Raw genomic sequence first — 288,358 nt, forward strand, 5'->3', positions numbered from 1 at the left:
GTAGGCAAAATATGGGAATAGGGGAGAGGGAGAAGTCAGGGGGCAACCCCTGTGCCTGCACCACATGGCACAACTGCAAAAAGTAAAAATACATAGATTGTGATAAAAGGTATATAGACTGCAAAGAAAATGGTAGCAGTTTGCTATCTCTAAATATGTGTTCCATATGTGTGACACCATACACACACACTTTAGAGCCAGAGGTCAGTTTTGCAAGTTACGGATAAACTGAGTTATTCCAGATAGGACAAAATTTTGTAAACCACGTCACCGCCTGTATCTGCTTAACTTTACCCCAAATTTTTCAGATTAGCCTCCGGTAGTGAGGAGGAGCGAGTGTGATACAGCAAGATGAAAAGAGAAGAATCCTGACAACTGGTTCTCCTGTCATCATACCCTCCCGCAAATGCTTTTATGCAAGTATTTTACCCACGGGTTCGGCAATGCAATTTCCCCAAATTCTTTGGGTTTCTGTAATTGTTCTAGGTGAATCCTAGGTGCTTCATGTCTCCAAAGTAGTTGGTTGAAAACGGAGATGACTGATCTAAAAAGTTTTAATGGCAGAAGCGTGTGAGAATTATGAAGAATGTACAACAATTGGAGCATTAAGATCATTTTAATCAAGTTAGCTCTGCCCACCATGGAGAACCAAAGTTTTTGCCATAGTTTTACCTTATCCCTAAATATATTCAACAGCGGGAGTATGTTCAACTGAGAATATTTAAGACAGGTGAAATCACCAATCCCAACTAGTTCATCTAAAGGAAGCAATGCAGACTTGGACCAATTGATGGTTAAGCCAGAATAGGTGCCAAAGTCCAGGATCACCCCCATTACCACTCTCAGAGAAGCATTCATGTCCCCCAGCAGCACTAGCTGCATAAAGCATGAATTTGTCATGCAGCGTGCCATACTGGAATCCAGTTATCTACTCTGAGACACGGATGCAGGCCACCAAGGGCTCAGAGGCCAGGGCAAACAACGGTTGAAAGTGGGCACCCCTGCCCAAGTGAAAAAAGGGGAGAAACAACCCCACCTGGCTGGACTGCTGCCTGCGGTGTGTGGTACAGAAGGTGCACCCAAAATATAAATCTCGCTCCGAATCCAAAGTGGTGTAATACAGGCCATAGATAGCTCCATTTGATGCTATCAAATGTCTTTTTAGTGTCAAGTGACAATAGGGCCCAAGATCCAGCCAGCCATTCTCAGCAGGTGTCTGCATATCGAGAAAGACCCAACACAGGTTAATAGCCATAGATTTACCAGGCATAAAGCCGGTTTGGTCAGGGTAGACAATGCTAAGAATTATTTATTTAACAGTAGAGCCAAATCTTTGGCAAGAATCCTTACGTCTGACTGGAGTAAGGAAATACGGTAGGTCTAAAGAGCTGGGGTCTGTAGGGAGACTTGCCTTGGTTTCAGCAAGAGCACAATAAGTGCTTTGGACATGGAGTCGGGGAGACATCTAGATTTCATGGCAGCTTTAAAGGTTTCTAGTAAATGAGGCATAATAGACTATTTCTTGTAAATTTCTATAGGGATACCATCCTCCCCCCGAGGCTTTACAAGTCGAGAAAGACAATCACTCGCTGCAGATCCTCAGTAGTCATATGAGCCTATAATTGTACCCACTGGGCTACAGTAAGCCTAGGTAACTTAGTGGATGAAAGATACCAGGTCAGCTCAGTATCAGTGCATTGAGTACAAGACTGGTACAGATCTGAGTAAAAGCACACCAAATCCTGTACAACCAAGTCAGGTATTAAGTAGCTGGCCTGATTGCACCCTAAGCGCCGCTATGGGCGGAGCTGCAGTGTGAGTATTCACTAACATGGCCAGCAGATGACCAGTCTGCTCCCCTTCTTCATAAAAAGCCTGTTTTCTAAAGAAACGTCTCTTTTCTGCAGAGGAGGACATCAGGCGGACTCTAGAGTTTCTTAGTAGCATCAGAGGGATTTGAAATTTAAACCTATTCCAGCCAATTCCACTTGCTGAACAACTGGTGTTTGCCTTGCTTACTTGAGTTCTTAACAGCTGTTATCTCTCTCAGAAATGAGGTGACCTCGCAAAAAGCATTTAAAAGGTATCCCATTTCAGCAAAACATTGGTCTCAGAGGAGTTCTCCACAAAAACAAAAAAGCTAGAAATTTGCGACTATGTGGTCTGGTGAAGGGAATTGATTAAGCCAAAAAGCTTTCATTTTCCAAGGGGCATGCCTCAACATTGTGTCATATCACTGACCACCATATGTGCAGCACTGTTACTGACACACAGGTCAATCCTTGATAAGGAGTGTGACGGGCACAGCATCAGACCCAGACCTTCTCACCAAACTCGTGACCGAAGGACTAGCCAATCCAAAACTGCAATGTCACGTGCGTAACAATGCCACGCCCAGCTGCACCCTGCAGAAAGATTTTTCCAGCTAATGGACTAAAATCTGTGTACCTGCAGCCTGGACGCGATTGTTACTGGGTCAGGTTAATTACGCAATTAACCCCTCACACTGCCACCACCTCCTTTTTGTACAGAGAAAGAGGAAACTCGGCAATATCAGCAATACACTAGTTGATTGGTTAATCGTCGGTATACCGCTATCTCTACAGACAGGTTATACAGAGGGTTAAACACTCATAGTAGCGCCCTTCAGGGGCAGGGATTCGTAAGTTACATTCAAGAGCTATAGAAACAGTTCAACACTTTCAGAAAGTAAAATTTATTACTAAAAGGTCAAAAGGATGCAGTAGAAATTTTTACAGAAAAAAGATGTAACCAATATATATATATATATATATATATATATATAATATACAGAGCACTACAGCACAGCAAACAGATAACAGAAAGAAGTTTAAAGGGTTAAAGTACTTGCCAATCAGCCTTGGGTTAAGCAGTTTCAAGTCTTATGAGCTCCAGGATGATTTGCTTTCTTGTCTCTACTGCTAGTTTTGTTGGGACATGGCAGGAGATTCGGCTTTCTCTCGGTCTGCTAGATGTCAGAGCGCAGACGGTCCTCACTTCTCTGTCTACACACGAAGCATAACAGCTTTTTTTCCTACACAAAATCAACTGGGATCTTCCTACAACGGACAAGCCAATTACCTTATTTGGCAAGAGGATTGTATGGACAGCCCCTTAGCAAGGTATGCTGAACGCATTCCTGAGGAAGGGGGGAAATCGGAGGAGGGAGACTTATTTGTTTTGGGGAGATATACCAAAATGTAGATGTTTGGAGCAGAATGTGCTTGATTGTGTGCATGATTGTGACAAGGAGGAGCGAGTTTTAGAAAAACAGGAGAAGGCCAGCATGGAGGGGTTCCTAACTCTCCACAAGTCCTGCCACTCAAACGCTCTAATAAAAGGGGGCCAATAAAGGCTCTTTGTTAAGCCAACAGAGGAAGGATGCCTATCCAGCTGTGACTGTAGGCACCAATGCGGTGCCGCTCTATACTATGTGCAAAACAAACAAATCAGAAGGCAAATAAATTGAAATAAAAATCTTCCAACAAATATTCAAATGTCCACACAAAGTCCGTGGTTATCTATTGTCACTGCAGTGTAAAGATGGGGTGCTTCTCAATTCACCTCTTGTGATATACTCAAACTAACATTTGTGCACCTCCACCAGTTTTGCTCTCACCTGGTGTATATGACCAAACCATTAAGTGAGGTCATATAAAGCACATGTCCCTTTATTTTGAACTGTGATGAGATTTATTTATTTTAGGTACTTATATAGCGCCGTCAATTTGTGCAGCGCTTTACATGTATATTGTACATTCACATCAGTCCCTAACCCTCAAGGGGCGTACAATCTAAGGTCCCTAACTCACATTCATTTACACATACTAGGGACAATTTAGACAGGATCCAATTCACCTACCAGCATGTCTTTGGAGTGTGGGAGGAAACCAGGGTACCCGGAGGAAACCCACGCAGGCACAGGGAGAACATGCAAACTCCAGGCAGGAGATGCCATGGCTGGGATTCAAACCAACGACCCTAGTACTGCCAGGCGGAAGTGCTAACCATTTAGCCACTGTGGGATTACTATCCAATGGGTCTGAGTCTTCTTCACTGCTCTAGTTGTCCCCTTCCAGGCCAAAAAAGATAATCAAAACATAGTGCTTTATCCTTATAAACCATTTATTTCAAATGTGCTATATTCCACTCACATGTATAACATTAGTATGCGCTTTGTACAGGAAACAACTTATCCAGATTGCTGCCAGCGGTCCTGGCATGCACAGCCAGCTGATACTGCTCTCCACTGCTTACCGTGTCCTGACGTCAAAGCCCCTCTTATTTGTTTGTTTTGCACATAGTGGAGCACTTCACCGCATTGGTATTTAAAATACAGTATATTGACACATTTGTATGGGTATGTGTATGGTGTGAGCAATCAGATAATATTCAGATAGGATATCATTTACTTTTTTATTTTATATTTGTTATAGCAGCTCACGAGATTAAAAATAAATAAAAAATTTTGTAGCCGTAGGCGGCTGTTAAAATCTCCCTGGATGGAGAGCGAGGTGTCAGGTTTGACAGACAAAAAGGTCAGCAGTCTTCTCAGCACTATGGTAGAAAAAGGTAGTGGAACATATACTATCGCAATTACACATGTTAAAGCAAACATTCTGTAGTATAAGAAAACATATCTGCCTTCATCATCAATTTGAGCAGCAATCTCCTCAAAGTCCAAGGCCTGTGTATAAGCGCACACACACACACACACTACAAGAGTAGATGTGGGTAGAGTGATACACATGGACCACCCAGGTATAACAAACACATGAAAGAGTCTGTAGTAAGAGGAGTCTCTTGTAGTCCACATATTGCAGGTTGGTATTTACGAAGCAAAGCATTCATCATGGCCCGTTTAATAGGACAGTGAAGGCCCCTAATATTCCAGGACACCAAGTTGATCTCTGACATGTAAAGGCAAGAGAATCATCACACCCAGGGAGGTGTGATGAGGGGTACTCCCTCCTCCCCATCAAACATAAGAGTATCGTCCAGCACGTCAGTTAGTGTACTCCTCAGAAACCATGGAGCTCTAGAAATTGTGGGAGATATCCAGGTTGTAGCAGCCCTTGAGATGAGTCCACTGGAGCAGTAAGAGTTCTGGAACCAGGCCTGAGATACATGCAAACTATAAGCCAACAGAGACAGTAGTTGCAAAAGAGTAAGTAAGTATCCCACCAACAGGGTAGGGGTATGGAAAAAACAAATAAAAATGCTAATAGCAACAGGTGTACCCACAAAGGCATTCCTTCTAGTCCTTTGACCTCCACAAACATCAAGCATTTCGCTGTACTTTAGCAGAGAAATCTGGGTAGAAGGATGCAGGGATGCCATTATATTTAATATTTCGGCAGTCTCTGGCTAAGCGTAGCATGATTTCCCTGTCCGGATAATGGAGCAGCCTGGAAGGAAAGGTCTGGGTGAGTTCCCTTGAAGGGCATGCGTTGGAGTGCAGTGGGCCCATTCCACAGCAAATAGGGGTGTAAATGCCTCACCTCACACCCAAATATCTCCTGCAGTCACTTTTCCACAAAATCAGTAGGGTCATTCCCTTCAGAGCACTCAGGAAGTCAAACTATCCGGACATTATTGCATCTTAACTGGTTCTCAATATCATCTTCTCGTCATTAACTGTGTGCACCATGCAAGACGTCGATTTAGATTCAGTGGTTAATGGTGGCAACTTGTCTTCCAGATTGCTGATGCGGCCCTCCGCCACAGTGGTGCATTTATGGATTTTCTGGAAATCCTGCCTCAGCAAGGCAACTTCCTCCTGTATCCCTCTCAATTGAGATCTAACTGAATTGACTGTGGCAGTACAGGTTTTCACTGCTTTCAGAATTTTGCCCAAAGTAGGCTGCTCTTCTCCCTCACCAGGGTCTGCTGTATCATCCATGGGTTCCTCATCAGAGAACTGTAATGGTCAGGGCTCTGTATAGAGGAGGGGACAGCAGCCTGCATGTCTGCCGAACCTTCACCCAGCTCCACATCTCCCTTAGGTCCTGGAAGCTTTTGGGCATAATAAAGGATATGAAAAAAAGGAAAAAACAGCGCAAACATAGACCTTTACATGAAATCAATATTACAAAGTGCAAACATAAGTGAAAAATTGATCAGTGGTAAAGTCCATCAAAATAAACCAAAGTTCAAAAAATATTAGTGCAAAAAAGAAAAAGAAAAAAAGAAAAAAAGAAAAAAATATTTTCAAATTCTTCTTCTAATATAGAGGAACTTCCACCTTCCACCCGTGAAAACCAATATCAAATGCACTCACCAGATAAAGGTGAAAAAAACGCCTCTTAGGAATTTTATGGGATCCTACACCCTCTTTCGTATCCACTCTATAGGAATCCTCCTCTCCACCATAGGCTCCACCATCCGACCAGGGAGAAAAAAATCTCAGATAGTGTAATATTGTAAGACACCATTCATAAGTGAAATCAAGGATTAAGGTCACTCACATTCAATTCAATTTAAAAAGGCATATTTATTAGGATCAGCTTCTTCCAGATAAACAGTAGATGCAAGGCAACCTCCCACGGAATCTCACATCACAGCTCCAGGTTTCAGCAGAAGCTCTACAGAGACACCGCATATACAGATCCCAAAAGATGGCCGCTGGAACGCACCGCTCAGCGTGCGCTCCACTCACCGGAAGTGACGTCAGACGTACGGAGTACAAACCGGAAATGCGTCAACGCGTTTCGCCCCTCCCATCGGGCGTTCTCAAGGTCTTGAGAACGCCCGATGGGAGGGGCGAAACGCATTGACGCATTTCCGGTTTGTACTCCGTACGTCTGACGTCACTTCCGGTGAGTGGAGCGCACGCTGAGCGGTGCGTTCCAGCGGCCATCTTTTGGGATCTGTATATGCGGTGTCTCTGTAGAGCTTCTGCTGAAACCTGGAGCTGTGATGTGAGATTCCGTGGGAGGTTGCCTTGCATCTACTGTTTATCTGGAAGAAGCTGATCCTAATAAATATGCCTTTTTAAATTGAATTGAATGTGAGTGACCTTAATCCTTGATTTCACTTATGAATGGTGTCTTACAATATTACACTATCTGAGATTTTTTTCTCCCTGGTCGGATGGTGGAGCCTATGGTGGAGAGGAGGATTCCTATAGAGTGGATACGAAAGAGGGTGTAGGATCCCATAAAATTCCTAAGAGGCGTTTTTTTCACCTTTATCTGGTGAGTGCATTTGATATTGGTTTTCACGGGTGGAAGGTGGAAGTTCCTCTATATTAGAAGAAGAATTTGAAAATATTTTTTTCTTTTTTTCTTTTTCTTTTTTGCACTAATATTTTTTGAACTTTGGTTTATTTTGATGGACTTTACCACTGATCAATTTTTCACTTATGTTTGCACTTTGTAATATTGATTTCATGTAAAGGTCTATGTTTGCGCTGTTTTTTCCTTTTTTTCATTGTTTGTGTTGATCACAGTGCACAGCAGCAGGATAGAACCTGTATTAGAGTGTTTTACTAGGCGCAGGAAGAATTTTTAATAATAAAGGATATCCCTAAGTTTTAACTTACCAGCCTGCCATGTGTTCTGTCCAGCTTCGGCTGTCCCCTCCTTCTGTTAGTCTGGACCGCGAGGCGTGCTCTGAGTCAAAGCCGAGCCACCACCATATTGGAGCTCCTGAGCCGCCACCTCCTCCTTAAGGGTCATCATGAGTGCAGCTGTCAGGGCTCCAGGTATGACCAGAGGTGTGTGGACCCACACAGGGAAACACAGACTTCAGGTATAGCGTGTAACACAATATCATTTATTACAGACAACACAAACATAAATGCAGTGCAAACAATCAAACTCAACACTTACGTAAATATGTACAACCAGGTGCAATAAACCTTAAACTAATAGGTACCAGTGCAGTCAGGGCTGGAGAGGTGGAGCGGTCAGGCAGGCCGAGCCCACAGCACGGTTTTCCTCAGGGCGCGGGGTCTAAGTTCCAGCCTGCTATTCACCAGGGCCCCTGATGGTGGGGATGGACTTGGTGCAGACTGGAACCAGGTCGCGACCCCTGAGTGCGTCTGGCTGTGGTAGAGAGTACTGGCAGGGGAGTGCAGGAACGGAGTCAGATGGGAAGAGGCAGGCAGACTTACTAGAGGTGATCCGTGCAGGATGGATGGATAGTCTGGTGAAGTAAGCGTAGTCAGACAGGCTGGGTCGGTATCGTGCGGGCAGCGTGGTACAGGAGGAGCAAGCAGAGAATGGTCGGGGTCACAAGCCAGGTTCAGCAGGTAGCGGGCAGCGCGGTACCAAGGATCAGGCAGAAGGATGGTCAGGCAAGCCAGGGGTTCAACAGGAAATGGTAAGCAGAGGTCAGGATCAAGCAGGGTCAGCAACGAGGCAGGAACACAGGATACCAGGTACAGGGGCTCATGGGAAACATACACCAAGGCCCAGATCACAGGCCTGGTCATTCCTTAAATACACCTCCTGCAATCAGCTCAGGTGTTGGCTGACTACAGGAGTGAGCTTCTGGCTGCTGAGAGCACCCGCTGGCCAGCCCTGGTACTGCAGCCCACACGGCAGGTGAGTCCCACCACCAATGCTGAGTCCATTCCTGACAGCAGCACAACAGGTATCATCAGACTAAGGAGAGCCTAGGAAAATGAAAGGTGCCGGTCTCAGCGTGATCTGTAGCTGGGGAGAGGATCGATGAGAGAAGAAATGCAGGGAGCCTCACGAAGCACAGCTGCTCACATGCCCGGTCCAGCCACACCCCCCTTTGTTATTGCGTTTAGATTGTTTTACAATGGAATTTTAGGATTTCCTCCATCCAACCTGGTATTTTTTTTTTTTTAAATAACGCATAAATACCTTTTTCCTAGTGTCTTCTGGTTGGTCCAGTGACATCATCATGATTCTCTATCTTTCAAATGCTTTTGGGGGGGGGGGGGGGGGGATTCCTCCAGGATGGAGTGCCGCTCACTCCCACTATACTGTGAGCATGTAAAACATATGCTGGGCTCACAGAAACTAGGTAGAATAACCTGTCATTCTGCTCTATAAAAGGACCGCCGGGTGCTGGACCAAAAATAAAGTCAGAAACAGTGCTAGAGTGTGAAGTACAACTTGAGACTCCTTTTTTATATAGCAGCAGAGAAGACCTATAGGGAAAAGGGGCTGGTATTTAACAATGCATGGAAGAACAGTTACTGCATCTTCAGAAAACCCAAATTACTTGTAATTACAAAGATTATATAAAGGGGGAATGACACAGAGAGGTTTGTGGATATAGTGTTCAGACACCTATATATTTAAATATACAACAGTAACATCTGACACGTCTGCATATATGGAAATGAAAACCTAGCCAGCTGTATGGAGCTAATGTATCACACAACAGTCATTTGAATGGTCACTGTTGACACTGTTTTGGAAACAACACATCCCAAAATAAAAACATTTTTCGCATGTTAATGACGTCTGTCAACAAGTAACAGCAAGGAAGTGAGAAGAAAGTTGAGTAAGAGTAAATGTGGTTTTAAGCTGCATTTTACACAAGACTGACTAAAGAACACCCAGTCTGTTAATTACATTCCCATTTATTATACAGGATTTATATAGCGCCAACAGTTTGCTCAGCACTTTACATTGTAGTGGGAGACAATACAGTTCAATACAAGAGGGAATTGAGGGCCCTGCTCCTTGGAGCTTACAGTCTAGGAGGGAGGGGTGAACGGTACAGTAGGTAGTAACTGTGGGGGATGGAGTGGTTGGAAGAGTAGATGATTCCAGAGTTAGCAGAGGGCGGGATAGGCTTCCCTGAAGAGATAGGTTTTCAGTGATCGCCTAAAGGCAAGTAGAGTAGGTGATAATCTGATAGATTGGGGTAGGGAGTTCCAGAGGATGGGTGAAGCCCTGGAGAAGTCTTGGAGACGAGCATGGAAGGAGGAGATAAGGGAGCTAGAGAGTAAGAGGTCTTGCGAGGAGCGGAGTGTACGGTTTGGGTGATATTTAGAGATAAGATTGGTTATGTAAATTGGGGCAGTGTTGTGGATGGCTTTATATGTCATTGTTAGTGTTTTGAATTTTATCCGTTGGGCAACTGGGAGCCAGTGGAGGGATTGGCAGAGAGGGGTGGTGGATACAGAATGGTTTGTGAGGTGGATGAGTCTAGCAGCGGCATTTATAATAGACTGAAGGGGAGATAGCCTGCGATGAGGTAGGCCAATGAGGGAGTTACAATAGTCAAGGCGTGATATGACAAGGGAGTAAATAAGTAGCTTAGTGGTTTCCGGGGTTAGGAACAGTCGTATCTTGGAGATGTTGCGGAGGTGAAGTCTACATGATTTTGTCAGCGATCTGGGGCTGGAAGGACAGATGGGAGTCTAGGATTACACCTAATACCCTGGCGTGAGGGGATAGACTGGGGATGGTGTTAGCGATATTTATGGTGAAGTCAGTGGGGGTGGCGCGGGCAGGGGGGAATACTAGGAGCTCAGTTTTGAAAAGGTTGAGTTTGAGGAAGTGGAGTGACATCCAAGCAGATATGTCATCTAGTAGGCTAGCGATGCGGGTGGAAACTGAAGGGGTGAGGTGAGGGGTAGACAGATAGATTTGCGTGTCATCAGCATAGAGTTGGTAATTGAAGCTGTGGGAGTTTATTAAGTAACCAAGGGAGGAGGTGTAGATGGAGAAGAGAAGGGGTCCAAGGAAAGAACCTTGAGGGACCCCTACATAAAGAGGGAGTGAGGAGGAGGTGGCAGCATTATAGGTAACACTGAAGGAGCGCTGCGATAGATAGAAGTACCAGGAGAGAGCGGAGTCGCTGAGGCCAAAAGTGTAGTTTTTTGAGGAGGAGGGGATGGTCAACAGTGTCAAAAGCCGCACAGAGGTCATGTAGTAGGAGTATTGAATAGTGGCCGTTGGTTTTTGCAGTTAGTAGGTCATTAGAAAGTTTTAGTAGGGCAGCTTCAGTGGAGTGTAGAGGGCAAAAGCCAGATTGTAAAGGGTCAAGAAGGTTGTTGTCAGTGAGGTGGGAGCTCAGACGATTGTAGACTAAGCGTTCTAGGAGTTAAGAGGTAAATGTCAGCAGGGAGATGGGTCTAAGGTTGTTCAGGTTGGTGGGCTCTAGGGAGGGTTTTTTTAAGTATGGGAGTGATGTGCGCGTGCTTTAGACGGGAGGTGAAGGCACCTGTAGAGAGGGAAAGATTGAAGATGTGAGTGAGGGAGCATAGGATGGAAGAGGAGGGGACAGGGTCCAGGGGGCAGGTGGTGAGGCGGGCGTCTGAAAAGACCTTAAGGACCTCTTCGGTGGTAGCGAGGTAAAAAGGAGGAAAGTGCTGAGGGAGGTATGGTATGAGGAATGCTAACTGGGGTGGGTGTCTGTGTAGAGGCGTTGTCCCTATGAATTTCATCAATCTTATTTTGGAAGTGGTGTGCAATCTCGTGGGCAGTGAGTGAGGCACTGAGTGGCGGTGGGGGTGGAGAAAGTAGAGAGTTAAAAAGGTAGAGAAGAGACGACGAGGACTCAAAGAGAAGGTATTAATGAGGGTGACAAAGTAAGCTTGTTTGGCAGCGTGAAGGGAGGAAGTGTATGTTAAGAAGGCAGATGTATAACGGGTGAACGCTTGGTGGGATTCGGTTTTACGCCATAATCGCTCCAGCGCGCGACTGTGTCATTTGAGATTTCGGGTCTGGTCAGTCTGCCAGGTTGTAGAGGTCGGGGCCTGATGCTTCGTGTTGTTAGGGGAGCAAGCGAGTCTAGAGCGGATGAAAGAGTTGTTGTAGACCGCAATGGCCAGGTCTGGGCAGGACAGGGGGTTGATGCTGTCGTAGAGCTGGTCAGTTGCAGAGAGGAAGGGAACCCGGTTTAGGTTTCGGAGATTTCTGCTGGTAATTGTTTGCTGTTTGGTGGAATAGGTGTTAGAGGACAAGGAGACTGTGAAGGTGATGAGATTGTGATCAGAGAGGGGAAATGGGGTGTTTGAGAGGTTAGAGGGAGTACAGTGGTGAGAGAAGACAAGGTCTAAGGTATTCCCGTCGGAGTGAGTGGAGGACTGTATACACTGTGCTAGTTCAAAAGAAAAGGTTATGTTTAAAAACACTTCGCTAAAAACACCATATTAGATTGTTGTCGATTGTTTTTTTTGGTTCATTTCTTTCATGGTTGCAGGAAAGAAATTTGCTCAGTGCCCCCCAACAGGGTAATCGCTCCCATGGAGCTATTGTGTTCTTCTGGCAAGGAAGCAGGGGAAGATGATCCCACTGGGAGAACACAGTGATTATTGCTAGCAGCTATAACAGCCCCTAGCAATAATTACATGTAAAATACAACAGGCTGGTTGTACCCAAGTTGATCAATTGATCAACCTGGGTACATTCAGCCTGTCCATGCAAGAATTTAACTGTCTATGGCCGGCCAATAAACTGTCCTTTTTTATTTGTCAGCTATAATCAATGTGCAGTAACAAAGTAGGTACAATGAGACAAGGCCACTAAAAAAGAAATCCAGGTATGGTGTATTTTTACATAGTTACATTGGTCCAGCTTGGACCTATGTATATATCAAACCTGGCTGATGCCCCTGGAAGCTGGAATCCACCGCTATTTTGGTGATCTTCTCTTGCTTTCAGGTCCTGTGCTGAGCGTCTGGCCTGGCGAATACAGGAGGTCAGAAGCTTGGCGTGGGCAACATTCAGAGGATGCTTTTCATTTTCTGAATGAATGCAAAGTGATCTCTGATTGGAGAAGGTAGAGAGCATGATATCACTTCTCAGCTCGTGCTAAGCGGCTGATCTGTGTTCACAATGCATCAGGCTAGCTGCTCAGCACAGGATCAGGAAGCAAGTGGAGGTCACTATGCTTATGTTGGCACGCAACTGAACTGTAAAGCCATCAAATGGCCAATGTCATAATTGATCATGTGCTCCACCATGGCAACAGCAGCTATAATAGAGGCTAAGGTGGCAGCTTCCTTGTCTGAAAAGGATTTAATTCTACTTAATGACTGCACTGACACAATATTTAGTGTGTAGGTGTAACCATGGACAACCTTCCTAAGAAACTAGGAAGCTATACTATTAGTGTTTCACAAAGTATTACGTTTCTTCAGCTGTACCAATCACACGATTTTGCTGCAGGAACAAAAAAATAAAAATACTTAACCATGGTCACAGTAAAATATTACAAAAGTAAATGACAGGTATAAGAAATTGGGAATTTCCTTCTAGACAGGAACACACGCAGAAAATGCGACAGTGAAGAAAGATCTTCATTTACACAAGAAGGCATTGCAACATGACACTGTCACCTCACATGAATCGCAAAGCATAAAAAGAATTATTAACATGATTCAGATGTAGTCAGCTAATTGGGAAATTTGTAGTTGTGGGGCAACAGCCCCACGTTAACCTTCATCCATTTTGTTCCATTTTCAGTTGGTCATACATATGTTAATTTTTGGGTTTTTTTTTTGTCATTCAGTCAGTGGGCTGGTGGATGAAAGCATCCCTTCCTATACTGGGACATGGTATTCTGACAGCTGTACCTGTCGCTATCAGAATACATTAATCAGTGGCTGCTGCAGCTGATCGAGAACATGTAGCTTCCACTGAATTCAATCAACTTCCATCGAGTGTGGCTGGTTGACACTGACCAAAATGCAGCTGGTCCCTGCTGAACTGGAAAATTTTTGATCAGTTTACAACCAACTTAAACCTCGTCCACTATTCATACACCCGCCTCAGTTCACTTCAGTATTCCTAATCTGACCTCCTCATCCACGTCTCAACAAAATTATACAATATAAGCACAGGCCCCAGACAATTTGTCCTGTGATTACACAGCACCAATAATATTATTTATGTATGCACTAAGCTAGAAATAAAAGGTAGTCATGATTCTCTGTGGCAGGAGCCATGTGTGTCGATTTCACAGAACCCTAAAACACAAGGATATAAACCTCCAACCCTTCCAATAAGAAAATGGATCCATTTAATTTTGTTTGTAGTTCAAAATATGTTTAAGGTGGCACACAAATGATAAAAGTGAAAAAAAGAAGCCTATATTGTAAGAAATACAGGTGAAACCAAGAGTACTAGTCTCTGGATTTAGTACCTCATTGGTTGCTGCCCCTGGACAAACATGCAAATGAGAAAATCAGGACACTTAATCGGTATACTTGTTCCAGGTAGAGCCTCAGAAATTACTGAAGCCATTGGATTTGCACAAGAGATAGCTATCATTTTCAGGAGAGGTCAGTGATTGGGACTTCCACATTCTCTATTTCAAAGATCCAAAGACCCAGTACTTTTGGGTTTGGGCCACCCATAAAAATCTATGACCTCCTACAAGGCAGCCCTCAGTTCCAGACCAGTTCATCACCATCCCCACCAAATATAGGGGGGTGGGGGCAGTGGTTGCCATTTCAAAAAGCTGAAATTTGCACTGAAATTTTGAGCGCTCTGGTAGTAGATCAGGCACTGGGTGAGCTTGGGATTATAACAGCTGCCACCTTTTGTTGCCTTCTTCCAAGTCACAGATGTTTAAGTACAGAACTGCCTTGAATTTTACATTTTCATTTTGGACTGTTGGGATTGCAAAAAAAGGAATAACTTAATCTTCATGGTTTAACTGGATTGTATTTTCCGTGGTTCAGTTTGTCGATTTAGTTTATTATATGAGGAAGAGGACACTCACAAGTCCAAAGAAACCCACAGACTTTTTAGTATAGCTTGAATGTGAGGTTAGCAAGGAATGAGTTATGCTCTATAAAGTCAAGGAAAACATAAGGCAATTCCTAAAATATCTTTGGCTAAACTATTTAAAAAAAAACAGAACATTTAAAACACAAATAGATGCTGCTATTGCCTTAAAGCCCTGCTAAAATTTTCATACATCTTTACAGATGATGTTTTTGTTCTGGACCCAAGAAGGTTTTAAGCTGCATTTGGTAGCCTAATATGCTTATCAACGCCATTTCTAGTAAACAAAATTTTATGTAATTAGAAATCTCAACCCACTATTTACACATTGGGTGGTAAATAATGGTAAAAACTATGAAAATAGTATGGATATGCTACCAAAATATTTCACTCAAGTTTAGGATGTTGTTTTATAGCACAATAAGAAATGGAACTGTGTATGTGACAGACAGAAAAAAAAAAAAATTTCTGTTCCATGCTATAGTAAATCTTTTGTAAAGTCATTGCCTGAGAAGGAGTGTAGTGGAAGTCTTCCAGAGTATTCATGTTGATTAACTTTCTTCATTAGAAGTTGGATGTATTGTATATTCTTGCTTCAATAATCCTCATTTACTTCAAGGCTCAGCTGGTTCAATCATAGGGAAAAAGCACAGCTCCAGGAGTACCAGGTGGTCTAGGTTATGTTGTGCAATATAGACCATATATGCAAGGATACAATTGGAATACAATATATAAAATGGTCTTTTCAACCAATAATTGCACATTTAAGATGTAGGTTGCACTAAATGGGCAGTTTGATCAATAAATGGTTGCTTACTGATAAAGGACAAATGGGCCTAGATGCAAACCTAATCAAAATCGATCAAATTGATGTTTTCTTTGCTTTCAGGCTTAAATCAGTTTTCAGTGTATTTCTGGATGAGTTGTTAAACTTTCAAGAACGTCAAGTAGTGTTGCATATTTCTTCTACTTCTATTGCAAGAAAAGGGAAGATGTGGCATTTATATTTAGTAGAGTTGCAGGTTTCTGGTTTTGCACACCATATCTTGATGCTTTTTGATAGCTTCAAAATACTAAGAAAATCTAAACCCCTTTACAAGCCACCATGTTCTGACTTTTATCATTACACTTACCGTCAAGGTTCTTATACATATTTTATTGTGAAAACTTTACAACTTCTCCACAGTAGAGACCCAAAGTGCTTAAGGTGACACAGGGAACCTTGGAATTTTACTACCATATGACTGTTTATTAGTTTGTTCATCTATCCATGCACATGTGCAAACACAACCTCAGGAGTATTTAACAGATGTCAGCATTAGTGTGAAGGAACAATATCATATGGTGGATCGAGGAGGAGCTTTTACCTGTTAAAGAATTACTTTCTTTATAAAAAATGTAACCAGACAAGAGAATCTTAAAAAGAAGTGCAGGATCTCAAAATAAAAAAAACAAAAAAACAAAAAAAAAAAAAAACATTCATATTCACCTAAGTAGCTCTCGGTTTTAGAGGTGGCAGGGGCCAATACTACATATGTGCCCTGCCACCTCGAAGACTGAGAACTGAGTGATCAAAGACCACTGATGGCTCCATTCTTGGTCTTCAATGAGAAGAGACCTGGTGACTGTCAGTCACTGACGTTCTGCTCTGCTCCTCCAGAGCTCACTGGAGCACTGGGCTTTGGAGGGGATGGGAGCAGCTGGTCTCAGGCTCTCAATGGCTTGCCGAGAGACTGAGCCAGCTTAATGTCAGGAATTTGGGTAGATCCTGATATTAAAGTCAAATCCCTCCAGAGTCTGGAGTGGCTGAGTAACAACACCCGACAGTGGACTTTAACCCACTGTCAGCTGAATCTGGGTCACAAGAGTGCAGAATGACGTGCACTGCTGTGGCCCACAGAAGTATGTTCAAAACAGCTTTGGCCACAGTCCTTTAAGATTTGTATTTGTTATGGAAACAATAAGTAAATACTTCCTGTTTTAAGAAGACTCCTAGTTCCTTGCAATTACTTTTTTTTCTATTAAAAATTAAGCTTTTTAACAAAGGGTTTTCTATAAGAAAATTTAAAAAATCATTTATAAATGGGATTCTTGTGAGCTACTACCGTGTATTTAAATTAACTGATAAATTTAATTAGGTGGGTAATTTAAATTAAAAATATTAAGTGACTAAACTAATAAATCTATCAATTGAATCAGTGGGTTGCCTACACTACACACATACCAATACCAATGTGTCTATCAAATTAAAAAAACACTTATGTGTCGCGCTCCACTAACAATATACACACAAATCAATTGGCGCAAAACAATAAACAGAGTTAATATATTTCCATAATGTGTTATTAACAATAACGCTGGTGCTGCAAGCATATCTTCACATATCAAGTTCTCAGAAGGAATTCTCAAAAACAACCCGTGAGCCTATGGTCTCTTCTATAGTATATTGAAAAATAAATAAAATATAGTCCACCAAATGTATATACAGTGAGGAACAGAAGTATTTGAACACCCTGCAATTTTGCAAGTTCTCCCACTTAGAAAATCATGGACGGGTCTGAAATTCACATTGTAGGTGCAATCCCAGTGGGATTGAGTGGGTCTGAGTGGGATTGCACCTACAATGTGAATTTCAGACCCCTCCATGATTTCTAAGTGGGAGAACTTGCAAAATTGCAGGGTGTTCAAATACTTCTGTTCCTCACTGTATGTATACTGTGCTCCTTCACCAGTTGTGCTCTCACCTGATGTATAGGAACAAACCGTTAAGTGAGGTCATACAAGCTTGTGTCCCTTTAATTGGGCTCAGATTTGGACATATGGATAGATCCCTGTATCCCAGATGGATGGATGGAGTTTTTTCCTTTTTTCCAGCAGGGGGTCTCGCCGTTAAAAAGATTCTTTTCCTCAGTATGGATGGATAGATGGAGTTATCCCTCGTCCCACTAGGGGGTCTCTTGGCTCCTTTCAGACTTTTTCCTCCATCTCCTCTGCTGCCACTTTCAGCAATGTCTTCTCTCTACTTCTTACTTCCTGTCTGTACCTGAGGAAGTGATGTCACCAATGATGGGTCACTATTCCTCCCACTGACACCAATGATGGGTCACTATTCCTCCCACTGACACCAATGATGGGTCACTATTCCTCCCACTGACACCAATGATGGGTCACTATTCCTCCCACTGACACCAATGATGGGGCCCTATTCCTCCCACTGACACCAATGATGGGGCACTATTCCTACAACTGACACCAACAACGGGACACTATTCCTCCCACTGACACCAGCAATGGGAAACTATTCCTCCCACTAATACCAGTAATAGGGCACTATATCTCCCGTTAATATCAATGATGAGGCATAGTTTACTCCACTGATGCCAGGACATGTTCTTTTCCCACTGACCACAGTCTAGCCACCCTAAAGTCGAAAGTTTGTCCCTTCGTTTATAAAGTTTGGAGACCCCATGTATTAGGCTATTCTTTGATTGTGTACATTACATTAGTCAGTATATCTGTGTGGGGAATTCTCAAAGGATGGTGCATGAAGACCATGCAATAAATGTGCAGTGTGTGACTATGTCTGAAAAGAGGTTCCAATTCAGTGAGTGCAGTATATTTTATAAACATAACCCCCCACTACTGGTCAGCAGTAGTGAACTTTCAAGCCATCAAAATTTACAAAATGCTTTAAAAACTTACAAATGTGCAATATAAAAGGCTTATAAAATGTTGTTCCCATCTCAAAAAATGTAGTCCACATAACCATAGGTGTGATTTTTATTTTATTTAAGGAAAAATGGGGAAAATAGGAATTTCCATGAAACACAGTAGACATAAGTTAGATAGCACTGCAAAATGTCTGAGAATGTTTACTTGACACCAGTCTGCTTTGCAGTTCAACAATTAGTAATTGTATGCAGTTTGTCACGGTTATCTTTTCGCACTATTATTAATCAGAAAAGTTTGAGGTTATAGGTCACAAAATGTGAATTACTAAAATTATGCAAAAATTCACTTAAAAAAACATAAATAAGTGATGCACATTAGTTTAACAAAAATGTAAACATTTTCTCCAATGTAACATGTGCATAAAACAGAAAAAGGGAAGCAACACTGCAGTCATACAGTTTCAGTAATTCATACAAGAATATTATTTCTTATGCATTAACTAAACCAAGGAGCAACTGTATTCTGCTTTTTGTTATTAAAGATATAGTCCATGTTCATCACATAGTGGTTTTTGCTGTTAATACTGGTTTTAAATTACAAAATTGCAGTAGGACATAATGTTTGCTGGAAGAAGAAAAACAGTGAAGACACCAGTGTTTGGGGACTCCAGAGCAATCTGTTAAAAAATATTATATATGAACTTCCAGCAGTTCTAACCAAGAACATTTCTGTAGGGTAGTCTTTTCTAGGCAATTGGCTTCATCAGTATTTAAGAACAGGACTAGATTAACATCAGCAATAAAAATGCTGAATTACATGACCATTGGGAGAATGCACTCACAAGAACCCTCAACTGTGCCACCCTTGTGCTTTGTGACTACTGCACTGGCTGTACATGAGCACCAACTACATAGACGATTTTCCTGTTTGATAAAATATCACTCACTGACATTATGGTGATTACAGTATTTACCTTGCACGTGTCTCAGTGAGCAATCAAAATCTAAGTCATTCATTTGAGTTTCTCTATGGTGGACACCAGCAGACTATGCTTAGGAGGTGCAAAGTACACAAGCAATCAAGAGGCAAGCACAATGGTGAAACCCATGAACACAACCCTACAGACCCATGGAACACACTCCCACAAGCCAAAGTGCCAAACAGAACCCAAGATTAGTACTGGTTATTTAGACTACACTCGGCTTTCAACTTCACTTTAAGTGTCCACTGCCCTTTACAACAAAATGGAACTAAATGTACACATTAGAATCACTTTTCAGTGCTACTGGGAAAGAAAAAAAAACAAAAAAAAAAAAAAACAAAACAAATTCCAAACATATGTTTCTGCCATTAGTTATAAGGCTTCCATGTCATGGAAATGAGTATGTATGTAAGGGGTGGCAGCAGATTAACGCTCACACTGAGAACTATTCCATTAAGAAAAGTTCTTTCATCTGCCCAGCTCACGTCGATATCATTGCGCAAGTCAGAACCAGCATGAATGTAAGCTGGCTCGTTACCCAGACTGTGCACTAGAGAGCAAAGGTAAAAAAAAAATTAAAAAATGTTTCATACAATGGCAGAAACAAAGGAAGAGTAGTCTATATTAGAAAGAGAAACTGTTCACAAATGAACAGCTTAAGGCAGCTGTCAACAATGTACCCCACACCGGGAAAAAAGAAAAAAAAAAAGTCTTAACAGGGTTGAATGATAATGACACTGTGCATTGCTACATCAACCACGACTGTACACTCCAGGAACCTCGAGTAAAGAATGGGTAGCCAATGAACAAGTTATTCCTGTCCAGACATTTATTACAAATGTCAAAATGCTCAGAAAATAAAGCCGACTTTTATATTTTCAATAAAAAAGTCTGAACCGGGAATCTCACATCTAAACACAGGAACAGCATGTCAGTTATGAATAAGCATTATTAACTACATTCGTAGAATTGTTTTAGTGCATTGCATTCTTACAAAAAGGAATATGTCGCTCCCCTTCATGAACAAGCCCGCCCCTCCCGTGCCCCTCCTACTGTCCTACATTATACAATTCAGATAACTAGCCTAAAACACCGACCTCCCATGATGCTATATCTGCATTTCACAAAAAAGTGAAACCTTACTGTCTTGGATCAAACATAAATGTGAAACGGAAGGTGAATTTCAACTGGAAAAAAAAAAATCCCTATGAAAGCCAAATGGACCTAATCCGTGTATTGTCACTGCCGTGGAGCAATTTTGTGCCATCGTGTCAGCTTGGACGAACTCAGCCAAAGAGATCAATCTGGCACAAATTTGGTATTAAATTACACATTCACGTTATACGCCATTAACGGTATAAAGATAAATGAGACAACCTCTTTGTCAAGCCCTTGAGTGTCCAGGATGTCTGCAAAGATGCTGCAGGTGTCATGGCACCAAAGGGGTTTGTGCATCGCCCAAAATGAGGTAGGAGAAATAATAAGCTGATTGGAATTTGCCTGTAACATCCAACTCCGCAACCCTGTTTTGTTCCCTTTCTACAGTACAAGTTTAGGTTGATACACTGCGTGCACATTAACTGCAGATATCTAGGAAATAATATTAAAAAGTAATGGACGAGGCAGCGCTAATACTGTGACACATTCTGTAGGGATATACAAGTCAAGAAAGTCAAAAAGAATGATTTGCATGGACTTAGGCAAAGTTCAGCAATGCACAACATTGGCCCAAAACTTTGTGCAGGTGAAAAATAAAACATTAGCTGCTGCCCTTCACATTTTATAAATACATTTTATTATATGAACTTTCCTTTGTCAGAATCAACAAACAAAATAAAAAAAAAAATCCCACTAAATTAAATAACTGAAATATTAGTAAGTCTGGCTGTGCATCATCAACGCTTGTTACGCTCTCCTGGTCTGCCCTCTCGTGTTAGAAACTCCATTTTTCATGCTGACAGGGTGCTTTTAGTGTGGTTTGATATTTGTACTTCTCATGTAGAAGTTAATTTAAGTAACAGGAAGTGTCTAAAAGTTAGTAAAAGCTTGCTGTTCCTGTCAAATCTCAGATGTTTACAGCACCCGACACAGGAGTTACAGCCTCAGCTGCCTTTTGCAAGCTGCAATAAAGTTCTGTCATCTTCTCCCCTAAGTTAGAAACAAAAAAAGATCCACTAAATGAATGAAAACTCCATCTTGAACAAATATATCAACATCAGTGCGCAGGTTGTACTCCAGTTGTAAATGATTTCAAGTTACGGAGATTATGAAGACTGTAGGGGAGGTATCAGCAGATCCACGCATTACCAGCTCAGAAGAGAACTTCTGCCAAGGGTCATGAAATACACTTGACTGCTTCCACCAGACCGTACGGAAGCAAAGAAAACCTGAGTGATGAAACAATGGAAAGAATTAGGCACATGGTTCCTGCATTAGGCAGATGATACATACACATTCCACACATGAAGACTGATAGATTAGGCATTATAAACAAGAATAATAATTACAGACAGAAATTGGTTGAAAACAAAACAATAGCACTGTGGCAATGAATGTTCGTTCGAGAAGGGGGGGGGGGGGGGGACGAGAAGAGAAGAGGGGGGGGAGAAGAGAAGAGTGGGGGGGGAGAAGAGAAGAGTGGGGGGGGGAGAAGAGAAGAGGGGGGGGGAGAAGAGAAGAGGGGGGGGGGAAAAGAGAAGGGGGGGAGAAAAGAGAAGGGGGGGAGAAAAGAGAAGGGGGGGAGAAAAGAGAAGGGGGGGAGAAAAGAGAAGGGGGGGGAGAAAAGAGAAGGGGGGGGAGAAAAGAGAAGAGGGGGGGGAGAAAAGAGAAGAGGGGGGGGAGAAAAGAGAAGAGGGGGGGGAGAAAAGAGAAGAGGGGGGGGAGAAAAGAGAAGAGGGGGGGGAGAAAAGAGAAGGGGGGGGGAGAGAAGAGAAGAGGGGGGGGAGAGAAGAGAAGAGGGGGGGGGAGAGAAGAGAAGAGGGGGGGGGGAGAGGAGAGAAGAGAAGAGGGGGGGAGAGAAGAGAGGAGGGGGGGGAGAAGAGAGGAGGGGGGGATATTGTCCTACATATCTTTACCTTATCATTTCTTTCACACAGAAATTTTAGTCTTTGTGCCCTTTTATGCATAAATACTCCATCAAGGTGGCCAGTTTCTACAGATCGAATTTCAATGGCTTTCTCGCCCCATCCCATTATCTGGTTAGATCGGATATAAGCTATAAAGAAACATAAAAGAAACATGAAAAACCATAGGAATCAGGGTCATCTACACCCAAAACAATAAAGAAATAAGTAAATGTACACTTAAGTCCAAATATATTTGTATTTACCAGAACATATTCAAGCTATAGTTATGTAATGGATATGGGCTGAAAGTACACGCTCTCAGGTTTAATTGGAGGAAAGGTTTAGAAATTACAGCTCTTAACAGTAGCCATCCCCCCATTTTTCAAGGAACCAAAAGTATTTGGACAATTGAATCAAAAGCGGTTTCATGGCCAGGTGTGGGCTACTCCATTATTTCTTCATCAATTAAGCAGGTAGAAGGTCTGGAGTTGATTCTAAGTGTGGTATTTGCATTTGGAATCTCTTGCTGTGAACCTACATCATGCATTCAAAGGAGCTGTCCATAGAAGTGAAACAGGCCATTGTAAGGCTTCAAAAATTAAACAAATCCATCAGAGAGATAGCAGCAACATTAGGAGCGGCCAAATCAACAGTTTGGTACATGCTGAGGAAAAAAAAACGCACTGGTGAGCTCAGCAACATAAAAAGGCATGGACCTCCATGGAGGACAACAGTGATGGATGATCACAGGATCCTCTATATGGTAAAGAAAAACCCATTCACAACATCCAGACAAGTGAAGGACACTCTCCAGGAGTTGGGCGTATCATTGTCAAAGTCTACAATCAAGAGAAGATTTCACGAGAGCAAATACAGAGGGTTCACCACAAGGTGCGAACCATTCATAAGCCTGAAGAATAGAAGAGCCAGATTAGACTTTGCCAATAACCATCTAAAAAAGCCAGACCAGTTCTGGAAAAGCATTCTATGGACGGATGACACTAAAATGAATCTGTACCAGAATGACGAGAAGAAAAAAGTGTGGAGAAGGATCCAAAGTACATGACGTCATCTGTAAAACATAGTGAAGGCAGTGTGATGCCATAAGCATGCATGGCTTCCAGTGGGATTGGGTAATTGGTGTTTAATGATGATGTGACAGAAGCAGCTGCATGAATTCTGCAGTTTAGAGATATACTCTCAGTCCAGATACAGCGAAATGCAGCAAAGTTGATTGGACGGCGCTTCATGCTACAGATTGGACAATGATCCAAAACACACTGCAAAAGCAACCCGGGAGCTTTTGAAGGAAAAGAAGTGGAATATTCTGCAATGGCCGAGTCAATCACCCGATCTCAACCCAATTGAGCATGCATTTCACTTGCTGAAGGCAAAACTAAAAAGGCAGAAAGACCTACAAAGAACAACTGAAAGCATCTGCAGTTAGAGCCTGGAAAGCATCAGAAAGGAGGAAACCCAGTCTTCGGTGATGTCCATGGATTCCAGACTTTTGGCAGTCATTGCCAGTAGAGGATTCTTAAAATATTAAAAATGAACATTTCTGATTATATTCATTTGTCCAATTACATTTGAGCCCCTGAAAATGGAGGGACTGTGTATAAAAAATGGTTCCAGCTCCTAAAATTTGTACTTGATATTTATGTTCCTAGATTGTAAGCTCGAAAGAGCAGGGCCCTTGATCCCCTCATGTTTTGCATTGTATTGTTGTTGTTCTGTCCCCCATTGTAATGTACAGCGCTGAGCAAACTATTGGCGCTTTATAAATACTGTATAATAATAATGTTCAACCCCTTGAATTAAAGCTAAAAGTCTAGAAGTATGAAAAGTGTGTGTTTCCAAATATATATGGACCGAACTGTAATTACTGAAAAACAAAAAAAATCAAAAAGGCAGAAATGTTTAGGCAAAAGAAAAAACATGGTTTGAATAGAACCCTAAATGAAACCTACCAACTGATGTAGGCATTTCTCCCCATTGAAGAACCACATCTTTGGTGATCCTGCCATATGTATTGACATAAACTCCTTCATCTTCATAACAAACTAGTAACTCCATGCCATCTGTATTTGGGAGGATGATGATAGCATGTGGCTGGATACTGCTCTGGATCTAGAACAAAATCACAACAAGGTTTAATGGTGGACATACTGCAGCCAAAACAGACCTATGCTCAATCTAGAAACTACTGTATAACAGGACCTGCATGTCAATTGTCCTTGTTTGTGTGCTCGCTTTAAGAGGTACTTAAAGTGATACTAAAGCTTAGGGTTTTTGTTTTTTTAATAACAAAACATGTCTATATTTACCTTATGCTGACTGTCTCACCGTATATTTCTATAGATATTATTCACGCCAGTTGGGAGTCTTTTGTCACGGCACTTTTGCAGGCATAATTTATGCCATTTATCACTTTATTTGTGATTTATGTAACTTTTTCCCCATTTTTTAAGGGACACTTGTACATTGTCTCACCATTTTCTTCAGTGTTTAATGTTTATTTCTCCTTTATATATTTTTGAATATCACACGATATTGTCCTTTTTTGATGTGTATATTTCTTATATTAGAATTTGAGATTTAATATTCATGCATTAATCATGCCATTTGAGTGTATTTAGGTACTGTGTATGGAAGCGCAACATCATTTTCCTTTATTACACTGTAACACTCCTTACATGCGTCGGTAGATAGATGTCATAGACTGCTCCCGAGTCCACATCCACAGCATGAAACCCAGCACAGGAACCATAGATCACTTTCAACCGCTGTCCTTCTTCAACTGTTAAATCAACTAACAGTGGCCTGTGTACCAAATCTCCAAATGACTGAAAGAAAGCACATTGGTTTACAATGTTAAACATTTGAACTATTACCAAGCTTTAATGCATGCTGTGAGCACAAAGGACTCATTTGGACTTATAGCAGAGAAGGGGTTGAGCAATGTTTTTGATGCGATAATGTAATGCAACTCAAAAGAGTATTCATCAATTTTTCCTGAGCAAAATTGTGACGGAACTGTGTTTTTGGGACAATCAAGGCTTTCTTTCGAGTGATTTTTTTTAAATCAAAGAACAAATTTTCCACTGGTAAGCTAAAAAAATAAATACATTTTTCCTCCAACATGTAAATCTGACAAGCCGACTGTCAGTATTCAGGTGGAAGCAATCCAGAGATCCAATATGTCCCTTCAACAGAAGTCGACTAAATACATTCTGCCACATGGGGAAGTCCACAAAACTGAGCAAAATTTGGCCAATCCCCGTTGGCTTTGCTGAATTTTGATCAGTATAAGGGCAGCTTAAGTCTTACATTTCTCTGATACGTGTTAAAATCTGCATTTTTTTATAGAAAATTTCCATGTCCTGTAAAAGTGAACAGTTGGTGCTCAAAAGTACTTTTATAGTAAAGCCCATTGTTACCTGCAAATTTAGATACCAGGATCATGGCTGAGGCTGCAGCCATGACCCTGGTATAACCATTTCCATGGGACATATGGGTATGCCCTAAGGGCTGGAGTGGTTAAGCTTTGTAAACCTTGATCTAGATAAAGCAAGGTACAAGATACTGACCACAAATACATCTGATTAGCAATAACTTTATTGTTAACAGGGAAGGTTCAGCTAGGAGGAAGCACAGCCACTACTGTAGTGCAGAGATCCAGACACACAATCTCATAATGAAAGTGCCATGCACCAGAGATTAACATTTACTTTTTTTGTAAATTATGTATTGTGCATACATTTAGAATAAGGACACCATAGTTTGGCTCAGAAATGACTGAAATCCTGGACTTCTGGCAGGAATATATCATCACTGGATGATCACGAGATTTATAAAGACAAGTTGAATCACCTTGCCAGTAAGTCGGGTATAAATGACCATAAAAATGTTATGGCAAATTTTTCATATGCTGGTGCTACATAAGAGGGATGGGGGGGGGGGGGGGGGCCTTTTCCTATTTATCAACAAATTGAAGTCAAATTACTCACCTTAAAGGCCATAAACTTGTGGTATGGCTTTGGTGCCCAGGCATAGACTTCCACTGAACTTTTTAAAGCAATTACCAAAAATTTGATGCGCTCATATTTTACTAAAAAACAGCAAGAATAATAAAACATGTTAGATAATATATAAGCATTGTTATACATTTCTCTGAAATCTTGTACAGAAGTGCATGCATACAATCTTATGGTCATCTACAATACGACAGCTAAAAGGAGGAAGTATAGGCAAAATAAAACATATGATGCAGTCTGTCCACAGCCTGTTTTTCTGTAATGGGGGACGTGGAAATTTCACATTTTGAAAAGAGGATAACTGGTTTGCAAAGAACGTAAAACCAGCCATCTACATCAAACTGAAACCACTATCCCTGAACATGAGTAGGCCTTCAGCATCATCTGTGTTCCACATGTATTTCCATTTTAACATCTCGCCAAGCGACATCAGTTAGATATGTCATTTGTATGATTAACACCTATGGAGACCTGACACCATGGACTGTATTCTGTAGCTAGAAAAGGGCGATGCCACAACTTTCCATTGTATTCTTGGACAAACCTTGACACGTTTTATAGTGGTTTGATTAAGGTGACTGCTACCTGTGTGGATATAATGCAAGGGTATGTTCCTGACACTGATTAGAACTGGAGAAGAGACTTGGATAAGCTACAACACACCTTCAAGAATCTTCCATCCCATTGAATGCAACCAACTACTACTAGCCCTCCGTAACAGTTTTATGACCTGTTAATCATGCCAGATAGTTTATTTTTCAACTTCCTTGAACAAACCAACCTATCCATCAACAATGACCATTAGATTGCTTAGACAAACCATTTATTACAGACAGCTTGTATTTATGTAGTTAAAATTCCCAAAACAGGAAAAGGAAAATCTGTTTCTGCTTAAAAAGTATTAGCTGGGAGCTCCCTAATTGCGTCCCCCTTTCTATACAGATGCTCTTATGGCTCCCACAGAAAATGTAACCTATGGCTTTGAGCCCAGGACTATCCACCAATGGTAGGTTTTTGGTCTGTTGTATTCCCTGTTCCATTTGTATATCTGAAAGGAGGGTAAATTTATCCTGCTGCACTGCCTCATCCCAGGTTTATTTACTCATCAGCAAAAATTGGTATCTAATCTGTTCATAGGAGCCAAGAGGATGACTGCCCCAGCCTAGAAGAAACCTACAGTCCCTTTTCAGGGAGTGAAAGACCATCTGACAGTTATGATGCTTCATGAACAAACGTCTAGTATTCTTAATGACTCACATGCCAAATTTTTGAAAATTTGGGAACAATGGTTGGCGAATGCCTTCCTTGACCTTCCCCCGACAAGCGTGGGTTGGCTCTAACTGGTGTCTCCGACAATCCTGAGTCCCTCATCTTACCCACTTCTCCTTTCCCCTACTCTGCCCTATTCTCGTTTCTTCCCTCGATGGGTCTCTGTGCCCTTCTCAGATTTACTTACACCCAGGATTATTCACAATGGGGTCTGCTAGCTCATATGTCCTGGCCGCCTTTGCTAACCATGGTGTCTGCCCCAACACCTATGTATTTTACACTTTGGTTTAATGTGATTGTCTGTGAAAGATGTTCCGCCTCCTTAGCCATCCTGTGTACACTGTGTGCACAATTAGGCAAGTGACTATTTTGACCAAATCATCATTTTTATGCATATTGTCCAACTCCAAACTGTATAAACTTGAATGGGTATTGGATTTAAGCATATCAGGTGATGTGCATTTGTGTAATGAGGAAGGGTGTGGCGTAAGGAGATCAACACATTATATCAAGGTGTGCATAATTATTAGGCAGTTTCTTTTCCTCAGGCAAAATGGGCCAAAAATTGTAAAAAAAAAAAAAAAAAAAAAAAAAAAAAAAAAGTCTTTCAGAGGGATCCAGCACTCTTGAAAATGCTAAGATATTGGGGTGTGATCACAGAACTATCAAACGTCTTGTTGCAAATAATCAACAGGGTCGCAAGAAATGTGTTGAACAAAAAAAAAAAAAATTAACTGCCAAAGACTTGAGAAGAATTAAACGTGAAGCTACCAGTAACCCATGCTCCAGTGCTGTCATATTCCAGAACTGCAACCTACCTGGAGTGCACAAAAGTACAAGATTTTCAGTGCTCAGAGACATGGCCAAGGTAGGGAAGGCTGAAACCTGAGCACCACTGAACAAGACACATAAGCTGAAATGTCATGAATGGGTCAAGAAATATCTGTAAACAGATTTTTCAAACCTTTTATGAACTTATGAGATGAGTGACTCTTGACGGATGAGATGGATGGGCTGTGGCTGGATCAGTATCCGGCACAGAGCTCCACTTCGACTCAGATGCTGGCAAGGTGGAGGTGGGGTACTGGTATAAGCTGGTATTATTAAAACTGAGCTAGTTGGACCTTTTTGGGTTTAAGATGGACTCAAAATCAACTAATAACCCAACTGCTAGTTTTTAGAAGGCACTTTCTTCAAGCAGTGGTACAGGAAAAAAGTCTGCATTTTTCAAGAAGACCATGATATTTATGCAGGACAATGTTCCATCGCATGTATCAAAGTACTCCACGGCGTGAAAAACCAGTAAAGGCCTTAAAGATTAAAGAGTAATAACATGGCACCCTTCCTCACTTGACCTAAACCTTATTGAGAACTTGTGGGCCCTTCTTAAAACAGGAGCTTAATGGTGAAGGAAAACAATACACCTCTCTGAACAGGATCTGCAAGGCTGTGGTTGCTGCTGCACAAAAAGATGAGTCAACAGATCTAGAAACTGACAGACCCCATAAATGGAAGGCTTATGAATGTTCTGGAAAGGAAGGGTGACTATATCGGTGACCCAATTTTTTATTTTTTTTTTTTTAATGTCAGAAATGTTCATTTGTAAATTTTGAGTGGTTTTTATTCTCACTTTAACAGATGAAAAAAAAAAAAGAAGTGAGATGGGAAAATGTTTGTTTTTCATTTAGTTGCATAATAATTCTACGCACTAGTAGTTGCTCAATAATTGTGAGCACAAATATTCTCTTAAGAAAGCCAAAACCTCACTTTTGCTTAAATATTCAGGTTTGAGGTTTAACATTTCGGATTGACCTAGAGCACTGTAGTTGTTCAATAATTAAATTAATCTTCAAAAATACAAATTGCTTAATAATTGTGCCCACAGTATATGTTTGTTCTATTAGATGGTGCCAGTCATAGCCCCTGCATGGGCAGACTAGGTGCTTTTATGTGTTATTGTGTTTCAATTCTACAACTAAATAAAAAATGATTGAAAAAGTGTTAGCTGGAGTTTGGCTTTATATGTGTTAGTGACTTGTAAAGTCTAAATCAATTATCTAAACACTACCCTCTCCTTAGGTTGACAATATTGCTGCCAGAGGGGGCAGAGCAGACAGTGGTGACTGACAGTCACCCCCCTCTGCTTACAGCGGCGGTGAGAACTCAGCAATCATGTGATCGCTGAGTTCTCACACTGAGTTGGCAAGGGACAGATGCAGCATCAGAGCGATGCTGCATCCACCTAAGATTAATATTCAGGAGGGAAAAAAAAAAACTTCTCTTTTAATGCAATGACCAGATGTAAAGGACAGATAAGCTGCAATATATTCATTTTGGTATTCTTGGGTATTTATACACTTAGGGGCATATTTATTAAAAAAAATATATATATATATATATATACCTATTCATTTAGTGCAAACCAAGAAGCTATGAGAATGGGGCAAAATCAAATGTTCTTAGGCTTTTTTATCTTCTGATTGAATGTTGTTCAGATATTATAGGCAGTAGTAAAGGTAGTTTTATTCATAATGAATAGTGAATTTGGAAAATACTGCATAAGCTTTCTTTAGAATCTCCTAACATGTTGTGAGTGCTAAATGCAAAGAAAACAGAGAACGCACCGGCCTAGTGCATTACCGAATGACATTTATTGATAAAAGTAGCAGATAGTGATATACTCACAAGAGACAATGGTAAAAAGGCTCATTATAAAGAACAGCAATGTATGGTCCTCCGGATACGGTAAACCCGACACGGACACTGGACTTCCAATAGACTAACGCGTTTCAGGGACTTGACCCTTCCTCAGGGCAGGTTCCCAAAACGAGCTAGCCTACTGGAGGTCCAGGGTCCAGACATTACTGCTCTTTATGATGAGCCTTTTTAGCACTGTCTCTTGTGAGTATATCAGTATCTGCTACTTTTATTAACAAATATCATCAGGTAATGCACTAGGCCGGTGCACCCTCTTATCTTTGCATTTACTGTTTTGGACTCCCCCCAGTCCTTTGAGGGCAGAAAGGCCTGCAATTTCCAGAATCTCCATAATGGATCCACAGCTACATGGAGTTCACCCTGAAGTGCAGGAGTATTTGTGTTTATTATTTGGATGTTGTGAGTGCTGCCTGGCTGGCCATCTCTTCCCACAACTTCCTGCATTACTTGTACAGTCAGGTCCATAAATATTGGGACATCGACACAATTCTAACATTTTTGGCTCTATACACCACCACAATGGATTTGAAATGAAACAAACAAGATGTGCTTTAACTGCAGACTGTCAGCTTTAATTTGAGGGTATTTACATCCAAATCAGGTGAACAGTGTAGGAATTACAGCAGTTTGCATATGTGCCTCCCACTAGTTAAGGGACCAAAAGTAATGGGACAGAATAATAATCATAAATCAAACTTTCACTTTTTAATACTTGGTTGCAAATCCTTTGCAGTCAATTACAGCCTGAAGTGTGGAACGCATAGACATCACCAGACGCTGGGTTTCATCCCTGGTGATGCTCTGTCAGGCCTCCACTGCAACTGTCTTCAGTTTCTGCTTGTTCTTGGGGCATTTTTCCTTCAGTTTTGTCTTCAGCAAGTGAAATGCATACTCAATCGGATTCAGGTCAGGTGATTGACTTGGCCATTGCGTAACATTCCACTTCTTTCCCTTAAAAAACTCTTTGGTTGCTTTTGCAGTCTGCTTTGGGTCATTGTCCATCTGCACTGTGAAGCGTCCAATGAGTTCTGAAGCATTTGGCTGAATATGAGCAGATAATATTGCCCGAAACACTTCAGAATTCATCCTGCTGCTTTTGTCAGCAGTCACATCATCAATAAATACAAGAGAAGCAGTTCCATTGGCAGCCATACATGCCCACGCCATGACACTACCACCACCATGCTTCACTGATGAGGTGGTATGCTTAGGATCATGAGCAGTTCCTTTCCTTCTCCATACTCTTCTCTTCCCATCACTCTGGTACAAGTTGATCTTGGTCTCATCTGTCCATAGTATGTTGTTCCAGAACTGTGAAGGCTTTTTTAGATGTCATTTGGCAAACTCTAATCTGGCCTTCCTGTGTTTGAGGTTCACCAATGGTTTACATCTTGTGGTGAACCCTCTGTATTCACTCTGGTGAAGTCTTCTCTTGATTGTTGACTTTGACACACATACACCTACCTCCTGGAGAGTGTTCTTGATCTGGCCAACTGTTGTGAAGGGTGTTTTCTTCACCAGGGAAAGAATTCTTCGGTCATCCACCACAGTTGTTTTCTGTGGTCTTCCGGGTCTTTTGGTGTTGCTGAGCTCACCGGTGCGTTCCTTCTTTTTAAGAATGTTCCACACAGTTGTTTTGGCCACGACTAATGTTTTTGCTATCTCTCAGATGGGTTTGTTTTGTTTTTTCAGCCTAATGATGGCTTACTTCACTGATAGTGACAGCTCTTTGGATCTCATCTTGAGAGTTGACAGCAACAGATTCCAAATGCAAATAGCACACTTGAAATGGCCTCTGGACCTTTTATCTGTTCATTGTAATTGGGATAATGAGGGAATAACAGACACCTGGCAATGGAACAGCTGAGAAGCCAATTGTCCCATTACTTTTGGTCCCTTAACAAGTGGGAGGCACATATGCAAACTGTTGTAATTCCTACACCGTTCACCTGATTTGGATGTAAATACCCTCAAATTAAAGCTGACAGTCTGCAGTTAAAGCACATCTTGTTCGTTTCATTTCAAATCCATTGTGGTGGTGTATAGAGCCAAAAATGTTAGAATTGTGTCGATGTCCCAATATTTATGGACCTGACTGTATATGTTGCAAATCTCCTCTATTTACTTTCAAATTCTAAGGACTATATATCCCATGGTACCTTGCTGCCTGTACTGACCCTGCTTCCTGAAACTCCTGCCCTCAGCAGCTCTTTTGTTTAGAAGGCAGGCTCTGAATTGTGTGACACAGCAGTGCCTAAATGTAGGGCATAGTGAAATGTGTTATCACATTCAAGAACGTAAACAAGTGGGGATTTTAATGTAAGTTTACAAACTTAAAGTTCATTTAGATTACTAGGAGTAGGTTAGAAAAAATTGAATACAATGTGTAAATTAATATACAATTTAAAATTTTTACTTAAGATATGCTTTAAAGGTTTTAAGCTGGTTCTATGACTACTGCCCCAGGTTTCCTATTTCAGGGTGTCTCCTTTCTTATGGAAACAACTCTGCATGCAGGGACTAGAGATGCCTCTCCCTACACTGTGTGGCCCACTAACCTTGGATGGCAAGGCACTTCTCCAACCTACCAAACTAGCTAGACATTACACTGTGCACCGTTAATTTTTAAACGGGCGTGCGTGTGTGAGTAAGCGGGCGGGCGTGTGAGAGTAAGCGGGCGGGCGTGTGAGAGTAAGCGGGCGGGCGTGTGAGAGTAAGCGGGCGGGCGTGTGAGAGTAAGCGGGCGGGCGTGTGAGAGTAAGCGGGCGGGCGTGTGAGAGTAAGCGGGCGGGCGTGTGAGAGTAAGCGGGCGGGCGTGTGAGAGTAAGCGGGCGGGCGTGTGAGAGTAAGCGGGCGGGCGTGTGAGAGTAAGCGGGCGGGCGTGTGAGAGTAAGCGGGCGGGCGTGTGAGAGTAAGCGGGCGGGCGTGTGAGAGTAAGCGGGCGGGCGTGTGAGAGTAAGCGGGCGGGCGTGTGAGAGTAAGCGGGCGGGCGTGTGAGAGTAAGCGGGCGGGCGTGCGAGAGTAAGCGGGCGGGCGTGCGAGAGTAAGCGGGCGGGCGTGCGAGAGTAAGCGGGCGGGCGTGCGAGAGTAAGCGGGCGGGCGTGCGAGAGTAAGCGGGCGGGCGTGCGAGAGTAAGCGGGCGGGCGTGCGAGAGTAAGCGGGCGGGCGAGCGAGAGTAAGCGGGCGGGCGAGCGAGAGTAAGCGGGCGGGCGAGCGAGAGTAAGCGGGCGGGCGAGCGAGAGTAAGCGGGCGGGCGAGCGAGAGTAAGCGGGCGGGCGAGCGAGAGTAAGCGGGCGGGCGAGCGAGAGTAAGCGGGCGGGCGAGCGAGAGTAAGCGGGCGGGCGAGCGAGAGTAAGCGGGCGGGCGGGCGAGAGTAAGCGGGCGGGCGGGCGTAAGCGGGCGGGCGAGCGAGAGTAAGCGGGCGGGCGGGCGAGCGAGAGTAAGCGGGCGGGCGGGCGAGCGAGAGTAAGCGGGCGGGCGGGCGAGCGAGAGTAAGCGGGCGGGCGGGCGAGCGAGAGTAAGCGGGCGGGCGGGCGAGCGAGAGTAAGCGGGCGGGCGGGCGAGCGAGAGTAAGCGGGCGGGCGGGCGAGCGAGAGTAAGCGGGCGGGCGGGCGAGCGAGAGTAAGCGGGCGGGCGGGCGAGCGAGAGTAAGCGGGCGGGCGGGCGAGCGAGAGTAAGCGGGCGGGCGGGCGAGCGAGAGTAAGCGGGCGGGCGGGCGAGCGAGAGTAAGCGGGCGGGCGGGCGAGCGAGAGTAAGCGGGCGGGCGGGCGAGCGAGAGTAAGCGGGCGGGCGGGCGAGCGAGAGTAAGCGGGCGGGCGGGCGAGCGAGAGTAAGCGGGCGGGCGGGCGAGCGAGAGTAAGCGGGCGGGCGGGCGAGCGAGAGTAAGCGGGCGGGCGGGCGAGCGAGAGTAAGCGGGCGGGCGGGCGAGCGAGAGTAAGCGGGCGGGCGGGCGAGCGAGAGTAAGCGGGCGGGCGGGCGAGCGAGCGAGAGTAAGCGGGCGAGCGAGCGAGCGAGAGTAAGCGGGCGGGCGGGCGAGCGAGAGTAAGCGGGCGGGCGAGCGAGAGTAAGCGGGCGGGCGGGCGAGCGAGCGAGAGTAAGCGGGCGAGCGAGCGAGCGAGAGTAAGCGGGCGGACGGGCGAGCGAGAGTAAGCGCGCGTGCGAGTGAGAGTAAGCGCGCGTGCGAGTGAGAGTAAGCGCGCGTGCGAGTGAGAGTAAGCGCGCGTGCGAGTGAGAGTAAGCGCGTGTGCGAGTGAGAGTAAGCGCGCGCGCGAGTGAGAGTAAGCGCGAGTGAGAGTAAGCGCGAGTGAGAGTAAGCGGGCGGGCGGGCGAGTGAGAGTAAGCGGGCGGGCGAGTGAGAGTAAGCGGGCGGGCGGGCGAGTGAGAGTAAGCGGGCGGACGGGCGAGTGAGAGTAAGCGGGCGGACGGGCGAGTGAGAGTAAGCGCGCGTGCGAGTGAGAGTAAGCGCGCGTGCGAGTGAGAGTAAGCGCGCGTGCGAGTGAGAGTAAGCGCGCGTGCGAGTGAGAGTAAGCGCGCGTGCGAGTGAGAGTAAGCGCGCGTGCGAGTGAGAGTAAGCGCGCGTGCGAGTGAGAGTAAGCGCGAGTGAGAGTAAGCGCGAGTGAGAGTAAGCGCGAGTGAGAGTAAGCGCGCGTGCGAGTAAGCGCGCGTGCGAGTAAGCGCGCGTGCGAGTAAGCGCGCGTGCGAGTAAGCGCGCGTGCGAGTGAGAGTAAGCGCGCGTGCGAGTGTAAGCGTGTGTGCGAGTGAGCGCAAGCGTGTGTGTGTGCGAGTGAGCGCAAGCGTGTGTGCGCTTATGTGTGAGAGTGAACACTCCACTTCTTATTGCAGCAGATCTCCGGTTTTCCATACCAGCTATCTGCTACCGGCTTCATAATAAAACAATCACACTGATAAATGTATTAGGGAAGATTAAGCATTAGATACTTACCAACTTTATAGTGCACACAGCCCTCCAGATCCCCTACAGTTGTCCACCCTTGCTTCTTCTCTACTTCTGGATCATTATGAAGGATCTTGTTTCTCAGCCATGATAAGTAGTACACCCGCAGCTTGTTCTTCTTTCCTGGAAATTCCAAGATATACACAAAGAAAAGACTTGTCACTCATCAAACACAAGATGAAACCACGGAAGAATAAACCCAAGAGCTTGCATCTTTAAAAAAAAAAAAAAAAAATACAAACAAGCAAGCAATGGCAAGTCCCATAGTTTTATCTTTGCAGGTTCATTTTAGGAAGAAAAGAAGAGAAGCACATTAAACCTACTGAATTATTCACAAAATCCAAACCATAAATCAGCCTATATTTATAATGATCATTAGCAAATAATAAAATATAGCAGCATAAACTACATATCCTGAGCATGTTTTTCATGTAGTACATTACCTGATATAGTAACCAAAACATTGAGGCCTTCAAGGACATCCATCTGTTGGAAGCGTCTTCTGTTGATGAGGGGGTACACTTTTCCTTGACCGCTCCTGTCCAGCAGCATCAATCCACTTTCAGTACCCACCAGCAAGTTAACCCCTATGTAAAATAATCAGAAAAATAAGCTTAAGCTAGCAAATAAAGCAATTATGATGGCACAAACACCACCAACAAAATAAGCCAGGAAACAAACCATTAACCAATCCCTGATAAACTAGAATCCTATTTGAAGACTTTTAAATCTATATCCTATATAATCGCCTAAAAGGAGGAAGTTTCGCTCTAAGGACTTGTTCCCTGCTCCCCGTGATGAATTATCACTTTTGTGGAGCAGAGGGCTTCTGGGACATGACAGGTCCCAGAAGACTGCTTGGCCATTCACAGTGTGCAGAGCTACTAGAGCATGAACAGTGGGCATCCTGCTGTGAAGCCACAAGTTGTCACAGCCAGGTGCCCACACTTAAGATGCCAGCACTGGGGACAGAGGATGGCCAGTGAACCCAGCTGTGGTGAGTAAATCGCTGGATCGTGAAACAGGTGAGTGGCTTTTTTTAAAAAAAAGTCAGCAGCTACAGTTTTTGTGGCTGGTGACTTGTTTTTTTCAGGCTGGACTACAAAGAACTAAAATATTTTTTAAAAACTTCTCTTAAGGAACAAATTTCCACATTCTGAGTTCACTGTAAAGCAGTTGCTGCAGGTATTTTATTTGGAAAAAATGTATTATGTTAAGAGCACTAAGAAATAAAATGACAGTTATTAAAAGAAAAAATAATGATCTTTCATGTTGACTATTTTCAGTGAAGGTGGAAAGTAAATGCGTGATGCAGGGATCTCTTCCACCCCCCTCCCCTCCCCCAACCAATCCTGGCCAGAATGCACTGATCGGCGCTCGCAGCTATTGGCTGATCAAATGCTGGTTTTCCAGCATGACCTTTTGACAGAAACGGTTAGACTGAAGTACACATGTACTGAAAGCCAGCTGGTTTTAATAATTATTATGAAATGTTCAACCTATAATTCTTTATATATTAGAGCAAAATTCTCCTTTAAATAGATTTACTTTAGTCCAATTAATTAGCCAAAGTAACATGAAATATATCCAACTACATAAGCATTCAAATAATTTCAGCGCATGTTCTATATGCACAAATTTTATACAAGCATGTTCTTCCTAACCCTTTTTGTGCCAAATAAATAAAGGGAACACTACTGTTTTTACGCAGCACTCTTTCCTGTGTAACTGTATGTGACATTTTAGAATATGACTATCTTTTTCGTCCCATAAGACACACTTTTTCCCCCCAAAAAAATATGGGGGAAAAGGTCTGTGCGTCTTATGGAGCGAATCTGGAGCAGCCGACCCGATATTCCCGCCGCCATGTCAGTATACCGGGCCGGCCGCTCAGCTCTACTGTGCAGAAGAACCCGCTCCTCCGTCCTACCTGTTCCTCGGTCATCTTCTCTCCCCGGCATCTTCAGTGTGGGCAACAGGCTGTGGCAGCTTGCGGCTTCACAGCCGCGAAGTGGGAGCAGGTACCTGTCAAATTCAGGTATCAGGCCCCCTTCCCAAAGGGCTGCAGTCTCTGGTCACCTCCTGTACCGTGTCCGCAGTCTCTGGTCACCTCCTGTACCGTGTCCGCAGTCTCTGGTCACCTCCTGTACCGTGTCCGCAGCCTCTGGTCATCCCCTGTACTGTGTCCGCAGCCTCTGGTCACCTCCTGTACTGTGTCCGCAGTCTCTGGTCACCTCCTGTACTGTGTCCGCAGTCTCTGGTCACCTCCTGTACTGTGTCCGCAGTCTCTGGTCACCTCCTGTACTGTGTCCGCAGTCTCTGGTCACCTCCTGTACTGTGTCCGCAGTCTCTGGTCACCTCCTGTACTGTGTCCGCAGTCTCTGGTCACCTCCTGTACTGTGTCCGCAGTCTCTGGTCATCTCCTGTACTGTGTCCGCAGTCTCTGGTCATCTCCTGTACTGTGTCCGCAGTCTCTGGTCATCTCCTGTACTGTGTCCGCAGTCTCTGGTCATCTCCTGTACTGTGTCCGCAGTCTCTGGTCATCTCCTGTACTGTGTCCGCAGTCTCTGGTCATCTCCTGTACTGTGTCCGCAGTCTCTAGTCACCTCCTGTACTGTGTCCGCAGTCTCTGGTCATCCCCTGCACTGTGTCCGCAGTCTCTGGTCATCTCCTGTACTGTGTCCGCAGTCTCTGGTCATCTCCTGTACTATGTCCGCAGTCTCTGGTCACCTCCTGTACTATATCTGCAGTCCATTGGTTCAGAATTTTTTCTTGTTTTCCTCCTCTAAAATCTAGGTGTGTCTTATGGTCAGGTGCGTCTTATGGAGCGAAAAATACGGTAACTTTATGCAGAGAAAAGTCAAGGTATGTTTATACAAGACCACTTGCAATTATGCTAGCAAATGCAATGTAGCTGGTTCTAAATAAGACTGTTCATTTAAATACCATATGTTGATAAAAGAACTCACCCCAGAGAGCTGCACATAATATCTCAGAGTTAAATCTCTTCTTGTATTTGCGAATCTCAGGTGTGTCACTCTGTGGCCTTGTGTTCGTGGGATTAACATTAACAACTGATCCTTTCCGTGTAGGATCTTGTCTCATAGCATCTGGCCTCAGCGCTTCACTGGAAAATCCCACTAAAATAAAATTAGTATTTTTAAGGTTAGCTTCCAGTGTGCGCATGTAAGTACCTGAAAGATATAAGCGGTTATATGTTCAATGACAAAACCTCATCGTTTCATTGCCAGCTTTATTAACACTGCACATAGCAAGCAGGGTGGGGGGAGGCAGACACCACTAATGGGACTGAGTGACGCAGATGGACCTACATTAACACAAAATAAACTGAAAGTTGACATTTAAGTAAGGCTGATATCTGGCCAGCCGCTATTGGTAAATAGTTTATTTAGGCCATAGGGAAATTAGACCCACATAATTAAGCATGCCGGATATTGTTTAGGTACAGGGATAATTTAATTTAAAAAAAAAAAAAAAAAAAAAAAAAAAACGGAAGGGCTCAGCTCTGCATGCAATTTGGAGTCAAACCTTTACTGACAGTGTAGCCAGCAACGCACAGGGTGTAGAAATAAAGGTTAGATGCGATTTTGTCATATCCAAAAGATAGAACTGAAATACATTTCTGGTCACGTGACAGTGACCACGTACAACTCGGTGAGACAACTAGTAAAGCAAGGCAAAATATGTTGAACATCATGATCTTTCACTGATGGGTACTGCCGTAGGCAGCTGCTAAACACGATACCAGAGTTCTTTCACTGCACAGCTAATGAGGAAGGCTTCTTTCCTGCCTATGTTTGGTATAGTCAACGATAATGTAAAGGTTGTTAGAAGCAGGGTAGCCGTTAGCCTGGAGCACAAGAACACATACTATATTTACAGGAAATCAGAAGAGAGGTTAAGCAGATTGGGTATGTCAATACAGCTACACATCAGTAATATATATGGTTATGAGAACATGCCTAACACCTATAGTGTCTCTATATTTGCTTTCAGGTTAGAATCTAATTATTGTTAATCAGAAAGAACTTCATTTCTGAAACACCAGTCACTATATAGCACTTAATGTAGCAATGGTACAGGGTGAACAAATGCTTAGTGCTAAAAGGAGGACACTTACCCACTGAAGTCACAGTTGAACCACTGGACGGAGATATTTGTAGTAACCGAGGATCAATAAAAGGTGTGAAGGAGGAGGAAGATTTGTGTTTCTGGAGGGTGTTACTTGCTGACTGAGTCTAAAGCAAAGCAAAAACAATATAAGTGAACATCAAAGTCTAATATAATTTTGATACCGCGCAAGGTGGAAGTTGGTGAAGTGGTTACATTCTACTATTAAAAATAAAAGACTTATGCTTGGCATATAGATTATAATTTCTATACCTCATTAACTGCTTAAATAGGAGCATTTTAATTCAAATTAGGGTGGAAAATGTATATGTCTTTATGCAAATTCTACACTGCTGTGTTTGGAATTGCCTAAACTATTACACGTACACTAGACTTGCTTTATCTACTGAGATTATTTTGTCCGGTATCTTCATACACAAAGACTACAGAATTTTGGGTACATAGGTAACATTAAATAGGGGAAAACTAAGGGAACTTTGGTAAAATGTTAAGAAAATTAATAACTCACCCAAAAAAAAAAATACATTATTTTTTCTCCTCTAAATGTCTAACTGTAGTATTTTTAGATTTCCTGTAACACTGATATGAATGGTACTGTATTGCATTAAAATAAATAAAATGTTCCTAAACCTCTGCATTTTAGCAAACTACTGCAATCGAAACTCTTCAGTGCAAGTCATCACTGTGTTGGAAGATGATTTCATAGCGCCATCTGTCTGCTAAAATGTGACTAAATTTTGCACTATAGAAGCGGAACTAGAGTACTGAACTTAAACTGTATGTCTGGGCAAGAAAAAGTTAAAGCACATCACGGCAATACATGCACATATTAAACACAAAAATATATGTTCATCCTGCTGAAAATGCAATGAGCTTCTTACTCTGCATTGTGAGCTAAAATCTTCTGCACTGAAGTCTCAAGCAGTGCAGTGAACCTTGTCTGAGTTCTCCCCTTCTGGACTACAGGACACCTCCCACTTATGTTATGGAGATATGGGGAGGGGTAATTGTAATTCAGCAGAGGCGAACTCAAGCAGGGCAGAAACCATTGCTTTGTTCTTCTCTGCAGCGACATGTCAAGTAGTGCTGTGAACCTTGTCAGAGTTCTTCCCTCCTGGACTACAAGCCACCCTTCCCCCTTATGCTTTGGCAATAAGGAGGAGGGTGTAATTGTAGTTCAGCAGAGGAGAATTCAAGTAGAGTTAAAAACATTGCTTGGGCATTTAGCAATGGCCCTGTGTTGTCAACATACTCCACGGAGCTAGGCCCTTATTGGATTTCTGGGGAGAAATGTGAAATTGCTGCAGAGATGTGCTAAATTTTTAAGCCCAAATATACAATGAACATTACCAATTAATTAAACAAATTTTCCATTCGCAAAACTTGGTTTTGCCAAAAAAAAAAAAACAAATTGATAAGAAATTATTTCTGCAAGTTATAAAATTAAAATAACCGTGAAGGCACAACTTGCACCTGCTTCAAGAGAAAATATCTGGAAGCTAGATAAATGGAAAAACCCAACCATGACAGTTCAAAAGGTCAGTGTAAGTCAATGTGGAATGTAATACTTAACACAAGACATTCAACACAGTGATTTATTATGGCATTAGTTAAAGAACATTGGATGAAATGCACCAATAACTTTTTCTTGCAGATGAAGCTGGCACAAACAAGAGGAAGAGCGGTGTTGCAGGGATCATAAGGCAAATCACAAGCTCAACACTGAAGCAAGAAGGAGAATATGAGATGCTTAAAATAACCCAAAGCAATAGTTTAATTAGCCAGCAGCTCATAGTGAAACAGATACATACAGAACAAGAAATCCATTTGCGCTCAAGAGCATTTCGAAGCTAAAGAAAACAATTTATGAACTTGACAAAGTTTGTAGCCTGAGAAACAAGCAAAATTTGGTCTGCCCACTCCTGCCGTGTTTTGCTCATTTGAACCTGATTTGTGCTCAAATTCAGCTGGCTCAATCATTTACAGTTTTGGCAATATGAACAAACTAAAGCTGCCCAATTCTGAAACACTTCTTAAATACACAGATGACATGCAGTGCATAACCAAAAATGGTCACAGAGGGGTAGATTTACTAAAACTGGAGCACTCAGAATCTGGTGCAGCTGTATACGGCAGCCAATCAGCTTCTAGCTTGTTCAGTTAGGCTTTGGCAATAAAACCTGAAAGCTGAATGATTGGCATGCAGAGCTGCACCAGATTTTGCACTCTCCAGCTTTAGCAAATACCCCCAGAATGTCTGCATACAAAAAAATGCAAGAGTCCTCTTACTAGACTTTCTATACTGCTTATTCCGTATTCAAATATCTAAGCAGATATTTTATTAGGCCAGGGAGTAGGTTGCTCCCAGGCTAGTCATCTACCAGTAAAAGGTAAATTGTCTATTGGAAACAGAAAGGCTGTGCAGTAGCGGTGTAGCATGCAGGCGGTGGTGATGGTTAGAAGACAAGGAGGGCTAGAGGAAAGATCAATGGAGGAGCCTGTTATAGCACTAGAATGAAGATGGTGTGACAGCCTCTCAGTTCAATAGTCAAACTAACTGCTTCTATTAAAAGATGCTGCTCTGAAAACAGTTACTAGTGGCAAACAAATGTATTGGGATATCACTCATCTTGCACCAATCTAAGTCATGGTGTAATACATTTCAAAAGTCCTAGACGAATTATTGCCAAAATATTTCTCAGGTCTCATACACACAGCCAATATAAAGCAGTGCTCCCTGTGTGTTGCTAACCCTCACCAGTGCTCCTGAGATATAGGGAGCCTAAATGGAGAGGTTGTTGCTGTCAACAGATGCAAATGAACAATAGCAACCTATAGCGAGGGAAAGAGAAAATGCGTAGTGGGTGCACAAAGCACCAATGATTCATTCGGAGCTCTAAATAGTTTTATGCTTACACTTCGTTCTGTGGAACTGTGTCCCCCCATTAAGCCTTATTCACACCAGCATACTACAGCGTACACCTGTGCAAGGGCTGTGTTTGCCTGCATAGGGATGCACAGGAGTTCTGTGCACCCCTGTGCAGGCAGTCCCATTCATGTCAATCGGTTCTTAGGGTTTTTTTCAAGAGCAAAAAAATTCTACAAACAATCGAAATTTAAAAATTATGCTCCCCACATGATCATCCTACCGATCTATACAGATAAGGAACACTAACAAAACGCACACATACATACAATACAGTGAAACAAGTGCAGTGAGGAGTTTCGAACAACACAGAGAAAACATGAAACAAGTCCACTGCTGCTTACTCTATAAACGCAATCAGTGAACTTTGTAATGTGCAGTGACTATTTAGTGGACAGTAAAGACATGCAGATGACAGTGCAACATATGAATATAGGCTGAGTGTGTTTAGTTTTGCACAACCTAAAAAAAAAGTTTAGAGTGGTGTTAACAGGGAAGCATGTCACCAGACACTGTGTCACCACCCTATTTTCTAAGTAAGCAGCCAGCTAGTGTCAGACATACCTCATTAGCAGTTAACTTGTCCTGGGGTGTCTGTGGGGACATGGTAGGTGTCGGCTGACTTGAGGATGGGGAGGAGGTGGTGGAGGAGGAATGGCTTTGCTGTAAGAGATCTGGCAAGAGGTGAATGCGCCCGGCAAAGCCATTGCTCTCAAGTTGATTGGCACGCTTTTTGTCAACTGTACTCTGTAGAAAAAACAGTCACACTTGTCTCGTTCAAGTGCTGCTTTAGTACATACTATCCCTGGCAAATTCTAAAAGTTGGATTACAATTCACATTACTAAAAGGGGTAGGACAGTCAGGGCTGCCAAGTAACTTCATGTCTTGAGGCCACAGTAAGAGGTGAAGGGTTTTATGATAAAAAGCCAATTTTGTTTCTTCTTCAGTTCACTTACAATGGCTTTTGAATGCTAAGGCAGAAAAACCAATTGTTATGCAGTCTCGTGACTGTACTATTTAAAATGTTAGGTGGATATTTAGTGGAGTGCATTCAAAGTACTGGGATGCTAACACCCTTGACCAAGATGCTGGACCAGTAAGCATGAAGTCATATGTTTACAAACTGCATTTTCTGAAGCAAAAGCTAGTATTGTGTAAAACAGTTTAGGCACCAATTCAAAATGTTAGTGTTATAAAGGAAATGCCAGATTAATCCTCTTTTCCTCAAAGGACTTATGGGACTGATTACTAAAAGTCTGCTCTGTGCTTGCTTTATTATTAAGCTCTGCACAGTCTTCTGGTTCAGAAAACCACTGGCTTATTAGGAAGTTAGTAGAGTGCACCTGTGCAAAACATGCAGAAAGCAGCAAATGAAAGGACTTAATCTATCTACTGCTCATGCACAGAAACAACAAAGGCCTGCCATAATGAATGGATGCTAACTGCTACAACATATCACAGAAGACAGAATGCAAGGGAATGAACAGAATGGATGGAAGAGATGGCTAGGTTATTTTTTTTTTTTTTTTCTTTTACAGACTAGGGGTTATACCTGTCGGACGATTAAAGTGCCTTCTTTGGAAGGAGTCATGGCAGGTTCACTCTCCACGTCATCATGGACAATCATTGTTTTTACAGATTCAGTCTCTCCATTACTCAGATTCAGTGAGGACCTGAAAAGTATTGCAAGGGATACAAAGCAAATGTTAAACTTCCAAACAACCTGACACATGACTGGAAAAACCCGATACCACTAAAATTAGTATTCCATAAAGAAATATGAAAGTGGAGACACTGGCCAATGAAACCAATCAGCTTCCTGTCATTTTGATGAGAGACATACAAGCACATGTACTTGACTAGAAAATCAATTTTTCTTTATCAAATACCAATGTGTAAGGGGTTAGAATGAACATACATCGCTCTGGCATCCTCAGGACCAGAGGTTGATTCATCTGCTCCTTCTTGCTCCATGTCATCATCCTCCTCATCTGTTGTGCCAGAATCTTCACTGGATGAAGAATAGTCTGTTACTTTATGCAAAGGCCGTACATCTTCCACAGCTCGAAGTTCTTTTGCCAAAGCAGTCAAATCCTGGTTGAAAAAGTAAAAAAAAAAAAAAAAAAAAAAATTAATTGTACATAATAAAAAAACAAACACACGTTTCAGCCAGAGAATGATGCACATTTATGTACTAATGGCATTTTTAAACTAAACAAAACAGTACTTGACTGAAATTAAAGTGGTTGTAAAGGCACAAAATTAAAAATTAAATAAATAAAAAAAGCTTCTGTGAGCAGCAGCCCCCTCAACCCCCCTAATAATTACCTGAGCCCTATCGCAATCCAGAGATGTGCACGAGAGCTTTGGTACTATCCCTCCTCAATATAAGACACCAATATGTAGCAGCTGGACACCTTGATATCAGGCACCTCAAACAGTGTTCAAATTAAGTGCAGTGCTTAAAACATTTCAAACAGAAAACATGATACAAATGTGAAAAAGCATAAATAATCTCAAAGTGTTCATAAATGAAATATATGGTGAAATCAAAGCAGAATTGTCCCCAAATGCCGTGATGAGATCAGAAGACTTCCAAAGATAGCCAATGTGACATCAACCACTCGCATGCAAGGTTTTCACAGTCTTGGCATTTCATATTTCTTCTGGCTTTTTCCTGGCTCTGGTTTCATACAAATCATTTTGGATTGATTGGAGCCATAATATACAGGGATATCGGCTTAGGAGGATTACCTGTCTTTTTTTTTGGGTATCCAGAGGATGAGTTAACCATCCATTTCTCTTGATGTCCCCAGTAACATCCCATAAAAGCACAGATTGACCACTCTTAGCAGGGGGTCACATACCTTCTGGTAAGCCTTGCATGCAAGTGGTTGGTGTCACATTGGCTATCTTTGGAAGTCTTCTGATCTCATCACAGCATTTAGGATGGTTCTGCTTGGATTTCACCATGCAATATTTTACTTATGAACACTTTGAGATTAATTACTTTTCAAATTTTTACCATGATTTCTGTTTGAAATGTTGTAAGCGCTGCACTTTATTTGAATACTCTACCTTCTCATTGGCTTAAACAGCAGCAGGAGCCATTGGCCAATAAAGAGAGGGGGGAGTGGGGCCGAGCTGTGGCTCTGTGTGTGAATGGACATGCAGAGCAGCAGCTTGGGAGCAAGCCTGCTTGGGTGCCCCCATAGCAAGCTGCTTGCTCTGGGGGAATGAGGCAAGGGGGTAGGGGCCAGGAGACCCAGCAGGGAATCCAAGAAGAGGAGGATTGGGGCTGCTCTGTGGAAAACCACTGCCCAGAGCAGGCAATTTTTTTTTTTCTTAAATTGCCTTTAATATCAATTAAAGCTAACATGGTCACTATGCTATACTGCAGTTACTACCCACCTCAATTCACCAATACAGCCCTGTGAAACCTGGTACTTTGGGGCATGAGGTGTGCCCACATACTCCCCCTTGCCTCCTACAATGCAGTGCTTAGTGCCTAACCAATTGCCAGGCATGAACACTGTCAAATACCAACTTTCAAGGATTGTTGGGGTTGGATCTATGAAGGAATATTTCAGAGCCTGGCCAGTCTGGTGGGAAAAGCGCACGTGTGTCCCCCTAAACAGCTGTGTTGTGTTCATTCACAAAAACAGGGGTTGAAAGCACAAAACAAGGAGGCCTAAACACAAACTAGTAAATACTTAGCCACCATGTTCAGCCTATTGGAGTTTTTAATTGTGTATTAACATAATTCGTAGTTATTACAGAGGTCCAAAATCCATTTTTTTCCAAAATGCAGCTGACCAGCAATAAGTCATGCTACACCACTGTGGGATACAAGCAAAGCAATCAGAGCTGGTAAGACAACAAAGAAATTGCTGTTTTATGCTATTATCAGCATGTGTAGGCTGCATTAAAAGTAAATAGATATGAACAAGCCAATTTTTTTTTTTTTGCCACAAACTATACTCTAATTTTTTTAATGTTTTGCATAATTCAGTATTTATTCTACTTACCACTTCTCCCTGGATATACCCAAACAGAGAATAAAGTTGCCCCATATTTGACGAACACAGCAGAAGAAATCATGGAAGACATATTAAAGAAAAATTGTGTCAGTGGAAAAGTAAATCACATACCCATCTAAATTAAAATGCATCAATCTTTAGAAAATTGTTAAACTTGTGGTAAATGTTACTTTGAACCAACAAGAGTCCAGCTCATTTTCCACTTGGTTGATGAAAACCATCTAATTTCAAGCCCAATGGGGTCACAAACAAATGGGGAAAATCTTTACAATTATTATTAAAATAGTTTTGCCTTTAAGTCTTAAGTGAACACTGGCAAACAAAGCTTAAAAAACAGCCTCACCATAACCCCTCCTACTTCCAGCAAGCCTCAGTTTTTTGGCAAGCAATAAGGCGTTGAATCATAAGGAACAAAGAGGAATGACCTATATTATGTAGTGTATCTAAGAAAAGGATTTTCATAGGCAAGTAAAAAAAAAACCTTTTTTTAATTGTAGATTACAGGACACAGTAACAATCTTAGAGCATGGAATTTTCTAAAGAAATGTGACAAAGGGGTGGCAACACAACAAACAGGTCCTGAAAAGTCCATAAAGCACTTACATATCTTGTAAAGCAAATTAATGACAGTGTCTGTATATTTTACTGAAACCAGGCATTCCCAGCTTGAATAAAATAGAAGTCCACATTCAATGGACCAAATATTCAAGGAGCCACATTACATGCTCTGATGGACACAACTACATAAGTCTTTAACGTATAGCCTTCATCAATAGTACAAAAGATTGCAGTCTTATTCAGTTTAGGACTGCAATGAATGAATGAGATGGCTACTTAGGGCCCAGGCAGCAACAGTTTTACATACACTAAAATTTTAAGGGCATAGCCTGATATATAAATAGATGCAAAAATAAATTTAAACAGCTGATTTTCTTACAGAAGGCTTGCCCGGTCTTCCAGTATCTTTCTTCTCATCAGGTTTTTTGGTTGTATTCTCAGGACGCTGGGATGGTGATCCTTCTGATTTTGATGATGCTGATATTGAAGAAAAAAAAAAAGGACTAGTCAAGCAGACATGGCGGAAATACAAGAAAATAGTAAAAAAGCACAGTAATAATCAAAAAGATGGTATTGTATACCAAACTTTATCATTAAAGCACAGGCAAATTATTATACCAAGAAATTACATGAATGAAATCTATGGTATGCAGAGAAAACATACAAGGAAAACAGACAGTGCTTAATTATGGACAAGGAAACGGTCATCCAGAGCAAACTTCACATGGGCAGAAATTATTGTATGTGAAGTTCCAATCAAATGTTCATATACCTTTCCTTATGTTTGATATTATTCATATATATCAAAGAGCTTCATATGAGTACATTTGTTTTTTTCCCCAGACTTGCTCATTTAAATATATAAGAGACAGCTCTATACACTGCCTTTGGGCCCTATGTGTGCTGCAGTAACACGCAGTAAAATGTGCATTTTGCTGTGCGATCAACAACACATGGGTACTCAAAGAGCCTATACAGTTGTTTTTAATGCACCTGTGCATCGAAATACACTGCTTGTAAAAAAGTGTAGGAGCAAGACAAATGAATGGGCTGCTCTAACGCAATACACGATAAGGCACTGCAGCAAAGTGAATGGGGTCCCTAAACTGACAATGTGTGAATATTTTTACATAATTAGAAGTCCCATGGAATAAATGTGGACATTCGCAAGGCCGATTTCTTTGTAACCATGAACTCCTTTACCTTTTCACTGTGATCAACATAGTTGGCCAAAATTAGGTTCTTTGCTATGGGACAGCCCCCTTATTATACAAAGGGTGGTTCCTAATAGCCATTTGTTAGTGTGTGTTAGAGTAGTTTAGGGAGAGCTAACAGTTTGTGTAAGGAGAGTTGTTTGCTGTAAAGTTCTATACTGTGCTATAATGCATTAAATAACTGAATTGCAGTGTGGTGGGCTACATATTTTTTGTGTACTCCTGTGTTTACAGTGAACTAAACTTAATGGTACCACTCCAAGCAGAGATACTCTGTCCCTTTGGTACTCAGTAATAGCAGTGCTGGCACACGATATCACTCATGCAGTAATTTGAGAAGAGTAGGGCAAAGAATCCAAGATAGGGTTGGGCAAGCAGCGGTTTCTCTGCTCTACCCTCCCGTGTTCACAGTTTAGAAACCCCAACAGTCATTTTTAGGACTACTATTTTGTGTGCATCAAGAAAACTGTAGGTGCTGGGCCACACCCTTGCAGGTTTTTTTTGTGTTTTTTTTTATTGGGGATTTTTACATTTACTTTTATTCCATGTTTTGCAGATTTTTTTTTCTCCGATAGATAAAAAAAAAATAGTTGGGTGGTTCTTCATCCCCAGGTGGTGGTCAAGCTGCATCATCTAGAATCAAGACATGTCTTTTCTATCTGAGAGATCCCAGAGCAGATGTGCGTTATAGCTACAACATGTGCAGGAGCCACAGTGGGTATAGAAAATAATCACACCCTTTAATATAATCACATTTTGTTGCTTTGCAGCCTGAAACAAAGACATATAGTTTTTGTTTTATCTAGCTGTATTTACTCAGGGCAATTTATAACATCCAAAGTGAAAGATACAACACCAAACATGTCAGAAAATGTTTTTTTTTAATTCAAAAACAGAATCACAGAGTTGGAAAAAGGATCACCCCCTGTGTCAGTATTTTGTTGAACCACCTGTTGCTTTAATTACAGCCTTTAGTCTGCTGAGATATGTCTCTACTAACTTTGCACATCTAGACTTTGCAATATTTGCCCACCCTTCCTTGCGGAACTGCTCAAGTTCAGTTAAATTTGATGGCAACTGTTGTGTGGACTGCAGTCTTCAAGTCAATCCACAATTTTAAATTGGGTGCAAGTCTGGGCTCTGGCTAGGCCATGCAAGGATATTCACCTTTTTCTCCTTCAACCACTGTGTAGTCATTTTAGCTGTGTGCTTTGGGTCATTGTCATGTTGGAAGGTAAACCTTCCCATTGACAACTTTCTGGCAGAGGGCAGCAGTGATTACTCAAGCATTTGATGGTATTTTTCCCCATCCTGTTTTCCTTCTATCCTGACAAGTGCTTCAAACCCTGCTGCAGAGAAACACCCCCATGTCCAGGGGCTTGCAGAGGACTGGAGGGAGCAGTGCTATCAACAGGTCAGGTCCACAAAGCTCTACAGTGTGGGCCTTTTTTACTGCATCAGCTGTTATGGTTTACAGCTTCTGCCTGCAGCATATCAACTATGATAATGGTACCAGCCATTTGAGAACACATGCATGTGGAAAAATGCATAACTTCAGACATTTACCAAAGTCTTATATCAGCATGAAAACCACCACTATAGTGATTTTAGCTTTGGACAAAATTTGAAGGGTTTTCCAGGGTATAGGATTTCCTATGCACTAGGAAACCTGCTTTAGCCTGCCAAAAGTTGTAGAATATTTTCCCAAAGTGGTTTTCAATTGAATATGGGAACTACATTTTTAATGGAGACCCAACAGAGCACCTTTAGCAATTACAGGATACTAACATCCAAAGGACAAATTTTCAGCTTTTTTTCCCCTTCTAGGCACCATTACTTTAAAACACAAGCAAAGCACATGCAAAGCTGTTACTTACATCTCATGCGGAAGCGCTCTCCTGATCCACTCTGAGATCCTGGATGTGATCCTGCTTGAGAACCAGAGTTACTTGACCCGGAAGAACTGCCACTGCCCGGTCTGGGCACAAGTTTCTCTACCCTCTCCCAAAGCAACCTGGGCTCGATATTGCTAAAAGGAAACAAAAGATTTTAGGATAATCCAAGCTGAGCACAATTTAATATCAAAACACTTTGGTTATCTTTTAAATATGAACACTTTATTACAGTGTGTTTGGAAAAAAATAACTAGAGCCCAGCTGTTCACTATCCCCCAAACATCTTTTTAAAGTAAATTTATAGTTTAAAAAAAATGTTTCTGAAGTAAATATGTACACTTTTGTAAAGCCCTAAGTGCAATGAAGCTCTGGAAAAATCCTACACAAAAAAGTGTTCTGAAAGTCTATTTGCTAGGTTAGGGATGATCACAATTCCCGTTGCCCCTACTGCACACTATAGTTCCTCTCCTGGCTATGAAGCTACATCAGGACACAGTAGTGATGTAGGAGCCGGTGGATCAAACCACCAAGCTCAGTGGGGGAGTAGAAATTCTGAAGATGCTTCAGGTGGTAGGTTTTTTTCATTGCAACAGGGCTCAGATGTATGGTAGAAGAGGTAAATATGAAACATCTTCCTTGAAAGGGACTGTTTTATACATTATTTTAGCAACAGAGTCAGTATTAAAGCTTTTTTAGAACTTGCTATGAATATGTGAATTTAAAAATTCATAGCCTGGCCAGTCTTCCTTAAAATTGCCTTTTTAAGACTTCCTTTAATGTAAACATTTCATTTCACTTTAAAAAATATATTGCAGAAACAGTGACATTGTTTCCCGTTTCGCAGCTGAATGCATGTACCTCCAGCAAAGACACACACCCCCATCAGAAACTAATTATCCTTTTTTATGTTTAGATTGTGTAAGAAAACCAGGAAACCTGGAGGCAAAGGGAAAAACCATACAAAATCCAGTAACTGCTAGAAATAAAACCCAGGTCCCCGGCACTGTAAGGTCATGGGTGCAGACCACTATCTCTTCTTGAGGGCTAGCCTATTTTCATTATTACTTTCTTTAAAAGCATACTGCATAGCAGAAGTACAGTGCCTTCTAAAAGGCAACACCACCTTGACATTTTTCCTGTTTTATTATATTACAAACTGGATTTTTGGGGGGCTTTGTACCATGTGATGTATACAACATGCTTATGACGTTGGAAGTGCAAAATAAGTTTTATAATGAAATAAAGAACCAATCCTGAGTGTGTATAAGTACTCACCTTCAAGTTAGATAATTATCCTGACCAGTTTTCTAGTGCCAGGTGATAAAGAAAATGCCCACAACATGATTTCTCCCCCAACATGCTTTGCTGTGGGGATGATGTTCTCAGGGTGATGGGAAGTGCTCCACACAGTGTTTCCCACAATAGTAAAAAAAATTAAATTTTAGTCTTTGCTGACTAGAGAACCTTCTTCCATCTATTTAGGGAATGTCAAACATGCTCTTTGGCGAACCCTAAACTTGTGTTATTTTCTTTAAGAAATGGCTTTTTTTCTGGTCATTCTTCCCCATAAAGCCCCACGCCATAGACAGATACTCCCCATCTCCTCTGTGGATCTATGCAACTCCTTCAGTGTTACCTTTAAAGTTTTTGTTGCATCTATGATTAATGCCCTTCTTGCCTATTCTGGTGAGTGGTCTTCTCATCAAGGTTGCAGTGGTCTTTCCATTTTCTTACAATGGATATAACAATTCTCTGTGGAAGTTTAAAATTTGGATTTTTTTTTTATCTAACCCCGCCATTATCTATACTTCTCCACAAGTTTTCCTCTGACCTGTCTGGAAAGTGTCTTGGTGTTCATGTTAGTTGCTTAATGGTGTTGTAGACTCAGGAGCCTTTCAGAAAAGATGCATTGTATTTATACTGACACAATGGAGGTTATTTACTAAAACTGGAGTGTGCAATCTCTGGTGCAGCTCTGCACAGAAACCAATCAGCTTCAGGTTTTGTCAAAGCTTAACTGAACAAACTGAAGTTAGAAGCTGATTGGCTACCATGTACAGCTTCCCCTGATACCAAGTGCACCAGTTTCAGTAAATCTCCCCCTCACGTGGCAGATCATGTGACAGTTTGATTGTACAGAGGTGGGCCTTACATAATCATCAAATTATGGGACTTCTTATCTTAAGGGTTTAATAACAAAGAAGCGATTAAATATGCACACAAAATTACGGTTTGTGTCACAAGAAAAAAAAAAAATATTAGGGATGCACCAATATCGGTTACGACACTGAGTATTTTCATGAGTACGAGTACTCATGAAAATGCTTGCAATACCTGAAACTGATACTTTGTTGTGCGGTTTGCGTCCATACAAAATTAATTGCCACAAATCACACTACAAAGAATGGCATGCGATATGAACAGGAATGCTGTGCCATTGCAATCCGAATTGCTTGTGGTTTCCCCAACGTTCCTATGTGAACCCAGGCTTGTCATAGCCAGAGTTCACACAAGCGGTGCGGGAAACATCTCTGCACCATGACGGTGCTGACCAATCAGAAGTCTGGGTTCACACAGGAGCGGTGGGTAAACCATATGCAATAAGTACAGGAATGGCACTACATTCCTGTTCAAATTGCATGCCATTTCTTGCACTGCGATTTGCGCCCATTCCTTTTGTATGGACACAAATCGCACCACAAAGTTTCGGTAAGTACTTGACTGAAAGTATCGATACTCATACTCCCCAATATAAAAAAAAAAAAAAAGGCATCAGTGCATCCCTAAAAGAAAAAATATTTTGCACCTTCAAAGTTGTAGGAATGTTGTGTCCATCACCTGGTACAAAGCCTGAATAAAAGCCATTTTCATTCAAGGTTGTTATGCAAAACAAAAAAACCAAAAAAGAAAAAACACCAACCATGGAGCCATCCACCTTCATTTCTTAGCATGAATTTAAACATATCATCTCAGGACAATCAATATTTTACAGTAGGTTTGTAAGTAACAATGTGAGAATGTGGAAAATCATCCTTTCATAAATCTACAGTGAAAGCAGAAATGTTTGATTTTCCAATAGGACGGCTGTTGTGCTTGTCTCACTGTTTTCAATCTATCGGCACTAATACAGAAGAAACAGCACCAACCTAGGATAACACACCCCTCCAAGCAAATGTTACGTACCTTGTGGAATTCCTCTGTCCAGCCTGGTTATTCTGTTGCACGCTGCCCTGCAGAGGGGAATCTCTTCGAGACAACACAGGGGATCTTGATGTTGTCCTTACAGGCACCTTTGCCAATAAAAGAAATAAGCATAGAATTTCTTGGTATGTTAAGGGGAAAATAGCAAGTCATTATTAATCAACATACCAGCAGCTCACAGTAAGTTTTTCACTAAATGTTAATAAATTTGGTTAAACTGGGCATTAAGTAACCAAGCTAACAGACTAGAGCTTAATGTTGTACTGGTGATAATTGTGATGTTTTGTTTGAAAGAGTTGCTTCAGTCTCAGTATAGTGGTAATGAATTGAATAGCTGAAGCAACATCATGAAAATTACATAGTAAAAAGCAGCAAAGCCAACATAGGACGTGTAGCAGCATACATTAGCTGTGTAAAGCATGTGAGAGATGCACACATACCTGTCACAGTAGCTTGAAAAAAAAAAAATCCTTCCCTACAACTTTATTATAACAGCCATGAAACATTAAGCATGCCTACTGACACTTGCATGACATCACATAATGGGCATAAACCAAAGAAACAGAAGTGGAGGTCTAAATGAAACTATACTGAAGTACTTCAGGCTAGGTGTATGGATTTACAGATGAACAGGCCGAAGTACATACAATGAACAAAGCTCACTTTTTTCTGTAGGTTCAAATCATTTCAGTATTAGGTGAAAGGGTCATACAGTTTAAACACAAACATCATAGTATACCAGAGGGCAAAGGCTTCTGTTCTAAATATTGTAGAATGAAAAACTTCTGAAAATGATCAAATTATACCTAGCTAGCACTGTCAGACAAAACAAACAGGAAAACCTGTACTTCAGGAGTACCCATGTAAAAAGAAGCTCTGCTAAATTTCTATCAGCTGCAGAATGACAACTCATGTATGATTTACATACTAACTGCAGAAATATCATGAAAACAGTCTGCAGTTACTGTACACTAAGTGCCTGTTCACATATATGCGGATTGGTTGCAGTTTAAACTGCATCCAATCTACATGACATGTGAAATACCATTGCTTCCTATGGTGCCTGTCCGCATATGTCGGGTGCACTGCCAATGCAGATTCAGTGCACTTTAAAAAAAAATAAAAGTGCGGACCGGTTCAGGTGCAGATTACAGGCTATTGACTTCTGTGAGAGCCGTTTCTAAACCTGATATATGTGAACAGGATAAAATCCTGAGCTAATCCTGTCCTGAACCTGATGAAAACCTGACCTGAACAGATACTGTGTCAATTAGCTGTGAAACCTGAGCTTCAATCTGCACTGCACATGTGTGTGAATCAGCACTAAGTGTACATAGCTATTCTGGAGAAAAACAACCATGGAGGTCACTCATATGATTTTAACATCCACCATGCACAAACATTCTCTATTGGTTTCAGGTGCTACCTCTACCTGCATGTACAAGAGCTTCGTAATTACTACTTCTACTCCTTACCCTTGGAGGCACCTCTTCACTGTCTGATCGAGCCCAAACCCTTTGGTTGGGCTCAGGAGCCTCAGACTTAGGGTCAGAACTTTGACTTAGAACATCACTGCGGGGGGGTGGGTGAGGTTCCTGAGAACGTAGATGATGAGGTGCAAATTTGGGAGAAGGGTCACTGAAGGAATGGGATCGCGAGACAGGGGAAACATTGTTCTTGAGGGATGCCAGATGAGACCATTGTACCTTACAAGAAAACAAGACATAAAACATTTACATGGTGTATTGGCACTGCTGACTTTTTATTCCAGCGTAAGAAATGAAAAAGTCAGACAAGGATGAAAAAACAAAAAGCAGGCTCACTGACAGTTGCAAGGCTGAAGTAACTGCAAGGATGAAAGGCGAACAAATGGTTGACCTTATGTTAATGTTATTTAGCACAAGGCGTCATGCACAGCATTTCATAATGATAAAGACCTTATAGAATGCAAAAAGCAAAGACTAGCTTGTACATGCACATAATGATAACAAACAAGTACAGCTTAACATAAACTGATATTTTACTTAAACTGGAAGCAGCAGGATGAGGTTTGTGTTTTACATAAGTCTTGAAAACGTCATTAACATTTCACCTCCTCTGACAGCAAATGCCATATCAGAGGGGGTATTTGGCACATGTGCTAAGGCTCTTAGCTCAGCTAAAGTTTTTAAATCATTAGGCAACATCACAAAGACTTTAACAATAGTTATGCTAAGAAAATCCTGGATTCAGAAAGCAGTGCAAAAAGTAATATTAATGTACAAAGTTTATTATTTAAAATTTAAATATTCCAAAGAAGGATTGGATGACAAAGGATTGGTTGCTACAGGTTAATGTACTGTTTCCAGTTTATTTGAAATTCCCTATTGAATACACTAAAAAACCCTGGAAGCTGGGGGGCAGGGTGGCACTACTTCCAAGGCAGTAAAATTTTGCAACAGCTTTTGACCAGAATCATTTCATACTACTGACGCCTAAAAATCTTTCTTTTAAGGAGTAGATGACTCCTTAAAGTAACAAAAAAAAAATGCAGTCCTTTGCATTTCAGTCAAGTAAGACAGATGCTTTATTTGCTGAAGTTCAAAAACTGCAGAACTGGTAAAGGAACGTAGAAGCCAGAAAAAGGCTTGGAAGCCCAAATAGCAATGATTACATTTTTATGTATTGCAATATTGCTTTTCTTTGAAGCTACACATAGTTGTGTTCCCAGAGTATGCATGCATGCCTGTTTTAGGCCCCATTCACATGTAGCATAGGGTGAATGCACAGATCTGTGCTTCTTTTTTTGGGGTGCAAGCGTGAAGAGCATTTTTTGCACATTCCCGGAAAGCACAGGTGAAAAAAACGCACCCTAAGGGTAGGTTGATATTAGTGTGGGTCAGGAACCCCTGCTCAGTCTCGCCTGTTCCTGACCTACAGGCAAAACGCACTGTTCTTTAGCAAATACACAGGGGTGCCATTAAAACTGAACAGTACCCCACCCCCCCATTGGAAAAAGTGGCACATTTTTGGGTGTATGAAGCCACACGGAGCTGCAGCTGCATGCGGTTCCACGCAGCCACGTTTTTTAAAAAAAGGGCTGGGAACTTTTCCCTGCATTTCTTGCAGGTACAGCAGCCCATTCAAATGAACAGGCTGCTGTGCCCTTGTGAACATGGCATGCAGGACCCACACAAGTGTGAACCTAGTCAAAATGTCCTATTTATTATGTAATTATATTAGTATGGTACAGCAGGCCCTGTAAAGTAAGGCACCTGCTTTATTCATTACTGGGCAATCCAGACCTTCTAGCAGCTAATCTCTTCTGTAAAATATAATGCAAAGGACATAACACTGAATATACTATAGGCATCAGGTCATTTGGTAGTTATAGTTTATCTGCTTCTAAGGGACTTTTGCTAAATGTACCAACATTTTAGGCATCTATTTAAGTATATAATGTCCAAATATTTAAGCACAGCTTTTGTGTGCTCAATTTTGGGGGTAGATATTTTATTTATGAATGTTATGACAGTGCAGGTAATTTTATAATATACCTATGAATATTATGATTGTACATCACTCTTTCTGAGCTCAGCAAGTCAAAAATCTTGTCACAAAATGTCAGCAATAAGCAGATCCACAGATGTAGACATATATTCAAAATATAACTTTTTTCCTTTAACAGTTTAGCTTTATCTGGTCTTGGAACGTGGGCACACCTATCATATTAAAAAGACCATTAGAGAGCATCATCTAAGCTTCACCTTTCAAATGGCCATAAACTGCAGGTATTTGGCTGGTTTCTAATGCCATTTCTTTTTCCAAGTCAGTAACTGTAAGCTATTTGCATATATGGATATAATGATCATTGGAATATACCATTTATACTGAAGGTAACCTCTGCCTAATCATTTTTGGTCGCCCTTAGGATCAGTGAATTGGCCACATTTTGAACAAGTTTCCATTAACAATGTTTCACTGTGTTAAGAATAAGGTCATGTTATCCTGTTCTTATTTTGATTAATAATCCCTCCTAAGGCCAAAGACAAAACCATTTCAAAAACATTTGAAGCTTAGTTCCCAGAGACATTTTTTGTTTACTTCTGCTTTGAAGTGAGGTAAAAAAAATTGCCACTTTCTAAAAATGTGTGTCATGAATCAATTGCACTAAAAACGACAAGTATGCACAGCTTCAAGCAAAACACATTTTTGGGCTATTTTGATAATACAATCATGAAGAGTGGCGTGTACTATTTACACAAATCAGAACCGTACATACATTCTGAACAGAATGCATGTGAATCTATGGATTTAAATTAAAGTGATTAAAGTCAGCCATGGGAATAACTAATGGTATATGAATCTAGAAAACGTACAGCCTAGATCAAATAGATAACAGATCCCATGGTTTTCAAGTGCAGTTTCAAGGACATCTGTACTGAAATAAAAAAGTAGACATCTAAAACTCTCTGGATGTCTCTGACTTCTATATGTCCTGAGCCAAAGACCCATTTCTTATGCTTACTCGCTTCAAGTACTTCACTCAGAAAGCGTTGGACATTTAATTAGCACAACAGCATTTTCTGATAGGGGAGAAATCAAAGGCAGCCTATATATTTCTTTCTGCACAGGTTTCCTTTACAAATAAAAGCTAAAACCTCAATTAAAACATGTTTATATGTCCAAGGAATGACAGGTGTTCTGTGCAGCCAAGCTTGTCAAAAATCAATGACAGTCTGGGAGACGCATCATATGGATCATCCTGCACACACCAGTGTTCACATCCGTACAGGGACAGACGCACAGCTCTGGATGCCGATAATCTCAGGCTGTCATTGATTTTGACAGGCTGGTGGCATGGAATGCTAATGCTTTGTGAAAGCAGGTAAGCAGCATGAAATGGGTTTAGCATTTTCTCCTTAATAAAAAAAAAAAGAACAAAAAACAAAAACCACAACACACATACATCTGGCTATGATTTTTGCACCCAGTTAGCAAACAATGTCTAGTATGTTTGTGTATAGGAAATGTTCCAGATTTAGAATGGTAAATGTAAAGCATATCCAGCCCACGGTTTTGATTTGTTGTTTGGCTTTGGATAGAGCAAGGGGGAGTTTGAAAATCGTGTAGCAGTTAGGCAGAGGTTCTAAAAGCAATTTGACAGCAATTTTGCATGTTTTGTAGGGCCAGCCCATTCACTTAAATGGCCTGCCCTACGTGTGTGTCTCCCAAAAAGAAGCTCCTGCTCCTGTTAGGACGATAACCTTCGCATGACTTGTAAAGGCTAGTTTTGCTGCGATCCTGACTTGTGACAATCGCAGCAGAATTGCTTCACATTTGGGTGCACTAAAAGGATAACGGCACCTAAATACACACAGTGAGTTGTGCTGTGACTGCCACGTGATTTGGGATCCCAAACCACAGGATGTGAACAGGGTCTAAGGAAACATTAGAACCAGTGTTAACATTTTTGCAGTCTCTGTCTGAGATATGCCCTCACTTTCTGTATAGGTTGGAACATTATCAGTGGACATCAAGCAAGGAGTGATATCCACAATTCTTTGGACAGCAATAAAGTCTGACAGAGTATTACTTTTCTCCATTCTATCCAAAACTGGAAAAAAAATGTTTTTTTCTATAGTTACACTTTAATTCTTCTGATAGATATGTTCAAATTTATATATAAAAAAAAAAAAAAAAAATCTGCAGGCAATATCAGCCAGACCACATGATCATATTATATGGATGGGCATCTTTGGATACCTAACAGTCAGAATGTGCCTGGCACCCTAATGTAAGACAAATCTTCAATCCATAAGTCAGACAATGAAATACAGTAACTAGAAAAAGCTGACATTACGGTAGAGATTCACAGAACATGTGAAATGCAGTTGTACAGGACGGTGAACATGTTATGTACAGGAATAATTTGTAATAGAATAAGATCAGCACGTAAAATGAGATTTATGGACTTGGATTAGACCACTTACAAGTAATAAATAATCATATTGTGCTACTTCAGAGTAAAGACACATTTTCTCTCTAAATTACCATATCTGTATGATTCTACATGGATCAGGAGTCATATTCAGATGTTGTTGGCTCAAAAACAAAGAACTTTTAGTTTAATGTAATGAGCTGAAACAGTACTGCTTTGAGCAGAAGATAAAAATCACATATTTAGAATTTGTAGATCGCCACAGTAAGCATATTTCACAAGAAAGACTCCCACCGATAGCTGTGTCATTCCTTATTAGCAAGCACTGTCATACCTGAGGTTCCACTGGCCTATGCATGGCAGGCTGAGAAGGCTCAGAATTCCCATTGGAAAAAGACTCCGATCTTGAAGGCACTGATGGTTCCAACACTCTCCCTGTTTGCTTTGACTGTGCTTCAGGAGAGCCTTGGTTCGTTTTCCTAAGGCGCTCTTCAGCCTATATCACATTCGCAACACAGAATACATAAATGTTGCATCCTTACACATGCAGAATTTTAGTATTTATAAACTAGGTTTATGAATCCAGTATTAATAAGGGGCCTCCAATGTCCATGTACAAACTTCACTACGATAGATACACTTTTCTTATGGCTTATCCCTTTAAAAACTATACCTATCCCTGTTAAAAATCAAGAATGCCCCTAAATTCCTATAGTGAGAAGACAACACTGCATCTGCTGCATTGAAACAAGCAGTGTCGTCTGCTCCTGCTGCACTACAGAACACATCCCCCTTGTGCTATAGACATGAGGAGCAGGATGTTAAGGCAGCAGAGGCAACACTGTCTGCTTACTACAAAAATGTAAGAGTTTGGTGGATTTATAGCAGAATCAACAGGTATTTTTCTGTACTTGCAGTGTCTTTAAAGAAGAACTCTAGGCATTGTAAAACGTTGGAACTGTGCTGGCTCACAAGAGGTTAAGACCAACAAGGTGTACTTACTGTGCTCTGACAGGAAAGATGTGCTCTACTACACAGCAGCTGCACTACCTGCCTCCTCCCCTTCGCTACACATTCACAGGATACTTTGTATTCTAAGAATCTGTGATGCTGGCATATGGGGAGAGAGAGGATTTGAGCTGGGGGGGGGGGGATAAGGAGGCAAATATTTGTACTGGGAGGGGAATTTCAGCAGGGCGGCAGATTTGTACTGAGAGGAGGGGGAATTTATGCTTTGGGAATAAGCATGCAGATTAGTGCTCGATTTTGTGGAGGGAAGTGGAGGGGAGAGGGAATTTTTACTGATACATAATGATCATACATCTTGTGATTTCACCTGGTAATCCTGTAAATAACCAGGTGAAAATAAGAGAAAACAGCATGAAGAAAATAAATGTAGGCATTACATATAAGGTTAGTAAGCTGCAATATAGCACATTTTTTGGTTTTGGGTTTCAATGCACTTTAATGCTTATGAACTTGGGAAAACCTAGTGAAGTATAAGAAAGCATACACAATTAATAATTCTGCTCTATTAATGGCATAAGTTTATCTGATACATGCCCAACACCTGAATTTACCTGTAATGCCCCTGCATAATATATGTACGTACTGTACTGCCAAAGAAACATATTCAACATCAAACCAGTTAAAGGATTACCTCTCGCACACGTTCAGCCTGTTCATAGTGGGCTTTAGGCTCTGGGGCATGGTAACTCTGCTTGCTCCTGTCTTGCTGTGGCATAGGGGGCTGCTGAGGCTGGGGTTGCTGCTGCTGCTGCGGGGGTTGCGGTCGGTGATCATGCTGTAAAGACATGAGATATGCCTGTTCTTGTTGCAGCTGACGCTGGAGTCGTTCTGCTTGCCTGTGTTCCTCCATCTCCCGCCACCTGTATTCCTGAAAATGTACATCTGTGTGATTAGACTTAATTATGCAGAGCAACAAAGCTAATGCCCATGTTAAAGCAAGGTAAAAAAACATTTAAAATAAAACATTAAAAGTGATACTGATCCATTGGTTTTCCACTATTTGGGTCACTGACCCAGAAATGCATACTTGTTCCAAATCAGTAACTCAAAACTTGAAAGGGGAGTGGCGGCAGTTGGGAGGTTACGCATCAAGGTTAAAAAAAAAAAAAAAAAAAAAAAAAACTTCAGCCTTTAGAACCACTTTAACAGTTAAAATTATGTTGTTATGGTTATCAAACACACTTGTTCTCAATCTCCCAATGGTACCAAACAAGTGGTAATAATCATTTATACATATGAAGTTGTGCATACAAATCTGATGAAAAAGAGTAGGATGTTGTTTGCACTGTCCAGTATGTAATACGCTAAACAATCACTTTTACCAGGACTTTAGGACATGCAGAATGTATTAGCCCTGTACATAAATCATGTAAATTAACTTTGGAAACCAGCATTACATTACAAGCTGGCCCTATCCTGTTATGTTATTAGTGGGTTCAAGACACCACATTAAATCATGAGCAAGAAAAAAAATTGTAGAACATTTTGTTTTTGAGATTTGGGTATGGTGTGGAAGGGCTAGAACAGATCAGGTTTTTATGGTCTCCAATGGAGACAATAGCATGACTGCCAACATATGAAGGAAAACCATCTTAACCATTTGCAACAAATCACACGTGCCTGTGGCCCAGGCTGGTCTATTTTTTAATTCTTTATGTCGTACATCTGTCCTAGATTTGTAAATGTCAAGCACTTGAAACTCATCAATGCACGAGTTTGCTAGTCACAAAAAAAGTTTGTTTTTTTTGTTTAGTTTTAAAAATGGAACGCATTTGTATCTATTATTTTTTTAATCATTTGAAACTCTAGACAAGGGGTCTACAAACTTCTGAATGAGAGGGCCAATTTACTGCACTTCAAACTTTAGGGGGGCTGGACTGTGGACAGTGGGATTAGAAAATGTCTTGGCATCGGTAAGAGTAAACAATGATATAGGCTTGGTGGTCAGTGGGAGTAAAAAAAATTACATCATAGTGTCCCATCATTGGTGTCAGTGGGAGGCATAGTGCTCCATCAGTGGTGTCAGTGGGAGAATTAGTTCCCCATATCTGGTGTCAGTGGGAAAAATAGTACCCCACTGTCTGTGTCAGTGTGAGGAACAGTGCTCCATCTTTGGTGTCAATGGAAGAAATAACCAGGATTTTAAAAATTGCACCTGACCTGCAACCATTCAGTATGAAGAGTTCCATAGGAATATGTGGTCACACGCAGGGCTGTATCTGTCGCGAGGCAAACAAGGCATTTGCCTTGGGCAGCATTTTTCAGGGGGTGGCACCGACCCCGGAAAAAGGGACATCAGTGATATGTCACAAGAACAGAACCCCCACTGAGGGATACAGTGAGGACTGGGAGGATAGGGCCTCCCTGGTGACAGTGCTGTCCTCCAGGATCATGACCCAGCCCCCAGCTGCCCACCACCACACGGCAGAGAGCTCTGGGAGCACCGAACCTCAGAGCTGCCTACAGCCTAGCTAGGCATACTGCATGCCAACAGTTGTAGTCCTTCCCCCGCCTCGCCTCCTCCGCAGGAGAGAACTACAATCCCAGAGGGCTGTGCGGGGTCCAGCCACCTCTGCTGCCACAGATGGAAGAGGGAAGGGAAATGCGGCTGTGAGGAGGATACATACCGGTAATACACGACAGATACTGACCAGGGACTGCTAGGTAACCGACACATTCACACTGCTCAAACTACTGACGCCTTCTTATGGCTCATACCACTAACCGACCCCTTCACACCGCTCATACCATTAACTGACATCTTCACACCACTCATACCACTAACGACCCCTTCACACCGCTCATACCACTAACGACCCCTTCACACCGCTCATACCCCTAACGACCCCTTCACACCGCTCATACCCCTAACGACCCCTTCACACCGCTCATACCCCTAACGACCCCTTCACACCGCTCATACCCCTAACGACCCCTTCACACCGCTCATACCCCTAACGACCCCTTCACACCGCTCATACCCCTAACGACCCCTTCACACCGCTCATACCCCTAACGGCCCCTTCACACCGCTCATACCCCTAACGGCCCCTTCACACCGCTCATACCCCTAACGGCCCCTTCACACCGCTCATACCCCTAACGGCCCCTTCACACCGCTCATACCATTAACTGACATCCTCACACCGCTCATACCATTAACTGACATCCTCACACTGCTCATACCATTAACTGACATCCTCACACCGCTCATACCATTAACTGACATCCTCACACCGCTCATACCATTAACTGTCATCCTCACACCGCTCATACCATTAACTGACATCTTCACACCGCTCATACCTTTAACTGACATCTTCACACCGCTCATACCACTGACACCTTCACAGAAAGATGTGTCCGACCACCAAGTTCTGCTCAGCAAATGATGGTGCACGGGAAAGGAGGGGGGGGGGGGATTTTTGTGTTGCCTAGGACAGCACAAAACCTAAATACACCACTGGTCACACGTTCTTCTTTAATGCAAAGGCAGAAGAAAAACGGATCAGTGTTAAAAGAGCCTTACATAGTAAAGGCCATCCAGGCTCCTAAATGAGCCAGGCAGAAAGAAGGTGACCAATATTTGATCTGATATTTGCAAGTAATTTTATCTGAACATTACTTGAGATTACCAGGCATTGCAAAGCAACAACAACAAATATATGCAGCCATCAGAATCGGACGTCATAGAATTCACTTTAAGCAGACAAATTCACAGCGCTACCCCCAATAATTCCACAACAGCTAATTGTGTTTGGTGCCTTTGTTAGCAGGTGTGTCTAAAAGTTGAGAATCATCTTTGTTTATATTTTCACCAAACTTGACATCAGCTTCAAGATGGAATTCCATGATGTTCTAAGTTCAGCTCCCTCAAACAATGCAACCGCAGCAGCTAGATGTAGCTGTGCCTGTCAATCTAATTTCTTCACAAAACACCCCCTCCCCAAACCAGCTAATTGTTTGTACAGCTTGTGCAGCTGTGCTTGAACAAAGCTGACCTTCCAACTTATTAGCTACAGCACCAGATCACTGCACTCTTACCAGTAACATGGCCTGCTCCTGAAGCAGCTGCTGTTGAAGGATTTCTAAGTGCCTTTGCTCCTCTTCCAGCTGTCGTCTAATGTACTCCTGTCAAGCAAACATTTCAGAGACTTTAGGGTTTGTGAACTTGAGCATTTTATAGCAATCCTTATGCTTGTAAAGATGGCTGCACACATGGGGACCTGATGATTGTTTGGAACCGTGCGATCAAGGACAGTAAATGTAAGTAATGATCACAAAAAAAAAACGTTTCAAGCCAAACTGAGATCTGGCAGATCTTTGCAGACCCTTGCGTGGTCCAGACTACAACTGCCATCCACTACTCATTGGATGTTCTGTAATATCCAAGTCTTCGAACAACTTTATCAGCAGAGATTAAAAAAAAAAAAAATGAAACAAAACTTCCAATAATGTTTGAACCACCAGTAGCAATTGACATCGGTCACTGGATTGGCGCCATTTTGTAATGATGTGATGAGGAACGTGGTTTATAGGTAGCCAGACACCTTCTGTATATCTCTATCTGTGGTAAAAGCAAATCACCACTTCTGTGTATTAACAGCATAATCCTACCAAAAATAAGAGGAGCACTGAGCACATTAGCAATACTTAAAGCATGAACATTTCTACCAGGAGCAAGTGCATAGTGATTTCACAATGCTTGATTTGGGAGGGGGTACTCGTCATTAAAATAGAACTACAGTTAAGACTTTTTTAAAAAATGTTTAAAAGAGTAAGGCCTGGTTCACATCTATGCAGATAGATGGTTGCAGGCATCACAGCATTCCTGCACAGACGACCACCTGCAGTCAAAAAGCGTGGGGCGGCTACTCATTCTTAATGGCACCCCCATGTATTTAAACGCAGCACAATTGCGGTGTGGGAACCGCAGGGAAGTCACATGCTGCAAAAGCACCATTTAATTTCCCTGCAGCTGTGTTTTGAAAAATGTTTATGCACTTTTTCTCTGCGGGAAACAGGTACAGCAGCCCAATAAAATGAATGAGCAACCTTGTCCACACAATTGCGGGCCGCAAAAACGATAGATGGGAACCAGGCCTAAGGGAGGGTTATAATCCCTGTCAGATATTTTTTTTTTGCCATCTGTGTCTCAACGGGGAGATTTCCCTTCATTTCCTGTCTCATAGCCAAACCAGGACATGAGAGGAAATCCCTGCAAATTAAGAGAATTCCCTGGGGCCCTCAGGTCACTAGAACTAGTGTCCCCATTGAAGATTTACTTTTCTGGAGACAACCCAAAACTTGAGATTTTCTCTTACTTTCACTTCCTGTAACCCTTAGTTACACTATAAATGCAAAATTATCCAGCATCTGATCTCCAGTTATATCCTATGACCAGAACCTCCTGTCCCAAACGCCGATTCCTACAAATTAGGAAAATCAAATATTTTACTGATCACTACAGATCCATTCTTCTTAAAACATACAAAAACAAAAAACACACCAACCTGACCTTTACTAACAAAATGTACTTGTGATCATTAAAAAAGAAAAAAGGCTTCATGTGCATATAAGGGAAAACAAAGTAAAATCAGTGTGAAAATAATTTCTTCTTCTTGCCAAGTTGCATTAGAACAATCAAATGCGACTTGTTCTGTTTTTGAATTCAAGCCATAAAAAATTTCAGAAGTGGCCACTAAGTGGCAATAGTTTCCTGGAATGAAACGTGGCAATTCATTTTCTCTGTACAAAGAAAAACTGCACCGTTTATATTAATGCAAGCACATAGGTAACAAAGAATATTTCTGGATATTTGCACAAATAAATGCAAACAAAAAAAAAAAGACCATTCCAGCAGTTTAGTGAATACAAACAATTTAGATAATCTGTATTTAGCCCTGGTTCACACTAATGCGGTGCGGGAAACGCAGCAAATCTTGTGCGTTTCCTGCATTGCAATCGCACGGCATCCAGGATCAACAATATGGGGCCAAAAGTTTTAATAAACGATCACAGTCACAGCAAGGCAATGTTTCGGAGTCTCGCAGGATCCTTTCATCAGGCATGTGACAAATTGTAGTAAACTGGAAAAAATATTTATGAAAACCATCCACCAATCAGAGTGAAGTGAAATGAGCCTGGTCCGGCCCCATAATATCATGTTCCCTCCAAAAATGCAGTCAAAACAATGTAAACAGAAACATTACAAACTGAGAAAATAAATAAACCATAAAACAATCAGATGTGCATAAACTGCATTCCTGGGGATATAAGCATTGTGGTCGCGTGTATCAGTACTTACCGGATTGTAATAAAGTGTCAGCTGAAAGCAGCGCTGGATTATGGAAACAACGATCAGCAGCATATATGTCATTGACAGAAGATAAAAACGGTTGCCTAGAGATGTGGGTGTGTGCCTCCTATTGTCAAGTGAGCTGTAATGAGGACACACCTACAGTGGTCCTATTGGTGCAGCAGCCGACAGTGTCATGGCGACGGATATGACCTGCGTGTACCATGCGAGTTTACTACTCATGCATGCGCTCAAGAGTCATTCCTGCACTGGCCGTCGTCATGAAAACCCATGATGTCGGCAACAGGCAGGACAAGGCAGAGGCAGGTTGTTGGCATCATGGAAACACATGGCGCCGGCACCACACAAGCTAATGGGCGGGCAGGGTTGCACAGATGAGCTGTGAAGAAAAAAAAGAACAACAGAAAGGAAGCAGATTGAGTGCCAGGTCACACCACATGCGTTTGTTACTTAGCATCTGCATCCAAAGAGAAAGGAGGCTACATGGCTATCAATATCACGCAGATGAAAAGTAACAAACGCATGTGGTGTGAACTGGCCCTCAATCTGCTTTCTTTCTGTTCTTTTTTCTTCACAGCTCATCTGTGCAACCCTGCCCGCCCATTGGCTTGTGTGGTGCCAGCGCCATGTGTTTCCATGATGCCAGCAACCTTCCCCTGACTTGTCCTGCCTGTTGCCGACATCATGGGTTTCCATGACGACGGCCGGTGCAGGAATGACTGCGCGCATGCATGAGTAGTATACTCGCATGGTACACGCAGGTGACATCCGTTGCCATGACACTGTCGGCCGCTGCACCAACAGGACCAATGTAGGTGTATACTCATTGCAACTCACTTGACAATCGGAAACGCACTCACACATCTCTAGGCAACAGTTTTTATCTTCTGTCAATGACATACGCTGCTGGTCATTGTTTCCATAATCCAGCGCTGCTTTCAGCTTACACTTTATTACAATCCGGGGAGTACTATGATACACATGTGACTACAATGCTTATATCCCCGGGAATGCAATTTATGTACATCTGATTATTGTTTTATGGTTTATTTTCGCAGTTTGTAATGTTTGTTTACATGGATTTGAATGCATTTTTGGAGGGAACATGACATCATGGGGCGGGACCAGGCTCATTTCACTTCACTCTGATTGGTGGATGGCTTTCTTAAATAGTTCTCCAGTTTCATATCACAATTTGTCACATGCCTGATGAAGGGGTCCTGCGAGACTCCAAAACGTTGCCTTGCTGTAACTATGTAATCGTTCATTAAAACTTTTGGACCCATATTGGTGATCCTCAGTGTGCTGGTGACATTCTTCCTTGCTGATTCCGTTTGGTTCCAGCCGATAATCGCTGCAGCACCCACTTATACACACAGCCATTTTGTAACGCAGGAATGTGTGCGTTGGCTTGTACACTTGCACAGGAATGTGGTGCGGTTCCTGTGCAAATCACATGCGATGTGTCACACCGCATTATTGTAAACCAGGGCTTAAAGCAATGTTATTTCCTTGAACTAAACTCAGTAACTCATTAAAGGAGGAACAGAATTCTAACTATATAGTATTAATAGAGCAACAGAAAAAATACCACAATCCTTTAGGTCACACATTACCACAACACACAAATACGGTGGAGCCATTCATTCAGAATGTCATTATAATGCAACATGCAAGTCACTCCAATGCAACTGCACTGCAACATAGAAATGGAAACCATTTTTGCGCTGTAATGCAAAGTGTAAAATGCCCAGTTTTAAGTTTGCTGTGGTGCACTAGCAGCCCATTCAAAAAGAATAGGCTGCCTTAACACAAAGCACAGCAAAATGATAAAAGGGCTCTCACTGGCTTCCCACTACCCAACGGATAAAATTCAAAACATTAATAACTTATAAAGCCATTTATAACTCTGCCCCAAATTACATCACCAATCTTGTCTCCAAATATCACCCAAACCGTACTCTCCGCGCCTCGCACAACCTCCTGCTCTCATGCTCGTCTCCAGGACTTTTCCAGAGCTTCCCCCATCCTCTGGAACTCTCTACCCCTATTTATCAGACTATTGCCTACTCTGCTCACTTTTACGCGATCTCTGAAAATCTCTCTTCAGGGAAGCCTATCCTGCCCTCAACTAATAATGTAATCTTCTACTCTTCCAACCAGTCCATCCCCCACAGTTACTACCTTGTGTACCACTAGCCCCTCCCTCCTAGATTGTAAGCTCCAAGGAGCAGGGCCCTCCTTTCCCTCTTGTATTGTTGCTGTATTGTCTCCCGTTATATTGTAAAGTGCTGAGCAAACTGTTGGCACTATATAAATCCTGTATAATAATAATAATAAAGTACAGCCAAAGCTCTTTTGGATGTACTTCTCCTGTGGGTTCTTTCTGCACTCCTGTGACCCATTTTCAGATTATGTCAATCAGCCAGTCTATGCTGGGGAAATAGCCCGACTTTAAAGTCGGGCTACACCCCAAAGTCTGGAGTGGCACCTGGCTCAGCCTCCCAGCGATCTGCTGAGAGCCTGAGCCAGCCGTTGCCTCCTCTTCCACAATTCTGTGCTCCAGTGAGAGACTGACAGTCACAGCTCTCTCCTCAGAGCGGCGGTGAAAACTCAGTGACCAGCGGTCATGTGATCGCCAAATTCTCACCCTTAGAGTCGGCAGGGGACTGATGCTGCAACCACCTAAGTATGATTTGGCAATAAACATCCCATACGTTTATTTTAAGGGTTCTAATGTTAAAGTAAAACATGGCAACTTCAACTTTAAACAGGGTTTCAAATAGGTTAGCATTTTTAGCAAAGACGTTCTAAAAGCACTGACTTCCCAACAAGTGGTATCGCCACTAGCCATCAAGAGGCAAAGGATTTTTAACTTTAAGTGGAAAACCTTGTTAAATGTACTCGAGGGGTAATTTACTAGACTGGAGAAAAAGTTCTCTATGAAAATGGAGCACTTGCCGATACAGGCAAGTAAGATTTCCCCTTTTGTCCTAGTAAATAAAAGATGAAACCGGTTAACTATGGTCAAGAACGCCAGTTTCGTATAAACTTTATTTGCTGTAGGTTTTTTTTTATAAAGGTGGCACATTCATATTTTTATTTCATACACAACCTAAAGATGGCATGAAAAGAGGTTGTGTTTTATATAAATATATGTCACATATCATTGGCTACAACCTACATTGATTGCGTTACACAATCAATTTTCAATTTTCTTAAACAAACTCTGTATTCCTAAAGAATTGCATATTGGACTACTATACACCAAAGATCTGCGTAAATTTAAGAAAACTGAAGTGATTTATGGCAAGGTCTAAATTTCCTCATTCAGTAAAAATACCTCACAATTGTCAGGCATTAATTACCAAAAGGAGTATCTTCAAGTTAATATACTAGGTTTACATGTCTTAATTCTAGGCAGCTCTTAACACTTGAGCTGTCTACAAGTGTCATTTTGCCACTTCTTGAATGAGGCAATCCAGGTGGTAAAAGCATTTTCACTGCCAAAATGACGTGTGAATAGGCTAGGACAATCCCATGGGTGTAAGGATGAAAGACACTAAACAGGAAATATGACTAAATCTTGAAATTAAATAGTGATAACAGATATGATCACATATCCTGCTAAGCCTGCCAATAACCTGTCCAATGTATTTTAAAATAAGAGTGCAAATCTGCAAAAGCAGTAATTACAGTGCATTCATAAAGTATTCAGACCCCTTTCAATTTTATGTTGCAACCTGATACTATAGTTGTTTAAATTATTTTTTTTTCTAATTAATTTACACTCAGTACCCCATAATAAAGTGAAAACAGAATTTTAGAAATGTCTGCCAATGTATGAAAAATGAAAAACTGAAATATCACAAAGCCTATATCGGTGGGGGGCTGAAGTGATGGTGGTCCTTCTGGAACTTTGTCCCATCTCCACCACAGGATCTCAGGAGCGCAGTCAGAGTGACCCATCAGATTCTTGGTCACCTCTCTTACTAAGGCCCTTCTCCTATGGTTGCTCAGTGTGGCAGAGCAACCAGCTCTTGGAAGAATCCTGGTTGTGCCAAACTTCTTCCATTTTAGAATTATGAAGGCCACTGTGCTCTAGGGCAGGGGTGGGCAACTGTAGCCCTCCAGCTGTTGGTGAACTACAAGTCCCATCATGCCTCTGCCTTTGGGAGTCATGCTTTTAATTGTCAGTTTTGCAATGCCTCATGGGACTTGTAGTTCTACAACAGCTGGAGGGCCACAGTTGCCCACCCCTGCTCTAGGAAACCTTCAGTGCAGCAGAAATTATTGTGTAGCCTTCCCTACATCTGTGGCTTGCAATAATCCAGTCTCCTGGCTCTACAGGCAGTCCCTTTGACCTCATGGCTTTTGCTCTGATACAGTATGCATTGTCAGCTGTGAGGCCTTTTATAGAGAGGTGTATGCCGTTCCAAATCATGTCCAATCAATTTAATTTACCACAGGTGGACTCCAATCTAGGTGTAGAAACATCTCAGCAACGGTCAAGAGAAGCAGGAGGCACCTAAGCTAAATTTCACGTGTTCTTGCTAAGGGTCTGAATACTTATGCCACCATCACTTGAGCCCTCCACCGATATGGGCTTTGTGATATTTCAGTTTTTTTCTTTTTCATACATTTGCAAAACATTTCTAAAATTCTATTTTCACTTTGACATTATGGGGTACGGAGTTTAGATTAATCAGGGGAAAAAATTAATTTAAACAACTGTACTTTCAGGCTGCAACATGACAAAAAAGAAGTGATGGGGGTCTAAATACGTTATGAATGCACTGAATATTTGCACTGACACTGTAAAGTAGCGTATAGTACTAACACTGAATAAGAGCAAAGAAATATGGAAGTTGCTGGCATTTTTAGAGGTGCATGAGTACGGTAGCCCGATATGACTTTTGGACTACCATTACTAGCTGCATGCTTGCTCCAGGTCAGTGACTCTCAAAAGTAGAACTATAAAAGTCTAGAATCATGTACCCTAAAACAAAGCTGAACCTGCATACTTGCATGCAAAACATTCAAGACAGATTTATACCTTTACTACAAAATTATACCATACAGTGCAGAATGACCACACTAAATAGAATTCTGTGAAAGTAAAGCAATAACTGGCTTACATCATCATGTAATGTATGCTTGTGCATACATGGAATGGCATCAGCACAAGATTCAATGACTTTATTGCATGCAGGGGTCTTCTGGACATTGCATTAACTGAATGACATTTAGCACACAGATACATGAAAACATGCTAAACTACTGTATGTGCCACTGCTGAAATCTCAGCCTCCTGTAATCTTAGTTCTGTTCAAATTCAGTGCAATGTCTTTCTAAGCTGCATGCACCACCTACCCATGTGGCATCTATGTAAAATTGCTCTCCTTGGCCTTGGGAACACATCCCCTACAACTCTCAGTATCTAATCAGGACACTTAAATTTTCAAAAAAACGGCTATCAGAGTCCATAGTCCACAGGCACTCTTCTAGGCTACACAGACCACACTTGTTCTAATACATGAACATTGTCACAAGAGTAGCTTTCAGTAATTAGAGGAACCCTGGTAAATAAAACCTACATACAGGGTGTGAAGCACCACACAATAAACCACCCACACCAAAATTAATTATTACAAGTTATACACATTGGTTAACTTTTTTTCAAAAACTAACCTGTTCTCTTTCTACACGTCTTTTCTCTTCCTCAGCTCTTCTACGTTCTTCTTCTTCTTTACGTCTTCTTTCTATCTCCTCCATTCTCTTCTTTTCTTCCTGCTCTCTCCTCCGTTGCTCTCTTTCTTGTTGCCTCCTTGCCTCTCGCTCTCTCCTTTGTTGCTGTTGGAAAGGTAAAAGAAAAAAATTACAGCCACATGGAATTAACTAGTTTAGAATACTAGTTTTTCACTGTTTAGAGTGGACCAATACAGTCTTGCTGGGAAAGATTAAAGTGAAACTATGAAGCAAAATCAAAATATACACATAGGATGCAGTTAACAGCACTAATACGCCAGTCTGTTTTTCTGAGTTTTCCCTGTAACGGTTTTATTACCAATTGTCAAGCAGTCCAGCAAGAGTGGCAGTTAAGGTTGAGATAAACCATTTGACACTTCTGGACAAAACTGTTGATATCCTCCTTTGAAAAAAGAAAACACAATTTTCTCTGAAATAAATTGCTTACGATTCTTTATTTAAAAGTATATTTAAAAATTTAAATAATTAAAAAGGCACAGAAAATAGTGTTTTTTAATTTGGGGGGGGGGGGGGGGATTTATTAAAGCCGACATACGATGTACAGCCAAAAATGGCTTTGGATACCTGCACATTAAGAATACGTTAGTTCTAAGGATGCATACCCCATCTCTGGCTGCTGCAACATTTGTTACAACTTACTTTTACTCAGACAGCAGCCTCCTGTTGGTGCTGAAAATCACTCACTACCTCCTGCATTCATAAAAAAGCCTTGCATTCTTTTCAAAAAATGCATGGAGCTCTGCTTTGAGGAGGTGCAGATGAATGTCACAATCTCCCCTCCGCCATCACTGAAAAGATTGCAAAGGATTTTTATGAATGAAGGAGGTGCTGAGCAAGCAACGCTTGGCGGCGTACAAGTGACTGCTGCCTGAGCAAAAGTAAATAGGTATCAAATACAGTGTCAGCATTTAGGAAAAACGTTCCCATGCGACTGTGCAATAGGGAGCAGCCACTTCATCCCAGATGACATGAATGGACTGCCTGCACACAGATGCATTGAATACCTGTGCATGCTTGAACAAGGCCTAAAACATAACCAAGCCTCTTCCATGTTCCACAGTAGGTAACGTATTCTTTCCTTTGAAAGCTTCATTCATCTGAACGAAGTTTATGTGACTTGCCAAAAATCTCCAGTTTTGGTTCAACTATCGAAAGGACTTTCTTCCAGATGCATTCTGGCTTCTAAACATACATTTTAGCAAATTGCCATATGGCTTTGTGAGTGTTTTTCTTTCAACAGTGGAGTGTTCCTGGGTCATCTTCTAGTGAACGCACTGTTGATTAAAAAGCAACAGATGCTGTGATCAAACACTGATGGACCTTGACCTTAGAGAATTTAGCTTGCAGCTCTTAGAAAGTTTTCATTGGCTGTCTACATTCACACCATCCTTCTGTTCAATCTGGGGTCTGTTTTCCTCTTGCAGACCTGTCAAGGACAGTTGGGCACACTCACATGAACCTTAAACTTCCTAACCCTTTTATGACAGCATTACGCATATATGTGATAGTAAGGTGGGTGGGCCTTGTTGCCCAGCTGCTACATATATGTTTAGCTGTCTTATTCTGGAGGCCACTCCATCATCACCCACAAAACAGTGATCGAGCTTGCATCAACAGAAAGGGATTAGTAATATTTGCAGCTACTGTCACGTTAAAAAGTTCAAGCTGATTCAACATGGTCTTGTAGTATACTGGTCTAATTTTTTGGGTTGCTTAAGAGCAGGGCATAAGAATGGGAGGACAATGTCCCAACTGAGGTGGAATGCTGAGACCACTTAAGAAAAATGGCCTTGGGCAACAGACAACCTTATCATTGTGCAGAAGGAGGAAAAGCTCTTTACAGAAAGGTCAGCAATTTCACACAAACCTGATAGTGACCAAGAAGGCTACTTTGCATGAAAGAACCTCTAAGGGGATATCTCTGATAGGTTAAAAAAGTGGATCCCCCAAGATCCTTTAACATTTGGGTTTCAACTGCCATGATGTTAAAGCAGATCTGGTTTGTTAGGGAAATGCCAGGGGTCATTTGCTAGATGACTAGGTATGTCTATGTAGCAGCTTTTTTTGGCATTATGACTTACCAGTAGTGGATGGTCATATCTATCTGGTGAATTCTCTGTGTTGGTTGGGGAGGATTACAGGAAATTTATCACAAGAGCACACTGTTGCATTTTTTAGATTGGACAGAAGCACTTTAGATTTAAATTGATTGCATGAACACTTTATGGCAGCCACATGGTGGCGCAGAACAGATATGATGTTGTGGACACACTATATGTTCATATATTTTATTTATTGACTGCACTATTATTGCAAATAACACTTTAAGTATTTCTTGACATTATGATTAAGTGTGTATGAGCACTTTGTTTACAGCTGCTTTTTGTGTATTTGTTTATTCATCCTAGTGCAGGAGTATAATATTTTGACAAAACTGTAACACTCATCTCTCCACTCTTAGGAGTGAGGGAGCCCCTTCACTGTGAAAAGGGCTTCGGGAATGGTAGCCTTGGTGAACCAGGCCTTGCGCTGAAAGGAAGGGCTGAACTTAGGTTTTGAAGCTAAAACCTGGGTAGAGAGGACAGGTGCTCTGTGATTTGAAGAGAAAGGTTGTTTTGGAACCTTCCGCTGTAGAAGAAAAAAAATGAACAAAAAAAAAAAAAAAACCTCCCCAACTGTGGATGCAAGACCTTACCATCTGTGAGCTCTTTGATAAATTGGTCAAGTGCCTCACCAATTCTGTACATGTGAATGGAAATGAGAGCCATCATGGAAGCTTGTCTTATATGTTCTAGGGCAGTGGTCGGCAAGCCGCGACTCTCGCGAGCCACATGCGGCTCTTTACCCAGTCTAATGCGGCTCTTCTGTGTGCCGGGCGCCTGCTCCCCTCCCTCCTCTCGGTCGGCCGCTCCCCTGCCTCCTCTCGGTTGGCAGCCCCAAAAGTCCGCGCGGACCTTTTAATCCGGCCTGCGGATGTGGCTGTCAGGATGTGTGTAGGCGGGGCAGCGTGCCGAACGTGAGGGGAGGGGAGCTAGGCTCCTCTCACAGTCCGCCCTGAAGACCCGAACGGCGCGGGAAGACAGCGAGAGGAACGCAAAAGGTAAGTGAATTGACACGGGGGACTTGGCTTACTAGAAGGGGGGGGGGGGGGAATAGTACTGTGGGGGATGAAATACTATATGAGGGATGAAATACTATATGGGGGGATGAAATACTATATGGGGGGATGAAATACTATATGAGGGATGAAATACTATATGAGGGATGAATTACTATATCAGGGATGAATTACTATATGAGGGATGAAATACTATATGGGGGGATGAAATACTATATGGGGGGATGAAATACTATATGGGGGGATGAATTACTATATGAGGGATGAAATACTATATGGGGGATGAAATACTATATGAGGGATGAAATACTATATGGGGGATGAATTACTATATGAGGGATGAATTACTGTATGAGGGATGAAATACTATATGGGGGGATGAAATACTATATGAGGGATGAAATACTATATGAGGGGATGAAATACTATATGGGGGGATGAAATACTATATGGGGGATGAAATACTATATGAGGGATGAAATACTATATGAGGGATGAATTACTATATGAGGGATGAATTACTATATGAGGGATGAAATACTATATGGGGGGATGAAATACTATATGGGGGGATGAAATACTATATGGGGGGATGAAATACTATATGAGGGATGAATTACTATATGGGGGGATGAAATACTATATAGGGATGAATTACTATATGGGGGGATGAAATACTATATGAGGGATGAATTACTATATGAGGGATGAAATACTATATGAGGGATGAATTACTATATGGGGGATGAAATACTATATGAGGGATGAAATACTATATGGGGGATGAAATACTATACGGGGGATGAAATACTATACGGGGGATGAAATACTATACGAGGGATGAAATACTATACGGGGGATGAATTGCTATGGGGGATGAATTACTATATGGGGGATGAATTACTATGGGGGATGAATTACTATATGGAGGATGAATTACTATATGGGGGATGAATTACTATATGGGGGATGAATTACTATGGGGGATGAATTACTATGGGGGATGAATTACTATGGGGGATGAATTACTATGGGGGATGAATTACTATGGGGGATGAATTACACTATGGGGGATGAATTACACTATGGGGGATGAATTACACTATGGGGGATGAATTACACTATGGGGGATGAATTACACTATGGGGGATGAATTACTATATGGGGGATGAATTACTATGGGGGATGAATTACTATATGGGAGATGTATTTTCAGTTTTAAAAATGTGGCTCTCAAAATAAATTTCAATCATGGTTTTGGCGAGATTTGGCTCAGTTGAAAAAAAAGGTTGCCCACCACTGTTCTAGGGCATCCACACAGAAAAGTACAGCAGAAGGCAATTATTGTAATTGCTGTGTATCAACGTGAAACTGAACTATAGGGTCATATTGGTTGTCCATTATCTTAGTCCAGTTAGCAGCAGCTTGACATACTGAAATTGCAGCCAGAGCTGGGTGCAGGGATTTATTAGAGCGTGTAGGAGTGTCTCAAACATTCTATCTGCAGAATCTTTGAAAAGAAGGAACATCTTCAATAGCAAGATCAACTACAGGAATAGCCCGCCTTTTTTATGAGCTCCTTATCCACTGGATAAAGCTAGGTTTTGGGAGGAGTAAAAGTCCTTTCAGGAGTGACCCAGTCATTGTAGACTGTACACATTCTATCTGCTCATGAACAGGGATTGTTTTCCAGGGCTTTGTAGGTCTCTTTGTACTCAAAGGGGCAGGGTAAGACAGAAGGGTTTGCTTATACAATGCCAAGGCTTTTGCAGACAGAGGCAATGAACTTTTCAACATTAGGAAGCATGTTGGGTGAAGCTCCCTCATCAATATAAAGCCAATGTGGGGGAATAGAATCTTCAGTGGCCTTCTCTAATATTTCCTAAATATCCTTTTCATTTCCTTCTGTGTCCTCTAGGACTGGAATATCAGGATGCAAATCCAGTTAAGGGGATATGACATGGCATTTTGAGTCCTGTACGAACATGGCTGTATTAAGGCCGTAATGTATTGGAGAAAATGTGACTAAGGTTGAATTCTCTACATCTAACAGACTTCTTGCTGTGTGCCTGAAATACAACTAGAATCAAATGCCAAGGCCTGAGTTAAAACTGGTTCTTGCGCCAGTGCAAAGGACACAATCACTGAAGTTGAGCCTTGTGTTGGCCTTCCGCAGAGTGAAAGATTGCATTGGCTCCCTTTCTTCTGGGTTCTGCAATAACTAAGTGAGCTTATTCATCTGTTCGTCTCACAGAATAGGGTGTAGTATGTAGGGTAAGTGTGTCCCTAAGGAGTAAACGGTAGCTCAGGTGTACACCATCATCCTGTAACAAATCCTCATGGTGAATAGGCGGGGAGAAGCAACCTGATTAACTTAAAAGGGCTCTAAATGGAAGTGGCGTTAAATAGTACAACCAGTGGAGTGGTGAAACACCTGTTCATCCCCCTGAGACTAAGTGCTGAGTGGTAGTGTTGCTTTTGAACAGTTTGCACTGGAAAGTAAATACATTCCAAACATAGCCCCATGTTACACAGTAACAGTCAGGGACTGAAATTAAAGTCCAGACTTTATCCATCATGGATGACATATGGGGGTTTTCAGGGACCAGGTTCCAATGTGACAGACAAATGACCTGGACCTGTATAGCACCCTGTGGTTAACTCAATGTATTGCATCAAGTGCCAAGGTGAGTGCCCACGCAGGATCCAGTGTTCGAAGCAACATTACTGTCCCCATAGTATGAGTCCAAGTACTGCTCTCAAAGTTTTATTGAGGCTGTGCCAGTCTGGATTCACGGTTTCTATGCTGGCATTAGAAGACAGTGAGTGTTTGCGTAAAGAATTGGAAGATAAAATATCAGAAAACAAAACTAGTTAAGCGGAGGCAAGAGTTTCTTTGTGAAGCACTAGAACAAAAACGGCAGCCTCACAGAGTGGGGTAGGAATATAAGGTATGATCCCAGGGGGCATCTTAAGTTTTGTCAGTGCCCAGTACCTGAAGGTGATTTTTACTTGTTCAATAAATACAAAAATAAATATACTGTTCATCTTGACAGAAATTCAGTGCTGCCCTTTGTGCTCTATGACATTATCTCAGGCAGGGTTATCAGCCATGTTTAACCTAAAAGAGGTTTCCTCTGAACACTTTATAAGGTATTGAAATCAGTAGATGGGTAGGCATTCTGCAGATTTAACACACTTCCTGTCCTAGGGTGACAATGCTGCTCCTTCATAGATGAGTGTTCTTAGCGTTGTCACCCTAGGATAGAAAGGGAGAGGGGTTAGATACACTTTACGGATAACTGAAATAATGATAATACTCCAATGTTATGGGTGACCATAGAGAAAACAGCTGCTTATTACACAGCCTCCGCAAATACACAAGAAAAAAATAAGTGAGCTGCTCTTGTGGACCTCTCCTAAAAACACTCATTACCTGGCTGCTAGGCTAATACTTTGGCTTGTTTTTTGAGCCACTGACCCAAAATGAAGAGAAGGAATTCTGACTTTTCTCTGACTCATTTGCCGAGTGCTTTCTTTTCACCAGTAATTCAGAAGACTGACATATCCAAGCAACTATTTTTAAATAAAGGCAATCAAAGACTGCATCAATATTTCTCTCCTGACCTGTTGTACTTGGTGCCTCTCCAACAAGGATAAACTTTTTCATAAAAATAAATTTTGCCAAAGTCACCTTCACGGAGGTTTTTTTTCAGTGGGACTGATACTGTACCTCTTCAAGGCGCCTTCTTTGCTCTTTTTGCTGCTCTATACGTTTCTGTCTCTCTGCCAGTAGTTTGCCTCTTGTACTCCTCCTGCTCTCTTAGTTGTTGCTCCTGCAGCAGCTGCTGCCTTCGTAAGGCTTCAGAACGCTCCTTGTTCTCCTGCTGTAGTCTCAGAAAATCACGTCTAAGGGTGGATTCCCCAGGCACATTAACAATTGAGCTGAGAGAGAAACATTAATATGTATATAGTCAGATAATTCAAAAGGACTGGCTGCATAATGATAATGTGTAAGCCACTCACTACATTGCATGCTAATCATAACTTCAGTAATAGATTTACCTATGAAAAAGGATCAATACAATGTAACAATACAGGGAGGCAAAGATCTTGCAAAAAAAGTAAATCTCAGATACACAGTAGGTATGCCAACTGGATGATAACAGTACAAAAAGTAAAGTCTTCAATAGTACAGAAAAAAATATTTTTTAGCCAAATATTTTCAGTACTGTGGTTCTTTAGATATGAAGATTTTTTAACAAAATCTTGTGACTGGTTCGCACACAGCATATTAGGCATTTCAATCAGCATGCCTGAAAATTGTAGAATATTGATAAAGTTACTATTTTTCCAACTCGTGCAAACTACAAGTCTCTGGAAACGTAGCTGACAAGTGCTAAGGACTGACTGGCTCAGCTATGTCATGTGGGTGAGCTACACGCTTCTTCTCACCAGGCAGTACAAGGTATTTGTTTTGGCACTGAGGGAATGAAGGACTGGTGAGTACACGCTTCTAGGACTAAAGAGGGGAGGGATTCAAGCAAACCCGTTGCATGGTCCTAAATAAGCAGAGCATGGGTTTGTTGTCATTATAGACAAGGTTTTCTCTAAATACCCAAAGATGAATGATAACAGGGCATCCTAAGATGAATGGGTGAAGACAGCATTTTTTTTTCCTACAGCACAAGTATCATGATGTGCATCAACACAGACATACCTTGGCTCTCCTTCCTGCTCAGGCACTTCCTCTTCCTCCTCTTCACTTCCACTGTATTCATACTCTGTTTCATCTAAATGAGACAGAAAAGTGAGCAGAAAACTTTCAGAAAAACTTTAACTTTATTAGTCAAAAACTATTTTGGGTCACCTGTTGCTAATTATTTTGCCCACATTGCCTAGGGTCAAATGCATTTGGTTATTCATCAAATAATTCAGTAACGTGTACAACAATCATAACATTTGCATTTATAGATTATCCCAATTTTCTGTGACTACAGTTTCCTACTAAGCTTACAGCTTTATCTTCAATTGCTGAAGTAGATGACCCTGGAGGTCTACAAATATTATATACACTCTTCTACCTGAAGATAAATAGATCCCATCCGGCTTTAAAGAAGCCAATATACCTGTGTATAACTTGCAGGTATAAATCAGATATCAGTATTCAGTAAAGGATCAAAGGTAAGCCTGAAATATATGGGGAATAGTTTGACAATATTCTATTTCTTTATTTAGGCTAGAATGATTTAGATCAAAAACATCTGAACGAATGTCAAGATAATCAATCTGCACTAAATAGTGCTGCTTATTTTCATAATAATTGTATATATGCATAGCTCTTCTATATGATGTTGTATTCACAATTGGGAAAAAGTAAATACAATTTTCATATGTTTATGTGGTCAGAAACACCCTCAACACACAAATACCTGTCTTACAGACCAAAGTAAAATATGCATCAGCTGAAGTCAAACCAAGAAGCCTTTTGACAATTAATTGTACATTGCATATTTATTGCACAGAAACCACATACTTAAACAACTAAAAAACATTTATATGATTTATTATATAGTCATATCAAAATAACTTTGCGATTTACAACATACTATGTATACTCCTTGGTTTTTTGGGGTTATGAATCTCTTATGAAATCTTAAATCTGGACAATTTTTGAATGCAATTTCTGGTAAACATAACAAGTTATGCAACTATAAAAATACACGCTAGACGTACAGGTGCTTAAATGCTTTTTTTCCTTCTTTAAAGCAAACTATCCCAGGCTTGTCCCCAGACTCCATTTGAAAGGGTAAGTTCACCTTTTGTAACTTATTACACCCATAATTGAGGGTGTAACATGTTGAGAACGGACCAGACCCCACTCCTCGTTATAACAGCTAGCGGAGGATCTTCTCTCCCCATCTAGCAGACACCATTTTAAAAAAAAAAAAAAAAACCCACCTGGCGGGGGTTGCGCCAACGTCACTCACCACAAGTTGCGACAGCCTTTGTGGCTGTCGGCTTGTAGTTCTCAGTGACCTACCATGGCGCTCTTAAGCATGGCACCAGCGAGCTCCTGATCGCTGGTGCCATGCTTTAGAGGCTCAAGAAACAAAAAATTAGAAATGCACATATTTTTACCTGCAAAAAAACGTGCATGGATTATTTTTTGTTAAAAGGTGAACTTATCCTATAAGTTCTCTTCATATATTATTGGGGGTGATAGAGTTATAGTAAAAGGTTCGTTTTTATTTTAATTTAATAAAAAAAAAAAGTATGTTCTATTTACCTGATCTGTGCAATGATATTGTACAGAGCAGTCCCTTACCTCCTTTTTCAGTTCCCAGCTGGACATGTCCACTCCTCCTTCCTCCAAGTGCCCCTTCAGCAAGCCAGGTGCTAAGGGAGCACCCATGTGAGCATGCTTCTAAGCTGGGTTGTGAGCATCCACAGGCGCACACAGCGCCAATAAGCAACACCACCGCTCCCTCCTCAGAGGAGTTTGACTGATGGCCTATGGCTCCCAGTGCTTTCAGCGTTTCCTGTGAAACCATGATATGAGAGAAGCGGTGCTGCAGCCAGGACAGTGCTGGATCAGTGACTTGGTCAGGTAAAAGTTTAGGAATAGGGGTGGGTAGATTAGGTAGTGGGGAGTTCTTTACCTTAATGTGTTAAGGTAAAAAAATATTTTGCGTTTAGAACCACTTTAAGCACACATCATTCATCTTATCAGTCGAGAAAGCAAGCACTGTTATTAGTAATTAAAAGTTTTAAAGGGAAAGTAAGCCACCCACCTTTCTCCCCTCTCTTCTTCCTGGTCCTATCTATGTGGTCTTTCAGCTGGATACGGACTTGTCGCTCATTAGGCTGGTCTCTTATAAATGGATGTTTTAACAGCTGTTCTGTTGGAGGGCGTTGCACGTAATTTTTAACCAGACAGCTTTCAATAAAACTAAAAAACTTCTTTGACCTGTAAAAGTGAAAGGACAAACCAAAATAAAATTCAAACTCTGATGGTTTGAACTATGAAAGAAAAAAAAACATTGGTTAAAAAAAAAAAAAAAAAAAAAAAAAAAAACACATTTTACAATTTTTCTCAGTTGATGTTGGGGGCTAGTGAATATATAAATTTCCCAAACAAAAGATAAGGAATAAATTGCTGTTTGTGTCCAACATGCTCTGTCATTGGAAGTCAAGTGTACTATTGAAGCCTGTATCATAGCATGCCAAAACTAATGGTTTGCCAACCTATTGCTAGTTTCTGGTCTCTGGCTTTGCGTTGTAACACCTTTTCTGCATAGTTGTTTAAAGTCAATGGTACTGAATCGTGACATGCAATTAGCAGTTTAATAAAGTATTTAGCAGTGGCAAACTCCATATTTCAGTAGGCGTTTTCCCCAAAACAAAGTTTTTTTTTTCCTTTTACAACATAAATCAGGGTTATGTTATTCTGAAATCAAGTAGTTCCAAGTACTTCAAAGTGCACCTGCTAGCTTCAAAATCCATCAACGATCTCCTGAAAAAGAATAAGTTATCTACTTACCTGACCAGCAGGTGGTAAGTGAAGTCTTAATCCTCGTGCAGCGCTCTAGATGCCGATCCTATACAACATGTCTATGTCAAATAGCACGCCCCCTGTTGCTGTTTGCTCTGTGGTTTTCACCACCAACCTTAGCTAAAATGGATCAGCAAGAGAAACCAAAGTGACATTGCTAATGGACCCATAAGTGTCAGCAGGAAATGACAACCAGAGGTCTGTAAAAGTGTGCAGACTCTGCCAACTTAGTACCCCCCTGGTAGTGGTTATGGGGAAATCCAACCTTGAATTACTACCACAATTTTAAATACACAAATTAAACTGTGGATACTATATGGTACGCATTGGGTTTCTAGCCAAAAGCTACAGTAAAAAAAAAAAAAAAAATTCTATACATTATCTGTAACATTACATTTTATAATGAAAACAAACATATTTTATTAGCAGTAGACAGAACATATTAATGACCAAAAAAACTCACCATTTCTTTGATTTTAGCCGAGGAGGTGGATTTCTGGGAATAAGGAACAGTGCTCTCATAGGATGCATGTCACAAAGAGCTGAAAAGGAATACATATTATATGTAATATTTGCAGTTTATTGTAAAACTAGGGCAAACTAGATTTAAAAAACTGAAAATGAAGAGCACTTACGGGGAGCCCCTTCTGCCATCTCAATAGCTGTAATACCACAGGACCAAAGATCACTCTGCAAAAATGAACAAGATATATGTCTGCATAATAAAAAGTGCTATTGCATGTGGGGTTGTTCAGGAAATAAAATAATAATGTGCATATTACAGAAACCTATATCAACCACTATGCATCATTAAAATGATGATATTTTATGACTTTTTATTATAACTAAAACTAAACCCATAGATTTAACAGGTTTCCCAAAACAAGTGCAATCAAAGCATGCCATGATTGACAAAGGTCACAGTGTGCTTTCAACCTGTCAACCCATCAAATAGCTGGTGTTGTAACTGACCACATGTGTAGCGTCAAGGGAACCGCAGATCAAACAGAGGCTAAGATGGCAGATTCCTTGACTGTAAAGGATAGGAGGGTTGCATTACACTTTAAAAAGGGGGTAAAATTGGGACAGAAACTTAAAGTAGAGATAAAGGAAAAATTATGTTTTTCAATTTGGATATGGTAAGGGAGGGATATAATGCCTGTGATTTTTTTGCCATTCCCTTTGGGAAGACTTCCCTTCACTTTCCATACCATAATCCAAACAGGAAAACAGAAAATCCCTCCAATGTGAGGGAATCCTGGGGGTGTCAACAGGGTCACCAGAAATAGTGTCCCCTTCAAAAATTCCCCCTCTACTACTGTTATGGTGTCAACACAAAATTAGGTATGTTCTTTTACTATTTGACCTGTTTACCATTCTCATCGAAAGTGAAAGGATGAATCTCTCTCTTAGGAACAGCAATAAATACTAACAGGTGTTCTAATTGAACTTCACTCTAGCCAAAACTATAAAAAAATTGGCTTTAGTGAAGACTAAGCGCTGCAAAAAAATGTACATACCCTGTAATCATACGTGGCATCTGGATTCTCATCACAAGCTATAACTTCAGGGGCCATCCAATATGGTGTACCAATAAAAGTATTCCTTCGACCAACTGTCCTGTCCAGCTGTGCACTGACACCAAAATCCACTGCAGAGAAAGAATGAGTAGAACACGTTGACAACTTCAAAAAACACATCTAATTAAAGGCTGCATTGTCAGCAAATCTATAAGTTGTAAAGTCTTCAGAAAGCTCATTAGAGATCCTTATGATGACACTAAATCAATATCATTTTGCACCACTGTACTGCTTTTTCAGCATATATTTATGTGAAGCCTTCATGTTTACCTTAAGGAACAATTCCACACAAAATTGAGATTAGTGTGATGTCTACAAATTAATTTAGCAGTGGTTCTCCTCTGCAAGAATTCATCTGTTTATTTGACATTAAGGTTTTAAAGTTAATACAAAAGCAACCTAGAGGCCTCATGCATACTATGAGCTTATAAACATTTCTTCTCATAACAGGTGTTTACAGCATCAAAAATGTGGTAAAAAGCCACACTTTTAAGTGGGAGTTAATGTGCATTCCCCCATCTGGCATTAATGCATTGTATTGGCCAGAATTCTGGCCATTAGACTGCATTGACGCAGGAATGCACATTAAAGCACCTAGTGTTAACGCATGTTGATATGCTTTTAAACAGTTTTTATTAGGGATGTACCAATACCCTTTTTAGATCGTCGAGTACGAGTACTGATGCTTTCGGTCAAGTACTCACTGATACAGAGTACCGATACTTTGCGATGCAATTTGCGTCAATACAAACTGTATGGATGCACATTGCACCGAAAAAAATAGCATGCGATTTGAACAGGAATGTAATTCCTGTCCAAATCACATGCGGTTTCACCACTGCTCCTCTGTGAACCCAGGCTTGTAATAGCCTTAGTACACACAGGAGCGGTGCAGGGAGGCTTCCTGCAGCAGAGAGTGGGAGAGAAGGGCATGTGGGATGTATACAGTATCTTGGTGGCAGATGGATGCACACACTCCATATTCTCCACTGTAGGAGAGGAGAGAAAGCAGCTGGGGTTTGAAACCCCAGCGGCTCTCTCCTCTCCTGGCATGGATGACAGTTTAGGGTACAGGGCTTTTGATTGGTCAGCACCATCCATGTGAAGCCCTCTAGCTTGAACTGTCATCCCTACAAGGAGAGGAGAGAAGGCCGCTTCACAGGTCTGGGGATTTGAAATCCCAGCAGCTTTCTCTCCTCTCCTTGCAGGCATGACATTACGGTCTAGGTGGTTTCTGATTGGCTCTCTCCTCTCCTACAGGTGAGAATCTGGAGCATCTGCCACCAAGGTGTACATCCCCACATGCCCTTCTCTCCCACTCTTCATTCAGCATGGGATCGATGCAGGGATGTTTCCCGCACTGCTCCTGTGAAGTCAGGCTATGACAAGCCTGGGTTCACACATGAGCAGTGGGGAAACTGCATACGTTTTTGATAGGTTTCCGGTATCGGGAGCATTTTCACAAGTGCGTGTATTTGTGGAAATACTCGGCACAGATATGCCTGTAAACTCCCCTGCCACTGAACTCCTGAGCAGAGAATAATTAAAGCTCAAATACTTGAAGAAGCAGCTTTTGTGAGCTGCAGTGTGCACAAGGGCTTGAGGTTTAATTTTGTTTTTATTTGCCAAAGCCATATATAAGATTCTAGATCTATACCCCCGTAAGGAGTGTTTACAGTCTAATTCCCTACCACAACCACACACACTATAGCCAATCTAGGGATAAGCTACTGCTCCTCACAGCAAGTATGCCACACAGCCACACTAGTGCAACTTCTGTGTCTGCCATTGTGCTGCAACACTTGACTATGGAAAACATTGTCCTCTATAGTGCCCATTCATGTCAATGCAACATAGTACAGTGCCTTTTTTGAAAAGTTGCAGATGCATCTTTTGGCCCCAAAGACCTCAACAGGAGTGAATGAAAAAAGCCTGTATATGCATTTTTGGAGGGTTTTGTACTCAACAACCAGTCTAACCTTTCTATTTAAAAAAAAAAAAAAAAAAAAAAGGAATGAAAAACATGAAAATCACACAAATTCACTGAAAAACGTATGATTATGTGGCATCACTTGTGTGAACCTATGAACCCAAGCTTAAAGTGGTTGTAAAGGTCTAATTTTTTATTCTAAAATCAACATGGTAGGTTTACCTCCTCTGTGCAATGGTACTGCACACAGCAGCTCTGAACCTCCTTTTCTGGGGTCCCAAGCCAACGCTCTCGACTCCTCATCTTCAATGTGTGCTAAGGGGACATACGTGGCTGCTTCCACAGAATCCCTCCTTACAGGATTTGAATGACAGAAGGAGGAGTCAATGCCCAGACCAGTGCCACTGTATATGGCACAGTGCTTGATCGAGCATACAGGGAGGGTTGGGGGGAGGTGATGCAACTAAGGGAACTTTTTTACTTTAATGCAGGGAATGCGTTAAGGTAAAAAATGTCTTGCCTTTACAACCACTTTAAAGTTCCCACACATGAGCCAGTCACTCTTGCAGCACACACTTAAACATGGTTACGTGAATGAAGTGGAGAAATAGAGGAAACTACAATTTCTACTGGGACCACATCACATATAGGAACAATAGTGCATGGGACAGATTGCCTAACCCACCCAATGAACTGTTCCCTCTAAGAAACACAAGGCTCAAAGACTTAACATGCAAAAATGGCAGCCTGAGCAGTTAATCTCAGGTCTATGATTAACTTTAGGCAATTATTAAAAAGGAGAAGTTCACCTTTTAGTAAAAAAAATTATAAATACACATTTTTTGGTAAAAAAAAATTTACATTATTTTTGTCTGCAGGAATCTATAAAGATTTGCCACGCAGGCCTCCTGCAGATCTGCAAGTATATCTGCTTACGGGATATATACGAGCAAGCAGATATACTGAAAGGAAGAATGAATGAACTACCACAGCGCTCCATATGCAACATTGTTTAAAGGATAGGTTCACCTTTCGTAACATAATAATAATAATAATCTGATCATTAGAAAATTCCCAACATGACTTTTTTTTAGGCCCCTTGGCTAGTTCAATAAAGAACTGTATTCTATCACTTACCGAGCTTCACCTCTGCATTCTCGGTTAGCAGCACATTCTGTCCTTTAATATCTCTGTGAATCACGTGGTGAGCATGGAGATGTGCCAAACCCTAAACACAAAAAGAAATAAAATCATGTGAGTAATACCAAAGTAAGTTTATAGCTTGTTTGAAGAAAAGATACATTGCCTTGCTGAGACGTTGTAATAAAATGATCCGCTAGAAAGAAGAGGAGATGAGTTATTCACCTTTGTCTAAAGTGGAACCTTATTCTGTTTTTGTTTTATAACGGAATGCATTTTTGCAATCAGCGTGATGAACCAGTAGACTAAAACCACATTACGTAGGTGTAAAACGGCAAGACAAAGAAAGGTCACAATTACCTTTGATGGTTCAAACGAATAATTTATGAGAGCTAACTGCTGATCACAGCTACTAAATCTCTCAAGAGCTAGCAGCAAACAGTAGATGGCAGCTGGACAATGGGATATGATACTACTGTAGGATCTTTTTGGGGGGGTTTTATTTGTGAAACACCCATAGTAGGACTGTGTAGGTTTCCTCGATGAAAGGGAGGGAACAAACATTCAACAATAACATTGTCATAAAGGAAAAAAAAAAATTATTCTAACACGGACAAACTGCTATCCTAAAAGAGCAGGTCTGCTAGCTCCCACACGCCATAGGCCACTTATGCCGTGACATGTGTTGGGTCACACAAAATAGTTTATATTCTATTTGAGCACGTGCACACAGCAAAAAAAACTTGCAGGTTTGGGGTTTCAGGTTTTAGTTACATGATTAAAAGACCACCTGCGATTGTAGAGCTCTTGATTTTTTTTTCTCTTTATGGTAGGCAGTGTGAACGGTCATTAATTATAAAAGAGAGCAATTCAAAGTGTTCAAAAATACTTTTCTTTATTACCATCCACAGATATCTCATTCACTATCATATAACCTGTCCCTTCTTTAAAGAACTGCTGCTGCTTTCTCCTCACATCCTGTCCCATAGTCAAGACAGAAGTCAGAGGAAATGCCTTCAAAGTGAGGGAATTCTGGGTTGTCCTCAGGGTCACCAGAACTAGTATCCCCACTGGAAGATTTCACCTCTATGACTGGGGATAACCCAAAATTTGGGATTTTCTTTTCATTTTGGTGATAAAGATAAATAGGACAAATCGAGTGGGTGAAACTCCCTAATAGGGACAGAGACAATAAAAACCTGACAGAGGTCTTAACCCAGGGGTGTCCAAACTATGGCCCTCCAGGTGTTGAGGAACTGCAAGTCCCAAGGCCTTTGCAAGACTGACATCCACAGGCAAGAAACCCAGAGGCATGATGGGACTTCTAGTACTTCGACAGCTGGAGGGCCATAGTTTGGACACCCCTGTCTTAACCAAACCGTCACCACTATCTACTCTACTTTATAAAAAAAAAAAAAAAAAAGATTTTGCCTTCAGTTATACTTTAAGTCAGGCTGTTTTGTTTAGCTGCAGCAGCACTCAGACTGGACAAGGCCAATCTGTGGCAGAGGTGTATGGAACCACAAACAGTTGGACAGCATTTCTAATCTTTTAAAAAAGCAGCTTACATTTCAATTATGTATTAGGCTTATTGCCTGGGGTTCAGCTTTAAACTATTTTTAATGAATGCTATTGATGTTGGAACTGATTATATTGTAATCAATACCAAAAAAGCAAGCCCTGTATGGCTGTCTCTTGCTGCTCACGGAGACCTAATAACTGTACATTTATGAGCAGGTGCTAACAGACTAACTGGCCAGGGTATTGTTATTTAACAGCAAGAAAGTGACAGGTTAGACACAGCCAATGTAATGACAACCAAAGACTACCCTCTACGGTGGTAGTTTATGCTCTCACGTGAATTCATACGTGCTGTGCATCAATCTATTTCAATTAGCAAATGGAGCCATAGAAGAAATGCGTAATCCAATAATAAATTTGCAGTAATGATAACTTGGGTAATGTGTTTGGCATTTAGCTATATTTTAACTGAAAATTTATTTTCATGCTATGAGCAACTTTGCATGCTGCTAACTGGAAATCCTGTGACGTCAGAAGCCCAGAGAAAAAGGATTCCCTGTCAGCACTAGCACAAGGTTCAATCAGCTGATTAATATTTCATGACATAACAGTAGCACTGCACAGAGAAAAGAGCACTTCATTCTCACCCTCAAGATTTCACGAGAGATATAAGCAATCCAGTCTTCTTTTAGACTATTCCCCTTTGTATTCTTCACCAGGTCAGTGATCGAGCCAGCACCACAAAACTCCATTACAAGCTGTGGAACAAAGAAATATCAGCACTGCATGATGGTAATAAAAGGACATTTTTATACTAAAATGCTCGTTAGCTGCTTTGTCATGCCTCAGAAAGGAGAGAAGCCTATGGCAGGATTTACAAACACTAAAATCAATTCTGTTTTGATATTCAAATAAAACTGTACATATTAAACCACAGATTTCTACATTTTGCACTAAGGTGATTGGTCTAAGTGGTGTGAGCAATCAGATGTGCTTAAGGCACCACTAATTAACTAGATTAAAGATTTCTATTTTTGAAAAACAGCACAAAACTCCCCAATGTTTGTACAAAACTAACCACAGCACACTACGGAGTCTTATAAGATACCAGCGTGCCTTGATCATTAGTACAGTGGATGAAAAAAAGCACTGTTAGTCATATCAATTAGTGATGGGGCACTGCCAACATGGGCAAATGTTGAATGTTTTGGTCTTTCATTAACCGCTTCCTGAGCGCCCTATAGCAGATATACTGCCACAGGGTGGCACGGGTGCGCAAAATCACACACACATTTATATATATATACACACACACACACACACACACACACACATATATATACATATACACACACACGATTTTGCATTTCCGGGTAGAGGGCGCACCCTACCTGCAACACCATTTGCGGCCGTGGCTGTCAATCACCGGGTCCCGGCCGGTGACTACTCGCTGGCACGCACTGATTCACTGATTGCCGAACATCTCCGACGGGGAGGAGAACTGTATGTAAACAATACAGTTCTCCTCCCTGTCAGCTCATGCACACTGCTTTGGATGGCTGTGCACAGAACAGCCATGCAAAGCAGTGGGATTACAGAGCAAAGCACACACACACACAGACACACACAGACACACACAGACACAAGTTAAACAGCACGCAGTTAACCCTTTGATCGCCCCTCATGTTAACCCCTTCCTGCCTAGTGCCCTCAGTACAGGGTCAGTGCTTTTTTTTTTTTTTTTTAAGTGATCACTGTATTTGTGTCACTGGGGATGTCAGTGACACCAAGTCAGTCCCCCCCGCCCCCCCCCCAGTGTCAGAATGCCCGCTGCAGTCCCGCTACAAGTCGCTGATCGCTGCCACTACTAGTAAAAATTAAAAAAAAAAAAAAAAAAAAACTCCAGTATCTATACCGCCATTTGTAAACGCTATAACTTTCACGTAAACCAATTAATTTATAAATATTTGGATTTTTTTTTTTTTTTTTAAGCAAAGACATGTAGCAGAATACATTTTGGCCTAAATTTATAATGAAATTTGTTTTTTAATTTTTTTTACTAGACATGTTTAATAGAAAAAAAGACAAATATTGTTTTTTTCCTCAAAATTGTCAGTCTTTTTTTTATAGCGCAAAAAATAAAAGCGCACAGGCGATTAAATACCATCAAAAGAAAGCAATTCGTTGGAAAACAAAAACTTAAATTTCATTTGGGTGCAGCATTGCATAACCGCGCAATTGTCAGTTAAAGGAACACAGCAACATAACTCAAAAAATGCCTGGTCAGGAAGGGGGGGAGGGGTGTAAATCCTCAGGGGGGCAAGTGGTTAACAGGCAATAAATAATCAATGTACAGTGAGGTGGCCAAATGGAAATCACAAAGTCTTTCCTCTGAAGCATTGGAAGGTATGAGGAGGCGCTTAAACAAAATCAAAAATCCTTGTTCCGCTTTGAATGCCATCTGCATTGACGTACCTCCTTAGACCTAGCCTATCTGGGCAGTTTGGTCACCTGCTGACTTGGCACCATCCACAAGCAGCTGTCTGGCCTCACACTAGATTGAACAGCTGCCAGAGCACTCTCCACCGTACTACTGGCCAGGTTCAGCACATCACACTGCTCTTTTTTTTTTTTTTTTTTTTTGGACAAGCATTACTTGAAGTGTGCAAAATGTACACTTCATTCATGAAGCTGTATAGCAGCCATGCAATTCTGTACAGTGTGCTGCAATAAAGTGCAGCATGTCTGCACTTTAGTGCAGCATGTCTGCACTTTATTGCAGCATGCTGCAGTGCAGCTCCGGGCTGCGTTGCAGTATGAATGGGACACACAAGAAACAATTGTTTTCTGCGTGTCCTTGCAGTGACAGGCATTTACAGTGCAGTAAAATAAATGTTACTGCAGAATGAATTAACCCTATCTTTTTACAAAAAACACAGAAGTCGAGTTCATGCAAGTTGACTTCAGATATTTTCAGTACAGGAGGATGTTTTCCAGTCTTTGAAAGTGCAAAAACAAAGTGTTAAACCCAGGACCCTGCATTCACTACATCTTTCCTCCCACATTACACAGAACATGGAAATGCAATTATATTAGTAAATATAAACTGCTAAATACCTCTCTCATCAGTAGTTAGAGCAGTCTTGTGACTTCTTTTAGTGTCCAGCAGAGCACTGGTTAAAGCTTGTAGGGAAAGTTTACATTCTCCCCTGATTGTCCTATGAGGCTGCAAAACCCTGACCCTCTGTCTGGAAAGTGCTGATTGGCCATGTGCTGATCACATGCACCCTCCCAAAAAGGGAACAAAAACCCCAAAAAACAAACAAAAAGAACACTCTTGCAATACACACCAAACTGAACATGTGCAGCTTGCCCCCAAGGCTCTGCTCTATCAGCAGATGGATTGGGGACACTGGAAGAAGGGGAGGATCAAAGACAGGATCAAACATCCTACTAACACAATGCTGAGGATTAACCCCTTAAGTTCCACAGTGAGTATAACAAGCATGCTTTACTGCATTTGCAGACTGATTTTACGGTTGTGGGTTTAGTAACACACTAAAGCCTGATTTCTGCAAAGTATTATCACAGACTGTGGTAACACAGAAGAGACAGGGAAGGTCTAGCTAGGACTGAACATAAGGTCCGTACACACACAATAAGAAAAATCATGTGAAAAATTTGCACAAGGAGCAATCGTAAGATAATGTGATTGTTAGGATGCAGCTTTCAAGACAGTTTACGTGACAATAACTGAAGGGAGAAGCTTGAACATTTTTCTCGTAGAATAGCAGATCATACGATTTTTGTTTAACCACTTGCCATCCGCCCTATAGCAGAAGTACTGCTACAGAGCGGCTCGGCTGTGCAAAATCACGTGTATATATACATACACGATTTGCCATTATGGGTAGGGGGAGTGTGCCACCCTACACACGCCACTATTGACGGCTGGGGATGTCAATCACCTGGCCCTGACCGGAGATTCCAGCCTGGCACTCTGATCGGCAGCAAAGCTGAGAGGGGAGAGACCTGTGTGTAAACTCTGTCAGCATGGACATGTTGTTTTGTATCTCTCTGCACAGCATAGAGATACAAAGCAACATGTCTCCCAAGTACAACAGTACACAATGTAAAACACACACAGCACACTGTTAACCCTTTCATTGCCCCAGATGTTAACCCCTCCCTGCCCAGTGCCATTAGTACAGTGTCAGTGCTTTTTACTAGCACTGATCACTGTATTCGTGTCACTGGGGGTACTAGAATGAAATAGAAACACACTCATTATATATATATATATATATATATATATATATATATATATATATATATATATATATATATATATATATATATATATAAAGCACACACACAGACATTTGTACACGCTATAACTTTCACGTAAACCAATATACAAATGTCAATTTTTTTTTTCTTTTAAGCAACGACATTTAGCAGAATACATTTTGGCCTAAATGTATGAAGAAATTTGATTTTCTTACTTTATATTTGAGGTTTTATAGCAAAATGTCCAAAATATTGTATTTTTCAAAATGATTAATTTTTTTGTTTAAAGCACAAAATATGAAAAAAATGCACAGGTAATAAAATACCACCAAAAGAAAGCTCTATTTGTGAAAGGGGGGGGGGTGAATGACATTTCATTTATGTACAGCATTGCATGACCGCGCAATTGTCAGTTAGAGCAATGCAGGCCCATATCGCAAAAAAATGGCCTGGTCAGGAAGGGGGGTAAATCCTCTGGAGGGCAAGTGGTTAAACAGTACAGTAGCCATCCGAAAACACAATACAAATACATGACATCACTACAGAAATTCTATTCTGTTCAGAGGATTAACCCCTTAGGTTCCACAGCAAGTACAACAAGCATGCTTGATTTTATGTGTGTAGGTTTAGTAACACTTTAAGAAGCTTACAATATAAAAAGGTCCCCATTTCTCATGCACACGGATAATTTAAGACAGGAACCAATTAGTCTACCATCCTACCAGAACGTCTTTGGAGTGCGGGAGGACACCAGAGCACCCTGAGGAGACCCACACAAGCATAGGGAGAACATGTAAACTCCAGGCAGATAGTGTCCTGGCTTGGCTACAATCAGAGGACCCCACTGCTGTAAGGCACATAGGGGTTGATCTACCAAGACATATCGGTTGTTAATTTTGCAAGGAAATGTTCCCCACAGCTTAGTGAAAACGGTGAAATTTTACTTTGCAATATATAAAAAAAAAAAATAAAAAATAAAACTTATTCTTGCTTGCAAATAAATTGTATGATGGAAGCCAGCAGAGCTTTACCTCATTTTCTATGCTCTAGGAATAGAGTCTTTACAAAGTGCAACTTCCCTTTCAAAGTGAACAGCCAACTCAACTTCAGTAAATCAGCCTCATATCACCACATGGCATGATGTGTGGGAGCAATTTTTTTCACAGAGTTTTTATAAAATGATCTGGGGACACCAATCCTGAAGAACACCCATACGTTTAAAAAGGTATGCTGAATACCTGAGTGTTCTTTAGACCTGATATTCATCTGTTGCTCAGGTCAAGCAACCAAGCCTCTTGGTGCATTCACAGATTTAGAGCTGCCAAGCTGCCACACACAAAAATAGATTACCATGGGCTTGATCTACTAAAACTAGAGAGGGCAAAATCTGGTGCAGCTCTGCATAGAAACCACTCAACCAGTTTCCAGGTTTTTATGTGAAAGCTTTATTGAACAAGATGAATTTAGAAGCAGATTGGCTACCATCCCTAGCTGCACCAGATTTTGCACTCTCCAGTTTTAGTAAACCAACCCCAATATCTGCTATACCTACATAAACAGCCATTTTCTTGTAGCCCCTAAAGCAGGGATCTCCAAACTATGGCCCTCCAGCTGTTGAAGTACTACAAGTCCCATCATGTCTTTGCCTCTGGGAGTCTTGCCCGTGGCTGTCAGAGGCTTGCAAGGCCTCATGGGACTTGCACTTCCTTGACACCTGGAGAGCCATAGTTTGCAGACCCTTGCCCTAAAGCATAGGTGGGGTGTGTTGAGCCTTAAATTAGAACTATGGGCAAAATCAAAATTGCTATTATGCTGCACTTTTCGGATTCCTCTCTCCCCCCACAACAGTTTAAGGCTCCATGTACACGGGACACTTCTGAACGATGGAAACGGACTGCTGAAAAACGTAGGTTAAAAAACATCTGTTTAGCCGCGTTTGCATACTGCGTTTATGAGCGTTTGCGTTTAGAAGCATTTTTTAAAGATAACCTCAGGAGACCTTCCAAAATGCCCAGAATGCACTGAAAACAGTAAAAAAATTAACTATTTCAGATATTTTGAGAGAAATAGAGAGAGTAGAAGCAGAGAGCGCAGTATTTGTTGAGATTAGCGGTCTTTTTTTTTTTTTTTTGTGGTGTTTGGATGTGTTCCAGCTCATTTCTGTGCAGATATGATTGCAGCAGTGTCTAACATATTTTATTTCATGTAAAACCTCAAAGTATGGTGTACCAGGCCCATTTGAGTACCAGGAAAACGCTTTGCATGCATTTTTCATGATGAAAAAAGGCTCTGGACAGCATCTGGAAATGGAAGAGGGAACGGTTAGCCGTGTTTACAAGCGTTTGAAATGCTGATAAAATCTACTCCTGAATGGAAGTTTAATGCGTTCAAAAAAATGACCGTAAACGCAACTGCCTGTAAATGACAGTGTACATAGACACATAGGAAAACATTAGGGATAGTTCAGGGGCTCCTAAACAAAAATGCAGAAAAGCTCCTAAATGTGAGTTTATCAGCTGCAGTGTACATGGAGCCTTATTGTCTGTAGCTCATGCAAGGTGATCTGTTGAATTTCCACTTCCTGTAACAGGTTCGTCCTGCAAAGAAATCACTGCAGCGTTCATCCCCTTGTGGACAGGGTAGTCTTTGAAGGACATGTAGATACATAGACAGACATCCATAAGCAACTAAAAACCCATGTATGGCCTGCATAAGTGTGCCCCATCACTAGGTACTGTCAATTTTGTTGGACAGCTGGACCTGCATGTATAGCTGGGGAAGAAATATACATTAAAGCCTATGTAATAAAAAGGAATTCAAATACTAAAAAACAATGTACAAGTTTTAATTCTATACAGTTATTAGAATACAATACATTTGTTTTCTTTATTATAAAGTTGCCCCTTTAATGGGAGTGTTTGCAGTAACTTAAATAAGCTGTCAGGTTTTCAGCAAGCTTCAAGTAAAACTTTCCTAATAAAAATTGCAAGCCATCACTGCAGATCTCATTCCAAAAATGCTAGTTTGCAATAAACAAAATATTTTTGAAATAAATGAAATCCTTGCCAAAAGGCTGTCACTGCTAGACCACCTAATAATGCTGTTTACCTGGCAGTCATGCTTTTCCTCTGACTAGTAATTTTAATTCCCAACCAGGGGGTGAACCACTACCCACACTGAATTTGCATGGTCTCCCTGTGCATGTATTTCCTCTGAATACTACGGTTTCCTTCCAAAACGCCAAAGATGTGTGAGTAGGTTAATTGGCTCCTAAGTTGGCCCTATTATCTATGTATGTGTGGCAAGGACCTTAGATTGTAAGCTCAAAGAGGGCAGGGATTGAAGTGAATGTAAGGCTCTGTGTATACGGTCAACACATATCTATAACACACACAAACCCGATTTTAATGGCTCATTCACACACTCTGTTTAAAAGGGAAATTTGATAATCAGATGTAGTCCATCTTCCAACTACACGGAACAAGGGACCCATCCTACGTTGTCACTGCTTTGAATGCAGAAATATAGTGGTTTCAGCATGGATCTCTTTTTTTTTTCTCTGAACAGTTTGAAGAGAGAAGACACCATATACAGGTCTAAAAAATTCCTAAATAAAAGCGCTTACCCAGAGCTGGTCATCATGACCGGGAGGGCTCTTTTTGATGAAAGCACCATAGTAAGTGGCAATATTTCTGTGATGAGAATATTTCTTCAGCATATTGATTTCCAGTTTAATCTCTTCCTCTTCGTCCTTAGTATGAAAGAAAAATATAGGTTATGATCACAATAAAACAAGGCATATACAAGTTGCATTGGTCTTTACATCTATATCCTTCCAGGCTGTTAGATCCACAAAAAAACTTGTTAGAAAATTATTCCAAACAAGCAGACTGGATTCAGCAGAATGCAGGCTCAGATCTTTGAACATATACTATAAATTTTCAAAGTTCAACCCTTCTCTAAACAATGTGTATGAGCATGCCAGGGAAACGTACTAGTACAGGTACTATAGATACCATGTACTGTACATTACAATATGGCTAAAAAAAAAAAAAGCGCCAACGGTCTGCTCAGCGCTTTACATTATAGTGGGAGACAATACAGTAACAAAACAGTTCAATACAAGTGGGAGTTGAGGGCCCTGCTCCTTGGAGCTTACAGTCTAGGAGGGTATTGGACATTAAACTCGGAGGACACATCTCAGGGATTCAGAATACATAATGAAACATGGGGCACATTCCACAATCTGACATCATAAAACACCTCAGATAACAATGAGTATGTTACTGCAAGAATACAGGATGGTCAATCACTCATTATGGTGTATTAAAAGTTAAAGTGGTTCTGAAGGCAGGTGTTTTTTTTTTTTTTAATGCATCCTATGCAAAAAAAATAATTGACAGGGCTTCCATCTTCACCCAGTCTTCCTTCTGGCTTCCCAGGCTGCAGCCGCTTGAATGGCTGAGCCACAATGTCATCATTCCCACACATGCACACAGGAGTCATGGCCACGACACAGTGCGGTAACTTCACCGGCTGCCGCTCACTAGAATATCTCCTAAGCAGTGCCCGTTTTGAAGATATTCATTTTACCTACAGGTAAGCTGTACTATAAAGCTTACCTGTAGGTTAACAAAAATGAATCTGAGTGTACTACCACTTTAAGTTAAAAAGAAAAAAAAAAGAAAAAAAATGAACACTTCTGCGTGCAGCACTTCCCAGCCCCCTTATATTACCTGACCCCGATCTCAATCCAGAGATGTGCATGAGAGCACAGGCTCTCTCCTTGTTGGCTCAGAGACAGCCATTGGATGTCTGTTCTCCCTTCCTCCCTGTAGTTTTCTGTGACACGCGACAGGTCCCAGAGAACTACGGAACCATTCACAAGACGCAGCACTACTTGTGCGTGTGCAATGGGCACCCAGCTGTGAAACCGCAGGCTGTCACAGCCGGGTGCCCACACTTAGGATGCCAGCGCCAGGGAGCGAGGATGGCCGGTGAAACCAGCTGCTGTGAGTACACTGCTCGATCGTAGGACAGGTGAGTGGCTGTTTTTTTAAAAGTCAGCAGCTACAGTTTTAGTAACTGCAGACATTTTTTTTTTAGGTTCAACTGGAGCTCCACTTTAACACTAGGTAAATAAATGTGCAGTTCAACACTAAGGGGTCCACTGTACCTGCATTAAGCTTTTTGTGGTTCAAGTGCACCTGTGCCTAGACTATGAACATCTAAAGCTGAAGTTTCATTAAACATTTTATAAGGTCCATCATTGGCAGCTTCTGAAATGCATTGCACGTTAACACCCGTAGCACCAGAAGGTCAAAACTGTGAAGAGGATCAGACATCAGATTCCTTCAGCTTGCAGGACACAATTTGTTACAGGCAAGTTGTGCAACTGCAGCAGTGGAAAAAAAAAAAAAAAAAAGGTTTTATCTAAACTTCAGCTTCAATTGTGTAAACGTATACAATATTCTTTATGGGCCCTTACACACGGGTGGACTTATCGGGTCCACCTGTCCGTTTTTCAGGTGGACCCGGTCGGACCTTGTTCTCTATAGGGCTACATGTGTTTACACCAGCCTGCATCCGATCCAAGCCGCTAAAAATAGACGGATCCGTTCCCCCTCTGTCCAGCGGATCTGATGGCTGTCAGGTGTAAAACGGTCCACTTACATCCGACTTCCCCAAAAACAACAGTGGGCTGTGTCCATGTCTGCTCTGTACAAGCAGAGCAGACACGGATCTGTCATCTGCCTGCTCAGTGGGGACCAGAGGACAGATCCCTTGCTGAGCAGGTAGATTCACTTGGCAGAGTCCGTCTGTGTGACAGAGCCCTAAAGGAGAAGTATAGCCAAAGCTCTTTTGGCTATACTTCTATGACTCACAGGAGTCCAGTTTATTCTGCACTCCTGTGACCGATTTTCAGCCGATAGCCGGCTAAAGTCTGCTGTCGGCTGACATCACAGAGCCAGCCCAGACTCTGAAAATATCCCGTACATATGGTAGGGATCCACCCAGAAGCCTAGACCAGCACCTAGCTCAGCCACTCCACAGTGTCAAGAACTGGAGCCAGCCCCTCCCGCCCCCTTCACAGCCTAGCGCTCCAGTGAGCGCTGGAGGGGCAGAGCACAGAGCCAGAGACTGACAGTCATGGCTCTCTGCTCAGCATGGAGGGGAAAACCGGAGCAAATCAGTGGTGTTTGATTGGTCAGTTCTCATTGCAGAGCTGGCAGGGGACAGATGCAGCTTCAGATCCTGCTGCATCCACCTAGTTGAGTACAAAAAACATTTTTTTAATAAAGTCCATACTTTCTCTTTAAATTAAAATCGGCTTTAAAAAAACAAAACAAAAAACAACACTTCAGCGTTAAGCCCTGGTTCACACATGTGCAGGCCATGCAGCCCTCGTTTGCACGGACACAGCAGCCTATGCATGTGAATGAGCTGCCATGCCTGCTTTTTCCCCAAAAAAAAAAAAAAAAAAAAAAAGAGTGCATGCACCTTTTTAAAAGACGTGGCCACAGGGAAATCGCATGGTCTTTTTGACGTCTCGTAAAAGCAGCAAAATTTGTGCCGCAATTCCGGCACTCACACACACAATGTGAACCAGGGCCAAGGCCTCATTCACACTTAGACGATTTGCAATCTTGGGCAGAATCTGTCCACAATTCCAAACCACTCTAGAAACGCGGCAAAACATGCCACAACACAATGTACGGATCAATTTTGTCACTATTGTCGCATGGTAAAATGCAAGTATAAAATGCACCTGGTCAGGAAAAACTCTGGTCCTTGAGCTTCTCTGCCACAGCAAATGTTCAAGTGAATGGGCTGCCCTATGCACAACACAGAATCACATGAAAATTGCACACACAAAATAGTGAGTGGGAACGTGAACTCCCGCTACACAAAGTGTGCGCGGGGCCTATGTATAGTATTTGCATATTCTAAACAAGTAATAAATAAGCTTTGGACTTTCAAGTATGTCATCCCCTAAAATAAGCAGCTTACAAGCACCTGCAGTATTGTTTACATTAGAAGACCGCTAATGGGAGAGGATCTGTGATTTCAGTGCTTCTGTTAACTCTGAAGAGGGACTGTTCACACCATTTAGGTTGGGCCAGCCCAAGTTCCAATGCACAGACAAGGCAATCTGCCTTGTTTTCAATGAAGTCAGTTCACATTGCTGTGTTGCTTTATTGTGAGCTGCATTCAGTACCTTTGTTGTGATGTGAACCACTGCATCAAAATCTCGCTGCAATGAATAGGACTAAATGAAATGCGATCTGTGACATTTAAATAAAAGCCCTAGCAACAAAAGATGGGCGCATCGGCAGCGATTCTCCTATTGCACACCAGTGGCCATGTGTTCAGTTCTTGCTGGTGTGAACAAGCCCTGAAGATGAATTTCTCCACAATGCCAAAAGCTAAAATAGTCAATTTTGCTTTAAAGTGCCTATTCAGAATATTTTAATGCATAGTCTGGGCAATGTTGCACTCTATACGCCAACTGATACTTCAGTTTTTTTAGCAATCACTAGGGATCAAACCATGTGTTGGTTTTGTTACATTTAAATATATACATCTCAAACAGTTAATTTTGCCAGAAACTTAGGCTTCATACACACTGGCTTTAAAAAAAAAAACAAAAAAAAACACTAATTCTGAGCTTTTTTTTGTATTAGTGTTTACCTTTTTTTCTGACAGAAAAACGCTATTAAAAAAACACAAAAAACAGAAGGGTTTTTTTCTGCCTTTCAACACTGAGCTTAGAAAAAGCCTTTAGACTACCTAATGTCCATTGACACATAGGATAACATTAGTTGCTTCTACAGGCAAATTGCTAAACTCCTGTAGGAGCAATGTTTTTTTTAAGCCAGTGTACATGGAGCCTAACTGGACCATTTATCTTAAATTCCTCAGAAAAAAAGCACTTCCTCTACCCTGAGCCTCATAGCTACAGTATGTATTGGCAGTGTTAGATCTAGGGCACTGCTGCCTCTGACAGTTAGTCTCAGAAAATTTAAAGTGAGATTTGAATATGTTGCTAATGTGCTGCTCACTGTTCTCTTTGCTGGAGAGAAAGCTGTAGCTGACCTGCAAATAAGCATCCACCTGCTTCTCTTCATTCACTCATTCTGTGAACCTGTGCTTCCTGCACCTCCCCTGCTGTTTCTCACGTTTTCCCTACCAGTAATCAGATCACCAGTCTTTGGTGGGCAGCTCTGACCTGAGAAAGCAAAGCCCTGCCTCCAGCCAGAGTCTGTCTACATAAAAAGATACAGTGTAGATAAATGCATGGTAAAATCATTAAAATATAGGTCCAGGTTGGAATCAAGCTTAAGACTGTCCCCACACCCCTTCAAACACCAATACTAACTACCCTGTAGAAGGAAGATGTTTATGCTTACCTATTTTTAGGATGCTCCAGTGCACTCACATGATCTGCACCCAGCGGCTGGCTTCAGGGTGGAGGATGGACAGCAGACAATGGATGCCTTATAGTAAGCCTTTGGGTGATGTCCCGGTATATGCAGTCCACTCATTGCCAGCACTCTCTCCACTCCCGTAAAGCTCACTGGGGAGATCACGTGATTGGACAGCAGCAACCTGAGAATAGGTAAATATAAGCATCTTCTGTCTACAAAGTAGTTAGTATAGGAGTTAGTATAAGGGCAAGAGCGCTTTTAAGCATAGTTAGTTTTAGGCCGGACTTCTACTTTAACCACTAGCCTACAGGGCACTTATACCCACTGCCTGCCCAGGCCAATTTCCAGCTTTCAGCGCTGTTGCACTTTGAATGACAATTGCGCGGTCATGCAACAGTGTACCCATATGAAATTTTTATAATTTTTTTTGTGACAGATAGAGCTTTATTTTGGTGGTATTTAATCACCTCTGGTTTTTTTTTTAACTGATAGGCTGCACTGATGAACACTGGTAGGTGGCACTAATAGGCGGCACTGATAGGTGGCACTGACTGGCAGCACTGATACGTGGCACTGACTGGCAGCACTGATACGTGGCACTGACTGGCAGCACTGATACGTGGCACTGACTGGCAGCACTGATACGTGGCACTGACTGGCAGCACTGATACGTGGCACTGACTGGCAGCACTGATAGGTGGCGCTGATAGGTGGCACTGACTGGCACTAATGGGTGGCACTGAAAGGCAGCTCAGATGGGCACTGGCAGGTGGCATGGATGAGCACTGGCAGGTGGCATGGATGAGCACTGGCAGGTGGCATGGATGAGCACTGACAGCTGGCACCAGGTGCGGACTGACCATTTGGAAACTTGGGCACTGCCCGAGGGCCCGGGGTCAGTAGGGGGCCCCATGAGATGCCAGTGGTACCTTTTTCGAGTTTGGGCAAGGACACAGGGGCCCCATGATCCCCTATTGCCCAGGGGGCCCATGATTTGTCAGTCCGCCCCTGGCTGGCACTGACGGATACTGACAGGTGGCACTGCTGGGGCTACACAGATCATCAGGGCACACTGATCAGTGTACATGTCCCCTCTGAGAGATGCCGATTACTGGCTCTGCTCTCGAGCTGTCAGCGTGACAGCTCGTGAGGAGAGAAATGCCGATAACCGGCATTTCCCTGTTTACATGCAATCAGCTGTGATTGGACACAGCTGATCACATGACCGAGCTGATAGCTTTGGCTTTTTCCGTTGATCGGTGATCCGCTGTGTCTGAGGGACACAGCGCACTGCCAATCGCCGCGCTGCACGCTCACGGAGCTGTGCATGTGATGTTAGAATGGGAGGACGTCATATGACGCCCATCATTGTACTATATGGCAGGCGGCGGTTAAAATGCATCTACTGGCAAAATGTGAAACCATTTATTTCAACATTGTATTACATTTATGTTAGCATATTCCTATTAAATTTGAAGGATCTTTGAAAGAAGGAAGTTTGAAAACTTAAGATCACAACACAGCAATTAGAGAAAACTTTTTGTAAGAATAATCTCTTATAAAAAGATATTTCCATTAACAGTAAACATTTCTGGTGAAAAGATTAGTTTAAAGAAAAGAAAACCACATGTAACATCCAAATGGTGATTCCACATACAGGAAATACGTATTTGTATCGTGTACAATCATTTAATAATCTTAATATAAAAAACTGACATGCGAAACGACTGATGGTAAACTGATTAAAAGATTTCAGCACTACAGACTGAATTTTTTTGGCAATGTTTAATGTTTCTTAGACAAAAGGAACATTCGGCTCTAGATTGTTTCTTCAGACCACTACCTATTGTCTAAGTGGGCCTCCGGCTGAAACAAAAATTGAGACGTGACCACAGTTCATACAAAATCTGTTCTTTTTTTTGTTTTTTAACCCTCTCCTAAGCACACTCGTTTAATTAAATCACTCAACACATTAGATGGCCAAGCTTAGCTTTAAAAAAAAGGTAAAGTCCGATTGAGCTGCCTTAATCTTCTGAAACTACTAGTCATGTGGCTATGACTGATGGAAACCAATCATTTTATTAATGCTTATTTTCAATTTCCCAGGTTTGTTTCAGATTTTATTTAAAGCAACATCTTTGAACACAAAACCATTAGCCACCATCAGGAAAATAAAAGGACAATCACATTTTTGTTTAATAATAAGCCCAACTTTTTTTTTGGAGATCTCTTGGCACAGGCCTGCAGAGAGCACTAAGAGGCACTATGACTGCTGAGCTGATTCTACCTGATTGTAAGAGGAGAGCGGGTGTCACAGGCAGGGATTATAAACACCATATGCTCATATTTTTCAATCTCTAAATGCTCCCTGAAATATGATACTCATGTCAAATCCTTTCTGTGTTGTCGCCTCCTGTCAGTCCTTGGCAAATGGCCAAAAGGTAATTTGATATTTTATCTAAAAGCTGGGTTCCCCCATAGCTTAAAGAACTACAGCAAACCACACATCACATGTACACTTTTTGTAAAGCAAATCTGAACATTCTCGTTGACAGTAATGAACGTTTAAACATTTTTTTGTCGGCTGTAGAAAATTATTTTCATGTGGGGTTACATTCCTGATAACTAGGCTGAATTTTCTCTTTTTAAATGGTTTTCATCATGGAAAAATGTTGTTCAAGTTGATCATTATGTATACCAGAAAAGCATGGCACAATAAATGGAAAAACAAGTTCTGGTGGGCAAATTTAGCTTGTATTAAACTTTATGGGGGGGAGAAAAACTGTCCACTGTAAACAGGCAGATGTAATTTTTTTTTCCTAGTCTACTGAACTGCAACATTAGAAGTCCAAAGAAGCAGAGCTCAAGGGCATAGGCTTGTATTAGAATGACCAAGCAATTGGTTCCAATTATTGATAATAGATTTCATCCAGTGTAATAAAAAGAACAGTATTGTCATCCAATATCAGCAGTGTCAATTGCCCAATTGTGGCTGTGATGGAATATTCACTCACCTTTGGCTGCATGAGACCCCGAGCCAGAAATGGAGATGTGTGCAGAGCTGACTGGAATGGGGACCGCAGCACATCGGAAGGAACGTCACACACAGATCCCGGGAAATCTGCCACTAGGGATCAGGCTGAACTGCAAGTGTATCAGTTGCCATGAAACCACATTTCGCGCGCATGCGCTTTGTCAAGTCCTGGATAACTGTGGCATATGGCTATCTTTTATAAAAGGGGACCAATCTAATGGGCAGGCAAGGGGGCAGTACTTGATCGTGATATTCCACCATTGCCATTATGACAGATCCTTCAACAATAAACCCAAAAGGCAATTAAGAGAAAAATAAAATTGGGCGCGTACACTCCCGTCTGCTCCGCATAGATGGATGAAGTCATAATTATCTATTGGGTTGTTGAAGGATCTGTGAAAATGGCAATGGTGGAATATCACAATCAAGTACCGCCTCGTTGCCTGCCCATTAGATCGGCCACTTTATAAAAGATAGCCAGTTGTCACAGTTATCCAGGACTTGACCAAGTGCATGACCGTGAAACGCGTTGTCGTGGCAACTGGTACACTTGTGGTTCAGCCTGATCCCCGGTGGCCAATTTCCACTAACTCCCAGGACCAGTGACGTCAGCTCCACTGTGCCGCGGTCCCCGCTCCTGTCAGTCTGCTTCTACTTGTCAAGGGATTATGCTCTGCACACATCTCCATTTCTGACTCGGGGTCTTGTGCAGCCAAAAGGTGAGCAGATATTCCATCATAGACACTATTGGGCAATTGACACTGCTAATATTGGATGACAATACTGCTCTTTTTATTACACTGGAAAAAATCCATGGTCTTTTATTGGAACCAATTGCTTGGTCATTCTAATACAAGCCTATGCCCTTGAGCACCATTTCTTTGGACCTCTTTCATCACTATTTCAAGTGTGACACCAGGGGCTAAGAATTGTTTGGCTTTCAATAGCCTTGGGGATTTAGCACTTGGCATTCTCGGTCATGAACTGCAACATTGCACACTCAACTCTTTCTACCTTTTATTACAAAGTGTATCGCTAAGGGCAAGGAATAAAGCTTGAACCTCCCACTGGCTTTTTATTGCTGTCTTTGTATTTGGCTCCATCCATTTTCCCATCAACTCTGACCAGCTTCCCTGACCCTGATGAAGAAAAGCATCCCCACAACATGATGTTGCCACCACCATGTTTCACGGTGGGGATTGTATGTTCAGGGCGATGTGCAGTGTTTGTTGTCTGCCACACAGAATTTTGCTTTTAGGCCAAAGAGTTCAATTTTGGTCTCACCTGACCAGAGCACCTTCTTCTGCATGTTTGTTGTGTCCCCCACATGGCTTCTCGCAAACTGCAAAACGAGAATTATGGCTCTCTTTCAACAATGGCTTTCTTCTTCCCATTCTTCCATAAAGGCCAGATTTGTAGAGCGCACAACTAATAGTTGTCCTGTGGACAGATTCCCTCACCTGAGCTGTGGATCTCAACCAAGAGGCCCATAGTAACTGTGGAGGAGCTGCAGATTCTGTGATTAATGCTCTCCCCTTGCCTTTCAGTTTAGGTGGATGGCCATGTATTGGTAGGTTTGCAGTTGTGCCATACTCTTTCCATTTTCAGATGATAGATTGAACAGTGCTGCATGAGATGTTCAAAGCTTGGGATATTTTTTTTATAACCTAATCCTGCTTGAAACTTCTCCACAACTTTATCCCTGACCTGTCTGGTGTGTTCCTTGGCCTTCATGATGCTGTTTGTTCACTAATGTTCTCTAACATCTTAGGGCTTCACAGAATAACAATTTATACTGAGATTAAAATTACACACAGGTGGACTCTATTTACTAATTAGGTGACTTCTGAAGGCAATTGGTTCCACTAGACTTTAGTTAGGGGTCTTAGCGTAAAGGGGGATGAATACAAATACACACTTTTTAGATATTTATAAAAAGAATTGAAAACCATCATTTTCCTTCCACTTCACAATTATGTGCCAGTTTGTGTTGGTCTATCACATAAAATCCCAATAAAATACATTTACATTTTTGGTTGTAACATGACAAAATGTGGAAAATTTCAAGGGGTACGAATACTTTTTTCAAGGCACTGTATGTGGAAATCAAAGATTCTCTAATCCATATACTTCTAAGAATTGTAAACTATGACGAAATTCATCAACTTACAGTTGTGACCAAAATTATTCAACCCCCAATGCTGTAAAGGGGTTTAGGGACTATAGTGTACATTTGGAATTGTATTCAGAATCAAATCCTACAAGGACGTTGTAACTACCCAAATGCAACTAAAATGACATCAATTGTTTATGTAATACAGTAGTAAATGGTTCTTATGTGGTTTCTTCATTGCCACAATTATTCAACCCCTTAAAGACTACCACTCTGAAGAACAGAGGTTCATACAGGTGCTTTCCATCAGGTATTGAAAACACCTGTGGATGTCACCGAGCAGCAATCAAGCATAATAAGCACCAATTAGGCAGCTTTAAAATGACTGTGATACTCAGCTCCTTCTAGACATTTACTGGTGTGGTTACAAACATGGTGAAGGCAAGAGAATGGTCCAGGAAGACAAGAGAAGAGGTGATTTCTCTTCACAGGAAGGGCAATGGCTATAAGAAGATTGCAAAGATGTTAAACATACCAAGAGACACCTTAGGAAGCATCATTCGCAAATTCAAGGCAAAGGGCACTGTTGAAACGCTACCTGGTCGTGGCAGAAAGAAGATGCTGACTTCGACTGCTGTGCGCTACCTGAAGCGTAGAGTGGAGAGAAGTCCCCGTGTGACTGCTGAGGAACTGAGAAAAGATTTGTCAGATGTGGGTACAGAAGTTTCAGCCCAGACAATAAGACGCACACTGCGTAATGAAGGCCTCCGTGCCAGAACTCCCAGGCGTACCCCCTTGCTGTCTCCAAAGAATAAGAAGAGTCGACTGCAGTATGCCAAAAGCCATGTGGACAAACCACAAAAGTTGTGGGATAGTGTTCTGTGGACTGATGAAACAAAATTAGAACTGTTTGGGCCCATGGATCAACGCTATGTTTGGAGGAGGAAGAACAAGGCCTATGATGAAAAGAACACCTTGCCTACTGTGAAGCATGGTGGAGGGTCAATCATGCTTTGGGGCTGTTTTGCTTCTGCAGGTACAGGGAAGCTTCAGCGTGTGCAAGGTACCATGAATTCTCTTCAGTACCAGGAGATATTGGATGGAAACGTGATGCAGTCCGTCACACACCTGAGGCTTGGGAGACGTTGGACCTTTCAACAGGACAATGATCCCAAGCATACCTCCAAGTCCACTAGAGCATGGTTGCAGAGGAAAGGCTGGAACATTTTGGAGTGGCCATCGCAGTCACCAGACTTAAATCCGATTGAGAACCTCTGGTGGGACTTAAAGAAAGCAGTTGCAGTGCGCAAGCCTAAGAATGTGACTGAACTGGAGGCCTTTGCCCATGAAGAATGGGCGAAGATACCCGTAGATCGCTGCAAGACACTTGTGTCAAGCTATGCTTCACGTTTAAAAGCTGTTATAACTGTAAAAGGATGCTGTACTAAGTACTAAGATTGAATGTCACTTGGGGGTTGAATAAAACTGATAATGCTGTGAGCACAGAAAAGACATTTGTGGTTATTTCATTATAACTGTTATGTTATATTTGTCTGACCTACAAGTGCCTCTTTAATGTAAATGTAAGCAAGATGACTGAATGATCAAAAGCAATGTCAAACTGGCCAAAACACTCAATTTCAGTGGGGGTTGAATAATTTTGGTCACAACTGTACCTGCATATGAACACCATACACACACTTCTAGCAAAAGCAGCAACATATGGGGGTTTATTTACTAAAATTGGAAAGTGCAAAATCTGGTGCACTTCTGCATAGAAACCAATCAGCTTCCAGGTTTTATTGTCAAAGCTTAACTGACTAAGCTGACTTTAGAAGCTGATTGACTACCATGCAGAGCTGCACCAGATTTAGTAAATCTACCCCATAGAGCAGCGTTTTTCAACCACTGTGCCGCGGCACACTAGTGTGCCGTGAGATATTGTCTGGTGTGCCGTGGGAAAAATTCCAATTTCATCTGTAACATGTGGCTTCGGCTCACAAATAGACCAATCATTAGAATCTAATGATTCAGTGGTCGGCAAGCCGCGGCTCGCGAGCCACATGCGGCTCTTTACCCAGTCTAATGCGGCTCTTCTGTGTGCCGGGCGCCTGCTCCCCTCCCTCCTCTCGGTCGGCCGCTCCCCTGCCTCCTCTCGGTTGGCAGCCCCAAAAGTCCGCGCGGACCTTTTAATCCGGCTTGCGGATGTGGCTGTCAGGATGTGTGTAGGCGGGGCAGCGTGCCGAACGTGAGGGGAGGGGAGCTAGGCTCCTCTCACAGTCCGCCCTGAAGACCCGAACGGCGCGGGAAGACAGCGAGAGGAACGCAAAAGGTAAGTGAATTGACACGGGGGACTTGGCTTACTAGAAGGGGGGGGGGGGAATAGTACTGTGGGGGATGAAATACTATATGAGGGATGAATTACTTTATGAGGGATGAAATACTATATGGGGGGATGAAATACTATATGGGGGATGAATTACTATATCAGGGATGAATTACTATATGAGGGATGAAATACTATATGGGGGGATGAAATACTATATGGGGGGATGAAATACTATATGGGGGGATGAATTACTATATGAGGGATGAAATACTATATGGGGGGATGAAATACTATATGAGGGATGAAATACTATATGGGGGATGAATTACTATATGAGGGATGAATTACTGTATGAGGGATGAAATACTATATGGGGGGATGAAATACTATATGAGGGATGAAATACTATATGAGGGGATGAAATACTATATGGGGGGATGAAATACTATATGGGGGATGAAATACTATATGAGGGATGAAATACTATATGAGGGATGAAATACTATATGAGGGATGAAATACTATATGAGGGATGAATTACTATATGAGGGATGAAATACTATATGGGGGGATGAAATACTATATGGGGGGATGAAATACTATATGGGGGGATGAAATACTATATGAGGGATGAATTACTATATGAGGGATGAAATACTATATGGGGGGATGAAATACTATATGGGGGGATGAAATACTATATGAGGGATGAATTACTATATGGGGGGATGAAATACTATATGAGGGATGAATTACTATATGAGGGATGAAATACTATATGAGGGATGAAATACTATATGGGGGGATGAAATACTATATGAGGGATGAAATACTATATGGGGGGATGAAATACTATATGAGGGATGAAATACTATATGAGGGATGAATTACTATATGGGGGATGAAATACTATATGAGGGATGAAATACTATATGGGGGATGAAATACTATATGGGGGATGAAATACTATACGGGGGATGAAATACTATACGAGGGATGAAATACTATACGGGGGATGAATTGCTATGGGGGATGAATTACTATATGGGGGATGAATTACTATGGGGGATGAATTACTATATGGAGGATGAATTACTATATGGGGGATGAATTACTATATGGGGGATGAATTACTATGGGGGATGAATTACTATGGGGGATGAATTACACTATGGGGGATGAATTACACTATGGGGGATGAATTACTATATGGGGGATGAATTACTATGGGGGATGAATTACTATATGGGGGATGAATTACTATATGGGGGATTAATTACTATGGGGGATGAATTACTATATGGGGGATTAATTACTATGGGGGATGAATTACTATGGGGGATGAATTACTATATGGGGGATTAATTACTATGGGGGATGAATTACTATGGGGGATGAATTACTATATGGAGGATGAATTACTATGGGGGATGAATTACTATATGGGGGATTAATTACTATGGGGGATGAATTACTATATGGGGGATTAATTACTATGCTTACTATGGGGGAATATTACTATACTTACTATGGATGACACATACACATCATTCATCTACTCTTGGTCCGGCCCCCGGGTCCAATTATAAAATACTTTATTATTTCATAATAAAGTAATTATAAAATAATTTCTTTGTGTTTGATTCCTATTCAAGAGAATTACTTTATATATAGTCAATATAGGCACAGAGGTAAATTTTTTTAACATTTTCTAATGGTGGTGTGCCTCGTGATTTTTTTCATGAAAAAAGTGTGCCTTTGCACAAAAAAGGTTGAAAAACACTGCCATAGAGTAACTACCCATTATTTAATTCATCCACAAAAATGAGATTTCTGCAATTCACCTTCTAGGAGAGTAGACAGTACTACAAACCTTTGTAGCTTTTTTAATGTATAAACAGCCATTTATGACAAACCATGTTTAAACCTGATGATCCAAGCACAAAAGGTAAAGAACAAAAAATATTAAGTGCACACTGTTCGGTCACGGGAGTAAGAATATATATATATATATATATATATATATATATATATATATATATATATATACGTCCATGTTTGCTCGGTGCACAGTACACCCAGCATCACACTAGAGAGCTCTCCACCATATGGCAGAGCAAGGCCACTGTCACATGTGGCCTGTGTTTAAATCCCACACCACAAAGCACTCTTGGAGACAGACAGCACTGCTGCTGCACAACATGGCCTACAGAGCACACCGCCATCCCAGGTGTGAGCAGATTATGGCAAGGATTGACCTACTGACTACATCGTCACTGTGCATTTAGATTATGGCAGCCTGGCTGAGGTCATGCTGGGATAAAAAGAAACAGACACACAACAGAGCTACAGTTAACTTCATTCCTTGCTAAAAAGGAGCCAGACAAAAATTATTATTTGCTGCTTCACTGTGGGAGTTGGCAGTCTTCAACCAACTACACAATCTTTTTTTTTTATACCTTGCAAAATACATGCTGCAACTGTAACTAGCCTATGCATCTAGAAAGAATGAAATTCTTGAGCATTAAAGTGTTACTAAACCCAGGACCCTGCATTCACTATATCTGGTCTACCACAGTACACGGAAATGCAATTATTTTAGTAAATATAAACTGCTAAATACCTTTTCTCATTAGCAACATATAGCAGTATTGTGAGATAGTGTCCAGCAGAGCACTGGTTAAAGCTTGTAAAAGGAGTATTCATTCTCCTCTGACTGTCTTATGAGGCTGCAGGACCCTGACCCTCTGTCTGGACAGCGCTGATTGGCCCTGTGTTGATCATACCCTCCCAAAGGAGAAAAAAAAAAAAGCTCTCTAGTAATACACACCAAACTGAGCGTGAGCAGCTTGCCACAAAGGCTTTGTTCTAGCAACAGATGGATTGGGGACTGTGGAAGGGGAGGGTCAGAAAAGACAGGATCAAACAGAATTTACACACAATGCAGAGGATTAACTCCCTAAGTTCCACAGTGGGTATAACAATCATGCTTTACTGCATATACAGACTGATTTTACTGTTGTGGGTTTAGTAACACTTTAAATACTAACGCATCTAAACACATGTAAACTAGCAGATATTTAACACAAGGGAAAGTGGTCTGAGATGTTTATTCTTCATAGATAACTTCCATTGTATTTAAACACAAGGCTAACATGATTGTAGCCTGAAGTCCCTACCAGAGTTTTAAGTGCACATTAAGAGTAAAAGTCAATTAACCTACCAGTGCATATTTTGTGGGCACTGGACCAGCCAGATATCACACAGGGCTTTTCATATATGGGTTTATTCTCTAACAGATGCCAGGACAACAACACAGAGTGCTATCCAGAACATGTAGACTATTATTACACACTATACAGATCCAGCTACACAACCCATTCATACACACATCACAAATATATGTGCCTTTTCTAGTTCCTGCAGCAAGTGGCAATAGTTGAGGCTCCTTATATGAAGTACAATCAATTAAAGCATTTCAATGCTCCTAGGCTACATTCAGATGGGCGATTAGCACAACCTACAATTTTCAGCAGCAATCTGAGTTTGTGTGTCTGGAATGACAGGTGTGTGCAAATTGCTGCAGCTGCTCAGCTCATACAAAACAATGACAGGCTGACAGCAGCTGCAGTTACTTGACTGTTCACACAGCTAGTAATTACCTGCAGTGATCGTGGCTTAAAGCATTTTGTGTGCGTCCAGCAGGCTGCATCTATTCGTACACACCTTTCATTCCAAACGCAGGAATACGCAAGGTGTGCTAATCACCTGTCTGAATGTAGCATCAATTGCTTGCCTCAGTCTCGAGCATAAATGTTTCGGAAGCATCTCATGAAAGTGAGCAGAATGCCATGATTAAACAATTTCTTTAGCAAAAGAGACCCTGTGCAACTTGCAAGCTCACAAAAAATTCTAATTTTTCTATTTTTCTAATCACAATAAAACTCAGGGAGAAAACGGGATCAGATCCCAACACATTCCGACTGAGAAAAACCTAGTTAGAAAATGGCCAGCCAATGCATTTTTGTTCTCCAGCCATACGTGCCCTTTATTTATCCATTGCTACATATGTTGGTTTTCCTTCCTTGGACCAATTTTGGTAGGTCCTGGCAATTGCAGACCTGGAACATACCACAAGAGCTGCAGATCTGGAGTTGTTCTGATCCAGTTATCAAGTCGTTACAATTTGGCTCTTGTCAAAGTCACTCAGATCGTTAAGCGTGCCCATTTATTTATGCTTTTAACACCTCAACATCAGGGACAACATGTTCACCTGCTGCTGCCGAATATATCCCAATACTCAGGATTTCCTTCACTTTGGAAGGGTTTCCCCAGACTCCCTATTGTGGCTATCAAAAAAAAAAAAGAAGTAAAACGGAGATCTCCACAATGGGACAGAGATGGCAAAAAAACCTGACATGGGTCATGTCCCTCCCTTACTAAATTCAAAATGAGTTAAGTTTTGCTATCAGGTCTGCTTTAAACCTCTCCAAATGAATGTCCTGGATATCATCGAAGATAAAAAAAAAAAAAAAAAAGTTAAATCCACTACAATGAAAAACTGTTTAGCGTGGCCTTTAGCTACAAAATAACATGGTAAAACCCTTTTCAGTTAGTGTATCCACAAAAAAAAATATAACCTATATAAAAAATTATATATATATATATATATATATATATATATATATATATATATATATATATATATATCTCTCTTAAAAATGAGCGATGAGTCTAGTCTATGGCTGCCTGCAGGTGACACTAGTAGAATCATACAATTTGTTTGTAATAAGGGTTTATAAGCAGGGTGGATTTGATTTAAATCAAACTGATTTAAATCCTAGTTTTCTACATAAAGACTAATTCTTGCTGGTATAACTTTAATATACAAGTAGATGAAGATTTTTAGAATAACAACTTTTCATATTAGTTTTTTTATCCCCAGTTTAATAGGTTAATCATTCATATTTGGACAACTTTTCTGTTGTACTTAGGAAGGAGAAAAATAATCATTACCTTAATAACAATTTAAATAGATTTATTCAACTGAAACAATAACATTCCAGCATATGTTATTCGCGTAAACAAACATCCATGTTTAACTAATTTGGCTAAACAAAATGTATATATTTTAGGAAACTTAGACTGTCAGCCCCTTCCTCCTCACACTTAGTTTCACTTTCTTCTTGTGCAGATCTATTCCACTCCAAACAATCAGAAAAATATTGTTTCTATTCAATTCACTGAACTTCTTGAAACTTAGCACTGAAGGGGTTGATTCTGTATTCATAGGTTTGTAGAAGTTAGGATTAAGGTCTTTTTCTTAACTCTGTTCATGTTATAACATTTTTGCTGTGAAGAGGCATGTGATCTCCGCTGAGTCAAATTCAGTATTGATAACTGCAAAGTAAACCGATCATCTGTGATATCTTGTAGGCAGAGAAACTGCCCAATAATCTTACAAAAACCTCTGGAAGAGCATGACATTGTGAATGGATTCATGGAATTTATTTACCAAAAAAATTAAACATATACAGCCTTATTCTACATAATTAAAAAACTAATCTTTATTTTATGATGGAATAACCTTTGGATGGTAATATATTTTCCTCAAAAAGCATTTTATTTAAAAAAAAATCCGATTTAAATAAAAAAAATCCGATTTTTTTGATCTTTTTTTAAAAAAATCATTGATTTTTATCCACCCTGTTTATAAGTACAGTATCATGCCTGCACGTTTAACTGTCCTCATATACATGGTACGGTAATGACAAAATCTATGTTAACAAAGATACTAAAAATAGGATGAGAAAACAAATAAGCTTGTTTGCAGTATTAATGTCATTTCATGGAATTAGGGATAATGATTACACAATCCACAAATGGTTCAGCAGTGTATTCAGGGTCAGAGGAAATGAAAACAAACTGTTTAAAATCCTCCAACACAAAAAAAGGAACACAAAACGTGCTCTTTTATTGGTCTAAGGGCTCGCGTACATGGGCACATTAGGGGGTGTACAAAGTAGAATTTTTTTTTTTTCTGTGCCAGAGAAGCTCAAGATGTTGCATGCACCTGTCCATAGAAATTAATGTGTACTGCTTTCTGGGAATATGTCTATAAGATATACGCAGGTTTACATTCATGGCTATGAACAGCTGTTTACACCACCCGGGCTCAAAATTTTACACTGTACACCCCTAAAGAACCAATGGGCATCAGCTCCAAGTTGTACAGAGCAAGAATGCTGTGGCAAATAAATAAATAAATATAACACCTACAGCAATTAGGCTGATTCCGGCTTACTGTAGCCATGTTAGCATGATTGGTTACTGGGTTCCTAGACTTCACTTATGTACTCCTTTATTGAGTGAGCCTGAAAGTGTAAGGTGGGCTAGAAAAAGTGAACACATCATTTGTGCATAAAATTGACTACACATCAAAAATAATGTAGGCAGAGTTTACCATTTAGGAGGATTTATACCTTTTCTAGGTATGTGAATATCTAAAACCACCAATAGACATGAATGGCTGTTCACAGTTGTACCTGAGTATATACCAGGACACATGTAAAAAAACACAAGTATAGCTGAGGAGCATAACAAAAAAAAAAAAATTGCTATTTTATGCATATCTCTACACTAAACGTGTTTATGGAAGCATCGGCATATATCAGAGTACAGCCTTGCACTCTGATATGTCTGAGTGGCTGTAATTAGTAGCTGGACTTTCAGGGCAAGGGATCCAACATCAGATTTTACCTTGCACAGGTTCAGACGACCATGTACAAGAGGCCTTAAATTGATTTTGTTCCCATTAGAGTGTTTACATATTCTGAACCACCAGTAAGTACACTTTAAAACAAACCCTCATTCATTTCTGTATCTACAGACATTGAAGTGAGATTCATTTTCAAATTTCACAGCAGGGCACGGACATTTTTTTTTTAATTTTAGAACAGAATCCCGGCAGGCTGCCAAGCCCTCTAATGTAAAACACACAGCAGATATTTCTATCCAAGTTGTTAGAAAGTAAACTTTAAGCTGGATTCACTTCTCTGCAGCTGGGGAATGCGCACACAATCATGCATGCTCCCAAACTGCAAGAAAATGTGCTGCACTGTGGCAGATGCACAGGGTTGCCATTAATTCTTAATAGCATCCCACGTAGCAGCAACCACGAACAAAGGATCTGGTCTGGGTCGGGGGGGGGGGGGGTTCTGAAGGTAGGGCAGTCCACTGAAATAGATGACCTGTCCTATATACAGAACACAGAGCCGCACAGGTCTAAACCTAGCCTTGAAGTCTTTTGTTGCATTCCTTGAGAATGAACTACTTTACATTACAAGCAGCTAGTGAGGTGAATGAGGAGTTTCTCTCAAGTTAATTATTATTTGTTCAGAATATGTAAAACGTTTAATGTCCAAAGTCTAGGCATAGGTACAATTTAAAGCTGAATTCCAAAAATTCTGCAAGTTTTCAAAAAGTGCAGGCACACTAGGAGTTAAGTCCAATTAAGTGCATGTCACCTCTGGGACCTATGTCTATTACTTATACGTATGAGATAGGTTTATTGCACTCGCAGATGATACACTCTGGCTGCAAGAGGAGAGAAGCATAGAGAGCAGCTATGCTCACATCTCCTCTCTGCTCCCCATCCACAGAAGCCTTTGTACTATGTGAATGAGATTGCATAATGCAAGGGCTTCTGTGACTGAGCAGAAGTAGGGGAGGGGCAGACAGCAGTTCCAGCAACTCTGATCTTGAAGGTAGTGAGACCCACAGCGAGCAGCCTTGGAGCTCCAGAGCACAATAAACAGATGTGAATAATAGAGATGAGTCAATAGAAGCAGCCACCTTGTTAGACTTAACTCATGGTAGGCTTGGAGTTTTTAGAAAGGAGCTGAATTTCTGGAATTTAGCTTTAAAGTGCAATTTGTTCAGGCCTCCTCCATCTGTATAAATTGCTACTAGCATTGCAATCTAGCAATGTCAACCAATCAGCTGCTCCAAAGAAAGAACCAATAATAAAACCAGTGCAAAACCCAAGAATGATTCTGAGAAATCCTATCAGAAAGTATCCCAATTGCCCACAGGAATGGTACGGTCTCAGTTTGAGAGCAGACCTCTTTTTGGACTGTGAGGTCAGGTCTTATTTTAGGGCACTGGCTTGCAGCCAGTGATGATGCATACACGGTGTATCCTAAGAATTCTTCCACAGAGAGGTATAGGACTTTATCCTTAACCCAGAAAATCATAGCATACGGACTTTCAGGATTCATTATGACATCCTCCCAGGATTTATTTTAGTCTAGGTCTATTTCTAGCCGAGATATGGAGCAAGAACAGCGCAGGAGACAGACTCATAAATAGCATGCCTGGCAACCTCAAACTCAAGATAGGTATCCAGAGATTGATTTGGCAGTTTTAGATTAAGCAACATGGCAAATCCTTTTATTCACAGAATCCCACGCTCTTTACCCCTCCCAACAGTCAGGCTTCTAGCACACATTCGGAGAAAGAGATCACCAATGAATAATCCACATCTAACACTGCTGATCGATCATCTTTCTAAATGCAACACGGATACCTAGAATAGATGGAATAAGTGCTTGCTCTGGACAAATGAACACTGGACTACTAACATACAGCAGTAAGGCGCACCAAAGAACCAAGTATGGCTCCACTAATCAAGATGAGTACATTGGGTACAGAGTATTGAAAGTTGTACTGAAAGAACGTAAAGGTTTCCCAAATGTGGTTGGCTGGCCTCCATCTGGAAATATTAGTGCCCTGCCCATCTCTAAACTCAGTGCTTTCCAAGAAAAGAAAAGAAGAATTAGATCATAAGTCAGCACTCCTGATCTGCATACTTGCAGCAGTTCAGTGATTTAAGCTGGCCATATGGTTATATAGTAACACTGTTAGCCTGGCTGGAAAAAAAAGACAAAAGTCCATCCAGTTCAACCATTAAAAAAAAAAAAAAAAGATAAACCTACACCCACACAGTTGATCCAGAGGAAGGCAAAAAAAAAAAAACAGCAAAGCATGATCCAACTCCTGCAAGGGAAGAAATTCCTTCCCGATCCCCCAAGAGGCAAATCGAATATTCCCTAAATCAACTTTACTTATAAAGTTTAGTATCCAGTTATATTCTGTGTATCCAAGAAAGAATACAGGCCTTTTTTTAAAGTTTAGTTTTTTTTTTCCTTCAGTCAGTGGATGGGGGAATCTGTTCAGATTTTTTTTTGCCCTGCTATCAGAATACACTGATTCATGCTGCAGCACTAATCGAAGCTAAAAACTTTCCAACAAGCCTGTTAATTAAAAGTCAATCATTAGATTGCCTTTTCATGCACAGGGAGAGCCACAGATGGATCAAAATTCAGCCAGACACTGCTGAACTGGCTGAATTTCAAACTATCTATGGCCAGCTTTATAGAAAGGAAAGAGAACTTTCAAAAGGATAGCTAGGAAGTGTTAGTCTACACATTATAGCAGTACAAATTTCCTTTAAGGTAAAGGGGATTTGATTAAAAATAGATCCAAGGTCAAAAAACTTCTCTCCCAATTTGAATAGGAAACTGGGGAATTTCCCCTAATTTCTTGTCGTTTAGGTGTTCTTTTATGAAGCTGCTCAGTTCTCCGGCATTCTCAGGAGAGAGTTCTCCTCTGAATGCCTTTTTATGAAGTGGTGTAGATAGCTTCTCCTAATGGAGAGAAGCGACCTACAAACACTTTGAACGCTGGAAAACGGGTGCGGTTACTGTAATCGAGAGATTAAAGTAAGATTAGTCAAACACTGTTTACTAAGCAGCGGTAAATTATCACTGCTTTGTTTGCGGTTTCTCCGATTCTCCACCTCTGGGCTGGAGAATCTGGAGGGAGAACACAGATCACCAGTGAAGGGCTGATATCGCTCCTTCATACACTGGCCATCTGTGTGCTGAGATGATCAGTGAACATGTTCTCCGCTGATTATCTCTGTTTTCTAATGATACTAGTGATCTGAGATCAGCAATGATCCTTAGGATCGCCACTGATCTCCGTTTCATAAAAGGACACCTTAGACACAAAAAAAAGTTAGAGAAATACTCTCTGGTTTTTGGCAAGTATTACCAATATTATTGTCCCCAAATTTTCCCAAACTGCTGCAAATGCATTTTAAAGCATGTGTCATAGCAAATAGATATTAAAAGGAAAACTTCTCCATGCTTTATCCTGCAGCTACAGAAATGAACTCAAATCCTAAATTCCTCTTGTGGAATGATACCAAGCGCCTTTTTGTAATAACCCAGCACAGCCCCATTATAAAGTAGGGAAGGTTTGAATAAAGCTACATATGCCAACTTATCCCACTTTGTTTAGCATCAATAAGAAATATGGCATTTAGTTTAATTCACAACTGTTTTAATGTTTGATGAGCAATTCATCACCACAAGTCTGATTCAGGGGTTATGTACAGAGTGCAGGGGTCAGGAGCGTGTAATGTACAGAGTGCAGGGGTCAGGAGTAAAGTAAATACTCCAGGGGAAGGGGATGTATAATGGACTGTGCCTTGTTTAAGTCAGCCCTCCTCATCTCTATACAAAATGGTGGCTGTCCAGAAGTAGCATGTCAGGTAGCCATGATACCAAACAGCATGGGTGGCAGCAGTGTCTGTACCTGGGGCAACAGGCAGATGCACGGTTTGTGACCTGGGTGCCCAAAGCTGCTGATCGTAATCAAACTGTTGCCAACCCCACCTTGTGATAACAGTGTGCACATGTCCAAAGATTAGTTCATTACTGCGGTAATTTTTTCACTGCCCATTAAAAGGCTGAGGTGGGTCCAGGGCGACTTGGGCTCAAGTTTGATGGTAGCCATCAGACTGACGACATCGAGAGGCAGTTAAAGCTGCAATATCAATTATTTCTGGTATGTATTGCTACAGCAATTAGGACTGCTGAAGTCACATTTTTGTATGTGGATATTTGGAGAAACTGCACTGCGTGCACCCCCACAACTAGGCTTGACAATTCATGGGCTGCCAACTGTCCATTGTGTTCTATCCATAACCAAAAGGTCAGCTCCTCGCTGCACAGACTATCTCAAATAAATGACCCCGTGGTCTGTTCCATCAGCTATAAAAAAAAAAACCTGACAGCCGAACTTGCACAGCACAGCTGCAGTCCCGTGCTTCAGTCGGACTAATGTGTTAGGGTGTAAACCCAAGAGCAGACTCAAACTGCAGCCAATCGGTAAGATCAATGGTTCTGTACAAATCCTGCGTAATAATAATCAAATATTGTCATGTGACAATGTCAGACTTCCCTAATTGGCTGCCATTTCTGAGTTAAAGGAATAACACATTGGAATCAGCTGTGCAACTAAGTTAGGCTGTCACTCTTCTCAGCTGAAAACAGGCACGGAATGATTTACTATAAAGTTTGTTCACCCAGCGGTCTCTTTCTTTTAATTCTGTCGGCAGTCCACACCAAAGAGACAGAGAAACAAGATCATTTATTTCAAGTAGGCTATCCACAATAATGTTTGGTACCATTTGTGTTTTGCCCTGCCATTTGCATCAGGTATTCAGTGTGCCTTAACAACTGGGGTAGAAAGTTTAATGCAAAAGCCCACAGTGTGTTACTTACCATCCATTCACATCTGCATGATGCAGTAACATGCGATATAATGCACAGTATATCAAGTGTTATCATTACACGCATTAACACGTGCATAGGGTTGCCAAATGTCTTAATATCCTCCCAAAATTCACAGCTTGGAAGAACTACCTGTAATAGCAGTGTACTGCAGCTGGTTGGCAGTGGATGCACCAGTCTCCATGACCCTCTTCCCAGAAGTCTCCGGTCACCCTTCACCCCTGCAGGAAGAGGACAGAGGTTGTATCTGCTCAACTTCCCTGCCCCAACCCCTGTGTTCACCCATACTCCAAAATCCAGCATGCAAAGAGGATATAATGCAACTTAGAGAGTACAGTACTAGATGCTGGCAACAAACTACCGCAGCCTGATCCTAGGATGGGTTGGTACCTGACCCTTGGGGAAACCAATTTTGGTGACGGAGCCTTGGCCCTAGGGGGACATACTCTGAGTGAGCATTCTACAAGCTGACACCCCTGCCCCATTTACCCCTCCTTTGTCTCGCCTCTTTCCTATCTCCCTTGCCTTCTCCATATTCTCCCAAGGATTGCAGCACTTTATGCTGTGTTAGGTTTTACTTACTCCTGACCCTTGCACTCTAAATACTATGCTGTATTTTACATATGCCAACAATGGCTGGTTTTAATCTCCAGGCTGAAAAAATCTTCATTAAATATATTCCCTAGTAGTCACAGAGGATATAAATCCCATTTGTGTGCACCAAAAGCCTTTGAAAACCCATATATTACTTTATCAAAGTAGGAGTGACATCATCAATGTGCTTTACATAGCCTGCGCAGAGAGCAGACTTATAGGAGGGGCCCAGCAGTACCACCCACTATAGGCTGCCCACAGAAAACTACAGGAGGGGACGGAGACAAGAACAGACACCCAGCACAAAGAGCAGCAGTGATCGGTCTGTTACAGGAAGCTCCTGACAAAAATGGAAGAAATGCACAAAGCACACTGAAATTCAAGTCAGAATACACATCACTCATGTATTTAGTTCAGCTTTAGGGGTTTTTTTTTCTTCTTTTTCTTTTGTAAGGTTTGCTCAAAGTGATTTGCTTTTCTGCTCACAAAAAGATATGTAATGCTAGAGGTTTGTTTTTTTATTATTCTTTGTCCCAATGTTAAATATATGTCTGTGAGATGTTTGCCAGTGGCACAGTAATTAGGAGTATTTTGTGCGTATGTCTCCTAAGTTGACTTTTTTTAAAAAAAAAAAAAGAAAACGCACTTTTTGAAAGTAAAAAAAAAAAAAAAAAAAAAAAATGTGCATTTACAATTTTTTTGTTTTGAGAGCCTGGAAAGCCCCGCACGGCCATTTTATTTTTTTTTTAAATTCTGACAGCAAGCGGGGGTAGAAGATCCCCCGCTAGCTGTCACGAAGGGTAATCAGGGGGAGTGGGGGCCAGTCCTTTCGTAACAAGTTACACCCTGAATATGGGTGTAACGTATTGCAAAAGGTGAACTTACCCTTTAAGTTTAACAAAGAATATCATTGGGGAATCATTCTCTCTTTCTAGTATTCCAAAAGGCCTCAACTTAGGCCCCGGCATGGCTTCATCACTAGCAAACATGTGCTTGCTATCCATGCTCAAGCAAGTTACAGATACAGAAAGAATCCACATGCAGATGGTGTTAAAATGTTAGATATGCAGCCTTAGGACTTGTCAAATACAAATTCCTCTCTGGAATGCAACATGAGAAAGTTGTGGCAGAAAAAAAAAAGTGGCTTTGCTGTTATCCAAATAGTCAACAGAAATAAAAGCACAACCAGTTAACCAGCAGCTTGTTTTCTATGCGGTAGAAGTGGCAGACCTAGATAGGCTTTGCTAAGCCGTGATGTTATCGGTATCATTCACCCCTTACTTTACTCTCCATAGTAATAGATGGTGAAACAAGCAAGGGCTAACAGCTCCACTCTTCTACTCTGCTGGCTGAACAAGGTCTGCAGTGGGGTAGGAGTAATTCATTTTGGATTTTCCTACTCTTCACTGGTGATCGGTTTGAACAATTAGGCTGCTGTGGAGTACCTAGCTTTAGCTCTCGCGACATAACGAAGTGTTACCAGTGCTAAAACAGGTTATAGTTTGTTCAGAAAAAAGCATGCACAAGTCGCTAATTAATTCCAATTATTTCACACATCCAGGGGAACAACTATACAAATTCCATGACATCTTGAGCAGAAAAGCATTTGCATCAAGATATTCATTCCTAACCAACCACCTATTTGAGGAAGATGATGTCATTCAAGGATCAACAGTGTTTGGCTGATAGGAGCATGTTGTCAAGCAGAATATCATTCAGAGGCCATGTGACTTCATCGTGGCTTTGTTCATTAATCTTGTAGTAGAAGTCTACATATGCTCTCAACTGCTCAATTCCCATGTGCCACACTGCTTACTTCTTACACATAAAACTTGACGAAAGAAAACAAAAACCAAAAAAAAAAAAAACCCTTACATATATCCAGCACAGAGGCTAAAAGGCCAAATGGCAGAAGTTTTCAACAATGCCAAATTGAAATAAAAGGAACACTAGAAAAAAAAAAAAGTGATGTTAACAATGCAGATCTTGTTCAGAGAGGTGATTTAAGGGCATAGAAGGATGAGTTGTGCTTTTGGTATTTGTCTGACTCAATGATTAAAAAGCTCAATTTAGGTTAAGGATAAGATCAGGATGTTAAAATGGGACAAAGCTTTCTTCAGCATCACATGCAAGTCCACTTCTACAGAAATTCACTTGCATTGAGTGTCCGAAACACAAGATTTTATTCAAAGCACGATTATAAAAAGGTTTAAAAAGGTAACTCCACTTTCGTCAGGAATAAAAAATAAAATGTATATTCTTCGAAAATTGCAACACAAGCCATATGGTAATAGAAAGTTATTAAAAGTTACCTTTCCATTTCAATCTGCAGCGCTGTAATTTTCTGTAAAATGTAATGCAATATGGCTACCTGGAGGTGTTCTATACACAGATGGGGGGTATAGAAGCCCCCCACAAATGTAATTTCTTGCTTCTGTGCTTGGCTCACTGATATTCTCAGAAGTCTACACTAAAGCCTAGTACACGCGATAAGAAAATCGTACAAAAGAAACTGCTTTTAAAGCAACCGTACGATGACCTGATTAGTACACAGTTTTCATCCGAAAACATTCGAAGGGACAAGCACGAAAATTTTTCTTGTACGATGCCAATTGACACAGTTTTTATATGAAAAAACACAAAATAAAACACCACTTCCAAATTTTTATCCTATCGTACAAGAATTTTTGTAACTTTAGTAATCTCTTAATTTTCGATATGGAGACTTGCATGCACAAACCCCCCCCCCCCCCCCCCAAAAAAACAAAAAAAAAAAATCATTCCTCCGATATTCTTATTGTGTGTACGGGGCTTAATGTACAAATCAGATTAAAGGCATCCTCACATCCTCTGCAACAAACAAGACAGTTTTGGTGAGATACACTCAAAGGGTTAATTAATCTAAAGGGATTCGGACCCTGCTACTTTCCTCATTACATCCCTGCAAGTGCAGCAGCAGATCAATAATGAAAAAGTCACTCCAATGCACATTTACTTTGCACATGGACAGAGAAAAACAGCTATTTCTACAGAACAAAAAAGGTAGGAATCTGCAACAAACCTTGTGAAAATCTCTGCAAATGTACATAGACCACCCAGAGGGGATTGTTTTGTTCTTCACGAAAGTAGAGATACTCTTTAAGGTACCAATATACAGAGGATATTTGGAAAGATATTGTTTGACAAGGTTTCTTCCATGGGCACCTTCAGAAAAAACACCCTGGGCTAAGTTTTTGATCGCTAAGAAAAGCTAAAGCCTGCAATGTGTAACTGCACCCCTTACCTCCTCCCTGTACTCAGCATAAAGGACACCCATGATCCTTGGAAAATATTGAAAATTCCTGTTAGAGGCCACAATTGGTTACCCGCTTGGTAAAGCACTGCAGGAGGTTTTTATTCGTTACTGAGACAAGTGGGCACATTTATAGACTCACCAGTAAACAGACAACTAGGAGGATGGTAAGATAATGGCTGAATACCCTAAAAGCCCTTTAACATCTAAGGCTGGCCTTGCTATACATATTGCCTCCCTGCATTGTTCATTAGAAACCAAAGCCCCACACAGCAGAAATTCAAGAAATGTGGTTATCAGCAATAAGCTTGGAATGTACATGGAATGTGCAGAGCTATTCAGATGGATTCTAACCACAGACAATAGACATTATGGAGATGAAAAAAAAAATGTAAAGATACAGCTGTAAAAACATACCTACATATCAAGTGAATTTTTCTGTTTGTGGTTTTCTGTAACACTTCAGCAGATACCAAAGTAAGAGTTTCAGTAAATAAATCAAAGTTTTAGGAGTCATGCATACAGGACATTTTAAAAACACTCCTTGGCAGCAGCGTTTTGGCATAAAAAGTGTCTAACGCTTGGGTGTTAATTTCATTGGCCAGAATAAATAATTTATTCAGGCCATTGAAATGAATGAACGCTCAAGAGCTAAACGACAGGCTTGTGGTACTGAAGTCGATCAATAGATCGACTTCAGTAACACCAGCCTGCCCACAGATGGATCTAAATTCTGCCGGTTCCTGCTGAACAGGCCGAATTTTGGTCTAGGACCGGCATACCTAAAAATATTTTACCAGTAATTTAGCATAGGCCATGTAGTGGTCCGACTTTCCTTTTTAACCTATACCAAAAAACAAAGGATTACAAATTAACATGATTTGGAAATGTAATGGTTCCTTTTGTAGTGTGACCACTTTTCACCCAGTGACTGTAGTCCTATTTTAATATGTGCAATTTGCAACAAAAAAACCCTTAGGCAAAAAAAAAAAAAAAAAAAAAAAAGTCAGCTAAAGCTAAAATCAGAAACACAAAAGCCTTAGATCAACAGATGACATCTTCACTCCAACTTACAGGAAACCGGAACCCTGAACAGAGACTGTCCTACATGTGTAAACACCTGGCAACACAAGACAGACAATCTATACCTCATTTCCTGAGTGTAGCTCTCCAAACAGCATGTCAAAGCACCCCAAACTGACCTAAATAAAACTCTACTATAGTTTCTAACAGGAAAGCTGTTTAGACATTTAAATGTAACAATTTAACAATTTTGTGGTGAGCTACCCTAGTTGTCTGAACCAGCCACTGCTGGACAGAGAGGGTAATACCCCATACACACGATAATCGTATGAAAAATTTTGCAGAACCACTGATTGAACGATTTTCTCTTCGCTGATGTGCAGGATGTTTTAACTGGAATATTGGGAACGAAAAAATCCGGTTGCACAACAGTGAAAAATGTTGTTTCGCATGCAAACGACCGAATTTCTAAGTGGTGGTAGGACGGCCGTAAGAAAAAAAAAAATCTATCAAGCGCTATCACGCATGAGTGGAAAAAGAAGACAACCTGGATGTTTATGTCCAAGGAATCTTCGTAAACACGAACTAAAAAAACAAATGCTAAAAGCAGATTGGCCTAATGAGATAATGAAACTGTAAGCATATCCCCTATGACTAAGTGCCATTGCACCAAACGCGTAAGGGAGGAGCTACAGCGCCCTGACGTCATGCCGCTGCTGGCGGCCATCTTTTGGATACATGGTCTGTTTGAATCTTTTGTCACTGTACCCCCTTTTGGCATAAACATTCCTTTGGTAAACAGTATTACACTATTGTGGCATCCTTTCTTGGGCTCTCTGTGAGCCTCAACATTCACAGAGCCCACCTTAAAGGAGACCCAATGTTTCTGATACCATTTTGGAAGACCTTGAAGGAGCTGAAATCTGACCATCTCCAGAGTGGATGCTATGGCTGACCTGATATAGCTTATCTCAAATGCGTGATTAAGTCACGCTTCTGCTAAGAGTGCAATTTACGTCATACTGTTCACCCCATCTACCACTCTGGATACTGATTGACCACTTCTTGGAGATCCTATGATCTTCACGTTCAATAATTTTGGACATTCACTTATCACTTTAACCACTGCCTGTGGTTTTCATTTTGTGCACTTTATTTACGGTGTTTACAGATGTCATAAAACATAGGTCACTTTATTGGTAAGAACTTTATATATATATTAGATATTATCTATATTTAGAATTTTGCATATTGATTTTTAGCGCTGCGCCCATTTTTCTATCATCAGATAATGAAACCAGAATTCTGCATATTATATTTTATGTATCACTATTTATGTATATAGATAATGTAATAAACTAGATTATACTCATTGCTGTTAATTGTTGTGTATATTGCCCGTTCTGGCCAGAGGGGCATGCCTACAAGGTCACACGCACACTGCATCACTTCCATTTGTACAGAAGACGTCAACACTAAGTATTGCCTGACGATTTTATTCAGATTGGTTGATGTGGGCCACGATTTTGACAAACGAACTACTCTCGGTCGTCAGATGACCGATTGGTCGATTTTTTTAATCGTGTATTCCCACCTTAATCTCACACATAGGAGGTCATTCCAGATGCTGGAAAAAACAGAACGGGGCAATATATAAAAACAAATACTAGGGATGCACCGATATATCAGCGGCCAAAAAGTATCGGCCAAATAGTGTTATCGGCATTATGCCATAGGGAAAAAGGTGCCGATAATGGCTGCAAAAAACTAGCAATTTTACCACATTTAGGGTGCGTTTTTCATGGGTCATGTGATTTAAAAGAAAAAACACATCAAAAAAGCAACGCGTGCATTTTTCATGGGTTTTCAGTGCATTTCAGGCCTGGTTCACACCAACGCAGTTAGTGAAAATGTGAAAATGGGTCAAAAACACACTACATGCATTTCCTGCAGCATTTCAAGTGAAGTCTTATTGAACCAAAAAAAGCAACGTTTTGAGTTTAACAATGTCCCTGACCCTTTTCGAAAAATGCAGCATCTCAAAAAAGAATAGATATGAACATGTTCCATAGGAAGCTATGTTAAATGGACTGCAAAAAGCCATAAAAAAATGCATTGGTGTGACCCAGGCCTCAATGGGGAGGTTTTTTTCTTTTTTTCTTTTCTCTTTTTTTTTTTTAACTCACCAAATATACACCACAAATTTGGCAAGCAGGATTTTTAACACCACAAGGGAAGCGCAATGGGACTAGTGTGAAGTCGTACATTGAATTTAAAAAGGGATGCATTTTTCTTGGGCTGAGAGAGAGAGAGAGAGCACGAGCGAGAGAGAGAGCGCGAGCGAGAGAGAGAGCGCGAGCGAGAGAGAGAGCGCGAGCGAGAGAGAGAGCGCGAGCGAGAGAGAGAGAGAGCGCGAGCGAGAGCGCGAGAGAGAGAGAGAGCGAGCGAGCGAGCGAGAATTTATATATTTTAACTGTCCCATTTTGGTTTCGATTTTCGGCCAAATGCATCCTGAATTTTCGGTTCAAGAATTTTCATTTCGTGTGCCACTAGCAAATACGACTCCCTCTCCCCAGAGATAGGCAATGCTGCGAGCATCTACTGGCACCACTTATCCATCCCCTCTAAGCTATATCCAATTAATTTGTGAAGAAAATTACAGTACTCCGTTGCCATCAGGACAGAAGACTTCTGAGGGTTCCAGTTTGACACCTCCAAGTTGACTACCCTCCAATATGAATGGACAATCTTTGGCGATAAGAGATAATCAGTAGTACTTCACCATATTCTATTTAAAGAATGACTTAAACTGAACTTTCACCCCCAAAAAAGGAATATACAAAGCCCACCAAACGGTTAATATGAAATGATCATTCTGTACAAAAGATCTTCAATGCAAATCAGTTAAGGGGCGCAATAATCCTTCAGGAATATGAAATCTTGGGTTCACATGGGCTTCAGCTTATGTGCAAGCATGTGTAAAGAAAGCTTTTGCAAAACTTTGATCAGCTTTGTGGAAGCCTTCAACCCCTTTACACTAACAGGAACCATTGCTTTAAATGGACCATGATGCGTAGACTGATACTATGGGCTCCAAAATCGCAGGGCCTTGTGATTAGCTGTACAGTGCCGACTTCATGAGAGACGTTCATGCCGATCATCTGTAATTGACCATGATGTGTCAATGACAGCTCAGTGAAAATTCTGGGGACGTTGCATCCCTTCCAACCAATCAGCTCTCTAAGTTCTCCTCACGGATACAACTTCAACTCTCCGTCCCCTTCTTTTCAGAGCAGAGAGATCCCATGTAAATTCTGCACTTTGAATGGATGTAGAAGGAAACGCTATAGATAAACAGGTACAACTTACGTTGAAGGATTTGTCCAGTCACCAGTACAGTGCAGTATTTGTAAGGGTAAATTCATTACAGCACATGCTGGAATTGCACACTGAACTGCAAAAAAATGTATCTCCATGTACAGAAGATTGCAAGGGAAAAAAGGGGAATATTTACTGCTGAAGAGACATACTAACACCTTCCTGCTTACAATTTACGTTTTAAAACCACAGATCCACTTTTAAAACAAAGATGCTCCAAACTTGCTAAAAGTTTGCAAAATTCGCAGTAACTCTGCTTTTTATAAAAGCTGAAGCCCAAGTGAGCAAGGACTAAAAATTAAATTGGCAGCAGTTATCTCCTGGCAAAATATGAAATGTGTCTGACTGGCATGTCATGTAAAATGGTCAGCCCAACAGATAAAACTCCCACTCCTCTTTCTTCTGCAGTACTCTGCCCACCCCTAATGTACAAGGTATTGGTGATCTAAGCACGAGGGAATTACTGCATGGAGTTACTCATTCTACTATATTACTTCTACATAGGTAATATTTTAGATGTCAGACTACACAAATCCTTTAAACAAACCTGTTGGAGAAAATGAAAAATAGGTTACATTTAAAGCCTGTTCTCTATTTATTACATTCTGTGAATGAGCAATGCTGAGCAATGAGGCACCCCGCCCACCGTTGCAAGGACGACCGGGAAGCATCCTGCATCGGTTTAAGAGACCGATGCCGGGCTCTTCCCAGTCATCCATTCCGCTGCCAAACCACAGAGGGATCCCAGCTGAGGCGGGACCCTCCTGGCCACTCTGCATAGACCCCCAAGGATAAGGGGGAGCTTCCGCAAGCAGCCACTCTGCACACCCCAGAGAAGAGGGAGAACCATGCAGCTGCCCACCGCAAGCCCCAAGGATAAGGGGGAGAACCACGCAAGCTGCCCACCGCAAACCCCAGGATAGGGGGAGAACTACGCCAGCTGCCCTCTGCAGGCGCCCAGGACTGGTGGGGATTATTACCACGGACTACGCCACGCATCATACTCCGGATTCAGGGCAAGTACTCGCTGTTATACTATCTTGCTCCCCTGTGGACCCGGGCACCCCTGTCGGATCCGTGAGTGTATGCTCCCTGTTTTTCCCTGAACTGTTCTTGTACTCAATCCCCACCTCCCTGTTTGGATTACAAACTGCTGTAAAGACCTTAACTTTGCCTGAGACTGGACCACAAGTATTTTGGGCCCTCTCCTTGTTATTTCTCATACTTGAGTGACTGTCATTTGTCTTAATAAAGCTTTGTGTGTTTGCCATCTGCTTTGCATGTTTTGTCCTGCCTACCATCCGTCACACACATACACAATACGAGAAAACTAAAATAAATCGGAACACTGTTCTTCTGTAGAACACAATCTAATTTCTTGAATTTTGAGCAGAGTACCAGTGGAAATAAAATCCTAATATTTTTTATTTTTTAAATATAGAACTGAAGGCCTTTTCTTCCATCTTGGATAGAGTCAGCCTGGGTTCAAACTGATGTGGTGCGGAATTCGCAGCGTTTTCTGTGCTAATACCGCACCGCATCAGAATCGCACCCTGTTCATGCGAACTGCTGCGGGTGTGTATGTTAAGTTAAACACCCCGATATCGGTCTGCAAAACGCGGTGCGATGTACAAAATCGGATCACATAGGTGTGAATACCCATGCAATCCAATTCTAGTGTGGACCAAAAAAAGGGTCTTGCACCTTTTTGGTGTGGAAGCAGTGCGATCTGAGCCATACAAAATGTATGGCTCCAATCGCACCGCACAGAATTCGCATGTGATTTGCACAAGAATGTGGTGCGGTTCCTGTGTGAATCACATGCGATATACTGCACCGCATGTGTGTAGACCCAGCCTAAGAGTGTTATAACCCATCAAGGTATTTTTTTACCCCATCTGTGCCTAACTGGGGGAATTTCTCTTCACTTATGACCCACAACTAAGTGCCGGTTCACACTGATGTGGTATGAATCAGATGTGGATTTCACAGTGCGATTTCTGCTGGAAAAGACTGAGCATAGCAGAAGATGATAGTCGCACCACACCCGCATTAAACTCGCACAGGACCTTTTTTTTTGGACCGGATCAAATTCGCAACGCATATATGTGAATACCTATGCTTTTCAGATCGCATCTGATCCGCATCAGTGTGAACCAGTACTTAAAGGATAAGTTCACCTTTTAAACAAAAATAAATGCACATTTTTTTGCGCAGGTAAAAAAAAAAAAGTGCATTTATTATTTTTGTCCAAAGAAGCCTGGAAAGCATTACACCAGCGATCACTAGATCGCTGGTGCCAAGCAGGTCTCCTGCAGACCTGTCAGAATATCTGCTTGCTGTACGGGAAACATGGTCAAGCAGATATACTGACAGGAAGCTTCAATGAACTACCACGGTGCTCCACAGCGCCGTGGTATTTCAGTGAAAACTACAAGCTGAAAGCCACTAAGGATGCCGGTACTTGTAGGCACTCATTCACAGAACACTGTGAATGAGTGACACGGCTGTGTGGGCGGAGCGCCGCATGGCCATGCGGTTTTCAAATTTGACAGTACAGGGAGAAGTTTCCCCGTACTCAACCAATAGCTGTGCACACTCCCAACGTCTTGACGCATCTATGTTTAACGGAAGTACGATCGCAGCCATCTTTGTTTATGCTGTTCTTGCCAGAATAAGACCACACTGTACTACCTCTGATGCTGGAAGCGGTTTTTAGCAGTTTTTTATTTAAGTGATTGAATGTTACATTTGATTACTTATAGTTTCTAGTTATCTGATTTGCCTTATGAGGACCATGGGAACACGATAACAGGACCATTAAGAAGCCTGGAGGTGTCAGCATCTGTGTGGGAAAAGCTTGATAATACCTACATAGGATAATTACCCATTGCTGCACCAGTTGGAGTATTTCACTTGAGTTGTACATCTTGGATTTCACTATTTGGTTTATTTAATTTTTGATTCAGTGGATGAGTCAACAAATCACATTATGTAGAGATCACGGTTATTGTTTTTGGAATTAGAGTATTCACTTTTTGATTCACGTGTGATAATTATATATTCGAATATATATTTTTATTTATTTTTTTCTCTCACTTTTTTGTACACATGATATGCAGTAAGCATGACACATAATTTGCTGCACTGGTGTCTCTATTTAAACGGTAATACACTATTTCTAGTTTTTATATTTTTTTGAGGTTCACGAAAGTTGGGATACAACACGTTGGACTACCATATACAGCGTGACACGATGTGATTTGGAGGTGGAAAAGAAAGTGTTTGTACATTTTGAGATTTCAGAGACATTTATGGGATTTCATGTGAATATTTTTATTTATTTGATGTGTAGATGATACGATTGGGTTAGATTATAGTTGAGAGAAGAGTTCACATATAGTCTCCCCGTACTGTCAGAGGGAAGGGGAGCAGCGGGCACAGCTGCAGATATGGGAACATGTTACATGTTCCACCCTGAAACCGGGTGGAACATATAACAGGTTTCAAAGCTGAATATTTTAACAGGAACAGAGAAAATCCCTCAAAAGTAAGGGAAATAGATGGTAGTCAACAGAACTAGTGTCCCAGTTGAACTTTTTTTCTCTATAGTTCTGCCACTTAAAACGGAGATTCGCTTTCGGTGAAAAATGAATCACCCTAATGGGAACACAAGACAACAATTAAAAAATGACAGGTGTTCTAATTCCTTCTCTATCTAAAATGAAGAAAAAAAAAAAAAAAAAGTTTTACCTTCAGTTATACTTTAACAGTACATGACATTATAAACATTGGGGGGACAAAAAAAAAAAAAAATCAAACACTGATGTCCTTCAGACAGTTGGGGGAGATGCATAAGAGGTGCATGTCTGCTCAGCTTTCTTACATCTCTGTAAGCATACAAAGTTGTAGTGATTTAAAAGTGCATGGTTATGGAATGCTGTCTGAAAAAAGATCATAGCCCCACATCTCAAAGCCATATAACGTCTATGTCCTATACAGAGATCGTATCTACTTGAAGAGGATCAAAATCTTATCAATACTAGAAAAAAAATGTTTTTTTTCAAAAGCAGACCAAAAGCATAATTTAATGCGGACAGTAATACTTTTGACGGTTAGCCTTTTTGTGCACTTATAAAAACTAAGAAACTCCCAAGATTAATAAAACTGTACATGTACAAGGGTTGAGAGTCACACTTTTGGCTCTGAATGCCACCAGAATAAAAAACAAACAAAAAAAAACAAATTAATTTTAAGTGCAGACTTTCAGCTTTAATTCAAGGGGTTAAACATAAATATCAAGTACAAATTTTAGGAACACAGTCCCTCCATTTTCAGGGGCTCAAATGTAATTGGACAAAAGAATATCAAATAAAATGCAAATTTTTAATATTTTGTTGAGAATCCTTTACTGGCAATGACTGCCTGAAGTCTGGAACTCATGGACATTACCAGAGACTGGGTTTCCTCCTTTCTGATGCTTTACCAGACTAACTGCAGCTGTCTTCAGTTGTTCTTTGTTTGTGGGTCTTTACGCCTTTAGTTTTGCTTTCGTCAAGTGAAATGCATGCTCAATGGGGTTGAGATCGGGTGATTGACTCAGCCATTGCAGAATATTCCACACTTCCTTCATAAGCTCCTGGGTTGCTTTTGTAGTGTGTTTTGGATCATTGTCCATCTGTACAGTGAAGCGCCGTCCAATCAACTTTGTAGCATTTGGCTGAATCTGGGCTGACCGTATATCTCTAAATACAGCAGAAATCTTCCGGCTGCTTCTGTCACATCATCAAATAAAATCAAAGCCATGCATGTCCATGCCATCACACTGCCTCCACCATGTTTTACAGATGACAGTGTGCTTTGGATCATGAGCTGTTCCAAGCCTTCTCCGCACTTTTTTCTTCCCGTCATTCTGGTACAGATTAATCTTAGTTTCATCCAAAAAATGCTTTTCCAGAACTGGTCTGGCTTTTTTTAGATGTTTTTTGGTAATCTAATCTGGCTTTTCTATTCTCCAGGCTTATAAATGGTTTGCACCTTGTGGTGAACCCTCTGTATTTGCTCTTGTGAAGTCTTCTCTTGATTGTAGACTTTGACAATGATACGCCCACCTCCTGGAGAGTGTCCTTCATTTGTCGATGTTGTGAATGGGTTTTCCTTTACCATAGAGAGGATCCTGCGATCATCCACCGCTGTTGTCTTCCGTGGCCGTCCATGCCTTTTTATGTTGCTGAGCTCACCAGTGCGTTCTTTCCTCAGAATGTACCAAACTGTTGATTTGGCCACTCCTAATGTTGCTGCTATCTCTCTGGTGGATTTGTTTCATTTTTGAAGCCTTACAATGGCCTGTTTGACTTGCATGGACAGCTCCTTTGAACGCATAATGTAGATTCACAGCAATAGATTTCAAATGCAAATACCACACTTAGAATCAACTCCAGACCTTTTACCTGCTTAATTGATGAAGAAATAATGGAGTAGCCCAAGCCTGGCCATGAAACAGCTTTTGATTCAATTGTCCAAGTACTTTTGGTCCCTTGAAAAAAACGGGGGGATGGCTACTCTTAAGAGCTGTAATTCCTAAACCCTTCCTCCAATTTGGATGTACATACCCTCAAATTAAACCTGAGAGCGTGCACTTTCAGCCCATATCCATTATAGAACTATAGCTTTAATATGTTTTGGCAAATACCTGAAAAAAAAAAAAAAAAAACTAAAAATTGTGCCTGTGTCCAAATATATACCGTATGGACTTAACATTTATATATGCAAAACGTTTTAGAAGGTGGTGCACTATACTTGTGAGTGATATATTCTTTTGCTTTAAATAAAGTTTATAGTGTTTTTACGGTGTTACACCATTTAAGCCTTTTTTTTGGAGCGAAGGAGTCCTGGGAGCTTGGTGTGGAATTCTAGAGTTATCCAAGAAACACTGAGGAAGACCATGGGACAGCAACGGTGCCTTGGAGTGGACCCCTTAAAGGGGAAAGCGCATGTGACCTATGTTTTAACCAAATAGGTCCAAACCATAAAGGTGTGAGCAGAGTGTAAATGGTGGTGGTACCCTCTGCACTTTATTCATTATAAAGGATATTTGAAGACTGCACAAAGCACAGCATCTAGTTTTACACGTTTAAGGCTAATAATGCACTTTAAAAAGTTACGGCTTTAACCTTTTCGCTGTCAGGCCCAGCGCTCCACTTTTAAACTCAGGTGGACAGACCATTTTTGAAAATTTTCCATTCCTTTTTTATTTTTTCCTTACAGCTTTCAAAGTTTGTAAAAGACTACACATACCATACATTTTCTGAAGCATAGGACCTTTAGAAGAAAAATAAGGTGTTACTGATTTTTTTTTTTTTTTTTAGGCCCTGTGATATTTGCGCAAATGTTTATGAAAACAATTTCATTAAAAACACACTAAAATCGTTATTTACGGACAAACACTGAAATCGTTATTTGCAGACAGCAAAAAAAACTTACAAAATTCCTGCTAAGTTCCCACTAAATATAAAAGCTTAAACTCTGAGTTAAATACATATCTGTACATTTTAAATTGCACCTTTTTGTGAAATTACGAAAATTGAAGGTGCGCAAAACTGTAAATAAAATCAATTTACTCTAAAAACCTGAGGTTATAACTTTTCCCTTACAACTTTCAGATTTAGTAAAAGACCCCCCACACCATATATTTTCTGAAAGTACATGACCTGTAGAATAAAAAATACGGACTTTTTTTTAGGTCACACCATAATTGTGCAAATATTTACCAAATTGCTATTTTTACTAAAATACATTAAGATTATTATTAGCAGACACAAACAATATAAAACTTACAAAATTCCTATTAAGGCCTCATTTACATGGGGTGTACTGAAGTGTATGCCCGTGGAGGGCTGTGTTTATGAATATGGGGATGCCCAGGTGTTCTGTGCATCCCCATTCATATCAAATCGGGATGCAGAAGCTGCATGGGCACTGCGGCTGCTCCCAACCTGACATCTGTGTGTGTGTGCACGACCCCAAACAGTGTGACCTGAAGGACGTGCACCCACACCCCACATGGATGTCAGCTTAGGAGCAGCAGCTGTGCCATTTCTACATCCCAATTGACATACATAAATAGGACTGTTAGCACAGGGATGCACAGAACACCTGTGCATCCCCATGTTGGTAAATACAGCCTCACAGGGGTGTGCGTGCTGTAGTATGCCCCATGTGAACGAGGCTTTACCATTTTTTTTTCCATTTAACCCCTTGGCGCAGGAGCCTCCGGGCACTTTAAATGGTTTGTGGCACCAAGTGATCATGACCTTTCCGTGAGGAATCGGTGAATGTGCCAGGAGCACACAGGGCATGCGCTCTTGGCACATCTTTTGGTTACATTGGGTATGCACTGCTGGGGAAGCGAGAAGAACTGACAGTAAAGAGGCAGCGATGGGAGTGGCACATTTTAGGGGAATAGCTCTGATCATGATCTCTGGAGTAACCATGACCTTATAACAGAAGGCAGAATCAGGTCTGTATGGCATACGGACCTGGCCAGCAGGAAGCAGTGCTGTAGATCTGTATGCCATACAGACCTGGCAGTGAACGGGTCAACTACTTGTAGTGATACAGTGAAAAAAAAACAAAAAAACACAAACATATTACAAGTGTAAGAAAATGTTTGAATGGAGAAGGGCTTGAACTCCTGCCGGGGTTTTTTGCCATCTGTGTCCCCAGTAAGCAGATTCGCCTTCTGTTTTGTAACCGTCATCACCAAAAGTGAAAGTCCCAAACCTCAAGTGGTCAGGAGAACAGGAAGAGTACAAACCTAAATGAGCTACCAGCTCTCCCTCCACTTTGGTGGGATTTTCTCCCAATTTTTGTTGTGGCTAGGAGACAGGAAGTGAAGGGACATATTTCCCAAAGAAAAAAAAAAAAAAGACAAAATTCTGTCTCTTTTCCTTATGCTATTCAAAATAGAAAATGTCTTGCCTTTACTTCTATTCTTTTTCTCCCACTTAAAAATATTAAACGGCATTTAAAAAATAAAAAAACAAAAATACAAACATGCACAGAGTAGCCCCAATCCTCTTCTCGGGTTCTCTGTTGACACTCCTGGCCCCTCCCTCCTGCCAAGTGCCTGCAGAGCAAGCAGCTTGATATGGGGGCACCCAAGCAGGCTCACTCTCAAGCCACTGCTTTGTTCATTTACACACAAAGCTGTGGCTTGGCCCCTACCCCATCTCTCTCCTTACTGGCTGTGAATGATAGAAGTGGGAGCCAATGGCTCATGCTTGCTGTATTTATGTAAACAATTGCAAAGCTAATTGATAGATATGAATATGTGTATTGCAAGAAGTTTGAAGCATCTCACTGCAAGATGCCCTCTACAACACTTGGCTTCTAGATTTTGTAATTACTGTGAATTTTTTTCTTTTTTGAAAACTGAATACAAAAAAACCACCCAAAAAACTTAAACATGCTAGGTTAGGAACCGCACCTTTGTTTTTAAAGTATAATTTCACCTTTGGTAACATGTTACACCAGTATTTAGATGTAAATGAATGAACCACATCTACATGGCATGTAGTTCTGAATGAACTGCAAGGGCGCTGGTGAGCACTCTCACAGTTCACAGATCTTCAGTAACGGTCTGCTTGTACAGGAATTACAGGCAGATAGCTACACCGAGATTCCGCAGGAGCCTGACATTGCATCTGCGATCTGCTGATTGTGTGTGCAATGCTTTGCAGGGTTAAAAAAAAAACAAAACAAAAATATGAGTTTTTGTTTTTTTTTTTTGTTTTTTGTCTTTTTAAGGTGAACTACGCCTTTAAGAATCTTCCATACCAAATGGGACAGAGCATAGCATGCACATAATTGCAAAGTAGACACCACCTACCTCTGTAACATCCATGACTTTGATAGCTGCAAGTTGGCCTGTTTTGACATGTCGACCCTGAAAATTATAGAGCGAAAAAAAATGATTAGTGTTGTATTATAATATAGCCAATATATTTCTTAGAACATTAATATGCACAACCTGAGCTAATGTTAACTGCTATATACTATATTCTATGTAGATTAGAAAAACAAAAAGACACAAAAACTGGGAAAATTATAGCCAAGTACTCCAAAAGATATTGCTATAAAATGTCCACATGGTGTTGGCCTACTTTAGTTGATCTTTGCAATTAAAATATAAATTGAGAGTGCTCAAAACACCACTTGTTATAAAAAGGAGGAAGAATTACACTAAAACTAGCAAAATGCACAGCTGAAATACATGAGTAAACAGTTTTACTCACCCTTTTGATTCCATACCCTTAGTTAGGTAAAATTGACCTACAGTATATCAAAACTAACCTGCAAACCCTGCCCTTTGCAATTAAAAAGGCTAAACAAATATTTTACAGCATTTACACTACATTGCCAAAATTATCGGGACACTCCTGCAAATCATTGGATTCAGGTGTTCTAATCACCTCCATGGCCACAGGTGTATAAAATCAATCACCTAGGCATGCAGACTGCTTCTACAAACATTTGTGAAAGAATGGGTCACTCTCAGGAGCTCAGTGAATTCAAGAGTGGTACCCGTGATAGGTTGCCAGCTGTGCAATAAGTCCATCCGTGAAATTTCCTTGCTACTAAAATATTCCACGGTCAACTGTTAGTGGTATTATAACAAAGTGGAAGCAACTGGAAACAACAGCAACTCAGCCACGAAGTGGTAGGCCACGTAAAATGACACAGCAGGGTCAGAGCATGCAAGTCACCAACTGTCTGCAGAGTCAATAAGCTAAAGACCTCCAAACTTCATGTAGTCTTCAGATTAGCACAACAACAGTGTGTAGAGAGCTTCATGGAATGGGTTTTCATGGCCGAGCAGCTGCATCCAAGCCTTACATCACCAAGTGCAATGCAAAGCGTCGGATATAGTGCTGCCACTGGACTCTAGAACAGTGGAGACGTGTTCTCTGGAGTGACAAATGACACTTCTCTGTCTGGCAATCCGATGGATGTGCTTGTGTTTGCCAGTTGCAGGAGAACAGTACTTGTCTGACTGCACTCTGCCAAGTGTAAAGTTTGGTGGAGGGGGCATTATGGTGTGGGGTTGCTTTTCAGTGGCTTGGCCCCTTAGTTCCAGTGAAGGGAACTCTTAAGGTGTCAGCATACCAAGATATTTTAGACAATTTCATGCTCCCAACTTTGTGGGAACAGTTTGGGGATGGCCCCTTCCTGTTCCAACATAACTGCGCACCAGTACACAAAGCAAGGTCCATAAAAGACATGGATGAGAGAGTTTGGAGTGGAGGTACGTGACTGGCCTGCACAGAGTTCTGACCTCAACCTGATAGAACACCTCTGGGATTAATTTAGAGTAGATGAGTTAGAGACTGCGAGCCAGGCCTTCTCATCCGACATCATTCCCACAGACATACTCCTAAACCTTGAGTTGAAGCTGTTATAGTACAAAGGGTGGGCCAACGCAATGTTGAACCCTATGGATTAAGACTGAGATGCCAATAAAGTTCATGTGCATGTAAAGGCAAGCGTCCCAATACTTCTGGCAATATAGTGTATATAGCGCCAAAAGTTTACACAGCACTTTAAAATATAAAGGGGGCGACAAGATTACAATACAGTTCAATACAGAAGGAATAGGAGGTCCCTGCTCGTGGAGCTTACACCAAAGGATATAACTGTAAAAGTTTATTTATAAATCTAAAAATATATATTTATATATATTTTTTTTTTTTTTTACACACGCACACACACTTCTACAATGAGAGGACTACAAAAACACATTTGTGCTGTGGCAGGGAGGAGAGGGGAAAAAAATGTAATTTCAATGGTGGAGAGCTGTGTTAAGTACACTGATGCCATGGCAGAGAGGGTTATACACTGGTATCAGTGCTATGGCAGGAAGAGAGAAAATGCATGAGAGTATCAACAGAGTGGTTTTGTACACATTGGTGCAATGGTAGCAGTTGATTTAGTGTGGGAAACAAAAATATAATGGTATTATGGTAGTTGCATGGGGTGTAATGAGTCTGAGGCGCCAAAGCACTACAGACCACCCCAACAACCATTACTTAACTGTGGTGCAAGAGAAACATGCATTTCAGATTATGTTCCTCAAGGAAAGGGCGGTACGGGGTTGTCCAGTTCTGACGTTTTACCAGACAGAAGAGAGGGAAACTAACAGTAACATAGAAATAAAGAAAAAGGTTTTCTTTATTAGGGTAGGGGTAGACTAGAACACTATTTTTCGGTGTGTGCTGCTGTTACAGATATTTTTTCTCACTTTCTCTGTTGAGCCAGTGTCAGCAAGGCAGGGAGTAAAAACCTGACAGGGTTTCACATTTTCTGGCTTTGCCAACACATTGCACTTTCTGGAGAGAGGTCCTAAGCCTTTTATGGCTTCTTTTGCCGGTTCATATCCCCTTTGATCCCATACACTTTATTGGGTCTAACTTTTACAGGCCTCTCCAAACTTGCCAAGAAACTGTCTTAACGGCGGCCAGAGAACCATACCCATGCATTGGTTATCCACACCTCCCTCACAGTTGGAACTGATAAAAAAAACTTATTGGTGAAACTAGAAGAATGGAATATTTACAGTAACTGCCAAACATGGCAACCTTTTTCCCCTTTTCGAAGCGGTCTAGAAAACATGGGACCTTTCTATTTTCAATATGTCCTCTCAGATGTCTGATTTCGCTGGCTAACCCACTGTTATCCTATGACATTGTATGTATGTGCATTTTCATTGATGAGTCTATTTCCCTCTTCCTTTGTTAGGGATTTATATTACGGTTGTCTCACAATGCTATGCAGCCTCTTGTCTGTTGTATGTACTTAAAAAACACAATAGAAACAAAATTATAAAAATAAAAACCTGACAGGGGTTCTAGTCTTTTTAGCAGGAGACCCAGGCTGCTGGAGAGAAGAGTATACTGTGTCTTCTATTGCAGGGAGCTGCCCTTTTCAGTTCTTTAGAGACCTGGCCATAGACAGATGTGAGGATAGGGTTTATGAAGGTTCCACACTGCACCATCTCCTAGATTGTAAGCTCCAAGGAGCAGGGCCCTCGAACCCCTCGTGTATTGAATTGTATTGTTACTGTACTGTCTCATGTATTGTCTCCCATTATAATGTACAGCACTGAGCAAACTATTGGCGCTATATAGATCCTGTATAATAATAATATCCCTTTCCAACTGCTCTATCCCGTAGTGTGTCAATACTTTTTTTTTGTTTTGTTTTTTTACACAACGGACTGGATTGTAGGACAAAACTAGAAAGGGTCCAACGCTCACGCACTAGCTGGTATGAGCCACTAAATCTAGGAGCGTAGAAGGCCTAATACCATCTGTTTAGATACAGTTGTTAATATAGTTTAGCTTCTTAAAACACAAGCTCCAAAAGTGTGTATTGATACAACCAATGCCAGGAGCTGAATCACTGAATCTGTGGCCAACTGCCTTATGTTCATAACAGTAACAAGGAGCACATCAAGTCAACCAAAGTAAGTATTTCACCCTGGGCTCGTGTGTGTAATCTGGTTTTGTGCCGCAATCCAAAAAGACATGCTGGTAGGTTAATTGGCCCTAGTATGTGTGTGCATATGAGAAAGGGACCTTCAATTATGAGCTTCATGTAAATGAATACTATGTAAAAGCGCTGAATAAATCAAAAGGCGTTAAATACTTATAATAAAGAAAAATGACAAAATTGCACTCCCTATTTCAGATCTGCAAGCTATTCCAGCAATCTACAAAACCCCACAGAGACCAATATTACTTCAACAAACCAAGATATTAAAAAAACACACATACACACAAAAGATCAATGCAATCGTACTTCAAGTGCTGAAAAACACACTCCTGCTATTTGAGTGGGAAAGAAGGCAAACAATGGACACTGAGCAAATCTGGGAAAGTATTATTAGGAATTCACATGGCTAGACATTAGGTTTTCCTCTTTACACATAATGACAATCTGATGCTCTGTGTCTATGGCTCTAAATAAATGTTTTCCCAATGGAAAAGTGGTTTTGGTTTTTAAAGCAATCATGCATGTTCTCCAGAATTGAAGGCTGTGCCACGCAGGAGACTTCCCTCTCCCCAGCACAGAACAAGCCAAGTGCAATCCAGTGGGGACACAGTTTCTAGGTGAGGGAAGAGCAGGGGCGGACCACAGCTGTGCTATTCTCAGTACACATGCTCACTACAGCCGGATGATCTCATCTACACATCTCCACCATTGTCAGCTTCACATAGCATGGCTCAGCCCACAAAGCACAGATATGCAACAAATCCAGTACACATCACCCATGAACTCCTTCAGATATCTCTACAATGTCGGGATAACACATTTAACCCATTAAAAACACCGAACACAACTTAAAGTGTACGTTACCCTAAATATTTATGCGTATATTATAAATCATAGCCGTTTTCATGTACTTCTCTCATCTGAAGTATCTTGTTGATTCTGTCAATCACCTTTCTTCCACTGACCACACAAAGCACAGAAGCGGATCTGTGTTGGTGTGGTCAGTTTGCATCCTTTGCAGTGTCCTGTACCTCTCAGTGACCGTCGGACACACCGTATGCTTGTATTGGGTAGTTTGTTCAGCCAACACAACTCCATGGCCAATCACAGCCTGCCTCCTACATACACCCTCTCCCAATCACAGCCCGCCTCTAGAGAACGCCCCCTGCTCAAGCACAGCCTGCATCTTGCCTCAGGCTGAACAGGCTACGGTATAGAGGCACACAGTGGGGGCAGCGTTAAAGGACACACAAAAAGGAAGAATAGATAAACCACGACAGAACTTTTTAACCTTGTTTAAAAAAAAAAGGTAAAATGATTTCTGAAACCAAGCAAAAGCAATTATAGCACCTGTACAGATATAACAGAAATATAAAGTGTCTAACATTGTACACTGCTCAAAAACATTAAAGGAACACTCTGAAAACACATCAGATCTCAATGGGGAAAAATATCATGCTGGATATCTATACTGATATGGACTGGGTAATGTGTTCGGAACGTAAGGATGCCCCATCGTTTGATTTTCGGGGTGTCTTTGAATTTAGTCTTCTGTAGGTTGATAATTTTCATTTCCATCAAAGTGAAATGATGCAGCAGGCTAGTCCATTTTGCTGAAATTTCATTGCAGCAACTCAAAATGATACTCAGTAGTTTGCATGACCTCCACGTGCTTGTATGCATGCCTAACAATATTGGAGCATGCACCTAATGAGAGGACGGATGATGTCCTGGGCTATTTCCTCCCAGATCTGGACCAGGGCATTACTGAGCTCCTGGACAGTCTGAGGTGCAACCTGGCGACCGAAACATGATATCCCAGAGGTGTTCTATTGGATTTAGGTCAGGCGAGCATGGGGGCCATTCAATGGTATCAATTCCTCCATCCTCCAGGAACTGCCTGCATTCTCTCGTCACATGAGGCCGAGCATCGTCGTGCACCAGGAAGAATTCAGGACACACTGCACCAGTGTAGGGTCTGACAATGGGTCCAAGGATTTCATCCCGATACCTAATGGCAGTCAGGGTGCCATTGGGTAGCTTGTAGAGGTCTGTGCGTCCCTCCCTGGATATGCTTCTCCAGACCATCACTGACCCACCACCAAAAAACGGTCATGCTGAACGATGTTACAGGTAGCATACGGCTTCTCCAAACCCTTTCACATCTGTCACGTGCTCAGGGTGAACCTACTCTCATCAGTTAGACCCATCTCCCTGCTGCCATTTTCATCCAAACTCCTTGAGCGCTTAGCCTAAAATCGCCTAAGCTCCCACCTCACCGACAACAACCTCCTTGATCCCCTACAATCTGGCTTCCGTCCCCTACACTCCACCGAAACAGTCTTACTCAAACTCATCAACGACCTGCTAACCGCCAAAGCCAATGGCCACTACTCAGTGCTACTACTCCTCGACCTTTCTGCGGCTTTCGACACGGTTGACCACCCCCTCCTCAAAAGACTATACTCCTTCTGGCCTCAGAGACTCCGCTCTCTCCTGCCTCTCTTCCTATCACAATGCTCCTTCAGCATTGCCTATAACGCTGCCACCTCCCCCTCACTCCTTCTCTGTTGGGGTCACCCAAGGTTCTGTCCTCAGGCCCCTTCTCTTCTCCATCTACACCTCCTCCCTTGGTCAACTGATACACTCCCACGGCTTCAACTACCATCTCTATGCCGATGACACTCAAATCTATCTCTCTACCCCTCGCCTCACCCCTTCAGTCTCTGCCCGATTTACTAGCCTTTTGAACGACATAGACTGGATGTCACTTTACTTCCTCAAATTAAACCTTGCCGAAACAGAGCGCCTAGTTTTCCCACTAGTCTGCGCCCCCCCCCCCCCCCGACCTCTCCATCACGACCAACAACGCTACCATCAGCCCGAGTACTAGGTGTCATTCTAGAATCCAATCGCTGACAAATTCATGCAGACTCCACCTCCGCAACAGCTTCAAAATACGCACGTTCCTAACTCCAGAAACTACAAAGAAACTCATTCACTCCCTTATATCACGACTTGACTACTGTAACTCCCTCCTCGCCAGCCTACCACAACATTCAAAATAGTAACATTGACATACAAAGCTGTTCATAACACTGCCCCAAACTACATCACCAACCTGATATCCATCTACCACCCAAAACGCACTCTCCGCTCCTCACAAGACCTCTTACTCTCCAGTTCCCTGGTCTCCTCCTCCCATGCCCATCTCCAGGGCTTTCCCCATCCTCTGGAACTCACTACCCCAATCCATCAGACTGTCACCTACCCTCCTCACCTTTAGGCGCACCCTGAAATCTCTTCAGAGAAGCCTACCCCGCCCTCACCTAACTGCTGATCTCCTCCGCTCTCCCCACCACTCCATCCCCCACAGCTATTTCCTCCTGTACCACTCTCCCCTCCCTCCTAGAGTGTAAGCTCCAAGGAGCAGGGCCCTCGAACCCCTCGTGTATTTTATTGTATTGTTACTGTACTGTCTCATGTATTGTCTCCCATTGCAATGTACAGAGCTAAGCAAATGGTTGGCGCTATATAAATGCTGTGTAATAATAATCTATGAAAAGCACAGGGTGCCAGTGGAGGACCTGCCAAATCTGGCGTTCAATGGCAAATGCCAATCGAGTTCTATGGTGCTGGGCAGTAAGCACAGGGCCCGCTAGAGGATGTCAGGCCCTCAGGCCACCCTCAAAGTCTGTTTCTGATGGTTTAGTCAAAGACATTCACATCAGTGGCCTACTGGAGGTCATTTTGTAGGGCTCTGGTAGTGCTAATCCTGTTCCTCCTTGCACAAAGGAGCAGATACCAGTCCTGCTGATGGGTTAAGGACCTTCTACGGCCCTGTCCAGTTCTCCAGGACAGCAAACCTTCTGGTAATGGCACGTATTGATATGCCATCCTTGAAGAGTTGGACTGCCTGTGCAACCTCTGTAGGGTCCAGGTATTGCCTCATGCTAGCAGTAGTGACACTGACCCTAACCAAATGCAAAACTAGTGAAAAAAACAGTCTGCACCTGTAAAACAATTCCTGTTTTGGGGGTTGTCTCGTTGTCCCTCTAGTGTACCTGTTAGTTTCATTAACACCAAAGCAGCTGAAACTGATTAACAACCCCCTCTGCTTCTTAACTGACCAGATCAATATCCCAGGAGTGTAATTAACTTGATGCTATACTCTGATTAAAAAGTGTTCCTTTAAATTTTTTGAGCAGTGTATATTCACAACTACTATAAAAGCTGAACAATAGGAAAACAGGTAAACAAGTTGAAATGCATATACAAGAGCTGTTTTACATGCCAACGTATTTATGTTTCTATCCAACCAATCCTGAGATTTGCACAGCTCCATCTGACAAGGCAGGGAGGAGACCTGATCTTTCTATACTGCAGTTTAGTAAATCCAGCTATTTGTTGATCAAAATTTCAATTTCGCCTGAGCAGGGACTGGCCAAATTTCAATCCATGTAGGGGCAGGCTGGTTGTACAGAAGTCAATCAACTGACTTCTATACAACCGACTTGTTAGATTTTTTTTTTCCCCCCGAACGTTCAGTGCCATAGGTTATAGCTGCCAACATTTACCAACACTGCCAACACTGTACTCTGAGTGTGGGTAAGACTCCCTGCTGTCAGAATACGACTCATTGGATGTGGAAGGGGAAATCCTTCTTAATGTGTGGATGGGGGACTCAGATTTTTTTTTTTTTTTTTTGTATTCAACTAGCGGGTTGAACAAAATGAAATGAATATCAATATATGGGCTGAAATATATGAATATTTCCAGTCCTGCTGGTATCTCTGCTACGATCAGTGATGTCCAAAGACAGAACAAACATCATCAGATCTCACTGAAAAATGTAACTGAATTATGGGCGTTCAATGTATAGGCACTTTAAACGGGCAAATCCACTTTCGTGGGAAAGCTATAAAAATAAAAAAATAAAAAAAACATACAATTGTTATACAAGCCATATTGTAATTTACTATTAATAGTAATTTACTATTAATAAAAATTAACTTTCCATTAACATCTACAGAGCTGTAAAATACAAGGCATTAAGGCAACCTGAAAATGTACTTTACACAGCTGGTGTACAGATCACCTCCAAAATAGTAAATTCTTGCTTGTTTGATTGGTCATTAATTTTCAGCAAGTCAGATTTTAGGCATGCGCTGCATCGGAAATTTCATTTTTGGTAAGATACTCCCTAGGCTAGGGGATAATTGCGAAAAGCTGCAAACATCTCAACAGAACACTGATAGTGCACCAGATGATTACAAAAAACCACACCCTCCTTTTCAGAATTAGTGCCGGTCATACCAGTGAGATTTGGGAAATTGAAGTTGCACCTGAAATCGCATCTAATGAATGGAATCGGGCAGCGGCAGAAGCATTGGGAACATGTTCCCAAAGGAAAACTTATCCTTAAAACAAAAAAAAAGGAAAAAAAAAACAAAAAAAACTATTGCTCAAATTTGCTATAAGCAAAACTTACAAACCAGAGAATTTTATACCAATCTAAACAAATAACTGAACCCATCTTATTTGGTGCATAGAGGTCCCTCTCAGCTAGCATAAAAAAACAAACAGATCATAAAAAAAGTAACCATGTACGGTTCTATTTTTCAAATTTAGAACCTCCTCGAAAAGGAGGAGAGGATTCTTTTCTAAGAAGCCAGAATCCACCACATTTTTGGTCTCCTGGACTGCGAACCAGTTCAGGGGGGTGGCATTACTCAGGATAAAGCCGTATGGCTCCAGAACTAGTACAAGGCTGATGAGCTACATAATAACAGCTTCCCTCTGAGAAATGACTCTGGTATTTCACTTCCCGACAGATTCCCTATACCATGATCTCACACTAGAGTGATGAGGAACCCCTTCATCCAAGTTACTTTAGTGGTAAAGTTTGACTTGCTTAGATGTCATAAAGGGGTTACAGCCTCCGAAAGCTCAGTTCTAATGACATCATTGGAATTCCTGGGCAGAGTTTAATGCACAGGAGCCCTGCATTTCAAGAACCACCACCATAAAAGGCTAGCACAGAAATGGGTGAGAAGTTACTGCTGGCACCATATGGAAAAACAAAATAAGAAACGGTTCTCCCCCTCTTCTCCTCTACTGTAATGTGCTACAATCTGAAAAGTTCCAGAGAACAGCGCTATTGTGGAACACCGCTAATCTACAGGAGCCCTACAAAGCACACCATATTGACCCAGCCAAGTCTTTCTCCAAACAACTGAAATGGTTAACCAACAAAAGTGAAGCTTTGTCATCCTGTAACTGGACTGTAAAAGCAGAGCTTTTCTCACAGAGCTGTTTTGAGTAGGGTTGCATCCTCTTGGGGAACATCTGTGCCAAATTTTCAAGGCAAAAAGAGAACCAGATCTATTACTTAAACAGCATATCGAGTTGGAGGAATTTCTGAATCATACAACGTGAACTGCATCATAGAACAATAGATGCAATCTCCCTTAATACAGTCAAAACCTCTGCTGTGTAGCGAACAGTAAAAATAGATCTTGTAATAAGAAACCTCTCTCTACATGTAGGTAGTTACAGCTAACAAAGGTAGTGTGGAGTCACAACATAGAAAAGTACTTGGGGGAGGTACTATTTTATCTAGAGAGAATATTTATTCAAAATATACCATGACTATACAAGCATTAGCAGAACAGGAAAGGCAAAACTAACATTAGGGCTCAAGTCATATAGAACAGTGGTCTCCAAACTGCAGCCCGTGGGCCAAATGTGGTCCATTGCTTGGCTTTATCTGGCCTTTGGGCACTATTCCACCAACCAATACCAATGATGGAGCACCACTCTTCCTACTGACAATCAATGGGGCAATATTCTTCTCATTGAAAACAGTGGGGCACGATTACTCCCAATAAAATTAATGATGGGGCACTAATGCTGGGACATTTTTTACTCCCACTGACCAGTCCGGCCCCCCCTAAAGTCTGAATTACAGAAAACTGGCCCTTTGCTTAGAAAGAGACCTCTTATCTAGGACATGGTTTGGTACATGTCAAATAAGTTAGCCTGTGACCCTTCGTGTTGGCATTCGCACATGAGCCCTCAAGAACAGTATGAGTGCCCACCAGTTCATAAGATACAACTCACTTAACATTGCAGATAAAAAAAAAAAAAAAAAAAGCCTCTTAGCAAACTACACAGGACTCCATATAATACACCAACAAGACAAATACAGTAAGCTATGCCATATGTAGCCGGTCATAGGAGATACGGAAAGATATGGTTGTCCTCTTGAAAATACCACCTACCAGGCTGTGATGCTCAGTACTGTAGTCTCACATTAGACATGCAGTAATAGAACATTCTATATGAATGTGTTCTAGTGATTCAAAGCATTAAAGTGGTTATAAAGCCTAAAGGTTTTTTACCTTAATGCATCCTTTTCATTAAGGAGATTCTAAAGGTTCATTTTTTATTTTTTTTTGGGGGGGGGGGGGGAATAACAAACATCTTATACTTACCTGCTTTATGCAGTGGTTTTGCACAGAGCAGCCTGGATCCTTCTCTTCTCAGGTCCCCCGCAGGCTCTCCTGGCCCCTCCCTCCTGTCAGGTCCCCCCACAGCAAGCAGATTGCTATGGGGGCACCCGCTGCTCCGTGTGTCCATTCACACATGGAGCAGCGGCTTGGTCCTGCCCCTCTCTCTCCATTGGCTGGCTATGATTGACAGCAGCAGGAGCCAATGGCTTCAGCTTGCTGTCTAAGCCAATGAGGAGGCAGAGATCCAGGACAGTCGTGCACATTGCTGGATTGCAATGAGGCTCAGGTAAGTATTGAGGGGGCTGAGAGCACTGTTGCACTCAGAAGGGAAAAAAAACCTTGAGATTTTACAACCACTTTAAAGGTAAAAAACCTGTCACAGAACCCCCCTACCCCTTATACTTACCTGAGCCCGTCTCAATCCAGTGCTGTGCATGAGAGCAGCAGCTCTGTGACTCCTCAAAAAGCAGATTGATAGCAGCAGGAGCCATTGACTCCCGTTGCTGTCAATCAAAATCTATGACAAGACATGCAGACAGAGCGGCTTCGGAGCAAGAGTGTGCTCATGGGAAGCAGCCTACTATGGGGACACTCACAAAAGAGAAGGGGTCAGGAGTGCCGCGGGGGACACAAGAGGAGGATCGGGGCTGCACTGTGCAAAACCATTGCACAGAGCAGGCAAGTATAACTTTAATGTTTTATTGGAAAAAAAAAATGTAAGGTTTAAGATCACTTTAAATATAGTGGGCCACCAAATCAGCCAAGCAAACATTGTTAGTCAACAATGGCAGTCTGAATCTCTCTTATGACAGGACACAATCACATAGTTTTACAGTTTTCTGAATCACTGTATCCTATAAAATCCTGTAAAAATACATAGAGAAAAAAATAAGATTATATAAAACAGTTTAAATGTGTTCGTTATGGAGCTTATCACATTGTGTATAGAGAGAGTATATTGATTTTATATGGTGAGAAAATTTTACACATGGCTGCCCCCGTTTAATACTTCCAGAGAAAACTACCAGCACTTCGATCCTGAAAGGACATAAGATCAGTAGTGTATTTAGGTTTTGTGCTGCTCTAGACAACACAAAAATCATCTGCCCCTATGGACACCAACCACCCCCCCCCCTCCCCCTCCCGCAGAGAGCCTGACACTGCTGACATTGACCAACAACACCCCTACCCCACCCGGGAGAGCCTTCCACTGCCCCCCCTGGTGATAGAGAAAAAGACACTCATCTGCACAGCTCTGGACATCCCCGGGAACAAGAGTCAGGCTCTACATACACCATCAAACAGCCGGCAGCCTCTCTCGGATCCCACCTGGTTTCCATGGCACGTGTGTCCCTTCTTTCATCCCATCTTCAGGGGGGAGGTGCTGCCACCCTGAAAAATGCTGCCCTAGGCAAGTGCCTTGTTTGCCTTGTAGTAAATACGCCCCTGCACAAGATAGAACTCTAAGCACCATACAGATTCTAAATGCAACACCAAGTATCCAAATTTCTCTCAACGCAAGAAAGCTTTTACACACTTAAAATGGATGGGCAAAAAAAAAATTACCCATTAGTACAACCCCTACATTTAGTTTATAACATTTTGAAAATCCTTATTTAGGGAACAAAGTTAAAATGAATTTTCAGGAAGTCATCAGTGTAACAAAAAAAACAAAACAAAACAAAACAAAACAAAAAAAAAAAAAAACACACACAACTGCTCTGCCAAGGAGAAGGTGTAACAGCAGGGATTACATCATATCCTCTCCTATCTCTGCAGTAAAGGGAAACTAAAGTTCCCATCAACAGGGAATTGTAGTGAATGTGGGCGTTACACAAGGCCTGTACAAGTGGAATGTGTCTGACAGTCTCTGTCGGCTCCCACTGCAAGTGGGGTTGAATTACATCATTGCTTACAGGAGAAAAGACTACAGTAAGGATGTGCCAAGACCAGTAGCAAGGGGAATAGGAGGCATAGCAGCCACTGGTCTTACAAAAAGGAAACCAAAGAGACCTAATAGTTAGATTTGAAAATAGGTTATTTCATAGCAACTACTGAGTGAACCAGAAGATAATTACATAGTCTGGGTGAAAAAAAAAAAAAAAAAAGACAACCGCCCATTTCTGATTGTTCCAATCTTGGTAAATTTTCCCCTATGTATGGTTTATAATCCTATACGAACAGAAGGCAGCCCTATTTCCTCATTACATATACAGCTTATGACGACAGTGCAAAACACGACAAGGCTCCTTAATGCCAATGATCTTTATAAAACTACATGCTGACTTTAAATTTTGGCCAAGCCAGCCTTTATTTCTATCACACATAAATAGGCTCCACTTTCTGCTTTGTATTTCTACACAAATGGTTGTACTTCAGTGCTCCATCTTCCAATGCAAGTCCACGAGTCTGACAGCCCTTTAAGAGCAGCTCACATGCTTTGAAGATAAATAGTTGTAAAGCATAGGCAGTGTGTCATCCTCCTGCCCTGGGCTACTGTGGCCATTTAGCATGTCCAGGGCTATCAGAAACATCGAACACCCCCTAGACTTGCCTACGTACACCACTTCCCGTCAGATCGTTTTGATATTCAAGAATGTAGATTGCAGACAGCAATGCATGTACAAATGTGTGGACACAAGTTAGCCCACCCACAGCCCAATGCTTCACAAACAAAAAAATAGGACTGACTTTATACTAATCCATTATATGTAAAAAAAAAAAATTACAGAGAAGTACAGTATTTACGGTGACATGAAAAAAGGAGTAAATATGTTCTATTTTCCAATCTAAGAATATCTCCAACACTGTGCATACAAAACATTTTTCGCTCAGATAAAAAAAAAAAAAAAAAAAAAGTACAAGCTGCAGATAAAACATATGGATTTATCTGTAGTATATGTAAAATGTAAGTATAAGCCAATTTTTTTTTCTTTCTTAGGTTGGACAGAGTGGGGAGGAGTTAGAACCCTTATAAAAGGTTCTTTATGCCATCTGTGTTGCCTTTAGGCAGATTTGTGCTCAGCAGAAATCTTCCAATGGGGACACTTGTTACTGTGACAACTGCGTAAGCAAGGATTTTCTCTTCCCAATCACATTCCACCAATTCAGAACTAAAATTCTTATGGCAAAATGGGAAGTGAGGCTCCTATTAGTGGTGCCGCACAGCGAATAAAATGTGACAAATCCAACTCCAGGATACCACCTCCTGGTGCCTGGCCATTTCTGCTTTTTATGAATGGGAGCGAGGACATCCCAACTTTTTATAGGATACATATCTGAGAAATGGTGATGTTTAATTGCAAAAATGATAAAAAGCTTCCTACTGCAAAATATATACACCAGCACCTATTGAATAAGTTTATTAGTATCCCGGAGTTTAGCTTTAAACCTCCCCCACTCTACCCCAAAATGTAAAAAAGTTTGGCTTTAGAAACACAAGTCCCAATAGCAGTATTTTGCTGGGTTTTCAACAAATACAAAAAGAATACAATTGGGTTTAAACTATACCTTGGAAAATGAATGTTAAAATGTTTAAAAAATGCTTAAAAAACTCACTTTTAAAAAAAAAAAAAAAAAAAAAAAAAAAAAACAATCACTTCACTACTAGAAAAGTGCAAATTTCATGGGAGGATGCATGCACTAAAGCTCTGAATGAATAAACCAGGCTGTGCAGACAGAGAGAAATATTGTAAATTAGTGGTGCACCGAAATGGAAATTCTGGTGCCAAAACCGAAAATTCAAGAAGGCACTTGGCCGAAAACCAAAATGCGCAGTTTTTAAAAATTAATATATATTTTTTGGAAAAAAATACACTTTGATTAAAACAAAACAATATATACCCCAAGTGTTTTATAAAATATGTAAGAGGATGTTACAGTGAGTAAATGGATACCAAACATGTCATGCTTTAAAATTGCACACGCTTGTGGAATGGCATGAAACTGCGGTACTTAAAAATCTCCATTGGTGATACTTTAAACCTTTCTACAAGTTAGCAGTGTAAAGTTACAGAGAAGGTCTAGTGCGAGAATTACAACATTTACATATGTGCACATGGCCTACGTATGTGTTCACCACTATGTGCGCACGGGGGGGGGGGGGGGGGGGGCACTTAAACTTTTTTTTTTTTTTTAAATATGGGGGGGGGTTTGTTTTTTCTTTGCCCTGTTCCTTTTAAAAAAAAATTGTAATCACTTTTATTCTTATCACAAGAAATGCATCCCTTGTGATAGAAATAATTAGGGACAGGTCCTCTTTATGGAGAGACATGGGGTCAATGTAAAGCATTGGATCAAAAAAGCATTGATCTAGTGTTTAAAAAAAAAAAAAAAATGGCCGGAACCGGAAGTGAAATTGCTCTGGTCCTCCAAGGGCATAGTGATCTTTTCTTCACCCATCTCTATGCCTAACGCTGGGACCAATGGTTTCTCAGGTAAGAAAAAAAATGTCCGGAACCGAGTGGCGGGCAATGGCGGACGGGCGGCTTTGAGGGACAGGTTTTTCGGCACCTGTATCGGTGCTTTTTTTTTTTCCACTATTTCAGCCGAAAGGGGTGTTTTTGGCCGAAACATTTCGGCTGAAAACGTTTCGGCCACCGGAATTTCGGTGAATCCCTACTTGTAATGTATTTTATCTGTGCATTTAAGCACTAGGCGGTCTTTACTAAAGCTGGAGTGTGCAAAAGCAAGCTTCCCTTCTGCACAGAAACCGATCAGATTGCAGGTGTTAGTTTCAAAGCTTAATTGAACAAACTGAGGTTAGAAGCGGATTGGTTTCGATGCAGAAGGGAGCCTGATTTTGCACTGTCCAGATTTAGTAAATAAACCTATTAAAGCTCAGCTCTTAATTAACTCATGGCTCTGTCCTCTTACCCTCAGTTCACACTATTGCGGGCCGCAAGGTCCTTGTTTGCTTGAGAATGGAAACCCATCCAATTGAATGGGCTGCTGTGCTTTCCTACAGGAAAAAGGTGCTTGCATCTTTCTGAATACATGGTCGCAGGGAAACCACATGGTCTTTTTGACCATGCGCTTGCCCTGCAATTCCCACACCCACAAATCGAGCTGGGATGCAAATCAGAATGGATTGCAGCCCTGCACATCTCACAAGAGCATGACCATTGAAGAGGAGCAAGTGGAGTTCTCAGCACAGACAGAAAACTGACAACACTGTGCTCTCATGCTTAGCGTGGTCAATTTTTAATAGGAAAGCAGAGGGATTGTCAGGAAAAACAGGGGATTTCACAAAAAGGAAGCAATACAAAGAGAACAGGATACTTTTTCCATACATAGAACAGCAGGCACATATCAGGAATATGAAATGTTCGGTTTACATACTCTTTAACCACTTGCCCTCCAGAGGATTTACCCCCCTTCCTGACCAAGCCATTTTTTGCAAAACGGCGCTGCGTTACTTTGACAATTGCACGGTCATACAACGCTGCACCCAAATTAAATTTATATGTCCTTTTTCCCCACAAATAGAGTTTTCTTTCTGTGGTGTTTGATCATCTGCGTTTTTTATTTTTTGTGCTATAAACAAAAAAAAAATAAATAAATTTTGTCATAAATTTAGGCCAAAATGTACTCACACCACACAATACATGCAAATTAATTGGTTTACGTGAAAGTTATAGTGTCTACAAATAGGGGTATTTAAAAATGTTATTTTTTTTTTTATTAATACTAGTAATGGAGGCGATCAGTGACTTATAGCAGGACGGTGGCGGGCATTCTGACACTGACTGACACCCCCAGAGACACTAATATAGTGATCAGTGCTAACAAAAAACACTGACACCATATTAGTGACAGTGGGCAAGAAGGGGTTAACATCTGGGGAGATCAAAGGGTTAACTGTGCGCTGTTTTAGCATGTGTGTTGTGTGTTTTACAGTGCAAGCATGTTGCTTTGTATTGCAAAGCAGCCTGCTAGTGCGGATAGGAGAGAGATTTCTATTGTTTACATACAGACCTCTCCCGTCAGTGTTCCTCGGTTTTCGCCGGGTGCCAGCGGGGAATGTCTGGCCGGGACACGGTGATCGACAGTTGTAGCCGCCAGTGGCATCGTGGGTAGGGTGGCACACGTGCACTTCTCCTACCTGGAAATGCAAAATCACGTATATATAGGCGACTGCCGCCCTGTAGCAGTAGTCCTGCTACAGGGCAGCAGGGAAGTGGTTAAATTAGTTGTAAAGCTTGAAGATTAGGAACCTTCACTATGCAGCTCCACTTGCAGAAACTCCCACCAATACTTACCAGAGCCTGATTCAGCAATGTAGACACGAGTGGCTGCTGTCCCGACTCTCTGCTCCTCATTGGCTCAGAGACAGCAGTGTGAGCCATTGGCTCCCACTGCTGTCAATCACATCCAGTGAGGAGCGGGGCCGAGCCACACTCTATGCGTCTTATGGGCACACAGAAGCGGCTCAGGAGCAAGCAAGGCACAAGTGCCCCCCAGAGCAAGCTGCTTGCTTTGGGGGCACTCAGCAGGGAAGAGTAACCCAGAGCACCCATGGGGGACCCGAGAAGAGAAGGATCGGGACTGCTCTGTGCAAAACCCTTGCACAGAGCAGGGAAGTATAAAATGTTTGTTATTTAAAAAAAAAAATTAAACCTTTAGTATTACTTTAATACTGCTTTAACTGGATCATAAATGGGAGCTGTAAAGCATACAAAGTACATATTAGCCCTGGATCAAGCTTTAGTAAAAGAAAAGATACATTGTAGCACTATCCTCTCCCGCCTACATGACAAGCTCTACTTCTAAGCTCGGTCCAACTACTGCAATACTAATTTGATGCGATTTACAGTGCAATTATGTCATGTGACTTTATGGGGCCCAGTCGCAACTATAAAAAAAAAAAGTTTGTTATTTTGGCCTTGTTTCTGCATTACCTTATCTCACCAAGCAGCAAGTCTCCAGGGATCAAAATATCACTTCTGTTTGTTTATTAAAATAAAAAGAAAAAACAATTAGGACAGACTCCTTCCCCTACACATTCTTCTCAGATGATGGCTAGACTAGTTCCCTATTAATATTTTAAGCCTTCATAGCAGATAATGCAGTGCAAGCTGCGACAACAATATGTTTGAGCTGTCTGATTGGCCGTGCTCTCATGAGGTTCTCAGAAATTCCCTGTTCTAAGAACGAAAATTTTTAGTTCGTGGCATTAAACAAACTGGCCAAGAAGGCAGGATAATGATGATGCTTGATCATGCATCGGTGCTAATGACACCAGAGATATGAACAGGAATCTAAAAGCCACTTGCTGATCCATTTCCCACAATCCTCAAACTTTTTACAATGCAGTCAAGAATCCAAGTACGGGTACAACACAACAGAGCTCTCAAAATAAATGGTATCCAAAGTCCAAAGCGGGTCAGGCTACAATCACTTGAGGGATTTGTAACTTGAAGATCCAAAAACACTCAAACTTAAAAAAAAAAAAAAAAAAAAAAAAATCAGTTCTCTATGGTACCTGTTCGCATGATCAGGTGTGAACAGGCACCATAGAGAACAAATGATTTACGTTTGAGCATTATTTTGAGCTTCAAGCTACAAATTTATTAAAGCGTTACTAAACCCACAACAGTAAAATCATATATATATGTATATGCAGTAAAGCATGCTTGTTATACTCACTGTGGAGGGGTTAATCCTCAGCACTGTGTAAAAAGGCCGTTTGATCCCGATTCCTCTGCCCCTCCTCTTGTTCAAATGTCCACGTCTTATCTCCAGATAAGACAGACTGAACCCATAGTCATTCTGCACATGCTCAATTTGGTGTGTATTGCAAGAGATTTTTTTTTTTTTTCTTGGGAGAGTGAATTCGATCAGCACAGGGCCAATCAGCACTGCCCAGACAGAGTTCAGGGGTTCTGTATCCTCCTAGAGCAGAACGAAAACTCCTCCTACAAGCTTTAATTAGTGCTCTGCTGGACACTGACAAATCACAAGACTGCTCTAACTTATGATGAGAAAAGGTACTTATCAGTTTATATTTACTAAAATAATTGCACTTCCATGTTGTGTGTATTGTGGGAGACCAGATACAGTGAATGCATTGTCCTGGGTTTAGTAACATTAACTGAATGCAGCCTCACTCCTACAAACACGAGGTATCATAAAAGTTACTGCACTCCCCTCACAAAGCAACAAATAGGTCAGAAGAATGGTTATTGTCCCATATTGGTCTTTAATGCCACAATATTAGATAGTATCATACCTTATTATCTTGTTCCTGCTCATGAGACAATATTACAAAATTCATGTATAAGCCTCATAAACACAGGGGGTTTTGCAAAGCCTCCTAGAAGCCTTTCCTCCTTGCAGCAGCATTTTGGCAGAAAAAATACCCAACGCTTGTAAAAGTTGGTAATGCGTTTAGGTACGTTTATAGGCGCTCAAGCACTAAACGTGCCTAGCACTAACACACGTTTACAAGCATCAAGCATTTATTCTGCCAAAACTGTGCTGCTCCAGGACACACTGGCAGTGGGTTTTTTTCTTCCTCTAAAATCCCCTGCTACTGAACACTGCTAAAATTCTATGTATGCATGGACACATAGGCTAATATGCAGGGGCGTTTAGAGTCAAAGAAAACACCTGACGCCCCTTGATGTAGCTGCAAAAACATCCTGTGTGCATGAAGCCTGATTGGTACTAGGCTGGCAGTAAACAATGGCAGTCCTGGAAAGATTTTCTTGAATGTATTCCTAATGTTGAGGGGTATAAGCAGCTGGTAAATTTCTACTTGAGGGCATGTCCCCAAATGGGAAAATATAACTGCGTCGAGTGCCAAAAAGATCCAAACAAATTGTGAACCATAAAACAAACAGTGAAACAATAGCTACACTCAATACCAATACAAATACTCAATGAGTGATTTCCAGTTGTCATTGCGCCCCCAAAAGCTAGAATATGTGTTTTTGGTAGGCTTACCTTTAACTTTTAAGGAGTAAAATATATGAAGAAAACGAGCTGGGGCCCATACACACGTTCATATTTATTTCAGGTACTTATATAGCACCGTCAATTTACGTAGCGCTTTATTATATATATATATATATATACACATACACACACATATATACACACATACATACACACATACATACATATACATACACACATATATATATATATATATATATATATATATATATATATATATATATATATATATAAATACATTCACATCAGTCCCTAACCCTCAAGGTGCGTACAATCTAAGGTCCCTAACTCACATTCATATACAAGGGCCAATTTAGACAGGATCCAATTAACCTACCAGCAGGTCTTTGGAGTGTGGGAGGAAACCGGAGTACCCGGAGGAAACCCATGCAGGCACAGGGAGAACATGTAAACTCCAGGCAGGAGGTGCCATGGCTGGGATTCGAACCACCGACCCTAGTACTGCCAGGGGGAAGTGCTAACCATTTAGCCACTGTATAGCTATCCTTTGGGCCAGCCTTTTTCAAACAGGGTGCCTTCAGGTTTCTTCAAGGTGCCTTGGCATAATGCCTCAAAATTGTCCAAAAATTGTATACAAGAAGCCTGCCTTTAGTTACACAAAGCCACAGGTTTTCATTGTTCACCATTACCACCTTGCAGCCACCGGCATCATAACAACCAATTACTTTGGTTGATAAGGAGAAAGATGTCAGGTGCCTGCATAGCATCCTTGTTTGACTCCGCTCGCTCCGTCAGCACTGGGGTCACATTTGCCGAGTTAAAGTGGTAATAAAGTCACCTAAGATTTAAAAATGGTCCCCCAGCAGGTTTAGGTCATAATGTACCAATATCCACCGCATACTAGCACATTATGACAGACGTACCTGCAAAGGGAACCCTCCAGGGCTGCGCTGTCACAGCTCTCCCTGGTCCCCAGCACCTTCCATCTTCGCCTGGTTTTGCTTCCAGGTTCCTCATCTTCAGCTGCTTGAATGGCCGGGCCGCAGATGACGTCACTCCCACACATGCGCAAAGGAGTCACATGGCCGCAGCATGCAGAGCGGGCTGTAAAAGTGATGTGAGTCGCATACGCGCAGCTCAGAACACATTACCAGACAGGCAGGGGGAACATTTATAACAGTGTTAGGATCTAGGCCTCTAGGATCTCTTCTGTTATAATAAAAAACCTGCCTGTCAGCAAATTTTTACATCTTTAACCACTTTAAAAAGGAGAGAAACTGATAGAGTGAAACATTACAATAGTTAGTACCACTGTGCAAAAGGTGTATTTGTTCTGGAAGAATACATCTCTAATGTTGGGTGTCCTACATGTGTGGATGTTGCTGCTGTGATAAGTAAAACTATTAGTTTTGCATTTACATTTCAGAATGAGGTGCCTTGAGATTATACATCAGTTTAAAGGGTGCCTTTGCTGAAACCGGTTCTGAAATACTGCTTTCGGTTAATCCCATGTCCACACTCCTGCCAGATGTCCGTCATGTTTCTCATAGGGAGCCACAATGACTCAGCTGCAAACTCTCCCAGAAAGTTCCCAACTATGGCATACGTGAGGGAAATCCCATTGATTCCATGTCTATCATGCATTCCAGCAATACATGAACAACTATAAAAGAAGAGGCCATAGTCTGAGCTTTCCAAAGTCTAAATCTGCAAGCAGCAAAAAGAAAAAAAAAAATCTGGCTTGCTGAAATAAAGGTGACGTTTTCCATATAAAAGCCTGCCACTGCAATGAACTGTACCATATGTATAATTCATGTACAGTTTTACTGCATGCAGCTGCACACAAAAGCAGGGTAATCCTACCATCACAAAAGAATATGCATACAGAAAACAAGTCTCCCACAAAGACACACAATCTTACTTGAAAGTGCAGATTAAAATGTACATGTTAATAAGCATTGGATTAGTGCGCCATTCTAAGGACACGCACATATGTACAGCCATGTTCCAATTAGTTCCATGCCACTTCCAGAAGATGTTAGGTTCTACTTAACCGACTTTGTTAGGTTTAAGCACATCGGAAAAATGACTAATGGATGGTTGTGATTATGGTGTTCTCTCCCATTTAAAACGAGCAATTCTTTAACAATGAAAATTTAAAAAAAAAAAAGCCATATGCAGCTTTCAACATGCATCTAAATTAGTGGTGTGCTCTTTCCGATGTATTTTTGCACACATCTTTGCATGTGATGAGAAAAACACCAGTTTGCCATCTGACTAAGTCTTATGTTACGATTTTCTTTTCCCTTAAGGGCACGGAGAACAGAAATAACCCATATCCTGCAGTACTGCTTTGTCAGTAAACCACTCAGTGTTAAATTAAAGAATGTTTAATGTGGACGGTTTACGAGCACCAGCTAAAAAGGTGTCACCATAAAGTATGTTGCTGTAGGTTGACCCTGAGGTTCTGATGAATCAACTTCAAAGAGGCATTTGATCCAACTATAAAACAATAGGACAGCATCAAGAACGAGAGAAGTCTTTGAATTACTCAGATCATCACTGCTGTTCATATAGCTGGAAAGCTCACACTTTACACATTGTCAAATGTATCTCTTGCTATACAATATGGAATATCCATGTTGAGCCCTATTATTATGTATTGTGTTTTACTGTTCCTTTACCATCCAAGCATACACAACACAAACACATTCTTTGCCTTGAAATATTTCAAACAAAATTGCATTCCAATAAAGGTAGAAGGTGAAACCTTACGATATTATTTAATATTTATATAGCACAGACATTCTTCGACATCACAGAGAGAGTACATACATTCATTCACATCATTCGCCGACCCAAGACCCTCCCAAAAGGTGCTCACAATACAATAATGTTCCTTCCCACTCATACATACACTTCAGCATCATTCAATTCAATACGATCAAACCTGTGTTCATAGGTATTCAGAGGACATTTCTAAACACACAAATGCCTGTCATGATTTCTCAATGGTGCCAATTACACTATACGCTTACCTGCATTTAGGCGCAGTCAGTTTAGATGCATTTAGAAAACAGAATTCTGTGTATCCCCGATCCGATAAGACACTCTGAACGTGCCTAAGCCTATTTTTAAGCAAGGAACATCTAAAAAGGAGGAAAAAGTGATCTAGGAAGCATAAGGCCTGTTGTACATAAGCTGCTGTGTCTTCAGTCCAGGCATTTTAGAACATCCAAGGGGCACAATTGCAACACTCAGCTCCACAGCCTGCAGCCTTTTAAAGTCTATGACGGGCTGAAAGATGCTGTGGCTGGAAGGGTTTGAATGCTGTATTGGAATTTAGGGCCTATGTGTTCAGGGATGAATGCCCAGAACACAGGTATTCGGCTTTCTAGCATTCATCCCTGAAAGCATTCTTCAGCCTGCAGCCTTCGACAGACTGCAGGGCTGGATGCTGCACCAGTGCCTCCTGGGCACACAGACACCGGGATTGGAGGCACAGCAACTGGACATCCTGTGTACAACTGACCTAAAAGGGCTCATGTACACAGGCCATTTGAAAAACTTCTGAACGCTGGAAACTGACTGCTGGAAAACGTAGGTTAAAAAAACGTCACTTTAGCCGCGTTTAGGCACGTTTGCGTTTCAGCAGTGTTTTTAAAAGAACCTCAGGAAACCCTCCCAAATGCCCAGAATACACTGAAAAATAGTAAATTCACTAAAAAGGCTACTAAAATACCGCATGAGTTATTTTATCAAGTCATGCAGTATTTTAGTAGTGGGAATCCCGCTGACAGCTGAAACATTAATGCATGTTTTTCACTGACAGCTGAATGTAAAAGAAAATTGCCGGCAATTAAAAAAAAAAATAATAAAATGGCATGGGCTCCCCCCCTCCAGCCATACCAAGCACTTCGGGTCTAGTATGGATTTTGAGGGGAAAGCCCACGCCAAATTTTTATTTAAAAAAATGGCGTGGGGTTCCCCCCAAAATCCATATTAGACCCTTATCCGAGCATGCAGCCAGGCAGGTCAGGAAAGGGGGGGTGGGCAAGCAAGCGCCCCCCCGAACCATAACAGGCCACATGCCCTCAACATGGGGGGGGCACTTTGGGGAAGGGGGAGCACTCCCACTCCCCCAAGCACCTTGTTCCCCCATGTTGATGGGGACAAGGGCCTCTTCCCCACACCCATGGGCTGTGGTTGTGGGGGTCTGCGGGCAGGGGGCTTGTCGGAATCTGGAAGACCACTTTAGCAAGGCCCCAGATCCCGCCCCCCACGTGAATGAGTATGGGGTACATGGTACCGTTACCCATTCACAAAAAAGACAGGAGTCATTTTTACATATTTAAGAACTGTCAAACCAGCTCAGAGGCAGATGGCCGGAGGCCAGCAACGGAAGCGGAGCCTTTTTTTTTTCAGGGCAGCAGCGGCGGGCATCGTGACTGCCGTTGGATCTACTTCGGGGGACATTTTTTTATTAAAGGACTTGCCAAAGAATGACTCCTAACTTTTTTCACACTACAGATTTATTTTGTGAATGGGTAGCCATTGTACCATGTACCCTATACTCATTTATGTGGGGGGGGGGGCAGATTCTGATAAGCCCCCTGCCCACAGACCCCCACAACCACAGCTCCTCCTACCTCAAAGCACCCCCCACATGTTGAGGGCATGTTGCCTGGTATGGTTTTCCTGACCTGCCATGCTGCATGCTCGGATAAGGGTCTGGTATGGATTTTGGGGGGGGGGGGGGGAACCCCATGCCATATTTTTTTTTTTATTATTCATTTTGGCGTGGGGCTTCCCCTTAAAATCCATACCAGACCCGAAGTGCTTTTTTTTTTATTATTTTTTAATTGCCGGCAATTCCTTTCTTTTACATTCAGCTGTCAGTGGGAACCCTGTCAGTGAAACATGATGCATGCTTTTCACTACTAAAATTTCACATGACTTGATAGAAAGCTCATGCAGTATTTTAGTAGCCTTTTAGTGGATTCAAATGTTTTTTTTTTTAAATGCTATGCGGTATCCTAACGCATACTCAGATGTGGTAGGATACCGCTTAGTGAATTGTGCCCTGGATATGGACCAGTCAAAAACCTCTTCTAAACGCAAATGCTTATAAATGCGGTTAACCACATTTACAAGTGTTTGGCATTTGAAACGCCGGTAAAATCTACTCCTAAATGCAGTTTTGCTGCGTTAAAAAAAAAACTGTAAATGACTGGGGACACATAGGAAAACATAAGGGAGAGTTCAAGGGCTGCTGAAAAAAAAAATGCAGAAAAGCTCCTGAATGTCAGTTTATCAGCTGCAGTGTACATGGAGCCCTAAGTCCTTCATACTTCCCAGACTTCTCCTCAGGAGATAAAGTGCTTTTAAATCTCAGACATAGAATATAAACAAAGCCTATCTCTCTATAGTGTGTGCTTGTCTCAATCCAGAGGACTAAGTGTCATTTCTGTCTGCTGCTTCATTCCCTTGCTATCAGCATGAATCACTTCTGAGTTGTCCTGACACCAAGAGGAAAAAAAAAAAAAAAAAAAAAAGGTGACAGAGGGCGCCACCTATGATCGGTAGCCTCAGCTCTTTTTTCTGTGTGCTGTGTTTAGAGGGGGTGTCCCATCCCTGCAATCAGCTCCCATATATCTCCTCAATGTGTAACTTTAATGCTCACCCCCTGCATTTCAGAGCAGAGAGATTGGGTTTTAAATTCTGCACTTTGAACATACGTAGATACAGACGGTTGTATATAAACAGGTACAACCTATGTATGAGGATTGGTTTCATCTCTGTGTCTCACATGAGGCCAGTCACTGCCCTGGGTATATGTAAGGGTTTATAACCACTTTAAGTTAGGTCCACACTTGTGTGGGTGATTGCGGGTGCCGAACAGCATGTAAATAGCAACCACGGCCAAACTACACTGCCCTTCATTCTTAATGGCTCTCCCATGTATTTGAAAATGCAGCGCATTTTTGGTTGCAAGAAATTGCATGGTGCAAAAGCAGCTGCATTTAAAAAAATAAATAAATAAATAAAAGTGTAGGAACCTTTTCCCTGCAATGCATGCACAGAATCCCATTCAAACGAATAGGCTGCTGTTCCAACTCAAAAGGCAGCTCACAGCACTGCTTGGCTATGAACTTGGCCTGCATTTAAGTGTGGAGAAAAATCTATAAAGGAATGAGAAATAAGACCAAATTATCCAACAAAACTATTAGCAAGGGACGTTCACCTTTAATCACCATGGTTTAAAAGGCTAGTTATAGGTCTAAAAACACAACCAATTAATGCAATTATACATTCATAAAAAATTAGATAACATTTAAGTGCTGTGTATTGGAATGAATGCAGCACTTGTCCTGGTCAGGAGCGCGCTCACGAGAGAGTCTCCATACATCCCTTCAGGGGAAAGGAGACTCCCTGAATATCACAGCAAGCACTGGAGGGGCCAGGGAGGAATCAAGATTATCAGAACAAGAGGCTACATGTTAGGTAAGTCCTCACCAGCAGTTATGTCTAAAGACAAAGTCTAACGAAAGGATCTTTAACCCAACAGAAGAATATGGCAATTTGTTGGACTATAAAAATGTGCACACACAGTTGTATAGCTACAACTATAATACAGATTGCATTGGAGGTACGCACAGAAGGGGATGAGCCAAGACTGCCATCGAGGCTGTTCTGTGAAAAACTTTTGCACAGAGTAGGCAAGTAAGAAGCATGTTATTTAAAAAAAGAAAACTACCAAACACCACACCCCTTTACAAACCACGAACTACTAACATATCATACCAACTGCCTTTTTTTCTGAGATATATATATATCTATATCTATATCTCCAAATCATTGGATTCAGGTGTTCCAATCACCTCCGTGGCCACAGGTGTATACAATCAAGCACCTAGGCATGCAGACTGCTTCTACAAACATTTGTGAAAGAATAGGTCGCTCAGTAAATTTAAGCGTGGTTGCCACCTGTACAATAAGTATAAGGACAGGGGAGTGTGGTTTGTCACCCCAGAGAACACTGCTCTAGGGTCCAGTGGCGGCGCACTTTACACCACTGCTTCCGCCGCTTTGCATTGCACTTGGTGATATAAGGCTTGGATGCAGCTGCTCGGCCATGGAAACCCATTCCATGAAGCTCTCTACGCACTGTTGTGTTAATTTGAAGGCCACACGAAGATTGGATGTCTTTAGCTATTGACTCTGCAGACAGTTGGTGACTTCCACGCACTGTGCGCTACAGCTTGTACGGACTCTGCTCTGTCATTTTACGTGGCCCACCACTTGGTAACTGAGTTGCTTTTGTTCCCAGTTGCTTCCATTTTGCCACTAACAGTTGACCGTGGAATATTTGGAGCAAAGAAATTTCATGAATGAACTTATTGCACAGTCTCACCACAATACAAGACAAAATGCCTCGTCTCCGATGTGGTGGTATCCAGGCAGTATGTATGTACTCCTTGCAGTACTTTTTTTTTTCCCAGCACAGCACGGGTCACTGCACCCCGGCCAATAGAACTATATTGTGTTTATTTTTTTTTTTTTTTTAAAGCAAAATTTGAAAAGTTAAAAAAAAAAAAAAAAAAAAACCAGTGCAATGCACCAATATCAGTGTATGAACACTTCGCTGGTTGCTCTTCGCAGGAGCACAATGCAAACCAGCCACTTTTCAATTACAACTTTTTGAAGATATAGAGGTTGGCTGCTATAAAAAAAACAAAAAACAAAAAACAAACACCACACACACAGGTCTTGATAACAGGTCAAAAACACAACAAAACCATCACAAAAATAAATTTAGTAGATGAATCAGTTCATACAACATCTAGTTCAGAGCAGGTAAAATACTCAGCTATAATAAAAACTCTGAATTTGAATTAACTCAACATATCCTAATTGTTTTTTACGAAACGCAGAAACTAAACTAAAGTATTTGAAAAATAAAATGAAGGTGCATAAACTGAACAAAGAAAGGGGATAATAAACTAATTAACTAAAAACAGAAAAGGTCATGGCCCAACAAAAAAGCCCAACCAATTAATGGCAATATTCCACTGTGGAGGACAAAGAAGGATTAGAAGACAGTTTGGACAGAGACTACATTGTATAGATACCCTTTAATCTTTATGATGACTGACTAGGTCATAGTGTAACACTGGTGTGCCAGATGGACTGAAACCTAATGCAAAGGCTAACCTAATCCAGCCCCATGCTGATATATCTACCATCAACTTCTACAAACCTAATAAAATGTATTGCCTATCTAATTAAAAACTCACAAAAAATGATGTGTGGTTGCAACGTAAACTGGTTGTTATTTAGGAAAAAATTATATTGATTACTTACCAGCCGTCACCTAACAGCCACTGCTAGAAAAGCAGCTTCATAAGAGCAGTGTTTGCCCACTGGGGTGTAATAAACTAAGCAGGAGTATTAAAATAGAATTGTAAAAAGTAATTTACATAGCTCTGCCAAATGTGCTTAACACCATATTAATGGACCTCTTTGCACATGAATGCCAAATTCTACAGACTAGTGTTTCCGAACTTTATTCTATTATGCACACCTTTAAGATGCAAGCCAACTGTACAATACCCCCTAGAGCATTTCATTATATGTTTAGTACCCACTAAATCTCTGTATGCCCATTGCTAGTCCCTAGCAACTGGATGTGCTCACCTGTTTTAGCATGCTAAAATGCTGTGTGTTGTCAGGAACATTTATTTGCTAAATTTTACACTGTTTCAACTGTTTTAACAGTTTGTATACTTCACGGAAACACAAGTAGACTGTCAGTGCTGTATGCTACGGCATCATGCATACTGGACATTTTTACAGCTGCTCCAAAGGGCGTTTGGCTTTTTTTCTCCGCCTCTAAACTCCTCTGCATGTTAAGGCCCATGCGATGAGAAAGTCGTATGACAATTTCCCTACTAGGAGTGATCGTACAATAATCTAAGCATTCATATACAGCTTTCGGGAGACAATCATGACTGTACATGCAACAATAACCGAAGAGACAAACGTGAAAATTTCCCCTACGATACAGATCAACCGATTATTGTTTAATCAGTCGTCCAAAAATACAGTATGGCATCACTTCCGAAATTCTGTTCGGTCATACGAGAATTTTCAGAAGTTGAGTAACTCTTTTCAATATGGACACTAACACACAATTTGTCCGATATTTACTAGGCAAGTTGCCTATGTGTCCATGCACACAAATGTTGAGCAGCATTTAGTAGCAGGAGAGTTTAGAGCACGGGTGTCAAACTGGCAGCCCTCCAGCTGTTGCCAACTACATGAGGCATTGCAAGATTGACAGTTACAAGCATAACTCCCAAAGGCAAAAGGAATGATGAGACTTGTAGTTTCGCAACATCTAGAGGGCCACCAGTTTGACACCCCTGGTTTAGAGGCAGGGAAAAAAAAAAACCACACAAACGCGCGTTTAGCACTTCAGCGTTAACTTAATTCAATAGCCAGAATAAATTATTTATTCTGACCAGTGAAATTAATGCCCAAATGCATGACGTGGCTAAACACGCCTAAGTGCGTTACACACTTCTACAAGCGTAGTTTTTGGGTTTTTTTCACCAAAACACTGCTGTTAGGAGGAAGGCTTCTAGGAGAGTTTTGCATGCATGAAAAAAAAAAAAAAAAAGAAGAAGTGAAAACACCATTTACACAAAGAGCAAGTAACAAAACACAAATAGCCCATTAGATGTCACATAAAGCTTAGTGTGCACTGGCATTTCTGCAATTAGCTTTTCTAAACACAAAAGTTCTCTGAGAAACAAACAACTTTTAGGCCTCATACAAACTGGACATTTTTACAGCTGTTATTGACTTTTTTTTTTCTACAGCTAGTAAACATCCCAACATGTTATCCTATGTGTCCATGCACACAGTAATCAATGTTTTTTGGCAGAGACGTTTTTTGGCTGGAAAAAAAACCCAGGACTAGTGGGTTTCTAGGAGTTTAAGCTGTAAAAACGCTCTAGAGCTGAAAAATGCAGCAGAACATCGCAAACCAGCAAATTTTTTCCAGAAAAAAAAAAAAAAAAAAAAAAAAAAAAAAAGCTAAAAAAAAAAAACTCAGCTAGACGCTAATGCAAAAACGAAAAAAAAAAAGCTGAAAAACCTCACATTTTTAACGTGACTTTACACAGCTAATGTTACCAGCGTTATCAAAACACCCCGTGTGCATGGAGACTTAGTCCTCATACACACTGGACGTTTTTACAGCTGCGGTTTTTGGCTTTTGATGTTTTTTTCTCCAGCCAGTAAACCCTGCAGCATGTTATCCTATGTGTCCATGCACACAGACTGCAATAAACGTTTTTTTGGCTGGAGAAAAAAAAAAAAAAAAAAAAAAAAACAGGACTAGTGGGTTTCTAGAGGAGTGTTTTAGCTGTAAAAACACGCCAATGCTGAAAAATTCAGCAAAACGCGTTAAATCAAGGCAAACCAGCATTTTTGGACTTTTGACAAAAAATTTTATTTTTTTTTTAAACCAAAAAAAATTAACTCTAAAAACGTGAAAAAATGCAAACAAAGCTGGCAAAACGCCGCTAAACTCTAATACAAAAACACTATAAAAACGTCACATTTTTAATGTTACTTTACACAGCTAACGTTACCAGCATTATTAAAACTCCCAGTGTGCATGGAGCCTTATGCATCCCAGATCAGTTTTTCCTGCGTTTAGATGTTCCTGCTTTAAAGCAGGTTGTGACGCATTCAGAAGCGTTCACCTATGTTCAAAACCAAACACTAAAGCTGGCCATATATGGGTCAAAATTCAGCTGGTTCAGAAAGGACTGGCCAAGATTCATTCCATGCATAGGCTTGGTTGATTGTACCAAAGTCAATCTATCAATTGACTTAACCAGCCTGTCAGATTCTTTACATACAATTAATGCCAGTGGCTATAGCCACGAGCAGTAATCATTATGTTTGGCTAGCTGGGAAGGCTCCCCGCGAAAGCAACCAACCCCAGTGACAGAAGGAAAAACAATTGAATCATCTATGGGTTGCCCAAGGCTGTATTCTATGTCTGAGCATTCCGTGAACTTGCAGCGCCCTTGATTGTTAATGGCACCTCAAAAGTGACAAGCAGATGTCCAGTTTCACACATGCCAAAACGTGCTGTAAAAACATGCAATGCCCCAAAAAAAAAAAAAAAAGTACATGAGCTTTTCTGGCACATTGCAGGGAAGACCTATGGATGTGGTGCAAAAAACATGCCAAAAACGCATAAAAGAACCACGCAAAAAAAAGTGTTCATGAGACATTAGGTGTGAACCTAGTCTTAAGGTACCGTGAACGCAAATCTTTCTTGATTTAGGAAACATCTAAAACACGGAGCCTGAAAATGCTTCTGAACATCTAGTATACAAAATGTACATACAGCACCACAGGTTGTATTCAGATCCATGTAGGAATGTTCACTATGTGGAACAGAGAGGTCAGGCTTTGATGCTAGTGTGCATGAGGCTTAAGACAACAGAGATAATTGCCAGCTATACCAAAGTATCTCTCAAGTTTAGAAAAGAAAAAAAAAAAAAAAAACACAACTACCCAGACATCCCAAGAAGAGTCCAGTGTCACCCATTGTTCTTTGCACCCATAGGAAGCAAAGATTTGACTCATCACAAGCTGGAAATGAAAGTATAACTATAGGCAACATTGTTTTTTTTTTTATTTTGGGTAGAGTAAGCCATCTTTCACACGAACGGTTGCTCTGCCGCTTGTAAACGCAGGTTTTGTTTTTTTTGTTTTTTTTAAATTCCAACACTCTTGGCACAGAGATGACTTGTGCTTCTAAACTAAGTTTATCTGCGATTATGTGCGTTTACATGCGGCTGCGTTTAGCTACGGTAGTATATTCTTGCCTGTTCTATAGCAGCTATTAATTTTCTTTGTACTATGATTAACTGCGTTTATGTACAGATAGCTGCGGTACATCGCTCCTGGACGGTGTCAACTTTATTTTTCCTAAACGCATAAAACCGTATGTTATGAAAACTTTGCTAAGCGCAGTGTGTGAATGGAGCCATAGAGAAAATGTCTGCATTTAGCTGCGGTAAAGAAGTTCCTCTAAACGCAGCTAAAAGCTGAAATCTAACCGCCTGTGTGAAAGGGGCCTAAGGGAGGGTTATTCCTGTCAGTAAACTCAGTCAGTTTTTTTACCATCTGTGTCCCATTGGTGAGATTTACCCTCACTTTTTTTATTACCACATAGCCAAAAAAAAACTGGACGTGAATAGAAAAATACCTGCAAAGGGAATCCCTTGAGGTCCCCAGAACTAGTGTTCCCATTGCAAAATTTCCCTTCCATTTTCTTTTACTGAAAATGATAAACAGGACAAATAGAGAATCGCTAGGGGCACAGACAAAAAAAAAACAAAAAAAAAAAAACAGAAAAGTTCTCATATATATATATATATATATATTTATATTTGAGAGAACATACATACATGTATGTATGTATGTATGTATGTATGTATGTATGTATATATATATATATATATATATATATATATATATATATATATATAGTTTATTTATATTAGTTTGCCTTGTGTTTAAAGCAGAGCTCCACCCAAAAGGGGACCATTCACAAAGCACAGGGCTACTCATACATGCACAGTGGGCACCCAGCTGTGAAGCCGAAAGCAGCCGGGTGCCCACACAGAAGATGCCAGCGCAGGGAACACAGGGTGGCCAGTGAAACTGGCTGCGGGGGGAGGGGGGGGGGATACACCGTGGGATCGAGGGACAGGTGTCCATTTCTTAAAAGTCAGCTGCTACAGTCCCCAGGGGACCCCAGAAGAGGAAAACGATAACGCAACATTTGTAAGAACTAAGAACACCTGGTAAGGGATGTAAGTTAACTCCCATTATTTGTCAAGTAATAAAGCTGATTTATATACAGAATGGGCAATGGCTACAAACATGGGCAATGTATTTTTTTTCCCCAAGCATGGTTTAATAAGTAGTACATTCTAGGTGGGTCAGGGATAAAGTATTTCTTACATATGATGGTTCTCTCAGCTCATAGCATACATGCTCTATCAGCAAATGTAAGAATGACAGCCAGACAACTAGCATTTCCCAAATGTAAGGTCAACAATGCCACCTTGATGACTTCTATCTACGTTTTCTGCATAAACAAAGTGCAATAAGGCAAGATATACAATGCAGTAATCACACTGTGAACGGCATCTTTGTGTTCTTTACAAGGACAACATTATTAAAAATATAACTAAAGGTTTTGTTTTTTAGATCTGGACAGATGGGTGAGAAGATAGGACCACTGCCAAGTTTTTATGGCTATATGTCCCTGTGAGGGAAATTCACTCACTTATTGTCCTGATCACCAATGTTACCAAAAGTGAAAAGGAGTAAACACAATATTTTGAGCTTCCCCCAGAACAGGATCAGAAGGAAATTCTCCAAAGGGAAACACAATTGTTTGACAGACACCCAAGTGGAGATTTCCCTCACAATGGAACAATATTCTCTTACTTCATGTTGAGTCTCCAAGATGGGAAGTGAAGGAAAATACCAAATAAACATGAATGGGTAAAAAAAAAAAAAAAAAAAAACACACAACAGTGGTTTTAACCCTCCCCTAATCTGGCCTTACATACAGTATACATTAAAAAAAAAATGTAAATGTATGAGCCATCAATTGGCTGAACCAGCATTTCCCCAATACTCCTCTTTCACTGACTAAACTGACCAAAATAAGTTTTGTTTTTTTATAGGTTGTACTGTTAGAACCATTATCTGTCTTCAAAATAATCAAGGGTCATCCATCCATAAAATGGGGTAAAAAAACACAGGCTCAGCCTTTCTGAACTAAATAAACACAGCTGCTAGAGATAATGGTCAAAAGGTGCAGCCGCTTAAACAGCCTGTAATAAAATTAGAGTGGTGCATTCCCAGTTACCCAATTCAATAGCAAGGCGTTTTCCAGCGTTAAGCCTAGTACACATCATGAGTAAAATCAGACAACCAATCATCTGATTTTCTACGAAAATGCATATCATGATGCGATCAGGGTACTGATTTGTAAGGAAAATCTTGGCTGACAAAAGCAAAACGTAGGAAAACATAGCTATGAGCTAACGTAGAAGAGTAAGTGTAGGGTTGTTCTAGGCTTCTGAACATGCACTTTTTTTTAATATTAGATTATTTCCGTACAATTATTGTACACATTAGAGAAAAGGAAAAAAAGTAAAAAAAAAAAAAAAAATGTAAACAAAACAAAAAACGGACGCTGTGTTCGTATACAATTAAAATTTTCTAGCTTGAACAGTTTTTGTCATCGAAAAAGTCAGAATCAGTTGTCAAAAGCACCAAACTAAATGTTCAGATAATCAGCCAAATCGTTCCTCATATGGACATTTGTGAACAATTCTCTTATGTGTACGAGTGACATGCAGGTCATACACATAGGGATAAACACACTCAACAGCAGTATTTTTGATGAAAGTGTTAGGTCTGTCAGATGGACTACATTAAAGTGGCCTATTCCAGCAACAAATAAGTAAAAAAAATATATATATATATATTTATTTCAGGTACTTATATAGTGCTGTCAATTTACGCACCACTTTACACACACACACATATATATATAATTTATTACATTCTCATCAGTCCCTGACCCACAAGGGGCATACAATCTAAGGTCCCTAACTCACATTCATACATACACATACCTCCTAGATTGTAAGCTCGAAAGAGCAGGGCCCTCGATCCCCTCATGTTTTGCATTGTATTGTAATTATTCTGTCTCCCATTGTAATGTACAGCGCTGAGCGAACTATTGCCGCTTTATAAATACTGTATAATAATAATACTAGGGCCAATTTAGACAGGATCCAATTAACCTATCAGCATGTCTTTGGAGTGTGGGAGGAAACCGGAGTACCCGGCGGAAACCCACGTAGGCACAGGGAGCACATGCAAACTCCAGGCAGGTGGTACCGTGGTTGGGATTCGAACCACCGACCCTAGTACTGCCAGGAGGAAGTGCTAACCATTTAGCCACTGTGCTGCCCAGATACACACACACACGCACACACACACACACACGCACACACACACACACGCACACACACACACACTAAAATTAAACAGTAGCTGAAAGAAACCCACCTGAACAGGACTTCAGAGACCTTTGAGGATAAATTACTTCACAGTACATGCAGCTACAAAGGTCTGCAAGGGCTTATTTAAAAAGCTCTTTCACTGATGGTTACAAATATGCAAAAAAAACTTTAATATCTATAGCAGTGGTATTCAAATTAAAGTATAACTAAAGGCAAAAAAAACGGTTTCTTTAGTTATGGTTAGAGTGGAGAGGGATTAGAGCACCTGTCAGTTTTTATTGAGGTGTTTCCCTCTTACAGAGATTTACCCTCTTCATTTGTCCTGTTTACCACTAAAAGTAAAAGAAAATCCCATATTTAGGGTTGTCCTTACAAACGTAAGAGGGGAAAACTTCCAATAAGGACACTAGTTCTAGTGGCCTGGGGGTCCATAAGATTCCCTTCATTTGAAGGGATTTCCTCTCACTTCCTGTTTTGAAATGGGACAGAAAGTGACAGGTAAATCTCCCCATTGGGACAAAGAGGGCAAAAATAACTTAACAGAGATTATAACCCTTCATTACTCTTTCCAAAAATAAAAAATAAGTGTTGCCTATAGCTCTACTTTAATTACAATGCCACAGGAGACTGTTAGAGGACGTAAATGTGCTATAGTAGTTAGGAGACAGGAAATACTTCAGAAGACTGCAATAGAATGGAGAAATTTCCCAAGAGAGTGCTAGAGATGACTGCTATTACCACCCCTTTAAAAAGCACATCGGAGCTCACCTACAGCCCCATTACTTACCTATGCCACGCTCATCTTTTCTCTTTCTGCAAGACCCATTATAAAAGATCATAGATTTAAAAAAAAAAAAAAAAAAAAAAAAAAAGGGATGGACAGCACTGGAAAAAAAATTGTGCAACCGGGACCCCGTAGTCTTCTGCGACACGTCACGAAGGGGCATTGCTACTCGTGCATGCACAGTTGGCACCCAGCTTTGAAGCTTCAAGATGTCACATCCTGATGTCCACACTTAAAATGCCAGCGCTGAGGAACGAGGATGGCCTGTGAAACGGGCAGAGTACACTGTTGGATCAGGGGACAAGGAAGTGGCCATTTGTTTATTTTTTTTTAATTAGCTAGTTTTTGTAGCTGCCGACTTATTTTGTTTTAGCTTTGACTGGACCTTCGCATTAAGAGCTTGCTCACACTTTATTTGTAACTCTTGCCAAACGTCCCTATAGCGTTTGACAGGCGTTTGGGAAGCGTTTAATGCTCCCAAAACGCCCTATGCGCAGTTTTGAGGTGGTTGATAGGCATTTGCCAAGCATTAAAACCGCATTACAATCTCCTATAATGAAGCTAAATGGTATTAACGCTCCGCAACCGCTTCGTAAACGCCTGGCAGGCGTATGCGGAGCAGCACCATAGACTCGAATGGGAGGCTTTGACTTGACACGAGGCTTCAGTTTTGCCGTGACGCTAACGCTTCCATGTGAACAGCTCTGTGTGCTGCCATGTGCAGAATATTCATAGGCGTTTGCGAAGCGTTAAAAATGCTTCCCAAATGCCTGTCTGACGCCTGCTGACAAAGCTAGTGTGAACGTAGCCTAAGACATGTGACCAGACCAGAGCACCCTCAGTATTATTATAATACAGTATTTATATAGCACCAGAAAGGTTTGGTCATCGCTGTACAACATAGTGGGGGACAGAACATGAGACAATACAGTAACAAAACAATACACGTGGGGTTCGAGGGCCCTGCTCTTTCGAGCTTACAATCTAGGAGGGAGGGGAAAGTGGTACAGGAGGAAGTGGCTGTGGGGGGTGGAGTGGTAGGAGGAGTGGAGGAGATCGGCTGTTAGTTGAAGGTGGGGTAGGCTTCCCTGAAGAGATGGGTTTTCAGGGTGCGCCTAAAGGTGAGGAGGGTAGGTAACAGTCTTATGGATTGGAATAGTGAGTTCCAGAGGATGGTGGAAGTCCTGCAGTCGGGCGTGGGAGGTGGAGACCAGGGAGCTAGAAAGTAGGAGGTCTTGTGAGGAGCGAAGATTACGGGTTGGGTGGTATTTGGGTATCAAGTCAGTAAGGTAGTTTGGGGCAGCGTTGTGAATGGCTTTGTATGTCAGTGTTAGTAGTTTGAATTTAATGCGTTGGGCAATCGGGAAAGTTAAGTATATGCAACTTTCCTTTACATGACAGTTAAAATCGGCTTAGAATGGGGGTGGGAGCAATTTTAAGCATAGTTAAAGTAGACGCACCGTCAAATTCTAAGCCAGTTCATTCGGAACCAGCTGAATTTCCCATAGTGTACATCCAGTTTAGGGGTCTGCACACTGTATATGGAGGTTTTGCTGTGTTGTCAAACTATGCCACAGTATCTCACACAGATCACAGTATTCACCTGTCCTGCAGAAAACCTCGACGCCTACAGGTAATACACAGACACATCTGTCATTTTGACAGTCATTTCTCTTCGTTCTATGACAAAGGCATGGGAGAGCAATCTTGGGAACTGCTGGCAGAGGGGACATAAGCAGAAACTAATGACAGAGAAGTAAACAGAAAGTTCTCAGAGTTAAAGGTCTTTGTTTTCCCTTGGCTTTTATAGGTTTCAGGTCTTTCCTTGTAAATGTGACAGAACCTGTACGTACATATGAGCACAAATATCACTTTCCTTGCACTATTCTACTGCTGTATAAAACACACTGGGATGTTTAAGGCCAACAAAAAGGTGAGATTTCATTTAGAAGTGTGTGTGGACACAAATTATCTACTGCTTTCTTGTGTTCTGGGGTCTCCAGCAGGACGAACTGCATGCTTGAGTTCCTAGTTTTCTTCCTGTCCACAGTGAGACTCAATCCTCCTGCAGCACTAGCAAAAATATAAAATACATTATAATTTACCATGCTGGGGGGTTGAAACGAACGGAGGTAAAGAGAGCTGCAGCAATTCAGCCCGTTTTTACTAAAAAGGAAAATCTTGTTTTCAGGAGAATGACGCGACGCTTAGAGCTCATGTACACTACAGCTGCTAAACGCAAGTTCAGGAGCTGTTCAGCTTTTTTTTCGGTAGCCCCTGAACTCTCCCTAATGTTTTACTATGTGTCCATGTACATAGTCGTTTACAGGCAGTTGAGTTTACAGTCGTTTTTTTGAACGCACCAAACTTGCATTCAGGCGTAGATTTTACAGGCGTTCCAAACGCTTGTAAACGCCGTTAATAGCGTTAGCATCTGGATATGGAACAGTAAAAAAAGCTTCTAAATGCAAACGCAATTAACTGCGTTTACAAGCGTTTAGAAGAGATTTTAAAAGAACCTCAGGAGACCTTCCCAAATGCCCAGAATGCACTGAAAAATGGTAACTATTTCAGACATTTTGTGAGAAATAGAGCGAGCAGAAGCAGAGAGAGCAGTATGTGTTGAGATTACCTGTCTTTTCTGGTTGTATTCACTATGGATCCCATCATGAGCATAATGCAGCACATTCTACCATTTGTTCCTTCATGCTAACCCTGGAACTGACTGCGCTGGTGTACCAGGTCCATTTGTATACATGGAAAACATTTTGCATGCATTTCTGATTATGAAAAAAGGCTCTAGACAGCATCTGGATATGGAACAATAAAAAAAGCTTCTAAATGCAGTCTAGAGCCTTTTTTCATAAACAGAAATGCATGCAAAATGTTTTCCATGTATACAAATGGACCCGGTACACCAGTGCAGTCAGTTCCAGGTATGCATGAAGGAAAAAATGGTAGAACGTGCTGCATTATGCTCATGATGGGATCCATAGTGACTACAGCCAGAAAAGACAGGCAATCTCAACACATACTGCTGTCTCTGCTTCTGCGCTCTCCATTTCTCTCAAAATGTCTTAAATAGTTAATTACTTAACATTTTTCAGTGCATTCTGGTCATTTGGGAAGGTCTCCTGAGGTTCTCTAAAAATGCGCATAAACGCAGTATGCAAACGCGGCTAAACTGTTTTTTTTAACTTACGTTTTCCAGCAATCAGTTTCCATTGTTCAGAAGAGTTTCCCCAAACGCCCCATGTACATGAGCCCTTAAAAGCAGTATTAAACACAAAAGCAAACATATTGCAGCATACCAATTCTGTGATGGCTGTATTCATTTTCTTTAGGCTTTCTACTTTAATTTGGTGATCTGGACAGTAAATCGGTTTTCCAAAAGAACAAGGTCACTTGCAGATGTATCAGGTACAGCGATGAGACAAACCATTTAACAATGGCCATGGTGCTTACAATGATCAGTTTTATGTAAAACCTTTATCCCAAAAAGGAAAAACAATAGTTTGCTGTTACTGAATATCAAAGTGCTAGATGGAGTTCAGCTTCAATCTGTCACTTTGCATGTATGACTACTCGCTTGGTCCAAAACCCCATTGTAACTGTAAACTTAGTACCCCTATACCTAGCCAGTTTATCTGCACTTCAGTGGCCTGTAGGAGAACTGCTCAGAGCATTAACTACCTCTTCCTTCTGCCACTGGAGGTGGTTTGATCTCTGTATGCCTAGAGGCCACTACACCCAATTGAAGCTGCATAGAGGCCTTTGATTCTTCCACAGTGGATTTGATTTAAATCACAATTTTTAAAGAGCAACTGTCATCTCTGTCCCGCAGCGGCTCCTCCTTTGACCCGCTGTTGACTCACCGACAGTCCCATTCACTTTAATGGGACTGCTGGTGAGGCAGCAGTGACACAACAAGGTGAGGGACGTGGCGGCAGCAGGTGAGTGAATGCCCGCTAACAGGCGCTGCCATGATGGATCTAAAATAACAACAGGTGCTCTTTAAATGTAAGGAATCCGACGCTGGTAGTTCGAATCTTTAATATTTGTAAACCAAATAAAAGGTTTCCTTTTTACAATAATAAGCTGTCGGGTTAGTAAAACAGCAATATCAGAACCGATTTTCGGTTAATCACACATGTCTAGAGAACTACTCTAATTCTTTTATTCCATGTTTTTTTCTCATGGTTACTGTGAAATTGTGTGAATGCATCAATGCAGTGCATGTTATCTCAGCTTGCATACATTGGAGTTTACCAAAAAATTTAAATATTACAGAATATACAGCCTCATGTTACATAACGAAGATCCATTTCATGCTGAATAAACTAAAATTATTAATGTATCCTAAATAGAAAAAACTATCTTTGGAAAGATTTTTACTCCAAAAGCATTTTATTAAAATAAAATTTGATAAAAAAATCAAAAGAATCCGATTTATATTAAAAAAAATAAATTTTTTATTTACAAAAAAATGGTTTTATCCACCCTGGATTCCTCTAGGTTTAAAAAAAAAAAGTTTTATAAAAGTGTCACTAAAAGGGACCCCCCATATTTTGGATACAGTAACAGAGGGTTATAACCCGTCATCTTTTTTGCCATCTGTGTCCCATTACAGAGATTTCCTTTCACTTCCTGTCCCATAGCCAAACAGGAAGTGAGGAAATCCCAGCAAAGTGCGGGAACCCAGCTTTGATGGCAGTAAACAGGACATAGAAATCAATAAAATCGGACAAGCATTCCAACCCATCTGCATGCCGCCCAAAACGTAAAACATATTTTATATAGAGTTGCCCTTAAGTGTCATTTTGAATGCTATAATCCATAACAACCAAATCCGTATTCACCATGTTAATCCAATAAAAGATGGATTCAGACTGGCTCTTAAGTGTCATTGCTCTTAATGTGAATGTCAAACGCAAAAAAAAAAAAAAAAACCCCAAACCCCCACATTTGCAGCACATTGTTGCAATATACATACATTTCCCTATGCGCTATACCTGTAAGTAGATGAATAGCAGATGTGCACTCAGCTCTTAAAAGTAGAATACCAGAATACCAGCTAAAACCTAACCAGCCTTAAAACAAATGTAAACAAAAAAAAAAAAAAAGGCCAAAAAAATTGAGCCCCTGTAAGATGTCATAACATGCCTTCCCTCCAGGTTTGCAGGCTCAAGTCATTAGAATGGACGAGTCACTATGATGTCACTAGTCATGGCCATGACACAGCTCTCTCAATGGACAGCAAGCAACACCTATACTAACCTCAGCAAAAAAGTTGAATACAATCCCTGAATGATCTGATATATTGATATATTTGGGGAGCTGGGCTTTAGGGTCCCTCAGAGTGATGTTTGGTGAAAAATGCAGGCTGGATCAGATTAAACACAACCATACCTTAGATTGTACATCCCTTGAGTGTTAGGAACTGATGTGAATGCACAATATATATGTAATGTGCTGTGTAAATTGACGGTGCTATACATAGTACCTGTAATAAATAAAATAAAAAATAAAATTCCTTGTACCATATCCAAGTGTCCTCTGGGTTCTGGTGCCTGACAAGCTGGTTTGACCTTTATAGTGAGGGTCAATATTGGAGGTGAGCGTTTGCCCCTTTGGGGAAAAATGGAAATTTTATTAGCAGCACATCTGATCAGAGAGAAATGTAGAACTTTTTGCACAATTTTGGAACCGTTCACTACAGGACTACAGAACTATGCACCTTTATGTTGTGGACAATAGGAGAGGCGGGGTTCCATCATCGTATTTTGTTTCTGTTGTCGTGATTGAGAAATGAGACTGAGCGTTGTCAGAATCACCAGTTATAACAAAGGCAAAAAAAAAAAACAAAACAATGAAAAATAATGCAGCCAGCAAATCCAAGGCCTGCTTAACTACTATAGATTACGTTCTTGTTTTTAGAGAATAGGAACTTTTTATTGAATAAGGCAACATGGGCAGCACAGTGGCTAAGTGGGCAGCACTTCCACCTAGCAGCACTAAGGTCATTGGTTCGAAACCCAACCACAGATCTACTTGTCTGGGAGGAAACCCACGCAGGCACAGGAACATGCAATCTCCACACTCCAGGACATGCTGGAAGGTGAAATTGGCTCCTGTCTAAATTGGGCCTGGTATGTGTATGTATGAATACGAGTTAGGGACCTTAGATTGTATGCTCCTTGAGGACAGGGACTGATGTGAATGTATAATATAGAAGTAAAGGGTTCAAGATGCAAAACATTTGTTGCTAGAATTCTGTACTGCTCACATCCTCATTCTATAAATAAATCCATACAATATCTAGTGGTTCTGCTCAACAATTACACTGGAGAACTTCTTTTTTTTCTCAGATAGCTGGATTAGAAGATATAATACAGTCCTAAACAAACCCCAGGCATTGGATATCCAAAAGTGCCAGACCATTCAAGTTGGTGTCCAAGCTTTAATCCATTCTGTTGTCTGTGAATGCAAATACCCTCTTACCCTTTACAAAGCGCCCATTTACTTCCAGGCAACACTTAATGAATGGAATAACTGGCCTTAACCATTTGACGCCCGGCCAATAGCCGTAGGGCATCCAGAAAAATGCACTAGCTTTCCAGGAGGCCACCATTTGACATACTACCGCACATGCGCAGTTCCCACGCTTGCAGAGCCGCGCGATCTGTCACCGGCCGTATACCTCGGACACGGCCGATGACAGATCTGAGTATCGGCCCCGTTGCCGGTACCATGTGACCTGCTGTGACCAATCACAGCAGGTCACATGACCGTTGTATACAATGGATGGCTTCATTCATGCCATCCATTGTATACTAGTGTCTAGCTGTGAATGGTCACAGCTAATCACATGTCATGTAATTAGCTGTGGCCAAATCACAGCTAAGCACCAAAAAAAAAAACCTTGAATGAATCGATGTCATTCAGGTAAATGCTTGCTTATAGCAAAGTAATTTTTTGCTATAAGCAAATTGTGTAAAAAAAAAAAAAAAAAAAAAATACTGATCACTTCCCCAAAGTAGTATGTTACTATGGTAACGTACTACTTTGGACATAGTGAAATATGAAAAAAAGTAACAAAAAATTTAAAATAAAAAAAAAAATTATATATATATATATATATATATATATATATATATATATATATATATATATATATATGTATGTTTTTTTTCACACAGTCACCAGTCAGTGTCCCTGATCACCGCCATGCCAGTTATATGATGACACTGTACTGCACTGGTGACAGTATGTAAAAAAAAAAAAAAAAAAAAAACAATAGTGAAAAAAGTTTATTTTTTCATTTTCCGAAAAAATGACAAAAAAAAAAAAAAATACAACTTCAAAAAACTCGCCATGCCTCTTATGAAGTACATCGGACTGTCTACTCTGCAAAAAGTGGTCATTTGGGGGATATCTGTACAGTTCTGACATTCTTGGACCTCAAGAAATTAGATTGGCCGTCAGTACTTCAGGATTGATCAATATTCAGATCTATACCATAGTTTGTGAACTCTATAACTTTCCTACAAACTAAAAAATACATACGGATTTGGGTTATTTTCAAAGACATGTAGTAGAATACATCTCGTCCTAAATTTATGAAGAACAATTATTTATTTGCAAACTTTTAGAACAGAAACAAAGAAAAACGTGGTTTTTTTTTTCAAGAGTTTCGGTCTTTTTTTAATTTAGCAAAAAATAACCCCAGTGGAGATTAAATACCACCAAAAGAAAGTTCTAGTTGTGTGAAGAAAATGATAAAATTTTAGTTTGGGGACAATGTTGTATGACCGCGTAATTGTCATTCAAAGTGTGAGAGCGCTGAAACCTGAAAAATGGCCTGGGCAGGAAGGTGTAAAATTGCCCGGTATTGAATTGGTTAAGGAAATGTAAACCGTTATAAAAAAAAAAAAACAAAACAAATGTACACAGCTACAATCACCTCAAGCAAAAGATATGGAAATTTTAATTTGCGTGGTGGCGGTTATTTTTTTTTTCCCTTCCCCTTTTAACATTTCTTTTAAAATTCTGCTAAAACTTTGTGAATTAGTACTGCCTGGACCTTGAAGGGGACATACCCCGAAAGCTTGTCCTCAAAATTGTATGTTCGTGCAAATAAAAAAAGTAACAGGTCAGTACTCAATTGTTTCAGTTCTTTTGCAATACTTTACATACAGGGAAACGGATGAAAACATAGGTTTCAAAGCATTTCCGACAGTTTTAGTAATAGATTTTATTATATAGTACTTGGGTGCCTGCACAGTCAACTGTCTATGCATCTGGATTAGTTCATTGCAGCAAGCGAGATTCCTCGTCATTGATGTAGACTTGCCAACACACCCTAAGAGACTACAGAGAAGCTCTTCAATAGAAATCACATGCTCCTTCCTCTCTGTATGGTAGAATGGAATGACATCATCCAGCCTCTGCAAGTTTTGATCGATTTGAATCAGTTACAGCCGTTATCTCATATAAGCTGCGGCATCTCAGACACTTGGAGCAGACGTTGGCAATTTTTTTTCCCAGATCCTCCTACTCGGTTGCATCATAACACTTCACAATGGCTGCACAGGTCATAAAATGCAGCAAGATTTGATGCTGGTATTCCAGGGTTTCCCCAGCTTTCCTTTCAAGTACCTTACAAACAAGCTACCCTCTATTTAGCCAACTGGAAATGTGTCTACTCAATCATACAAGTACAATAAGGGGGGGTGGAAAACACCAATTAACATGACTTGCATAGGAAGCAACAGCTTTTGCCGATTTGTAGGCATGATCTTCTGTGCCCTGCGTCTCAATGTTCCCGTCATCTCATTGTACTCAGAAGTATTTCCATCAGTAATTGACCTCTATCATTGTTAGGGTATGTGTACACAGGCATTATACTAAAATACATGTAAATACAGCTTACTTTCAGGGAATAATGGTGTACGATTGCTCTATAGTAGAATGCAGTTATTCATCCTTTAAGGTTTATATGCAGCCTACTTGTGAACAAGCCAGATCGGCATCTAGGTGAATATTGTTGGACTGAAGCACTGACCCACCCTAAAAAGGATAAGTTCACCTTTTGACCAAAAATAATAAATTCACAAATTTTTTGCAGGTAAAAAAAATATGCATGTATTATTTTTGGTTGCAGAAGCCTGTAAAGCATTGCACCAGTAATCAGAAGCTCGCTGGTGCTATGCAGGTCTCCTGCAGACCGGCCAGTAAATCTGCTTACCCATATGGGATGTACATTGGGAACATGTTACATGTCCCACCCTAAAAATAGGTGGAACATGAAATATGTTCCCAAAAGATAACTTATCCTTTTAAAAGATACATTTAAAAAAAGAAAATATTTGCACATATACACACACCCCCCTCAAAAAAATTAAAGGAACGCTTAGTATGGCATCAAGTCAATTAAACTCCTGGTATATTGATCGGGTCAGTTAAGTAGCAGAGGGGGTTGTTAATCCGTTTCAGCTGCTTTGGTGTTATTGAAACTAACAGGTGCAATAGACGGGTAACAATGAGACGATCCTTTCCCTCTTGTATTGAACTGTATTGTCTCCCGTTCTATTGTAAAGAGCTGAGCAAACTGTTGGCGCTATATAAATCCTGTATAATAATAATCCCCAAAACAGGAATGGTTTTACAGGTGGAGGCCACTGGCATTGTTTTCCCTACTCATCTTTTCTGACTTTCACAAGTTTTGCATTTGGATAGGGTCAGTGTCACTACTGGTAGCATGAGGCAACACCTGGACCCTACAGAGGTTGTACAGGCAGTCCAACTCTTCCAATATGGCACATCAATAGGTGTCATTGCCAGAAGGTTTGCTGCGTCTCGCAGCACAGTCTCAAGAGCATGGAGGAGATTCCAGGAGACAAGCAGTTACTCTAGAACTGGACAGGGCCGTAGAAGGTCCTTAACCCATCAGAAGGATTGGCATTTGCTCCTTTGTGCAAGGAGGAACAGGATGAGCACTGCCAGAGCCATACAAAATAACCTCCAGCAAGCCACCGGTGTGAATGTCTGTGACCAATCAGAAACAGACTTCATGCAGGTGGCCTGAGGGCCCGACGTCCTCCAGTGGGCCCTGTGCTCACTGCCCAGCACCATAGAGCTCGACGGGCATTTGCCATTGAACACCAGAATTGGCAGGTCCACCACCGGCGCCCTGTGCTTTTCACAGATGAGAGCAGGTTCACCCTGAGCACACGTGACAATGCTGCCTGTAACATCGGTCAGCATGACCGTTTTGGTGGTGGGTCAGTGATGGTCTGGGGAGGGATATCCATGGAGGGAAGCACAGCCCTCTACAGGCTAGACAATGCACCCTGACTGACATTAGGTATTGGGATGAAATCCTTGAACCCATTGTCAGACCCTACGCTGGTGCTGTGGGTCCTGGGTTCTGCCTGGTGCATAACAATGCCCAGCCTCAAGTGGTGAAACTATGGAGGCAGTTCCTGGACAGCGAAAGAATTTATACCATTCAATGGCCCCCACGCTCACCTGACCTAAATCCAATAGACCACCTCTGGGATATCATGTATCGGTCCATCCAACGCCACCACGTTGCACCTCAGACTGTCCAGGAGCTCAGCAATGCCCTGGCCCAGATCTGGGAGGAAATACCCCAGGAACCATCCATCGTCTCATTATGCGCATGCCCCGACGTTGTCAGGCATGCATACAAGCACATGGGGGCCAAACTACAGAGTACCATTTTGAGTTGCTGCAATGAAATTTCAGCATAATGGACTAGCCTGCTGCATGATTTTTTTCACTTTGATTTTCAGGGTGTTTGATTTCTGTCCTCTGTAGTTTGATTTCATTTCCATCAAACGATGGGGCATCCTTACGTTCCTAACACATTACCCAGTCCATATATCAGTATAGGTACCCAGCATGATATTTTTCCTCATTGAAATCTGAGGTGCTTTTCAAAGTGTTCCTTTAATGTTTTTGAGCTGTGTAAATAAAACCCTTTTATTATCCCTTTTTTTGCAGGTAGGTAAAAAAAAAAAAAAAAAAAAGAAGAAAAGAAGGTGCATTGACTACTTTTTTTTGTAGCCTGTAAAGCACTGCACCAGTGATCAGCAGATGCCCGGTTCCATGCAGGTCTCCTGCAGACTAACTGTAATCTCTGTGCTTGTATCTCGCAAATGATGTCATACATCCCAGGAGTCTTCAGGAGGGGTTTTCTCAGCTAAGCACGCCCTCTGACTTCTATGCCTGAGCTAAGAGTCGATGGATTCCAGGAAGTAATATTCTACATATATCATCTGTCCCTACTCAAGATGGCCATAGCCAGAAATGCCAGGAGGGGTTTTTCAAAGTGATTTCTCAGCAAAATAAAGCATGGAGATATGCATGGGTGGATGGAGGGAGTTTGCTTTGAATATTAAAAATGAATTAAAATTGCATTTTTGCTTTTTGGTGCTCAGATGCAGTGTAGTTCTGTTTTAAATGCAGACGAAATTACCTGGGAAGTATTAGGGTCTAGAGCAACTGCTGGTGTCAAGGGTCAAAGTAAACACTTCAAAGCTGGCAGACCTTGTAAACTGACCCCTCCTACAGCCATTCCTAAAAGCAAAGACTCCTTCTGAAGCCATTGTGTAAAGAATCCATTATCTACTAGAATATCTGTAGTATCACTTGGCATTTCAAGCATTATTCTTTGCTAGAGATTATATACTTAAAAATATATGCAGCAATCACACTGATATAGGTATGGGTTTCAGTTCCTATCTTTGTGGCCCTTCTACCTTCAGCCAGACATCTAATTTTCATCTACAAGTAGACTTTTATAGTTCCTTCCATGAATTCCATTGGCAATGCTGCAATCTTTTCACGTACAGCTAATAGAGCTATGAAAGAAAGAAAAGATTCTTTTGTACGGTGGGCGGTATTTCAGTGCTCCAGTCTCAATCAGTGTGAACGCTTCGCAAAATAAATGTAATGACTATTGCATATTAAATTATTTCATATTAAAAGGCTTCTTGAAGAGACAGAGTCCTCTCAGCTGGAAAGAAATTAGAAAATAAATTCCACCAAAGTGGTTAAACAGTGCCATGAATCTGACCTGAAGTTTATCTTCCTCCAGGAGGAGGGGGACGAGTGCCCTTGCTTAAAGCAAACAGGGGATTTTCTCCTCTGCTGATGCTGCAAAAGCTGAAACTTTTCTTCTCCTATCGGAGTTCACAGTATGAATATAAACACTAGCTTGCCTTCAAAAGAAAGCAAAAAGTTGTGCACTGAAGGCAGTCACACAAGGTCATATCAAGGTTGTGCAAGGGATCCCTACATTCTGGAGCTTTCCTGTAGGAAAAAAAAAAATACATGTTTTGCCAATACACATCCAAATTCAATGAATCTCTACATGTCCTGTTCAGAATTGCATGTACTGTTATCAGGAGCAGCAATAAGTAAAACAGATAAGTACATGTGAGCATATTCACGTTAATATTTTCTAATGAAGAGGGGTGTTGGCTATAGAAAGTAAACACCTTTATAGCAAGTTTAACCACTTGTCCTCCTGAGGATTTACCTCCCTTCCTGACCACGCCATTTTTTTGCATTACTGCGCTGCGTCATTTTGACTGACAATTGCGTGGTCATGCAACGCTGCTGCGCCCAAAGTAAATTTATGTCCTTTTTTTCCATGAATTGAGCTCTCTTTCGGTGGTATTTGACCGCCTGTGCATTTTTTATTTTTTGCGCCTAGGCAATCGGAAGCGGAAGTTTTCCTCCCCCCTCCCTTCCCGTAGTCTTCTGGGACACGTGACAGGCCCCAGAAGACTACGGGGCCATTCAAAAAGCGCAGTGCTTCTCACGCGTGCGTGGTGGGCACCTGGCTGTGAAGCCGGAAGTAGTCACAGCCGGGTGCCCGCACTAAAGATGCCGGCACCAGAGAGAGAGAAGATGGCCAGTAAAACCAGCCATGGTGAGGACACTGCTGGACCGAGGGACAGGTAAGTGGCTGTATTTTAAAAGTCATCCACTACAGGTTATTGCAGCTAGTGACTTTCTTTTTCAGCTGGAACTCAGTTTTAAAAGGAGTTTTTCCTGTTAAAAAAGGTTATTAAAGCTACAGCCAGAACTCCCAATAAAGTGCAACGGTCAGAGGAGAATCATGTAGGCCACTACTGCTAACTACCTCTTTTGAGGCTGTTCGTTTCTTCGCTGTCAATATGACAGCAAGGAATCTAACAGATTATTACATCAGGAACTAGTCTCGTGCTGGGAAGATCGGCGGATTAAGCAAGTATATCTCCACTCTCCTCTAATCAAATGTAGTCCTGCTGCATGGGAAAAAAAAAAAAAAAGTTCCTGGAATTCCTCAGGCCATCAGAGAATTATGTTGGTTAGCACTGCTTACATCTACTTTTGAAAACTTTAGTTCCCTGGCTGTCATATTGATTTATTGTGTCTGGCCAACTAGCTGACAAAGTGGTTGGACAAGTTCAGAGAAAGGAAATCCTGACCCTTGATCAGAGTCAGAGAGCCATAACAACAGCATTTTCAGGAGACCAGTAGTGGCAGCTCCTCCTTCAATCATGATTGCTGTTTCATTCCTCTATTAGCCTGAAGCACTTCTGACATGTTTTCCTGACACTGAGAAAAATTGTGACAGGGAAGGAGCCTCCAGCAGAGTGACAACCTTCGCTCTGTTTCTGTGTGCTGTGTAAAGGGGGCATGTCCCCCTCCCTTCCAATCAGCTCTCAGAACTCTCCTCACTGAGCTCTGAAAAGTGTAACTTCAGGTCTCTGCCCCTTTTTTTCTGAACTCTCAGACAAACTTTATAAATCCAGGACATTGAACACATGTAGAGAAGAGAAGACTGCAGATAGACAGGGGCACAACTTATGTAGGAGGATTGGATTCATCTCTGTATCAGTCCAGTCACTTCACTGGGTATATCTAGGAGTTTACAACAACTTTAAGTACTAGGAATACTCTGGAGCTGAAGGGTTCTTTAGAGATTCCAAGGAAGTATCTGATACGCTTCAAGCTAGGATTGGCAGGCCAGGAATAAATGGCATCTATGGCCCAAAAGGTTAAATTTATTAAATCAACCTTTTATCTGATGCTCATTAATACCTGTAGGCCTGCCTTTACAATAATGTCCATGTCAACATTACTAAGCTCCCTAATCTATACCCACTATCTTTTTTAGGTGGCCTGAACAGCTGGAAAACCAATTCTGCAAGTTACAGCAGTTTATTTTCTAGTACATAGAACATATATTTTTTCCAACTATAACAAAAAAGGTGCTCCTCAAGAGTATGGCAGCTTCAAGAAAGTAGCAACACCATCCCTCACATGACACCGCTCTGACATACAAATAGCATGACTACCCCACAACTCCATTAGGATGTAACAATCCAACCTATCCCAACAAATATATACTGAAGTATACTACAGGAAGTAAATAAACAACCAAGATCACCATCTGGAAAACCAAACTCTACGGATACACACTTTTTCACATTGGGGTTTAAAGAAAGAATTGGTTATAACAGGGGTGGGCAACTGTGGCCCTCCAGCTGTTGTAGAACTACAAGTCCCGTGAGGCATTGCAAACTGACAGTTACAAGCATGACTCCCAAAGGCAGAGGCATGATGGGACTTGTAGTGAAGCATATCTCACTACACTTTTTTTTCCCTTTTTAACAATTAAAATGTTACTAAACCCAGGACCCTACATTCACTATAACCGATCTCCCAAAGTATACAGAACATGGAAATGTAATCTGCTAAATTTCTTTTCTCATCAGCGGGTAGAGCAGTCTTGTGACTTCTATCAGTGTTCGGCAGAGCACTGTTTAAAGCTTGTAGGAGTTTTCTTTCTGCTCTAGGATGCAAAACCCCTGACCTGTTTGGCCAGTGCTGATTGGCCCTGTGCTGATCACATGCACTCTCCCAAGTAAAAAAAAAAACTCCTAGCTATACACACTAAACTGAGCATGTGAGGAATGGCCAAGGGTTCAGTCTGTCTTATGAGATAAGATGTGGACATTTGAACAAGGAGGAGAAGACAGGATCAAACTGCCTTTTTACACAATGCAGAGGATTAACCTCTTAGGTTCCACAGTGAGTATAAAAAGCATGCTTTACTGCATATACAGACTGATTTTACTGTTGTGGGTTTAGTAACACTTTAATACTCGCTACTCCAATTTTTGCTGGCATCAATATTCCTTTGTTGGTACCCCATAAAAACAAAAAGGTTTATGGAAGACACAGCTGAACCAGGCAGTAAAATACAGCCATCCCCGTGGTCGTGTCTTGAGCAATTCATTTCCCAACAAGCTGTGATCACACCACTGAATGGAACCTGGAAATGAATACAACTGACTGTCAAAGAAACATTGACTAAAGCACAGGAAGCTGGAAATAAATCTGAGTCAATGTGCAAGTTTATAATGAGTCAAATACCTCCAGGAGAAAGGGTTCCAGCAATGACGTTAACAGGATAAGGGAGTGGCCCAGACTATCTCTTCATGTTGCTATAGTCATGCTTCTGCAAAGAATGGTGGATTGCTGGAAGCATTATCAGATACAGGTATACACCAATACAGGATAACAGACATCACTGGACACGTGTTTAGTACCGAATACGGATTCAGGCATAGTGAAGTAGTTTGTGTCTATTGGTTGACTGCACCATTAAGAACACTGCGCATGTGATATATGTAGACAATCCCGTGCACACTGACACACACTGCATTTTTTTTTTGCTCTAATGTAAGACTCATTTAAAAAAAAAAAAAAAAAAAAAACAAACAAACAACACACCACTATGATTAGGCTAAAGGGGATGATTTTGTTTTCTATTTAAAAACCGCATATTAAAAAGTGACTACATCTTGTAGAAAAATCGCTTTACAATATTCTTGTCTTTCATGAAAATATGATATATACTGCCTATTGCAAGCAACACACAGTGAACGTCGTTCAGTAAAACACTAGAGTAAGGCCTGCTTTAGGACCCATTTAAGATAGTGGGGAACCCAACCCTGCCCACTTTGCTAAAACTCAAAACTAGAATTAGAGATGTCCAACTAATGGCAAACTTGACAGTGTGATTACTAGATACCTTGGAACAATGTAATAAGGTCTGGGTGCTACCACACCTAAGGAACACTCACTCTCAGAGCCGATTCACACGTATGCGAATTGGATGAGTTTTGAATGGCACCCAATTTGCATGGCATTGGTTTCAATTTTACCGTTTCACATATATGTGGTGCACTTGGAGGGCAGATTCAGTGCGAATTAAAAAAAAAAAAAAAGATAAGGCAGCTTGTATTCAAGTTCTGGGAGGCCAGTTAAATACGCTCCATGCTGGACTGTGGTGAGGCCGGTGACTGAGCATCTTTTCCTTTCCATTTTTCTTTTTATTATTTCTGCCTATTCAAGCTTATGTTGCCTCTCTTTGTTATGCTGTTTTTATACCAAATGATTCAGGCGGATCTTTTGTCTGTTTTATCTAATAGTGACTGCAACTGGTTGGGTTCATCTCTAGATGATGATATAGAAAAAAAAAGGTATATGATCGATTTCTTCCTATGAAGCACAATGACATTGGCAGCAGAAAAATATGATTGAATTGTCCATATGTGTGAAACCTAAGGTGGAAATAAGAATGTACTTTATATTTACAGCACATTCTGCACCTGAGCTGGTTCGCATATACCAGGGGTACTGAATTACATTAGGTGTCCCTAACAGAGTGCCATTTACATCAGATGTCTCCCATCAAGAGTGCCCCTTCACATCAGTTTTTCCCACCACAGTGTCCCTTTCCATCATATGTGCCCATCAGATTGCCCTTCTATGTCATAGGGCAGCATAGTGGCTAAATGGTGAACACTTCCACCTGGCAACACTAGGGTTGTCGGTTCAAATACCAACCACAATGCCTTTTGCTACAGTATTCTGAGTGATAACTAAAAGCTTTGCTGATCTTCTTGTAGCCTTCATCTTTCTTGTGTAAATAAATTATTTTCTCTTTCTCAGACATTTCTCTTCCATGTGATGCCATTGCTGAAAGCATGAAATGGGACAGGGTTTTCTTTGTTAAGTAACAAACTTTTATAATCAGCTGTCTGCTGGACACCTGTTTAATGAATAATTAGACTCATCTGTAGCTGAATTCTTGTTAATTAGGATTTTAGCTTTGATCTTAATACTTTTATTGGGGCGTTTTCATTTTTGCAACATGGTCTTGAATGAATTTGTTAGGAAAAATACTTTTGAGTGCAAATTACCAAATCTTGTTTGCAATCAAAGGCCCGCATTTGTAGGAGTATTTTATAGTATAGTGTCTCATAGAAAATGTTGATTCTGAAAGGAAAGTTAAGGTTTTCTGACAAATCTGTTAGGGTGTACTCATTTATGCTGAGCATTACATCTATATGTAAAGCGCTGCATAAACTGACGGCACTATACAAGTACCTACAATAAATATGCGCCAAACAGAGTGCCCCTTTATATGTGCCCATCACAGTGCCCCTAGAAATCTCATCCATGTGAACAGCATACCTGGAGATGTCCAGTAGGCAGGCAGACACAGACAAAAGATGGGAGAAAGAAAGAGCTGCAAGGGGTGGAGATGGCAGAAGAAACAAGGTTCAGAAGTCGGGGTTGAGCAACTTGCTACAGGTACACATGTGATGTTATTGGTTGCTGGGACACCAGTGATCAAACGACTACTGAGCAACAGGAATCAGGTGCTGCAGATTGGTGGGCCAATGGTCTGGGCACCACTCAGACCATGTTTAGACCGCAGTCCGCCATTTAGTCCTCATGCACACTGAACGTTTTTACAGCTGCTGTTTTTGGCTTTTGACTTTTTTTTTTTTTTTTATATATATACAGCTAGTAAACCCCTCAGCATGTTATCCTATGTGTCCATGCACACAGACTGTAATCAACGTTTTTTTGGCAGGGACGTTTTTTCGCTGGAAGAAAAAAAAAAACCCAGGACTAGTGGGTTTCTAGAGGAGTTTAGCTGTATAAAATGCTCCAAGACTCGGTAAAATGCCACAACCAACTTTTTGGATGGGTTTTTTTGGTACCAAAAAAAAAAAAAAAAAAGCCGCTAAATGCTAATGCAATAAACACTAAAAACTCAGTTTTTAATGTGACTTTACACAGCTATCATTACCAGCGTTATCAAAACACCCAGTGTGCATGGAGACTTCATGAAGGCTGGCATATACTATGGATCCACATTATGGATCACTCTCCATGGACTTCTGGATTCTGTTGTGAATGGGTTACCTTTTATGACTTTCAGTAAAATGATTTCTGACTGGGTGTGATAGGTTACAATTTTTACTGTTTTTGACAGACAAATTTAAAAAATTGGTGAAAAAAAGATAACCGCCCACAATGAGGAGTGAAATAACTGCTACTAAAAATGACAGAATGACAGTCCCTTCAATCTTTATTAAGGACAAGACAGGTATCCCCTTTAGATGTTCTACTTCACCACAGCTGCAAATCTGGAATCACAATGAGTATGAAGAACAGAGCTTATGTTCAGTTTGCTTGCTTCTAGAAGTCTGTTCTACAGTGATTATATGAGTGTAGTGGAGCAAAAGAACGTGTAGCAGATGTCCCCCTGCTGTCACTCCATGTATGCAGGGACAGCATAGGCTGCAGACAAGGTATATGTAAGCAAAGCAAGGTTTACAAATACCATTCCTTTTGCTATCCCATCCAAGTCCTCATGCACACGGGACGTTTTTACAGCTGCTGTTTTTGGCTTTTGAGGTTTTTCTCTACAGCTAGTAAACCCCCCAGCATGTTATCCTGTGTGTCCATGCACACAGACTGGCTGGGACATTTTTTGGCTGGAAAAAAAAAAAAAAAAACCCCCAGGACTAGTGGGTTTCTAGAGGAGCTTTTTAGCTGTAAAAACACTAATGCTGTAAAACACAAACCGGCGTTTTTGGATTTTTGAAAAAAAACTTTATTGGGGGAAAAAAAGAAAAACCGCAAACGCGGAAAAAATTCAAACGTAGAAAAAACGCTGCAAAACGCCAATGCAAAAACACTACAAAACACTACACAGCTAATCAAAACCACCCAGTGTGCATGGAGCCTAACAGTAACCTCTTTATTGTTTCCTGACATACAGCCCTAGCAATACCTAGACAGCAGCTGTAAAAATTCACACAGATATCAACCTTTGGAAGGTAGGAGTGGTTCTTACACAATCTGTCTAGATGCAATGACATCATATCCTCTCTCAATGGGCTGGAACTTGATGACTAGCATGTGCAGTTATGAAGCTACCTATCTTTGAAGGGTGGGGGGCTGAAAAACAGTTCAGGTGCCTTCCACTAGATGTAAGATTAGGATAAAAATGCCAGGTAACTGTCATATCAAACATGGAGTTACCCCACTAGTTTTTTTTTTTAATCTCCAAAAGGGACTGTTAGCGTTGATGTGCTGAGAGACAAAGACTGAGGTTAACCCAGGTTCCTGTTCAGCTATGTCCACTAAAAGCCTTGACCATAAAGGGGTTTTTCCTTTAATACTAACAAGAAATTTTTCAAGAATTTCTGCCCTTGACTGATCCTAACAAGAAATGTAAAGTTAGCCGAAACTGGTCAGTTCACTTTTACAACATGACTTACTTACAGAACATGCAAGAGAAAAATGTGCTCAGATTTCATGAACATCAAGGCAATCTGATCTTGGGTTTACAGACTATTCACAGGCTAAAAAAAAACCAAAAAAAAAAAACCCACACACCATACCCTTTATGCCCAAACAGAATGTACTTAAACTGGATTTCTGTATCTTCGTCTTAACAAGGACAGATATATGCTATGATACTACAGAAAATGGTACATTGTTTCCCCACATACAACACACTCATGCAAACTGCTGATTAAATTCACATTACAGGCAAAGCAAATCATTGGTAACCACTGTTGGAAAATGACCAACATCAACCTGATTGTGTCACACGCACAAAAAAAAAAAAGAAAAGAAAAAAGCAGCACAGCCATCCTTGAAACATGCCCGCGCAATTAAAAAGGCATATTAAATCTCCAAGCAGTCCCAGTGCACTTAACAATTGTCTTCTTTAAAAGCTGCATTCATGCTTTTGTAACATGCTTTTCAATGGCACCTGTTCAAATTGCAGCAATTTATGATTTTGAAAAGGTGCCTGCACTGCTTTGGTGCATCTTTTGATGCGATGCTGATCCAGAGAACGTAAAAGTTGGATCAAAGTCGACTTGGAATGTGAATGGAGCCAAAAGCCTGCTGTGGTTTAGAAATAAAGAATGTTTTATTCCTGTCAGTGCTGTCTGTAGCTGTACCCCAAAATGTTGGGTGTTCCAATAGGGAAAGTGGGCTACAGACAGAACTAAAGCCACAGACCCTTCTCGCTTTTTAGCCTGGTCCCTCTTCTGCTCCCTTTGTACTACCTGGCAGCTGTGGGAAATTGTAGGTTCAGAGGGTCAGGGCTAATGACAATCAGGCCTGCAGAGGTACAGAGGAGGCAGTAGCTGTGTGCTGGGTGTTTATACCCCTTCAACCTCTTTGGGCTGTCACTCAGAAGTCCATATCCTTGTTATAGTACAATCAAGTAGCGGTGGCTGAATGGTCAGATCGGTAAAGGGGGCCATAGAACAGGGCTTGAAATTTCCACTCGCCTGCTTGCAATGGCGAGTGGAAATTATGGTGGGGGCGAGTGTGTCCCCCAGGGCCGTCTTGCTGAGCAGGCTCGGAGCTCAGGCCGGATCTGTCATTGGCACTGAAAGCCGTCAAGACCGCTCAATAGCTGAGCGCAGTGAAAGCAAAGGAAGGAGTGTGTGCTGTGCTCTCTGCCTCCCCCTAGAGTGCAGTACCCGGCTCTGTGAGTGAACAACGAAGTACTGCAACTTTTTATGGGGGGGGGTGTACACGTGTGTTTGTGTGTCTCTGTATGCATATACAGTTGTAGATGTGTCTGTGTGTATGTGTCTGTACATGTGTGCGTTTGTATGCAAGTACGTACATGTTCCTGTGTATGTATGTACATGTGTAGTTGCGTATTACTGTGTATGTACATGTATCTGTGTGTATGCGTGCCTGTGTGTATACATGTGTCTGTGCATACAGGTTTCTGTGTGTGTATGTGTGTATGTACATGTGTGTTTGTGAACAGGTGTCTCTGTTTGTGTTTGTTGGTGGTGAGTAACTAAGGCCTGGCTAGTAGCTCAGGACTAAAAATTTTAAACCCTGTCATAGACGATGAGAAAATCGAACAAAAATTCTGAATTGTTCATTTTTTGCATCCTTAGTGTGCCAGATGTTATTTAGTGCCTCAGCCAAAAGTGCCTGATCCAACACGATGGATATTAGAAAGCTAAATTGATAGCACAATCGTATGAACTATTTTTGCTTTTCGCTCAACAGAACTTTTGGATTTTGACTCGTCTATGGCCTGGTAAAGTGCGTTGGAAAGCTTTTCAATAACGCAGCTCAGCAACCCCAGCACAGGTTTGCTATGTGCACCACAGGGTCCCCTGAGAGAATCAACCAGCCTTTTTAAATTTAGGAAAAGAGTTCTTTAAAGATTACATTCTTTCAGATAATTCCTTTATGCCAAAATACAGTGGTTAGCGATTCACATGTGCCATTTCAGCTTTGCCAATTAGGCAGGAAATCCAACTATTGGTTGTGCAACTAGTATGCCCATCGATCAGCTGTTTGAGTAGAAGTGCCAAGCAGCTCCACTTGGACAGTACCTGCAGCAGGAAAGGGAAGCATCACAGAAGCCAAGTAAAATTCTCCTAAATTACCCCAGTCAATTTAATTGGACCATCAGAGTGGATTTTGTAGCCTTCCTGTGCCAGCATACTATACAGAACTGTGTATTAAATAAGGTGGCACATATTACAATCGCCAAAAGCTCCAGACAAAATCATCAAAATATGACATGGTAGACAAAGGAGACCTGACAAAATTTTAAAGTCCTACTCTAGACTGCAGTTTATTTAAAAAAGAAAAACACACAACAGTTTTCACTGCTGCATGTGTCCTTGTTGGGGAGATTTTCCCCTTCTTGATCCAGAACCAAGGGGTCAGAGGGACAGGACGGACACTAATGAGGACATAAAACAAAAAAAGGAGGAGTATCAGGAGGACACTTCAATACAAGAATCCCTGTTGCTGGCTGCAAGATACCATGGAATATGCAGTCATTACAAGTTAAAACCTAAACCAAAAGGAATGAGCAGAGGACAGCCAGCACTCACAACATGAAAGGAGACTTGCTTTTTTTTTTTTTTTTTTTTTTTTTTTTGAGTAAGCTCATATTGAATTGTCAAACATAACTATCAAGTATTGCTATTAAAGTGTTACTAAACCCACAACAGTAAAATCAGTCTGTATATGCAGTAAAGCATGCTTGTTATATTCACTGTGGAACTTAAGGGGTAATCCTCTACACTGTGTAAAAAGGCTGTTTTGATCCAGTCTTCTCTGATCTGCCCCTTCTACTGTCCCCAATCCATCTGCTGATAAAACAAACCTTGGGGGCAAGCTGTACATGCTCAGTTTAGTTTGCATTGCTAGAGTATTTTTTTCTTGGGAGAGTGCAAGTGATCAACACAGAGCCAATCAGCACTGTCCAGACAGAGGGTCAGGGGTTATGCAGCCTCATAGGACAATCCGGGGAGAATGAGAATTCCTACAAGCTTTAACCAGTGCTCTGCTGGACACTGATAGAAGTCACAAGACTGCTCTAACTGCTGATGAGAAAAGGTATTTAGCAGGTCATATTTACTAAAATAATTGCACTTCCATGTTCTGTGTACTGTGGGAGACCAGATATAGTGACTGCAGGGTCCTGGGTTTAGTAACACTTTAAATGTTAATATCGTACAATGAAAGTGGTAGGCAACCTTAAAGAAGTACAGATCTATGTGAACAACATGAGTGAAGTCAAAGATTACTGCGCACAATGTCGCCTACTCAGACCTGTTTTAATCTCCAATTGCCATTGCACGGCAATCATGGTTTAAATCAGTTTATGGGGGAAGATTTACTAAAACTGGAGCACTTAGAATTTGGTGCAGCTGTGCATAGGAGCTTCTAACTTCAGCTTGTTCAATTAAGCTTTGACAACAGAACCTAGAAGCCGATTGGTTTCTATGCAGAACTGCACCAGATTTTGCATGCTCCAGTTTTAGTAAATCTCCCCGTGTGTACTGAACTGACAAGTTATGCCATATAATGTATTCCTTAATACCATTTCAGAGCTAGATACTAGGCTTTTGCATGCTTTCAACAAGGCTTTTTACCTTCACGCATTCTAATTCTATGCATGAAGGTAAAAAGCTCCTGTGTGCAGCAGCTCCCCCAGCCCCCTCAATGCTTACCTGAGCCTCATCAGAAAACTGAATGACTGTCTCGGCTGTCCCGGGTCTCTGCCTCTGCTGAGACCGTTGTCAATCACAGCCAGCCAATGAGGAGAGAGAGGGACGAGGCCATCTGAATAAACACATGACGCAGCGGGTGCTCCCCAAAAGCAAGCTGCTTGCTGAGGGGGCACCCGACAGGAGGAGCAAGGAGAGTCTGTGGGGGACTCGAGAAGAGGAGGATCCAAGCTGCTCTGTGCAAAACCACTGCACACTATAAGTATAGACATGTTTGCATTTTTTGGGAAAATAAAAAAACCTTTAGAAGTCGCTTTAAAAATTGTATTGCTGACTCAACGTATTACCAGGAAATGGGTTTGGCTGCTATATGTATAGTTTTCTTATCCTAATTTCTCCAATGATGTGTTGAGATCATCCTACCAGTGAAATCAAGATTTCTATGTGATGAGCTACCAAGCACCACTGCAAACATGATTAAGTCAGTCAATCATTTACATGTTAGAAGCAAAGAGATACTATGCATGCCAAAACTGGAAACCTAAAACTAGCAGACCAGCTGCCAAACAAGAATCAATCTGTCCACACAGAAAAGAAGGCAATCAGAAGATTCAACCACCAAACAACTGTTCCTTAGAACAATTGTGGCAGAATTCTGTACATTCATAGCCTCTATCTACACATGGGGACATCCACGGATCACAGATTAAACATTCAATTCACTTCAAATGTCTAGTTTTCTTACAAGTACAATAAATCCTGCATGTTAATTACATCTTTTTTCCGATTAGCCACAAAAAAAAGCCCGGTGTTGTGTCAAGGTGGTGTTGGGCATATTGTAACCAGGCTTTTTGGTGGCATTGGCACAGTAATCTTCTCTCTGCAAACCGATCATGCAGCTCATTTTTATACAAGCATCATCATATTGTATTACTTGAAACAACCACACTGTCTTTTTCCAGAGCAGCCTACATTTCTCCAGAGGTTTCCTGTGGGCTTTTCTTTGGATTCTGAACAATTCTTCTGGCAGTTGTGGATGCAATTTTTCTAGGTCTACCTGACCTTGGCTAAGGCTGGCCATACATTATACAATTATCTGCAGATTTTCTGCCCAATTTCCTTTAGATTTACCTTCAACTATGTAGTGCAAGGGCCTGCCTAATTGGATACAACTGAAAGTGTTGTTTAGGTTTGTCCTCCTATTATATGGTTTTTGGTAAATCTAAACCAAAAATCTGCAGATAATTGTATAATGTATGGCCAGCCTTAGTATCAAGTGATCCCTGATCTTTCCACTTGAAGTGTGATTGACTGGCATTTTCAAGACTTTGGATATCATTTTACATTCTTTTCCATCTTTATAAGTTCTATTACCTTGTTAAGCACGGCTTTGGACAGTTCCTTTCTGGTCTCCATGGCTCAGTATCCACATAACAGCTAACAAACTCACTGAATATTTATACACAGACACTAATTGCAATCGTGTCTGTACGAAGGCCAAACATTCCAGGATATGTAAACATTTGATCAGGGCCATTTCTGTTGTGTGTGTGATTATAATGTGTGTATGTACACACATATATCCTGAATAATAATATATACATACACACACCTTATCAAGCAATTTTTTTTTATTATCAAGATTGTAGAACTACAGCAAAAACCTGACAAAAAAAAACGAACAATCTGGCTTTTGAAAACTTGAGTGGTTTTAATCTTAGATGTTTTAGCAAGAAATTATAAATAAAATAATGATCCTCAGACACTGAAGCATTATTTCGGCCAAAGCATAGCAGCACAGTGCCTTTATTTAAAGTTTATGGAGGCCTCAACATGCGAGTGATACCGCTTATCCTGCCCTTGTGTTCCAATGTCCCAAGGTAATATATACAGAAAAAAAAAAAAAAAAAGGAAGAAGAAGGACATAGGAAGCAAAACACGTTTCAAGGTTAAGAGCTTCATATCTCTTACCTGAACCCAGCAAATGGTAAATATGTTCCTGCTCTTCTAACCATAAATACAACTCAAATGAACCATGCAATGAAGATCTCTGTTACCAACTCCATCTGTATCTATTTGGGTTTTGTCTACAGTAAGAATCAAATAGGCAGGGCCTTGCTTCACCTCTGACCCCCAAAACCATCCGAGCATCTGTTCTTTAATAGCAATGTTTGAATGCAGAAGAGGAAAAAAAATAGTGAAAATACTAGAGATCATCTTAAGGATTATGTTGTAACAAGTTATTGGTAAACACATATACATATATATATATACACACATATATACACACACACACACACACACACACACACACATATATATATATACATATACACACACACAGTGGGGCAAAAAAGTATTTAGTCAGCCACCAATTGTGCAAGTTCTCCCACTTAAAAAGATGAGAGAGGCCTGTAATTGGCATCATAGGTAGACCTCAACTATGAGAGACAAAATGAGAAAAAAATCCAGACAGACAATCACATTGGCTGATTTGGAAAGAATTTATTTGCAAATTATGGTGGAAAATAAGTATTTGGTCACCTACAAACAAGCAAGATTTCTGGCTCTCACAGACCTGTACCTTCTTCTTTAAGAGGCTCCTCTGTCCTGCACTCATTACCTGTATCAATGGCACCTGTTTGAACTTGTTATCAGTATAAAAGACACCTGTCCACAACCTCAAACAGTCACACTCCAAACTCCACTATGGTGAAGACCAAAGAGCTGTCGAAGGACACCAGAAACAAAATTGTAGACCTGCACCAGGCTGGGAAGACTGAATCTGCAATAGGCAAGTAGCTTGGTGTGAACAAATCAACTGTGGGAGCAATAATTAGAAAATGGAAGACATACAAGACCACTGAGAATCTCCCTTGATCTGGGGCTCCACGCAAGAACTCACACCGTGGGGTCAAAATGATCACAAGAATGGTGAGCAAAAATCCCAGGACCACACGGGGGGACCTAGTGAATGACCTGCAGAGAGCTGGGACCAACGTAACAAAGGCTACCATCAGTAACACACTACGCCGCCAGGGACTCAGATCCTGCAATGCCAGACGTGTCCCCCTGTTTAAGCCAGTACATGTCCGGGCCCGTCTGAAATTTGCTAGAGAGCATTTGGATGATCCAGAAGAGGATTGGGAGAACGGTATATAGTCAGATGAAACCAAAACAGAACTGTTTGGTAGAAACACAACTCGTCGTGTTTGGAGGAGAGAGAATGCTGAGTTGCATCCAAAGAACACCATACCTACTGTGAAGCATGGGGGTGGCAACATCATGCTTTGGGGCTGTTTCTCCGCAAAGGGACAAGGAAGACTGCTCCATGTACAGGACAGAATGAATGGGGCCATGTATCGTGAAATTTTGAGTGCAAACCTCCTTCCATCAGCAAGGGCATTGAAGATGAAAACGTGGCTGGGTCTTCCAACATGACAATGATCCCAAACATACCACCCAGGCAACGAAGGAGTGGCTTCGTAAGAAGCATTTCAAGGTCCTGGAGTGGCCTAGCCAGTCTCCAGATCTCAACCCCATAGAAAACCTTTGGAGGGAGTTGAAAGTCCGTGTTGCCCAGAGACAGCCCCAAAACATCACTGCTCTAGAGGAGATCTGCATGGAGGAATGGGCCAACATACCAGCAACAGTGTGTGCCAAACTTGTGAAGACTTACAGGAAACATTTGACCTCTGTCATTGCCAACAAAGGATATATAACAAAGTATTGAGATGAACTTTTGATATTGACCAAATACTTATTTTCCACCATAATTTGCAAATAAATTCTTTCCAAATCAGCCAATGTGATTGTTTGGATTTTTTTTCTCATTTTGTCTCTCATAGTTGAGGTCTACCTATGATGCCTAATACAGGCCTCTCATCTTTTTAAGTGGGAGAACTTGCACAATTGGTGGCTGCCTAAATACTTTTTTGCCCCACTGTATATGTATATTATATATATCCATCCATGCGCCAACTCAGAAGTTGAACAAAAACCTATTTTTCAAATCAGTTATCTATAAAACAAAATTTCCTATTAACCAGGAAAATATCAAACACTGCATATGAAAGTTTCAAGTTCACCACTTGCAGCCTGCAGGTGGCACACTTACGGCTACTCTGGAGCTCTTCTATCTGATTTACATCGAAGGTGTTAATAGCCTGGCAAACATATATTGGGGACACAAACAGGAAATAAAATGTTACATACACAACCTAATGACAATCAGGAAACAACCGCTATCTCTAAAGACATTGACCAATATTGACCTTTAGCTACATAGAGGCAGTCAACAAATTAGAAAACAAAGCTGGGCGTTCTTATTAGAAGCTCTGCATCCTTTGTTAACCAATTGCTCCATTAACACCTTGCATTAAAAGGATAAGTTCACATTTTAAAAAAATAAACTCATCTTTTTGCAAAGAAAAACACTTTTTTTTTTTTTTTTTTTTTTACTAGATAACATTGCACCAGAGGTCAGCAGATCACGGATGCCAGGCAAGACTCCTGTAGACTTCTCAGTATATCTGTGTATGAGCAAGCAGATACACACTGACAGGAAGAGAGGATGAACTTCCAGAGCACTCAACAGCACCGTGGTGGTTAATTGAGAACTACAAGCCGAGAGCTGCAAAGACTGGCAGTACTTTTAGTTTTATATTCACAGAATCCTGTGAATGAATGATGTGGCTGGGCGGGCAAAGTCCCACTCAGCCGTCTTTAAACTAGTTGCCGACCGCAGATAGCCGAATGACGGCTTCACTGCGGCTGGCCAGTTCTGGGTGGACGTCATATGATGTCCCCCCAGAACGCGCTCTCCTGCGCGCCCCAGGGGGCGCGCACCCGGCGATCTCCGTGATCGCTGTGTCCTACGGACACAGCTGATCACGAGATGTGGTAAAAGGCCGATCATACCGGCCTTTTACCACGTGATCAGCGGTGTCCAATGACACGCTGATCAGAGGGAAATGCAAGTGCCGGTTCTCGGCTGCACTTTCCTCACGCTGTCAGATCGTGAGGAAAGTACTGCCGAGAACCGGCAGTTGTCAGAGCGAGGATAGGCACCCATCATCAGGGCCACCCACAAGTTCCGCCCACCTGTGCCCAGCAGTGCACCCACCTGTGCCCAGAAGTGCCGCCCACCTGTGCCCAGAAGTGCCACCTACCTGTGCCCAGCAGTGCCACCCTCCTGTGCCCACCCACCTGTGCCCACCAGTGCCACCCACCAGTGCCACCAGTCAGTGCCACCAGTCAGTGCCACCAGTCAGTGCCACCAGTCAGTGCCACCAGTCAGTGCCACCAGTCAGTGCCACCAGTCAGTGCCACCAGTCAGTGCCACCAGTCAGTGCCACCAGTCAGTGCCCAGCGGTTGCGCCAGTCAGTGCCCAGCAGTGATGCCAGTCAGTGCCATCTATCAGTACCCATCATCAGTGCCGCCTATCAGTGCTGCATATTAGTGCCGCCTATCCGTGACACCTCATTAGTGCTGCCTATCAGTGCCACCTCATTAGTACTGCCTATCAGTGCCCTTTAGTGCTGCCTATCAGTGCCCATCAGTGCTGCCTCATCAACGCACATCAGTGAAGGAGAAAAAATACCTGTTTGAAAAATTTTATAATAGAAACTTTTTTTTTTTTTCAAATTTTTTGCACTTTTTTAATTTATAGCGCAAAAAGTAAAGCGCCCAGTGGCGATTAAATACCACCAAAAGAAAGCTCTATTTGTGAGAAAAAAATGATCAAAATTTCATATGGGTACAATGTTGTATGACCGCGCAATTGTCAATCAAAGTGCGGCAGCGCTGAAAGCTGAAAATTGGCCTGGTAAGGAAGGGGGTATAAGTGCCTGGTAGGCAAGTGGTTAAACGTTGCTTGCTAGTAAGGGGAGAATATCCCCCTCTAGCTGTCACTAGATGCAATGGAGCAGGCGGTGGCTCAGAGAGTGGGAACTTGTTACATGTTCTACCCTAAAAAGGGGTGGAATACGTAAAATATTCCCAAAAGGTGACCGTATCCTTTAAACCTTTGCAAATATTTGACAAATAAGATTTCATACACAAAAAAAAAAAAGTACAAGTGCAATAAAAACTGACCAAAAATACCCCAATGTCCAAGTAAAGCCTGTGACCTCTCTAATGACTCTGTACAACCAGCTAGAAGTAGTCTTCCCTGACTAGATATCAGACAAGGTGATCACCAAAATGTGTCAGTCCATCACAAAGATGGACTGTTCATATAAAAACAATAATCTACAACACATTGAAAAAGTATCCAAAATCATATAAACAATATCTAAAAAACACGAATGTTCCTTTAGCTTTTGAAAAAGTGATATGCTAACTCAGTACATGAAAGAAAAACTGAAAGTGTTACTTAACTCACAACAGTAAAATCAGTCTGTATATGCAGTAAAGCATGCTTGTCATACTCGCTGTGGAACCTAAGGGGTTAATCCTCCCCAATGTGTGAAAACGCGATTTGATCCCGACTCTTCTCTGATCCTCCCATTCTGCAAGTGTCCCCCTCTTACCTCCTGATAAGACATTGTGTGAAACCATTCGGCACATGCTCAGTTTGGTATGTATTGCAAGAGGTGTTTTTTTTTTTCTTGGAAGAGTGCATGTGATCAGTACAGGGCTAATCAGCACTGTCCAGAAAAAGGTAAGGGGTTCTGCATCCTCCTAAAGCAGAAAGAAAACTCCTCCTACAAGCTTTAACCAGTGCTCTGTTGGACACCGATAATCACAAGACTGCTCTAACTGCTGATGAGAAAAGGTATTTAGCAGTTTATATTTACTAAAATAATTACATTTCCATGTTCGGTGTACTGTGGGAGACCAGATATAGTGAATGCAGGCTCCGGGGTTTAGAAACACTTTAAAATAAACCTATCATGAGAGATAAAGAGTGAAAGTTCTCTTACTTTAAAGTGTATTTCCACTTTTGCAGCCAAATTGGGATAACAGCCACGTTGGACAGCATTTGTTACATGTACACATAGTAGAGTTAAAAATATATATTTCAAAATTGCTGCTTAGACACTTTTATGGCAACTCCAACACTGAAGGATTTCACTCTGCCTATGAGGGAGCTGTTTTTATACGTAATCCTCTATATACTGTGCTGGCCAATCTCATAATCAATTGTACACCAGATCTGAACACTGCTCTACTAAAATGTTCCAATATTTAAAATTTGGGCTTATTGAATTGTATGTTAACAAAAGAAAACTCATCAGGTCCTGAGCCTGTTAGGACCAACAATGGGACAATGGGGTCAATTCACTCTCCAAAGACATGCTGGTAGGTTAATTGGCTCCTGTCCAAATTGGCCCTAGTATGTGTAAGTTTGAACATAAGTTAGGGACCTTAGATTGTACGCCCCTTGAGGGTTAGGGACTGATGTGAATGTACAATATGTATGTAAAAGCGCTGCGCAAATTGATGACGCTATATAAAGTACCTGAAATAAATAAAATAATAAATTCAAGATAAAGGTAAATACTGCATGATTTTTTTAAGTTAAAATAACTCATGCGGTATTTCAAAAGTAGTCAATTCACTAAAAAAAAAAAAAAAAAAACGCGTTATTTACCAAATACGTTAAACATTTATGTTTGGTGATATTTAGCACTTACATTTTGCGTGCTGTTTTTTCACAGTTTTATTTTTTGCAGGCTAACACTGCACCGAAGCACACAGCAATTATGTGAAACTATGAAAACATTCTAGTGTGCTTTCATTCTCCCTCTGATGAAATGTCATTTATTTTCATACCTGAGCTCAGAAGAGAATATTTTCACATTGATACATTGTCTACTTTTCACTTTCTGGCCAATGCAGAGTTCCTCTGTTATTTGTACATTTCTAAAACACCACCAGCAAACACCAGGTGAAAAGTAACGAATGCGTACGTTTAATGAACTGACTTTAAATGACTTTTTTTTTCTGTATTTATCTCACTATTTTAACAAATGTGCGGTATTTACCTCAGATTCGATATTGTACTTTGATGAATTGACTCATTATCTAATGCGTTATTTCTGAAAAATGAGTCGTGTGACCTTCATAACACATGCGGTAAGCTTTAGTGAATTGACCCCAATGTATCTTACACTATTGGGACCCCTTGACTGCATAGTAATTTGCTTTTAAAAACGTGAAGTTGGCTTTTAACTTTTTCTGTTTTAACATTTGTCTGCCTTCTTGTTAACATACAATGAAACTGACAGAAGAAGAAAGAAGGAGAGGCTGGGCCAAACTTTCACGGATAGTTATAATTTTCATATACCTACCGCTGATGGTATCCCTGGATCTATTGACATTCTGATGTATTCTGCACTTTTACATCATATGCATAGGCTTGTGATAAGAGTCATTTTAAAAGGTTCCTTTCATATAACCTTTTCAAAAGACTCCTTACCTGATGTCACTGAGATTTTTTTTTTTTTTTGTAGAAAAGGATTTCCTTTCTTTAGAAAGGACTACTGCCCTCAGGCCTTAGCCAGCTCATACCTCCAATCACAAGTTGCTGGATCAGAGGCAGAGCTAGTCTCTGCTCCACAAATGTAACACCATCATACACAACGCATCCTCACACCACGTGCATCCAGGGTCCTCAAAAAATCTTTATCGTTCCAGATGGTCAAGATAAGACCCGTCTGTATTCATCCACTATGAATCCTTACACCCAACAAGTAGGCTTAATCTTAACAGTCCAGTGTACAATCCTTTCCAAAGCTTGAATGTCTGCTATAAAATTGCGCACTTATTTAACCACACAAAAAAAAAAAAAAAAAGTTTTCAGACTAAGGTTTTGAAAGATATCTAATATTAATTTCTAAAATGTGACCCAGGTTAAACACAGACTAAATAAATCCTTCTACAGAAGATGTACCCCTTTATCTGCAGTCTTCTCTTCTCGAAATCTGTTAAAGTGCAGAATTTATAAAGCTCACTAAGCTTTCCGAAATAGGGGCAGAGAGCTGAAATTACACTCTGCAGAACTCTGTGAGACAATCCAAGAGCCAATTGGAGGGGTGTATTTACAAGGCAAACAAGGCATTTTCCTAGGGTGGCATTTTTCAGGGGGGCAGCACCACCCCCTGGAAGAAGGGATGGATGAAGGAACACAAGCGGCATGGGGACCAGGTGGGATCCAAGAGAGGTTGCGGGCTGCTTGATGGTGTATGCAGAGCCCGACTCTTGTTTCCAGGGATGTCCGGAGCTGGGGGGGGGGGGCGCCCGATATTTGTGTTGCCTAGGGCAGCACAAAACATAACTACACCTCTGCCCACACTGGTCACCTTTTTATTTCTTGGTGTCAGAAAAACTTGTCAGAAGTAATTCATGCTGATAGAGGAATGAAGCAGCAGACAGAGATTCCATTTAAGTGCTCTTAAGTTAAACAAGGACATACTATAGAGCAGGGGTAATAAATGAAAATTCACAGAGGTCTGGTAGGTAGAATTTCTCTCTAGTAGAGGTCCGGATCTCATGTTTATGCTATAACTCAGACTCCCTTTTCATTACAGTCCCCCAAATACATCATAGCACAATCATTTTACATCACAGCCCCTCTCTACAATACAGACCCCCATGTTTACGTCACAAACACCCTTCACTGCAGTCCCCCCTTTTGCATCACAGTCCCACCATTCCTTTTATAGCAGTCCCATTTTTACATCCCAGCCCCCCCCCTTTACATTACAGTCCCTACCCCCTTTACATGGCAGCCCCCATCTTTACCTAACAGTACTCCCCTTTGCAAGGTGAAACTGGGAAACAGGGTTGCAGTCTCCTATCTTTACACCAGTCTCACCCCCATCTTTACTTGGCAGTCCCCCTTTACATCAGTTTCCACTTCACATTTAGGACCCCCTTCACATAAAAGTATCCCCCTTTACATTGCAGCCCCCCCCCCTCCCCCATTACACCCAGCACTCACTTCCTTTAAAATTAGTGTGCTCGTCCCCCCCTCTATTTGTCCTACCTTTCACAACAGAGGATGGGAGGTACGATCTTCCCAACCTCTCCTGTTAACAAGTGAATGATTGGTTGCTAGGACTGCCCTTTTTCTTAACAAATCAACCAGCAGCTGCCACCCTCCATTCAGACTGCACCGTGAAGACAACAGCAGAAGCAGCGGCGGAAGAAAAAAAAAAAAAAAAAAACAACAACACAGACAGCTAAAATTGCAAGGCTGTGGTGGTCCAAACAGAACCGTCACTCAGTCCGGGTCTGGACCATGGTCTGCCATTTAGTGATGCCCGTGACAAACACAGTGCCCAACCCCTGCCCATTTCATCAACTCATGACAAAGGTCTGGCCAATCTCACACCGCGCTGTCAATTAAAACCACTTGCAGAATTGAGTGATGATTCATGGGGAAATTCGTCAGACACTGAAAGATTTTGCGGCTGAGCTCAGTGATGTGCGAACTTGGCGCTCTATTTCAAATTTCAGTTTTTTTGGTTTGATTACATAATTGAATTAAAATTATTATATTTTTTATGATTATATTATAATTTATTATTTCATGTTCATCATCAAGAATTACAGGCCTACAATAAAAAAAAAAAAAAAAAAAAACTCAAACATATTTCCATTGAAAACAATGTACCGCTTTGAGCACAGAAATACTGACATAATCATACCGAGGGACAGGGCTAGGGAGGTAAGTAAACCCACAATCTTGTGATTTACACCCCCACACTGCAAGAACCTTCCCATTTTATGATCACCCAACCCGCCACAAATAGATTCATTGTCCAGTGAGCAGAAACAGCAACATAAAACTGGCTATCCAAAATGACAAATCTTTTGGCAGGTGTATTGGTAAATATATGTATTTAAACTGAGTATTAACCTGTTTGCCTGGAATGTAATACACCTGCTGTTCTGACCAGTGCCAACTTGTGCAAGCGAGGCCTGCAGTACCTTCCCTGTTTCATTACTCAACAAGTAACTAGTTTGGGCAGGAAAAACAAAGTTCCAAACTAAAAGAGGAATCACAGAGAGTTTGTTAACTCCATGATAAAATTATACATTCAACTGAGACATTTTGTAAAGGTAACCCCATAAATATGCCCAAGTTATCAGATAGAAGTTCTGGATGCTGAGTGATAAATCTCTCCAGACCTTGATCACCTATGTTTTAAACACATGTAGAGCTACTCACAGACATCCTGATTGTGTGTCAAAGAAAAAAAAAAAAAAAAAAACCCACACCACACCATGCAGTCATCAAAACAAAAAAAAAAAAAAAAAAAAAAACATGAAGGACCAGGATGTCCGCTTCTATTCTGTATTGCTTTATGTTAAAACGAGTATTTTAGAAGGATTTTATTTCACAACACAAATCAAAAAATGACACTAAGCCTAGCGAGTATAAACATGAATACGGGTACAATTTGCTAGCATTAAAAGCGGTCACCAAGAGAAGACTGATTGGACATGCAGCAGTTTACCAATTCAATATTAAGTAGCATGTTTCCTGTAACTCGATTACTGGCCAGATTAGGGGCACAGTGTACTGCAAACCCATTCTGGACACAGCTACATTTAAGAATTATCTGCATAGTCCAGAATGAAAGGCTCTCCAATAATCAGATATACGGTGTGGGCCTTAAAGCAGACCTGAATTTAAAACAACAACACACATCTACATGTCCACTTTGCTCCACCTCACAAAGAACTTGAGTGGCAATGGGCTTTATTGACACAGTCTACCTTTGATAATTGATTTTCAATGTTGACTGCTTTGAACAAATATATATGTATTTTCCTGATAGGAACACAGGCAGCTGACAAAAGTGGTAAAATGTAGCGCCCCAAATGGTGAAGATTCTAAAACAGAACACCATGCTAATTAGCAGCAGAGGGGGCAAGCATTGAAAGGTCACACACACACACACACACACACACACACACACACACGCGTAACCAAAGCCACTATAAGGATTAAAATGTATTGGGCGATTTTTGTATGGCTTAAAGCGGAGCTCCACACAAAGGGGGAAGTTCCACTTTAAGGACTGCTCCCCCGCTCCCCAATAAGGATTGGCACCTTTGGGGGGCGGGTGCCCCAACTTGACAGGTACCCGCTCCCCAATTCCAGTCCGATCGCCTAGGCAATCAGTAGCGGAAGGTGTTCTCCCTCCCTGTAGTCTTTTGGGACATGTGACAGGTAGCAAAAGACTACAGGACTATTCATGAAGCGCAGCACTACTCGCGCATGCGCAGTGGGTACCCAGCTGCACAGCCGGGTGCTCACACTAAAGATGCCAGCCTACTGGAATACAGGACGGCCGGTGAAACGGGCTGTGGGGGGACACACCACAGGACCGAGGGACAGGTAAGTGGCTGTTTTTTTAAAAGTCAGCAGCTACAGTTTTTGTAACTGCTGACTTATTTTTTGACAGCGTGAGTGGAACTCCACTTTAAGGTTGTCCAATTACCCTTTGTGACAGATTAGCATTTCTGCAGTGAAATCTTAGGCCTAGTTCACACCAAAGCGTTTAGTGCGGTTTGCAAAAATGCACTACAGTCCATTTAATATGGTTTCCTATGGGACACATTCACATTTATGTGTTTTTCAGCCGCTGTGTTTTTGGAAAGGATCAGGGACTTTTAAATGCAAGACTGTGCATTTTTGGTTCAATAGACTTAATTTGGGAACCCTGCAGAAAATGCATGTAGTGTGTTTTGACATTTTTATTCTGCTCAAAAAACAAAAAAACAAAAACACAAAATACAAAAAGCACTGCAGAAAATGGACAAAATACAAACTGCATAGGTGTGAACCAGGACTTACAGTATTTGGATTAAAAAAAAAATTCACACAAGGGATTAAAAATTCAACAATGCTTCCTTCCATTATATACTCAATCTATAAACTGTGATTCACCCCATTTCATTATATTTCCAGGAGATCAGTAGTAGCTGTAGGGTAGTGAGGTTCCCAATGTTACATTAAGGCTGATTCACAGACAGGCTTCATTGTGCATTCCCATATACAGTGCAGTGGAATGTCTGGTTAAATATTGGTGCCCTTGTAAGAAAGATCCTATGTGATTACAACAATACTATAGTTTATTTAAACCATACCTAACTTCAGTGGAATAAGCAAAAATCACTTCAAGCAAAAGAGTAAGGATCTGATCAGCAATAAAAATAGCAAAAAGAAGCCCACTAACCATACCAGTAATTGCAACTTGCACATATCCTGCAGCACTGGTATCCAGCTTATTGTAACATTTTGTGCTATGCAACCTCTCTACCCAAGGCTGCATTCACATCTGCGCATTCCAGTAACATGCATAAAAAAGCACATACATGGAACACATGAAAATGCAAGCTGCCATTGAAGTCCCGTTAAATACAGTATAGAAATGTGCAAAGTATACACCTGAAAAGGTGCAAAAGCTTCTCTGGTGCATTCGTTGTGTGTAGGGCAGCCCATTTAAGTGAACTGACAGCCCTACACGCAGCAAAAACACTCATTCCCACTATGGCAAGTGGGAATAGGACCCAATTCAGAAACAGAAGCGGCCTACATAGGGTGGGACAAAGGTTACCAGGCCTGAATCATATGGTTCAACTACCAGTGTTCCCAGAACACTAGCAAAAAGGGACAAAAGTTTAAGTGTTCAGGATTCACATGCTTTTTTTTTTTCTCTCCCGTTTGTTCTGAAACGATATAGGAGTTGTCGGGAGGAACCAGAACAGCAACAAGGGACATGCTACAGGACAGAAGTAAAAAAAAAAAAAAAAACACAAGGGGGCACCTATAAGTGCAGTATTAAGAATGTAATGATCCATACATAAAACACTCATGTGTGAAGAGAATTAAAAGCCTAGAATTAGATGGGGTTTGACAAAGAAGCTGATTGGTGCTCAAAAACTTGTTACCAAGGCTACGGCCCACCCCTCGGATGCCATTTCCAGTTTCTGTGTTCCACGGTGGTTTCTCGGACGTCACTTCCGGTTCCGTAGTCTTTATATCTGGGAGCCAGTGTCTCCCGTGAAACGCCAATGTCCATCCCGCTTTAGGCTCCACCTGACCCTAGACGCCGACACACTATCAGCAGAGTGGCTATGGTCCCAATCTAATCTTAGGCTTTTAATTCTCTTCACACGTGAGTGTTTTATTTATGGATCATTAAATTACTTCTTAATACTGCACTTAGAGGCGTCCCTTGTGTTTTTTTTTGTTTGTTTTTTATTTCTGCAGAGATATATTCCAGTCTCTTGGTGGAGCTGCCTTTAGGTGTAATCTATAGACTTTATATCGACTTATTACGTTTTAATCGCTACTGGTTATATTCCATGATTTTTACTTTAGGTTTGCACCATATGCATATAGTATATATGACATAAGTGTCAACTCATTGAACTGCCCCCAGTTCTTCAAGATAGCTGGGGAAGGGGGAGGCCATTGGGACACCAAGGGGGTTTCAATCCACTAGAATTTCCTTTGTGGATCCAGTTTGATCTAGAAGCTAGAGATGGAACTAGAGTGATTTTTTTTCAGCTTCTTCTGGTGTCCCTTCTGTAGGAAAGGGGATTTTTTTTTCCAGTCATATGCTGTACCTCCATGCTCCCCTCTTAGATAAGATGGACTATACCACAGGTCTCTAAATCGCAGCCCGCAGGCTGGATGTGGCCATTTGCTTGCCTTTATCTGGCCCTTGAGGCACTATTCCTCACACTGACACAAAATAAATGGAACATTATCCCTTCCACTGGGAAGAACGACACCAGCACACCAAGGATCTCCAGTTATAGGTCCACATTTTTAATAAGCAAATCATATAGTTACAGCAAGTGCGATGTTTAAGAGTCTCGCAGGACCCCTTCATCAGGCATGTGACGATGCACTTGCTGTAACTATGCGATTTGCTTATTAAAGCTTTGGACCCATAACTGGAGATCCTCGGTGTGCTGGTGACGTTCTTCCCATCTGAGCCTTTTTGGCTCGAGACGCTGGTCGCTTCACCACCCACTTACTCATACAGCTTTTAAAAAAAAAAAATAACGAACACAAAAAAACAGAAATGTGTGTGTTGGTACGGTTATCTTGACTATCCTTTCCACCAACACCAGAGATGGGGAACGAATTTTACCATGGACATCAAATATGGTGCACTATTTCTCTGACACCAATGATGTAATTTTCTTTTCCCCCACTAAGCACCAAGCCTATGGCATTGTTTACTCTCGCTAATGCCAGGGAATTTTATACTCCCACTGGCCATAGTTCAGCCCCCTAAAGTTTGAAGGGCAGTAAAGAGGGCCTTTGTGTTGAAAGTTTGGAGACCCCTGGTCTATAGCAACTATTATTATTATAATACAGTATTTATAAAGCGCCAATAGTTCGCTCAGCGCTGTACATTACAAAGGGGGACAGAACATGTGACAGAACAATAACAATACAATGCAAAACATGAGGGGGATCAAGGGCCCTGCTCTTTCAAGCTTACAATCTAGGAGGGAGGGGATGGTGGCACAGGAGGAGATAGCTGTGGGGGATGGAGTGGTAGGAAGAGTGGAGGAGGTCGGTCAAGTTAGCAGGGGGTGGGGTAGGCTTCCCTGAAGAGATGGGTTTTCAGGGTGCGCCTAAAGGAGAGGAGAGTAGGTGATAATCTGATGGGTTGGGGCAGGGAGTTTCAGAGGATGGGTGACACCCTGGAGAAGTCCTGGAGGTGGGCATGGGAGGAGGAGACCAGGGAACTAGAGAGAAGGAGGTCTTGTGAGGAGCGGAGTGTGCGTGCTGGGTGGTACTTGGATATTAGGTCAGTGATGTAGTTCGGGGCAGTGTGGTGGACGGCTTTGTAAGTCAGTGTTAGGATTTTGAATTTGATCCGTTGCGCAATCGGAAGCCAGTGGAGGGATTGGCAGAGGGGGGTGGCGGAAATGGAGCTCTTCCATAGCTAATTACATCCTCTGTTCTTAAAGGGTAAGTTCACCTTTGGAAAAATGTTCCACCCATTTGTAGACGCTGCCCCTTATGCCCAAGTGCCATCCCCCCGATAAGTTATCCTCTCCAGCAGGACCCATGACTTGTCGAGAGACAGCTGCAGCTACCACAATGCAGGCAAGTCATGGACTGTGTGTGTGTAGGGGCGAGGGCATCTGGACCAGTTCACTTTCTGTTGTAACACCCCCCCCCCCCTTCTCAGTGTTCAGCCCTGGATTAATTCCTTCAGGCAAAATAAATCAAACGCTGAACGGTACCTACCAGAGCTACAGGATCTGCACTGATTAGAGAAGATACATGACTGGATACTAGTTATTTGTACATAGTTTTTGTTAATAAAGTTAAAAGAAATTTAAAATTTAAGATACAAAACAATTAACTGTAACCCTGTTGCATTTGCACTTCATGTGCGGTTATGGTCACATGTGCGGTTATGGTCACGGAAGTCAGAGTGAGAGCAATAATTATAGGGGCATATTTCACTGTTACTTCGAAGATGAGTTGTAAAAAGGTTTTAAAAAGTGTTGCCTATGGAGAATTTTAGGTACCATAGTTTGTGATTTGCATGTTTAGTATCCGTTTATTCAAAGCAGCTCCATCTCTTCTATTTTACAAAAAAAAAAGCAAAGGTTTTAGATTACATTTGTGTCCACTAAAATGCATAGCATATCTTTTATTGAAAATGTGTATAATAAGCAACTGCACAAACATTGCTCGACAAGAAAAAAAAAAAAAAATGTAACAACCACCTTTTTATTCCACAAGGTCTCTGCTTTCAGTGCTTTCAGAAAATATATTATGTTCTAGGGGTTTCAAGTAATTTTATAGCAAAAAAAAAAAAAAAAAAAAAAAAAAGCAGGATTTTAACATGTGCAAAAAAAAAAAAAAAAAAATGCTCTACAGGGGAAATGGTTAAGCAGTATAGACATGCTGAAAAAGGTATCCTTCAGGAAACCCTGTCAGGAGATGGGCTACATTTTTAGACATTTCATCCTGGTGAAGCTGTGAATCAGTCAACTGAGACAATGAACTCAAAGACACAGCGTGACTTTTCTTTAACCAGCTTTCTGTGTGCCATAAATAAGATGTAAACAAGGCCAGCAAGCCTTCCGGGTGCCAATCACAGTGGAAGCAGATATTTTGATTTCATGCAATTGCTGTTAAAACAAAGACAATCAAATCAATAACTAAAACATCTTAGATAAATAAATATCTTAGGCTGGCCATACAAATTCATTTTTTCGTTCAGTGGATTGAACAAAAAAAAAAAAAATGAATTTATAATAAATGTGTATCATAATATATATATATATATATATATATATATATATATATATATATATATATATATATATATATATATATATATATATATTTTTTTTTTTATTTTTTTTTTTTTAATTTATTATGCTGTGCTATTGTGTTCTGATTGTGGGGAATCTTCCACACCATCAAAACACAATGATCAGTGCTGCCAGCTATAGCCAGCGGCACTGATCCTTCAGGAAAAATGCAACAGGCTTGTGTACATCCAGCCCGCCCATACATGGATCGAAATTTGGCTGGTTCTTTTGATCCATGCATAGCGGACTTTAAAGAGACCCTTTAGCCTGACCATTTCAACAAAAATCTAGATGTCACGTCGGAAGACCCAGCTGAGTGGTCACTCAAGGTACACTCAATAGTATTCCCCCTTTACTCCTTCCCTGGCAGCTACATAAAAAGTTATGTAGGGAGATGGAAGAACTGGATTAAAACAGGAAGAACTGGATTAGTACAGAAAGTAATTAGTTGATAGTCCCAAACCTACTATGCCAAAATATCAATCCATTCTCACATGCAAAGCTCCAGAACTTCGTGGTACTGTCAGTGGTTGCCCATTCCCCCTTTTCTCCCATAAATTCCTATTGGCCAGTGAGGCAGTTCATAATAGTAATAGGGCAACAGAATTGTGTGGGAGCCTGGAGGAAGCAGGAAAAGCTCAATTAAGAAAAACAGAATTGTAACAGAGAAGTCCAGCATTTGGGCATAACAGTTTGGCTTAATGGTTACTACAGATGATACGTGCAGGTACCTCTAGGTACCTGCATTTTATATCCAACAGCAATTTTGTGGTTTCTCATAATAGTGTTCCTTTGAGGTGCTCATAGACCTGGATGGTAGGTTGGTCATGCAATCAACCACCCTTAGGTATGAAGACTGGCCAGCATCCATTTGAGAAAACCATTTGGCACAGCTGAATTTACCTAATCAATTAAACTGAATATTTTGGTAAATACCTGAAAATAAAAAAAAAATAAAAAAAAAAAAGTTCCTGTGTTCAAATATGGGGACCTAACTGTATATTAAAAAGGTAGGGGGAAAGCAGGCAGCAGGTTCTCTCAAGCAAATAAAAACACAGATCAATTTATTTTTGGAGTTGTCAGCCCTGGTTTATTTACTGGTGCACCACAGATAATGCATTGTGGCCTGATCTGCCAACAACCAACTTAAACTATCCATTTGGGCACTACCCTGTTGAATAAGCACAAGCACGTAAAGCAGGCCAGAAGAACGTACTTAAGTCACTGCTATGAAGATCTCTCTCTCTCTGCTACCTGTATCAGCAGTCACTAATCTAACTGCTGTCTTAGGCTTCATGTACACGAGCCTACTCTGACTGCAGGCCACCGAGAAACGCAAATCACGGCAATAATGTGGTACCAAGATTGTTTGTGTAATTTCTTTCCTGCCTATAGTTGCAGGAAAGAAATGTGCTCTGTCTAGGGCCAGTACACATAATCTGCAAATATTAAGTTTACCTTTTGTTAGGCTTCATGTACACGAGGCTACCCTGACCGCCGTCAGCGGGAAAATGCAAATCACGGTAAAGAGTTTTCCAGCGGTCAAAACGTTCCTATCCTGAACGCGATGCTAACGTGTTCAGGAGAGGGAGGTTTAACCTTACCTAAACGCGGCAGCTCCTAAACTCTGCTAAAAGCCTATGTGTACATGGACACAGGCTTTTATGGAATTGAGTTTAGGAGCTTTGGCAAAAAAAAAATGCCAAAAGCTCCTAAACTCGAGTTTAGCAGCTGCTAGTATATGTGAAATGTGAAGCCATAGGCCTCATGTACACTGCTGCTCCTAAAAACGCTAGTTTAAGAGCTTTTGGCATTCTTTTTTTGCCAAAGCCCCTGAACTCAATAAAAGCCTGTGTGTCCATGTACACATAGGCTATTACCAGAGTTTAGGAGCAGCAGAATTTAGGGGCAGTTAAACGTCCCTCTTCTGAACGCAAAATAATCGCATTAAGGAGAAGAACGTTTTGGCCAAAAAACGCTAAATGCAGCAAAAACGCATGTAAATCCACAGTGGCTAAATGGTTAGCCCTTTCGCCTGGCATTACTAGGGTCGTCAGTTCAAAACCAAACCACAGCACCTCCTGCCGGAGATTGCATGTTCTCCCTGTACCTGCCTGGGTTTCCTCCCACACTCCAAAGAGATGCTGGTAGGTTAATTGGCTCCTGTCTAAATTGGCCCTAGTATGTATGAATGTGAGTTAGGGACCTTAGATTGTACACCCCTTGAGGGTTAGGGACTGATGTGAATGTACAATATATATGTAACGTGCTGCGTAAATTGACAGGGCTATATAAGTACATGAAATAAATAAAATGTCAATGAAAAATACTCTCGCCAATTAAATGAACGTCCAATTGCTAAACGCAGGTAAACATGGCAACGACATATTTCTGCTACCAGGAGAGTTTAAAGCTTCATGTACACCACGAGTTTAGGAGCTTTGGCAATCTTTTCCCAAAGCTCCTAAACTCAACTCAAATAAAGCCTATGTGTCCATGTACACATAGGCATTTAGCAGAGTTTAGGAGCTGCCGCGTTTAGGGGAGGTTAAACCTCCCTCTCCTAAATGCAGAAGAATTGCGTTCAGGATAGGAACGTTTTGACCGGTGACAGCGGGAAAATGTAAAACATGGGAAAACCATGCAAAACGCAACAGCGGTACCACGTTTTTCCACAGCCGGAGGTCAGGGTAGGCTCGTGTACATAAAGCCCAATGACTAGGTGAGTTCATATGTACATGAGGCCATAGGCCTCATGTACACTGCTGCTCCTAAAACATGAGTTTAGGGACTTTTGGCAGTTTTTTTTTGACAAAGTCCCTAAACTCAACTCAATAAAAGCCTATGTGTTCATGTACAGATAGGAGATTACCAGAGTTTAGGGGCAGTTAAACTTTCCTCTCCTGAACGCAGAAGTAGAAGGTTATGGGCATTTATTCATGTCAATGGAAACCACTCTGGCCAATCAAATGAATAGACGTCTAGGAGCTAAATGTGGGTAAAACGTAGCATCATGTTTACACATGTTTTTGCCGTGTTTAGAGTTTTTCTGGTGCTTGGAGAGCTAATCGTCCAGGGGAGTTCACAAGTACATGAGCCCTTAGGCCTCATGCACAATAGTTTATTGTAAACCTGACAGGAAAAAAAAATTCAGCGTAAAAAAAAAAAAAAAACACCCCACCACCTAAGCTGCATTTTTTTCAAAACAGTTTAGTTGAGTTTGGCAGCATTTGCGTTTGGGAGCCTATTTCATTGGCCAGAATTTTAATTTATTCAAGTGTGTTCAGGTGCATTCGGCATTTTAAACTATTGTCCTGAATGCAGTTTTTGTCCTTTCAGAGATATGCCAGTAAACTCAGCTGCCTCTAAACTCCTCTAAATGACTATGTGCACATGGACACATAGGATAACACAGAAGAGAGTTCAGGGACTTCCGGAAAAGAAAAAAAAAAAAAAAAAAAAAAAAAAAAAACACTGTTCCTAAATGTTGGTTTATCAGCTTCAGTGAGATAAAGATGATAGAGACTCCATGCCCTTAGCAGGTGTGTTGCAGGACCACTAGGCTACAAACAAATGGAAATTGGTGGACTGCTGCAGTGCATTAATGTCTAGATGAAGAACTGAGCTAATCAGAAAATATAATCCATGTGTGCATCCCAAGGTTTCATTTTCAGTGTTGACTGAAATGTACCTTTATGACTTCCATAAACAATAGATGGCGGTTGGAGATGCAAACATGATACGCCCGTCCTCAGGCACTGCCAGAACTCCACTTCCACATCAACATCTGGCTTGACAGATGCTTATGCAATGGACTAGGGAAGGGTAATCATTCAAAGACAATATTCAGAACCAGCTTATCAGGGAGGAATCTACAGAAATTGGACAGAATTCTTTAACTTGTCCAATCAGAATTACCTCTAACATTTGATAGCTAGCAGTGTCTACAGGGCATCCACAGACCGGAAATCATCATCAGATCCATTACAGTTTCAGTATGGTTCATTAAGAAAATTACCCATGTTAGAATCCTCAGATGGAAGCTTCTAATCTACAGCAGGTTTCTGCACTGCAAGCTTCACAGCAGAGATCTCCCTCACAGCACAGCAGAAATAGTTCAGCACAAGTATCCTTTAAGCAGCTTTGATCACACACTAAACACAATTTACTATATGGCGTTATTTAGGAAACATGGCATTCAAACTTGTGAAAAGGATACTCAAGATAGGTTACTGTGATGCCAAGATCTTTTGTCTAAGACAAGGTCTCCAGACTTTTTAAACGAAAGGACCAGTATACTGTCCTTCAGACTTTTTGGGGCTGGATAGAGGCCAGTGGGAGTAGAAAATGTCCTGGTGTCAGTAGTAGGAACTGTTCCCCATTGTGGGTGTCATTGAGAGGAATTGTGTCCCATCATTGGAAGGACATACACTTATTGGCCACTTTATTGTTAGGTACAACATGCTAGTGCCAAGAAAATATCCCCTACACTATTATACCACCACCAGTCTGAACCGTTGAAGCATTCATTTTGTTTATGCCAAATTCTGACCTTACCATCTCCCATCATCCCATTCTTCTCTGACATCAACAAGGCATTTTCCTCAACAACTGCCATTCACTGGATATTTTCCCTTTTTCAGACCATGCTCTGTAAACCCTAAAGATGGTTGTGCGTGAAAATCCTAGTAGATCAGCAGTTTAAATACTCAGACCAGCCCCCCTGGCACCAACAATCATGCCAAGTTCAAGGTCACCTAAATCCCCTTTCTTCCGCATTCTGATGCTTGATTTGAACTTCAGCAAGTCGTCTTCACCACGTCTACATGCCTAAATGCATTGAGTTGCTGCCAAGTGATTGGCCGATTAGCAAATTGTGTTACCAAGCAATTGAACAGGTGTACCTAATAAGTGGCTGTTGAGTGTATGCCCAATTGTTGGGGTCGAAAGGAGGACACATGCCCAATTGTTGGTGGAAGTGGATGGAATAGTGTCTCAGATGGGCCACCGGGCTGCAGTTTGGACACCACTGTTCTAGAGGATTGAATTTTCTTTCCTGCAACCATGGGTGAATGGGAGCTTAAAAGGGTATTTGGTTAGCTTTTCACAAAAGTAAGCCATTAATATTAATACATGTTTTAGTCTATGCATAACTTGGAGACAACTGATAGCCGAGAACCACTAACCTAGCCCACTCTGCAAAACAGCAAAATGCTGACACATTGCCTTTAAAATACAACAGCAATATTTCCAGCTGTACTTCTGTGGGTCCTACAATGCCAAGGCTTGAATAAAGCATGCATTATTCAGTAATAGAATGCGTTGATGAAGGGAAGAGGACTGTTGTATGTTAAAAATGCTCTTAACACATACCTACCTATTTCCCTGCACTAACTCCCATAAAGAAGACAATATTAAGATAGTTAATGATTTAACAATTCAAAGACAAAGTTGCAGAGCATTTCATATTGCTAAACCTGTCATGACTTCTGGGTAAGTCATGAGACACATTCTAAAGCTAGCCATACATTATACAATTTTCTTGTTCAATTTCCTTTAGATTTACCTTCAATTATGTAGTGAAAGGTGCTGGCTGATTGAATACAAATTGGAAGTGTTTACGTTTGACCTAACATATGGTTTTGGAAAATCTGAAAAAGGAAAACTGTACAATATATGGCCTAGTTTACATTTGCGGCTGGGGAGATTGCTGTCAAAATAGGCATTTGAGCTGCATTTTTTTTACCAACTCTAAGCTGCAAAGGCAGTCGTATGGGGATATACACAAATGCAGCATTCAAAGCTTTGAATCAGTGTGGCAAAAATGATCCTCTGCAATTTGTTCTTCGGGCAGTACAGGCTGCTGAACACAACCCATTCAAGCTTGGCATGCAGTTGTGTCACGGACTCTGAAAGGTATTCCTGTGGATTGTTTCTTTAGAGGACAATCTTAGTGTACACAAATCCTTACAGTTCCTAATATCCAAAAATGTATGAGGCTCAGGATTTAAAAACACATCATGTAATAGTTAAATGTATTTTTTTCTTCTTCAAATAAAGCAAGTATTGGCATCAACTTCCTGCCATAGTTTGATCATTCTGTACAGCAGAGCTCAGAGAAGGGGAAGGAAGAAGCAGCACAAGGAACTATGATACTAATAGGTGAAGAGAGAAGAGTGACAGATGAGCTGATCAGTGCGCTACTTCTCCTTTCACTGTCCAGTCACAGGTTTGAAACTGCAGAGAAGAATCAGGTTCCTCTCCCTGCCAGATAGGACTGAGCTGTCAAGTACAGCAGTCTGAAACCTCAGGACAGAATGGACAAATACAAATCCTTTGACAGGTAAAACAGCTCTCATTAGGTAGCTCATCTGCACATTTTGTGGTTTGCCAGGAGTTCAGCTTAAAAGCGTATATTGATATACAGTAGAAGTCAATCCTGTTCATACAATATATTGGCATTTTATATGGTTTAAGCCAGTGTTTCCCAACCTTTTTTCAGTCAAGGCACCCTTTAAATATATGGACAGTCCTGAGGCACCCTTTAAAATGGACAGTCTTGAGGCACCCCATTCTAAAATGTGAAAAACGATTCTTATAGTTTCATATAACACAGCATCCACACGCGTAAAACACCCAACATTAGAAGCGATTTATCCTTCCAAAGCAAATACACTTTTTCACACTGGTATTGACTAGTATTCCATTGTTTCTCTTCTCCCTCAGTTTTTATCCATCACTGAGCTAATGTGACCCTGGCACTGATGGAGAGGGGCAGGGGAGGGTCAAACTAGGATGCTGTGTAGGCAGCTGACATCCTCCTTATCAACTGATGTCATTGATTGTCAGGACACCAGCGGCTAGAAGGTTGTGATGGTGCGCAATAAAAACCTGTGGTTTTGTATAACTAAAAAGGTAGGCTTGTACACAGGTTTTGGTTGATTTTTAGACATTTTGCCTAGACACCCCTAAAGAAACATCAAGGCACCCTGGTTGAGAAAGGCTGGTTTAGGCAATTGGGGGAAAAAAAAAAAAAAAAACACTACAAAAAAAACACCCAAACTAGCATGAACTAGGCCTGGAGCAGAAGTGAGTGTAGGCGACAGGTACCTTAAACTTCTCTTCCTTCTTTTGTCTGGGTAGTCTTTGTTTGAATGCAGAGGAAACCTGAAGTCTTCCTGAACAAGTTCAAGCATGCAACATTTCAGCAGTTCTTTGAGATGACATAATACTATTGTCCTATCCTAATGAAGCTATATACAAGACAGCTGCCAAAAAAACAGGTGCACAGTTGCCTTCTTTTCAAAATGCCTTTGCTGCTCAGAATCTGTATACTGGCCTGATATGCACAATCTATATTAACCCAGTAAATAGCACAGATTTAAAAAAAAAAAAAAAAAAACAAACAACCACTACTTCTGAAGGAATTTTTGTACTGCTGGGTAGTTTTATGGACAAATAATTCCCAATGACAAGCTTTATAAAAAGAAAAAAGGTGTAGCACAACCTAGAAAACAGGGACCGAATGCAAATAAATCAGGTGAGATACAAAATGTGTTCCTACCAGTACTAGTTGTGGGCACCATGATAAAAATTCAAATAAATAGCCAGTGTTGCTCATGGCAATCACATTCCAAACTGTCACCTTTCTAGTGCAAGGTTAGAAAAGAACTCAACACTTTCCTCTCGAAGACAAACTATTTATTTCAGTATATAGTCCATGCAAATTTCCAACTGCCAGTTCAACAAAATAAAAGCTATTCCCAAGAGGAACTTTTAACAGATGACAACTATCCATTCTAATAAACACAGATGGATGAGCTTGCAGAATTCAGGATGGCCAGTTGTACTTGACATATGAAGATTGAATGACAAAAAAAATGCTTAAATTTGAAATTACATTTCAGGAAGCAGAGAATCAGTGTACACAACTGCAAATTAGATAAAAAGTAAATTGCCAGCTGCAGAAAGGAGAGCAAGAACTTTGCTGTCGCTATGGAAACCAGCGGAGGGCAAAAAAAAAAAAAAAAAAAAAAAAAAAGGGTCTATGATTAGCAGCATAACTCTTAGATAAAATATATTTATGTGGAAATCTCTCTTCTGCAATAAAAACACACTTTCAATCCTGCTCACAACCCCCTGTAGAATGTACACAGAACTGTGCATGTGCAGCTCAGTTTACATTCCAGCACGATGTCTGTGTGCCAGGATGACTGCACAGCCACACATGCACAGGAGTGACGTCATCCCGCACTAGCCAATCAAAATGGCCAAAGACCAGCACCCAGAAGAAGCTAGGACAAAGATATCAGCATAAGCATGCCGGCTTGGGAGGGATGAGGAGTGTGTTTTGTTTGGTAGGGTGTAAACAATTCTAATTAAAATGTATACACATACTGTATAAATTGACTCTCAGATCTTTATGGTTGATATCATAAAATATACAAGGCAAGGAAGTCCTATTGCCTGAACCTGACAATACACTGTGTGAAGCCGGCAGCTGTCAGAATACAACAGGGGTAGCGGGAGATTTGTCCACTGCACAGTCTAGCATGGATGGCGTAATCTTACATTTTTCTGGTTAGCCTGCAGGCTGAATAAAAAAAATAAATGTATGGCCATCTTGAGAGTATACCCAGTTACCTATGCACATTTTCTACATTTTGGAATGTAGCTGTGGAAATAAGCTGGCATGTCTCAGGTCATACTTTAAGAGTAATATTAAAAGGTTTATTTAAAATAAAAAAAAAAAAAAAACACATGGTATTCTTACCTGCTCTGTGCAATGATTTTGCACAGAGCAGCCCTGATCCTCTTCTTCCCGAGTCCGCAGCCATCTCCTCCCCCTTGACCAGTACCCCCAACAGCATGCCGCTTGTTATGGGGGCTCCGAGGCATGTTTGCTCCCGAGGCCTGCTCTATGCATCCATAAGACACAGAGACGCTGCTTGGCCCCATCCCCTGCTCTCTTCTCATTGGCTCACTGCAGTGGGAGCCAATGGTTCTGCTGCTGTGTCTCAGCTAAAAAGAGGAGAGAGACCTGGGACAGCTGATGCTCCTGTGCACAATCGCTGGAATGAGAGGAGGCTCAGGTAATTTTAGGGGGGGGGGGGGGTAAGAGGGGAGCTGAACACAAAAAGGTTTTTCACCTTCAGCTTTTAGAACAACTTTAAGCCAGACTCTCTCAACCAATGTTCCTCCAGAGGTTGTTAGGGGCTCATTGAGCAGGGTTAGGACCTGCATAGTTCTGGGGTAAATGTCATTTAGCAAGAGCAAGCAGAGTAAGACCAGACAACTTGTTTTTTTTTTGTCTGCAAGGGTGGCACGTTTCCCATTGATCAACAGTGTAAGGGGGCACCTCTCCCACTGACCATCAATGAAGAAGCCAGTCTCCATTGCTCTGCTAAAATTTTAGCAGGGATTCCTTGAAGCCTTCTTAAAAGCCAATAAAGGTCGACATCAAAAAAGGCTGAGTTTTACCTTCCAAGGGTACATAAACATACAAACCAATGCTTTGTTCAAAGGTTTCCTCAGAGACTTGATCAAAGCTTCAAAATAAGGCCTTGTTCATACAAGCGTACTATAGTGTATGCTCTCGCAAGGGCCGTGTTTGTCTGCACTGCGATGCACAGGTGTTCCATGCATCACATTGCAGACAGTCTGCGATAGCCACATGTGTGCTCCCCTCCCTCATCTTTGGTGTCTCGCCATCTGTGTCACCAATAATGAGACACAGAAGGTAGGAGGCAGAGCCAGGGATCATATTTATTGTAGAATACATTCGACTATTTTTTCTAGGGTCCTGGGGCACTCTGCAAGAAATCAAAGCATAAAGTGCCTATAGCTGCCAACAATGCTATGTACCCGTATCTTTTATCTTTTGAATGCCAAGATCATCAGTATTAAACACTTGCCGACTGCAGATAGCTGAATGATGGCTACACTGCAGTGGGCCAGTTCTGGGAGGGCGTCATATGACGCCCTCTCCTGCGCGCACCCGTGGGCGCGCACACCCGGCGATCTCCGTGATCACTGTGTCCTAAGGACACAGCTAATCACGTGATGTGGTAAAAGCCCAATCACAGCGGCCTTTTACCACGTGATCAGCCGTGTCCAATGACACGCTGATCACCGGGAAATGCAATTGCCGGTTCTCGGCTGCACTTTCCTCACGCTGTCAGAGCGCGAGGAAAGTACTGCCAAGAACCGGCAGTTGTCAGAGCAGGGATCGGCACCGATCATCAGGGCACTCTTGACCAGTGCCCTGATGATCTGTGCCCAGCAGTGCCACCCACCTGTGCCTACCCGTGCCACCCACCTGTGCCCACCCGTGCTCAGTGCAGCCCAACAGTGCTGCCAGTCAGTGCCACCAGTCAGTGCCCAGCGGTGCTGCCAGTCAGTGCCGCCTATCCGTGGCCATCAGTGAAGGAGAAAAATTACCTGTTTGAAAAATTTTATAATAGAAACAAAGAAACTTTTTTCTTTTCAAATTTTTTGCACTTTTTTTTTTGTTTATAGCACAAAAAGTAAAGTGCCCAGTGGCGATTAAATACTACCAAAAGAAAGCTCAGTGAGAAAAAAAAAAATTGATAAAAATTTCATATGGGTACAATCTTGCATGACCGTGCAATTGTCAAAGTGCAACATCGCTGAAAGCTGAAAATTGGCCTTGTAAAGAAGGGGGTATAAGTGCCCGGTAGGCAAGTGGTTAAAATGGTAGTAAAGCCACTTTGGTAATTTTTACCTACAGGTAAACTTATAACAAAGCATACTTGTAGATAAATGAATATCTCATAAACGTGCACAATTTAGGAGATATTATTGTTTTTTGTTTGTGCTCTGGCGGAACAGCATACCCATGCCATTCCTTCAGAGCAGTGTGCCATATCCCAAGTCTAACGTTTGCACGCACGGGAGCGACGTCCTCATGGTTTAGCTAGTCAGATGGCCAGTGCTCGCAAACCCGGAAGGAAGACCAAGTGATGACGGAAGCCTCTACAGCGGTGACAGCATGCCGCTGGACAGCTTAGTTTTAAGGTTTGTTAGTATGCGAAGCATACTAGCACATTATGCCTTCACCTTGCAGGGATTTTATTTTTTTGGGATGCGGTGTACTACAGCTTTAAATGCTTCTATCTAAGACGCTATAAGCTTGTGTGGACAGTTTCATGAACTGGACACATGGGGACTGCTCTTCTCTCAGACTTGAGGTGGAACATCAGCCAAATCTCCCAAATTGGATAGGAATAAGCTTGAAAGAGGTTCCAACTCTTCCCCACCATGAATAAAAAGATACCATTATACATGTAGCATCATTTCAGAGATCTGTCCCAACTTCCTGTGACCACCTATCACAGTCAAGTGACCACCTATCAGAGTCTTAAATATGAAAAAGGAACAGACAAATCGCCTTTCATTTTTTTTTTCTTTTTAACCTGCATAGAGGTGTAAATATACACTCACCGGCCACCTGTTCAATTGCTTGGTAACACAAATTGCTAATCTGCCAATCACATGGCAGCAACTCAATGCATTTAGGCATGCAGACATGGTGAAGATGACTTTCTGAAGTTCAAACCACGAATCAGAATGGGGAAGAAAGGAAATTTAACATTGAACATGGCATGGTTGTTGGTGCCAGACAGGCTGGTCTGAGCATTTCAAAAACTGATGATCTACTGAGATTTTCAAGCACAATCATCTCTAGGGTTTACAGAAAATGGTCCGAAAAAGAGAAAATATCCAATGAGCGGCAATTGTGTGGACGAAAAGGTCTTGTAGATGTCAGAGGAGAATAGGCAGACTGGTTGGTGTCACATTCAGGTGGTAGGGTCAGAAACTGGCATACACATGAAAGCATGGATCCATCCTGCCTTGTATCCTCAGTGCAGGCTGGTGATGGTGTGAGGTATATTTTCTTGGCACTAGCAAGGTGTACCTAATAAAGTGGCCGGGGAGTGTAGTTTTCCCAAGCCTAAATTAAGAAACAAAACAAAAAAAAAAAAAAAAAAACACATAACAAAAGGGAGACAAACTGCCCACAGTATTAAAAAAGTTAAGATATTTCAGCTTTGTGTTGTTTTCAAGTTGAATCACATGTAGTTTTTAAAATTGAGACGGGGGTTATTAACAAAATTCCCTATCACATTCAACCGGGCAACAAATAGAAATTCAAATGATGGCCCAAGACGCCTTAACTAGACTTTTCATTATGCACTGTAAAAATGGGCAATCCAGCTGCAAGCAGGTGTCTTCTTCATTATGACTTTACAACAAGGGGCACTGGGTGGTGATATAAACTACCTGCCGCTGAAGTCAACACATACTGTAGTCCACTGGTTCACTAAACTGAAATAATAGCCTTCAAATCATACCAACTGCACACAAATACAACAAGAACATGAAAGCCTCTTCCAGGCAAGAAACATACCCAATGGTGGAATCTCAGGGAAATATATAACCTATTCTTGAGGTAGAGTATGAACTGCTCTTTACCAGGATCCAATGACCCTGTATAATTGCCATTCATACCATGACTGTTGCTGGACTTCTGCCCTACAAATATGTGGAAGTTGCAAAGCACTGGACTGGTGAAATTTTAATGTTAGCTATACACACTTTTCACTCAAGGACAGCCATCTTTGTGATATAAAAAAAAAAAAAATCCATCTACAGATGAAATGAATGCCTTATATACCTTCCATTAGTAAGTGCATGGGAGGAAAAAAACAAAAAAAAACCAAACCGAAAACCGCATGAGCGCTTCTAATCAGAGCACACTCCTAGGATCATTTTAATAAATATTACCATTTCTCTAAGAAGTGGATTTAAACAAAATGTATTAAGCAGTGCAACACAGAACAAGTAAGTCAACTCAAATAAAAACAAAACCAGCAAACAGCTCAACAGGCATCTCAACAATTCCACTGTGATCTAAATGCAGGGCAAATACACAGACCGTGTCCTTAATTTAGGATCAAAAATTTCTACATTTCCCAGAATCATCATGCAGTACTTGTTCACTGAATAAAACGATATAATCAGTGAGCGCTTAGTAATAGTATAGCAGCTAAAAGCACGAGAAAGGTAACCAGAATAAAACTTCATAGGATACTTAAGAAAGTGCAGCGCTAAAATAAATGCAGATTAATACTTCCAATCCATAAACCAGCTGAACATATGATTGAACATAAAATCACAATATGTTAAAATAAATGTATAAAATGGTGACAGTCTGTGATAGGTGATGGTTACAGGAAATGTTTGTGACTTCAACGTTCCAGGTGGCGAGGTGACAGAATAGCTAAAATACGCACTCACCAGATGCATATCTTTATATATGCATATAATCAATAACCAGAGGTCCCCCTCAGGGATGGGATGGATGAGCTGAACCGCTTATAACGGACTCTCCCCCTCTTGGTATTGGTCTGGTCAGTAGTCGTCTCTCTTGGGATAGCCCCGAGTACCACCATGGAAGCCTCTCAGATACAGAGTCGGGTGGGTCACCCTGGACCTGGCGTTCTCCCCTAGTAGTGGTGGGCTGATGTCAGCAATATAAGAATATGTCCTGTGCCATGGAACGTGGGCTCTGGGGATGAATTGTTGGCTCTCAGGGGAGTCACCACAAATAACAGCCCATAGTAGTAGTGTAGTAATTTTGATAAAAAAATGAATCCACATGGGTAAACGATAAAGTGAAAAAATCAAAGTATGCGAGTAAATAAAAAGTACACTGACCGTACAGTGTTGTAAAGGAGGCCACCAGACCTATAACAGGAGTCGGTGGCTGGACATCACGGAGTTATGGCCCCTTGGACCAGTTTCGTGCTATTGCACTTACTCAGCAAGGGATAGCCTGTCTTGTGGCCATACTTGTTCACTGGGAAAGCTTGTCTCACATCTCCTATTACAAACTTCAGTTGCTAAATAAGCCATTGGCAAATGTTTGTGCTACAGAGGGCTATTTTTACCTTTTTTGCCCATTTCCCCATCACACCTTTCAGAAGCAGGCAATCAGAGCAAAGCATTACAATAATCACCAATTTCATTTATTTCTCGGTTTATAAATGCCACTCACTTTCAGTGGCTAAATGGTTAGCACTTCCGCCTGGCAGTACTAGGGTCGTTGGTTCGAATCCCAGCCACGGCACCACCTGCCTGGAGTTTGCATGTTCTCCCTATGCCTGCGTGGGTTTCCTCCGGGTACTCCGGTTTCCTCCCACACTCCAAAGACATGCTGGTAGGTTAATTGGATCCTGTCTAAATTGGCCCTAGTATATGTATGTATGAATGTGAGTTAGGGACCTTAGATTGTACACCCCTTGAGGGTTAGGGACTGACGTGAATGTACAATATATATGTGTAAAGCGCTGTGTAAATTGACGGCGCTATAGAAGTGCATGAATAAATAAATAAGAAGCAGGCAATACATGCGAGGACCTTTGCCCAGCTGATTTCACATAAACATGCACATTCATATGTTATAGGAGAGTGCATGATTGGTGACTCACAAACACTTCCCATTCTTTTTGCTGTTTACCTACCGTATTAATAAATATTTCTGAACCCAATTCTAGTTATTGCAGCATTATGCCAAGATGAAAGGCCCACTGATATCTTAATCACTGCCCAATCTTGATGAAGTGGTTGTAAACCCTTATACATACCCAGTGAAGTGACTGGCCTCAGGTGATACAGAGATGAAACAATGCATCCTGCATTAGTTGTACCTGAGCTGCACTCTTCTCTACAGCAGTTCAAAGTGCAGAATTTATAAAGCTTGTCTGAGCAGTCAGAAAACGGGGCAGGGAACTGAAATGACACTCTGTAGAGCTCAGTGAAGACAGTACCGTTAGCTGATTGAAGGGACACATTCCTCTTCACACAGAACAGGGCTAAGGCTGTCAATCTGCTGGAGGTCCCTTCCCTGTCACCATTTTTCTCTTGGTGTCAGGAAAACTTGTCAGACGTGAACTATGCAAATAGAGGAACAGGGCAGCAGACATAATGTTTGGAAATTTCATTAAAAAGCATTGAATGCAAGAAGCATTACAAAGTTATGCTATGTGAATCAGAATGTAACAAATATATAAAAAAGTGTTCTCTCAATTTGGCTGCAAAAGTGGAAATACGCCAAGCCTGCCACTAGTACTGCCTGCTCAGGGTATGAGCATCTTCTCTGAGACAAAATATTCATACATGTTCAAGCCACAATTGTTTTACAGGAATATAGCAAAGCGGTTGGATCTGTCTAATCATAGGCAGGAAAAGGAAGAATGTTCTCCTTCCTTCTACTGCACTCAGTGATTGCAATATGTTACTTGCAGGAAGGAGCTCAGGTAATACAGGCTACCCTACACTTCCTTCCTTTATCATGGCAAATGTACCTCTGCCATATCCCATACGATGCCACCTGAACAAGGGAAGAGGGAACAAGAGTGCACGGTTAAAGTGGAACTTCACTCTCAATCAACATGGACCATTTTTAATCATTATGCTGCTAGCATTAGTAAATAGAGAGGAAAGCAGATCATATTTACTTCTTTTAAACTCTACATTTCGTAAGTTACTTCCTGGTTTCCATGCCTAGGCAAATTACGTCATACATCCCAGGAGCCTTCAGGAGGGTAGAAAGGGTTCTCAGGTGAGCCAATGCCTGAGCTAAGGGCAGATTGATTACTGGTAGTAAATGCTACATGAATCATCTGACATTACTCAAAATGGTCACTACCAGAAATAGCAGGGGGTGTTTTTCAAAATGATTTATCAGCAAAATAAAGCACGGAGACATGGATATCGATGAGTTTGCTTTAAATATTAATTAAAATAGCATTTTTGGTTTGTGGTGCTCAGATGCAGTGCAGATCCACTTGAATGTTACAGATTCATAAGGAAGCTCAAAATTTTACTGGTTGTTTCCAATGTTAGAGGCAGCGTGAAATGAAACAAATATCAAAAAGGTGACAGAAGTGGAGAAACGCTGAAACTAAAACCCACTCCCATTTCTGCTGGAATCACCTAGGCTTGTTCCCTAGTAGTTCTTGTTACCACCCCCCACCTTCGTGGGACACGTCACACAACCACAGTGTGACGCCACAAGGAGTCAACGACGGGTTCCAGCAAACTGGGACCAGCGAAGTACCAGCCTGGGTAAGGATGGCACTGGATAACTGGACAGGTAAGTGTCTTTTTACTAAAAAACAGCAGCTACAGTTTTCATTTTTTCTTCTAGTAATTGAAGTTCCTCTTTAAAATGAATCTGAACTCAAAAAGCGCAGATGATTTGCGGTTTTCGAAAACATTTATAGATTGTACCTAAGCCATACCCAGAAAAAAAAAAATATGTATCATTTGTCTTGAATTTCTCCTAAAAATTGAAGCGCACTTCCTGGTATCTGGGGGTGTCTAGGCACTTGTGTCTACAGCCTCATAGCTGTATATCTGCATTGTGAGATCTAAGGCACTGTTGCCTCTGATTGCTAGTGTCAAGTGAGAGATTTGTCCAGATCTGCCATGCCTGTTGTGTTAGTAAGGTAGGATAGCAAAGGGGGGGGGGGCTTTGGTGCAATGTGATGAAAGGGGCAGAATTCTATAAAATGGAGGGAGGACTGATGAAATGAGGGGTCTGTGGTGTACAGGATTGGGGGGGGGGTGTGTCCCTGATGTGAAGTGGGGACTGAGGGCAATGGTGTAAAAGGGGGTACTGTGATGATTAGTGCTGTGATGGGATGCTTTGTTTTGTAAAAAAGGAGGCATGTGATGTGAAGACAGGTCTAGGAAGGATGTAAAGGGGGAGATTGTAGACACTGATGTAACGGCTTGTTCACATTTGTACAGAGATTTTTTTTCCCCCCCACACTAGAAAAAAAAAAAAACAAACAAAACCACACAGGTCTTTGCAAGGGCACTAGAAAACAATAGTTTTCTATATGCCCTGTTCACACTGCAACAGTGCCCCTGTGTGCTGAGCAGTGCGGTGCTAAATGCATACTGTGTGCATTTTTCTTCAACTCCCCTGAACACTAATGCAGGCCATACATGGTTCGAATTCCGAAAGATTTTTCGGCCCAAAATCAAAACGTTGTTCGTTCTGTAATCCGGTGGTGCCACCAACAATTTAAAAAAAATCGGTCATTTTTCACAAATTTTCCAGCATGCACAATAAACGAAATGGGGAGGAACCACGAAAATCGGCTGATGCCATTGCCCCACTAACAGAGCGAAAAATCGGCCGATTATTCTTAGGTCTGATTTTTGTATGAAAAAAAATCGCTCGGAATTCGAACCATGTATGGCTTGCATTAGTGTACAGTCTGTTTATATGCACTGCGAATGAGCTGCAGTGCATAAAAATGAATGAAACTTAATTATGACATTTCCATGAAGTTCAAAGAAGAAGAAGAAAAAAAAAAAAAAAAAGTAAGCACAGTGCCACACACTTAAATGCACATCACCACTTTCTGGACCTCACTAACAGGTGCCCACAGTAGAACCCTGCATTTATAAGGGCCAGGATGTTTGGGCCCTAAAAGGGGGGAGACTGATCAAAAATCTACTACTTAACATCCATTTCTAAACTGGAGTTTATTTTGTCTCACCTAAAGCAGCATAAAAACCTCAAAACAAATGTATTACATTGCAGCTTACCAATTCATAGACATGGTGACTGCATTCCTTTCCTCATTATTTTCACCTGGTGCACCAGCCAGTCAGTCCTATTTTGCAACTTCCTTTAACAGACCAAGCTGTCCAGCAAAAGTGGTAAATTACAGCATCAAGACAAACCATTTACCAATGACAGGGGTGCTTACATTGATCAGCTTTTATTCCCCTATATAAAACCTTTAACCCCAAAAAAACTGTTGCTGTATCTACTTATAAAGGGTTACCCTGTGTTTAGCTTTAATTAGTCAAGTCTGTCTAAATCTGTTAGTCTAACACCACCCTCTCCCAGACTTACAATGCTGCTGTCCATAGATGCATCTGTTGCTCCTCCATCTAGAGCAGGGGTCTCCAAACTTTACAAACATTGGGCTAGTTTACTGTTCATTAGACTTTCAGGGGCCAGACTGTGGCCATTGGGAGTAGAAATTGTCCAGGCATCAGTGAGAGTAAACAACGCATCCTTGGTATTAGGGTGAGGAATGGAATAGCGCCCCATCGTTGGCGGGAGGAAAGGAATAGTGTCTATCAGTGGGAGAAAGTGCCCCAAGGGAAAAGGGCCACATTCGGCCCCCAGGCCATCTAGATCTAGAGATTAGACCTGGGTTTCTCAACCAGGGTTCCTCCAGAGGTTGCTAGGGGTTCCCTGAGCAATCAGCAAATTTTGCCTCTCAGATAAATTCCCACTGACACCATTGATCTTTTTAGCAATCTGTAAGGGGGTAATTCTTCCCAATGACCACAAGTGTACGGAGCATTCTTACCTCTGGCTATCACACTAATGTATCATGAATTGTAGATGTAGTCGTTTTTAGAAGGGGTTCCCCGAGACCGGAAAGTTGTAAGGGTTCCTTTGCATTGAAAAGGTTGAGAAAGGCTAGTATAGACAATCTAAAGCAAGTCATATATGGGTTGAATTCCGAAAGAATTTTCTTTTGAAAATCTTTTCTAAGAATTTTAATTCAAATTTCACACCATTAGTGGATCACAGCAACAGCCGATTTTCGAGTGACCATTGAATTTGAGTGATCGGGCATGTTGGAAACTTTTTAAAAAAAACGAACTAATTTTTAATCAATGATGGGAGAATCGTGCAAGAAATGGAACTGAAAAAAAAAAAAAAATAAATAATATTGAGCATTAGCTGTGACCTGGAAAGAAAAGAAAAATTCTTGATCACGAAAATTCTTTTCTGTAGCAACACGAGGTGAAATGAAAGGCTTGGTTGGTCGAATATCGAAATCAAATGGTGGCACCATCAGATTACGGAAACACACAAAAGTTCCAATTTTCTAAAGAAAATTTGTTTGGTATTCAACCCATATATAGCCTGCAGAAGTCAAGAAGAATGTTACTGGCAGGATCACCAGGTGAAAGGGAAAAAAACAAACAAACTAATGCAGCCACCAGATTGGTAATCTGAAATATATTAAAATTTTGTTCTGGGGTTTAATGCCACTGTAATAAAACGGTTTTAATGTGAGCCTGTAAAGGCTATAAACATGGAAGAGGCCATTACTGGCTTGTTTTTTTTTTTTTTTTTTTTTTAAAAGGTGAAGGTTCAAGGACAGTCAATCCCCACCATTACTTAGTGGGTCAATGACCTCAAGGTAGGGGCGCTGAGTGCAGACGTGAAGGCAGCAACATTAAACATGGGCCAGTCATGGAAGCTCAATAAATCTATTCTCACTGGTTCACTTTATCATGTTAATATATTTAAAGTTTGAGATTAAAAAACAATACAAGGCTCTGATCAGTATTTACTGTCTAGTAAATGTACTACTAGTTCAATCATTTAAAATTAGAAATAAATGTTATTACATTTTATTCACTAGATTGGCATGTACAAAAGGTACATTATCACAAGTTTGTCTGTCAACATCTAGTAAGTGTCAAAAGATTGCATTCAAGACATCAGATTTCTAGGCTGAACCTTGAGAGGCCAAAACCATTAAGAATGGCACCAAAAGGCCTCCCTTCATTGCCAGTCATTCAGCGAGTTTTTCCTATGTGCTGAGTAGTAGTAAATGGTAGACTGACCAATGCAACCTGGGGCCAAGAAACTGCAGTTGGAAGACTTTCCTGAGAACTTTTCTTGAACTCTATTTGCAGGTCATAGTTTTAACCCCTACAACTATAACGATATTGGTCAGGTTATCAAAATCAATTAAAGGATGGACCCTTTTACATGGATGATCTTGATGCTGGGGACAACTTGCTAAGAGATTGCTTACTAGTCTATAGAATTGCCCCACGCCAGTGAGATAACTCTAATAAAGAAGATTTGTCAGCATTTGAGGCTAGCTAGAGAGGCAAATGGGAGGTTATCCTGCCACAGGTACTATGTTGCCAACAGCAGAGTCATCCATGTGACATCTACCTAAGGGTAAATGACCCTGCTAGCATTTTTAGGTGCAAACAGAATTATAGGCATGAGCAAGTCAACTAATGATTCAAGCAAGCAGGTTAAACCTTGTGAAGAAACCCAGTCCTGCTTTCAGGTCTAGATCCTAGAAGGGGTCCCAAGCTGGACATGCTAGCTAGGCACCAGTAAAATAAAGTGTTGTAGGACATATACCACATGACTGACACTTCTAGTCCAGTCTACAGTTCGACTAATGGCCTACAGCATTGTTTTGCGACACCTCCACTTTCTTTTCAATCAGTTTCTATGAACCACAATGATAAAAATGTTAAAGAATGATCCCATTTTTGTTTTTTCATTTCATTCAAAACAAAGAAACTGGTCTGTCATGTAGGTAGAACATGTCACCAGGGAGAAAGCACACTAGATATTCCGCATCTGTAAATCAACTCACTGCAGAGCCAAGCAACCCCAAGAGATGCCCCTTTCGTTTACCATAATTAAGCAGAGTTCTCTATTCTGCAACCCCTAGTGAAGCAAAGATGTACTTTATAATAACAACATAAATCCTTAAAAGGTCACAACAGGAAGAGCGCATGCAGTATATAAGGACAATGCAACACAATCATGAACCATATACCACCTGGATAATAATGCAAACAGCTCAGTGAACCTAGGACCAAAGCAAAACTCTGCAGTCTTTCGGACAGCTTTTCCAATCACGTGCTTGGTCAAGTCAATATACCATCAGCCAGTACGTCTAAAGGCCTACTTGAGGTCTAAAATAAAAAAACATTGAGGAAAAAATGCAAACCTAGCTATGTCAACAAATCCTATTTGTGTCACCACTATCATCAGGACTACAAAACGTTGTAATCGGTTTAGCCTCAAGCATGGCCAACTCTTGACAAACAAGCTGACAATTACCGTTCATAAACATTTAAGTACAAACACACGCCTGTCATAGGTAATGTATTTTATACACACCTTGTAAACTTGTCCATAGGTGCCATTGCCCACCACTTCCACCAATTCAAAGATGCCTGCTGGATCCTGTAAGAGAAAAAAAAAAAAGGCGGTGTGTACAGATAGTGTGTCAGCATGCATTAAGGATGGAAATGTGAGTAACGATGGGATGGATGCAGCTGTTGCACCCTATTTTTTTTTTCCTCTCGCCACTTGAGGCACATGCCAATACATGCAAACAAAGGAAGCCAGTGTGACTTGGAAAAAGTCTCCATCCTGGCATCCATTGTGGGGCATTGGAGGATATAGAAGAAATAGGGAAAGATGAAAGAAACAAGACAAACAAGAAAAGCTGCCCCCCATCGGCCTCCTGGAACAAACAGGCAGGACTAGAGGGGCCCAGCCCTGCCTCCATCATATGGGTGGGGGGCTGCATCAGCAGCTGCTTGGGCTTCCAGCTCATCCATATTGAGTGTACAAGCAGCCTAGACTCCCACAGGCCTGTCCACACCTTGCAGGGCTTTCCTTTGTGTGCACAGCACCCCCAGACTCAGTTCTCCCCATAATAACCCTCAAGGAGGACAGGTCCATGTCCACCAATGCTATCCCTCAAGGAGGAGATGTCTATGTCCACCACCCTCAAGGAGGAAGGTCTATGTGGACCAATGCTAACCTTCAAGGAAGAGAGGTCTATGTCCACCACCCTCAAGAAGGAGAGGTCTATGTCCACCACCCTCGCAGAGAAGAGGTCTATGTCCACCACCCTCGCAGAGAAGAGGTCTATGTCCACCACCCTCGCAGAGAAGAGGTCTATGTCCACCACCCTCGCAGAGAAGAGGTCTATGTCCACCACCCTCAAGAAGGAGAGGTCTATGTCCACCACCCTCAAGAAGGAGAGGTCTATGTCCACCACCCTCAAGAAGGAGAGGTCTATGTCCACCACCCTCAAGAAGGAGAGGTCTATGTCCACCACCCTCAAGAAGGAGAGGTCTATGTCCACCACCCTCGCAGAGAAAAGGTCTATGTCCACCAATACTAACCCTCAAGGAGGAGAGGTCTATGTCCACCAGACTTTTGGCAGGCGAGTCATTGGCCATGGTCGCCCTGTCTTGTCTTCAGTGGCCCAGGCAGACTGTGTACTCCCCTCCTCTGGATCCAGACACAGCAGCAGCAGGGCGAGGACCTCTCCTCTCCCCCCTCACTCTCTCCTTGCACAGCTCCAACTCCTCATTGGGGTGCAGCAGTCCCTCCTCTCCGTCTCCCGGTCCCTATTGTGTGCCTCTTCCCCTTGTCTCTCCAAAGGACTGGCTGTGAACAGGCGGAATCACACCATGTTGAGGTGGCAGCTCCCAGCACAGTGAACCAGGCTCGCTCTCTCTCTCTTTCCTTTCCTCCCCTCCCTCTTTTCTTCCTTTCTTCCTCCCCTCGGACACACAGACATGCAAAGAGGAGACAGAGGGGGGTGGGGAAGAGAAAATCCTCAGCCAGCACAGCTACTGGAGCCGGCCGCACCAATCACGGTGTGCTATGGGAACCAGGCATCCCTCGTGTCCCTTTAGATGGGAGCGCTGCTCTCCATCGGCCGCTAGGTGGCGCGGATCACATCGGGAGGGGAGCCGGTGCAGCCGATTCTGACCAAGTGTGGACAGCACAGCTGCATCATTTAAACTGGACAGAACACATAGGCCATAGGGCACCACTACTGAGCCCTCCTTCTCATGGGTTGGGGGGTTTAGTGGTCACATTTGAAAATGTTTGCATTTTAATTTGAAAGCAGTAGAAAACCCAGAAGCAAACATTCAGGCTGCTTTCACAATGATCGGTTTTTCTTCTGGTTTTTGCGTCAACAAAAGCGGAAGAAAAACGCATGACCAATAAATGCTATGTTACTTTTCACACTGGTCAATTGCGGCTCCTTTGCATTTTCCAAAGTCCTGCAAGCTGCATTTTTGGAACATGTTTGGTGCGGTTAAAAAACAAAAACACACACCCCATTGAAATGAATGGAAATTGCATCAAAATTGCATCACAAACGCACCCATGGTTACACTTTTGTTGCAGTTTTTTTTGTCTCGTCCTTTTTTCACAGATGAAAAACACCAGAAACGTGGCAAAAACACAGTAAAATATGGCAAAAACGCATATGCGTTATAAATCCTGTATAATAATATTACCACTTATTTGCAACAGAGCAGTGTAAAAGTAGTTTTAATATACTGCAGTTTACCAATTCTTAGATGTGATGACTGCATTAGTTTTCTTCTAAGGACACCACAGAAATGTGTTCCGGATCAGTTTCTGCTTGTGCATTTTTAAGGTGCTCCGGTGCATTTTTCTCCTCTTTCTTTCAAAGTTTCCTTGTCTTTCTTTTTTTGTTTTTTTTTCCTGTAATTCATTATGCCACATTTAGATGCATTCCAGTGTGTCCCAATTAGGTTTTGATGCAATTTTCTATGTTCTAGTACAGTTCCTTGCAGAAAAAATGCAGCATGTTCTACTTTCGTTGACTGTAATGGAACACACTGCAATGGTGTGAACTTTGCCATTGGAATCAATGTACCCTTTTATCCATGCGTTCTTGATGCAGAAAAAGAAAGCACTCAACTGCATGTTGTGAGAACCTGCCCTTAGGCTTTCTCTCTCTCTCTCTCTCTCTCTCTCTCTCTCTCTCTCTCTCTCTCTCTCTCTCTCTCTCTCTCTCTCTCTCTCTCTCTCTCTCTCTCTCTCTCTCTCTCTCTCTCTCTCTCTCTCTCCCCCTCTTTTTTTTTCTCTCTCTCTCCCCCTCTCTCTCCCTCTTTTTTTCTCTCTCTCTCCCCCTCTCTCTCCCTCTTTTTTTCTCTCTCTCCTTTCTTTCTTTCCCTCTTTTTCTTTCTCTCCCCCCCTCCCTCTCTCCCCACCCAAATTAAATTGTTACCTTTTTTTAAACAGATAGAGCTTTTTTTTGGTAGTATTTAATCGCTATTGGGTTTTTATTTTTTTGTTAGGGTCCTTTCACACAGGTGTTCCGTTTTTTTTCATCAGTTCAGTCACATTTTTTTCAAAGAAAATCTGTTTACATCAGTTTACATCCATTCCAGGTTTTTTTTTTTACGGAAGAAAAATAGGGTTTTCTTCTGTTCAAAAAAACGGATGTTAACAGATATGGACATTAATGGATGTAAACAAATTATCTTCCATTTACATCCGCTAGTCCATAGAAATACATGGGTGTCTGTTTTTCATCCGTAAACAGACAGATGAAAAACGGACATATGGAACGCCTGTGTGTAAGAGGCCTTAAACAAATGAAAGAAGAGAGAAAAAAAAGGTTTTCTTAGTTTCTATCATAAAGTTTTGAAATAAGTAATTTTTCTTCTTTACTTATGTGCTCTGATGAGGCCGCACTGATGGGCACTGATGAGGCGGCATTGATGAGCACTGATAAGCTGCCCTGATGGACACTAATGAAGCTGCACTGATGGGTGGCACTTGTGGGCACTGATATGCTGCACTAATGAGCACTGATGAGGCTGCACTCATAAGGTGGCACTGATGGCACCAGGGGCGGACTGACCATTTAAGCACTCGGGCACAGCCCGACGACCCTGGGTCAGTAGGGGGCCCCATGAAATGCCCCTGGTACCTTTTTATAGGCTTTTTTGGGTGTGCTTTGAGTGTGGGCAAGGACACAGGGGTCACATGATCCCCTATTGACCGGGGGCCCCATGAGTTGTCAGTCCGCCCCTGGATGGCACTGATATGTTACACTGATGGGCAATAATAAGCAGCACTGATAGGGCTGCTCTGATAATCAGGACACTGATGATCAGTGTAAATATGTCCTGTCAGGATTGCCGGTTATCGGCTCTCCTTTCCTCACACAGTGACAGTGTTGTGAGGAAAGAAAATGCAGATAACTGGAAAGTTTGCTTACAGGGGATCAGCTGTGATTGGACGCAGCTGATCACATGATAAAGAGCCACTGTGAGTGGCCCTTTACTGTGAGCTGTGTCCACAGGACACAGCAATCACAGAGCATTTCCGATGTGAGCCCCGGGGGTGTGCAAGGGGCAGGGTTCTGGTAGGGCATCTATGGACACCCTCCCAGAACTAGATGACTGCACTGCAGCCATCTTTTGGCTATAGCATGGTCGGGAAGTGGTTAAAAGACCATGCTATCCAGCAAAAGTGGTAATTGAAGCATTGAGACAAACCATTTACCTCTGACAGAGATACTTAGAACTATCAGCTTCTATTCATTCATGTAAAACCTTTATCCCAAAAGGAACAAAACAATTTGCTGTAAGTACTTATATAGTCTTCATTTGTTAGTGTATCTACAGTAAATCTGCTAATGCATCGAATACTCCCGTCCCCACAGACTGACAATGCTGCTGTCCAAAGGTGTCTCTGTTGCTCCTTCATCCAGATTTTAGGCACTCTAAGGGCTCGTTCACACTTGACTTTATTTCTAACTCTTGCCAAATGCCTCTATAATGTTTGTAGGGGTTTGTGAAGCGTTTTTAACGCTCCTCAAAAGCTCCCCAAACGCCCTATGCGCGGTTTTGAGGCGTTTGCCAAGTATTAAAACCGTACCACAAACACCTATAATGAAGTTAAATGGTATTAACGCTCTGCAACCGCCTCGCAACCGCACCGCAAATGCCTGCCAGGGAGGCTTCAACTCCTCCTGACTTGACACGAGGCATCGGTTTTGCCGCGGCGCAACGCGACGCTAACACTTCAGTGTGAACAGCACTGTGTGCTGCCATGTGCAGAATTTTAATAGGCGTTTGGGAAGCGTTAAAAACTCTTCCCAAAATCCTGTCTGACGCCTGCTGACAAAGCTAGTGTGAACTGAGCCCTATACAAGAGGTGTTACTGGCCACATCATCAGGTGAAAACAGAGAAGAATAAAGCCGGAAAAAAGAAAACACATGCAGCCACCTTATCTAATGAATGGTAAGCTGTAATATATTACATTTTAGGTTTTGAGTTTAATACTGCTTGAACTATTATAATCAGGGACTGTTTGTAGAGATCAGGGACTGCTGGTTATGCAACAAAGGGTATGTATAACTATAGGGTATATGCACAAGTACAAGGGAGCTCTAGCTATGCTCAGGTAGCCACAGGCAGCACATACAATAGGCCATAGAAGTGCATAGCTGTACATGCTTGTACTCATCTAAATGCAGATGTTCTGCTGCATCAGCGTATTTTCCCATACGTAAGACTTCTGCATTCGGGAAATATACCATACATACCTGCACAGATAAATGCTGATACAACGTCCATGTACATGTATCCTACAACATTTTTTTTTTTTCAGTTTTGGATGGAGAGGGGAAGTATTAGAAACCTTGTCAAGTTGTTTTGGTGTTGTTCCATTAGGGCTCATTCACAAGGATCAGATCTGCCACCCCCTGCTCAGATCAGCGTATTTTTGCATCAGGTGGCTACAATTAGATATGGACTGGAAGTCTGTACAAATCAATGACAGGCTGAGAGTCTGTGCAGCTGTCCGCATGTATTCTCATAAAGAGCATTTAGAAACCATTGAGCGGAACATGTGTCCCTAACCATATGTAATCACCTCTTGAGTGATTACATGCGAAATGTGGATAGCATCAGCCTGTCATTGATTTATACAAGCTTGCTGTCCATGGCAATAAATGGCCATGTGAAAAAAACCCTTATTACTATCCCATCTCATTATTATTATACAGGATTTATATAGCGCCAACAGTTTGCTCAGCGCTTTACAATATAATGGGAGACAATACAAGAGGGATAGGAGGGCCCTGCTCCTTGGAGCTTACAATCTAGGAAGGAGGAATTAGTGGTACAAACGGTAATAACTGTGGGGGATGGACTGGTAGGAAGAGTAGAAGATTCCATTATTAGCTGAGGGCAGGATAGGCTTCCTTGAAGAGATAGGTTTTCAGAGATCGCCTAAAAGTGAGCAGAGTAGGCGATAGTCTGATAAATTGGGGTAGAGAGTTCCAGAGGATGGGGGAAGCTCTGGAGAAGTCCTGGAGACAACCATGGGAGAAGGAGACACGGGAGCTAGAGAGCAGGAGGTCTTGTGAGGAGCGCAGAGTTTGGATGATATTTGGAGACAAGATTGCTGATGTAATTTGGGGCAGAGTTATAAATGGCTTTGTATGTTATTGTTAATGTTTTGCATTTTATCTGTTGGGCAATGGGAAGCCAGTGGAGGGAATGGCAGAGAGGGGTGGCTGATACAGAATGGTTAGTAAGGTGGATGAGTCTGGCAGCAGCATTCATGATAGACTGAAGAGGGGATAGCCTGCGATTAGGTAGGCCAATGAGGAGGGAGTTACGGTGGTCAAGGCGAGATATAACAAGGGAGTGAATAAGTTGTTTAGTGGTTTCCGAGGTTAAGAACGGCCGTATCTTGGAGATCTTGCAGAGGTGAAGTCTACAAGATTTGGACAGTGATTGGATTTGGGGCTGAAAGGACAGATGAGAGTCTAGGATTACACCTAGTACCCTGGCATGAGGGGAGGAACTGATGGTTGTGTTATTGATCTTGATGGAGAAGTCAGTGGAGGTGGCACGGGCTGGAGGGAATACTAAGAGCTCAGTTTTGGAAAGATTGAGTTTGAGGAAGTGGAGTGACATCCACGCCAATCTGTCACTGAGTAGGTTAGTAATGTGAGAGGAGACTGAAGGGGTGAGGTGAGGGGTAGAAAGATAGATTTGTGTGTCATCAGCATAGAGATGGTACTTAAAGCCATGGGAGTTTATCAAGTGACCAAGGTAGGAGGTGTAGATGAGTAGGGGCCTAAGGACGGAACCTTGAGGGACCCCTACAGAAAGAGGGAGTGGAGAGGAGGAGCCAGAGTTATAGGTAACACTGAAGGAGCGCTGTGATAGGTAGGAGGAGAACCAAGAGAGAGCAGAGTCTCTGAGGCCAAGAGAGTGGAGTTTTTAACCGTTTCAATACTGTGCAATTTTACACCTTCCTGCCAAGGCCATTTTTCAGGTTTCAGCGCTCTCACACTTTGAATGACAATTGCGCGGTCATACAACACTGTACCCAAACTAAAATTTTATCATTTTCTTCACACAACTAGAGCTTTCTTTTGGTGGTATTTAATCACTGCTGGGATTTTTATTTTTTTGCTAAATTAACAAAAAAAGACCAAACATTTTGAAAAAAAAACACATTTTTCTTTGTTTCTGTTATAAAAGTTTACAAATAAATAATTGTTCTTCATAAATTTAGGCCGAGATGTATTCTGCTACATGTCTTTGGTGAAAATAACCCAAATTAGGATGTATTTTTTAGTTTGTAGGAAAGTTATAGAGTTCACAAACTATGGTATAGATCTGAATATTGATCAATCCTGAAGTACTGACAGCCAATCTAATTTCTTGAGGTCCAAGAATGTCAGAATAGTACAGATATCCCCCAAATGACCCCTTTTTGCAGAGTAGACAGTCCGACGTACTTCATAAGAGGCATGGCGAGTTTTTTGAAGTTGTATTTTTATGTCATAATTTTTCGGAAAATGAAAAAATTAAAAAAATTATTTTCACTATTGTTTTTTTTACATACTGTCACCAGTGCAGTACAGCATCATCATATAACTGGCATGGCGGTTAACAGGGACACTGACTGGTGACAGTATGAAAAAAAAAATATATATTTTTTTTTTTAATTTTTTTTTATTTTTTTATTATATTTAATTTTTTATTACTTTTTTTTTTTTTTTTTTAAGATTTTTTTTCATATTTTACTATGATCAAAGTAGTACAATGTTACCATAGTAACACTGTACTACTTTGGGGAAGTGATCAGTATTTTTTTTTTTTTTACACAATTTGCTTATAGCAAAGAATTACTTTGCTATAAGCAAGCATTTACCTGAATGAAATCGATTCACTCAGCTTTTTTTTTTTTTTTTTTTTTTTGTTCTTAGCTGTGATTTGGTCACAGCTAATCACATGACATGTGCATGTGATTAGCTGTGACCATTCACAGCTAGGCACTAGTATACAATGGATGGCACCATGAATGAAGCCATCCATTGTATACAACTGTCATGTGACCTGCTGTGATTGGTCACAGCAGGTCACATGGTACCAGCAACAGGAGCCGGTACTCGGATCTGTCATCGGCCGTGTCCGAGGTGCACGGCCCATGACAGATCCCGCTGCTGCGCCGCTCTGCATTACCGCAAACGGCGCATGTGCGGGAGCACGCCAAATGGCGTGCACCCGGAATGAAGAGGCACATCTGAAGCCGCCAAACGGCCATTGGCCGGGTGGCTAATGGTTAAGGAGGAGGGGATGGTCAACCGTATCAAAAGCCGCAGAGAGGTTGAGTAAGAGTATGGAGTAATGGCCATCAGTTTTAGCAGTTAGTAGATCATTAGTGAGTTTTAATAGGGCAGTTTCAGTGGAGTGTAGTGAGCGAAAGCCAGACTGTAAAGGGTCAAGAAGGTTGTTGTCAGTATGGTAGGAGCTCATGCGATTGTAGACTAGGCATTCTAAGAGATTAGAGGTAAATGGGAGCAGGGAGATGGGTCTTAGGTTGTTCAGGTTTGTGGGGTCCTGATTTGCCTTGCTTACCCTGCTTGCATATACCAGAACACCCCATAAAAGGGGAAGGAAGGGGTCATTGGAAAACGCATCCGAGATATACACTATGTAGCATTATAAGGAAGGGGGGCACCATTGAGTCTGTGCCCCACTCCATCAGACCAGCATTACTATGCCACCTCAATCCCAGTGATGCAATGGGGTCCTGCTGTGCCCTAAGCTCGGACCCTATGGGGTTTATTTACTAAAGCTGGAGAGTCCAAAATCAGACTCCATTCTGCATAGAAACCAATCAGCTTCCAGGTTTCATTGCCAAAGCTTCATTGAACAAGCTGAGGTTAGAAGCTGATTGGTTTCTATGCAGAAGGGAGTCTGATTTTGGACTCTCCAGCTTTAGTAAATAAACCCCTATGCATCTGTGATGATTGTGCGCAATAGAGACATGGATGCTGTAAATTAGGTGTCAGCCATGTTGTCTCTCCTGTCCTCCCTTTTGAATGGAATTTATAGCTGTAAGTCCAAAGGAGGTCAAAAGGGCCTCTTGTCCTAAATAAAACACAGCTAGATAAAGCTCCAGGGCTGTAAACCACTAATTAGTCTGGTGCAAGGGGTCTGCTTTGAAAACCACTTTCCTCTGCCCAATCGTAAAACAATAAGTCAGTCAGTCATGACCTGTTAGGCCATTAGGACTAGAACGTGCCATAAACGTACATTCCACATGTAGATATTATTTATTTATTTCAGGTACTTATATAGCGCTGTCAATTTTACGCAGCACTTTACATATATATATTGTACATTCACATCAGTCCCTAACCCTCAAGGGGCGTACGATCTAAGACATTTTTCATACAATTCATGAAGTTCAGCAGGAACTGGGCATATTAATATTAGGTATATTTTTGGATAGATCATTTTAATGAGTCAAACAAGGCCATACATGACTATATTAACACCTAGAAGAGAGAAGAAGCAGACTTTTTCCTCCTGTGCGACAAGGGTACGCTGTGTTTGGTATCCCTGCTTTTTTTGAAATATAATTCTGAATATTAATCTGCTAATTGCTAGGTTGCTGCCTGTACCTATTGGAGGCAGGGGCGAACTGACCATTTGGAAACTCGGGCACTGCCCGAGATCTCGGGGTCAGTAGGGGGCTCCATGAGATGCCCCTGGTACCTTTTTCATAGGCTTTTTGGAGTTTGGGCAAGGACACAGGGGCCCCATGATCCCCTGTTGCCCGGGGGCCCCATGAGTTGTCAGTCCGCCCCTGATTGGAGGTTAATAACCTTAGTATGAAATTGTATGTAATTGGTCATAACCCCTTGGTTACCTTCTAGCACCCATCCCCAAACTGGATGATTGGTCTTTTGTTCTCAGACGACACCCCTTTATTATGATAGAAAAAGACTGACAGGCTGGAGAAAAGACAGCTCTCGTTTAACATCAATCAGGAAACATCTAACGGACATGAGAGCCAAGGCAATCTTTTTGTTCGGACAATTGGACTCTGCTTAAACCAACGACATTGCACGTATTCTGCCTGACGAACTCCTTTCTTTTATTTCTCTGTTGTTTTATTGTCCTCTTTATATCTTTGTAAAAAGATTTTCTCTAAATATTTTAATTGCACCATTTTTACCTTTTTAGTAATAAATCCTATTTTGAAAAGTGTTAATACTGTCTCTAAAGCTTTTATTGCAATCTAAAGAATCCGTGTCTCTGAAGAGTGCTACTGTATGTAATAATCCTCTGAATACATCTGTCTGTGGTGACAGTGTGTATTGCAGACACTTATACTAATATTATAGTGTTACTGCTAAGATTTGTGAGTTTCCTCCTTCTCTGTAAAAAGGTGGTGGTGGCAGTGTGAAGGATTAATTGCGTAATTAACCTGACCCAGAAACAATCGATCTCAGGCTGCTGGCACATAGACTGTAGTCCCGAGAACTGGAAAATCTTTGTGCAGGGCGCAGCTGAGAGTGGCATTGTTACGCAAGTGACAGTGCGGTGTGAGATCGGCTGGTCCTTCAGTCACGAGTTGGTGAGAAGGGCAAGGGTCGGACGCTGTGTTCCGTCACAGCATTCACTCAATTAACTGCTTCACAGGTTCCTGTAGGTTACATTCTTTTGGTTGAGCCTTTTGTTCTTCCCATGCATTATGGCAGAAAGCACCTGAGCAGACCCTTCCCCCTTTTTATAACCAGCACAGAGTGGAGGGCAGGGCCCAGAAAAGCCTGGGAAAAATGCAGAACCGAGTTAACCCTTTCTCACCGGGGCAGCCTGGAGTACCTATCTAAACTACAACATTTGTAAGCTCCAGCTTACAAGTATACAAGGAGTGTTCCAATTCATCTATGTCTAACCATATTTGAGAATATACAACACACAAACCCTGGCGAAGAAAGCGTTTTCTGAACCCCCAAACGCGTTTCCGTTAATTGATTATTTTGCTAAAATATCGGTTTCAGACACTTAGATCATTGGTGTGGTGCTCCTTCTGTTTCCTGTATAGTTGAAGTTTTTATTGTTGCCTGTGTCCCCACTAGGTAGATTCTCCCTAACTGTTCTGGAGGGCATTGACACCAAGACAGAAAATTATGGGAAATTCATGATTTTTCAATTGTCCCCAGAACAATTGGTGAGGGGAAATCTAATGACGGGTCACCTGTACTGGTGACAACTGAAAGGAATTCCCTTTACTTTGGAGTTTTTTTCCTTTCACTTCCTGTTGTATCTTTGCCAACAAAAAATAACCAGACTCCCTACTCTATCCATACCTGCATAGACCGCACACCGCCCAATTTTTGTAACTAAGAAAGATAAACATCTTTATTATGTATTCACAATCCACCTACCACACCCATAATTATTCAGTTAATGCAGAAATAATATGCAAAAATAATTGATCAAAGTGAGACTAAGGTGATTTTAAAAAAAAATCTAGTCAGGAATGTATTCCTAACTTTAAAAAGTACCTTCTGTTGTTTTCAGCCTCCTCCAAATCTCCCGGTTCACAGCAGTGCACATGGCCGCAACTAACATGCACTGCTTTTTTAAATAAATGGAAGTGACTGGGAAAACGAGAGGTTCAGGACCACACATAGGACATTACAAGGAGGCAGAAAACACAGTAAGAAACAATTTAATGAAAAATAGATTACAGGGGCATTAAAGAGTATGTAAACCCAACATTTCATATTCCTGATATGTGCCTGCTGTACCATGTACTTGTGTGAACAAGCATCCTGTTCTCTTTGTATTGCGTCCTTAGAAATCACTGGTATTCCTGCCAGTCCCTCGGCTTCCCTATTAAAAACTGGCCACAATAGGCATGAGAGCACAGTGTGGTCAGCTCTCTAGCTGTGTTTGAACTCAGCCTGCTCTCCTCAAAGGATCAGACTTGTTCTGACAACCTCCCCGCACAGTCACTCACTGGCTCCACTGATCTACTCCACTGATCTGATCTACTCCACTGGCTACACTGATCCATTCACTGGGAGGATCAGTGTATTGCTGTTTCTCCTCCCTCAGCTCTTATGCAGCTGAGGACAGACAGAATGTGATCTGAAAAAAACTGTATTTATATTTTTTTTATCTATACACAAATATGTTGCCTTTCATTTCTATTTTAAACTGAATGGGTTGTTTTACAAAGTGAGGGTTTACATATACTTTAGGAATGGACGTGTATGGATTATTTTTGGAGAATAAGGAAAATGTTGAGCATGACTTTGAAGGCACAAGTGCTTTATCTTCAACATCATTTTTACATCATACTTTTTAAAAACAATACATGCAATGATTTAGAGGCATGATGGAAAAAAGTTCAATGCATATAATACTTTTGGAAACAAAATAATTCATTTTTATAGAGGTCTATACATCAGACCATAAAGAGGGACAATTGCAGAAGGACAGAGGGACTTGATTGTACATGATGGACAGTTGGGAGCTATGAGTGTGCACTGATAACAATCTGTTTTTTTTTTCTCTAGGACAGAGTTATCTTTCTTCAAGCAATGTCAAGGGTCAGCCTCTATTTCCTGGATTAGGATCCTGTCTCCAACATGACACAATCATGTAATTCCTTGTGTCTGGTCAGATCTTGGCAGTGCTCACAAATATCGAACACATTAGCCCATCCTGCAGCTTCTCACCTTGTGATTTGCTATCACGTTTTAGGCCCCTTTCACACCGAGGGCCTGATTGGGTCTGCCTCACAGTTTTTTAGAAGGACCCAATTAGACCATCCATAGCTCTCTATGGAGCTGCGGGTGTCAGCGGACATGTGTCCACTGAAAAACACTGGCACCTGATCCTGTATGCTAAAAGCAGACGGATGGGGATCCGTTCCCTATCCATGCGGTGGATCAGATCAGATGACAGTCGGGTGGAAACGGACAGGCGGTCCGCTTCCATCCGACCGCCCCAAAGAAAAAAAGCTGCAATAGTGGTTGCTTTTGGGTTTAAGGCTAGGTTCACAACTATTCAGTTTTCGCTTGATCCGTTTGTGCAGTGGTTTTTGCGGTGCGTTTTGTGTTTTTGCACATGCATTTTTGATACGTTTTGAGGTTTTTTTTTTTTGGTCAACTTGTTGCTGGGCAGACTAAAAACACATCAAAAATGCATCAAAAACGCATGCGAAATGCAGCACTTGCGTTTTATATGCAGCTCCATTGAAGTCAATTGGACTAAAAACGCAAACTGCTGCAGGAAAAGAAGTCCCTGACCTTTTCCAAAAAATGCATAGATGTAAATGTGATCCATAGGAAACGTTATATGTGGCGGAAGACTAACACTGCACATCACCTTGAACACACCATCCCCACTGTGGGACATGGTGGCAGCATTAGGTTGTGGGGATGCACTGTCTCAGCAAGGACAGGGAAGCTGGTCAGAGTTAATGAGAAGATGGATGAAGCCAAATACAGGGCAATCTTAGAAGAAAACCTGTTAGAGTCTGCAAAAGACTTGAGACTGGGGCGGAGGTTCACCTTCCGGCAGGAAAGCAACCCTAAAAATACAGCCAGAGCTACAATGGAATGGTTTAAATCAAAGCATATTCATGTGTTAGAATGGCCCAGTTAAAGTCCAGACCTAAATCCAATTGAGAATCTGTGAATACAATACAGTAGGCATGAATCTCCAAGAGGATGCCTAGTGGGAGGGGCGAAATGCATCAGCTATGGACGTAGTTTACTACGTTAGGAGCTCTGTGGCTTACTAGCGACCTACTATTATACACTTGGAGAGTCGTGCCTATTGTATCTGGAAACATGTGAGTACAATACTAGTGTGTCTGCTTTTACTAATAAACGGAATTACACTATTTTGGATGTCTCTCTCCATTCCTTACATCTGTATACCTATCGGCTTTACATTTGAATCACTGGGAATGACAAGCAACATTTAATCAGGAGGACTACAAGCTCCAGCATATCTATCGACTCTACATTCGAATCAATGGGAATGACAAGCAACGGTTAATCAGGAGGACTACAAGCTCCAGCATGACTTCCTATGCCCCCACCAAAAGTGTGAAAGATTCTTATTTCACCATAAGAGTCCATTAAAGTTGGTGAGTGAGGGGGCACACAGGTAGGGAGCACAGAGAAATTATCACCTTCTGGATGTGAAAGGGATTTTTCTTCACTTGCTGATTTCACATTTAGGACTTCATTTCATAATTTTTTGGTATGTGTTCATTATTATAGCATGTTTTTCATGTAATATAAGATACATTGAGGCAGCGCTCCTGCTATTTTGTGTATTATATTTTGCTTTAAATAGATGATAACTAGCAATTAAAATAGGGATGTCATGCCAATGAATGCTTTACGGGCCAGTGCACACCAGAACGCCATGTTTCTTGCACATTTCCTGCACTGTGTTCAAAATGTGCTACAATTGCGATCAGCAGCAGGTGTCAGTGCAACACAAATGACACCACAAACGCAGGTCACAAATGCAGTGCATTTGCCTGCATCAGTTCATATAGTACAGAGGTACCATGCAATCTGGTTGCTCTGTGTTTTGTAAAGTAGTGACTCACTACTTTTGCTGCTGTTTGGAGCGATTTCAGCCGATTTCAAATGAATGGGCTGAAATCTTACTGTACCCGGATCACATTTGAATCGCACAGGAACACACAGCTTGTTCTTGTGCAATTCATGATGTGAACCAGGCCATCCCTTAAATGAAAAAAAATGATTTATTTAAATGGAATACGGGTTCTAAAATCAAACAGTGGTACTAAAATAAATAGATATAAGAGTCTTGCTTTGTTGTAATGTTTTATCAGTAAGTGCAAAGGGGCAATGATTTGTTCACAATGATTATTATTATTATACAGTATTTATATAGCGCCACAAAGTTTGCTCAGCGCTGTACATTATAGTGGGGTACAGTACATGAGACAATACAGTAACAATACAATACACGAGGGGTTCGAGGGCCCTGCTCCTTGGAGCTTACAATCTAGGAGGGAGGGATGTTGTATGCCTATGAATAGTTTGGCAGGAAATCTGTCAAAGCATCACTATACTTACATTTGTAGTGGGAAAAGTGTTGCTTCACTTCCTCCTGACTTCGGCAAGTATTCAAGCTAGTCGAATACCTGTTCCCCCTGCCACAAGCAGTGGTTCCTCCCAATGGCTCATCAATCCTGTAATTATGTACAAGGATGGCAGAAACCACTCCATGCATCAGGGGAGCAGATATTCACAAACTTGTGTAACACCCCTCAAGTTTAGCTAGGTGGAGATAGAAAGGTTTTTAGTCAGAGGCTGAGTGGCAGCCAGGGATGAATCAGCCTGGGAGTGAGGTAGTCAGGTTACCTCGGGACAGGCTAGGGAGGTTCTGAGGGTCAGAACTTCTAGAGCCCTCCCACCTCTCCAGAATCCTGAGAGCTTTCTGGAGGAGGGATGAAGGAGTGGACGAAGTTTAGATCTTCATACTTGAAGGACCTTGGCCAATTCCCTGGTAGGAGGCTGGGGACAGTGACCAAGGCAACCCCTTAAATACTACAGAGCCCGGGAGGAGTTGGTCAGTGTCAGGTGGAAGATGGAGTGAGAAGGCTAAAGTGTGGAGCCTGGGGGGGGGGAACCAGGCAGAGGAGTCTACCTACAGGCTGAAGCTGGAAAGGAGGATCTCTCAGCCTAACAGTCCGCTGAGAGAGGACTACCTGGGAAGCAGGGAAGGATCCAGCCCAGCGTAAGGCCTGAAGCTACCAACACAACAAGCTTACAGGAGAGTACTGTGTGAGTAATCCTACACCCCCTGGGCCAGATAAAGGAAGAGGGCAGTCAGGTGGCCAACCCAACTAGCTCCTCAGCCGAGGCTGCTGTGCTAAATTTGCAGCTTCTGGGATCCTTGTCCAGTGATTCCCACAGGTAGCTGGGTGAAGAGGAGGATTCATCTGGGGTCTGAGGTGGTACATCAGAAAGTCTGGAGAGCTCTTCAAAGGAGGGGCTTTCATTCTTTTTGTCGACATCTGTACATAGTTGCTAAGGAGTTTGTCCTCAAGTTTCTACAGCTCCTTGGGCATCCTTTACACCCCTCAACCCCATCCAAGTTCAATACCCCCAAGAAAATACAAAAAAACTCATGAACTGTTTACTGTCACCAGTGTGCAAGTGTAGAAGAAGATGCGTGCTGCCTGGCCGTGCAGGACTATAGGGGAGCCCAAAAACTCAGTGACTACTAAGGGGGTAATGCTACACTTGGGAGTGTGCAATTCCTGCTGTGGCCAGATAGAAGCAAAGCATTGGCAGCTGGAAAGATGCCTCTTCATTTATAGGGTGTTATTTGTGTACAAGTGACTCTGTTGTCACTTTAACAAGACTACATTTGAAGTACCAGTTTCCCCATTTGTTTATCTCATACTCATTTCAGAGCAATAAAACTGGAAATGCCTTCTCATGACAGGATGACAAAGTGTTATTTTAGTGAAAGCTGCACTAGTCAAAGTCAAATGTTCAAGGAGATTTTAGTGATTGAATTTACATATACTTTAAATATGGTCAGTCATGCTTGGGCTAATTTGTGAAGTGATGAAAACTGGAAGCATTGGAGTTCTCATAATACATTCAGTGTAGCTCATAGGAAGTGCAGCACCATCTACTGGATGATGGGAAGAACATGGAGCACTCACATCTAAAGGATTCCAGTGATGTCTTATTTGGTTGTAAAGACTGAAGGGTTTTAACCTTCATGCATTCTATGCATGAAGGTAAAAAAAACCTTCTTTGTGCTTTTCCCCCCACAGCCCCTCCTAATACTCCTCCTGAGCCCCCTCTCAATCCAGCGATGTGCACTGGAGCCTCAGCTGTCCCAGGTTTCCCTCTTCTCGCTGGCTGAGACAGCAGTGGGAGCCATTGGCTCCCACTGCTGTCAATCACAGCCAATGAGGAGAGAGTGAGGGGTGGGGCTCTATGTGTCTTATGGACGCATAGAGCAGTGCTGGGGAGCGAGCATGCACATGTGCCCCCATAGCAAGCAGTTTGCTATTGGGGGCACCGATCAAATGGAAAAAGCCAAGAGTGCCCACAGGGGATCTGAGAAGAAGAAGATCGAGGCTGTTCTGTGCAAAACCACTGCACAGAGCAGGCAAGTATAACATGTTTGTTATTTAAAAAAATAAAAATGCAGAACCTTTAATATCACTTTAAAGTGGACCTTGACTCTGAAATGCCTAAATACTGTTTTTAAAATTATTATTATGATACAGGATTTATATAGCCCCAACAGTTTGCTCAGCGCTTTACAATATAAAGGGAGACAATACAGCAATGATACAGTTCAATACAGGAGGGTTAGGAGGGCCCTGCTCCTTGGAGCTTACAATCTAAGAGGGAGGAGCTGGTGGTGCAAAAGGTAATAAATGTGGGGGATGAACTGATAGAAGATTTGGCTATTAGCTGAAGGCAGGATAGGCTTCCCTGAAGAGATAGGTTTTCAGAGATCACCCAAAAGTGGGCAGAGTAAGAGATAGCCAGATGGATTGGGGTAGAACGTTCTAGAGGATGGGGAAGGCTCTGGAGAAGTCTTGGAAACGAGCATGGGAGGAGCAGACCAGGGAGGTAGGGAGTAGGTCGTGCGAGGAGTGGAGAGGACGGTTTGGGTGATCTTTGGAGACAAGATTGATGATGTAATTAGGGGCAGATTTATAAATGGCTTTATATATTATTGTTAATGTTTTGAATTTTATCCGTTGGGCAATGAGAAGCCAGCGGAGGGATTGGCAGAGAGGGATGGCAGATATGGAATGGTTAGTGAGGTGGATGAGTCTGGCAGCAGCATTCATGATAGACTGAAGAGGGGATAGCCTGCGATTAGGTAGGCCAATGAGGAGGGAGTTACAATAGTCAAGACGAGAGATAACCAGGGATTGAATAAGTTGCTTAGCAGTTTCCGAGGTTAAGAACGGGTGTATCTTGGAGTTGTTGCGGAGGTGAAGTCTACAAGATTTGGACAGTAATTGGATTTGGGGGTGAAAGGACAGATGGGAGTCTAGGATTACACCTAGCACCCTGGCATGAGGGGAGGAACTGATGGTGTTGATATTGATCTTGATGGTGAAGTCAGGGGAGGGGGCACGAGCTGGAGGGAACAGTATGAGCTTAGCACAGCCATACAAAGCAGTGTGCTTACAGTGAAGCACACACACAGCTTACAGTAAAACAGCACACAGTTAACCCATTTATCACCCCACATGTTAACCCCTTCCTGCCCAGTGCCATTAGTACAGTGTCAGTGCTTTTTATTAGTACTGATCACTATATTGGTGTCACTGGGGATGTCAGTGACACCAAGCCAGTTCCCCCCCGTGTCAGAATGCCCGCCACAGTCCCTCTATAAGTCGCTGATTGCTGCCGTTACTAGTAAAATTTTAAAAAAAATCAAGTATATATCTCGCAATTTGTAAACACTAACTTTCACGTAAACCAATTAATTTAAACAATATAAAGGTGTAAGAAGCGAGCGCTAACCTGTCAGCAGCTATGCACTCAAGGTAACCAACGAAAACCTTAATGAAATAAATAAATAATAGTGCAGCGCTAAAATGATACTTCAAAATAGGACCACGGGTGGGATAAAAAGGCAATAAAATATGAGCGTATAATTAAAACATATAAATGAAGATAAGTATGATATATAACAATCCTATACAATATGAAATTACATAGGGCAAAGTGATCCGTAGTGAAGACTAAATAGTGCTCTTAATGTCCCCAAAGATTCAATCGGTGCTTGTGATAGTGGAAGAAATGCGCACTCACCGGACGCGCAATAGTAATGCGCGTTTAAATAAATTATCCTGATGTCATCTGGGCCAGTAGATGGAAAAGGCTCCCTCTCAAGGTGAATGGGTCCTGGAACTGTAGATGTTGATGATCCAGGAATATCCAGAGTTCCCCTTAAGAGATTTGGTGGGTGCAGCTCACAGGAGTTAGTAGGAAGCTCCCTCTCTGGAGGCTCCTATCTTCCGCTTCTGCCACCGCAAACTGCAATAGACGTCACACTGCGCATGCGCCACTCCTCAAAGCTCAGGGTTAGAAGACAACTTTCTACTCTCAGAGTAGATGACATCAGGATAATTTATTTAAACGTGCATTACTATTGCGCGTACTCTCTGAGAGTAGAAAGTTGTCTTCTAACCCTGAGCTTTGAGGAGTGGCGCATGTGCAGTGTGGCGACTATTGCAGTTTGCGGTGGCAGAAGCAGAAGATAGGAGCCTCCAGAGAGAGAGACTCCTACTAACTCCTGTGAGCTGCACCCACCAAATCCCTTAAGGGGAACTCTGGATATTCCTGGATCATTAATATATAAAGTTCCAGGACCCATTCACCTTGAGAGGGAGCCTTTTCCATCTACTGGCCCAGATGACATCAGGATAATTTATTTAAACGCGCATTACTATTGCGCGTCCGGTGAGTGCGCATTTCTTCCGCTATCACAAGCACCGATTGAATCTTTGGGGACATTAAGAGCACTATTTAGTCTTCACTACGGATCACTTTGCCCTATGTAATTTCATATTGTATAGGATTGTTATATATCATACTTATCTTCATTTATATGTTTTAATTATACGCTCATATTTTATTGCTTTTTTATCCCACCCGTGGCCATATTTTGAAGTATCATTTTAGCGCTGCACTATTATTTATTCAATTAATTTACACAAAATTGTTGGTATTTTTCTTTTTATAGCGCAAAAAATAAGAAATGCACAGGTAATCAAGTACCTCTGAAAGAAAGCTCTATTCACGGGGAAAAAAAGGATGTTAATTTCATTTGGGTGCAGCGTTGCATGACCAGGCAATTGTCAGTTAAAGTAACGCAGCGCCATATCGCAAAAATTGGCTGGTCATCCAAGGGGGGTAAATCCTCTGGAGGGCAATTGGTTAAAGCCAAGGGAGAAATACTTACCCACACGCTTCAATGAAAAAGTGACTGAAACCACCAAAAATGTCGCTGTAGTAATAATAAATGTTGATTCCAGTGCGCTAGCACTGGGTCATGTGACCAGAGTTAAGGCATAATGTTGTCTTTGCCAGACGCTCTTGTGGTTATGCTGGAAGTCGGCAGCTCCAACTGTAGTTATGTTTTTTTTCCTGCAGAGAGCATGTGACCAATGACTCAATATTTTCCTTTACTAAGATAAAGTTGTGTTCAATTACAGTCCCTTTTCAAAGCACAGAAATTGATTATATACTGTATATTTACATGTGAAGAAAACCTTTTTAACATTGGTCCCCAATAGACCTGCTCTCTTCTATTTTCTCACATCACTGTCACTATCTGAAAGAGGGCTCAGTAGTTACATCATTCTCTCTGTTGTACAATGTCTGCTCAGCTGGCTAGAGGAAGAAATCTCAGGGACAATACTGATTACGATTTCCCAATCCCTGTTTCCCCATAAGGGTGTGGTCTTTGTTGCAGTACTTTGAAAAAGATGCTAAGATATACAGAAATTGTATATTTCCCTATCTGTAATTTTCCTTTTCTGACACATAAACATGGCAACAGACTTATGGGGTACCTCCACCCTCCCCACTATGATAAGACCAACTACTCTATAGGTAAATGCATGATTAACCAGTATACATTGTAAATTAGCCACCACAATAAGCCAGACAGGGAGGGAAATCAATGCGGCCATACTTACCTACAGCATGTGTCAGGATGGGAAATTACTGATAGGTAAGTATACATTTTTCAGATTTCCAAACACAAATATGGCAACGCATTTATACTCATTGGAAATAGCAAGTACATAAACAAAATACAAGGGAGCGAATGCACAAAAAATTGAAAAGATATCATCAACAGATGCAGCATGCATCTGCCAAACCCCACCAAGGTATTGGCCACAAGAAGGGGCGGACTGACCATTTGGAAACTCGGGCACTGCCCGAGGGCCCGGGGTCAGTAGGGGGCCCCATGAGATGCCCCTGGTACCTTTTTCATAGGCTTTTTTGAGTTTGGGCAAGGACATAGAGGCCCCATGATCCCCTCTGGCCAGGGGTCCCGAGTTGTCAGTCCGCCCCTGGCCACAAGATCTAAAATGTAATGCACCTGAAAAGTTTTATATAACTACATTGCTATTTTGCATATTTCTTCTGAGGAAATCTCCCTGTATGCTGTCCATGAGATTGCAATAGCTATCACTGTGTGTGGTGTAACTTCCTGAGGAGCACTGATTTCTCTTAGGCTATCAACTTTACCAACCAGTAAACTTTGGTCCTGGAAGAAGCTGTCCTTTGCGGGCTCCTGACAAAACAATAAAAGGTGTCTGAGAGCTGAAGTTAAACTCTTCAGAGCACAGTGAGAAGATATTAGAGCTGATTAGAGGGAAGGGACTCACCTCCCTGTACATAGCACACAGGAACAGAGCTGAGACTGTAACTTGCAAGCTGTGTACTGGAGCTCCAAAGTGTCTGGAAAACCTTTTAGAAGTGGCTCATAGTGATAGCAGAGGAATGCGGCAGAAGACAGAAATGATGCTTAGTGCTCTGGCCTTAGACAAGTACACACTATAGAGGAATATGCTTTGTTCATATTTCATGTCTGAGGTTTACAACCACTTTACACTCCTAGGAAGGCAAAAATGTCTTTCTTGGAGCAGGATCTTAATGTATGCTTTGAGAAACTGGGTTACTATTGGTTTCATTGTCCAGTGAATATCCATAAACGTGGACAGTGCTGATACTTTAAGAGTGTTACCTCCTAAGGCAGGCCATACATGATTCACTTTCTTTCATTCATTCAGCGAGTTGAATGATAGAAAATGAATCAGTTCCTTCATCCACACATTCAAAGTAGATGACGGATTCCCTTCTGGGGAGCTATTGTATTCTGACTGCAGGGAGGCTTCTCTGCCATCAGGATACAGTCATCAGTACTACCGGCTATAGGTTATGGCACTGATCGAGTGAAAAGTTTCCAACATGCTGGTTGTACAGAAGTCAAACAGAAGATCGATTTCTGTACAACCAGCCTGCCTGTAGATGGACTGAAATTTGTCCAGTCCCTCCCGAATTGGCTGAATTTCGATCCACTTATGGCCAGCTTAAGTCCTTAGCCAACCCTAGCTGAACATCTGCTGAAAGAGAATTAAAATGCAATGCCATAGGATAGGCTACAATTCTTTATTAGATTTTGAAATACCCCAAGTTGGTAGTTGCTTTCCACGCCTTTGGTAGAGTATTGATTACTGAAGAAGAAAAACCCTCCAGCTCACAAAGGGCGAAGACCTTGCTCCTGGTGCAAGGGATATGGAATCTGCAGAAGATACACTGGAGAGGAATAGGTAGAACCAAGGCATGCAGCGCCAGATAAGGATTACTGTAATAACTGGTTCGTTATGCAACCGAATTCTGTTCAGCAAGTGAAACATTGTCCATGTCAAAGGAAATACACATGTCAGCTCACAATTCCATGGAAAACTGAAAACATCTATGCTCACAACTGTTGGGAACACGACCCCTCAAAGTAAACCAGGACCAGAAATGTATAACCCCACAGTTGGAAGATATTCAGAAATACTTCCTGGTTTAAACTCCACTCATTTGAATTAAATGTTTTGTGATTCAGAAGGTCAGCCAAGAGAAATTCTATGGAGCTAGAATTTAGGCTGCCTTGAGGTCCAACAGGTTTTTCTTGTGCTCCCTTTTACTCCATGTGCCTCCTTGCTTCTAGATGTATACTACTGAAGTCTTGTTGTCCATTTTGAGCAAAACTCTTCCCTGAAATTAGAGGGGTGAAGGACAATATTTCTTGTCAAGCAAATCTCAGCTCTAGGCTATTGGACACTGTGTCCTCCATCAGAATAGTCCACCTGCCTTTAACTAACTTGTCTTGAGGTGTGCTCCTCATCCTGTTGTACTGGCATTCAAACAAACCATAATCACAGGGCCAGTCCAACTCCTGGAATTTTTTTTCCATCTTGTCCACTTCCATAAGGAACATCTCATGCGAAAAGTTAACCATATTGTCTGGAGAAGAGAATGTTGGTTACACTGCCTCAGGAACCCCAATTGAAATTCCACTGATATTCTAATGTGCCCATCTGATTGAGCGGAGTTCCAGTGAAAATACAAAAAAGTAAAAGTCAGCAGCTACAAAAACTGTAGCTGCTGACTCTTAAAAAATGGACCCTCACCTGTCCCTTGATCCCGCGGTGTCCCCTCCAAAGCCTGTTTCACTGGTCGCCCTGCGTTCCTGACTCTGGAATCTTCAAATCTTCAGTGTGGGCACCCGGCTGTGACAGCTTGTGCCTTCACAGCTGGGTGCTCACTGCGCATGCGTGAGCAGCGCTGCGCTTTGTGAATGGCCATAGTCTTCTGGGACCTGTCACGTGTCCCAGAAGACTACGGGGAGGGAGGACAACTTCTGATTCCGATCCCCCTCGCTCCCCACAGGTGCCAATCCTTAACAGGGAGTGGGGGGACCAGTCCTTAAAGCGGAACTTCCCCTTTTGGGTGGAGCTCCGCATTAAATGAATTGTTGCTGATAGGGTAGAGATTACTTTCTATAAGAGATTTGCTAAATATTACAAACTTAACCCTAGCTTTGATAGTCTTTATCTTCCCCTGAGTTAAACCCACAGAATTCTTGTGGTAACATAATGAGAAATCTTTTATTTTCCAATCATTACCATGATTGTCCTTACTGTCCATGGAGGAGGACAAAAAGGCGATTCTAAGTGCAGTATTCCATTGTGTTTCATTTATAAACAGTTAAAAACACTTACAGGATTTTCTGGATCAATATGCTCATCAATAAAGTATATGTGGGGTTCCTGTCACTGTGGATCTCTCTCATGAAGCTATGCCAGCCAGCAGCTGCAGGGGGAGCAAAGAACACAGGTCCAAGATGGCCGCCGCTCTTCCGGGATGCCTGGTGGAAAGCAAGCCGCTGGCGTGGAGCGCATACACCAGAAGTGATATCAAAAAGGGGCGGTGAAATCCAGAAGGTCCAGAAAATCCTGTAAATGTTTTTAACTGTTTCTGAATAAAGCAGTGGAATACTGCACTTAGAAGTGCCTTTCTGTCCTCCTCCATATTCCCACAGAGCTTTTCTTCACTCTTGACAGTCCTGCCGAGTGCTTGTTCCAGATGTATCCACACAGAGGCTACTGTCTCCATCAGAGGCGCCCTCAGACTTTCATTTTTGTCCTTACTGTCCATGCATCTGCAATACTTTCTGCCCAAACCTGAGAAAATAGTTGGAAGTCTTAAACAGATCATCTCATTTTGAGTTTCTGAGCATCTGGGGCCAAAGTTGCGTTTGGCTTCACTAGTTTTAGGAAAGAAGACTGAGAACCTTTTCACCCTCTGCTTAAAGTGTTACTAAACCCACAACAGTAAAATCAGTCTGTATATGCAGTAAAGCATGCTGGTTATACTCACTTTGGAACCTAAGGGGTCAGTCCACTGCATTGTGTAAAAATACTGTTTGATCTTGACTTCTCTGATCCTCCCCTTCTTCAAGTGCCCCCCTCTTATCTCCTGATATCGTGTGGAGTCACTTTGCACATGCTCAGTTTGGAGTCTATTGCTAGAGAGGTTTTTTTTTTCGTGGGAGAGTGCATGTGATCAGCACAGGGCCAATCAGCAGTGTTCAGACAGAGGTCAGGGGTTTTGCATACTCCTACAACAGAATGAAAATTCCTTCTACAAGCTTTAACCACTGCTGGGCTGTACACTGACAGAAGTCACAAGACCGCTCTAACTACAGATGAGAAAGGTATTTAGTTTATATTTACTAAAATAATTTCATTTCCATGTTCTGTGTATTGTGGAGGACCAGATATAGTAGATGCAGGGTCCTGGGTTTAGTAACACTTTAATTTTTTCCCAGACTAGATCAAAGGGAAATTAGATAAACTCTTCTTTAAGGACATGTAGTATTTTAAGGATTTTTCAGCAGGTTGATCTGGATCTGTCCAGTCAATTCCTTCTATTTACAGCACTACTAAGAGGTTGAACCAAAGTTAAATTAAGGCCTATGGCAATGTACTCATCTATTTTTATTCCAATTCAGAAGGGGATGGCTGGGTTTCTGGAAACTGATGGCCCCACTGGCAGCTGGCTTGAGGTGCTGGCTGCTGAGGGGCAATAAATATTACTGGATATTCAGAGGATAGTGCTAAAAGAGTCTTGTACAGTCTGACATATCATAGACATTACTCCAGCTTATCAATTTCACATTTTCTTAATACATAGTTATTTTGTGCATAGTTTCTTAGTTGGTAAAGTTGAATAAAAACACCAGTCCAACCAGTTCAACAGGAGTGTGTGTGTGTATACATTGTATGTGTTTACGTCATTATCAATCCCCATATCCCTGTATATTGCATTTGCAGAGATGCCCATCTAAAGTTTTTTAAATTATTCACACTCCCTGCTGACACCACCAATTGTGGAAGGGAGTTTCACATTCTTACCTCTCTAACAGTTAAAACCGTCCTATGCAGTTTAAGGTTAAACTGCTTCTTGTCCAACTTCATTGAGTGGCCACTAGTCTTAAGAGATCTTAAACCGAATAGATTATTCCCTATGTTAGAAACACCATCTAGAAGACATGCGCATTTAGTTTTGTTACGATTCCTTTTTTGGACAAAAATTAAATTTTCGGAGATTTGGATGTATACTTTGATCATAAATGTCAATGAATCCGAAGAAAAAGTTATAATCATTCGGATGAGGTCACATGATGCGATAGTCATTAGGGCCCATAGGAAAATAAATTAGTTTCAAATTTGTATAATAAAAACAAATGGATCCGATTTGAAAATTTGATTTCCAGAAAAATTGCAAATTTTTTGAATCCACCCAGGCCAAAAATTATACTAAACGAATGCCGAAGATATTAAACTAATTCCAAAAAACAAATCAGTTCAACTTAACAAGTATAAAGAAACTAAATTCTTCAATGAACAAATGCATCCAAAACTAAACAAAAACAAAGATGTGGCCGAACCAGGGCTTCCTAAAGTGGTTCGAAAGCCTCACGTTTTTTTTACCTTGATGCATGCTATACATTAAGGTAAAAAACCTTCTGTGTCACAAACTGGCCTCCTCACCCCCCTTGTACTTACCTGAGCCCCATCAAGATCCAGCTTCATGCATAAGAGCTGTGGCTTTCCTGGCTTTGTCCCTCCTCACTGGGGAGATTGATAGCAGTGGGAGCCATTGGCCATTTGCTTCCACTCCTGTAAATCAGCTCCAGTGACAAGGGAGTGGGGGGGCGTGGCTGAGTCCCACTGTCAGTGTCAATGGATGCAGCAGCAGGACTCGAGTGCCCCCATGGGAATTGGCTTCCTATCGGGGGCACCAACAAGAGAGGAGGAGCCAGGAGCGTCAGCGGGGGACCTGAGAAAAGGAGGATTGGGGCTGCTCTGCACAATTCTATTGCACAGTTCAGGTAAGTATGACATGTTTGTCATCTTTTAAAAAGAAAAAAATATTCTTTACAATCACTTTAAGTGCTGAAAACACCTTTCTAAATGCATTCCCATAGTCTGCTAGCTTTGCTTGCTGCAGTTTGGCATTGCATGCTATTGCTGAGCCTGTGACCCCCAGAACCATTTCCTTTGGTAAAGTAATTTGAACAGACTAATTTATCTGGAATCACTGGGCAGCCACACGCCAAGCATTATATACAGTATCTCTAGGATCATCTTGTCCGAGTAAACACAAGAAGTGACCCCCTACTAAGGCTGGCCATACACTATACAATTTTCTGTCCAATTTCCTTTAGATTTACCTTCAACTATGTAGTGTAAGAGCCTGCCTAATTGGATACAAGTGAAAGTGTTAGGTTTGACCTCCTATTATATGGATTTTAGTAAATCTAAACCAAAAACCTCAAGAAAATTGTATAGTGTATGGCCAGCCTTAAACAAGAACTTTGTCTGTGGTGAGATCTGGAGCAATGGCTAAGCAATCTGAAAACGTGACTTCTCGTGAGATAAATGCCAACTTAAAAGAACTGTCTGCTAGTTCTGTATGAGCAGTTATGCAGTGGAAAGCTGTAACAACAATTACTGTTATTTTAGAAACCCAAATGCACTATTTTTCAAAACAAAAGAGTCCTTGTATTTATCAACCCCTACCTTAAAATTAGAGTTGGTAAATCATTTGATCTACATAAAATGGGATCCTAAATTTCTTTATAGGCTCCCAAATGGAAATTGGCTTATAAACCCTAACTCTGAAGCATTGTGACTTGTTTTCTTCATTTATTCTGCACAATATATGGTTATAACTTTTTTTCTCTTTTTCTAAGTACCCTATTTAATATATTGTTTTTTGTTTGAACTGAGAAGTAACATGAAGATTGTGACAGACCCAACCGGGACAGGGGCTTTTGGAGGGGACTGCAGGCTAGCCTCTTGCCTGCTGACCATGGCCCTGGCATCTGAGGGGGCTCTATTCTTTAATGTGTGCCTGGGGGGGGACCTTTGGAGTAGTTTACTTGGGATTCAAGTCCATGTCCTAGATTGTAAGCTCGAAAGAGCAGGTCCCTCGATCCCCTCATGTTTTGCATTGTATTGTTGTTGTTCTGTCACATGTTCTGTCCCCCTTTGTAATGTACAGCGCTGAGCGAACTATTGGCGCTTTATAAATACTGTATAATAATAATAATGTCTCCCCAAAACACACAGACTCTGAGAACTGGAGGACCAACATACAGATTTGTTGTCTCTGTGCCCAAACTAGCATTGACTGTTTCAACCCCCCTCCTTCCTGGACTCAGAGACTCTAAGAAGATGTTGATGTAATTAGCAAAACCACCTGATGTGAGGACTCTTGCTCTAATGTGTTTATTAAGGTGTTGTGTGTTTACTATTTTCTCCCATTGTGTGCCTCCTAGGTGTGCATTCCCATTGTTAATTGAGTCATCTGTTGTGGGTCTGTTGGCAAGTCTTCTTGGAGGCTCCCACATGATGAGCTTAGATTGATGTCAGCTTCACCTCATTATCTAATCAGTGTGGGATGTGTCGCCTAGTCTTGGGTGCAATGCCTGGCTATAATACCTGTGTTCTAGTGGCGAGGAAGTGGTTCTTTGATGGAAGGCACAAGTTGGGTACCAGGCATTCCGTCACAAATATTTATATTTTTTTATGCTTTATATAGCTTGAGATATATATTGTAAACCTACAGAATTTTATGTATATTTATTGATACATCTATGTATTACAAACGTTGCCTCTCAAGTTATTATAACTTTTTTGTCAATAAAAAGTCTGCAAACAAAAAAACTTGGAGTTGGTTCCATAAGGACAGCATCCATATTTTATACAGGACAGTAACAACAGCAGATTTGCAATGCAGTGGGAGCATGAAGGCAGATGATTATTACCACAGACAAATTAAAAACCATAGTCTATAATTCCCAGATGACAGATCAAGCACATATCAGATAGATGAATGACAGAGGTAAAAGGACACAGGAGAACAAGTGGGAGAGAGAGTGACAGCCATATCCCTCTCCCCAGCCATCAGCATCCAATGCCCACCATGTCCATAAATTAAAAATACAGAGGCAACACAGAACCACTCTCAATACTGACTGCGGTTGGCAATGGTTATGTAAGGGTGGAAGTGATGTCAGGTGCCAGGGAACCAGAGTGCGAACCTAGAAGTAAGAAATAGGTGGAGCACATGCCCTTTCAATGCTGATCAATACCAAAGTTGCAAGCGGTTGGATTAGCCACCATATACCACCATTTGAACCAACAAGGTCTGAGGGACCCCCAATAAGGAACTTAGGGCTTCAACTAGGACAGACAGAAAACCTGGCAGGCCAGACCCAGTCATTGTAAGGATAAAAATAAACATTCATCTTAGATGGATTAACAGTCTGGATTCTGTATGAGGACAATAAAAGAATGTAGTCGGTCCTATCCTAGTGGAGAGAGAGGAGTTATACCATGAGTATGCTGTCTCAGGAAAATTACATTACTCATATGTATCTTATTAAGTCATAGGCATGTAATAATATTCCCATAAACCACGTTTAAATAGGTTTAGAAAATCATAAACTTAGTGCAAACACTTATCCTGTCACTAATCATTATTAAGTTTTTTTTATGAACATATGTGGGAAACAAACTACAGACTGAAAACATTTCACCACCTGTTACATAATTTTATTACAATTTATAGAATGGAAAATAAATGATTTATTATAAGAGGCATTAAAGATTGTATCTTGTTCCTCTCAAGATCCAGTCCTGTAAAAGCACACCAGTGTTGGTGGACTTAGCTGCTTTTTAAATGAAAAAAAAAAAACATATTTTAAATAATTGTGCAAAAAAACACAGCACCTCTGAAAGACACATTGCAAGCCAGTGGGTTATTCTGCTCCATTAATATACCCCAACACCAAAGCATTTGAATAGTTAGATCAGTTTTATGTTGCAAGAATTTTGGGAATTGTTTTCAGAGGAAACGGACGAGATTCAAACCATGTATGGGTAGGCTGAATGTACCCAAGTTTATTGATCGATCAACATGGGTATAATGAGCCTGCCAAATTATATATAGATTAGATAATACATGTGATTATTGTGTTATGTTATAGCAGCTAACAATGTGCCCGGCAGGGACAGCTCCGCCTCCCTACCAAAAGAACACAATGGGGTAGATTTATTAAAAGTGGAGCACTCAGAATCTGGTACAGGTGTACATGGTAGCCAATCAGCTTCTAACCTCAGCTTGTTCAATTAGGCTTTGGCAATAAAACCTGGAAACTGATTGGTTTTTATGCAGAAGTGCACCTTATTTTGCACTCTCCAGCTTTAGTAAATAACCCCCAATGGCTCCATGGAAGGAATTCCCCTCTCAACACTTTCTCTGTTAGTGGGGGAATCAAGCTAATTTATTTCCTGCAACCTATGGTCTAGGGCCAGTACACATAATCTGCAAAAATTAAGTTTACCTTTTGTTAGGCTTCATGTACACAAGCCTACCCTGACCGCCGGCCACAGGAAAACGCAAATCGCAGCAACCGCGGTCGGCGGTCAAAATGTTCCTATCCTGAATGCGATTCTTCTGCGTTCAGGAGAGGGAGGTTTAGCCTCACCTAAATGCGGCAGCTCCTACACTCTGCTAAAAACCTATATGTACATAGACACACAGGCTTTTATGGAGTTGAGTTTAGAAGCTTTGGCAAAAAAATGCCAAAAGCTCCTAAACTTGAGTTTAGGAGCTGCTCATGTACATGGGGTCTAAAGTACTGTATACAGGGTTGAAGAGGAAAATCTTGTAAATTGCCTGTCCTTCAGTTCAATATTTTTGGGGAAGTAGGGATACATTAGAGAGAAAAAAATAAGTATACATAAAAAAAAGCCTTACCAAAATCCCCATAAAGGAAAAAAAGAAATAGCATTCCCTTCTTTACTGTACTTCACAATGCAAACTGAATGAGATTCCGTAATGACACATTTGTATCTATTAAATAAAATAGTGCAAGGAGCAAAGCTCTAAATGCAAAAAGTATTATCCAGAATCTACAACAATGTATCTATCCTTGCACTTTTTATTAATAAACTTGCAAATGGAAAAATCAAAGGCTATCACTATTTAACTTGGGTTAATGCAAATGCTAGAAAAATGTTTTTGTTTTACTGCTCACCTGTGCATGACAAAGCACATACTATGGTACCTTTCAAAATAAATGATACCCCAGCACAAAAAATACTGTATCAGGCAACTAACCCAAACTGCAGTATATCATGTACATACCATGGGGATGATTTACTAAAACTGGAACGTGCAAAGTCTGGTGCGGCTCTGCATAGAAACCAATCAGGATTTTGTCAGACTTTAAAGTGATATTAAAGACAATTAAAAAACAAACAAACATGTTATACTTCCCTGCTCTGTGCAATAGTTTTGCACAGAGCAGCCCAAATTGTCCTCTTCTTGGGACCCCACCTGCGCTCCTGGCCCCTCCCTCCTGACAAGTGCCCACAGAGCAAGCAGCTTGCTATGGGGGCACCCAGCAGGCTCACTCCTAAGCTGCTGCTCTGGATGTCCATTCACACACAGAGACTTGGCTCAGCCTTGTCCCCTCCCTCTCATCATTGGCTCACTGTCCAATGGCTCCCGCTGCTGTCTTAGCCAATGAGAAGGGAGCGTCCCCGGAGAGCCGAGGCTTTTGTGCACGTCACTGGATCGTGATGGGGTTCTGGTAAGTATTAGAGGGAGCTGGAGGGGCTGCTGCACACAGGTAGTTTTTTACCTTCATGCATAGAATGCATGAAGGTAAAAAAAAAAAAACCTTGAGTATTTACAACCACTTTAATTAAACAAACTGAAGTTAGAAGCTAATTGGCAACCATGTACAGTTACACCAGATTTTGCACTCTCCAATTTTAGTAAATTGACCACCATGTATTGTAGTGCACTATGTTAGAAAAATATGGATCATGAATGGGCTTGATTTGAAGTGCAACGCAATGCATTTTAATGTGCATTAATTCATTAATGCACTGCAACACAGGGCTAAAGTGTACATTAACCTTAAACATTTGTAGCACCTGCATTATTTTTATATTATCAAAGTAAATTAAATGCTGTCTTTTTCTGATAGGACTTTCATATGTGACCCTATTTTCATAAGTAATTTAACTGTTGCAGCTATTATAAGTGTTGTTGATAAGTGTAGATGTTAAAGAATGAAAAACTCTGCAAAGAACTTACCATATCTTTCTCTTGCTGTAAACGTTTCAAATGACATAACTATCTTGTATCTTCTATTTTCAATACATATTGTATTAAATGGTAAGTGCAGATCCTTTTTACTTTTGTCCTGCCAGCTGTAAATTAAGTAAACAGGATGGGGCATCTGTCATTAGGTTACATTTTCTAATTCCCTCAATATGACCCGCCGTTTCCTAAAGTTTTCAGACTACAGTTGTTTTGGGGATAAAGAATCTGATCTAGGCTAGAAGTTGCAGGTAGGAGTGAAAATATGACCTCTGTACTGTAGTGGGATAAATGAGCAGCCATCTCCTGTCTACCAAAATGTCCTCCATTGGCAGCCTGGAGTAGCTTCAAACAGCAAAACATCTAACAGTAGAACACAGAACGCAGAATTCCAGGAGGGTCCAATTTGTGAAAGACACCATTATATTCAGACAGGTAGCCCATTCCATTTACTTTGTGGTAGGCTGCAGATTGCTGATTCCAACCTATTTTCGTATTTTGAAAGAAAAGAAGAGAAATAATTGCAATGGAATATATATATATATATATATATATATATATATATAGACACACACACACAAACACAGAATATCTGTAATTCCACAGTGTCAAGATACAAAAGCTGCCAGATGCGACAACAAATTGGCTCTCTAAGGTGTGGGTTTCCTGTGTAACTGGTTAAGACATTCTTCCCCTTATTTTGCAGTACTCTGGCACACTGACTACTGTGTTCCTAAGCATGAATGACACAATAACAATTTGCCACAAAAATAAATACGATTGCCCATGTATGTTGGTTGTACTACATTAAACTGATTATGAAACAATGTGCTTTGGCCAGGTTTTACTACATACTTACCTAACTGGTTTTATTCTTTAAAGACTTCGCACAATGCAGGCCTCTAGGCTTCGGTACTACAATGACACGGTGGGGAATATAGGAAAGATGTGTCACTTCTTTTTTTTTTTTTTAATCCTTTATGTATTATTGAGCATGCAGAAGGAGAAGATGGATACACAATTTACAGTAGTGCAGTAGTGCAGTTTCACATAACATCAAAAGGAGAAAATTCAAGGAAGACATCAAGGCAAGAATGTGAGTTTAAAAATGGCCATTGATAATAGTAGGTAACAGTGTGAAATAGTGCACCAGTGTAGTATAACGGACATTGGAATTGCTTATCTCTCTGACTGTAGAACTCTTTAACATTTTGACAGTGGAACGGGGTTGGGATGGGGATAGGAATAAGCCCTGCATGTTGTTATCTAATAGTAAGGAAAAACTGGAAATATTCCCCTGGGACTTTTTATGGTAAAAACCACAATGAGCATGCAGAACATATATAAAATGATAATGTTTATTACAACAAATTAGCATGAGAAAACAAATCAACAGATCCGATATAGTAAATTGTAATACAATGATTCCTATATCACATACAAAACATACACAGTGTGTATAGAGCCTGACAGTCTGTGATACATCAACTTGCAGATGGGCAAACAGCCCAAGAGAACTTGTACAGTAATGTTGTTCAGACAAATCCAACACATTTCGGAACTCTCATTTCCTTCTTCAGGGACTAAATATGTCAGGCCTAAAACATAGTAACATATCAAAGAAATCTGAACAAATGACATGATATTTTAAAAGTATGTAAGAAAAAGCTGATTGCTCAAACACTTACAAATTGCACCATATCAGATAATAAATAACAGGTAGTCATAGAAAATTGAATGAGGATGCTCTCCAGGTGACACATCAAGGAGGTAACAGGCAGAGATGCCCCATAATGCCATCCACCAGCGAGGACCACATGGCAGCAGCCAATGGGGGGGGGGGGGGGGTCTGACAAGTATAATAAAGGCCACATATAAAGGAATCTAATGTTTATTATTGGGCACATAAGAATATATATTAAATGTATAACTCAAACAAACAGGTTGTTGGCATAGGGGTTATTTTGCTAATTTACCATAGTATATGCTTTCATTTAGTCTCTCAGAGACTAAGGCCCCAACACCAGGAGGACTGGGTTATAGACATCCCACTGGCCTATGGAGTAGAGGGGGCCTTTAGCACATACTGTACAGTAGGTAGGCCATCTTCATGCCATTGATTTGTTGCACTGTAAACGGCTCAACATTGTATTGTAATCGTCTGTTTGACCATTCCTTTTTTCAGGGCTTTGCTCCCAGGTATATCAGTGTCACTTGATGCCAGATAAGGGAGGGTCATCACTGGTACTTGGCAGAGAGACCTGAACAATTGAGCAGCTCCTCTAGAGGTAGGGCTGCTCAAATAATGTCTTTATATTATTAGCAATAAACACCGCATTATGACATAATTATCTCTAGTATTGCCTGTAATTGTTACATAGTGGGTACAGGGAAGAATAAATTAAGCATTAAAAATAAGAAAAATTACAGAATGCAAAAAAAAAGAAACAAAAATATAATTAAACATGTGGAGGCAAGTGAAAGTAATGTAGTTGGAATTGGGATATTTGTGAGGACTTACCAAGATACGATCAACCATATCCATACCATCATAAAATAAGAAGGCAAGCATCTAAATTAGGAAATAAGTAATATTCGATCAAAGGTTCCTATACTTTTAAAAAAAATATGCATGATATCAGTTAGTTGAGTTCTATGAAATAGCAGTGGTTTGTTCAGATGCTGTAATAAAAAAAAACCTTTTCTAATTAAAATTTGCTCTCTGTGTGCAAGGCTCAGTGCCAGATGAGCCTGGCAGTGCTGGGTTGTTTAGAATAAGCTTGTTACCAGTGAAATATAGGAATACATGATCTGTATCCTTCCTTCCAATTAGTAACTCAAGATGTAGTAAATCAAGGATAGGGATAACAGCCCGAAGCTCTTTAACAGGTCAGCAGTGGCAGTTTTCCAGTTTCTCTCTAGGGCTGTTTTTTTCATTAGGCATGGTAGGCTTGTGCCTATAGGCACCACTCTGAAAAGGGCACCCAAAAGCTGGTATGTGTTCCATCATTTTGACAGCCAGGTCCCACTTTATGTGCAACACCTCTACCAATAGGTGGTGTTGCACCGCCTGTTGCCTGTTTACTATAATTCCACCCTCCCTGGTTCAAGGAGCTGTAGTTTTGCTGTTGCCCTGTCTTCTATTCCCAAAGACAAGCATGCATGTTGGCACATACATATAGTCCCATGGCTTTAACTTGCAAGGTTCTGCTGGCACCTGTTATTCCAAAACATTTGTGCCGAAGATTGGTTAACCACCTGCTGTTGATTGAACTAGCTATACATCCTGACTAGCCAGGCCATCTCCCTTTCTTTTTAAGCTGCGCTTATCCCTTCAGGCTTTGCCTAACCAACAGCTATTGTTCTTATGGCCAGGTCTCTCAGTGCCTTTTTATTCCTAAGAAGATGCCTAGTATAGAATATTACTAATAACCCCCAGTGCTTCCTAGTGTACCTGGCTTCCTGACAAGATATCTAGTGGCCCCTAGACTCCCACTGTACTACTTTCTGACTAATTCCTTGTGACCCCAGGATTTCAAGCATTTCTGAAATCAGACCCCCATTGTCTTCAGTGTGTTTTCCTTACCCCATTGTTCTCAGGCCAGTGGCATCCAGCATGTCCCCAGTGACTCCTGCACTTTTTGGCTGCAGCCTGTATCCTTTGGTGTCTTCTGACCATTTCCATGTCCTTGTGCCACTGTGTGCCTTTATCAGCTTTCAGCCAACCTATACATCTGCAATCCCTTGTTAAGCCTAGTACACACGATCAAGAAATTGTACAAAAAATACCACGATAATCTGATTGATAGAGCTTTCGTCCAAAATTATTAGAAGGGACAAGCATGAACATTTTCCTCATTCGATACCAAATCATATGATTTTCGTTTAACTGCTCCCCGACTGCCCTATAGTAGAACTACTGCTACAGGGAGGCAGGGCTGCGCAAAATCACGTGTATATATAGGTGATTTTGCATCTCCGGGTAGGGGGCGCACACGTGTGCCACCCTACCCTCGCCACTAATTGTGGCTACAACTGTCGATCAACGGGTCCCGGCCAGAGATTCCCCGCTGGCACCCAGCGATCACTGAGGAACACTGACAGGGGAGAGGTCTGTATGTAAACAATACGGATTTCTCCCGTCAGCACCAGCACGCTGCTTTGTATTACTCTGCATAGCATACCCAGCAGCATGCTTACACATACTTATAGCATGCTTACACAGTAAAACACACACAGGCCACATAGTAAAACAGCACACAGTTAACCCTTTGATCGCCCCAGATGTTAACCCCTTCCTGCCCAGTGTCATTAGTACAGTGTCAGCGCTTTTCATTAGCACTGATCACTGTATTAGTGTCACTGGGGATGTCAGTGGCAGTTTTGTCAGTTCCCCCCAGTGTCAGAATGCCCGATATGAGACTAGCATGCAAAAACAACAGACAATCATTCATCCAATATTCTCATCATGTGTATGGGGCTTTAGTTTCAGCCTAACCTTCATTAATATCACCTGTAGTCTTCTTCAGTGTCTCCCTGTGTATTCCCATTTTGTTTCCTGCTCAATGTTCCAGTGCACACAAATCAAAAGCGCTATTGAATTAATTTTTTAATATTCAAAGCAAACTCACCCATCCATCCACGTCTCCAGGCTTTGTCTTGCTAAGAAATCACTTTGAAGAACAACTCCCTAGGATTTCTGGCTGTGGCCATCTTGAGTAAGAACAGATAATTCATGTAGCATTTACTTCCTGAAGTCCATCTGCCTTCATTTATGTAAATTTTTTATCCCAAAAGAAAAAAAACTGTTTGCTGTAACTGTTTTTCAGTGTTAACTGGAATTTGGCTTCAATTTGTTAGTTTATTTAAATCTGCTAATACATCTAACACTCCCCTCCCTACAGACTGATAATGCTGCTGTCTAAAGGTGCCTCCTGTGCTCCTTCATCCAGAGTGGGGGCACTCTAATACAGCACTAATCTGTACATCCAGCCCCAAAGCACAAAATCCTTCTGAAAGTCATAATGCAAAAATTCTCCCCTCCTCCCTCTAATGAACCCCCCTCCTTTCCCAGCACAAATCTTCACTACCCATGTCCTTTGTCTTAGCACAAATCTTCTTTCCCCCAAATTCCCCCTCCCAGCACAAATTGCCCCCCAATCCAAATCTGTCCTCCCAGTACCCCCAAAAACCTCTCCTATTAACACATGACTTCATCCTCCCCTTCCGAAATATCCCTTTCCAGCACAAAACTTTTTTACTGGAAAAATTCATAAAATTTACTGACAGAACCACATTTTTACATGACACTTAGAAAAGTACATAAAATGGCTGTTTTAAGTGCAAAACAGTGCAAATATTAATATTTAACCACAACGAAAGTCCCTCCCAGCCATCAGTTTGCTTTCATGATTCCAGGTGGACATCATATGATGTCCTCCTGGAAAGAGCTTTGCATGCAGCCGTGTTGCCGCTGCGATCTGTCACCGGCTGTGTCCAGCTGATGACTGCTCAGTGTAACAGCCCGCTGTCGGTACCATGTGATCAATGTTACCAATCACAGCAGATCACATGATAATTGTAAACAATGAATGGCTTAGATCAGCAATGGGCAAACTACGGCCCGCGGACCTTTTAATCCGGCCCGCGGAGCTAGGCTCCTCTCACAGTCCGCCCTGAAGACCGGTGTAGCATGAAAATCTGTCTCCTATGAGGATCTGTCCCCCTCGACGTATCTGCGCATGTGCCGGAGATCGCCGATCGGCTGCTAATGCCTGAAACTGGCACATGCGCAGATACGTCGAGGGGGACAGATCCTCATAGGAGACAGATTTTCATGCTACACCGGAATGGCACGGGAACACGGCGAGAGGAACGCGCGGAGCAAAGGTAAGTGAATTGACACAGGGGGGACTTAATATGGGGAATGAATTACTATAGGGGGGATGAATTACTATATGGGGGATGAATTACTATATGGGGGATGAATTACTATGGGGGATGAATTACTATATGGGGGATTAATTACTATATGGGGGATGAATTACTATATGGGGGATGAATTACTATGGGGGATGAATTACTATATGGGGGATGCATTACTATGGGGGATGAATTACTATGGGGGGATGAATTACTATGGGGGATGAATTACTATATGGGGGATGAATTACTATGGGGGATGAATTACTATATGGGGGATGAATTACTATGGGGGATGAATTACTATGGGGGATGAATTACTATATGGGGGATTAATTACTATAGGGGGGATGAATTACTATATGGGGGATGAATTACTATGGGGGATGAATTAATATATGGGGGATGAATTACTATGGGGGATGAATTACTATGGGGGATGAATTCTATATGGGGGATTAATTACTATGCTTACTATGGGGGAATATTACTATACTTACTATGGATAACACATACACATCATTCATCTACTCTTGGTCCGGCCCCCGGGTCCAATATATGAACCCATTGCGGCCCTCAAGTCAAAAAGTTTGCCCACCCCTGGCTTAGATTCATGCCATTCATTGTTACAATTGTGTTTTCAGCAGTGATTGGTCACATGGATCACAAGATACAGAGAGGACCAATCACAGCCCATCTGTACCATTTGATTAGCTGTGGCCAATCACAGCTAATCACAACAAAGCAAGCTGAATGAGTTGATTCAGGAAAATACTTGCTTATAGCAGTGAATTTGTGTAAAGAAAAATACTGATCACTTCTCCAGAGTAGTACAGTGTTACTATGGTAATACAGTATTGCTCTGGTCACAGCATGTTAAAAAATTATTAATTTATTTTTTCATACTGTCTGTAGTCAATGTCCCTGATCACCGTCATACTAGTTATATGATGATGCTGCACTACACTGGTGACAGCATGTTAAAAACAAATGTGAACATTTTTTTCCTAATTTCTTCATTTTCCAAAAAAAGACAAAAAATTACAACTTCAAAAAACTTGCCATGCCTCTTACTAAATACCCTTTACTGTCCACTTTCCAAAAAGGGGTAATTTGGGGGCTATATGCACTGTCCTGACATTTTTGGGCCTCAACAAATGAGATGTGAGTACATCAGGATTGTTCGATTTTCAGGTATATACCATAGTTTGTGAACTCAGTTTCCTACAGTCTAAATAATATACACTGAGTTGGGTTATTTTCCCCAAAAAAATGTAGCAGAATACATTTTGGCCTAAATTTATGAAGAACAATTATTCATTTACAAAATTGTATAACATAAATAAAGAAAAACCTCAAAAATGTCAACATTTTCAGAATTTTTTCACTTATTTAGCAACAAATAAAAAGCCCAGTGGTGATTAAATACCACCAAAAGAAAGATCTGTTTGTGTGAAAAAAATAAAAAAAAATTTAGTTTGGGTACAGTGTTGCATGACCACGCAATTGTCATTCAAAGTGTGAGAGTGCTGAAACCTGGAAATTGTCCTGGGCAGGAAGGGGGTAAAAGTGCCCGGTATTAAAGTGGTTTAAGTACAACGCCACCCAAAAGTGGAAGTTCCACTTGTTTACCTCCCCCCCCCCCTCCAATGACACATTTGGCACTTTTTTTGGGGGAGCTAGTACCTGGTTTTGACAGGTACCCGCTCCCACATCCAGGTCAGATCACCGCAGCAATCTAAGCCGGAAGTTCGGACCCCCCCCCCTCCGAACCCCCGCAGCCTTTTAGGACACTTCACAGGTCCCAGAAGACTGCAGCCCTTTGACAAAGCACAGCGCACTTCACGCATTCACAGTAAGAAACCGGCTGTAAAACCGCAAGGCTTCACTTCCAGTTTCCCTTATGGAAGATGTTGGTGCCAGCACCAGAAGCCAAGTGGAGAATTGGCTAAGGTGAGGACATCACTGGACCCCTGGGACAGGTAAGTGCCCTTATATTAAAAGTCAGCAGCTACAGTATTTGTTATTGCTGTCTTTTAATTTTTTGGGGGGAGCCCGGAGGTCCGCTTTAAGCTATAAACATATACAGTAGCTAGTACTATTAGCATGGCTTTTTTTCTCAGAGAATAGGTGCTGGAAACTGTCCTTTATGAGTCGCCCCTTATCTCTACTCCCTACCCACCTCTGAGCACCGTCTGTTGGTTCTACCCCCTGTCCATCTCCCAATGAGGCCTCTTTTAGCGAATACAGAATAAAGTATCATTTTTTGGTGCTAAGTAATTTGTATGGAATTATTTCATGATAAGCTGTAAAATTGATTCCAATTGTTGCAGCCAGCAACAATACACCCCACTTTCAACAATAGATCTCCCCAGCATCAATAGACTCCATCCAGGAACAATAGACTCCCCGCAATAAATTACCCCCACCAGTAAAAATAGATCCACCACAGCAACAATTGACCTCCCAGCAACAATAGACCAACCAGCACACTTCAACACCCCTTGCCATTACATACATTCAGTGCTGGAGGTGCCGGAACTGCATTCCCACTGAGAAAGAGCCATGGCTATTAGTAATGTGTTTAAGTTGTCAGAAAAGTCAAAAAGCTTATTTCTTAATTTCCATGAGGGCCAGGTTATTATAACCCAGCAGTTTTGTCACCTGCGTCCAGCTGGAGAGATTTCCCTTCACTTTCAGTCCCATAGACAATTAGCCACCAACACAGAAATTGAGGGGAAATCCCAGATAGCCACCAGGGTCAATAGAATAGAGATCCCCTCAATTTTTGTTCTGGATTTAGTGCAATGGTAAACAAGGCAACTGGAGGGTGAATCTCCCCCTCTGCAGCATAGAGACATCATTAAAAACTGGCATAGCAGTTACCAGACAGACAGTGATGCTAATGCATTGGTAAAATAACAATTTGTTAAAGGAGCTTGCTGCAGTTTTCAGCCGGACATGTGACCCTGTATGAGGGTTTCCCCTCACCACCTGTTCCAGTGGAAACTGCTGCAATAGACCACCTTCTGCAGAGTGAATACACTATGGTAAGGGGAACCTTTATATCAGTGCCCCCCCCCCCCTGTACATTACAATTGGAGACAATACATGAGACAGTACAGTAACAATACAATAAAATACACGAGGTGTTCGAGGGCCCTGCTCCTTGGAGCTTACAATCTAGGAGGGAGGGGAGAGTGGTACAGGAGGAAATAGCTGTGGGGGATGGAGTGGTGGGGAGAGTGGAGGAGATCAGCAGTTAGGTTAGGGCGGGGTAGGCTTCTCTGAAGAGATGGGTTTTTAGGGTGCGCCTAAAGGTGAGGAGGGTATGTGACAGTCTGATGGATTGGGGTAGTGAGTTCCAGAGGATGGGGGAATCCCTGGAGAAGTCCTGGAGACGGGCATGGGAGAAGGAGACCAGGGAACTGGAGAGTAGGAGGTCTTGTAAAGAGCGGAGAGTGCGTTTTGGGTGGTAGATGGATATCAGGTCGGTGATGTAGTTTGGGGCAGTGTTATGAACAGCTTTGTACGTCAATGTTAGTATTTTGAATATAATGTGTTTGGCAATCGGAAGCCAGTGGAGGGATTGGCAGAGGGGGGTGGCGGATACGGAGCGGTTGGTAAGGTGGATGAGTCTGGCCGCAGAATTCAGGATAGACTGAAGCCTGTGTTGCGGTAGGCCGGCGAGGAGGGAGTTAAAGTAGTCAAGTCGTGATATGAAAAGGGAGTGAATGAGTTGCTTTGTAGTTTCCGGAGTTAGGAACGTGCATATTTTGGAGATGTTGCGGAGGTGGAGTCTGCATGAATTTGTCAGCGATTGGTTCTGGGGCTGGAAAGACAGATTGGAATCTAGAATGACACCTAGTACTCTGGCTTGCAGGGTGGGGCTGATGGTGGCGTTGTTGGTCGTGATGGAGAGGTCAGGGGAGGGAGAGAGGGGCTGGGGGGAAAACTAGGAGCTTGGTTTTGGCAAAGTTTAATTTGAGGAAGTGGAGTGACATCCAATCTGATATGTCATTCAGAAGGCTAGTGATTCGGGCGGAGACTGAAGGGGTGAGGTGAGGGGTAGAGAGATAGATTTGCGTATCATTGGCATAGAGATGGTAGTAGAAGCCATGGGAGTGTATCAGTTGACCAAGGGAGGAGGTGTAGATGGAGAAGAGAAGGGGCCCAAGGACAGAACCTTGGGGGACCCCAACAGAGAGGGGGAGTGAGGGGGAGGTGGCAGTGTTATTGGTATCACTGAAGGAGCGTTGTGATAGATAGGAAGAGAGCCAGGAGAGAGCGGAGTCTCTGAGGCCAAAAAAGTATAGTCTTTTGAGGAGGAGGGGGTGGTCGACCGCGTCGAAAGCCGCAGAGAGGTCGAGGAGTAGTAGCACTGAGTAGTGGCCATTGGCTTTGGCGGTTAGCAGGTCGTTGGTGAGTTTGAGTAGGGCGGTTTCGGTGAAGTGTAGGGGACGGAAGCCAGATTGTAGGGGATCAAGGAGGTTGTTGTCGGTGAGGTGGGAGCTTAGGCGATTATAGGCTAAGCGCTCAAGGAGTTTGGATGAAAATGGCAGCAGGGAGATGGGTCTAAGGTTGTTCAGGTCGGTGGGATCCAGGGAGGGTTTTTTAAGTATGGGAGTGATGTGTGCATACTTCAGAGGGGAGGGGAATGTGCCAGTAGAGAGGGAGAGATTAAAGATGTGAGTGAGGGAGCGTAGGAGGAGGAGGGTGATCGTAGGAGTTGTGTGGGGACAGGGTCAAGGAGGCAGGTGGTAAGGCGAGCTTCAGAGAAGACCTTAGTGACCTCTTCAGTGGTAACGGGGTCAAAGGAGTGGAGTGTTGAGGGGGTTTTCGTGTGAGGGATGCTATGTGGGGCGGGAGTCTGAGCAGTGGTGATGTCCCTGCGAATTGCATCGATCTTGCTTTGGAAGTGGTTAGCAATCTCGTGGGCGGTGAGTGAGGTACTGGGTGGAGGTGGGGGTAGAGAGAACAGGGAGTTGAAGGTGGAGAAGAGCCGGCGAGGGCTGGAGGAGAGGGTATTGATGAGGGTTACAAAGTAGGCTTGCTTGGCAGCATGGAGGGAGGAAGTGTAGGTGAGGAAGGTGGATTTATATCGGGTGAACGCTTGCTGGGATCTGGTTTTGCGCCATAGTCACTCTAGCGCGCGACTGCGTCGCTTGAGGTTTTTGGTATGTTCATTCTGCCAGGGTTGAAGCGGTCGGGGTCTAATGTTTCATGTGGTTAGGGGTGCTAAGGAGTCAAGAGCGGCTGACAGCAAGTTGTTATAAACAGTAGTGGCCAGGTCAGGGCAGGACAGGGGAAGGATACTGTCAGCTGCAAAGTGGAAGGGGGCAGGGTTCAGGTTGCAGAAGTTTCGGCTGGTGATGGTTTGAAATTTGGGGGGGTAGGTGTAAGAGGATGAGGAGAAGGTGATGAGGTTGTGGTCAGAGAGAGGAAAAGGGGTGTTTGTGAGGTTGTGGGGGGTGCAGAGATGAGAGAAAACAAGGTCCAGGGTGTTCCCGTCGGAGTGGGTGGAAGACTGTATGCACTGTGCGTGTGCAAAAGAGGAGGTTAGGTGGAGGAGTTGGGATGTGGCCGGGCTATTGATGTTGGTAGGGATGTTGAAGTCTCCAAAGATGATGGTGGGCAGCTCGGAGGAGAGAAAGAAGGGTAACCAGGTGGAGAAGTTGTCGAGGAAGTGGGATACGGGTCCAGGAGGCCGATAGATTACTGCAATCCTCAGAGGGATTGGAGAGAATAGTCGGATGCAGTGGGCCTCAAAGGAGGAGAAGGATAGAGAGGGGGGGTTTGGGAGGACTTGGAAGGTGCTCTGCGGTGACAAAAGCATACCAACCCCACCACCTTTCCAACCTTACTGTATTCACTCCCCCCTTACACTCTTACATCAATGCCCCCACCCCCACCCCACATTGACCTGGCGGCACTGTCACTGAGCTTCTCTCAGGTGCACCGTGCAGGACTCGGTCAGACGGTTCTCTCTGGGCTGCAGCTTGGCGAGTCTGGATTCATCCTATATTCTCCTCTCCACAATCACACATCTGACTCCTCCCATGACCCCCATTCTGGCGATGCTCCTGCTCTTGACTGCTTTCCAGGCTCCCCCTTAGAGGCTGCAGAAATGATACAAGAAATGGCTAAAGACTGTAGACATGATACACGAGATGGTTAGAGATTGTGGACATGATACAAGAGATGGTTAGAGATTGTGGACATGATACAAGAGATGGTTAAAGATTGTGCCATGATACAAGAGATGGGTAGAGATTGTGGGCATGATATAAGAGATGGTCAGATACTGTGGACTTGATACAGGAGATGGTTAGAGATTGTGGACGGAATACAGGAGATGGTTAGAGGCTGCGGACATGATACAGCAGATGGTTAGAGGCCAGGGGCTGACTAACAACTCATGGGGCCCCCGGGCAATAGGGGATCATGGAGCCCCTGTATCCTTGCCCAAACTCAAAAAAGCCTATGAAAAAGGTACCAGGGCATCTCATGGGGCCCCCTACTGACCCCGGGCCCTCGGGCAGTGCTTGAGTTTCCAAATGGTCAGTCCACCCCTGTTAGAAGCTGTGGAAATGATACAGGAGATGGTAAGAGGCTGCCGACAAATTAAAGGAGATGGTTTGAGGCTGCCGACATGGTACAGAAACTGGTTAGAGGCTGCAGACATATTACAGGAGATGGTTAGAGGCTGCAGACATGATGCAAGAGATGGTTAGAGGCTGCATACATGACACAAGAGATAGTTAGAGGCTTCAGACATGATACAAGAGATGGTTACAGGCTGTGGACATAATATAGGAGATGGTTACAGGCTGCGGACATGGTACAAGAGATGGGTACAGGCTGTGAACATACTACAGGAGATGTTTAGAGGCTCTGGACATACTACAGGAGATAGTTACAGGCTGTGGAGATAATACAGGAGATGGTTACAGGCTGTGGAGATAATACAGGAGATGGTTACAGGCTGCGGACATACTACAGGAGATGGTTAGAGGCTGCAGACATACTACAGGAGATGTTATAGGCTGTGGACATGATAAAGGAGATGGTTACAGGCTGTGGACATACTACAGGAGATGTTTAGAGGCTCCAGACATAATACAGGAGATGGTTACAGGCTGTGGACATAATACAGGAGATGGTTACAGGCTGTGGACATAATACAGGAGATGGTTACAGGCTGTGGACATAATACAGGAGATGGTTACAGGCCGTGGACATGGTACAAGAGATTGTTACAGGTTGTGGACATACTACAGGAGATATTTAGAGTCTCCGGACATACTACAGGAGATGGTTACAGGCTGTGAACATAATACAGGAGATGGTTACAAGCTGTGGACATAATACAGGAGATGGTTACAGGCTGTGGACATACTACAGGAGATGTTATAGGCTATGGACATGGTAAAGGAGATGATTACAGACTGTGGACATACTACAGGAGATGGTTAGAGGCTGCAAACATAATACAGGAGATGGTTACAGGCTGTGAACATAATACAGGAGATGGTTACAGGCTGCAGACATTATACAAGAGATGCTGACAGGCTGTGGACATACTACAGGAGATGTTATAGGCTGTGGAGATGATAAAGGAGATGATTGCAGGCTGTGGACATACTACAGGAGATGGTTACAGGCTGTGAACATAATACAGGAGATGGTTACAAGCTGTGGACATAATACAGGAGATGGTTACAGGCTGTGGACATACTACAGGAGATGTTATAGGCTATGGACATGGTAAAGGAGATGATTACAGACTGTGGACATACTACAGGAGATGGTTAGAGGCTGCAAACATAATACAGGAGATGGTTACAGGCTGTGAACATAATACAGGAGATGGTTACAGGCTGCAGACATTATACAAGAGATGCTGACAGGCTGTGGACATACTACAGGAGATGTTATAGGCTGTGGAGATGATAAAGGAGATGATTGCAGGCTGTGGACATACTACAGGAGATGGTTACAGACTGTGGACATGGTAAAGATGTTTACAGGCTGTGGACATGGTAAAGATGATTACAGACTGTGGACATACTACAGGAGATGGTTAGAGGCTGTGGACATAATACAGGAGATGGTTACATATGTCCCTGGGTGGCTATATCACCCTTTCGCTATGTACTGTATATGGAGGGGAGCCATGGTTGTCTCTCCTGTCAGAGCAATTGGTAGTTCACAAAAGAGAACTAGGAAGAAAGATATTATTCAGTGCAATTCACTGAGAATGTGACAAGAGCACTGCATTTCTGGCAAGATCAACAGGTATTTTCTGTGCTTTCTGAAAATGTTCTTAGAGCGAAAAAAAATTTAAATGAAAGCAGTCATCACAGCTAAGAACTGTAAGCTGCAATATTTAGCATTTTTGGTTTTGGGTTTAGTTATCCCTTAATTGGGAAAATAAAAATGTCCAGTTTGACCAGTGATCCTTTTAATTTAGTTAGTGTCACTATAGATATTAAGTACTAATATTATTCTGTTATATGTCCTGTTTATCATGGCACAGAATAGTGTTTCTGGTACCAGGCATAGCAAAGTTATTTACAAACAAATTTAAAGCTTTTTAAAAAAATGTTCCTTTGTTATGCTACAAAAAAATGAATAAAAACCCAAACAAAATTTGTATATGAACACTTAAATACTTTGTTGAATAAATAAAATGCAGCTAGAGAGAGCAGTTACAGAAGAGTAGCAAGGGGTTAATCAGGGGTTAAAAAGACTGTCAGAGCTCATTTACATTAGCTTCAAAACATGGCATTGGGCACGCTACTTGCTGAAACAGCAGAATGCGGATACCGGTAAATGGGACCCGGTGGTCACAATGTCAGCAAAGCTGTTATGAATCAACCTGATTCATAACGGCTCTGCTTTCCTTCCTAGTGAAATGTGATTGTCCCACAGCTCTCACATGGTACATGAGCCAATCACAGTACCCTGCATCATGTCATCAGCTGTAGCCAATCACAGATCAATAGCATGTTGAACTGTCATGAACCTAACTCATTCATGACAGTTCAATGCATTGCATTGCAGGAGCAATAATCTTTTTTGTGTAAAAAAAAAAAATCCCGCATCACCCCCCCCCCCCCCTAGAGTAGTACATTGTTACTATGGTAACATTGCACTACTCTGATGAAAGTATTTTTTTTAAATAATAAAAATTAATGTTAAAATGTTTTTTAAGGTTTTTTCTTTTAACTGTTTTTTAGCTGTGATGTGCGGGCAAGCAGCGGCTGTGGGTACAGTGACATACCCTTACATCACTTTGTATTTCCGGGTATGAGTGTGCATGAATGCGCCCCCTGCTGCCCCCCAATTGGTCCAGGGAGAACACCACACTGTGAGTAAAAGCACTACATTTTACACACACACGTTAGATTAGCATATTTAACATTTTTATCTCCCCTATTTAACCCTTTGATCAGCCACCCAGCCAGTGCCATTAATACAGTATTACTGCCACTAGCGACATCAGATAGCATCAGGGTCAGTTAGCGCCTCTCCCAGCCAGGGTCACCTAGCGTTAGATTGCCCGCACACTTTCACACTTACGCTATAGGTCGCTGGTCACCGCCTAGTATAGTGTTTGTATGGATCAATATATTGATCACAAACAGGACTATACTAGTGCCCTCTTACTATAGTGTCCCCAAAAACACAGTGTTAGCAGGATCAGCCTTGTTTGCTGCCAGCACAAGTGTTTAGTCCCTCTGCTGTTTTCCACAGAAGATTTGTATCAATTGATCGTGGGCCAAAGCAATTTATATGAACAACAATACATCTCCTCCCACCCAAATTCAGCTCTTGCCAGACAATTCACATGGAAACCTATCACGGTTTCTGAATTTAAAACTTTTTGGAGTCTAACCCTTAACGTGGGCATTACAAAAAAGAATGAACTGTGGTATATTGCGCCACAAACCCGATTCATCATATGCCCGTGTTCTCAGCTGTTACATATTATGCCCAACAAGGACCAACAACATACTGGTACATCGCTGGATTTTGAGTGGCTATACCAGGATGATGTCTGCAGCTACAGGCATCATCCAGGTATTGTTTTTTTCAGCTTGCAGTCGGCTTTCATGTAAAAGCAGTGCTATCAGCTAATATACAGCAGGATCACTTTTACAAGCAGTGGGAATGGACATTCCCCCCCACTCCTGCTGTCTTTCTCGGCCTCTCTTGTCCCAGTGGGGAACCCGAGAATGCAGCCGGATGACCATAGAGCTGATCAAAGACCGTAATGGCTCTAATCATCTCTATGGAAACCAAAAGCAACAAGCATTTCATCATTTCAGTTTTGCCGGATAGAAAAAGCGCCATTTTAAACTTGGGAGAGAGGGCAGAGGAGAGATCTAGAGTCTACTAGATCCCAAGTTTCTCAGAAAAGAAAAGACTATTGCCTATTGCCATCACAGGGGATATTTACATTCCCTGTGATAACAATTAATGTGCTAATTAATAAAAAAAAAATAAAAAAAATGAAAGGACAGTTAAATTGCCCCCCCCCCCCCCCCCGTGCTCACACGCAAAGGCAAGCATTGGTCCCATGTCGGTATGTAAACAGAGATTATACCATGTATGCGAGGTAACACCGTGAACGGAAAATTGAGAGCAGTAATTCTAACACTAGAACACTAGACCTTCTGTGCAAATCTTAAGTGGTAACCTGTAAAGGCTTTTAAAGCGTTGCCTTTGGATATTAAAAGTTTATATAGTTTGTCGCCATTGCACAGGCGTGCACAATTTTAAAGCATGTCATGTTTGGTATTTATTTACTTGGCGTAACATCATCTTTTATATCTTATCAAACAATTGGGCAATATATTGTGTTTTGTGCATTCAAATTAAAAAAAAATTTTTTACAAGAAATGTGCGTTCGAACCCCCAAACATAACATATTTTTTTAAAACAGAGGCCCTAGAGAATAAAACAGTGGGTGTTGAAATGCCTAGATAGTAGAAGCTACCCCCCCCCCAAAACAAATTACCCCTTTTTGGAAAGTAGACACTCCAAGGTATTTGCTAAGAGGCATGGTGAGTATTTTGCAGATCGCAATTCTTGCCACAAGTTTGAGGAAAATGAAAAAAGAAAACGAAAATGTATTTTTTCTTTTCTAAAACTCTGACAAAAATTATATCTGCAAAATACTCACCATGCCTCTTATCAAATTCCTTGGGGTGTCTACTTTCCAAAAAGGGGTTATTTGGGGTGTGTTTGTACTATCCTGTGATAGGTAGTGAGGAAGTGACATAAGGTCCATTGAAAGCCTAAAGGTGGTCTTTGGATTATGGGGGCCTGTATGTGGCTATGCTGCAAAAAAGCCTCACACTTGTGGTATCCCGATACAGAATGTGTTTGGAGGTGTTATTCCACATATTTCAATGGCATGTGTTAGCAATATATCATTTAAGTGACAACTTTGTGTAAAAAAAAATGTTTTCTTCTCAGCAAATTCCTTGGGTTGTCTACTCTCCAAAAAGGGGTCATTTGGGGGGGGGGGGGGGGTACTGCCCTGGCATCTTAACACCTCAAGAAATGTGATAGGCAGTCAGAAAGAAAAGCTGTGTAAATTCAAATATATATATACCAAAGTTTGTTGATGCTATGACTTTCACACAAACCAATAAATATGCACATATTAGGATTTTTTTCAAAGACAAGTAGCAGAATACATTTTGGCCTACATTTATGACTAAATTTGAGTTTATTGGTTATTTTTTATAATAGAGTAAAAAATGTTTTTTTTTATTTAATTTAATCACAAAAAATAAAAAACCCAGTGATGATCAAATACCACCAAAAGAATACTCTATTAGTGTGAAAAAAGGACATACAGCATTGCATGACCATGCAATTATCAGCTGAAATAGAGCAGTGCTGAATAGCAAAATATGGCCTGGCCAGGAAGGGGGGAGGGAACATTCTGGAGCTGAAGCGGTCTGGTAAACAGCACAGGGCTCTCTACAGAGTACAGGGATGTGGCTGTTTGTCTCCCTCTGCAAAGCAGGGTATAAAAGCAGGCACATTACTAAGTAAAAGCAGCACACTTTACACTTGGTAGGCACACAGTTAATCCTTTGCCCTTAGATGTTAACCCCTTCCCAGTCAGTGGCATTAGTACAGTGACAACATATATTATTAGCACTGATCACTGTATTAGTGTCACTGAAGATGACAATGTCAGTTAGCTTGTTCCCACAATGTGCTAGTTAGTGTCAGATTGCTCGGTAAACTATCAAAGTCACACTATAAAAAAAAAAACAAATAAAAATTCCACTATATATACCATATTTGTAGACGCTATAACTTTCACGCAAACCAATTAATATACGCCTTTTGGGATTTTTCTTACCAAAGACTTGTAGCAGAATAAATTTTGGCCTTAATATATTAAGAAACTAGATTTTTTAAATTTCTTTATTGGATGTGTTATAGCAGTTATAAATATTATATCAAATTCATTATTCGGCACTTACTGTATATTATGTTGATGGCAAGCTTGCAAAATATTTGGTTTTTATGATTAATCATAATTAATATTAAAATGTGTGAATCGCCTTGAACCAGAAAAATATGATAGGAGTTAGTTAGCTGAATTAACCAGCTGAGAGCTGAGTATTCTATAATAGGGCATAGCTGGTTACAGGACTTTGGTGTAGAATGAAAAGGGTGTTAGAAGTGAATCAAAATAGAATAAGTATGACATCATATATACAGTTGTGTCCAAAATTATTCAACCCCCAATGCTGTAAAGGGGTTTAGGGACTATAGTGTACATTTGGAATTGTATTCAGAATCAAATCCTACAAGGACGTTGTAACTACCCAAATGCAACTAAAATGACATCAATTGTTTATGTAATACAGTAGTAAATGGTTCTTATGTGGTTTCTTCATTGCCACAATTATTCAACCCCTTAAAGACTACCACTCTGAAGAACAGAGGTTCATACAGGTGCTTTCCATCAGGTATTGAAAACACCTGTGGATGTCACCGAGCAGCAATCAAGCATAATAAGCACCAATTAGGCAGCTTTAAAATGACTGTGATACTCAGCTCCTTCTAGACATTTACTGGTGTGGTTACAAACATGGTGAAGGCAAGAGAATGGTCCAGGAAGACAAGAGAAGAGGTGATTTCTCTTCACAGGAAGGGCAATGGCTATAAGAAGATTGCAAAGATGTTAAACATACCAAGAGACACCTTAGGAAGCATCATTCGCAAATTCAAGGCAAAGGGCACTGTTGAAACGCTACCTGGTCGTGGCAGAAAGAAGATGCTGACTTCGACTGCTGTGCGCTACCTGAAGCGTAGAGTGGAGAGAAGTCCCCGTGTGACTGCTGAGGAACTGAGAAAAGATTTGTCAGATGTGGGTACAGAAGTTTCAGCCCAGACAATAAGACGCACACTGCGTAATGAAGGCCTCCGTGCCAGAACTCCCAGGCGTACCCCCTTGCTGTCTCCAAAGAATAAGAAGAGTCGACTGCAGTATGCCAAAAGCCATGTGGACAAACCACAAAAGTTGTGGGATAGTGTTCTGTGGACTGATGAAACAAAATTAGAACTGTTTGGGCCCATGGATCAACGCTATGTTTGGAGGAGGAAGAACAAGGCCTATGATGAAAAGAACACCTTGCCTACTGTGAAGCATGGTGGAGGGTCAATCATGCTTTGGGGCTGTTTTGCTTCTGCAGGTACAGGGAAGCTTCAGCGTGTGCAAGGTACCATGAATTCTCTTCAGTACCAGGAGATATTGGATGGAAACGTGATGCAGTCCGTCACACACCTGAGGCTTGGGAGACGTTGGACCTTTCAACAGGACAATGATCCCAAGCATACCTCCAAGTCCACTAGAGCATGGTTGCAGAGGAAAGGCTGGAACATTTTGGAGTGGCCATCGCAGTCACCAGACTTAAATCCGATTGAGAACCTCTGGTGGGACTTAAAGAAAGCAGTTGCAGTGCGCAAGCCTAAGAATGTGACTGAACTGGAGGCCTTTGCCCATGAAGAATGGGCGAAGATACCCGTAGATCGCTGCAAGACACTTGTGTCAAGCTATGCTTCACGTTTAAAAGCTGTTATAACTGTAAAAGGATGCTGTACTAAGTACTAAGATTGAATGTCACTTGGGGGTTGAATAAAACTGATAATGCTGTGAGCACAGAAAAGACATTTGTGGTTATTTCATTATAACTGTTATGTTATATTTGTCTGACCTACAAGTGCCTCTTTAATGTAAATGTAAGCAAGATGACTGAATGATCAAAAGCAATGTCAAACTGGCCAAAACACTCAATTTCAGTGGGGGTTGAATAATTTTGGACACAACTGTACTAATAGTATCTGTGTGTATTTAGTTTGATTTATAAGTTGGTAATATTGTTACATACGTACGTAGATTTCTGGTTATACAACATTATTGAGATGTTGTAAAGATACATTCTTAATTTATATTATTTAATCAGAGACTGGTCATATGAGCAGGCTGATGTAATATGGTCAATTTATGGTCACTACCAGGGGCAGACTGACCATTTGGAAACTCGGGCACTGCCCGAGGGCCCGGGGTCAGTAGGGGGCCCATGAGATGC

The 288,358-nt window shown here is 41.6% G+C and overlaps 1 protein-coding gene across 1 annotated transcript; it reads right to left on the reverse strand.

Moving 5' to 3' along the window:
* Positions 1-18,457: 18,457 nt before the first annotated feature.
* MAP4K4 (mitogen-activated protein kinase kinase kinase kinase 4) lies at positions 18,458-237,483 on the reverse strand. The gene is given in 34 exon segments (XM_089681252.1): positions 18,458-21,730; positions 22,418-22,557; positions 24,379-24,538; positions 25,105-25,254; positions 26,419-26,519; positions 35,375-35,509; positions 35,830-35,973; positions 38,356-38,526; positions 39,528-39,645; positions 43,029-43,211; positions 44,018-44,138; positions 44,384-44,559; positions 46,494-46,502; positions 47,443-47,540; positions 50,155-50,306; positions 53,356-53,462; positions 54,849-55,079; positions 59,628-59,789; positions 60,954-61,190; positions 64,367-64,453; positions 72,333-72,494; positions 79,262-79,324; positions 79,326-79,473; positions 80,249-80,321; positions 82,323-82,498; positions 83,547-83,625; positions 83,719-83,773; positions 84,604-84,734; positions 87,731-87,821; positions 89,902-90,012; positions 97,170-97,295; positions 138,269-138,325; positions 236,047-236,112; positions 237,066-237,483. Coding segments are annotated over 34 exon segments (4,161 nt in total). The 5' UTR covers positions 237,123-237,483; the 3' UTR covers positions 18,458-21,646.
* Between the last annotated feature and the right edge of the window lie 50,875 nt (positions 237,484-288,358).

Source organism: Staurois parvus, unplaced genomic scaffold, assembly GCF_062004578.1.
Source record: "Staurois parvus isolate SC_StPar_1 unplaced genomic scaffold, SC_StPar_1.0 ptg000262l, whole genome shotgun sequence".
Lineage (NCBI taxonomy): Eukaryota > Metazoa > Chordata > Amphibia > Anura > Ranidae > Staurois > Staurois parvus.